The 281745-nt window shown below is 43.4% G+C and overlaps 114 non-coding genes across 114 annotated transcripts; all 114 read right to left on the bottom strand.

Moving 5' to 3' along the window:
* Window positions 1–79177: 79177 nt before the first annotated feature.
* Trnar-ucu (transfer RNA arginine (anticodon UCU)) lies at window positions 79178–79250 on the bottom strand. The gene has a single exon. It is a non-coding gene; the product is annotated as a tRNA-Arg (tRNA).
* Window positions 79251–80542: 1292 nt separating this feature from the next.
* Window positions 80543–80615, bottom strand: Trnar-ucu (transfer RNA arginine (anticodon UCU)). Its single transcript has one exon. It is a non-coding gene; the product is annotated as a tRNA-Arg (tRNA).
* Window positions 80616–81907: 1292 nt separating this feature from the next.
* Window positions 81908–81980, bottom strand: Trnar-ucu (transfer RNA arginine (anticodon UCU)). The gene has a single exon. It is a non-coding gene; the product is annotated as a tRNA-Arg (tRNA).
* Window positions 81981–83274: 1294 nt separating this feature from the next.
* On the bottom strand, window positions 83275–83347 carry Trnar-ucu (transfer RNA arginine (anticodon UCU)). The gene has a single exon. It is a non-coding gene; the product is annotated as a tRNA-Arg (tRNA).
* Window positions 83348–84639: 1292 nt separating this feature from the next.
* On the bottom strand, window positions 84640–84712 carry Trnar-ucu (transfer RNA arginine (anticodon UCU)). Its single transcript has one exon. It is a non-coding gene; the product is annotated as a tRNA-Arg (tRNA).
* Window positions 84713–86005: 1293 nt separating this feature from the next.
* Window positions 86006–86078, bottom strand: Trnar-ucu (transfer RNA arginine (anticodon UCU)). Its single transcript has one exon. It is a non-coding gene; the product is annotated as a tRNA-Arg (tRNA).
* Window positions 86079–87371: 1293 nt separating this feature from the next.
* Window positions 87372–87444, bottom strand: Trnar-ucu (transfer RNA arginine (anticodon UCU)). The gene has a single exon. It is a non-coding gene; the product is annotated as a tRNA-Arg (tRNA).
* Window positions 87445–88736: 1292 nt separating this feature from the next.
* Trnar-ucu (transfer RNA arginine (anticodon UCU)) lies at window positions 88737–88809 on the bottom strand. Its single transcript has one exon. It is a non-coding gene; the product is annotated as a tRNA-Arg (tRNA).
* A 2658-nt stretch (window positions 88810–91467) lies between these two features.
* Window positions 91468–91540, bottom strand: Trnar-ucu (transfer RNA arginine (anticodon UCU)). The gene has a single exon. It is a non-coding gene; the product is annotated as a tRNA-Arg (tRNA).
* Window positions 91541–92833: 1293 nt separating this feature from the next.
* On the bottom strand, window positions 92834–92906 carry Trnar-ucu (transfer RNA arginine (anticodon UCU)). Its single transcript has one exon. It is a non-coding gene; the product is annotated as a tRNA-Arg (tRNA).
* A 1292-nt stretch (window positions 92907–94198) lies between these two features.
* On the bottom strand, window positions 94199–94271 carry Trnar-ucu (transfer RNA arginine (anticodon UCU)). The gene has a single exon. It is a non-coding gene; the product is annotated as a tRNA-Arg (tRNA).
* A 1292-nt stretch (window positions 94272–95563) lies between these two features.
* On the bottom strand, window positions 95564–95636 carry Trnar-ucu (transfer RNA arginine (anticodon UCU)). The gene has a single exon. It is a non-coding gene; the product is annotated as a tRNA-Arg (tRNA).
* A 1292-nt stretch (window positions 95637–96928) lies between these two features.
* Trnar-ucu (transfer RNA arginine (anticodon UCU)) lies at window positions 96929–97001 on the bottom strand. Its single transcript has one exon. It is a non-coding gene; the product is annotated as a tRNA-Arg (tRNA).
* A 1292-nt stretch (window positions 97002–98293) lies between these two features.
* On the bottom strand, window positions 98294–98366 carry Trnar-ucu (transfer RNA arginine (anticodon UCU)). The gene has a single exon. It is a non-coding gene; the product is annotated as a tRNA-Arg (tRNA).
* Window positions 98367–99658: 1292 nt separating this feature from the next.
* On the bottom strand, window positions 99659–99731 carry Trnar-ucu (transfer RNA arginine (anticodon UCU)). Its single transcript has one exon. It is a non-coding gene; the product is annotated as a tRNA-Arg (tRNA).
* A 1292-nt stretch (window positions 99732–101023) lies between these two features.
* Trnar-ucu (transfer RNA arginine (anticodon UCU)) lies at window positions 101024–101096 on the bottom strand. Its single transcript has one exon. It is a non-coding gene; the product is annotated as a tRNA-Arg (tRNA).
* A 1292-nt stretch (window positions 101097–102388) lies between these two features.
* On the bottom strand, window positions 102389–102461 carry Trnar-ucu (transfer RNA arginine (anticodon UCU)). The gene has a single exon. It is a non-coding gene; the product is annotated as a tRNA-Arg (tRNA).
* A 1292-nt stretch (window positions 102462–103753) lies between these two features.
* Window positions 103754–103826, bottom strand: Trnar-ucu (transfer RNA arginine (anticodon UCU)). The gene has a single exon. It is a non-coding gene; the product is annotated as a tRNA-Arg (tRNA).
* Window positions 103827–105117: 1291 nt separating this feature from the next.
* On the bottom strand, window positions 105118–105190 carry Trnar-ucu (transfer RNA arginine (anticodon UCU)). Its single transcript has one exon. It is a non-coding gene; the product is annotated as a tRNA-Arg (tRNA).
* Window positions 105191–106481: 1291 nt separating this feature from the next.
* Trnak-uuu (transfer RNA lysine (anticodon UUU)) lies at window positions 106482–106554 on the bottom strand. Its single transcript has one exon. It is a non-coding gene; the product is annotated as a tRNA-Lys (tRNA).
* Window positions 106555–107846: 1292 nt separating this feature from the next.
* On the bottom strand, window positions 107847–107919 carry Trnar-ucu (transfer RNA arginine (anticodon UCU)). Its single transcript has one exon. It is a non-coding gene; the product is annotated as a tRNA-Arg (tRNA).
* Window positions 107920–109211: 1292 nt separating this feature from the next.
* Window positions 109212–109284, bottom strand: Trnak-uuu (transfer RNA lysine (anticodon UUU)). Its single transcript has one exon. It is a non-coding gene; the product is annotated as a tRNA-Lys (tRNA).
* Window positions 109285–110578: 1294 nt separating this feature from the next.
* Window positions 110579–110651, bottom strand: Trnar-ucu (transfer RNA arginine (anticodon UCU)). The gene has a single exon. It is a non-coding gene; the product is annotated as a tRNA-Arg (tRNA).
* Window positions 110652–111943: 1292 nt separating this feature from the next.
* Window positions 111944–112016, bottom strand: Trnar-ucu (transfer RNA arginine (anticodon UCU)). Its single transcript has one exon. It is a non-coding gene; the product is annotated as a tRNA-Arg (tRNA).
* Window positions 112017–113306: 1290 nt separating this feature from the next.
* Trnar-ucu (transfer RNA arginine (anticodon UCU)) lies at window positions 113307–113379 on the bottom strand. Its single transcript has one exon. It is a non-coding gene; the product is annotated as a tRNA-Arg (tRNA).
* Window positions 113380–114670: 1291 nt separating this feature from the next.
* On the bottom strand, window positions 114671–114743 carry Trnar-ucu (transfer RNA arginine (anticodon UCU)). Its single transcript has one exon. It is a non-coding gene; the product is annotated as a tRNA-Arg (tRNA).
* Window positions 114744–116035: 1292 nt separating this feature from the next.
* Trnar-ucu (transfer RNA arginine (anticodon UCU)) lies at window positions 116036–116108 on the bottom strand. Its single transcript has one exon. It is a non-coding gene; the product is annotated as a tRNA-Arg (tRNA).
* A 1292-nt stretch (window positions 116109–117400) lies between these two features.
* On the bottom strand, window positions 117401–117473 carry Trnar-ucu (transfer RNA arginine (anticodon UCU)). Its single transcript has one exon. It is a non-coding gene; the product is annotated as a tRNA-Arg (tRNA).
* Window positions 117474–118765: 1292 nt separating this feature from the next.
* Trnar-ucu (transfer RNA arginine (anticodon UCU)) lies at window positions 118766–118838 on the bottom strand. Its single transcript has one exon. It is a non-coding gene; the product is annotated as a tRNA-Arg (tRNA).
* Window positions 118839–120130: 1292 nt separating this feature from the next.
* On the bottom strand, window positions 120131–120203 carry Trnar-ucu (transfer RNA arginine (anticodon UCU)). The gene has a single exon. It is a non-coding gene; the product is annotated as a tRNA-Arg (tRNA).
* A 1292-nt stretch (window positions 120204–121495) lies between these two features.
* On the bottom strand, window positions 121496–121568 carry Trnar-ucu (transfer RNA arginine (anticodon UCU)). Its single transcript has one exon. It is a non-coding gene; the product is annotated as a tRNA-Arg (tRNA).
* Window positions 121569–122860: 1292 nt separating this feature from the next.
* Trnar-ucu (transfer RNA arginine (anticodon UCU)) lies at window positions 122861–122933 on the bottom strand. Its single transcript has one exon. It is a non-coding gene; the product is annotated as a tRNA-Arg (tRNA).
* A 1292-nt stretch (window positions 122934–124225) lies between these two features.
* Window positions 124226–124298, bottom strand: Trnar-ucu (transfer RNA arginine (anticodon UCU)). The gene has a single exon. It is a non-coding gene; the product is annotated as a tRNA-Arg (tRNA).
* Window positions 124299–125590: 1292 nt separating this feature from the next.
* Trnar-ucu (transfer RNA arginine (anticodon UCU)) lies at window positions 125591–125663 on the bottom strand. Its single transcript has one exon. It is a non-coding gene; the product is annotated as a tRNA-Arg (tRNA).
* A 1292-nt stretch (window positions 125664–126955) lies between these two features.
* On the bottom strand, window positions 126956–127028 carry Trnar-ucu (transfer RNA arginine (anticodon UCU)). Its single transcript has one exon. It is a non-coding gene; the product is annotated as a tRNA-Arg (tRNA).
* Window positions 127029–128320: 1292 nt separating this feature from the next.
* Window positions 128321–128393, bottom strand: Trnar-ucu (transfer RNA arginine (anticodon UCU)). The gene has a single exon. It is a non-coding gene; the product is annotated as a tRNA-Arg (tRNA).
* Window positions 128394–129685: 1292 nt separating this feature from the next.
* On the bottom strand, window positions 129686–129758 carry Trnar-ucu (transfer RNA arginine (anticodon UCU)). Its single transcript has one exon. It is a non-coding gene; the product is annotated as a tRNA-Arg (tRNA).
* A 1292-nt stretch (window positions 129759–131050) lies between these two features.
* On the bottom strand, window positions 131051–131123 carry Trnar-ucu (transfer RNA arginine (anticodon UCU)). The gene has a single exon. It is a non-coding gene; the product is annotated as a tRNA-Arg (tRNA).
* Window positions 131124–132415: 1292 nt separating this feature from the next.
* On the bottom strand, window positions 132416–132488 carry Trnar-ucu (transfer RNA arginine (anticodon UCU)). Its single transcript has one exon. It is a non-coding gene; the product is annotated as a tRNA-Arg (tRNA).
* Window positions 132489–133780: 1292 nt separating this feature from the next.
* Window positions 133781–133853, bottom strand: Trnar-ucu (transfer RNA arginine (anticodon UCU)). Its single transcript has one exon. It is a non-coding gene; the product is annotated as a tRNA-Arg (tRNA).
* An 8442-nt stretch (window positions 133854–142295) lies between these two features.
* On the bottom strand, window positions 142296–142368 carry Trnar-ucu (transfer RNA arginine (anticodon UCU)). Its single transcript has one exon. It is a non-coding gene; the product is annotated as a tRNA-Arg (tRNA).
* A 1292-nt stretch (window positions 142369–143660) lies between these two features.
* On the bottom strand, window positions 143661–143733 carry Trnar-ucu (transfer RNA arginine (anticodon UCU)). Its single transcript has one exon. It is a non-coding gene; the product is annotated as a tRNA-Arg (tRNA).
* Window positions 143734–145025: 1292 nt separating this feature from the next.
* On the bottom strand, window positions 145026–145098 carry Trnar-ucu (transfer RNA arginine (anticodon UCU)). The gene has a single exon. It is a non-coding gene; the product is annotated as a tRNA-Arg (tRNA).
* Window positions 145099–146390: 1292 nt separating this feature from the next.
* On the bottom strand, window positions 146391–146463 carry Trnar-ucu (transfer RNA arginine (anticodon UCU)). The gene has a single exon. It is a non-coding gene; the product is annotated as a tRNA-Arg (tRNA).
* A 1292-nt stretch (window positions 146464–147755) lies between these two features.
* Trnar-ucu (transfer RNA arginine (anticodon UCU)) lies at window positions 147756–147828 on the bottom strand. Its single transcript has one exon. It is a non-coding gene; the product is annotated as a tRNA-Arg (tRNA).
* A 1292-nt stretch (window positions 147829–149120) lies between these two features.
* On the bottom strand, window positions 149121–149193 carry Trnar-ucu (transfer RNA arginine (anticodon UCU)). Its single transcript has one exon. It is a non-coding gene; the product is annotated as a tRNA-Arg (tRNA).
* Window positions 149194–150485: 1292 nt separating this feature from the next.
* On the bottom strand, window positions 150486–150558 carry Trnar-ucu (transfer RNA arginine (anticodon UCU)). Its single transcript has one exon. It is a non-coding gene; the product is annotated as a tRNA-Arg (tRNA).
* Window positions 150559–151851: 1293 nt separating this feature from the next.
* Window positions 151852–151924, bottom strand: Trnar-ucu (transfer RNA arginine (anticodon UCU)). Its single transcript has one exon. It is a non-coding gene; the product is annotated as a tRNA-Arg (tRNA).
* A 1295-nt stretch (window positions 151925–153219) lies between these two features.
* On the bottom strand, window positions 153220–153292 carry Trnar-ucu (transfer RNA arginine (anticodon UCU)). Its single transcript has one exon. It is a non-coding gene; the product is annotated as a tRNA-Arg (tRNA).
* A 1292-nt stretch (window positions 153293–154584) lies between these two features.
* On the bottom strand, window positions 154585–154657 carry Trnar-ucu (transfer RNA arginine (anticodon UCU)). The gene has a single exon. It is a non-coding gene; the product is annotated as a tRNA-Arg (tRNA).
* Window positions 154658–155949: 1292 nt separating this feature from the next.
* Window positions 155950–156022, bottom strand: Trnar-ucu (transfer RNA arginine (anticodon UCU)). Its single transcript has one exon. It is a non-coding gene; the product is annotated as a tRNA-Arg (tRNA).
* Window positions 156023–157314: 1292 nt separating this feature from the next.
* Trnar-ucu (transfer RNA arginine (anticodon UCU)) lies at window positions 157315–157387 on the bottom strand. The gene has a single exon. It is a non-coding gene; the product is annotated as a tRNA-Arg (tRNA).
* Window positions 157388–158679: 1292 nt separating this feature from the next.
* On the bottom strand, window positions 158680–158752 carry Trnar-ucu (transfer RNA arginine (anticodon UCU)). Its single transcript has one exon. It is a non-coding gene; the product is annotated as a tRNA-Arg (tRNA).
* Window positions 158753–160044: 1292 nt separating this feature from the next.
* On the bottom strand, window positions 160045–160117 carry Trnar-ucu (transfer RNA arginine (anticodon UCU)). Its single transcript has one exon. It is a non-coding gene; the product is annotated as a tRNA-Arg (tRNA).
* A 1292-nt stretch (window positions 160118–161409) lies between these two features.
* On the bottom strand, window positions 161410–161482 carry Trnar-ucu (transfer RNA arginine (anticodon UCU)). Its single transcript has one exon. It is a non-coding gene; the product is annotated as a tRNA-Arg (tRNA).
* Window positions 161483–162773: 1291 nt separating this feature from the next.
* On the bottom strand, window positions 162774–162846 carry Trnar-ucu (transfer RNA arginine (anticodon UCU)). The gene has a single exon. It is a non-coding gene; the product is annotated as a tRNA-Arg (tRNA).
* Window positions 162847–164138: 1292 nt separating this feature from the next.
* Window positions 164139–164211, bottom strand: Trnar-ucu (transfer RNA arginine (anticodon UCU)). The gene has a single exon. It is a non-coding gene; the product is annotated as a tRNA-Arg (tRNA).
* Window positions 164212–165503: 1292 nt separating this feature from the next.
* On the bottom strand, window positions 165504–165576 carry Trnar-ucu (transfer RNA arginine (anticodon UCU)). The gene has a single exon. It is a non-coding gene; the product is annotated as a tRNA-Arg (tRNA).
* Window positions 165577–166868: 1292 nt separating this feature from the next.
* Window positions 166869–166941, bottom strand: Trnar-ucu (transfer RNA arginine (anticodon UCU)). The gene has a single exon. It is a non-coding gene; the product is annotated as a tRNA-Arg (tRNA).
* Window positions 166942–168233: 1292 nt separating this feature from the next.
* Trnar-ucu (transfer RNA arginine (anticodon UCU)) lies at window positions 168234–168306 on the bottom strand. The gene has a single exon. It is a non-coding gene; the product is annotated as a tRNA-Arg (tRNA).
* A 1292-nt stretch (window positions 168307–169598) lies between these two features.
* Window positions 169599–169671, bottom strand: Trnar-ucu (transfer RNA arginine (anticodon UCU)). The gene has a single exon. It is a non-coding gene; the product is annotated as a tRNA-Arg (tRNA).
* Window positions 169672–170963: 1292 nt separating this feature from the next.
* Trnar-ucu (transfer RNA arginine (anticodon UCU)) lies at window positions 170964–171036 on the bottom strand. Its single transcript has one exon. It is a non-coding gene; the product is annotated as a tRNA-Arg (tRNA).
* A 1281-nt stretch (window positions 171037–172317) lies between these two features.
* On the bottom strand, window positions 172318–172401 carry Trnar-ucu (transfer RNA arginine (anticodon UCU)). The gene has a single exon. It is a non-coding gene; the product is annotated as a tRNA-Arg (tRNA).
* Window positions 172402–179108: 6707 nt separating this feature from the next.
* Window positions 179109–179181, bottom strand: Trnar-ucu (transfer RNA arginine (anticodon UCU)). The gene has a single exon. It is a non-coding gene; the product is annotated as a tRNA-Arg (tRNA).
* A 1292-nt stretch (window positions 179182–180473) lies between these two features.
* On the bottom strand, window positions 180474–180546 carry Trnar-ucu (transfer RNA arginine (anticodon UCU)). The gene has a single exon. It is a non-coding gene; the product is annotated as a tRNA-Arg (tRNA).
* A 1292-nt stretch (window positions 180547–181838) lies between these two features.
* Trnar-ucu (transfer RNA arginine (anticodon UCU)) lies at window positions 181839–181911 on the bottom strand. Its single transcript has one exon. It is a non-coding gene; the product is annotated as a tRNA-Arg (tRNA).
* Window positions 181912–183203: 1292 nt separating this feature from the next.
* Trnar-ucu (transfer RNA arginine (anticodon UCU)) lies at window positions 183204–183276 on the bottom strand. The gene has a single exon. It is a non-coding gene; the product is annotated as a tRNA-Arg (tRNA).
* Window positions 183277–184568: 1292 nt separating this feature from the next.
* On the bottom strand, window positions 184569–184641 carry Trnar-ucu (transfer RNA arginine (anticodon UCU)). The gene has a single exon. It is a non-coding gene; the product is annotated as a tRNA-Arg (tRNA).
* Window positions 184642–185933: 1292 nt separating this feature from the next.
* Window positions 185934–186006, bottom strand: Trnar-ucu (transfer RNA arginine (anticodon UCU)). The gene has a single exon. It is a non-coding gene; the product is annotated as a tRNA-Arg (tRNA).
* A 1292-nt stretch (window positions 186007–187298) lies between these two features.
* On the bottom strand, window positions 187299–187371 carry Trnar-ucu (transfer RNA arginine (anticodon UCU)). The gene has a single exon. It is a non-coding gene; the product is annotated as a tRNA-Arg (tRNA).
* A 1292-nt stretch (window positions 187372–188663) lies between these two features.
* Trnar-ucu (transfer RNA arginine (anticodon UCU)) lies at window positions 188664–188736 on the bottom strand. Its single transcript has one exon. It is a non-coding gene; the product is annotated as a tRNA-Arg (tRNA).
* A 1671-nt stretch (window positions 188737–190407) lies between these two features.
* Trnar-ucu (transfer RNA arginine (anticodon UCU)) lies at window positions 190408–190480 on the bottom strand. Its single transcript has one exon. It is a non-coding gene; the product is annotated as a tRNA-Arg (tRNA).
* Window positions 190481–191772: 1292 nt separating this feature from the next.
* Window positions 191773–191845, bottom strand: Trnar-ucu (transfer RNA arginine (anticodon UCU)). Its single transcript has one exon. It is a non-coding gene; the product is annotated as a tRNA-Arg (tRNA).
* A 1293-nt stretch (window positions 191846–193138) lies between these two features.
* Window positions 193139–193211, bottom strand: Trnar-ucu (transfer RNA arginine (anticodon UCU)). Its single transcript has one exon. It is a non-coding gene; the product is annotated as a tRNA-Arg (tRNA).
* Window positions 193212–194503: 1292 nt separating this feature from the next.
* Trnar-ucu (transfer RNA arginine (anticodon UCU)) lies at window positions 194504–194576 on the bottom strand. The gene has a single exon. It is a non-coding gene; the product is annotated as a tRNA-Arg (tRNA).
* A 1291-nt stretch (window positions 194577–195867) lies between these two features.
* Trnar-ucu (transfer RNA arginine (anticodon UCU)) lies at window positions 195868–195940 on the bottom strand. The gene has a single exon. It is a non-coding gene; the product is annotated as a tRNA-Arg (tRNA).
* A 1292-nt stretch (window positions 195941–197232) lies between these two features.
* Trnar-ucu (transfer RNA arginine (anticodon UCU)) lies at window positions 197233–197305 on the bottom strand. The gene has a single exon. It is a non-coding gene; the product is annotated as a tRNA-Arg (tRNA).
* Window positions 197306–198597: 1292 nt separating this feature from the next.
* On the bottom strand, window positions 198598–198670 carry Trnar-ucu (transfer RNA arginine (anticodon UCU)). Its single transcript has one exon. It is a non-coding gene; the product is annotated as a tRNA-Arg (tRNA).
* A 1292-nt stretch (window positions 198671–199962) lies between these two features.
* On the bottom strand, window positions 199963–200035 carry Trnar-ucu (transfer RNA arginine (anticodon UCU)). The gene has a single exon. It is a non-coding gene; the product is annotated as a tRNA-Arg (tRNA).
* Window positions 200036–201327: 1292 nt separating this feature from the next.
* Window positions 201328–201400, bottom strand: Trnar-ucu (transfer RNA arginine (anticodon UCU)). Its single transcript has one exon. It is a non-coding gene; the product is annotated as a tRNA-Arg (tRNA).
* A 1292-nt stretch (window positions 201401–202692) lies between these two features.
* Trnar-ucu (transfer RNA arginine (anticodon UCU)) lies at window positions 202693–202765 on the bottom strand. Its single transcript has one exon. It is a non-coding gene; the product is annotated as a tRNA-Arg (tRNA).
* Window positions 202766–204057: 1292 nt separating this feature from the next.
* Window positions 204058–204130, bottom strand: Trnar-ucu (transfer RNA arginine (anticodon UCU)). Its single transcript has one exon. It is a non-coding gene; the product is annotated as a tRNA-Arg (tRNA).
* Window positions 204131–205422: 1292 nt separating this feature from the next.
* On the bottom strand, window positions 205423–205495 carry Trnar-ucu (transfer RNA arginine (anticodon UCU)). The gene has a single exon. It is a non-coding gene; the product is annotated as a tRNA-Arg (tRNA).
* A 1291-nt stretch (window positions 205496–206786) lies between these two features.
* On the bottom strand, window positions 206787–206859 carry Trnar-ucu (transfer RNA arginine (anticodon UCU)). The gene has a single exon. It is a non-coding gene; the product is annotated as a tRNA-Arg (tRNA).
* Window positions 206860–208150: 1291 nt separating this feature from the next.
* On the bottom strand, window positions 208151–208223 carry Trnar-ucu (transfer RNA arginine (anticodon UCU)). Its single transcript has one exon. It is a non-coding gene; the product is annotated as a tRNA-Arg (tRNA).
* Window positions 208224–209515: 1292 nt separating this feature from the next.
* On the bottom strand, window positions 209516–209588 carry Trnar-ucu (transfer RNA arginine (anticodon UCU)). The gene has a single exon. It is a non-coding gene; the product is annotated as a tRNA-Arg (tRNA).
* Window positions 209589–210881: 1293 nt separating this feature from the next.
* On the bottom strand, window positions 210882–210954 carry Trnar-ucu (transfer RNA arginine (anticodon UCU)). Its single transcript has one exon. It is a non-coding gene; the product is annotated as a tRNA-Arg (tRNA).
* Window positions 210955–212246: 1292 nt separating this feature from the next.
* On the bottom strand, window positions 212247–212319 carry Trnar-ucu (transfer RNA arginine (anticodon UCU)). Its single transcript has one exon. It is a non-coding gene; the product is annotated as a tRNA-Arg (tRNA).
* Window positions 212320–213611: 1292 nt separating this feature from the next.
* On the bottom strand, window positions 213612–213684 carry Trnar-ucu (transfer RNA arginine (anticodon UCU)). Its single transcript has one exon. It is a non-coding gene; the product is annotated as a tRNA-Arg (tRNA).
* A 1292-nt stretch (window positions 213685–214976) lies between these two features.
* Window positions 214977–215049, bottom strand: Trnar-ucu (transfer RNA arginine (anticodon UCU)). The gene has a single exon. It is a non-coding gene; the product is annotated as a tRNA-Arg (tRNA).
* Window positions 215050–216340: 1291 nt separating this feature from the next.
* Trnar-ucu (transfer RNA arginine (anticodon UCU)) lies at window positions 216341–216413 on the bottom strand. Its single transcript has one exon. It is a non-coding gene; the product is annotated as a tRNA-Arg (tRNA).
* Window positions 216414–217705: 1292 nt separating this feature from the next.
* Trnar-ucu (transfer RNA arginine (anticodon UCU)) lies at window positions 217706–217778 on the bottom strand. Its single transcript has one exon. It is a non-coding gene; the product is annotated as a tRNA-Arg (tRNA).
* A 1292-nt stretch (window positions 217779–219070) lies between these two features.
* Trnar-ucu (transfer RNA arginine (anticodon UCU)) lies at window positions 219071–219143 on the bottom strand. Its single transcript has one exon. It is a non-coding gene; the product is annotated as a tRNA-Arg (tRNA).
* A 1292-nt stretch (window positions 219144–220435) lies between these two features.
* Window positions 220436–220508, bottom strand: Trnar-ucu (transfer RNA arginine (anticodon UCU)). The gene has a single exon. It is a non-coding gene; the product is annotated as a tRNA-Arg (tRNA).
* Window positions 220509–221800: 1292 nt separating this feature from the next.
* Trnar-ucu (transfer RNA arginine (anticodon UCU)) lies at window positions 221801–221873 on the bottom strand. The gene has a single exon. It is a non-coding gene; the product is annotated as a tRNA-Arg (tRNA).
* A 1292-nt stretch (window positions 221874–223165) lies between these two features.
* Window positions 223166–223238, bottom strand: Trnar-ucu (transfer RNA arginine (anticodon UCU)). Its single transcript has one exon. It is a non-coding gene; the product is annotated as a tRNA-Arg (tRNA).
* Window positions 223239–224530: 1292 nt separating this feature from the next.
* Window positions 224531–224603, bottom strand: Trnar-ucu (transfer RNA arginine (anticodon UCU)). The gene has a single exon. It is a non-coding gene; the product is annotated as a tRNA-Arg (tRNA).
* A 1292-nt stretch (window positions 224604–225895) lies between these two features.
* Window positions 225896–225968, bottom strand: Trnar-ucu (transfer RNA arginine (anticodon UCU)). The gene has a single exon. It is a non-coding gene; the product is annotated as a tRNA-Arg (tRNA).
* Window positions 225969–227260: 1292 nt separating this feature from the next.
* Trnar-ucu (transfer RNA arginine (anticodon UCU)) lies at window positions 227261–227333 on the bottom strand. Its single transcript has one exon. It is a non-coding gene; the product is annotated as a tRNA-Arg (tRNA).
* A 1292-nt stretch (window positions 227334–228625) lies between these two features.
* On the bottom strand, window positions 228626–228698 carry Trnar-ucu (transfer RNA arginine (anticodon UCU)). Its single transcript has one exon. It is a non-coding gene; the product is annotated as a tRNA-Arg (tRNA).
* A 1292-nt stretch (window positions 228699–229990) lies between these two features.
* Trnar-ucu (transfer RNA arginine (anticodon UCU)) lies at window positions 229991–230063 on the bottom strand. The gene has a single exon. It is a non-coding gene; the product is annotated as a tRNA-Arg (tRNA).
* Window positions 230064–231355: 1292 nt separating this feature from the next.
* Window positions 231356–231428, bottom strand: Trnar-ucu (transfer RNA arginine (anticodon UCU)). The gene has a single exon. It is a non-coding gene; the product is annotated as a tRNA-Arg (tRNA).
* A 1291-nt stretch (window positions 231429–232719) lies between these two features.
* On the bottom strand, window positions 232720–232792 carry Trnar-ucu (transfer RNA arginine (anticodon UCU)). Its single transcript has one exon. It is a non-coding gene; the product is annotated as a tRNA-Arg (tRNA).
* A 1292-nt stretch (window positions 232793–234084) lies between these two features.
* Window positions 234085–234157, bottom strand: Trnar-ucu (transfer RNA arginine (anticodon UCU)). Its single transcript has one exon. It is a non-coding gene; the product is annotated as a tRNA-Arg (tRNA).
* Window positions 234158–235451: 1294 nt separating this feature from the next.
* Trnar-ucu (transfer RNA arginine (anticodon UCU)) lies at window positions 235452–235524 on the bottom strand. Its single transcript has one exon. It is a non-coding gene; the product is annotated as a tRNA-Arg (tRNA).
* A 1292-nt stretch (window positions 235525–236816) lies between these two features.
* Trnar-ucu (transfer RNA arginine (anticodon UCU)) lies at window positions 236817–236889 on the bottom strand. The gene has a single exon. It is a non-coding gene; the product is annotated as a tRNA-Arg (tRNA).
* A 1292-nt stretch (window positions 236890–238181) lies between these two features.
* Window positions 238182–238254, bottom strand: Trnar-ucu (transfer RNA arginine (anticodon UCU)). The gene has a single exon. It is a non-coding gene; the product is annotated as a tRNA-Arg (tRNA).
* A 1290-nt stretch (window positions 238255–239544) lies between these two features.
* On the bottom strand, window positions 239545–239617 carry Trnar-ucu (transfer RNA arginine (anticodon UCU)). Its single transcript has one exon. It is a non-coding gene; the product is annotated as a tRNA-Arg (tRNA).
* Window positions 239618–240909: 1292 nt separating this feature from the next.
* Window positions 240910–240982, bottom strand: Trnar-ucu (transfer RNA arginine (anticodon UCU)). The gene has a single exon. It is a non-coding gene; the product is annotated as a tRNA-Arg (tRNA).
* A 1292-nt stretch (window positions 240983–242274) lies between these two features.
* Window positions 242275–242347, bottom strand: Trnar-ucu (transfer RNA arginine (anticodon UCU)). The gene has a single exon. It is a non-coding gene; the product is annotated as a tRNA-Arg (tRNA).
* Window positions 242348–243639: 1292 nt separating this feature from the next.
* Trnar-ucu (transfer RNA arginine (anticodon UCU)) lies at window positions 243640–243712 on the bottom strand. The gene has a single exon. It is a non-coding gene; the product is annotated as a tRNA-Arg (tRNA).
* A 1293-nt stretch (window positions 243713–245005) lies between these two features.
* On the bottom strand, window positions 245006–245078 carry Trnar-ucu (transfer RNA arginine (anticodon UCU)). Its single transcript has one exon. It is a non-coding gene; the product is annotated as a tRNA-Arg (tRNA).
* A 1293-nt stretch (window positions 245079–246371) lies between these two features.
* Trnar-ucu (transfer RNA arginine (anticodon UCU)) lies at window positions 246372–246444 on the bottom strand. The gene has a single exon. It is a non-coding gene; the product is annotated as a tRNA-Arg (tRNA).
* A 1293-nt stretch (window positions 246445–247737) lies between these two features.
* Window positions 247738–247810, bottom strand: Trnar-ucu (transfer RNA arginine (anticodon UCU)). Its single transcript has one exon. It is a non-coding gene; the product is annotated as a tRNA-Arg (tRNA).
* Between the last annotated feature and the right edge of the window lie 33935 nt (window positions 247811–281745).

Raw genomic sequence — 281745 nt, 5'->3', positions numbered from 1 at the left:
CAATTGTTCACAATTCCGTTACTCATATTCTGGATGCAGCCTACAAACTGCAGAGCATGAGCAAACCAGTTGATGATGGACTAATTGACTTATTATGCTTAGAGGTTTACCGAACGAAAGTTTCACACCAGGAAACATCAAACCAAAATTGCGTCACAGATAATTGCAACTCCAGTCACTTGCATTCGCGTTGAAGATGTGTACGTGTAAGAAGTTAATTGACATCTGAGTTTTCCTGGAAAAAGAGAATAGATCGCTTTAATAGGAGCGACGCTACTAGCTACTGAAAAATATTTTTCCGCTGTCCTGCGTTATTCTGATCCTGTGTAAAATCGCTAGGCAGGTTTAAAGCTTTCGTCCAGTCGCTCGTTGATCAATCTGGGGTGGCAGTTGAAGGTAGAAAACCGAAAGCCGACGTCTTAAATTTCGCCTTTAAGAAATCGTTCAGGCAGGACACTCGTACAAATATATCTCGTTTGATCATCGAAGAGACTCCCGTGTGGACGATATAGTAACAACCATCCCAGGCGCAGAGAAACAACTGAAAGAGGATGAAATCCGAATTCGGTTCTATAAAGAATAATCTAGGGCATTGGCCCCTTACCTAACTTGCATTTATCACGATTTCTCGCCCATGGCAAAGCGACTGCAAAAACAAGTGCAGGTGAATCGCGTATATAAAAAGAGTAAAAGAAATGATCAGAAAAATTATAGACCAATATTCCCAACATCATTTTTCTGCAAAATACCTTGAACGTATTCTCTCTTCAAATACAACAAATTTTCTTGAGACCAAGAAGTTCACGTCCACGAAACAGTACGGTATTAGAAAGCATCGTTCGTGCTAAAAGCAGCTTGCCCTTTGTCACGCGTTATACGGCGACCTGTGGAAGAAGGGCAACAGGCAGATTTCCTATTTAGAGATATCCCGAAAGCCTTTGACACGGTACCACACTGCAGACTGAAGGTCCGAGGATGTGGAAAAGGTTTACAGATCTACATCTACATTTACATTTATACTCCGCAAGCCACCCAACGGTGTGTGGTGGAGGGCACTTTGCGTGCCACTGCCATTACCTCCCTTTCCTGTTCCAGTCGAGTATAGTTCGCATGAAAAACGACTGCCGGAAAGCCTCCGTGCGCGCTCGAATGTCTGTAATTTTACATTCGTGATCTCCTCGGGAGGTATAAGTAGGGGGAAGAAATATATTCGATACCTCATCCAGAAACGCACCCTCTCGAAACCTGGCGAGCAAGCTACACCGCGATGCAGAGCGCCTCTCCTGCAGAGTCTGCCACTTGAGTTTGCTAAACATCTCCGTAACGCTATCACGCTTACCAAATAACCCTGTGACGAAACGCGCCGCTCTTCTTTGGGTTTTCTCTATCTCCTCCGTCAACCTGACCTGGTACGGATCCCACACTGATGAGCAGTACTCAAGTATAGGTCGAACGAATATTTTGTAAGCCACCTCCTTTGTTGATGGACTACATTTTGTAAGGACTCTCCCAATGAATCTCAACCTGGCACGCGCCTTACCAACAATTAATTTTATATGATCATTTCAGTTCAAATCTTTCCGTACGCATACTCCCAGATACTTTACAGAAGTAACTGCTACCAGTGTTTGTTCCACTATCATATAATCATACAATAAAGGATCCTTCTTTCTATGTATTCGCAATACATTACATTTGTCTACGTTAAGGGTCAGTTGCCACTCCCTGCACCAAGTGCCTATCCGCTGCAGATCTTCCTGCATCTTCTGGGAGTGGCTCGGAGATTTCTTAAGTTATAGAACCCAATATGCTGTCCTCGGAGGGGAATGTTCATCAGAGAAGTGTGTCGTCAGGAGAGCCCCAGGGAATTGTGATAGGGACGCTGTTACTCTCTGTATACATGAATGATTTGGCGGACAAGGTAGGCAACAATCTGCCCGTTGTTTGCTGATGATGCTGTGGTGTACGGTAAGGTGTCGAAGTTGAGGGACCGTAGGAGGACGCAAAATGATTTAGACAGAATGTCTATTTGGTGTGATGAATACCAGATAGCTCTAAATGTAGAAAAATGAAAGTTAACGAGGATAAGTATGAAGAACAAACCCGTAATTATTCAGGTACAGCATTAATAGTGTCCTGCTAGACACAGTCACGTCGTTCAAATATTTGGCGGTAAAGTTAAAAAGCCATATGAAATGGAACGAGCATGTGAGGACGCCGGCCGCCTTGGCCGAGCGGTTCTAGGCGCTTCAGTCCGGAACTACGCTGCTGCTGCGGTCGCAGGTTCGAATCCTGCCTCGGGCATGGCTGTGTGTGATGTCCTTAGGTTAGTTAGGTTTAAGTAGTTCTAAGTCTAGGGGACTGATGGCCTCAGATGTTAAGTCCGGTAGTGCATAGAGCCATTTGAATCATTTTTTCATGAAACAGAGAAACATATTGTCCAACCGCACCAGAATCTTGCCAGTCGGATAGGCTAGGCCTTCAGCTTCAGCTTTCCATGTCTCTCCTAAGGACATAAAAGCAGTATTGATAGCTGGAACAAAGGAACAAAAATCTGACAGAAGAAGAGGAAATACAGCTGTTCTTACAAGTTCACCTTATAAGGAACAATTAAAGTCTACTATGAAAAAGGGGAAGACTCCCAAAAGGAAACTTCAAATGGGGCCACATTCTAACATTTCTAGGCCTACTGAAGTCAGAAATGTTGGACAGAAGAAAGCAAAGACAGTTGGAAAAGCACGGGGATATAGAACATCGTCGGAAGAGGAATATGATAATACAGCTTGCGTTTAACGAATTTTCCTCCAATTCTAAATCTGAGGAAGGCTGGGTGAAGTGTTATAAGTGTAGTGAATGGGTTCATCAACAGCGCACCCGCATTAATGATGATGATGATGATGAAGATGATGATGAACCATCTAAATGTGATTATTGTACATGCAATGATTGTCAGAGTTTTGTATCCAAGTAGTATGATAAAACGGAGTAGTAAAATTCTTTTCCGTAATGAGGCATTTTTTTAAAAATGGCTCTGAGCACTATGGGACTTGACTTCTGAGGTCATCAGTCCCCTAGAACTTAGAACTACTTAACCCTTACTAACCTAAGGACATCACACACATCCATGCCCGAGGCAGGAATCGAACCTGCCGTCATAGCGGTCGCGCGGCTCCAGACTATAGCGTCTAGAACCGCTCGGCCACCCCGGCCGGCGCATTTTATTTCAATGTGTGTTTTTCGTACCCAGTTGTAAGTAGACAGATTGGATAACTAAAAATGACTGACTGATGACCTCAGATGTTAAGTCCCATAGTGCTTAGGATCATTTCAACCATGTGAGGATTGTGGTGGGGAAGGCGAATGGTCGACTTCGATTTATTGCGAGAATTTTGCAAAAGTGTGGTTCACCGGTAAGAGAAGTCGCATACAGGACGCTAGAGCGACCTATTCTTAAGTGCTGATCGAGTGTTAAGGATCCATTACCAGGTAGGAGGATTAAAGGGAGACATTGAAGCAATTCTGACGCGGGCTGCTAGGTTTATTACCGGTAGATACGAACACCTGCAAGTATTACGAAGATGGCTTAGGGATCTCATATGGAAATCTCTGGAGGGGAGGCGACGTTCTTTTCGAAAAACACTATTGAGAAAATTTTGAGAACCAGCATTTGAAGCTGACTGGAGACGATTCTACCGCCGCCAAGATACGCTACTGGACATTAAAATTGCTACACCACGAAGATGACGTGCTTCAGACGCGAAATTTAACCGACAGGAATAACATGCTGTGATATGCAAATGGTTAGCTTTTCAGAGCATTCACACAAGGTTGGCGCCGGTGGCGACACCTACAACGTGCTGACACGAGGAAGGTTTCCAACCGATTTCTCATACACAAACAGCAGTTGACCGGCGTTGCCTTGTGAAACGTTGTTGTGGTGCCTCGTGTAAGGAGGAGAAATGCGTACCATCACGTTTCCGACTTTGATAAAGGTCGGATCGTATCCTATCGCGATTGCGGTTTATCGTATCACGACATTGCTGCTCGCGTTGGTCGAGATCCAATGACTGTTAGCAGAATATGGAATCGGTGGGTTCAGGAGGGTAATACGGAACGCCGTGCTGGATCCCAACGGCCTCGTATCACTAGCAGTCGACAGGCACCTTATCCGCATGGCTGTAACGGATCGTGCAGCCACGTCTCGATCCCTGAGTCAATAGATGGGGACGTTTGCGAGACAAACTGCACGAACAGTTCGACGACGTTTGCAGCAGCATGGACTATCAGCTCGGAGACCATGGCTGCGGTTACCGATGACGCTGCATCACAGACAGGAGCGCCTGCGACGGTGTACTCGACGACGAACCTGGATGCACGAATGACAAAACGTCATTTTTTGGGATGAATCGAGGTTCTGTTTACAGCATCATGATGGTCACATCCGTGTTTGGCGACATCGCGGTGAACACACATTGGAAGCGTGTATTCGTCATCGCCATACTGGCGTATCACCCGGCGTGATGGTATGGGGTGCCATTGGTTACACGTTTCGGTCACCTCTCGTTCGCATTGACGGCACTTTGAACAGTGGACGTTTCATTTCAGATGTGTCACGACCCGTGGCTCTAACCTTCATTCGATCCCTGCGAAACAGGGATAATGCATGACCGCATGTTGCAGGTCTGTATGGGCCTTTCTGGATACAGAAAATGTTCGACCGCTGCCCTGACCAGCACATTCTCCAGATCTCTCACCAACTGAAAACGTCTTGACAATGGTGGCCGAGCAACTGGCCAGCCACTACCCTTGATGAACTGTGGTATCGTGTTGAAGCTGCATGGACAGCTGTACCTGTACATGCCATCCAAGCTCTGTTTGACTCAATGCCCAGGCGTATCAAGGCCGTTATTACGGCCAGAGGTGGTTGTTCTGGGTACTGATTTCTCAGGATCTATTACCCAAATTGCGTGAAAATGTAATCACATGTCAGTTCTAGTATAGTATATCTGTCCAATGAATACCCGTTTATCATCCGCATTTCTTCTTGGTGTAGCATTGTAGTGTACATTGCGCGTAAGGACCACGGAGATAAGGTACGAGAAATTAGGGGTCATACGCAGGAATGTAGTGGAACAGGGAAGCAAATGACCACTAGTGGTACAGGGTACCCTCCGTCACCCACCGTACGGTGTCAAGATGTAGACGTAGGTTTGGGCTTTGCAAGTGGCGGCTACACCCTGTGAAGGCGTTCTCCGTGGCCCGGGTTGCCGCAGAGCGCCGGCAGCGATCCTGCCCGCTGCTGCTGGAAGCTTGCCAGTGGCGGGGGCGTGGGAAGGGGCGGCCCCCGGGACTGCCTCCGCTGCGCTGTGTCCGCACAGTCTCGAGTCTCGATTGTCCGTCTCGGCGCTAACGAATTGTCAGAGCGCCAGGGCTATCACAGCTATTTCGGAGAGGCCGCCCCCACCCCACCGGCAGCCACTGAGCGCACAACTGCGCCGTTGCAACCCAGGAATGTGGAGATCTGGCACGGCCACCGCGAAACACGCCCCGCTGTCCGACAAAAGACGCCGCGTTTTAAAGTAGCGCGGCACGCTCGCAGCCGTCGTCCTGTGCGGGTCGTAAACGAGGAAAATATTCTTCTTACTGCCTCATAATTTCCTCAACAATTCGAGAACAGTTGTTCTTCTTTTCACTTGGATATGCGGTCGAAAAAGTAAAGAAAAAATCTCTACAAGTGCGACTGGGACTCCCACACAGAGGGATCCGTACGAACTTAATTATGTACCGGGTGATCAAAAAGTCAGTATAAATTTGAAAACTGAATAAATCACGGAGTAGACAACATTCCATTAGAACTACTGACAGCCCTGGGAGAGCCAGTCCTGACAAAACTCTACCATCTGGTGAGCAAGATGTATGAGACAGACGAAGTACCCTCAGACTTCAAGAAGAATATAATAATTCCAATCCCAAAGAAAGCAGGTGTTGACAGATGTGAAAATTACCGAACTATCAGTTTAATAAGTCACAGCTTCAAAATACTAACACGAATTCTTTACAGACGAATGGAAAAACTGGTAGAAGCCGACCTCGGATAAGATCAGTTTGGATTCCGTAGAAATCTTGGAACACCTGAGACAATACTGACCTTACGACTCATCTTAGAAGAAAGATTAAGGAAAGGCAAACCTACGTTTCTAGCATTTGTAGACTTAGAGAAAGCTTTTGACAATGTTGACTGGAATACTCTCTTTCAAATTCTAAAGGTGGCAGGGGTAAAATACAGGGAGCGAAAGGCTATTTACAATTTGTACAGAAACCAGATGGCAGTTATAAGAGTCGAGGGACATGAAACGGAAGCAGTGGTTGGGAAGGGAGTGAGACAGCTCTGTAGCCTCTCCCCGATGCTATTGAATCTGTATATTGAGCAAGCAGTAAAGGAAAGAGAAGAAAAATTCGGAGTAGGTATTAAAATCCATGGAGAAGAAATAAAAACTTTGAGGTTCGCCGATGACAGTGTAATTCTGTCAGAGACAGCAAAGGACATGGAAGAGCAGTTGAACGGAATGGACAGTGTCTTGAAAGGACGGTATAAGACGAACATCAACAAAAGCAAAACAAGGATAATGGAATGCAGTCGAATTAAGTCGGGTGATGCTGAGGGAATTAGATTAGGAAATGAGACACTTAAAGTAGTAAAGGAGTTTTGCTATTTGGGAGCAAAATAACTGATGATGATCGAAGTAGAGAAGATATAAAATGTAGACTGGCAATGGCAAGGAAAGCGTTTCTGAAGAAGAGAAATTTGTTAACATCGAGTATAGATTTAAATGTCAGGAAGTCGTTTCTGAATGTGTTTGTATGGAGTGTAGCCATGTATGGAAGTGAAACATGGACGATAAATAGTTTAGACAAGAAGAGAATAGAGGCTTTCGAAATGTGGTGCTACAGAAGAATGCTGAAGATTAGACGGGTAGATCATGTAACTAATGAGGAGGTATTGAATAGAATTGGGAAGAAGAGGAGTTTGTGGCACAACTTGACCAGAAGAAGGGATCGGTTGGTAGGACATGTTCTGAGGCATCAAGGGATCACCAATTTAGTATTCGAGGGCAGCGTGGAGGGTAAAAATCGTAGAGGGAGACCAAGAGATGAATACCCTAGGCAGATTCAGAAGGATGTAGGCTGCTGTAGGTACTGGGAGATGAAGAAGCTTGCTGAGGATAGAGTAGCATGAAGAGCTGCATCAAACCAGTCTCAGGACTGAAGACCACAACCACAACAACAACTACAATGTAGATAGAGATGTACAAATTGACACACATGATTGGAATGACATGGGGTTTTACTAGAACCAAAGAAATACAAAAGTTCAAAAAATGTCCGACAGATGGCGCTTCATCTGATCAGTATAGCAACAATTAGCATAACAAAGTAAGACGAAGCAAAGATGATGTTCTTTACATGAAATGCTCAATATGTCCACCATCATTCCTCAACAATAGCTGTAGTTGAGGAATAATGTTGTGAACAGCACTGTAAAGCATGTCCGGAATTATGGTGAGGCAATGGCGTCGGATGTTGTCTTTCAGCATCCCTAGAGATGTCGGTCGATCACGATACGCTTGCGACTTTAGGTAAACCCAATGCCAATAATCGCAGGGACTGAGGTCTGCGGACCTGGGAGGCCAAGCATGACGAAAGTGGCGGCTGAGCACACGATCATCACCAAACGCCGCGCGTAAGAGATCTTTCACGCGTCTAGCAGTATGGGGTGGAGCGCCATCCTGCATAACATCGTACGTTCGAGCAGGTGTTTATCAGCCAGGGTGGGGATGAGGCGATTCTGTAACATATCGGCGTACCTCTCACCCGTCACGGTAGCAGTTACAAAACCAGAATCACACATTTCCTCGAAGAAAAAAGGCCCAATAACGGTAGATGTGGTAAATCCAGCCCATACCGTGACTTTCTCGTCGTGCAGTGGAGTTTCCACGACAGTTCCAGGACTTTCGGTAGCCCAAATTCTGCAGCTGTGGGCGTTGACAGACCCTCGGAGCGGAAAATGAGCTTCGTCGATCCACAGCACGTTACTCAACCAGTCGTCATCTTCCGCCATCTTTTGAAACGCCCACACCGCAAATGCCCTCCGCTTCACTAAATCGCCAGGTAACAGTTCATGATGCCGTTGGATTTTGTACGGATAGCATCGGAGGGTACGCCTCAGTGCCAGCCAAACAGTAGTGTATGGAATACCGGTGCGACGTGCGACTGCACAAGCGCTGACTTCCCCGTGCATAGACGAACCCGCTACAGTCTCCATTCCTTCCTGAACTGTCTCAGCAGCATTACGCCTTGTGCTTGGTCGGCCACTACGGGGTCTATCGTCTAAACAATCCGTGGCTTCGAACTTCGAAATCATTCTCGCTACAGCTGCATTTGCCAACGGACCTTTACCCGTTGGAAACCCCTTCCTATGGCGATAGGATCGCAACGCTGAACTAGCACATTCCCCATTCTGATAATACAGCTTCACTAAAAGCGCCTTTTTAGGTAACGTCAACATGCTGCGAATGCTGGCGCATCTGATTCTCTCTCTCATTACAGCTCTTTTACATCATTGTCATGTGCAGTCACTGACGTTTTGCTATCCAGCGCCATCTGTCAGACATTTTGTGAATTTTTTTTGTTCTAATAAAACCCCATGTCATTCCAAGCATGTGTGTCAATTTTTACCTCTCTATCTACATTATTCTGTGGTTTATAAAGTTTTCATATTGATACTGACTTTTTGATCACCCGGAATATCATGACAGTATTATGAAAAGGCCAGATTGCTACTTACCATACAGCGGAGATATTGAGTCGCAGACACAACAGAAACGCTACTAAACACGTAAGCTTTTACTTCTGATAAAATATATACACATACATTGACGCAAAAGCAGTTCACTCACACACACACATGACCACTGTCTCTGGCTACCCAGGTTGTCAGAGACAGTAGTGAAGTGTCTGGGTGTGAGCTGCCTGTGCATGAATGTGGGTGTGTATACTGTCTATTTCAGAAGAGAAAGTTTACGTGTTCAGTAGTCATTTTGTGGTGTCTGCGACTCAGCATCTCCGCTTTTGGTGAGTAGCAATATGATCTTTTAATAATATTGTAATTATGTGTATAGACAGTTCATCAATCCTGGGAAAAGCGAACTTCGACGAGTTTTGCCTGTTATCGATACCGATATAGGCAAAATAAGCGTCCACCGATTCCTGAGAAAAAGAGGTTTTAATAGAAGGATCTGATCAAAAATTAACAATTTCGGATTTTTTCCTTTAGTTTTACTGTGAAATCCTACCTCTTGTCAAATTTCATGGTTCTAGGTCAACGGGACGTACCTTACAGGTTTCAACGAGTGAGTTCGTGACTATTAAGATATGGAACAGAAATGGCCGTTTCTTTTCATTGCGTTGACTTAGGTTAATTTTTACACCGCCAAGGGACCGTTGACCTTAGTATGTTACATAAATTTGAAAGTGATATGTCAAACCATTCCTGAGAAAAAGGAGTCTTAAGAGAAAGATGGAGACAGAGAGACAGATAACTAACATTAAAAACTTTTTGTCTTGTGTTATAATTATTACAAATTAACAATTTTCGGATTTTTCCCTTCAGTTATACTGTGAAACCTTGCTTCTTGCCAAATTTCATGATTCTAGGTCAACGGGAAGTACCGTATAGATTTTGATAAGGGAGTTTGCGAGTATTAAAGAATATGACATAAACGGCCCTGTTTTCTGATGGTATTGAGTTAAAAGCTTACATTTATTACGCCACCAATGCACTATACACCGCAATACGCGACGTAAGTTTCAACTTCATACGTCTATCCGTTCCCGAGAAAAAGGGGTCTTAACAGATGGACAGACAGACAGACGGTAGGATAACAAATGACCAAAAATTTTTTTAGCGTGTTATAATAACAGTTTTCGGATTTTTGCTATAGTTGTAATGTGAAACTTTGCCCCTTGTCGAATTTCATGATTCTAGGTCAACGGGACATACTCTATAGCTTCTGATGAGAGACTCTCAAATTACGTGACATAAATGGACGTATCGTCTGATTGCATTCACTTACAACCTTATGTTTTTCACACACAAAGGCACTGTCGACCTTAACATGTGACATTTCACCTTGATATGTTTACTCGTTCCTGACAAAAAGGTTGTTAACAGTCGGACAGACAAGCAGATAGACAGACGACAAAGTTATACTATAAGCGTTCCGTTTTTATCGATTGAGATACAGAACCTTCAGACCATTTAGCGGTACACTGAACAACCTTGATAATTATGCACGTTTTACTTTCGCAGATGCTGTAGATGATACATCAGTGGCCTTGTGAAAGGTTTTCGATACTGTGATTTCACAATATAGGTAGGTCCAGCAGCAAAAATGTTCCTACGTGAGAGACAGCCACTCTGTGAGGTGTCACCAACGATAGTACACTCGAGTACCAGCTGTCTCTAAGCATCTGCCTAGGATGGCCTTCATATTACCACAAGAATCAGGACAGGTGATAACCTGGTGTAAGTCTATGTACACGGACGTAGGAATTTTGGGCCGGATATCTTCCGTCTGGGACGAAAGAACTTGACATCTTTTTATACCTGTCTTCCCCTTTTTTCCTTTATTGTATTTCAATGCCCCATTTGGGGAGGGCTGGCAGCAGCATATGCGCTGCTCTTCAGCCGAAAAACATTAATTATACAATAGAAGACATTTAAAACTGCAAAGGAGAAAATACGGCGTACATAAATATAGAAAGAGGGGAACGTAATGGATGAGACCAGACAAAAAGGGGGTGACTGTAAAATGGAGATACAAACCTTAAAGAAGTATTGCGCACAAAAAAACCTCACACAGGGACAATTAAAAGAACGCAAGGCGAAGTATGGCGCACGGCGTAGCACATAACGATCACTGACTGTAACGCTATGTACAAGTCCACAGCTCTGGACGCACAGGACAAAAGCACCAAACACAACACCGATGTAGTACACTGATGACGATGAGCAAACACAGGATTTGCCAGGGGAGTCTGCTCCTTGTGGGCCAGGTATTTTGTTTGTTTGGTTTTCCCTTTGTTGCCTTGAGTACTTCATATCACGGCCACGGTTTCTTACTCAGAACTCTTCATGGTATATTATACAGCGTGTTAAAAATAAGTGCCACAAATTGTGTTGTTCAAATCAAGAAAAAAAACCTAATGTTCAAATGTCCTATATTTGTAGGGGAGAGTATGATAAAAGAGGGTAGTCTGATGAAACAGGGTATCGTAATTCTCTCGTTTGACATGTGCTGCCATCTCCAGGTAAACATAGTAACCTCTTTACCACTCGATGACCTTCATTCTTAGAGCAGCTGCGGCCCGTTGAAAGCAACCGTGAGTTTTACAGTGTTGTGTTGTAATATTCGACGGTGAATTGTGCGTTTATATTTGCAAGACACTATTTTGAAGACTGTAAAGTAAGTATGATATAAGTTAAACGTTGTCTGCATTACAGATCGTTGAGTGTTTCAAAATGTTTGTCCCGCTCAAGGGCTGTTGAAATCAACTTGTTCTTAACATGGTGTTGTCGGATAAAACATGGTGCCACGAAGTTTTATAAAACAGGGTAGTACCCCATTTTATCGAACTGATTTAAAAATCGCCGTTTGCGATTTTAAAATTAATTATTTAGTTTGTTCAATCAGAAAATTTATTATTATTGTTATTATTATTACTATTCATAGGATCTAACTTAAATTACGTCATAAAAGGAAAACTGACAGACAGTCATGGAGTCAAAAGAGTATGAAAGAAGCTGTAGCGGTAGTTTTGGCCCAAACAATGGGCTATTTGAAACAATCAAAGTCCTCCGGGGTTCCTCCGAGTACTCCGGAAGCACGTGTAAGAAAGACCCAGAGTGGAATGTGTTTAGAGGATGATACAAAGAAAGGTAGGCCTATTTACTATTTTAGAAGAAATTAATTAAACTGTTGCAGTTATTATTATTATTGTTGTTATTGTTGTTTTCGGTCTACATCGAACCTGTATTTAATCAGGAGCAGGAAAATGAACTGGCTGAATATATCCTGTTAATGGAAAGCAGATTGTTTGGATTGCTCATCGATGAGGTGCAGAGTCTTGCTTTCGAACTGGAAGAAAAAATAACTTGCCGCATAATTTCAGCAAGACTAAGAAGGTAATAGGTAAATAGTGATTTTATTCGTTTTTGAAGAAGAATCTGAGAATAAGCCTACGTTCTGCCGAGTTAACATCTCTTGCCAGAGCAATGGGCTTTAATCGTGCTGTGGTGAAGCAGTTCTTTGGTTTGCTGTTAGAACTTTATAACAGGTAGAACTTCACAGCCGATAGAGTCTATAATCTGGATGAGACAGGAATAACAACAGTTCCTAATAAGCAATCAAAGGTGCTTGCTTTGAGGGGAAAACTTCAAGTTGGCGGTTTGGTTTCTGCGGAGAGAGGCATCTTAGTGACTGCTGTAGCCTGCATGAGCGCTTCTGGAATTTATATGCCCACAATGTTTGCGTTCCCTAGACAAAGAACCAAACCTGAGTTGTTGGATAATGCTCCGCCCGGATCTACTGCGGAGTATCACCCTATCGAATGGATGCAGAAAGAAATTTCTCTGAAGTTGTTTCAACGATTTCTTGAACTTTCTAAACCATCTGCAGAGAAACCCGTTCTTCTGCTCTTGGCTGGTCACTCAACACAGACAGAAAGTATTTAAAATATTGATATGGCTAGAGAAAACCATGTTACTCTCTTATGCTTCCCCCCACACTACACCCACCGAATGCAGCCCATGGATGTTGCAATCATGGCCCCACTGAGTAATTATCACTCTCAAGAGGTTCGAAAGTGGCTTCAGTGTCATCATGGACGAGTGATAACCACCAATCAAGTTGCAGGGCTGCATGGGACAGCATTCGTGAAAGCTGCTTCTGTTGAGACTGCTGTAAATGCAGTCTGTAAAACTGGCATTTTCACACTGGATGCAGATATTTTGCCTTATTGGATGTATCAGCCTGCTGAAACAACAGACATGGAGCCACCGTTGGAGAAAGGTGATGTTCCGCGTTCGGAACCTACTTCAGAATCATTAAACAGAGAAACATCTTTTCCAACCACACCATGGTCTTCCCTTTCGGATAGGCCTAAGCCTTCAGCTTCAGCTTTCCACGTCTCACCGAAAGAGATAAAAGTAGTGCTGACAGCTGAAAGAAAGGAACAAAAATCTGAAAGAAGAAGAGGAAAGACAGCTGTTCTTACAAGTTCACGTTATAAGGAAGAATTAAAGTCTTCTATGAAAAAGGGGAAGACTCCCAAAAGGAAACTTCAAATGGACCCACATTCTAACAGTTCTAGGCCTACTGAAGTCATAAATGTTGGATGGAAGAAAGTAAAGAAAGTTGGAAAAGCACGGGTGTGTAGCACATCGTCAGAAGAGGAAGGAGAAGATAATAATACAGCTTGTGTTTATTGTAATGAACTTTTCTCCAATTCTAAGTCTGAAGAAGGCTGGGTGAAGTGTTATAAGTCTAGTGAATGGATTCATGGACAGTTCAAATGTCTCTGAGCACTATGGGACTCAACATCTGAGGTCATCAGTCCCCTAGAACTTAGAACTACTTAAACCTAACTAACCTAAGGACATCACACACATCCATGCCCGAGGCAGGATTTGAACCTACGACCGTAGTGGTTGCGCGGTTCCAGACTGAAGCGCCTAGAAGAATGAAAGAAATAAGGAGTAACAAAAATATTGTTATACTAGCGTGGGTATCCACCATTGCCCAGGTGAGTATTTACTACATTATTTTGTTAGTCCATCTCCACCACACACTCTCTTTGTCCACCCCCACCACCCCCATTGTATGTTCATCTCCTCCTGCCCCTCTCTCTGTCCATCACCTTCTCTGCCTCTCTCTGTCAACCTGCTCCTCCCCTTCGGTGGATCTGCTCCTTTCCCGCTCTGTCCATCTCCTTCTACCCTTCTCTTATTCTGTCTCCTCCTCCTTGTCAATCTCCTCCTCCTCTCTTTGCCCATCTCCCCCTCCCTCCTTTCTCTATCCATCTCCTTCTCTTACTCTCCCTGTTCATCTCCCTCTTTCCGTTCTGTGTCCGCCTCCTCCTCTCCCGCCTCTCTCCCCATCTCCGATATTACTGTCCATTTCCTCTTCCCCCTGTCGTTTCATCTCCTCCTTCCCCATCTCTCTACCTCTCTCTTTCTCCCCCTATCTCTGTCTATACCCCCACCTCTATCTATCTCCATATTCTCCTCCTATCTGTGTCTATCATCTTTATTCTCCTCCTGCCTGTGCCTATCATCCTTTCCCCTCGCTGTTCCTCCATCTTCTCGTCCTCCCTTCTCTCTCCACTCTACGACAATCACCCAAGTAGGAGATGGGTATTTCTTATTCCTACAACATTTATTTCCAGATTGTAACTAATAAGTGTATCAAACCTGATAGAAATCGTTCTAGGGGTTTCTGATGAACTTTTTACCCCTGGATTAGCCCGCACAAGCACATGTCAAATATATTTCACGGGTATCTGTACACACATTTCATCTGTATGCTTTGCGAATTTCGTCGTGCAGTTTCATTTTCACGATCCTCAACGTTTATGACGTCGTACCTCCTGAACTATATGCTGTACAATGACACAATTTTGCAGGTGCATTCATTGGTATATGTATCTACTGTCTACGAACTGTGTTGTGAGTTGAGGCAATAGTACAGAATTAAAACATTAAAACATCGTACTTCATGTGGCAATTTTAGTGTATGAACAGCGTAAATGTGGTAAGTAATAAACTTCTTTTCCTTTCCTCATTTTGTGGTGGTCGTCAGCGAGAAAAAGTTTCGTAAATGTCTGAAATTATGTGTAAACCTCGTTGCAAGTCTCTAAGTGCTCTCATTATCAAATACTGCATGACTAAAGTATGGATGTTCTGGCGTTGTGCGCTACACTGCTTATTCACCCCCACCACAGTGATTCCCTCCAGACACTAAATGATATGTGTTGAAATTGGTCTAGTGGTTTAGGAGGAGGTGTGGAACGTACCTACATACATACATACATACATACGTATATCCATTTTTATAGAATGTATGGATTCTGAAATTAGAATTAAGGGAAACACAATATATAGCCAATGGCAGCTTTCACTGACATCACGCAGTAACGAACGACGCGGAGCACCTGTTCTGAAACCATACACAGAATTGCGATCGATGTGGAGAAACGTTACGGAGCCGTTAAGAGCAGATGAAAATGATAGAGGGAGCTATGTTCTGCTCAAGGTGATGAGCAGTAAACTGCTTCTGACGGTAAGGCGGTAAATGCCTGTAGCAAGACACGTCCATGACGGTGACGAAGCTACTGGTCCCTCTCGAAGCTTAGAGTGAATGGGCAGGATGTGGCGACAGCAAGACCTTTTATGGCTTAGCTGCCGCCGCACTCCTGTAAGCTGCCGACTTCAGAAAACAGTACTGTTGCCAACTACGTTGGAGGGTAAGAGGCTGTGGTTCCTTGCCCGCTGACACTCTGTATCCCTATGCCTCAATGGGTGAAGAGAACGACTGTTTAAAAATAGAGTAGCTTTTAGTGGTTGCCACAATTTTGAGTAAATTATTAGCCCTTCTCAGAACGACGACAGCCGAGATCTCCTTATGTTAGCAATCGTTATCATGAACGAAAGTTCATGGGTGTGTTTGCCGGTTCATATTGTGCAACGGACGCAATATTTCGGTGATCAGACGTGTCCACATCGTCAGGTGCGCTGACGAACAGTTCGTCAGCTCACCTGACGATGGTGAATATCTGATCGCCGAAATATTTCGCCCATTGGAGACTGTTAACCAGGAGTACACCCGTGAACTTTTCGGTCAACGAGAAGAATCTGAAGAGTCACGTTCTCGTGAATTTTCTTTTCTCTCAGGAATTTTGTTAATGTTTTAAAACGTGATTGAATTTTCGAGAAAAATAAAAAAAACATTGATAAGGAAATTATATACCCCCAGAAAAATGCAGCTCAATCAAGAACAAGGTCAGTTTATTGACAAGTGAGGTGACAGGTAGGTCCTCATTGTGGGAGGATATGATAACAATTCAGACCAAGTGAAACACACTTGTGTCATGATAACCGCCTGAATACGCAATGTACCTCCCTCGCCCCTCTGGCGGCGACACAGCCGTACATTCTCCTGTGCAAATGATCATTAAAGGTGCCGAATGGCATCCTACGATATAGAATATTCTAAGCATATTGTGTCTTTGTTGCAATTCAGCAAGGTTCTTGGAGGCACTGGGGAACTTATTGCCACTTCACGTTGTCCCATAAGGCTCCAGCTGATGAGAGATTTGGTGGTCTTACTGATCAGCGCATTTGTACACCACGAAGAGCGTGCTGTGTCACAGCTGCCAAATGCGGACGTGCAGTGTCCTGCTGGAAATGCATATCACCTTCCAGGCCTAGAAATGACAGTAGCACAAGGATAACAGCCTGTGCAATGTGATGACTATTGGTTACTTTACTCTGCAGAAACACCAAATGTGACCGCGAGTTCTCTGATGACTCCCCACACCATGAAGCCTGGGATAGGACCTGTGTCATAGCCACATGCAGTGTGGAACAAGCAGCTCATGTTGCGTGCCCATTTTTTCCAAAACTGTCCCGTAACCAATATAAAATCAGAATACGAAAACCCATTAGATTTCAATAATTAATCTATACCGAGAAATATAATTCATATTATCACTGGTGATTTTCGGTAGTCAATTATCTCAATTTACAACTTTAATCCGAATTGCATGATGCATGTTTAGTATGTAGCCATTTGTAAGCAGTGAGCTGCCACCAGGCAGACGAGCAGCAAGGCTGCGTAGCCGGATAGAGGGATTACCTCCAGGGGTAATTTGTACGTACTTTGGATGTCTCAAATGCTAAGCAACAATTTTGAATCGCTTGTTATTCGCTTGCAGTCTTTGGTCACAGTAACTCTGTTGCTCTGTGGCGCTCGCTGTTTTGCAGTAGTTCGAGTAACGAAGATTTTTGGTGAGGTAAGTGATTTGTGAAAGGTATAGGTTAATGTTAGTCAGGGCCATTCTTTTGTAGGGATTTTTGAAAGTCAGATTGCGTTGCGCTAAACCCTGTCGAACATGCCTGGGATAGATTGAAAAGGGCTGTTTATGGACGACGTGACTCACCAACCACTCTGAGGGATCCACGCCGAATCGCAGTTGAGGATGTATTGCTCACGCGCTGCCTGCGACAGAAAATATCTTTGCTGCAGTAGGGTCACAGGTCAGAGCAGTCTCGGCAGCGGTTGCAGTCACTCGCTGCTACAGCGCTGTTGTAGTCTGTCCCTGGTACAGCGCAGTTCATAGCCATGTATTGTAAGGTAAATTTGATTGTTTTTACTCGCATGCGCGTAGTTAAGTCACTTGTCTCAGATGTTAATATGACTTTGTTTCAATCTTCTTGTGATTCGTCAGCACCAGTTGACCCAGATTTTTAATATTCTAATTTTTGATATAATGGGCTGCAGATCTTCGTCAATAATGCAAAAGATTTTCAGAATATAATTTTTACCAGTCAACAAAAAAAAAAAAGGATGGAATAATTTTGCCTTAAGTCGTGGCTAGTCCCGATCCAGTCATTTATTTAAATTGAAATATTTCAGAAATTTTCTCAGAACATAGTCATGTTTTCTTTAGTAATCAGACGTCCAGCTGTGCCTTAAGTCTTTGCCAGCTGCACAGCAAGGTGGAGATTCGCTGCTGTTTTGGTGTGGCATTATGTGGGGCCGACGTATGCCGCCAGTGGTCATGGAAGGCGTCGTAACGGCTGTGCAATACGTGAATGCCACCCTCCGACCGATAGTGCAACCATATCGGCAGCATATTGGTGAGGCATTCGTTTTCATGGACGACAATTCGCACCCCCATCGTGCACATCTTGTGAATGACTTCCTTCAAAGTAACGCCATCGCTCGACTAGAGGGGCCCGCATGTTTTTCAGACATGAACCCTGTCGAACATGCCTGGGATAGATTGAAAAGGGCTGTTTATGGACGACGTGACTCACCAACCACTCTGAGGGATCCACGCCGAATCGCCGTTGAGGAGTGGAACGATCTGGACCAACAGTGCCTTGATGTACTCGTGGATAGTATGCGACGACTAATACAGGCATGCATCAGTGCAAGAGGACGTGCTACTGGGTATTAGAGGTCCCGGTGTGTACAGCAATCTGGACCACCACCTCTGAAGGTCTCGGAGTATGGTGGTACAACATGAAATGAGTGGTTTTCATGAGCAATAAAAAGGGCGGAAATGGTGTTTATGTCGATCTCTACACCAATTTCCTGTACAGGTTCCGGAACTCTCGAAACCGAGGTGAAGCAAAACTTTTTTTGACATTGTAAGTAGGCTGTTTATGTTTTCTTATTGGCAACGTTACGTAGCGCTCTGTATGAAAAACACTGGCTGTGGTGTGTGCAGTCTGTGGCTAGTTTGCATTGTTGTCTGCCATTGTAGTGTTGGGCAGCGGCAGCTACATGTGAACATCGTGTAGCGTTGCGCAGTGGGAGGTGAGCCGCCAGCAGTGGTGGATGTGGGGAGAGAGATGGCGGAGTTTGGAAATTTGTAAGACTGGATGTCATGATCTGTTATGTATATTATGATCTTTCAACACTATTAAGGTAAATACATTGTTTGTTCTCTACTAAAATCTTTCATTTCCTAACTATGCCTATCAGTAGTTAGTGCCTTCCGTAGTTTGATTCTTTTATTTAGCTGGCAGTAGTGGCGCTCGCTGTTTTGCAGTACTTCGAGTAACGAAGATTTTTGGTGAGGTAAGTGATTTGTGAAAGGTATAGGTTAATGTTAGTCAGGGCCATTCTTTTGTAGGGATTTTTGAAAGTCAGATTGCGTTGCGCTAAACATATTGTGTGTCAGTTTAGGCACAGTCTTATGTATAATTGTTCAAAGGGGACGTTTCAACATGTGTATTTCAAATTGAGTCGAATTTATCTGCAGCCATGGGTCGTTGGAACGCCACCAATGGCTGATTCTGTAACCGCTTCAGCCTCCAGCTACAAAATGATTATTTTTTTAGAATTTCAATAACTTCAGGCTTCAGCTTGAAGACTTTTCTTACATGTCATGGCTAAAGTTAAAGGCGAACGCACACGTTCCTGTAAGCTCGATAGGTGTGTATGAACAAGCATTTTGTACAAAGATGCACAAATCCCCTTCGCCTCCACACAATCCAAGTATCCTTGGTTGAGAATCAATCTGTGCTTCGAATATCTGGAGCTCAGACGTTGACGATTTACTCGTTTTTGTCGGCCTGGTCGTTGTGATACGAGAAAAGCGATAGATGAAACATGATACGCGGTGTAAGAACTGTTGAATAAAATGAGAAACTTATTGTTTCAAGGTTTAATTTATTCTGTGAGTTGAAGATATCTCTGGACGATTAGGCCAACTATTTCAGTATCAATGAAGAAACATATGCGAACCTCTTATAACTAGTAACGCCTTTGATTAACAAACTATGATGAGAGAAGACGAAATTCTGACATAAAATCTGAGGTTTTACGAGAGCTGAAGGGGCTATGAAGACTTCAGATAGGCAACAACAGACATCTTTAACACACTGATGTCGACCCATGTATAATTTATCACCTCCTGATCCCATATTAATAAATACGTGTACTTGCTTTTTTTCACTTCCTGTAGTTGGTTCCGAGAGAATTTTATCTTTTTAACAACACAATATTCGTCGTCTGTGACCAAGTCAGTTGCGAGAGTACACTCATATCAGGGCATTTAATAGGGCGATGTGCAGCATTCATGTTATTTTTAGCGATCGATGTGGCGCAGTGGTTAGTACTTTAACACACTGGACCCGCATCCGGCCATCCTGATTTAGGTTTTCCGTGATTTCCCTAAATCGCTTCAGGCAAATGCCGGGTTGGTTTCTTTGAAACGGCACGGCCGAATTCAAAAATGTTCAAATGTGTGTGAAATCTTATGGGACAACTGCTAAGGTTATCAGTCCCTAAGCTTACACACTACTTAACCTAAATTGTCCTAAGGACAAACACACACACCCATGCCAGAGGGACGACTCGAACCTCCGCCGGGACCAACCGCACAGTCCATGACTGCAGCGCCTGAGACTGCTCGGCTAATCCCGCGCGGCACGGCCGAATTCCTACCCCAACCTTCTCTAATCCGATGGGACCTATGACCTCCCTGTCTGGTCCCCTCCCCCAAACCAACCAACCAACCATGTTAGTTTCGCACTGAATAAGGAAATAGTTTTGCGACAGCAAACCAAATTGGCCTATGTCTACTAGTCTACATACATTAAAGGTTCTAGCTTTCTTCAAACTGGTACTGAGTTTATAGGTCCTTCTGTTTTGCAGTAGGGCAAGATGCGGGTTCAGTTCACAGATTACAGATTTTTACAATGGGAGCATGGCGGGGACGTAAATGCCTCTTGACCCCCTTTTAGGTTTGTCCATTATCAGCTGATTTGTATTTTGTTAAAAGTATAATGTATGCAGCATTCTCTTTCCCTTCCCATAGCTTGCTTCCGATTTAATGCTCCTGAAAAATGACTTGCTTTCATATACTCGAATAAACTGTCCCAGCAATTTTAGTTCGTATTGCTCGGCGCCACGGCGAGCTCTATGGGTGGGGGCAGCGGGAGGGGGCGGGGGGGGGGGGGGGGTGAACCGTGCCGCTCCTACGGCGGAAGGTTTATAATAACGGCAAAATCTTAAATTTTAATATTGTACTGAAAGGGAGAAGAAATAAAAACTTTGAGGTTCGCTGATGACATTGTAATTCTATCAGAGACAGCGAGGGACTTGGAAGAGCAGTTGAACGGAATGGACAATGTCTTGAAAGGAGGGTATAAGATGAACATCAACAAAAGCAAAACAAAGATAATGGAATGTAGTAGAATGAAGTCGGGTGATGCTGAGGGAATTAGATTAGGAAATGAGACACTTAAAGTAGTAAAGGCGTTTTGCTATTTGGGGAGCAAAATAACTAATGATGGTCGAAGTAGAGAGGATATAAAATGTAGACTGGCAGTGGCAAGGAAAGCGTTTCTGAAGAAGAAAAATTTGTTAATATCGAGTATAGATTTAAATGTCAGGAAGTCGTTTCTGAAAGTATTTGTATGGAGTGTAGCCATGTATGGAAGTGAAACGTGGACAATAAATAGTTTAGACAAGAAGAGAATAGAAGCTTTCGAAATGTGGTGCTACAGAAGAATGCTGAAGATTAGACGGGTAGATCACATAACTAATGAGGAGATATTGAATAGAATTGGGGAGAAGAGGAGCTTGTGGCACAACTTGACTAGAAGAAGGGATCGGTTGATAGGACATGTTCTGAGACATCGAGGGATCACCAATTTAGTATTGGAGGGCAGCGTGGAGGGTAAAAATCGTAGAGGGGGACCAAGAGATGAATACACTAAGCAGATTCAGAAGGATGTAGGTTCCAGTAGGTACTGGGAGATGAAGAAGCTTGCACAGGATAGAGTAGCACGGAGAGCTGCATCAAACCAGTCTCAGGACTGAAGACCACAACAACAACAACAACAACTGAAAGGGCGAAATAAATAAGACAATGAAAGTTTTCCATTAATTAAGATGTGTGAGAATAAGTTGGAAATGCACGTCATACATAACCTCTACTGTCTAACTACAAATTACCTACGTTATTCTGTGTCAGATGGTAAATGAAACACTGCAGTTGTGTGTGCGCCTTTCAAACTGGCAACGCTTGGTAGTCGCAGTGTTGCGAACCCAATTTCTACTATGCGCCTAAATAACACTTGAAATGTATCTACGCACCTTGAAAGCCCCTAAAGAAGTGAAAAACTTTATAAATCAGAAATGAAGATAAATGTCAGGTTGTGATGGGCTAACAGTTCCAATACAGCCGCCTTAAGCACCTATGGCAGTATTGCTGACAAAACCACACTGTAGTGAAGAACAAATAAAATATGCTCTGTCCGGTCACATGGCACAATCTTTTAAATCGAGACACTGAGATTAAGAGGCATTTGCAAGTATAAAGATGAATGTTAACCTTCCCCCAACACTCCGTCTCCTTTGTATCGTCCAGTCTTAGCGTTGCTGTTCCCACACTGCTCTAATTTTTTTCTGTTTTGTCTGTTTTCCTTCATTACCAATTCTTTCTCCGTACTGTAGTCATAATAAATAAATATTAACATTAAGATAATATGGTAGAATCCTATAAAACACTATTTTGGATCTGAAGCAACTAAACTGCACTGCACGAACAGTTTATCCAGTTTTGTCGTATTACACACTGTTTGAGTTCCAAAAACTTTATTTGGGATTTAATTGTTGATTTTCGCTACAATAAACGAAAGTGTTTTCAAAAGTGCTCGTAAATCATGGTCGTTACATTTTTAAAAGAATGCCTTCTCGATATCTGAAAATAGTTATTTTTTATTCACGTACTATGAACATATTAAATAGTCAAGTTTCAAACATTTTCTCACGGAGCGGTAAAATCGCTGCTCAGGTTAAAACCGTAAAGGTGACTGCGTCGTTAACTGAGGTTTGCTTGAAAAATCCTGCATATTATCGGTACACACGCTAAGGCAACCGCACTTTACTATGCTTGCGCAAGCTTGCATGACTGAAAACCGATCAAGTCCCAAGCGCCTTGCGCAATATTACCCTACAGACTGTAAAACATACTTGCACAAACTGCCTGATCAATCATGCTTATGAAACTTGCAGTTACGTGTGTGATTATCGTAAAGGAAGCGGCAACAATCCCTGTGGCTCTCCGGAGGCGTGACTGAACGTTGCCGGGTAACGTTCCGTCTTGTAGTCGCTGTCCTCTCGTGCGTGGTAAGCAGTGTGGGGAAAAGTCAGTAATTACTCCATTTTAAAGGAGTAGATCGACTCACCGCAAGCTGTCATTGCATTGATGACACTGTAACGTGTTTTTGGAGTACTACGATAAACAGCATTTTGTCGGTATTCGAATATTTCTGCTCTGTAAAAGTGCGCCGTACCCGGTCTCTCTTAACTACAAGAGTTGCGGTTGCAGTGGACTAAGTTCGGGAAGTCTTACAGTTTTGAGTGGATGCTGCGATTTCGAGATGAACAGACGTCGAAGTCCCAGCGCAGTGTCAGCGTGGACTTAGCACAGCGCGGAGAATCCGACGCTGGAACTCCAGGTTGGTTCACCTAAGTTTCGCTTTCACTCTGGAACATAGTGATTTATTTATAATTTCTTTTTACCCTGAAGAATAAAGCAGGCTGTTTCAGGACCGGCCTGTAGTAGAGTGCGGTCCTTTTCAACCAAATGTCTAACGAGAAGAAAGTGAAGCAGGGGATTTCTCAGTTGGGAATATTTGGGGAGAGGAACGACCAGTAGCGTCATTTACCTTTTCATGAAGGCCTAGTGCATGTGTATGCAGTTGTGAGTTTGTGTGCAACGGTATGAAGTCAGAGATTTCACATACATGTGTTGCAGAGTACCACTCGAACTTTAACACAGATGTGATCGATTAATTGATTCACAAACATATTAGTGGGGAAAACATCCTAACTATCATAGGGTCAAGGGCACGGTCCCTGTATGACGTCATTAGATTACTTTGCGAATGATGTAAGCGACCAGTTAGTAAATATTATCTATACTTATCTTACTGCAAGTGAAACTATTATTAATTATAAATACAATGTTTTTTGGGGGGCATTGGTATTTGCTCGTGTGTGTGTGTGTTTGTGTGTGTGTGTGTGTGTGTGTGTGTGTGTCTCTCTGTGTGTGTGTGTGTGTGTATTTTTCTGTGTGTATGTGTGTGTATCTGTATGTTTGCGTTTGTATGTATTTGGTGGCCAACCTACAGCAGATTAGATAGGAGTCGACCTTGCTTGGTAAGTACGTGTCTACGATATTTGTTGTTTAAGCTAAAACTGTGTTTTGTTTCCGTTGATGGTTTTCGATTTTTGTTTCGCCCTTTTCCATTGTAGGGCTATGTTTTTCGTATTGATGAATGCGTTCATACATCTAAAGAAGACTGCGATATTGCTTCGTACGGTTCGGTTTGTGGTTTTCGGTATCACTGTCTTCCTTTGAGCTATATACTATATAGGGAAAGGGAAAAATTCGCTTCCGATTGTGCGATTTTTGTTTCATTATGTTTGGTTCAGTCTAGACCAGGGCTTCCTAACCTTTTCAGCTGTGCGGACCCCTTCTTCAGTCGAAAATCCATGGCGGACCCCTAGTCAATCAAGAGCACAGTAGCTTTAAATTTCAGAGCGAAACCCATGGGAACTGAAAGCTTAATGGAAATGCCACGTTTCCAACGAGACCCCCCCCCCCCCCCCCAAAGTATCAATAGTCTTTGGTTTAGAGATGAATGAAAACAACTTGAAATTAACGACCCAATTTGAATTCCCACTGTATCCAGACACTTACTATTGGATTTACTCCCTTTGTTCAACACACTGTAGCCTGATTAAAATTACTTGGTAATTGACATTTCACACGTTGGAGCTGCGTTCCTCCAAGAGCAATAAACGTCTCGTCCAAACTGTTCGCTGTTGACAAGCTGCCGCTTGTGGTCTGTTCAATTCCACTGTTTGGCTACTGTTGTGTAAGGAGCATGCACATTTCGTAACAGTCGTGTGTGTGTGTGTGTGTGTGGTTTTCGTGAAATCCGAAGAAAAATGTTCAAATGTATATAAAGCCTATGGGACTTAACTGCTGAGGTCATCAGTCCCTAGTCTTACACGCTATTAACCTAAGTTTGACTTCCGCTACGGACAAAACACACACACACACACACACACACACACACACACACACACACACACACATGCCCGAGGGAGGACTCGGATTCTCCGTCGGGAGCGGCCGCGCAATCCACGACGACATGGCGCCCTAGATTGCACCGCCATTCCGCGCGCGCTACGGTCGCAGGTTCGAATCCTGCTTCGGGCATGGATGTGTGTGATGTTCTTAGGTTAGTTAGGTTTAAGTAGTTCTAAGTTCTAGGGGACTGATGACCTCAGAAGTTAAGTCCCATAGTGCTCAGAGCCATTTGCACCATTCCGCGCGGCTGTGGAGAAAAGAGGCAGACCCATGATTCGGGAAACAACCACATCACGAAATAAAAGAGGCCAAGGAATTGCCTTTAAAGGACTATTGTGACATCTGTGCAATGTGTGGGAATACATTCATCCAGTTTACATGCGTTTCCAAAACAGGATTTCGTAACCCTATGTCCCAGTTCCGCTTTTGGTTGGTCAGGTAAACATTTCAAAATCTATTCTGGAAATCTGCTTTTATAAAGCCGTTTTCCAGTTCCACAATCGATTTTCGTGTCCATGTAAACAGCTCGGAAAGTCTAGTTATTTTTACGTCTTTGCGTATCTACTGAACGGCAGCTGTCAGTCCATAGCCGACAGCTAGCAGGCGGCGTTGCATCAGTGTACTGTCAGTTGGTAGCTGGCAACTGACAGGCGGCGTGGGAACGGTTTAGCCAACTACTTCTTGGACACCATATCGTGGCAGTCAGCCTCGACTGTAAACAAATTAGGAAAATAAACAAACAGACGTTCTAATTTCTATATAAGAAGACAAAGCATTTCACAGAACGTAAGACTTTTTTTTTTCAAAGGAAACAATTCTGGCTGAGGAGGTTTACCTTTTACAAGGTGGCACGTGGAAAGTCCTCATTTGTTTACGCTCGCAGCCAGTTGCCACAATATAGTGTCAGAGTAATAGCAAGTAATTGTAATTGAAGTATAGTCAGGCCATATTTTTAACTGAGAGAACGGAATATATTGTAAAGAAAAGAAATTAGTTTTAGAGATCATTTTAATTTTCGTAACAAAAATATCAAAGCCAACAGAATTCAATTAATAATTATTTTGTAAATGACAGAAGACAGAAACAAAATTCCTACAGAGTTAGAGTTCAGGTACGTTCACTGAGCATCTACGAAGGAAAATGCTTTCTTCTTTACTATAGTTGAGTCTGTAGGAATAATAATGGAATCCTAATGTGATGGTTGAGGGTGCTTCTGCTGACACAATTTTGAAAAGTTGGGTTCAGTCCTTGACAACTGGAAACGGATGTCTGGTTCCGCATCTAGACAGCTTCGGTACTTAGTTTTGTGGGCAGCATAGATCGAGAATAAACATTCAGACATGTATGTTGCGGTAAACGGAAGAAGTACACGTTTTGCCTTTTCAACAAGGGGGATGGTATTTCTTGCTACCCAAACGGATCCAAAAGTGTGAGTAACCGTCAGTGTCAAAACTTGATTTCAAGGTAGGGTCTGTGGCAATTTCTATCAACAACTCATTCAATTGATGATATATTTGTTCGGCTGTTTGGATACAGTGAATGGATTGACCACCCATTCGTATTTCTGCAGCTTCTCATTTCCAGCTGTTGGGAAATAATGCTCCAACAATGACATCAAGGTTCGGAGATGTTCCAGGATTTGATGAAACAAATTCTTCCCAAGCGCCAATGTTTTGTTTTTCAAAAACTCATTGAGAAGAGGAAAACATTCGACCTCCCCCTCCTCGACACTCTCTGCCCAAAAATTGATTTTCCTCTTGAATGCTTGAACTTTGTCGATAGCAGTGACCTTTGTTTCATTTTGTCCTTGGAGAGAAATATTCGTTTCGTTCATTTTGGAGAAAATATCTGACAAATAGGCAAGTATGCACTGCCAATTTTCGTCATTAATAAGGTCTGCTAATTTGGTGTTATGCTCCAAAAGGAAAGCTAAGACTTCCTATCTTAATTCGTGCAACCGAGAGAGTGCATTCCCACGTGAGAGCCACCTCATTCTGTGTGGAGAAGCAGGGAAGATGAAGGCTTTCCATATCTTCACACAGTATTGTGAAAAGTCTTGACTTCAACGGCCTTAGTTTTATGTAGTTAATGATTTGAATGGAGTGATCTAAAACTTTCTTGAACGAAATAGGCATTTGTTTCGTAGCTAAAGCGTATCTGTGGAGAGCGCAATGACTACTGCTGCAATTCTTGGCGTTTTATTTTATTTTCGTTTTTGCTCCGACTGTAAGACCCGTCATAGCTTTTGCGCCTTCTGTCCACACATCTATGCAATTAGACCATGAAACTTCGTTAGTCCTTAAAAAATCATCCAATAGATGGAATATTTCAGCACCTGTTGTTTTGGCAGGTAGTGGTCTGCACAATAAGAGATCCCTCTCAAAACATCCAGAATATTCACAACGGACAAAAGCCAATAAAAACGCTAATCCTGCAACATCAGTGGATTCATCTATCAGCAGAGAAAATGAATTGTGTTGGATGCGAGAAACAAGAGTGTCTTTCACATCATTTGACATGTCAACAGAGCATCTCTTGACAGTATTGTTTGATAATGGCACCGAAGATACAAGCTTTACTGCCTTTTCGTCTAGCATGCAAGAAACAGTATCATTAACACACGGCTTTATATTTCCTGTGACGGTATGAGCTTTGCCGGTTTTAGGCACTCGATAACTAACCAAGAAAGAAGATTTTAATGAATTTTCATTAATTGTCTTTGCATGAGTTTTCATATAATGCTGAGAAGCAGCTACTTCAGTACTTTTCGTTTTGGAAAAATCGATGTCTTCAGCCTGGAAATCCGGGTGAGTACCTTCAAAATGACGGCGCAATTTAACTGGAATCATTGAACTGTTCGGAAGGACTCACGCACAAATTACACATTGAGCTTTACCCTCCTTTGTCTCCATAAAGCCCATTTCTAAATAGCTTTCGTTGTACTTAACGCTTCTTGGTTACTCCACTTCCACGCGATATTGCAAACAATGGAGTACTTGGAGCGTTTTCACATAATAAATCCGGCTGTGGAGCTTCTTGTGATTGTTCTTCCTTTGGTCGTCCTCCCTCCTCATTCATTTCGGCTGGAAACTTCCCTTGTTGTGAAAGCGATGGAGAAACTGCCCCCTTCTTCAATGATCCTGACTTCAGCCACCGATCCATGTTAGAAGTAACAAACTGGTCAAAAATCGACTTATGAAACAGGTAGTGCACAGACAAAGCAAGTTTAACATTTAATGGGGCCTGGGGCCGCATACGTGCCAGCGAGCGCTGTGATTGGTCCACAAAGCTCGCTCCGCGCATGCGTAAAAGGTTTCAGCGCATCTAGCGCCGTGAGCCGGCGCACAAACGACCCCCGTATTGTTGCGAAACAGTCGATCAGAGAACCCGCATTCTCCGGAACTAAACTGTGTATGCGTTCTCACTTAGGAACTGCAAAGGCTGCTTGGGAATACGACCTGAAGTAAAAGTACACATGTTTTTCACACGAAACAAAAATACTGATGAATTTGATTTTTACATTTTTTAATTTTACTCATTATTTTACACGATTTGGTGAAAGGTGGCCGCGGACCCCCTAGAAAGATCCGGCGGACCCCTGAGGGGCCCTGGTCTAGACGAATTCGTTATGTAACTTCTCGATTATCTTCTGTTTTTCGTGAGGGGAGTGTCTGGTATCGCTGTTTTCGTTTATGCCAAGCGAATTATTAGATTCAAGTTGTGTATTTTCGTTCCATTTATTCTAGATGAATTCGCATGTCGTATTTTTCCATTTTTTGGTTGCTGTGGAATGATCTTACCTATATTAAAGTTTTTTAAAAGTTTGTCTCCATCCAAAACCCCGCTAATTGCCGCGGTTGTCCCATTAATTTCATTTTACTTTCTGAGTCGAATACTTCGTGTGTGTTTTTACGAATGTTTTCGAGATTAATGGTATGTCTTGTTGTCACAATGCTGAAGAGTGTAATCGGCCTGTTACGAAATATTATGTATGACTGTTTCAGTAACTCAAGTAAACGATCATCTTTACTCGAAATCGACGACACTGATCAAAGCAGACATGTGGAATCGGACCTTACTCGATTCCCCTATCAAAATGCGTTGTATTAAATGTATATATCGTGACAAAGAGAAACTGTATGACGTGCGTAATAATTTCTTCGCCCTGGGCTCGCCAGCCTGCAAAAAATTGTTGAACGGCGTCATTTTTCCTTTATGGATCCTTGGTTATTAGGCAGAGCTCTATACGTCGCACACAAAAAGCTGAGCTTAATATCTATAGCTATTTTTGAATGATGAACTCGGAAAATTGCTCGTAGAGAACAAATTATAACTACATGTGTATCCAAAACCAGATCAAATGCCACCACGTATTACGAAAATAAGAAAGTGATTTCATAGCAAGGCGTGGAAGTGTGCCTACTACCCCCCCCCCCCCCCCGCCCCGCCCCCTTGAATTTAGAGTTTTTATTCATTATAGAAATATCATAAACTTCCGTAAATCGTCTATTAGGGAACTCTAGCTTTACATAGGCGGCCACAATGAGAAATAATGTGGGTTTATCAACTGTTGCATGGATTACGTTTTTTTTATTGCCGTACTGTTCATGCGAAATGATGACGTTTCCTTCGGCCCAACTGCATTTTTGCGCCGACCCGAACATAAGGCAGATGCAATTCTCTTTAGAACAGTGCTGAAACAGAGCCCCAGGCCTTTCGTCTGTCTATTCGTCCTGCCCGCTATTGTTGGCCGTAGACGCGGCGTCTGCTGACTACTCAGATTTGCCCGACAGATCCTCGAACGCGGTCTTGGTATACCGCAAACGTGTTTGTTTCTATTGCAGTGAAGGCTTCGCGCAAAAATATTAGTCATCTGAAAGGTAAGACATATTTCTTCAAACAGTAATTCACACACGTTTTTTACTGGCTCATAGCATGCGCGTCACTGTCGATTATGTGCGACAGCTTTCAGATGTTTGCAAGTTTCAGAAAAATTCGTAGCTTAAAACTTGCTGTTAATGAAAAATACTGGCAGATTAAAACTGTTCTCCACACCGGGACTCAAACCTGATATGGAGCGGGTCATGGGTCGTTCTTGGACAGCGAAGTCGGTATAACTCTTGCTCGCGACAAGAAAAGGTCCTGGGTTCGAGTACTGATCCGGCAGTTTTAATCTGTCAGGAAAATTCATAACATAGCAGACACTGCTACAGAGTGAAAATTCATTCTTGCTGTAAATGATCAGCATTTTCTATACGTTTTCGCTTTTTTGAAGAGTAAAATTATTTTATGTTTTTTGTAGTCATTTATTCATCTTGGTGAGAGCCAGGATTACTCCTGGTTTAGATCTCATCGTGCTCTCTGACTTGACTGCGGAAAGTACCCTAAAATCTCACCAATCCGGCCCTCAGTAGTCCTGCCTTTCAGTAATCCGACAATCCGACCCATGTCCGAAGTGCGCGCAACAATGAATTATCCTGCGCAACGACGTTGTTAGTGAATTACAATGTTAAACAATGCTACACGTACGAGATATGATCAAAAAGTAAAATGAATTTTTTTATTTCCTAGCCTTTATACATCTGATTTTCAAAATTTATTTTATCTTGTTGGTACACGTGTTCGCAATGTATATTTGCATTTTCAGCTGTACTGAATGTTTAGTTTATTATTGACAGTCGAAAAGGTGATAGGTGTTTTCGAGTGGTCGGCAAATTTTTACTTTCGAAAAAGATGGATCAAAGGACTTGCATTAATTTTTGCTTGAAAAAACGGAATAAAGTGCAACACTGCATTCGAAATGTTGCTGTGGCGTTTTGCGAATCTGCTGTCAGTAAGATAAGTTTGAGTGGTGTAAGCGTTTCAGAGAGAGTCGACAAGGTGTAAAGACGATGACCGGCCTGGACGATCAACCACATCAATTACTGACGACAAGGTGGAACAAGTAAACAAAACGGGTCTAGAAAAATCACCGAATCACCATCAAAGAGGTTGCTGATGATAGTGTATCAAGCCAAGCAGTTTTTTTCGGATGTTTTTAGTATGAAATGTGTAGCAGCAAAAGTTTGTTCCAAAATTTTTGAATCTAGACCAAAAACATCACCGCGTAGACGTCGCCCAGTAGTTTCTGAAGTCGACAATGATCCAGGACTTCCAAAGATGGTTATAACAGGTGACGAAACATGTGTATATGGCAATGACGTCGAAACCACAGCCCAGTCGTTGCAATGGAAACTGCCTGAAGAGCAAAGATCGAAAAAATATTCGACAGGTTCGATCTCATTAGAAGGCACTTCTCACTGTTTCCTTTGATTACAATGGGAGTTGCTTCGTTATGGTCGTACGGTCAATACGAAATACTGCCTGGAAGTTATACGCCGTCTGCAGGAAGCAGTCCTAAGAAATAGACCAGAATTGTGGTGAAACCACTCGTGAAAATTGCATTACAATAATGATCCCACTCACATCTCAATGCTTGTTCGTGATATTATGGCAAAGAAAAGATAAATAAATAAACAAATAAAAAGAAAAATAAACCGTTATGTTGCCTCAGCCAACGTATTCGTCGGACATGTCCCCCTGCGACTACTTTCCATTTCCGAGGCTACAGAGAACTGTGAAAGAATGTCGTTTTGCCACCATTCATGAGATACAAACATAATCTTCGAAGTAGCTGAACTTCATAATGAAAAGTGAGTTCCAAAAATGCTTCCAAGATTGGAAAAAGCGACGGAACAAGCGTATTAATCGGAGGGGACCTACTTTGAAAGGGACAAAGTTATGTTGACGAATAAATAAAGAAAAAAAATTCCCTTTACTTTTTGGTATTTTTGTATTTGAAATTAGGGCATTGTTTACGGTTCTGTATCGTTTCTTCTAAAAGGAAACACGTTACGCAAGACCTCAAGTAGAAACTCGAAATTTTAGGTAAATTGAACCGAGGTTCTTCGCAGAAAGCCAATATTGCTGAGTACAGTTTTGGACGAGCAACTATTTATGACATCAAAAAGAAAGATGATGATATTCAACAAGACGCAACCCAAATGGATAGTGAGTTGGGAAAACGGAAGGTTATACGAAAGACTGAGAATGAAGAACTGGACGTAGCTGTTTACAGATGGTTCGTGCAACAACGCAGTAAAGGAATTCCAGTCAGTGGCCCGATAATAATGGAAAAGCAGCTCCATTTAACAAACAACTTGGCGGCAGGCGAGGGTAGGCCACCAAATTGGATAAAAAGACATGGCGTTCGATAGCTGACAGCCACCGGGGAAAGGCACTTAGCTAGTGAAAAAGATGCAGACGATATAAGAACGTAGGCTTCCGCGGCCGGTGTCATAGTGATTAAAATTCTTCTGGGTATTATGCCGCGTCATTGCTAAAAACTAATAACAATAATAAACTAAAACCGACGTTTTGGCCGAACTGCAACGGCCTTCCTCAGGGCACGACTGGATTTGCATGGGGATGGGTGCTTCTATTTATTACAGACTATCGATGTCTGACATCACTGTTGTAAAACTTTTAATTGGCCCTCTAATATGATTGGCTATTCATGACGTAAGGGAAGATGGAAGGAAAGAGGCTATTCGTGGATGTCCATGTCGTCAACGATTGGTAGCTGTCCGCCAAGCAGCGTTCGGCTTCTGGTCGGCAAGTTTTTCTCCTGGTGGACTGACAGTTGCTCTACAGCTGTTTTTGTAGATACGTCCGTGTCCCGTGTAGCTTCTGCTCCGCGACCGCTCGCGGTCCGTTAGACTGGGATAGCCGGCAGCCAGGACGCCGGGAGTTTGTAGCCATCTTCTCTGTTGATGTTGTCAGGCTGCTAAATAATTTCGATCGCCTCCCGTATTCTGCGTTCTCGCATCCACGGTCCGGGCTTCCTGGAACCTGATAGGTTGTTCACAGTCACGGTGGTGTTCCGCTATCACCGATTTATTATGTTGTTGTAATCGTACATAGCGTTCGAGTTCTGCTACTGGTAAGCTGACAGGTATCCCTTTTTCCATGCGGCTTTTCGCGGATGATGCTGTAGTATTCAGAGAAGTTACAGCATTAGAAAATTGCAGCGAAATGCAGGAAGATCTGCAGCGGATAAGCACTTGGTGCAGGGAGTGGCAACTGACGCTTAACACAGGCAAATGTAATGTATTGCGAATACATAGAAAGAAGGATTCTTTATTGTATGATTATATGATAGCGGAACAAACACTGGTAGCAGTTATTTCTGTAAAACATCTGGGAGTATGCGTACGGAACGATTTCAAGTGGAATGATCATATAAAATTAATTGTTGGTAAGGCGGGTGCCAGGTTGAGATTCATTGGAAGAGTCCTTAGAAAATGTAGTCCATCAACAAAGTAGGTGGCTTACTCGTTCGGCCTATACTTGAGTATTTCTCATCAGTGTGGCATCCGTACCAGGTCGGGTTGACAGAGGAGATGGAGAAGATCCAAAGAAGAGCGGCGCGTTTCTTCACAGGGTTATTTGGTAAGCGTGATAGCGTTACGGAGATGTTTAGCAAACTCAAGTGGCAGACTCTGCAAGAGAGGCACTCTGCATCGCGGTGTAGCTTGCTGTCCAGGTTTCGACAGGGTGCGTTTCTGGATGAGGTATCGAATATATTGCTTCCCCCTACTTATACCTCCCGAGGAGATCACGAATGTAAAATTAGAGAGATTCGAGCGCGTACGGAGGCTTTCCGGCAGTCGTTCTTCCCGCGAACCATACGCGACTGGAACAGGGAAGGGAGGTAATGACAGTGGCACGTAAAGTGCCCTCCGCCACACGCCGTTGGGTGGCTTTCGGAATATAAATGTAGATGTAGATGTAGATGTTCTCCTATGTAGGCAGCTCCGCACCCTAACAACCCTACCACAACAAGGGTTAAAAATTAATTATGATTGTAGTGTTGTTCATTCTGCATTTTCGGGCAACAACAAAGTTATATTATGTGGCAGGAGTCATTAGAGCACAGTTAATAAAGTCATTTCATGAAACAATGGATAAACTAGGCACTCATCTTTTCGTGTTTCCCACGCTGGTCTCGCTGGTCTCGTTGTGAACTCATGGCTCAATCGTCGAAAATCTAGGTAGTGATGGTTCCAAGCTCGGATGCAAAGAGGCCTCGGTTTTATTCTGCGATATTCAAAAGTTTTTAGATGTGTTTCATAAACCATTCTTGAAGATTAACTTTTGCAAGTTAGCACAATGGTGATGTAAAAAAAGTAATCAGCAGTCCGAATTTAAGTTACACGTCCTTGAAAATATCTTCCTCTCTGTTAAAGTTCACATTTCATAAACTGACTACAATTTGCGTCTTTTCAACATGACGACCAAGACTTGACTCACTAATAACCGCTTACGTGTCCCAAAACTCAGAGTTACAAGTACGTCAAAGATCGTAGTGACAAAGGAAAGAATACACATAAGAATAATGTCATTGAAATATATACATATCGACGTATCGAAGTACCTCTACATTAATGAAATCAAATTTGAATGTTGTCACAGAAACATGTTAATTATTTTACAGTAACACATGTAACCTCCCCACAGTAAAATAATATAAATAATATTCTAATTTAGTGTAACCTCCCAATAAATAAACTGCGCAACCTATCAATAATAAAATGCGACTAATCTCTCAATAAAATTGCGACTCACTTATAACCTTTCAATAATTGACTGTGAATTTAAACTGGTAAATTTTGGACGTCAGCAGTGCTGCGTCATGGCCCTGAAAACTCATTCTGAATAAATTGAAAATCTTACCTTAATTAGGTCGCCGGATAACGCGTATATATCTGCTCCTATAAGAAATTTTTCTGGCGCAGCTAAGTGAAATGCTGGCCGATAGATTTGTCATGTATAAAAGGAAACAACAGATTTTTCTTTTCAATAATCGGGATGACCAAGGATTGGAGAAATTAGTAAATTCTTTAAATTGAAATGAATGAATGTCAAAAGTTACTTTTTATGAGAAAGATTATTATTAAGAGATTTTTTTTAAAAACACTTACATGGGACTTGATATTACAGTAGTACATGTGCGCGAGGCTGCTTTTACCTTATACTACAACGCTCAGGCACCGCCATCGCTCCCCACGACCGGCCCAGCCAACTCCACACCAACGACTGCTAGCTACTACTTACTGCTACTAACACACAGTTCCTTCTGCTGACTACACTGCTTTCTGGTCTGAGATTCTCTTGTACCTTACATATCGCAGGCAGCGCATGAGCAATCCATCGAAATTACATCTGCTCCAGTGCGCTAGCAATACATTCCTTAATCATGGAACTCTTACACACAGTGGAATATTGCTGGTATCGACAGGTTAAGGTGATGTGCCGTAATGGTTACGTAATTCAAGTACCATTACAGCACTCACACCGTAGTTCGTAAACACCTGCGGTGTTAAGATTGGCCGGCCGAAGTGGCCGTGCGGTTAAAGGCGCTGCAGCCTGGAACCGCAAGACCGCTACGGTCGCAGGTTCGAATCCTGCCTCGGGCATGGATGTTTGTGATGTCCTTAGGTTAGTTAGGTTTAACTAGTTCTAAGTTCTAGGGGACTAATGACCTCAGCAGTTGAGTCCCATAGTGCTCAGAGCCATTTTTTGTTAAGATTGCTGACGACATCCTTGGGGGAACCAATCATTTCGTGGATACTGTGACTGCTTCGAAATATCGGTTTGAAACCTCGTCGGCGGACGACGTTGCCTAGCCGTTCACTGACGCCTTTTACATATGGCAAGTGTACCAGTGGAAGCTTCTCTTCTTTGCCTTCTTCTCGTGTCTGCTCCCTTTGGTTTTAGCTACCCTTCTAATGATGTTGTCGTCATACCCGTTGGCACGAAACGTGTGTTGTAGCTCCTTTAATTCTTCTTTGATGTTATTTTCATCGCTTATCCGGTAGTCCCGGCAGTTAACGTATGCAGGACACAATACTTTTGAGCTGGGTGGTGGTGGCTTTCCGCGTGCTGGTACCGATTAGTGTGCGTTGGTTTCCGGTACACTTTGTGTCCCAGTTTACCTTTGGCAGCTCTGTATTACGGCCAGAGGTGGTTGTTCTGGGTACTGATTTCTCAGGATCTATGCACCCAAATTGCGTAAAATGTAATCACATGTCAGTTCTAGTATAATATATTTGTCCAATGATTACCCGTTTATCATCTGCATTTCTTCTTGGTGTAGCAATTTTAATGGCCAGTAGTGTAAATACTATCAACGCGGACCGTCGAGCAGAGGGCGGCATAAGTGTAGAACAGTTGCTCGCCGTGTAGCTTCTCCTACGCATCACGCAGATGGAAGCCGAGAATAAAGCGCCCAAGTTTCTCTCAAACGCTGGTGTGAGAAATTTGATCCGTGGCATTGATGGTACAATTATAATCTCCTCCGCGAAGAATATTGTCGCTGTGCAGGCCGATTAACTCAGATAAATACGTCACAAAAAAGTCAGTCAGTTCCTACTGATGTCCGCTACCAGAGGCCACATAAATACACTGTCGGAAAAATGCAGTACACCTGGAAAGACGACGTCGATATTGATTCGATGGCAGCATATGTCACCTGCGGGATAGCAGGTGAACTAGTAATGGTTTCAACGCCATCCGCCAACAGGTAACTTAGTGGCACAGCAACTAGAACGCCATCTGTCTCTACCCTTTAATAGGGAATGACCACAGACAGAAGCCTCAGTGTGGTGCAGACGTGCGAAGCAAGCATGCCAAGGAGACGTACTCGTGCTTCCTACAGCCAAAAGAGCAAGTCTGAAAGGGGTCAAATTCTAGTCTTCCGGATGGCGGGATGGAGAATTGCCACTCTACGTGCATCGATGCAGGTATCAGTGGTGAGGTTAACATTCTCGCACCTGTAGACGAGTTTCTGGACCCCAAACGCAGCACAGACGCCCGCCAGGATCGAGGTATTGTATGGGCAGCTGTGGCAGGTCGTACAGCTACCACAGCACAGATAAGAGGCCTTGTGAGACCAGCCGTGTCAACACGGACTGTTTTGAACCGGTTATTGGCAGTGGAACTGCGGGTACGCTCTCACCTCTAGTCTGTCTTCCAATCACGCCACAGCATCGACGTACACTGCTCGTGTGGCGCCGTCAGTGCATCAGTTGGAATACGGAATGGTGAACCATGGTGTTTAGCAATGAAAAGAGATTCCGCCTGGACGCAAATGATGGTCTTTTGCATGTACGACGCAGACCTGGACAACGCTGTCTCGTAGAGTGCATTGGTCCCACTCCAGGCCTTATCCAATAGGATAATGCTCGCTCACACACTGCCCCTGAAACTCAATGTGCTCCGCAAGACGTACCAGCAACTTCCCTGACCAGCAAAATGCCCAGATTTGTCTCCAATGAAGCACGTGTAGGATATGGCTCTGAGCACTATGCGACTCAACTTCTGAGGTCATCAGTCCCCTAGAACTTAGAACTACTTAAACTTAACTAACCTAAGGAAATCACACACATCCATGCCCGAGGCAAGATTCGAACCTGCGACCGTAGCGGTCTCGCGGCTCCAGACTGTAGCGCCTAGAACCGCACGGTCACTCCGGCCGGCGTGTAGGATATGATGGGACGAGAAGTGAGTCGTCCGACTCGTCAACCGACAGCCCTTACAGAACTACGTGAACAGATCCAGCAAACGTGGAACAACGTATCCCAGCACATTATTCGCCATCTGTACGATCCGCTGATTCCCTGCATTGCCGCCCGTGCCGGCTGCACGTTGCACAACTGTGGATGCTTCAGTATATGTCGATAACTGGTACAACCGCTTGTGCTATTGATGTAGAAATGTGATATTTCATGTATTCCGTATGCACTGTTGCAACAACAAACCTTGAATGAATTGTGATGTGTCGGCAGAAGTGACAACACCGTGTTGTTTGAGGAAGCCGAAATGCACGCTATAAGCTCACGCAGGATGGCGTGAGGTCTGAAACAGGGTACTTAATGAATGCTATAAAGAAAAGTACGTAGCTTCTGGAATACTTAACTTTAATCCACAATTGGTGAACATTGGTCTTGTTACTGTACATGCTTCATTAGATACATAGCAAAGGATAAATGGCGCCTTGCTAGGTCGTAGCAATTGACTTAGCTGAAGGCTATGCTAACTATCGTCTCGGCAAATGAGAGCGTAATTCTCAGTGAACCTTTCCTAGCAACGTCGGCTGTACAGCTGGGGCGAGTGCTAGTAAGTCTCTCTAGACCTGCCGTGTGGCGGCGCTCGGTCTGCAATTACTGACAGTGGCGACACGCGGGTCCGACGTATACTAATGGACCGCGGCCGATTTAAAAGCTACCACCTAGCAAGTGTGGTGTCTGGCGGTGACACCACAAATTGGAAACCTGTTCTAATTTTTTCCAGCAGTCTGTTAACAATTAATAATCCCTAGTCTGCAGGATATGCCCCTCCGCTGATTAGAAATTTTACGTCTGTGACATGAATACCTTCTCGGTGCATTTTGCGGTGCCACTTGCGTCCTCTGTACTTTTTGTATCCCGCCTGCATAGGCGGTGCGTGCGTCTGCTCCTGTGAACTGCTTTTGTAATATAGGCCGAGAGTGAACGTAGCGAGTAGGAGCAGGAGAGGTGAAGCACTTCGGTACTGCATTTAACTTTTAGTAGAGTCAGAAACACAAGTAAATATCAAATGAATACATAGCTTTGGTTAGGATGAGCACCTATGTGTGAAGCCGTAGTCCATGTCTAATCCTGTGAAATTAGGATGACTGTTCTGTATAATCTCAAAACTAACAAATACTCGTTGCTGTCCAAATCTTTAACTGAACTTAACTAATACAAAGTGTCATTAGCAAGCTAGCCCACGCGGTAATCGAAGCGATATTTCCAGGCCGTCTGTTCTTGATGAAAATGGGTAAAATCAAGACGGCACTCCCTGAGCTCCACAGCGTCGGCCAGAGGGCTCTGTGGTCGGCGTAGTTAATCTTCTATCGTGGTGCCAACTTACGAGAGCGTGCACCTGCGTTGTGGCATCGCAACTATCGACGCCACAGTACTGACTACAGCTTGGTCACAGTGACTCCGATCTCCTCCGTCAGTTTGCGGCAGGGTCAAGGAGGTTAGGTTAGGTTAGACTCTACTCCGTGTACGAGTAGGTTAGATTTTAACCTACAAGGGTGGGATGGATACCACGCCACCTGTATTCCTGGAGATGAGTGCCGCAGTGCGGTGTTTGCTGTTAAACAGACGTCGAATGCAAGTAAATGAGCTATTATTTGTCTCGAAAAGAACGTGGCAAATTGTCTACACTCTGTCGTGAGCTATTGGAATTACCAGACAAGTTAGGTGAATATATAAGATGAAGGGAAGAGAGCTATGCCACAAAACTTAGAAACGCTTTAATTTTGTGGCACCGCTTTCCTTCTCCCACAAACGATTAGCATCAGAAGGAGCCACTACCTTCGAATGTAACAAGCCGTTCTTGATGTTCTTCATATTTGCGCGTGATTATTATGAAAATACGTAGTTTCAGTGATACACCATACTAAGGATCTCTCTCAAACACGTTGTTCCGGGTACGATTTCTTAAGCTACATTGGTAGCATGTGAACTTCATTGGTTTGGCAAAGGGGTTATGAGCACATAATGGCTACGTTACATGGTACAGTAGATGCTGTGTCTATTATATGATGCACAGATAAGATTTGTCTGTTAGTAAGCAACAGTTAATTATTGAGAGAAAGATTTGTGGTTTCATAGCAGTTTCCTTCGTTATAAAAATGGTGAAAATTAATGCAACGTAATATTCAGATAATCAGACTAGTTGTTTGTTTCATTTTCTAGACATACAAGTTACTATTACATAAAGGAAACATTTATAGAACCGTAGCAAACTATCTTGTTGTGAAATTGTTACCTTTTCGCACTTTATGACAGAGGAAACTCATCTTGGGTCGAATGAATTACAGATAATGAATGAGATTGTATACATTGAGTCGTGAAGTAATAAAAAATTATTTCACTTTCCAGCGGACTTACCTCTGTATAGAATGTAGGTTATGTTATAATATCCCCGTCGGTAGGTAAAAACTGGTAATTGAAAGGAAGTTTACGTGAAGAGATGATACCATTTTTACAACATTTACATATAACGTCATCATGGACAAAAGGTTTTCGATAAATATAATTGTATATTTAAGCTAAACAAGCTTCAGCATAGAACTGAGGACACAAGAACTGTTACCTTTTGAAGACACTAGTGGTTACCTGTATTCGATTTTTAAAAACGGCCCGTCCCTTGTGAGGCTTGTTCCCAAGACCTTTGCATTAGTAGACCACTGCGCTATCCTGATGACCAAACGAATGCTGTGCAGATGTTCTGTTCAGATGTAAATGAATCTGTGAGACTAAAGAAGTGCCAAGGACGAGATGATTCTTGTGGGTGTGGAACAAGTCAGAAAATCCAAAATCATAAAAAAACGTAAAAAATCTGAATATAATACTCGCTACCCTGATCCTTTGTCAGGAGATTGACGAATGCGTGAATACATTACACTGAAGTGGAACTGCTAATATTTACAGAATTAATACCCTTGGAGCATAAAATACAGTTATGCACTTTTAATAACTTGATCATACACAAAATACCTAACCTTGACTGCTGTTACCAAATGCTGTCAAAACTGAAATCCAGAAGACATTATTATTTAAGCTGATCTAACAATCAAAAATGGTTCAAATGGCTCTGAGCACTATGGGACCTAACTGTTGAGGCCATCAATCCCCTAGAACTTAGAACTACTTAAACCTAACGAAGGACATCACACACATCCACGCCCGAGGCAGGATTCGAACCTGCGACCGTAGCGGCCGTGCGATTCCACACTGTAGCGCCTAGAACCGCTCGGCCACGCCGGTCGGCATCTAACAATCCCTGTTAAGATATTCATTTATAGACTAGAAGGAGCTGCCTATCAAAAAGTATTTCAGACTCTGTTTAAGTTGAGAATTATCTGAAACCAAGTTTTTAATACTTGCTGGCAGTTTATTGAAAATGCGTGTTCCTGAAAACTGGAGCCTTTTTTGGGCCAAGGTAAGTGATTTCACGTTTTTGTGAAGATCCTTCTTATTGATATTTCGTATCGAGCTATTGGCTGTAAACAGATGCAAATTACTTGCAACAAATTTGATTAAGGAATAAGTATGCTGAGAATCAGTGGTTAGAATGCAAAGTGGATTACACTTTTCTCTGCCGCAATGTAAGGAAAGTAGGCAGTTTCACACCAAGGTATTTTACTAAGGTTCCTTAACGATGTCCATTAGACAACGGTAATCTGTATCTCTAGAAACTGGGACAGTTTGCGTTTTAGCACATGAAGCTTGCCAGAGAAGTCTTTTACTGGAGGTTCTCAGGAGCAGAGTTGTTGGATACGTTGAATGAGAAAGTAAGAAAAAGATATGGCTAGAATGCTTTGCTCTCAAACTGACGCTTTGAGGATGGCATGAAATTGCTAGTGAGGTGATGCAGCTAACCTCCCTGGTAAATGTGCTAACAGGACACACACGTCCGTTGTTGGAGTGTATACATATGATGGGGACCGCCTGTGAATCAGGAGTCGACTAAAGTAAAAAACAATGTGACTTATCATACAGTGTTCAAATGGTTCAAATGGCTCTGAGCACTATGGGACTCAACTGCTGTGGTCATAAGTCCCCTAGAACTTAGAACTACTTAAACCTAACTAACCTAAGGACAGCACACAACACCCAGCCATCACGAGGCAGAACAGTGTTTCCAGTGCGTCGTTTACCACTTTGTGGGTGGATGATGTTCTAAAGAGTGCAGTTACCATTCATGTGTAAGCAGCGCAGCCGGCCGCGGTGGTCGTGCGGTTCTAGGCGCTTCAGTCTGGAACCCCGCGACTGCTACGGTCGCAGGTTCGAATCCTGCCTCGGGCATGGATGTGTGTGATGTCCTTAGGTTAGTTAGGTTTAAGTAGTTCTAAGTTCTAGGGGACTGATGACCTCAGATGTTAAGTCCCATAGTGCTCAGAGCCATTTGAACCATTTTTTTGTTGTTGTAAGCTGCGCACGTGAGCGAATCTATTAGCAGGACTGTGTTACTATGATTGTATAGAACATCTCTGTCAATACCCAGGTGTACAAATCAGTAGGGCTATGGGCTGTTCTAAGGAATGCAATTTTCGTTCACCTGAAAGCATCGCACCTGCTCGAATCTCACAGCGGGAGCATGTTAATATGATTGCATAGAATATCTCTGTCGATAGGCAGGTATAAGAATCATCTATGGTCAACACAACTATTTGGCGATGTATATTATCTGTTGCTTAATTAACCCTGTTGTTCTTTTCGGGTCTAAATAATCTGAAAGGGTTGTAAAATTGATTTATTTTTATTTAAATATCAAAATAACTTTATGAAATTTGAAATTTTGTGACTTTGCCTTAAAATGGAAGGGATGTATGTGTTCAAGGAAGTTTTAATATATTTTAAGTTATTTGGTTATAGAACGTAAGGGTTGCATACGTAATGTTCGGGTGAATGTCACCCGACATTAATATGATTACTCTAATGTCATATACTTCCTGGTTGTCTCGTATTGTATAGTAGTAACTATTTTCGTTATTCATATTTGCTCTCAACATTCGCAAGTCCCTATAGGCGCTGCGTTTACAGCTATGGCCTTGTCATTACGACTTTTCAGCTGTTCGAATTATCCATTGTTTCTGCTGAGTTTGCCTTCTCAATTGTTATGATCAGTCTGAATTGTGACATGATGGCGATTACATCATTGACTGACGCTGAGGTGGAATAATTGGTACATAGCTGAACAGACGAAGAACCATATGGGACCAAACTGCTGAGATCATCGGTTCCTAAGCTTCACACTATTTAATCTAACTTAAACTAACACGCTAGGGCAACACACACACGCATGCCCGAGGGAGGACTCGATCCTCCGAGGGGGGGAGCCGCGCGGACCCTTACAAGAGGCCCGCGACCGAGCGGCTACCCCACGCGTGAAGGACCACTTTCCGAATTCGATGATTATGCCAGTAAAACATCTGAAACCGATAGTTGTGACAACATTGACGACAGTCCACAGCCTGTTCAAAGTAGTGTAGACACCTCTATTTCTAAAAACGCGCGCCGGCCGCGGTGGTCTAGCGGTTCTAGGCGCTCAGTCCGGAGCCGCGCGACTGCTACGGTCGCAGGTTCGAATCCTGCCTCGGGCATGGATGTGTGTGATGTCCTTAGGTTAGTTAGGTTTAAGTGGTTCTAAGTTCTAGGGGACTGATGACCACAGATGTTAAGTCCCATAGTGCTCAGAGCCATTTTTTCTAAAAACGCGAACATAGAATGGCAGTTGCAAACATCAGCATAAAACGGCAGCGTACCTGCTTCGAACGTCATAATACAGATGTTAAATATTGACAGGCAACGAGTTTATGGAAAACATAGAGAAACATTGGGGATTCTCTTTTCCACGCATATTTGGGACTCCTATTCGTTGCAGGTGTACATCACTCTCATCGAGAATCTACAAAACGTTTGTGGGACAAGGATACTGGGCGCAACATATTTCGAGCAACCATGTCCCTAGAAACACTCTGTACACTATCACGCGTCTTGCGATTTGATAAGAATTCGCTGTGTCAGGGAGAAGTGGTTAGAATTCCTTACTAAACTGTATTATCCAGGGGAAAAAGTGATTGTCGACGAGCAGCTGGTAGCATTTGGAGGCCGCTGTCCATTCAAGCAGTACATCCCAAGCAAACTGGCAAAATATGGGATCAAGACGTGGACTCTGTGTGACAGAAAATCTTCATATGTACAGGAAGTCCAAATTTATACAGGAAATCGGAGTGGAGCGGCTCCAGAAAAAAATCAGGGAATGAGAGTAGTTGCTGATCTTACCTCTCGTTTGCGAGTTCAGAATGTAAAATGTGACAGTTTTCTTACGACTAACAATTTAGGACACCCGCTACTGAAAAGAAAACTGACAGTGCTAAGAACCGTACGTAAAAATAAGCCAGAGCTTCCACAACATAAGACCAACAAGGAGGTTCATAGCTTTTCATTTTACTTCACAAATTACACTACGGTGTACAAAGAGAAATAAGAATGTTGTACTAATGAACACTCCTCACCATGCTGGCGAAATAAGTTCAAAATGGTTCAAATGGCTCTGAGCACTATGGGACTTAACATGTTTGGTCATCAGTCCCCTAGAACTTAGAACTACTTAAACCTAACTAACCTAATGACATCACACAGCACCCAGTCAGCACGAGGCAGAGAAAATCCCTGACCCCGCCGGGAATCGAACCCGGGAACCCGGGCGCGGGAAGCGAGAACGCTACCGCATGACCACGAGCTGCGGACGCGAAATAAGTGACAGGGCTGATAAGAAGCCAAAAATGATTTCAGATTACAATTCAACGAAAGGGGCTGTAGACACTCTCGATCAGCTAACAGGTGCATATACTTGCGAAGGAAAAACCAATAGATGGCCCAAGAGAGTTTTCTACAATATTCTTGATGTTGCTGCATAGAATGCATATGTCTTGTGGACTTCATTGACCCTAACTGAAAGACAAGAAAATTGACTAGAAGGAGAAAATTTTTGGATGAACGTGGGAAGTCTCCGGTTGCAGAGCACGTTGCATCAAAGAAACATTTTCCAAGAACTGAAGATTCTTTGAGAACGGTCAGGAGCATCAAGGACCCCGAAGGAGTGGCAGGTGTGGCTAAATCAGTAACAACGAGAAACTCTACTAAACGTGCATGCTGCAAGTTCTGTCCTTCACGCAACTTCAATAAAACAAACGTTGTGTGGAAAGTGTAACAAACATTATGCAAAACACACGTTACCTTCTTGTGTCCAAACTGCAGTGAGTACGAAGGAATAAGGACAGATGGTTCTTGAGAAAGACTTCTTGGTGGAAATGTCTTTATTCTAATATACCTTGCATAAATATTAAAATAATAAAGTTTCTTGAGTGCAGTTCTGTGTATTACTATTATTATTATTTGTATTACTATCGCTATGATCATTAACAACATATTTAATATAACAACAATGTTGACGACTTACAACTCTCTGAAAAATACGTGTCAGTAGAAGTTTTCTTCAGTATTTTATTATGTCGAGTCATATTGACTTGAGCAGTACATTTGTATAGTAAAGCAAGGTTAATAATTATTTCATCTAATTGTTTCAGACATATATTAAAGTTAGCCTAACAAGAATAATGGATGCTGTTCTAAACCGCGGAATTCCCATTCATCTGTAAGCAGCGCAGGTGAGAGAATCTAACAGCAGGACTGTGTTACTATGATTGTATAGAATATCTCTGTCAATATGCAAGTGTACAAATCAGTAGGGCTATGTTAAACAGAGCGATTAGGGGCGACGTATCGTGTCTGTTGCATAAATAATGGGTCTTTGATCTAACTGCTACAGAGAAATATGAAACTTAGCCTAATAATTAGAATGCACATCGAAGTCTAATAAAACAGTGGGAATGACTACACCTGATCAAAAAAGAAATGCGAGACATGTATCATGTTTTGCAGATTCAGTTGCATCGGAGGAGAACATTTGCACAACGTCCCTTTCGTGCGGAGGATAGCGCGTTGAGCGTCTATTCCTAAGTTCCTGGGTTCGATCCCCACAAGGGACGGGCAATTATGCCAATGGCAACATGGGTATTGGAATATGGATAATCATTAGCGTCTTCCAAAGACGAAAATTGTTGTGACCTCAGTTCTATGCTGAAGCATTGACATGCAAGTAAATTTCTCGAAGAATGGCATTTATTTTTAGGAATTCCTCGTCCATTTTGGGGATAGAATCCACGAGCTTTGGATTAAAAATACAACGCGCTATCCTCTGCGCCAAAGGGACGCTGTGCAAACGTTCTGCTCAGATGTAAATGAATCTTCAAAACATAACGAGTGCTGCGTGTCTCGCATTACATTTTTGATCTGTTTTATAACACTTTGATGCGGATTGTACTTGTTAAGCTAACTTCCATACTTCTCTGGAGCAATTAGATAAAAGAATCATTACGTATTCAGCAGACAGGATACCTCGCCGAATCGCTCTGTTTACCACAGCTGATCTCTATACCTGCGAATCGACAGAGATGTTCTTTGCAAACATAGTAACACGATACTGCTATGAGATTCACTCACGTGCGCTGCTTACAGCGAATGGGAATTTCACTCTTTCGAACAGCCGCTGTGTCACAGCCGGTCCCCATAATATGTATACACTCCAACGGATGTGTGTGCCTTGTTAGCACATTTATCGGGGAGGTTAGCTGCATCACCTCCCTAGCAATTTCATGCAGTGCCTCGATGAGAAGTGGACAGATGATGCATCTCTCTCACTGTCAGTAACAGGCGGGTATAATACTGCACGTAGCGAGCGTCAGTGAGGGCTCGCTACATGGAATCAATTGAAGCGAGTGGCGACTTCAAGTTAGTCTTCTCGAAGAATTAGCGTCCATTGAGTCCACTGGCATGTCCGGATTGTCCTGTAAGTCGCTCTCCAGATTACGTTTACTATTTCAGCCTCTCGTAACTTGGAGCGCGCGCCTCGCCCAACGGTGCACACTTGTAGTTGTATCGTCGTTGCTCTAGATAATGACGAAGGTACTCTCCTGGTTTTCCTTTTTATAATTTTTGTACGAATGTAACTCAAACATAAATGGTGGTTTCTGGCATGCCTGTCGCCTAAGACCTAAATGTTCCTTTATATTTCTCCAAAACACAAAACGTTACTCTAAAAGCACCATCCGTGCGCCGTGCACTCATAAATAAACAGACAAACTTTCTGAAAATTGAAACAAAGACGTTATGTGAATATAAAGATCCTTGAAGATACACCTCTTCCATTTAGGATAAGAATGCTTGCGTTAAATCAAATTCCTTCTGTAGTGCGAGAAGGCAGTAAGACATGACTACATATGTAGACAGCGCTCTTTGCTTTGTCACACTGTGTTCAAAACTGCCGGCAAATAGCAACCCATTTGAGCCTTCCATTTTCTTTGCTGCGAAATTTTGGCGTACTATTGCATGAGGTCGTATTGAAATTCGATTAGAGATTTGCTCTTCCTTGAGAAGCAGAACCCTGCGAACTTACCCATGAGCCAATAGTTTGAAAGTCGTTTCTGGTTTGGATAAGGCCATCTTGTGGGAGTAAGCAGTTCTAGCAGTACTATATTGTCATTAGTCGTGCGGTTCATGATAGCCAGTTTATGGCGTGTCCATAGCCATACCCCGCTAGCGGCACCACAAGTAAAACGGTATTTGACAAGCCGATCTTAAGGAGACGCTCATTTGTGCTTATGGTGTTGTATAAAGCGCAATACCACGTTCAAATGGTTCTGAGCACTATAGGACTTAACAGCTATGGTCATCAGTCCCCTAGAACTTAGAACTACTTAAACCTAACTAACCTAAGGACATCACACAACACCCAGCCATCACGAGGCAGAGAAAATCCCTGACCCCGCCGGGAATCGAACCCGGGAACCCGGGCGTGGGAAGCGAGAACGCTACCGCACGACCACGAGATGCGGGCGCAATACCACGTAGCTCTTACATGTGACGGTAAGGCTATAACATGAATGTTTTGCCAAACTCGACTCCATATTCAAATGTGTGTGAAATCTTATGGGACTTAACTGCTAAGGTTATCAGTCCCTAAACCTACACACTACGTAACCTAAATTATCCTACGGACAAACACACACACCCATGCCCGAGGGAGGACTCGAACCTCCGCCGACTCCACGTGATTGTGGGGAATTTCTCCGCTAATTTGCTTATACACTTGTCTTCTATAACTACTTCATAAACTTCCTTGCTTATGTAGTTCCTTACCCTTTGTCAGATGTAGCTGTTCTCAAAAATATATGTTTTAATAAGCGACATCGTATAATTTATATGGCCGACCATAACTGGCACCCTGTGCTCTGGAGGAGACACTGTATTCACAACTTAAACTGTGAGATTTCCATCACCTGTTGCCCGGGCCTTTGCCGTTCGGGGTAACAACAAAGCTCTGCATTTGTCTCTAACGTTAGTGAGACCTAAACCACCTCTCTTTTCGGGTAGAGTCACGGTTTGATAATCTACCCTAAGGATTCGTCCTCTCCATATGAACCACGCTAGAGCAGATTCAATTCGTTTCCCTATTGTTGAAGGCAAAGGGAAAATACTTGCGAGGTAGCATACCTTAGGTAGTATAGCGAAATTTATCAGCGTGAAATTTTGTACCATATCTAGAGAACGGTTCGAATTCTCTCGTAATACCGCCCGGAGACTGTTGAGCTTCATTTTCCAATTCCACGTCGCTGTCTTGACAGGGTATTTGCTAAGTCGTATCTCTACATGCTAAACCGTATCCCCAGACGTATGATGGTATCCGCTTGTTCATTTGCCTAATTGTAAAATGCAAGGACTTTAATTTTAGGGCCGGCTGGTGTGGCCGTGCGGTTCTAGGCGCTTCAGTCTGGAACCATGTGACCGCTGCGGTCGCAGGTTCGAAACCTGCCTCGGGCATGGATGTGTGTGAGGTCCTTAGGTTAGTTAGGTTTAAGTAGTTCTGAGTTCTAGGGGACTAATGCCCACAGATGTTGAGTCCCATAGTGCTCAGAGACAGTTTTTAATTTTAGCTCCAGAACAAGAACTACACTACTGGCCATTAAAATTGCTACACCAACAAGAAATGCAGATGATAAACGGGTATTCATTGGACAAATATATTATACTAGAACTTACATGCGATTACATTTTCACGCAATTTGGGTGCATAGATCCTGAGAAATCAGTACCCAGAACAACCACCTCTGACCGTAATAACGGCCTTGATACGCCTTGGCATTGAGTCAAACAGAGCTTGGATGGCGTGTACAGGTACAGCTGCCCATGCAGCTTCAACACGATACCACAGTTCATCAAGGGTAGTGGCTGGCCAGTTGTTCGGCCACCATTGTCCAGACGTTTTCAATTGGTGAGAGATCTGGAGAATGTGCTGGCCAGTGCAGCAGTCGAACATTTTCTGTATCCAGAAAGGCCCAAACAGGACCTGCAACATGCGGTCGTGCATTATGCTGCTGAAATGTAGGTTTTCGTAGGGATCGAATTAAGGGTAGAGCCACGGGTCGTAACACATCTTAAATGTAACATCTACTGTTCAAAGTGCCGTCAATGCGAAGGGCACCCCAGACCATCACGCCGGGTGATACGCCAGTATGGCGATGACGAATATACGCTTCCAATGTGCGTTCACCGTGATGTCGCCAAACACGGATGCGACCATCATGATGCTGTAAACAGAACCTAGATTCATTCGAAAAAATTACTTTTTACCATTCGTGCACCCAGGTTCGTCGTTGAGTACACCATCCTCTCTGTGATGTAGCATCAAGGATAACTGCAGCCTTGGTCTCCGAGCTGATAGTCCATGCTGCTGCAAACGTCGTCGAACTGTTCGTGCAGATAGTAGTTGTCTTGCAAACGTCCCCATCTGTTGACTCAGGGATCGAGACGTTTGTGCACGATCCATAGAGCCATGCGGACAAGATGCCTGTCATCTCGACTGCTAGTGATACGAGGCCGTTGGGATCCAGCACGGCGTTCCGTATTATCCTCCTGAACCCACCGACTCCATATTCTGCTAACAGTCATTGGATCTCGACCAACGCGAGCAGAAATGTCGTGATACGATAAACCGCAATCGCGATAGGCTACAATCCGACCTTTATCAAAGTCGGAAACGTGATGGTACGCATTTCTCTTCCTTACACGAGGCATCACAACAACGTTTCACCAGGCAACACCGGTCAACTGCTGTTTGTGTATGAGAAATCGGTTGCAAACTTTCCTCATGTCAGCACGTTGTAGGTGTCGCCATCAGCGCCAACCTTGTGTGAATGCTCTGAAAAGCTAATCATTTGCATATCACAGAATATTTTTCCTGTCGGTTTAATTTCGCCTCTGTAGCACTTCATCTTCGTGGTGTAGCAATTTTAATGGTCAGTAGTGTATGGAAAAATTGATTGGAAGAATTGTTGAGAAAATTTTGAAGTAATTTATGAATCTGTGCACAATCTTGGGTGAACTTTAACTGATACCAATATCTAAATATCTTGTATATCATTACATTCAAGGTCAAACATAATTTGCAATACGTAGCGCGGCATCCAGTAGTGTGCGGTACCAAATAATCACCGCAATCCATTGAAATTGTCGATCTGTCTATAAGTTCTTAAACACGTGAAGCACAATATTATTAGACTAAGTAAACCAAGTTCAATAGGTGCCTACAAGTGTGAGTCTTTAGCTTCACATTAATTCCATTGTGTTTAGTTTTTAGTGTGTCAGTGTCGATGGGATCCAGCACGGCGTTCCGTATTACCCTCCTGAACCCAACGATTCCATATTCTGCCAACAGTTATTGGATCTCGACCAACGCCAGCAGCAATGTCGCGATACCTTAAACCGCAATCACGATAGGCTCGATTGATAACGAGAACAACAGTATCGAGAGGGGACAGCCTTGTCGTATCGACGCTAGGATGGGAATTCTCGCTGTGCATTGGCCACTGACAAGAATTCTTGAAGTTGCATGAATGTGTAAGTTGCATGAATGTGTAATCTCCTGATGATGTCGACGAAAGAAGGTTTGATTCCCATTTTCGATATGACACGTAGCAGGTAGTTGTGACGGACCCTGTCAAACGCTTTGTCCATATCTAACGACATGATGGCCACTCTGCAGTTGGACGCCGAGGCGACAGCAGTTACATCCCGGTATTCTTCCAGCTCTCGCTGTATTGTCCTTGGGACGGCACACGACTGCACTTGACCGATGAGGCGACCAGCAATGGTGTTCAATCGACGAAGCAGTACCCTAACAACTATTTTGTTGTCAGTATTTAGGAGAGGTATAGGACGCATGATTGTCAGATCATTAGTACATGCACTTTTAGGAACCAACACTCTAAGCCCTTCTAAAATCTCACAGGGAATAGTGGCAGGCGTACGTAGTTCGTCGAGCACTCCAGTCAGCGGAATACCGATTGAATTCCAGTACTTTGGGTAAAACTCTACGGGTAACCCATCAGATCCAGGGGACTTGTTCCTCACGCTTCATTTCAACGCTTCGTACAGTTATTATGCGGAGATAGGAGCGTCCAGTTCTCCGTTTTCCGCATCCGCCACCGTCTGGTAAACGCAGTTTGAAAAGGCCTCACAATTGTCATTGTCGCCAGTGTCCCCTTCAGCATACAGTCTCGTGAAATTGTCATGGGCAAGCTTTTTGATGTCCTGCTGGTGGATAAGTTGGATTCCATCATCATTTCGGATAGAAATTATATGCAGCCGGCGTCTTCTTTAAAATTCGGCCAGCCGGCCGCGGTAGCCGAGCGGTTCTAGGCGCTACAGTCTGGAACCATGAGACCGCTACGGTCGCAGGTTCGAATCCTGCCTCGGGCATGGATGTGTGTGATGTTCCTAGGTTAGTTACGTTTAAGTAGTTCTAAGGTCTAGGGGGACTGATGACCTTAAGTTAAGTCCCATAGTGCTCAGAGCCATTTGAACCATTTTTGAATTCGGACAGAAAGTGGAAAGGCGGAGTTTTTACATTCTCAATGCCGCTGTTGTCTTTCGATCTTATTTTAAATCCCTCTATTTGCTGGCGTTTCAGAGTGGTTATGTTGGCCTGGATCCGTTCTATTCTCGTGGTGTGACGTGATACGTTGCCGGTATCTGCGTATAGTTCCCTTAGGCACTGGAGGTAGAATTCCACTATGTGTCTTTCCCACTGTTGCCTTTCAAAAGCTTAGCGTTTTACTAAAGTTCGTATTTTAGGTTTTGCATGTGTTACCCACCATTCCATTTTTGTTCTGTAGCGCCGTATATTCCTTAAGCACATTTCCCAACCTCGCGTTGACTGTTGTCCAAGCCCAGTGTCCATCAGGTGTGAGATATTGAATTTGCAGACGCCCCTACCCCGAAATGTCCCTTGCCTGGGCATTTTAATCGTACCCACAGCTGCCATAGGGTCAGAAAAACACACTGGAGAAATTTCAGCGCTGTGAACACTATTTTTAAGGTGACGAGAGGCGTGGATGCGGTCTATCCTACTCACGGAATGGCTAGTAATATAAGTGAACCCTGGCTTTTCCAGGTATCGATGAGGTGCAGTCTGTTCACTAAGTCTCCCGGTTCCAGGCATATGGTAGGATTGGGCGTTTCGTCGGCGGCGGAAAGAACACAGTTGAAGTCACCAGCGAGGATGATGTTCTCGTTAGCGGGAGTGATTAACTCAACTCTACTTTCCTGAAAGAAGGTAGATCGATCCAGTCTGGCTTGCGAACCGGATGGAGCGTAAATATTGATAAGCTGAGTTGTGTCTGTTTCGACAGAAATTCCTCTTCCACTTGCTAACTTTTTAACACCTCTAGGTATAATCCCGTCCTTGAATAACGTGGCAGGTCCTCTATTGAGGATAGTATTGTATCCTGCGATATGTTCCACTCTATCCGTACACACTTCTTGCAACATGACTACGTCTATATAAAATCACGTAGGCATTCAGTTTTTGCCAAACTACTGATTCTGTTGATGTTAACTGTAGCTGTATTGTACGATGTAGACCAGCGCTGCTACACATTTCTGTCAGGCTTCGATTCTCAGTTGTGGGTAAGTAGAAGTTGTCTTCCACGTCTGCATCAGTTCTACCGAGCTTCAACGAATCGCGTTCGGTACCGTGTGTTGCCGGCGGATTACACTCCTCCGTATCCTCATGCCAAGGTGAGTAGTTCTGTGGTGTTGGAGACACGTCCATACAAAAAAATGGTTCAAATGGCTCTGAGCACTATGGGACTTAACATCTGAGTCCATCAGTCCACTAGAAATTAGAACTACTTAAACCTAAATAACGTAAGGACATCACACACATCCATTCCCGAGGCAGGTTTCGAACCTGCGACCGTAGCGGTCGCGCGGTTCCAGACTGTAGCGCCTAGAACCGCTTGGCCACCACGGCCGACACGCGTCCATACAGTTAAGATCGAGACTGTCTGTATAGCGATCACTGTGTTCTGTACCAAAAGTTGCTCATTCGCTGCTTTGCGATGTGTTACGAAACGTTTCTCCAGAGAAGGTAGATTCAGCGTCTGCTGCTTGCGATGGGGGGGTGGGGAGGGGGGGCTCTCGTGTTGGACGCTCCTCCTATTCTTCGTGCCTTGCCTTCAGGTGTTGATGCTATTGCTTGGTTTTGAATACCGACGTCCTTATCCTTCTCCCATGCCCCTAGATGATTGGCTCACCGTGGTTCTTTTTTCCCCTTCGGTGCGTCTGTAGGTCGGTTGTTCGTGTTTGCTGCGACTTTTTGAATTATTACGGTGTTAGTGGATTTCACTAATTTTCCTGTTCCTCGATCTGACAGTACTGCTCTACTTGATTTCTTCGACATTTGTTGATGTTCTTCCTGGCTGTTCCGATGGCATGTCACGTAATTTCTGCTGTAGCTCGTACGCCTTTTCTCTCAAGGTGGGCGCAATTGTTTCAGCTCCTCGATAGGCAGTCTTGCGCTTTTTCTTTTCATTTTCGTTGGTGGAACTTGCTGGTGTTTCGTCGTTTGTCAGCTGTGCTTCAGTTTCATGTGAAGACTGCTTCTCGGTGTTCGGAGCTACGGTCGTGCCAATGTCTGCCTCGCTGCCTCGTTCAGTGAACTGTATCTGTATCTTCTAGGGTTTCTTCCGCAGTGGTCATTCTCATTCGAGTGTCCTCTTCGACGTGGCCTATAGTGTTATCAACAACTGCCCCCGATGTCGTAGCTGGGGTTCGACGAGCTGCTGCGCCGTATGTTATCGGTAGTTGTGACACAGTGGGTGGAAGAGGCCCTCCCCCGTCGCTAGCCGTGTCACTCGGCGCTGCAGGCACAGAGCACGTACGTGTCCTGTGGAGCCACATCCAGCGCATGCTCTAGACTGCTCCTCGTAAATAACAATGTCCCTCTATCTACAGACCTTAACATAGGAGGGAATATGCTTTATCAAGTTAATTTTAACCTGCCGCGCACCATTTAAGACCAGGAATTTACAGGATGTTTCAAAAATGACCGGTATATTTGAAACGGCAATAAAAACTAAACGAGCAGCGATAGAAATACACCGTTTGTTGCAATATGCTTGGGACAACAGTACATTTTCAGGCAGACAAACTTTCGAAATTACAGTAGTTACAATTTTCAACAACAGATGGCGCTGCGGTCTGGGAAACTCTATAGTACGATATTTTCCACATATCCACCATGCGTAGCAATAATATGGCGTAGTCTCTGAATGAAATTACCCGAAACCTTTGACAACGTGTCCGGCGGAATGGCTTCACATGCAGATGAGATGTACTGCTTCAGCTGTTCAATTGTTTCTGGATTCTGGCGGTACACCTGGTCTTTCAAGTGTCCCTACAGAAAGAAGTCACAGGGGTTCATGTCTGGCGAATAGGGAGGCCAATCCACGCCGCCTCCTGTATGTTTCGGATAGCCCAAAGCAATCACACGATCATCGAATTATTCATTCAGGAAATTAAAGACGTCCGCCGTGCGATGTGGCCGGGCACCATCTTGCATAAACCACGAGGTGTTCGCAGTGTCGTCTAAGGCAGTTTGTACCGCCACAAATTCACGAAGAATGTCCAGATAGCGTGATGCAGTAATCGTTTCGGATCTGAAAAATGGGCCAATGATTCCTTTGGAAGACATGGCGGCCCAGACCAGTACTTTTTGAGGATGCAGGGACGATGGGACTGCAACATGGGGCTTTTCGGTTCCCCATATGCGCCAGTTCTGTTTCTTGACGAAGCCGTCCAGGTAAAAATACGCTTCGTCAGTAAACCAAATGCTGCCCACATGCATATCGCCGTCATCAATCCTGTGCACTATATCGTTAGCGAATGTCTCTCGTGCAGCAATGGTAGCGGCGCTGAGGGGTTGCCGCGTTTGAATTTTGTATGGATAGAGGTGTAAACTCTGGCGCATGAGACGATACGTGGACGTTGGCGTCATTTGGACCGCAGCTGCAACACGGCGAACGGAAACCCGAGGCCGCTGTTGGATCACCTGCTGCACTAGCTGCGCGTTGCCCTCTGTGGTTGCCTTACGCGGTCGCCCTACCTTTCCAGCACGTTCATCCGTCACGTTCCCAGTCCGTTGAAATTTTTCAAACAGATCCTTTATTGTATCGCTTTTCGGTCCTTTGGTTACATTAAACCTCCGTTGAAAACTTCGTCTTGTTGCAACAACACTGTGTTCTAGGCGGTGGAATTCCAACACCAGAAAAATCCTCTGTTCTAAGGAATAAACCATGTTGTCTACAGCACACTTGCACGTTGTGAACAGCACACGCTTACAGCAGAAAGACGACGTACAGAATGGCGCACCCACAGACTGCGTTGTCTTCTATATCTTTCACATCACTTGCAGCGCCATCTGTTGTTGAAAATTATAACTACTGTAATTTCGAAAGTTTTTCCGCCTGAAAATGTACTGTTGTCCCAAGCATATTGCAACAAACGGTGTATTTCTATCGCTGCTCGTTTAGTTTTTATTGCCGTTCCAAATATACCGGTGATTTTTGAAACACTCTGTATGTGCACCGGACCACTTCTCAGCAGTGTTAATTAGAATGGCGCCATAAGGCTTCAACACTGCATTAATCTGCTCTGAGGTTACTTCAAATGGTAGTTCGAAAACTCTAATACTTCTGATTCCAAGTCCAGCGTGAGTAGCGTTAACGTTATCGACATTGCCGTCACAAAGTTTGAACTTTAAGTTGTTCCCATATAATTCTACAATTTGGTCTTTTCGGGATACTTTAACTTAAGATAGACTTTACTACTAATGATAGACAGATGAATTCCAACTATATCCTCAGCTGTTAACTACTTCTTCCAGAAAGTCCACTACTTCAAACGATTTAGGTCGAGCATAATTATTGTCAAGCGTAAGTTTCAAAGTATCTTTCCTTACAGGTTCTGCCATTAGAAATCGATCTGCTCTGCACGAATAAGTTATGAACGCTATATGGCGTCAAACTCACCGAACACAACAGCGCACGACCGCTTACAGCGAAGACGTAAACACGACTCACTTCCGCACGCCCCGGCCGCCTGGGGCCGACTAGATTAGAAGTCCAGCGCGCTAGCCTCTGCGCCCAATGGACACCGTACAAATTCTGTGCTCGGGCATAACTGAATCTGCAAGGCACGACACGTGTTACATGTCTCACGTTATTTTTTCATTAGGTGTTGCCGTTCGCGATGTTTTATACGACTTTGATGTGCATTCTAATTGTTAGGCTAACTAATGAATGTGATTTGCATCGCCGCGCGGTGTGGCTGCACGGTTAGAGGCGTAATGTCACTGATTGCACGGCATCTCCCGCCGGAGGTTCGAGTCCACCCTCGGGCATGGGTGTGTGTGTTGTTCTTAGCGTAAGTTACTTTAAGCAGTGTGTAAGTCTAGGGACCGATGACCTCACCAGTTTGGTCCCTTAGTATTTCACACACATTTGAACATTTGCACATTTGGAATTGCACTTTTTAGAACAGGATCCACCCACAAAGTGGTAAACGACGCACTGGAAACATTGTACGATTAGTCACATTTTTTTACATCGGTCGACTGCTGTGTCACAGCCGGTCCCCATCATGTGCATACACTCCAAGAGACGTTTGTGCCGCGTTAGCACATTTACCAGGGAGGTTAGCTGCATCACCTCCCTAGTAGTTTCATGCAATCATAGAAGCGTCAGCCACAGCTTGCAGACAGTGTGCTTCGATGAGAAGTGGACAGATGATGCATCTCTCCCGCCGGGAGTTACAGTTGGGAATAACACCCAACGTAGTTTTCTGCAAGCGTCAGCCGAGCAAAGTCACGTCTCTTTCTTACTTTCTCCCTTAATGATTTCGGCAGTTCTCGTCCTGACAGTCTCCAGTAAAAGACCCCTTCGGCAAACCCCTTGTGCTGAAGCGAAAATTGTCGCCGTTTCTATAGATACAGAGTGCCACTGTTTAATGGAAACAGTTAAGGAACAGTAGAAAATATCTTGTTGTGAAACTGTCTAATTTTCTCACTTGTGGCCGAGAAAACTGTAACCGTCTCATCTTGCACTGAAAGAATTAAAGATAATGGTTGCGATTACATACATTGACTTGTGAAGTAATATAAAATTATTTCACTCTTCATTGCATTTGTTTCTGTACAAAATGTGGGTTCTATTGCTATATTTCTATCTGAAGATAAAATCTGGGTATTGAACGAAAATTTCCGTGAACAGGCAGTTGAATTGATGGTGCTGTTTTTACAACATTTACATATAACAGAATTTTGCTTGTATGTGTAAGGTTAACATACTTCAGCATAGAACTAAGGTCACAACAATTTTCGCCTTTAGAGGACGCTTGTGGTTACCCATATGCCGATACCTATCTTGTGATTGGCAGAAATTTTTAAAAATTGCCCGTCCCTTGTGGGGAACGAACCCATGAGCTTTGGATTATAGTCCGACGCGCTATCCTTTGCGCCAATTTTAAAATTTTTTTAAATTTGTATTTATTTTTTAATTAAGGTGTTCTTTATAACATGTTTTTTTTATGGCCACTTGTGTGCAAGAAATACGAATGTCCAATAAATGGAAATAAATTTAGACAAACGGATATACTGAGAGTTTATAGTTTTAGAAGTGGATCGAAACTGGCCTTGCTTATTTTTTGAAAAATGGCTCAAATGGCTGTGAGCACTATGGAATTTAACTTCTAAGGTCATCAGTCCCGTAGAACTTAGAACTACTTAAACCTAACTAACCTAAGGACATCACACACATCCATGCTCGAGGCAGGATTCGAACCTGCGACGGTAGCGGTCGCGCGGTTCCAGACTGTAGCGCCTAGAACCGCTCGGCCACCCCGGTCAGCTATTTTTTGAAGCCTTTAGTGACGCAGCCCAGCTCAGTTAGCTGTTACAGATATAGTTCATGGAAAAGAATGTCGTGAAATGTAGCTTTTGAGGTATGTGCCTACCGTTTGTAATGGATGAATGCGGACTTTGATAAGAGGGTGACACTTTCTACCAAATATCTGCGTGCATAATAGTTTGAACTAGGATGAAGTCGTAAGAATATGAGTAAATACGAAAAGTAAGATCAAGTCAGACTAAAAAGAGGTGGGTGTAGGTCTGGTCCCATCGGACAGGCTGCTACACAGCTCCCACTCTCTGACGCTATCCCTCTGCCAACAGCCACGGGGACTTTTGGCTGCTGAGTTTCCTGCCTGGCCCGGTGCACCCCTCCTTAGCTAACCTGGTCGCCCAAGACTCTCTTAAGCGACCGTATTGATGGCGATCTCAGTGCGGACGCCAGATCAACACAGGATGCTGGGAAACAGTACTCCCATCCTCAGACTATCCACCACACCCGGCCTCGTGACCGCTGGATTACAGGATTTTTATTTATTTATTTACCTACATATTAATTTTTTATTTACTTGCTGTGTGATGAAACTAAACTCACTCCTCAATATATGCAATGAAAGTGAAGTTTTCTCTACATGAGCGTGAAATCCACTGGAATACAGTTGCGGTTTGTGGTTAAACCACAGGAATTTGTAAAGTTGGTTTCTTTTTTCTTGTCTGTCCATACGACAAGACAGTAAAAGTTCTCGAGTATTAAATTCTTTACATGTAGAAATTCATATGTGTTGGTAGTACATATGCGATACGCATTTGGCGACGGTTTCTTTGGACTCATTACTGCCTTCCGAAGTGGCCGAGCGGTTCTAGGCGCTACAGTCTGGAACCGCGCGACCGCTACGGTCGCAGGTTCGAATCTTGCCTCGGGCATGGATGTGTGTGATGTCCTTAGGTTGGTTAGGTTTAAGTAGTACTAAGTCCTAGGGGACTGATGACCTCAGCAGTTAAATGCCATAGTGCTCAGAGCCATTTTTTGACTCGTAACTTTGGTTTGCGGTCAGTGCCCTTTGTTTCCTGGTTAATTTTAGGTAAGGTGGATAAATGGCAAAAACTTTTCTCTTGACCACGGACTGGTGAGAATCGCTTGTTTTTGACGAATGATGTATCGTTGAAAGTCACATATTAACTCTCGTCCCTCGTCAAAGACTTAGTAGAGGATAAAACATATAAATCACGCGAGTTTTCTTGTCTTACACACTGGAAAAGCTATAACGTCCATGTACAGTAATTTCTTGTAGTTGATTTCATTAGCATTCGTTGATAACAATCTCACCGATGTAAACTTTATCCGCTTCCATATACCTGCAATTTTGGTGCAGTCTCTAGTTCGGTGTATGGCAGCGTCAATCAGTCCACAGTGTGGGAAGCATGGGTGACTAGTCAGCTTTGTTTTGTGACGTCGTGCAGCTGTTTGGATTAAATCACGTATAAACATGCAAGCAGCGGAGCGCAACCGCGAACTCATGGATTTGTCTGCAAAATTTGACTAGACGGATTTCCAATTTAAGTCTTTATGTTTCCCCCGGTTGGCGGAGTGGGGATGGGGTGGTGGTGGTCGGGGGGGGGGGGGGGGGGGGGGGAGTGGAGTGGTGTTTCCTATGGTTTCTACTTTGTTCTTCGTGTTATAGGCTCAAATGGCTCTGAGCACTATGGGACTCAACTGCTGAGGTCATTAGTCCCCTAGAACTTAGAACTAGTTAAACCTAACTAACCTAAGGACATCACACACATCCATGCCCGAGGCAGGATTCGAACCTGCGACCGTAGCGGTCTCGCGGTTCCAGACTGCAGCGCCAGAACCGCGCGGCCACTTCGGCCGGCTCTTCGTGTTATAGATCCGTATATTGGGAGTCTGCTCTAAAACAAATGTAACAGTTTGCAAAGCGCGAATTACACTTGCTGGCATCCTTCTGTCACCTCTATTTCCCGCAATACTCCATCCAACTTTCAGTAAGTCCAACAGATTGGCTGGCACGTTCAGAGTATTCAACAGATTTTTCACTTAAAGAGCTGAACATTTTGGCTCACAATCTTTTAAGGCTGGACCGCTCTCGGTAAGTGATTTCGTCAGTTGATCCCTGGCTACCCGAAACAAATGACCTTTCCAAATGAACCAGCCTATGTCCTTTTTGACCTGGGCGATTATATTTGCGATCGAGTGGTATGATTTGAGCAACATACCACATTTTCGATAAGGCTAGGATGTTGAGGCATTCGATCCTTTGAATGATGTATAATTGTCACGTTCTAGTCGCTAGAAGAGCCTCTCAAGTTGTCGACAGTTCCTTCAGAATTGACGGCAATTACAACGTCGATGTCCGCACCCGGTGGCTGAGTGATCGTGTCGCCTTGCGCGTCGAGCGAGCACGTTGTCATTAACTTCCGCCTGTGCCGCAGTGCCGCTTGTGTCCAAGCTACTCAGTCTCGTTGGTGTATCGGCCGGAGTCACATCGTAGTTGCGTAGCGGAGTTTATTGTCGTTTTTCTCCTGGCGGCGGTGTTTTGCGCCCGCGCCATGGTGTCTGTCGAGTCTCCTAAATCTGTTCCTCGTCGAGCTACTGTTCGTTTCAGTTTTGACAAGAGTACGCGTCGTGTTCAACCTGGCTCCCTAGAAATTAACGATTGATTGGCTAATGTTATCCGTGTTACACCTGATCAGGTAGATATTGCTTACTTTGATTCTGATCTGTATGCATTCTTTGTGAAATTTTATGATCCCGTTCAAGTAGAAATACTTCTCTCCCTGGTTGGTTCTAAAGTGTTGTTTACACATCGCGATGGTTCGGTCAGTCAAGTCCTCCTTGAAAATGCGGCACTCCAGTGTACTCCGGTTAGAATTTATAACCTTCCTCCTGAAGTGGACGATTCATTTCTTAAAACAGCGTTGCTTCCGTTTGGAGTGATACGGCATATCCGATGGGAACGCTGGTCAGCACAGCATCGCTTTCAGTGTTATAATGGTATCCGGACTGTGGACATGTGCGTTAAAAAGAATATTCCTTTCCACTTAACTGTTGTGGTTGCCGAATCCATGTTACGTATTCAGGGCAAGAAGGAACTTGTTTTCTCTGTAACGAAAACGGTCATCTCAGATCGGATTGCCCGCGCCGTACTACTGTTCTGACGTCGTCTTATCAAAAACGTCTTCCTTTAACGTTAGCAGACATAGTAACTTCGCAGTCAGCTGTCAGTCACTCTCCAGCTTTAAGCGATGTAGGGGCAGCATTACCCCCTACTCCTCGCGAATTTCCACCGTTACCGACGCGTACCAGTGCGGCCTCTGTCCACGAGGGGACGACGGCTCCTGCAGCGCACGTCAAACGCCAGCGGACTGAGGACGGTACAGATTTCGAGGACGCCCCACTCCAGCCTCGTTCTTCTGACACGACATTGACAGAGGGTGCACCTTCTGGCGGTACTGCGTTGTCTACTGATGTTAATTGTGATTCCAGTATTACCAGAGAGGATGTAACTGCTTCTGTTGATGTTCAAGTGTGCGTTCAATCTGCGTCCCCCGCTTCACCCGTCGACGTGACGGTTCCCGTGGGTTCCGTTGTTCCCGCAGAGACGTCGCCTGCTGGCCAGCCTTCACAGTGTTCTAGTGCAGTACCACCCCTCCTCCACGCTGAGACGGTCGAGCAACAGGATTCTACGGGTTCTCTTCCTGATGTTCAGGAGATGCTACCCGACACCGGCACTGCATTACCTGTCTCTTCTGTACCTGATGTTGCTGTTGGTCGTTCTGAGTTGTGTTCCCCGATTTCCGATAAGTGCGGCGACGATGGCTCCTCTGTCAAATCGGAGCTTGACGTGCCCCCAACCCCTCCACATCAACAGTGGATGTTTTCACGGAGTGGTGTGAAACAGCGTTTTCAACCTGCCCGTGCCGCGGCGCGTCGTAAAGGGAAAAGCGAGGATTCCTCGGCGTCAGGTGGGGAGGACTAGCATTGTACCTTCTTTTCCCCGCCTCCGGACGTTGGGGAGAGATGGACGTGATAGTGCTTTTTCCTTAATGTTGTTTTATTGACCTTACGTGTTAACGGATGCAGGCGTATACATTCATAATCCTCAATGTTAATAGGATACGTTCCCAATTACGGCTTGCTGCGTTACGCCAGTTTGTTTACGATTCCCAAGCTGATATCGTGTGTTTACAAGAGGTATTATTTGATGTGTTTTGTCTTCCTGGATATTCTATGTTTTTCAATGTCGCGCCTGAAATTTCTACCGGTATGGCTTTGCTTTATCGAGATGGAATCCCGCTGACGGACTTCGAAACGCTAGATGATGGTCGCGGTGTAGGCTGTAGTTTTTATGACCTCACCTTAAATCTTCTTTACGCTCCGTCTGGATCCGGCCGATCATCCGACCGATCGCGGTTTTGTAAGGAAGAAGTTGTTTATTTACTTCGACGGAACCAGCGCAAGGTTTTGTTAGGGGGCGATTTTAACTGCTTCTTACGCCGTGTTGATCAGACCACCAATTATACATTTTGTCGTGAACTTAATGATATGGTGACGTCCTTGCATTTCCAGGATGCTTGTGTTTCCACATATCCTACATTGGTGCGGTTTACGTTTTTTACAGCTACTTCAAGTAGCCGACTGGACCGCTTTTATTTATCTCCCCCCATATGTAGTCAGCTTCTATCGATTGGTGTAATTCCTGCCAGTTTCACTGATCACTGTGCTGTTTCAATGACTTTTAACCACGTCCCGCAGCGGGTCCATCTTTCGCGCCCTTTATGGAAGCTAAACACTATATCTCACGGACCCCTCTCTGGAGGACATCATCGCAGACGTATGGCGGTGGACAACCCAGTCGCAGACGCGTTATTCCTCACTTCTCGAATGGTGGGTTACCTTTGCTAAACCCCGGATTCGAAATACACTCAAGCATTTTAGCGCTGAAAAAGCGGCTGAAATAAGACGCACTAGGGAATTTTATTATGCAGTCCTTCTCGATCTTTACGATAATGCTCGTGATGCCCCCTTGAGGGTCGTCGATGTCCACCGTGTGAAGGCATAACTTCTCCAACTCAAACGTAGGCAAATGGATGGGGTCCGACTGCGTTCCCAGCCTCGTTCAATCGTACAGGATGAATTGAGCTCTCTCTCGATCATCTTTTCCGGCTTCACAAGTGATCTCAAAGGACGTGTCTTTCTACCATTCGTTCTCTAGATGGGCGTGAGTGGTCCTCCCAATCTGATATCATGCGTGAACTTTACCTGTACTATTCCGAGCTTTATGCTGAAGTGGATTCAGACGGTCCACCGTCTGTTGATTTCACCTCCCTCCTTGATCGTGTTGTTACACCAGCTCTCCAGGAATAGTTATTCTTGTGGTGTCACCGCCAGACACCACACTTGCTAGGTGGTAGCTTAAATCGGCCGCGGTCCATTAGTACATGTCGGACCCGCGTGTCGCCACTGTCAGGATCGCAGATCGAGCGCCACCACACGGCAGGTCTCGAGAGACGTACTAGCACTCGCCCCAGTTGTACGACGACGTTGCTAGCGACTACACTGACGAAACCTTTCTCTCAATTGCCGAGAGACAGTTAGAATAGCCTTCAGCTAAGTTAATGGCTACGACCTAGCAAGGCGCCATTTGTACCATTGCATGTATCTCAAGATAGTCTCACTTGTATCATCAAGAATGGTGTATACCAAAGGACGATATAAAAGTTAAGTGTTCTAGTAGCTACGTTCTTTTCTTTATCACATTCATTACGAATCCTGTTCCAGACTTCGCGCCAGTCGACGTGTGTGTACGTGTGCCCTTTCGGCTACCCGTCTCTGTGGACTGGCTGCCTTGTCAGTCCACTACAATTCTCTGTATTCCATCGCGATGATATACTTGATATTGTGGCTCGTTCTTCCTCCCATAAATCACCTGGCCCCGATGGCCTTCCCAAAGAATTTTATATTCGGTTTTGGCCCCTAATAGGAGATACGATAACTTCCATGGTGAATGAAGTGTTCCACGGAGGCCTTCTCCCGCCCAGCTTTAAGGTTGCTAAAATAGTCCTGACTCCCAAAAAGCCGGGACGTTTGCGTGTGGATCAGTTCCGCCCGATAACCCTCTTCAACTATGATTATGAAATAGTGGCGCGAGCGGTCAATAGCCGACTATCGGTATTGTTCACTATCATCATCACGAACCATCAAAGTTGTCTTCCGGGTCGTACTCTCCTGACTCCCGTTGCTGAATTTCGAGATTTAATTTCGATTCCTTCCACCATTCCCGTGCGACGCGCTTTGCTTTTCATTGATTTTCACCAAGCGTTCGGCCGCGTCAATCATGGATTCCTTAAGCGAGTATTGACGACTGTTGGTTTTAGAAATGGCCGTCTTACTTCCCCCATCGCGGTGTGTCGGGGCGTTCTTCAAGGGAGTCCATTATCAATGTCGCTCTACGTGCTGTTTCTGGAACCATTATTGCGAACTATAGCTGCTCGTTTGAGTGGCTGGTCGCTGCTGGGAGAAAGGTTTACCGTTCGTGCATATGCTGATGACGTTATGGTTCTTCTCCGTACCCATGATGGTATACCACTGCTGAAAGAAGTTTTGGATGTCTTCTGTCATCTTACGGGAGCGCGGGTTAATGACCAGAAATGTCGTTTACTCAATTTGCGAGGATTTGACGCTGTTGAAATTCCATGGGCTTCGAAGGTCACCCGATATCGATCGTTGGGTATTATAATTGACAGCTATCCGCTAAAGATGGCTACGATAAACTGGAAGTCTGTCACGGATAAGATTCAGGGTGCAATCATTGAACACGAGCGTCGCTCCCTCTCACTTTTTCATAAGGTTCGGGCCATGGAAACGTATGTGTTAAGTAAGGCTTATTTTATTGCACAAATCTTTCCACTTCCTGCGATGATGTCCCGCAAGTTGCACAGTTTAACTGGCAGGTTTATCTGGAACCACTCTGTATCTCGCGTGCGTTATGGGGTCATGGCGCTGCCCCGTTGCAGGGAGGTTTGGGCCTCCCTGACATTCGGGTTAAGGCTTTTGCCTTATTCATCCGTCGCACCGTGTTAACGTGTCAACGCGCCCCCCCCCCCCCCCCTCCCCAGTCACTTACAGCACGCCTCTATGACTGTATCCGAACGGCGAGTTTAACACCTCCAGTAGATATTGGTAGGATTAGTTATAATTTACGGCACGTCAAGGAATTTTTTCTTGAAGTCAGTTATTTTGGAGTAAATATCCTTTCCCAAGCGAATCTCTCGTTAAAAATGCTGTTAAGCCGCTGGCCAGTTCCTTATAGTCTTCCCCTGTCGAAGCTCTGTCGCCAGAAACGAAGTGGAAGATTCTTTGGTCTAACATCAGCCTCCCGATTTTCCCGATGGAAGTGGCGTCCTCGTGGTACCAAGTTGTTCATGATATTGTACCTACCAACGTGCGACTTTTTCGTATTGGCCTCAGTGTAACGAATCGCTGCCATGAAACTTATATATTATCCCATCGGTTGATTTCCGGCGGTCATGACCATTGGAGATGGCTTCGCCGACAACTGGCTTTTCTCCTCAGGAATTCGGAGGCGGCTATCTCGCGGGAGATAGAAGAGAAGGAAGAAAGAATGTGTGGGCACGTTAAACTTGACGCCCCATTCCTTCCTATACGTTTCTGATTCCACCCCTTTGTTTTTGTCGAAGTGATTTTTGGGTTTTATTTTAATTGATTGCCTTCAATAAGTACTTTGGAAAAAAGAGAGTGAATACTTTAGTTTTTTTCAAGGAATACACTGCCATTTGAGTGTATAATTTCGGTGTGTTTCCTGTGTCGGGGAGAAAAAAGAAAAAACAAAAAAAGTGGTTAGCGTTCAAGCCCCGTTTTCGCTGGGTCGCTGGATCGAGTCCCGCTCGTCAGTTTTTTTTTATTTCTAAAAAGAAAGTGATCAGTGCGACAGAATGTCAGTCCTAAGGGCCCGAGTTCGATTCCCGGCTGGGTCGGAGATTTTCCCGCTCAGGGACTGGGTGTTGTATTTTCCTAATCATCGTCATTTCATCCCCATCGACGCACAAGTCGCCGAAGTGGCGTCAGATCGAATGATTTGCACCCGGCGAACGGTGTACCCGATGGGAGGCCCTAGTCACACGACATTTACATTTAACGCGTTGATGTTTTTCCGGAATTCCACTCCTAGCACTTGCACTTGCATTTTCATTTTATCACATTCGGTGTAGGGATGTACCATGAATGAGCACCTTTCTTCGTGATAATCGTCCATTAGTGCAGATATTCCTGCGATGTCTTCGGTTCGATAATTATTAGGCTAACATCATCAGCGTACGCGTTCACGGTGAATCGCTGCGTGCCCACTTGTAATCCTGGGAGTGCGGCGCTGATGGTACAAGTAAAGCTTCTAAGGAGACGACGAACAGAAACGCCGATAAGGGCCACCCCTGGGGGACAGATCGTTGGATCTGAAATTCGTCCGTGAAATGACCGTTGATTTTCACCTTGGAAACCAGGTGGTATTGATTCGGTAGCAACAAATCTATTGTTTCTTGTGGGTACCTGAAATGCTGCAGCACAGGTCTGAGATACTGATGACTAACGTTATCGAAAGCTTTTTCTAAATCTATGTTCAAAAGCCCTTGTGGTTGTGCAGGATGCTGCCGTGAGTAGAAAGATGTATCCCTTATGGAGCAAATGTCATTGATAATACTTTTGTTAGGCACGCTACACGTCTGTTCTGGTCCGAGGATGTCTGGAAGGGTGTGATTTAGCTGTGCTGCTAGGACACGAGAAAGTATTTTCGAGTCAGCACATAATAATGTAATCGACATTAAATCCGTTATCCGCCGTGGAATCGGTTTCTTGTGAACGAGCACAATAATTTCTGGTTCCTTTTCGGAGTAGAGGCGTCCGAATCGCTGTTTCTCCCTCATGACTTCCATGAACTCTTTCTTAATAACTGACCAGAAGGATTTGTAAAATTCATTGGGGATACCATCTGCTTCTGGACTTATGCACTTTGGTAAACCTTTGAGAATATCTTCAATTTATTTCTCCGATATTGGTGCGGGAAACATGGTTATAAGAATCGAGGGGCATGAAAGGGAAGCAGCGGTTGTGAAGGGAGTGAGACAGGGTTGTAGCTTCTCCCCGATGTTATTCAATCTGTATATTGAGCAAGCAGTAAAGGAAACAAAAGAAAAATTTGGAGTAGGTATTAAAACCCATGGAGAAGAAATAAAAACTTTGAGGTTCGCCGATGACATTGTAATTCTGTCAGAGACAGCAAAGGACTTCGAAGAGCAGTTGAACGGAATGGACAGTGTCTTGAAAGGAGGATATAAGATGAACATCAACAAAAGCAAAACGAGGATAATGGAATGTTGTCAAATTAAGTCGGGTGATGCTGAGGGAATGAGATCAGGTAATGAGACGCTTAAAGTAGTAATAGAGTTTTGCTATTTGGGGAGCAAAATAACTGATGATGGTCGAAGTAGAGAGGATATAAAATGTAGACTAGCAATGGAAAGGAAAGCGTTTCTGAAGAAGAGAAATTTGTTAACATCGAGTATAGATTTAAGCGTCAGGAAGTCGTTTCTGAAAGTATTTGTATGGAGTGTAGCCATGTATGGAAGTGAAACATGGACGATAAATAGTTTGGACAAGAAGAGAATAGAAGCTTTCGAAATGTGGTGCTACAGAAGAATGCTGAAGATTATATGGGTAGATCACATAACTAATGAGGAGGTATTGAATAGAATAGGGGAGAAGAGGAGTTTGTGGCACAACTTGACAAGAAGAAGGGATCGGTTGGTAGATCATGTTCTGAGGCATCAAGGGATCACAAATTTAGCATTGGAGGGCAGCGTGGAGGGTAAAAATCGTAGAGGGAGACCAAGAGATGAATACACTAAGCAGATTCAGAAGGATGTAGGTTGCAGTAATTACTGGAAGATGAAGAAGCTTGCACAGGATAGAGTAGCATGGAGAGCTGCATCAAACGAGTCTGAGGACTGAAGACCACAACAACAATGATAAGATAGTAGTACTCGATGTTATTTCTCCTGATTTGATTAATCCTATAGGCGACACTGATAAATAGTTTTCGGATACCAGGGCGGCCGGAGTGGCCGAGCGGTTCTACAGTCTGGAACCGCACGACCGCTACGGTCGCAGGTTCGAATCCTGCCTCTGGCATGGATGTGTGGTATGTCCTTAGGTTGGTTGGGTTTAAGTAGTTCTAAGTTTTAGGGGACTGATGACCTCAGCAGTTAAGTCCTATAGTGCTCAGAGCCATTTTGCCGGATACCAGGATGTTACAAGGGTCATCCACCACTCAGTAGCGTTACGAAAGAAACGTTTCCGACTAATCCACGAACTGTAACGGGCACTAAACTCCGTTTTGACCCATGGTATGTGGAGCAGTTTTCCAGTAACCTCTACCAAGTATTTTGGGACGAGGGACACCTTGTACTCTAGCTAGTACAGCGTGACTGTCGGAAAAGCTGACAGGAATTATGTCATAATCTTGCATGGTTATGTCCGTCGTGATATAGATTCGGTCAAGCCTGGAGGCCGCCGCTGCCGATACATATGTATAGTGAGTACGTGTGATGCCAAGGCGCTCAACTAGATCTTTCATGTTCAGGCCTGTGATCATGTTTTACAGGGAGCCACAGAAGGGTGTTGCGCCTTTCGAATCTATAGTCCTGAGGACGGAATTAAAGTCTCCTGCGATGATGATCTCGCCTTTCACCTGACTCAGATAATGTGGGACATCTTCAGTAAAAAACTTTGCCCTTGCAGCTGTGTAATTTGAGCCGGAGGAGAGCGTAGAGATTTAAAAGGGTTATCCCATGCAGAACGTCTTTGACGATGAGTCCTCCCGGCTCTTTTTCTACGTCCCGTAACTCTAATCCAGCCATGGTTAAGATACAGCATCCCCTGCCGCCGATACCAACGTTGTTACACAAGTGACGGAAGGGAACCTATCTCTTCGCAAACGACTTCTTGCAAAAAGGCAACATCGATTATCATTAGTTCTGAGAAACTTCCCCAAGATACTGATCTTTTTTTCAGTCCATATTTCACAAATATTTAACGTCAAAAACGTGATCACTCTTCTCTTTTCTATTTAACTAATTACACGTTTTTAATGTTTCGATCCATGGTCATGTGCTGTTTGAGCTACTGGCGTATCTATCTTTCCTTTGTATTTTCGGTATTCTTTCACTTCTTCGATCTTGGTTTTGTTACGTGCAATGTTTAAGTTTGGTTTGGGCTTCACCCGTGACGATTTTGCCGTACTTTGGGTTTGAACGACGTCTGACTGCTGCCGGCTTGTCCGAAGTCTTGAGCAGTGTCCTCAGCTGAGGGAAAGTTGTTTTGGAGACGTGTCCAGCTTTGCTTCCTTGTTTGCTATAAACCTTGTCAGCTGTTGAGGCTTCTCTCAGCCGTTGTTGCGTTTTAGCCTGTTGTGTTCCTCCGTTCAAAAATCAAATGGCTCTGAGCACTATGGGACTTAACATCTATGGTCATAAGTCCCCTAGAACTTATAACTACTTAAACCTAACTAACCTAAGGACATCACACAACACCCAGTCATCACGAGGCAGAGAAAATCCCTGACCCCGCTGGAAATCGAACTCGGGAACCCGGGCGCAGGAAGCGAGAACGCTACCGCACGACCACGAGCTGCGGTCGTTCCTCCGTCCGTCGGTTGTTATTTACTGTCCAGTTCCTGAGTAGTATGGCTGCGGGAATCTGTGACGTCTGGTTTAGGTGACTGATGTGGTATAGGTACTTCTACAGATATTGTCACAGGTGTATCCGTCTCAATTCCAAAGGGTAAGGGCACCACTTTATCAGATTTCTGCTTCCTCGGTGTTTGGGAAGAATTGTCACCATCGTCTTCTGCTTCGGAGTACGGGTGTTCCTTTTCCAAAGGCCGTTTTTTGCTCTTCTGAGGTTCAGTGCCAATGAGATGGCCATCTGCTGTCATTTCGGAGTCTCATTCTTGTGGAGAAATTACCGGGTCACCTACTTCCACACCGGTTCCGTGGGCAGGAATTACGGGTTGGACTTCTGTACTGCTTCAACTTCCCTCGCCATCCGTCTGTACATTCGACGACGCTTTTCTCGTTTCTTTCATCAAAGGAGGGTAGTCATCAAAGGTGATTAGGGGTGGCTCCGTATCCGTCATTTGGGGAACTTCACTAGTATCTCGCACGGTACAGGTGGGTATCGTGTCCTGTAATTGCAATCGGGTACGTTTTTGTAGATTGTTTCTCAAAACGAACACCCGCTGCGGACAGTTTTTGCGAAGGTGTCCTAGTTCATTACAAACATGATACGTAGATTTCTGTCCGGGGCAGATAACATGTGCCTTGCAGCCAGATACAGTAATGTGGATGGAATGTCAAGTTTAACAAACATCTGCACTGACTTGATGCCCTTATAACACTGGAGTTTGTACCTGCTGGACAACTTCTCAAATTCACTGTGTATAACCTGGCCATATTTAGAAAGAACCTGTAATAAATCATGATTTCCCAAGGCATGAGGAAGATTCAAAATTCTAACAGTCTCAGGTCACTGTTACTATTACAAATTTCAACCTCGCTCATACAATCATCTCGGTGACGAAACTGAAACTGTCCCCCAGTTCTGATTAAAAACTTGTCCAACAAAACAGAATTATACAACCTGACAAACACGCAATACTTTTCACTATCAATCTGGGTGAATTCAGCATTATCTCCTGAAATACCAAAGTTATCATGTAACCAATCACGGACCTCCACAGCAGTGGGCTGAACATGACGAGTACTCTTGTCGAACTAAAATCTTAACGTCTTTCTCCTGAGAGCATCCGACATGATGAACAAGGGGGCAAGGAAAAAATCCGATAATTCACCAAGCAAATCCGGGGCTTATTCGGTAAGGTTCAGTACTTAGAAGCCCAGAAGATAAACAGCTATACCACCAAAAACTCTTCATAACAATTCTCCTTGGCGTCAGACAACGCTGCAGCACTAAGCTGCGTCCAAACTCTACGAGGAACCATCCGCGACTGCCGGAGGGACGCTGTGCAAACGCTGTGCTCAGATGTAAGTGATTCTGCAAGACATGACTCGTGCCACATGTCTAGCGCTACGTTTCTGATTTGCTGTTGTCATTGGATCTGTATTCAAGACTTTGATGTCCATTCTAAAAGTTAGGCTAACTTTCATATTTCTCTGAAGCAATTAGATCGAATATTCATTATTTATGCAACAGGCACGATAGATCGCACCGAATCGCTCTGTTTACCATAGCCTCACTGATTGATAAATCTGCGTATTGACAGAGTTTCTCTATACAATCGTAGTAACACAGTCCTTCTATTAGATTCCCTCACGTGCTGCTTACAGATAAATGGGAATTGCACTCTTTAGAACAGCATCCACTCACAAAGCAGTAAACGACGCACTGGAATCACTGTATGATTAGTCACATTTTTTTTGACTTTGATCGACATGCTGTGTCACAGCCAGTCCCCATCATATGTATACACTCCAAAGGACGTGCCTGCCCTGTTAACACATTTACCAGGGAGGTTAGCCGCATCACCTCCTTAGCAATGACATGCCGTCCTCGAAGCGTCAGCCATTGCTTGCTGACAGTGTGCTTCGATGAGAAGTGGCCAGATGATGCATCTCTCTCGCCGTCAGTTATAGGCGGGAATCATACTTAATGTAGTTTTCTGCAAGCGTCAGTCGACATCAGACATCTCTGTCTGACCTTTGCCCTTAATGTATCCAGCAAGCTGCCTCCTGACCGTCTCCAGTAAAAGTCCCCTTCGGCAAGCCCCTTGTGCTGAAGGGAAAATTGCCGCCGTTTCTATAGATACAGAGTGTCATTGTTTAATGGGTACAGTTAAGGAACCATAGTAAAATGTCTTGTTGTGAAACTGTCTACTTTTCTCACTTGTGGCCGAGAAAACTGTAACCCTCTCATCTTGGGCTGAAAGAATTATAGATTATGATTGGGCTTACATACATTGACTCGTGAAGTAATACAAAATTATTTCAGTCTTCATTGTATTTGTTTCTGTACAAAATGTGCGTTCTATTGCTATCTGTAGGTAAAAACTGGGTATTGAAAGATAATTTCCGTGAACAGGCACGTGAATATATGGTTCCGTTTCTACAGCATTTACATATAACAGCGTCATGGATAACAGATCATGGAGAATTTTGCTTGTATGTGTAAGGTTAACACACTTCACAATAGAACTGAGGTCACAACAATTTTCACGTTTTGAAGACGCTTGTTGTTACCCATATGTCAATACCCATCTTGTGATTGGCAGACATTTTTAAAAATAGCCCGTCCCTTGTGGGGATCGAACCCACGACCTTTGGATTAGAAGTCCAACGCGCTATCTTTTTTTTTTTTATTTTGCACCCAAAGCAGGAATCATACCCCTTTTTTTTCCAGGTATCCTAGGAACTTTTTTTTTTCTTAACCACTTTTTTTTTTCTTCATTTGATACCATTATAATGACCCAGGGCAGCTCGGTGGAGGCGCGTTGGGCAGGGGTCGAAACCCGAGGCCTGGCCATGACGTCTCCTCCTCCCTGCACTGAAGCACAGTGGCACCAAGACTTAGTAATTGTCCTTGGTTCGGAGTCTGATGATACTTATATGTGGACACAGGGCTTATGATGCGTTGTCTATCCAAACAGGTAAAAGCTTGGCAGGAAGGCAAAATAACTAAGAGCTAGCGAGAATGTCTTCCCTATCATGAAGTGAGATCAGTATGCCCCTATACCGGTGCCATTAATGCATCTGGCGCAGGAGTGATCAATAGAAGTGGAAACTTAACGAATCCCCTGCTTTTCGAAAACAATACTAAGCATATTCGCAAAGTCCCTCTTAAGATGTGGGAAAGATTTTTGCGTCCAGTACTCATGAAGCATGTAACCAATAAACGAAATAAAATCGGAAATACCATCACCATCAACCACTGCAAAAATGTAACGGCCAAGAAGCCACATAATGGTGTTGTTCTTTGTCCGGGGATAAAAAACCGTGTCCGGCCAGCAGAGGATATCAGTTGTAAATGCCGATTCCGAGCTCCTGGTGAGTAACGCCAATTGTCGGCGCAGCCAGTACCACATGGGAAGACGGTCAGCGCAGGTAAATCGGTGTGGGAGTGTATCAACACAACCACACGTATGACAAAGCGGAGAGACACATAAACCTATACGATGAAGTCGTTCGTTCGTAGGAATCAGTTGATTAACCACCTTATACCATAGGGAGGCAACAGTTGCTGAATGAACGGGTAAGCTAATATTCGTCCATATGTTACGCCAATTATAACGGGGATACTGCAAAACAATCGGGTTGGAAGAAAAAGACCTGTGCCATTTGGCAAGTAGTGTTCGCGTAGTAAAAACAGGACGACGTTGTAAGTGGAGATCCAGGTAACTAATCTCAATGTAGAAGTCCCGAACATGTCGTAGCTTCGCATTTAGAGACCCTACGTTAATAGGCGGTGACAAGCACACAGGACGAACGACATGGAGTAATCGCGAAGTAACAGTCGGGGACTCAGAAAATAAAAGATGGAGGGTTCGCTTAACATAAAGGGCAGCAGCCTTGACACGGACATCGGTGAACGACAAGCCGCCCTCAAGACGCGGCTTCGTAAGAACATCACAACGTAATTTAAAAATGTGCCCCCGCCAAATATATCTGTTAATAAGCTGGACCATTTTTGCACCCTGCATTCGGGGAAGCGGAAACAACTGAGCAACGTAATATACTTTACATAAAACATAAGTGTCTAATACACGCTTTTTTTGTAGTAGCGGTATCGAACGCCATGAGTGTTCTAATAAAACACCCTGAAGCTTGGAAATGGCCACGTGCCAATTTTTTGCAGCCATACGAAGAGGACACCGTTCAAGATAGATACCTAAATGTGTATGGTGTTCAACAGCCGTAACCCACGGAACAACCACACGTTCAAAGCCCCGCAAAGTCAGGAGTTTGCTTTTACGGGGGTTAATACGAGATCCTGAGGCCGCAGAAAATTTATCTAGTTCCATTTTCAACTGCGGCACTTCTGCGGCGGAACGAAGCAAAACAACCAAATCATCAGCATAAGCTGTAGCTGTCTGGGTAACCCCAGAGATCGTAAGACCACGAAGTGTCGAGTTGAGACGTGTGAGGAGTGGTTGAAGGGAGAGAGCATAAAGGGTCATGGATAAAGGGCTACCTTGCGGGACGCCACGTTTAATATCAATGACCTTCGTCAGCTGGCCATTAATGTCAATCTTAGCAGAAATGCCAGTCGTCATATTCTTAAGTACCAGCAGCGCCTTTTCATTAAAACCGAGTCGGCGCAGCAGAAGCTCTAAAAACGAATGGGACACACGATCAAAAGCTTTACTAAAATCAACAAATAAAAGCGCACAGGAAATATTGGTGACAGCGACAATCGACACAATATCACGATACCCCGCCAGAGGCGTCAAGATGGAGCGCCCCGGAAAGCAGCTTTGACAAGGAGTTATCACAGGTGTAAGCAAGAGGGATAGACGTGCATTAACAGCCCTAGCAGCCGTCTTATAATCAAAATTTAAAAGGGTTAAAGGACGAAAGTCACTAGCTGTCTTCAAACCAGCAGCTTTCGGTATCAGGACAACCGTACCTCTCTTGAAATCGGCTGGAATGGAGCCACCATTCAAAATTTCATTTACTATATCCGTAAAAACAGGCCCTATAATAGTCCAAAAGCGAACAAAAAACTCCTTAGGAAGGCCATCCGGACCAGGAGATTTGTGAGATGGTGAACAAGCAATAAAAGCTGAAATTTCGTCTGCAGTAAAGGGAGCTAAAAATTCCGTATTATGGTCCTCTGTTAAAACTGATGGGATAGCAGTTAAAATCTCGTCATTATCAACCGGATCAGAATCAGCCACAGCATATAAGGTCTCATAGTAGCAGGTAAGTTCATGGGTTATTTGATTCTGTAAGGTAAGCCGGCGACCATCAGCTGCCATAAGACCGTCAATCAAAACACGTCGACGGTTCTTTTGGTGACGAAACAGATGGTACATAGAAGTCATTTCATGTGCTAAGATGGACGGTGGTTTAGATTTAAGCTTCAATCCTTCCATCTGCAGTCGTTTAAGACTAAGGAGCTTGGCTTTAATTTTCCGAATCTCAGAAAGGTGGGCACATGTCATTCTAGAAGTATCATAAAGTTCGCGAAGCACCGAATAATAATACTCAAAAGTCAGTTTCAGATCTCGCGCTCTTTGATAACTGTAGGACATTAAAGTGCGACGTAGTTGTGGCTTCGCACAGTGGATCCACCAGTGAAGCTTTGACGGATAGTATCGCAGAGAACGTAAACACATGTCCCAAGCCGTCTGCATTAGAGGTTCGATGTCAGGGTCATCGAGCAAGGAGACATTTAATTTCCACAGCGGCCGATAAAGTTTAAGAGGCTGACGCTCCAAATTAATTATAACCGCAAGGGCACAATGATCCGTAAAACTGGCTGGAATAACATCTACATTTAAAACAGAAGCACTAAGGGGATCAGAAATATACAATCGGTCAAGGCGACTACCAGAGGTGGCAGTAAAAAATGTAAATTTAACTAAAGTGGGGTGTTTAACCTCCCACGCATCGCGTAGTCGTAGTTGACGTACAAGAGAATGTAGCTCGAAACAATAATTAAAATGAGGGGATTGGTCCTTAGCTTGTAATACACAATTAAAATCACCCCCCAATATCAAAGTCGCAGGATTTTTGCGTAAAAGATAAATCAAATCCTCTTTATAAAAACGAGACCTTTCCTGCCGTTTGCTGGAACCAGAGGGGGCGTAAATATTAACCAAGGTTGTGTCAAATAACCGACAACCAATACCCCTTCCCGAGTCTAAGAGCTCAATTTCGGTAACGGGGATACCGTCACGAATTAGTAAGGCAGTACCTGTGGAAAACTCAGGCGCAAAATTTATAATAGTGCGAAAGCCAGGAACAAACAGGTGTGCAACGGAGACTTCCTGCAGGAAAACAACATCAGCTGCAGAGTCATAAATAAACTGCAGCAGAGACGCTAACTTCAGAGCAGATTGAATGCTATTTATATTTAAGGTAATAAACGTGTACGCCTGCAACATCAACCAAAAAAGAGAAAATGAACCCTAATCACACCACATTAGAAGCAACTACATCCATATCATCAACATCAGACATGGCAGAGGGTGATTGCCCGGAATCAACGGAATCAGAGTCATCCTTTGCATGCTTGTGTTTTTTTCGCACCGCGTGAAGATTGGGGGGCACTTTCACCCGACGGCGTATCTGATGCACACCAGTTTCAAGAGCAGGTGGAGTGGGGGGTTCGAGATCAGGCACGTCAACCAAGGCATCCGAAGGATTAGCAGGGCAAGCGGAATCAGAAGAAGGAGCCAGCAAGGGGAAAACTGCATCAGGAACATCGGCACCGGCATCAGAAGGTGTAGGGATTGGAAGTGTAGGAGGGGGAGAGATAGGTTTGGAATCCGCTGAAGCGGAGCGCGCAGTACTAGGAGCGATTTCCCGACAAACAGCTGGCTGCACCGAAGTGTCGTCAACATGTTGTGATGCCTGTGTCGGGGGGGATGTCAACACCACCTCGACCGAATGTTGTGGCTCGTGCGCCGACGGTGGGGCAGCAAGTTTGACGTCATCAGGCAAAGCAGGAGACACAGCGGGAACAGAATCCGAAACAGGCATGGGAGATTCCGGAATTCTCTCGTCAGATTCGCAAACCGGCTGCGAAACAGCAGCTTCATCATCAGTGCTACCGGTATCACTAGCACGACGGCGTTTGTTATTGGAAACAGACGGGATCGGTGTAGGAGCAGCCGATACATCTGGGCGAGTGGGTAACGGGGGAAAACCTGCATCAGAGGAGGGTGTCACCCGTTGTGAAGAATCTACTGCAGGAGGCTGACAAGAAACAGTGGAGGAAGCTGCTGGCACAAGATCGGCAACCGTTAATTTGCGGCGTTGTGCTAGCCCATTTTGAAGCACAAACACCCGCTTAGGGCAATTAGCACGAACATGACCATTCTCATTACATAGAAAACACGTACCAACTTGCCCCTCATAAGTAAGATGAACACGATAACCACATACAACGAGATGGGACGGTATATTCGACTTAATATGCATTTCAACCGATCTGACACCATTATAACATTGCAGCTTATGTTGTGCAGACCAACGTTCATTTCGAATTGACCGAACAGTACCATAACCAAGCAAAGCGTCCTTGAGATAACTGTTTTCAACTTCCGGGGGTAAATTATAAACCCGAACTGTGGTATACGTAATTTCAGCATTTGAAACAGTAACACTGCTAACAGAACCATCTCTATGACGGAACGACACTTGCTCACCATGTTTAAGTAAAATCCTATCTAGCAAAACCGGGTTCAACAATTTCACAAAAAAACAGTAAAGTTCTGTATCAAAATACGCCGTATGTACCTGGTCCGATGTAATGCCAATCGTATCCACAATCCATTCGTGAATTTCCAACGAAGTTGGTTGCACATTCCTGGTGGCCTTGTTAAACTGAAAACTGAGAGTACACTTCCGCGGAAACAACCGGGAAGCCATAACACTTAATTAATGCGGCAAAAGCCGCTATACAACACAAGACACAAAACAAACGTTAAGGCGAAGAAACAACGAAGAAAAGAAGACAAAGAAACGTCACACACAGAAAGTAAATAGTCACAACCCGAGGGAAACGGCGGATCGAATACACAGCACGTCCGATCGCTGTCGCGTCTCAAGCGGAACTGACTATCCGCTGCGCCAAAGGGACGCTGTGCAAGTTCTTTGCTCAGATGTAAGTGATTGTGCAAGACATGACCCCCCCGTGATACATGTCTCGCGTCACTTTTCTGATTTGGTGTTGTCATTGGATCTGTTTTTCAAGGCTTTGATGTCCATTCTAATTGTTAGGCTAACTTTCATAGTTGTCTGAAGCAATTAGATCAAAGACACATTATTTATGCAACAGACACGATACGTCGCTCCGAATCGCTCTGTTTACCATAGCCCTACTGATTTATACACCTGCGTATTGACAGAGTTTCTCTATACAGTCATAGTAACACAGTCCTGCTATTAGATCCGCTCACGTGCACTGCTTAAAGGTAAATGGGAATTGCATTCTTTAGAACAGCATCCGCTCACAAAGTGGTAAACGACGCACTGGAAACACTGTACAATTAGTAACATTTTTTGACTATGGTCGACTGCTGTGTCACAGCCGGTCCCCATCATATGTATACACTCCAACAACGGACGTGTGTGTCCTGTTAGCACATTTACCAGGGAGGTTAGCTGCATCACCTCCCTAGCAATTTCATGCCGTCCTCGAAGCGTCAGCCATTGCTTGCTGACAGTGTGCTTCGATGAGAAGTGGCCAGATGATGCATCTCTCTCGCCGTCAGTTATAGGCGGGAATCATACTTAATGTAGTTTTCTGCAAGCGTCAGTCGACATCAGACATCTCTGTCTGACCTTTGCCCTTAATGTATCCAGCAAGCTGCCTCCTGACCGTCTCCAGTAAAAGTCCCCTTCGGCAAGCCCCTTGTGCTGAAGGGAAAATTGCCGCCGTTTCTATAGATACAGAGTGTCATTGTTTAATGGGTACAGTTAAGGAACCATAGTAAAATGTCTTGTTGTGAAACTGTCTACTTTTCTCACTTGTGGCCGAGAAAACTGTAACCCTCTCATCTTGGGCTGAAAGAATTATAGATTATGATTGGGCTTACATACATTGACTCGTGAAGTAATACAAAATTATTTCAGTCTTCATTGTATTTGTTTCTGTACAAAATGTGCGTTCTATTGCTATCTGTAGGTAAAAACTGGGTATTGAAAGATAATTTTCGTGAACAGGCACGTGAATATATAGTTCCGTTTCTACAGCATTTACATATAACAGCGTCATGGATAACAGATCATGGAGAATTTTGCTTGTATGTGTAAGGTTAACACACTTCACAATAGAACTGAGGTCACAACAATTTTCACGTTTTGAAGACGCTTGTTGTTACCCATATGTCAATACCCATCTTGTGATTGGCAGACATTTTTAAAAATTGCCCGTCCCTTGTGGGGATCGAACCCACGACCTTTGGATTAGAAGTCCAACGCGCTATCCTCTGCGCCAAAGGGACGCTGTGCAAGTTCTTTGCTCAGATGTAAGTGATTGTGCAAGACATGACCCCCCGTGCTACATGTCTCGCGTCACTTTTCTGATTTTGTGTTGTCATTGGATCTGTTTTTCAAGGCTTTGATGTCCATTCTAATTGTTAGGCTAACTTTCATAGTTGTCTGAAGCAATTAGATCAAAGACTCATTATTTATGCAACAGACACGATACGTCGCTCCGAATCGCTCTGTTTACCATAGCCCTACTGATTTATACACCTGCGTATTGACAGAGTTTCTCTATACAGTCATAGTAACACAGTCCTGCTATTAGATCCGCTCACGTGCACTGCTTAAAGGTAAATGGGAATTGCATTCTTTAGAACAGCATCCGCTCACAAAGTGGTAAACGACGCACTGGAAACACTGTACAATTAGTAATATTTTTTGACTATGGTCGACTGCTGTGTCACAGCTGGTCCCCATCATATGTATACACTCCAACAACGGACGTGTGTGTCCTGTTAGCACATTTACCAGGGAGGTTAGCTGCATCACCTCCCTAGCAATTTCATGCCGTCCTCGAAGCGTCAGCCATTGCTTGCTGACAGTGTGCTTCGATGAGAAGTGGCCAGATGATGCATCTCTCTCGCCGTCAGTTATAGGCGGGAATCATACTTAATGTAGTTTTCTGCAAGCGTCAGTCGACATCAGACATCTCTGTCTGACCTTTGCCCTTAATGTATCCAGCAAGCTGCCTCCTGACCGTCTCCAGTAAAAGTCCCCTTCGGCAAGCCCCTTGTGCTGAAGGGAAAATTGCCGCCGTTTCTATAGATACAGAGTGTCATTGTTTAATGGGTACAGTTAAGGAACGATATTAAAATGTCTTGTTGTGAAACTGTCTACTTTTCTCACTTGTGGCCGAGAAAACTGTAACACTCTCATCTTGGGCTGAAAGAATTATAGATTATGATTGGGCTTACATACATTGACTCGTGAAGTAATACAAAATTATTTCAGTCTTCATTGTATTTGTTTCTGTACAAAATGTGCGTTCTATTGCTATCTGTAGGTAAAAACTGGGTATTGAAAGATAATTTCCGTGAACAGGCACGTGAATATATGGTTCCGTTTCTACAGCATTTACATATAACAGCGTCATGGATAACAGATCATGGAGAATTTTGCTTGTATGTGTAAGGTTAACACACTTCACAATAGAACTGAGGTCACAACAATTTTCACGTTTTGAAGATGCTTGTTATTACCCATATGTCAATACCCATCTTGTGATTGGCAGACATTTTTAAAAATTGCCCGTCCCTTGTGGGGATCGAACCCACGACCTTTGGATTAGAAGTCCAACGCGCTATCCACTGCGCCAAAGGGACGCTGTGCAAGTTCTTTGCTCAGATGTAAGTGATTGTGCAAGACATGACCCCCCGTGCTACATGTCTCGCGTCACTTTTCTGATTTGGTGTTGTCATTGTATCTGTTTTTCAAGGCTTTGATGTCCATTCTAATTGTTAGGCTAACTTTCATAGTTGTCTGAAGCAATTAGATCAAAGACTCATTATTTATGCAACAGACACGATACGTCGCTCCGAATCGCTCTGTTTACCATAGCCCTACTGATTTATACACCTGCGTATTGACAGAGTTTCTCTATACAGTCATAGTAACACAGTCCTGCTATTAGATCCGCTCACGTGCACTGCTTAAAGGTAAATGGGAATTGCATTCTTTAGAACAGCATCCGCTCACAAAGTGGTAAACGACGCACTGGAAACACTGTACAATTAGTAACATTTTTTGACTTTGGTCGACTGCTGTGTCACAGCCGGTCCCCATCATATGTATACACTCCAACAACGGACGTGTGTGTCCTGTTAGCACATTTACCAGGGAGGTTAGCTGCATCACCTCCCTAGCAATTTCATGCCGTCCTCGAAGCGTCAGCCATTGCTTGCTGACAGTGTGCTTCGATGAGAAGTGGCCAGATGATGCATCTCTCTCGCCGTCAGTTATAGGCGGGAATCATACTTAATGTAGTTTTCTGCAAGCGTCAGTCGATATCAGACATCTCTGTCTGACCTTTGCCCTTAATGTATCCAGCAAGCTGCCTCCTGACCGTCTCCAGTAAAAGTCCCCTTCGGCAAGCCCCTTGTGCTGAAGGGAAAATTGCCGCCGTTTCTATAGATACAGAGTGTCATTGTTTAATGGGTACAGTTAAGGAACCATAGTAAAATGTCTTGTTGTGAAACTGTCTACTTTTCTCACTTGTGGCCGAGAAAACTGTAACCCTCTCATCTTGGGCTGAAAGAATTATAGATTATGATTGGGCTTACATACATTGACTCGTGAAGTAATACAAAATTATTTCAGTCTTCATTGTATTTGTTTCTGTACAAAATGTGCGTTCTATTGCTATCTGTAGGTAAAAACTGGGTATTGAAAGATAATTTCCGTGAACAGGCACGTGAATATATGGTTCCGTTTCTACAGCATTTACATATAACAGCGTCATGGATAACAGATCATGGAGAATTTTGCTTGTATGTGTAAGGTTAACACACTTCACAATAGAACTGAGGTCACAACAATTTTCACGTTTTGAAGACGCTTGTTGTTACCCATATGTCAATACCCATCTTGTGATTGGCAGACATTTTTAAAAATTCCCCATCCCGTGTGGGGATCGAACCCACGACCTTTGGATTAGAAGTCCAACGCGCTATCTTCTGCGCCAAAGGGACACTGTTCAAATTCTTTGCTCAGATGTAAGTGATTGTGCAAGACATGACCCCCCCCGTGCTACATGTCTCGCGTCACTTTTCTGATTTGGTGTTGTCATTGGATCTGTTTTTCAAGGCTTTGATGTCCATTCTAATTGTTAGGCTAACTTTCATAGTTGTCTGAAGCAATTAGATCAAAGACTCATTATTTATGCAACAGACACGATACGTCGCTCCGAATCGCTCTGTTTACCATAGCCCTACTGATTTATACACCTGCGTATTGACAGAGTTTCTCTATACAGTCATAGTAACACAGTCCTGCTATTAGATCCGCTCACGTGCACTGCTTAAAGGTAAATGGGAATTGCATTCTTTAGAACAGCATCCGCTCACAAAGTGGTAAACGACGCACTGGAAACACTGTACAATTAGTAACATTTTTTGACTTTGGTCGACTGCTGTGTCACAGCCGGTCCCCATCATATGTATACACTCCAACAACGGACGTGTGTGTCCTGTTAGCACATTTACCAGGGAGGTTAGCTGCATCACCTCCCTAGCAATTTCATGCCGTCCTCGAAGCGTCAGCCATTGCTTGCTGACAGTGTGCTTCGATGAGAAGTGGCCAGATGATGCATCTCTCTCGCCGTCAGTTATAGGCGGGAATCATACTTAATGTAGTTTTCTGCAAGCGTCAGTCGACATCAGACAGCTCTGTCTGACCTTTGCCCTTAATGTATCCAGCAAGCTGCCTCCTGACCGTCTCCAGTAAAAGTCCCCTTCGGCAAGCCCCTTGTGCTGAAGGGAAAATTGCCGCCGTTTCTATAGATACAGAGTGTCATTGTTTAATGGGTACAGTTAAGGAACCATAGTAAAATGTCTTGTTGTGAAACTGTCTATTTTTCTCACTTGTGGCCGAGAAAACTGTAACCCTCTCATCTTGGGCTGAAAGAATTATAGATTATGATTGGGCTTACATACATTGACTCGTGAAGTAATACAAAATTATTTCAGTCTTCATTGTATTTGTTTCTGTACAAAATGTGCGTTCTATTGCTATCTGTAGGTAAAAACTGGGTATTGAAAGATAATTTCCGTGAACAGGCACGTGAATATATGGTTCCGTTTCTACAGCATTTACATATAACAGCGTCATGGATAACAGATCATGGAGAATTTTGCTTGTATGTGTAAGGTTAACACACTTCACAATAGAACTGAGGTCACAACAATTTTCACGTTTTGAAGACGCTTGTTGTTACCCATATGTCAATACCCATCTTGTGATTGGCAGACATTTTTAAAAATTGCCCGTCCGTTGTGGGGATCGAACCCACGACCTTTGGATTAGAAGTCCAACGCGCTATCCTCTGCGCCAAAGAGACGCTGTGCAAGTTCTTTGCTCAGATGTAAGTGATTGTGCAAGACATGACCCCCCGTGCTGCATGTCTCGCGTCACTTTTCTGATTTGGTGTTGTCATTGGATCTGTTTTTCAAGGCTTTGATGTCCATTCTAATTGTTAGGCTAACTTTCATAGTTGTCTGAAGCAATTAGATCAAAGACTCATTATTTATGCAACAGACACGATACGTCGCTCCGAATCGCTCTGTTTACCATAGCCCTACTGATTTATACACCTGCGTATTGACAGAGTTTCTCTATACAGTCATAGTAACACAGTCCTGCTATTAGATCCGCTCACGTGCACTGCTTAAAGGTAAATGGGAATTGCATTCTTTAGAACAGCATCCGCTCACAAAGTGGTAAACGACGCACTGGAAACACTGTACAATTAGTAACATTTTTTGACTTTGGTCGACTGCTGTGTCACAGCCGGTCCCCATCATATGTATACACTCCAACAACGGACGTGTGTGTCCTGTTAGCACATTAACCAGGGAGGTTAGCTGCATCACCTCCATAGCAATTTCATGCCGTCCTCGAAGCGTCAGCCATTGCTTGCTGACAGTGTGCTTCGATGAGAAGTGGCCAGATGATGCATCTCTCTCGCCGTCAGTTATAGGCGGGAATCATACTTAATGTAGTTTTCTGCAAGCGTCAGTCGACATCAGACATCTCTGTCTGACCTTTGCCCTTAATGTATCCAGCAAGCTGCCTCCTGACCGTCTCCAGTAAAAGTCCCCTTCGGCAAGCCCCTTGTGCTGAAGGGAAAATTGCCGCCGTTTCTATAGATACAGAGTGTCATTGTTTAATGGGTACAGTTAAGGAACCATAGTAAAATGTCTTGTTGTGAAACTGTCTACTTTTCTCACTTGTGGCCGAGAAAACTGTAACCCTCTCATCTTGGGCTGAAAGAATTATAGATTATGATTGGGCTTACATACATTGACTCGTGAAGTAATACAAAATTATTTCAGTCTTCATTGTATTTGTTTCTGTACAAAATGTGCGTTCTATTGCTATCTGTAGGTAAAAACTGGGTATTGAAAGATAATTTCCGTGAACAGGCACGTGAATATATGGTTCCGTTTCTACAGCATTTACATATAACAGCGTCATGGATAACAGATCATGGAGAATTTTGCTTGTATGTGTAAGGTTAACACACTTCACAATAGAACTGAGGTCACAACAATTTTCACGTTTTGAAGACGCTTGTTGTTACCCATATGTCAATACCCATCTTGTGATTGGCAGACATTTTTAAAAATTGTCCGTCCCTTGTGGGGATTGAACCCACGACCTTTGGATTAGAAGTCCAACGCGCTATCCTCTGCGCCAAAGAGACGCTGTGCAAGTTCTTTGCTCAGATGTAAGTGATTGTGCAAGACATGACCCCCCCGTGCTACATGTCTCGCGTCACTTTTCTGATTTGGTGTTGTCATTGGATCTGTTTTTCAAGGCTTTGATGTCCATTCTAATTGTTAGGCTAACTTTCATAGTTGCCTGAAGCAATTAGATCAAAGACTCATTATTTATGCAACAGACACGATACGTCGCTCCGAATCGCTCTGTTTACCATAGCCCTACTGATTTATACACCTGCGTATTGACAGAGTTTCTCTATACAGTCATAGTAACACAGTCCTGCTATTAGATCCGCTCACGTGCACTGCTTAAAGGTAAATGAGAATTGCATTCTTTAGAACAGCATCCGCTCACAAAGTGGTAAACGACGCACTGGAAACACTGTACAATTAGTAACATTTTTTGACTTTGGTCGACTGCTGTGTCACAGCCGGTCCCCATCATATGTATACACTCCAACAACGGACGTGTGTGTCCTGTTAGCACATGTACCAGGGAGGTTAGCTGCATCACCTCCCTAGCAATTTCATGCCATCCTCGAAGCGTCAGCCATTGCTTGCTGACAGTGTGCTTCGATGAGAAGTGGCCAGATGATGCATCTCTCTCGCCGTCAGTTATAGGCGGGAATCATACTTAATGTAGTTTTCTGCAAGCGTCAGTCGACATCAGACATCTCTGTCTGACCTTTGCCCTTAATGTATCCAGCAAGCTGCCTCCTGACCGTCTCCAGTAAAAGTCCCCTTCGGCAAGCCCCTTGTGCTGAAGGGAAAATTGCCGCCGTTTCTATAGATACAGAGTGTCATTGTTTAATGGGTACAGTTAAGGAACCATAGTAAAATGTCTTGTTGTGAAACTGTCTACTTTTCTCACTTGTGGCCGAGAAAACTGTAACCCTCTCATCTTGGGCAGAAAGTATTATAGATTATGATTGGGCTTACATACATTGACTCGTGAAGTAATACAAAATTATTTCAGTCTTCATTGTATTTGTTTCTGTACAAAATGTGCGTTCTATTGCTATCTGTAGGTAAAAACTGGGTATTGAAAGATAATTTCCGTGAACAGGCACGTGAATATATGGTTCCGTTTCTACAGCATTTACATATAACAGCGTCATGGATAACAGATCATGGAGAATTTTGCTTGTATGTGTAAGGTTAACACACTTCACAATAGAACTGAGGTCACAACAATTTTCACGTTTTGAAGACGCTTGTTGTTACCCATATGTCAATACCCATCTTGTGATTGGCAGACATTTTTAAAAATTGCCCGTCCCTTGTGGGGATCGAACCCACGACCTTTGGATTAGAAGTCCAACGCGCTATCCTCTGCGCCAAAGGGACGCTGTGCAAGTTCTTTGCTCAGATGTAAGTGATTGTGCAAGACATGACCCCCCCGTGCTACATGTCTCGCGTCACTTTTCTGATTTGGTGTTGTCATTGGATCTGTTTTTCAAGGCTTTGATGTCCATTCTAATTGTTAGGCTAACTTTCATAGTTGTCTGAAGCAATTAGATCAAAGACTCATTATTTATGCAACAGACACGATACGTCGCTCCGAATCGCTCTGTTTACCATAGCCCTACTGATTTATACACCTGCGTATTGACAGAGTTTCTCTATACAGTCATAGTAACACAGTCCTGCTATTAGATCCGCTCACGTGCACTGCTTAAAGGTAAATGGGAATTGCATTCTTTAGAACAGCATCCGCTCACAAAGTGGTAAACGACGCACTGGAAACACTGTACAATTAGTAACATTTTTTGACTTTGGTCGACTGCTGTGTCACAGCCGGTCCCCATCATATGTATACACTCCAACAACGGACGTGTGTGTCCTGTTAGCACATTTACCAGGGAGGTTAGCTGCATCACCTCCCTAGCAATTTCATGCCGTCCTCGAAGCGTCAGCCATTGCTTGCTGACAGTGTGCTTCGATGAGAAGTGGCCAGATGATGCATCTCTCTCGCCGTCAGTTATAGGCGGGAATCATACTTAATGTAGTTTTCTGCAAGCGTCAGTCGACATCAGACATCTCTGTCTGACCTTTGCCCTTAATGTATCCAGCAAGCTGCCTCCTGACCGTCTCCAGTAAAAGTCCCCTTCGGCAAGCCCCTTGTGCTGAAGGGAAAATTGCCGCCGTTTCTATAGATACAGAGTGTCATTGTTTAATGGGTACAGTTAAGGAACCATAGTAAAATGTCTTGTTGTGAAACTGTCTACTTTTCTCACTTGTGGCCGAGAAAACTGTAACCCTCTCATCTTGGGCTGAAAGAATTATAGATTATGATTGGGCTTACATACATTGACTCGTGAAGTAATACAAAATTATTTCAGTCTTCATTGTATTTGTATCTGTACAAAATGTGCGTGCTATTGCTATCTGTAGGTAAAAACTGGGTATTGAAAGATAATTTCCGTGAACAGGCACGTGAATATATGGTTCCGTTTCTACAGCATTTACATATAACAGCGTCATGGATAACAGATCATGGAGAATTTTGCTTGTATGTGTAAGGTTAACACACTTCACAATAGAACTGAGGTCACAACAATTTTCACGTTTTGAAGACGCTTGTTGTTACCCATATGTCAATACCCATCTTGTGATTGGCAGACATTTTTAAAAATTGCCCGTCCCTTGTGGGGATCGAACCCACGACCTTTGGATTAGAAGTCCAACGCGCTATCCTCTGCGCCAAAGGGACGCTGTGCAAGTTCTTTGCTCAGATGTAAGTGATTGTGCAAGACATGACCCCCCGTGCTACATGTCTCGCGTCACTTTTCTGATTTGGTGTTGTCATTGGATCTGTTTTTCAAGGCTTTGATGTCCATTCTAATTGTTAGGCTAACTTTCATAGTTGTCTGACGCAATTAGATCAAAGACTCATTATTTATGCAACAGACACGATACGTCGCTCCGAATCGCTCTGTTTACCATAGCCCTACTGATTTATACACCTGCGTATTGACAGAGTTTCTCTATACAGTCATAGTAACACAGTCCTGCTATTAGATCCGCTCACGTGCACTGCTTAAAGGTAAATGAGAATTGCATTCTTTAGAACAGCATCCGCTCACAAAGTGGTAAACGACGCACTGGAAACACTGTACAATTAGTAACATTTTTTGACTTTGGTCGACTGCTGTGTCACAGCCGGTCCCCATCATATGTATACACTCCAACAACGGACGTGTGTGTCCTGTTAGCACATGTACCAGGGAGGTTAGCTGCATCACCTCCCTAGCAATTTCATGCCATCCTCGAAGCGTCAGCCATTGCTTGCTGACAGTGTGCTTCGATGAGAAGTGGCCAGATGATGCATCTCTCTCGCCGTCAGTTATAGGCGGGAATCATACTTAATGTAGTTTTCTGCAAGCGTCAGTCGACATCAGACATCTCTGTCTGACCTTTGCCCTTAATGTATCCAGCAAGCTGCCTCCTGACCGTCTCCAGTAAAAGTCCCCTTCGGCAAGCCCCTTGTGCTGAAGGGAAAATTGCCGCCGTTTCTATAGATACAGAGTGTCATTGTTTAATGGGTACAGTTAAGGAACCATAGTAAAATGTCTTGTTGTGAAACTGTCTACTTTTCTCACTTGTGGCCGAGAAAACTGTAACCCTCTCATCTTGGGCAGAAAGAATTATAGATTATGATTGGGCTTACATACATTGACTCGTGAAGTAATACAAAATTATTTCAGTCTTCATTGTATTTGTTTCTGTACAAAATGTGCGTTCTATTGCTATCTGTAGGTAAAAACTGGGTATTGAAAGATAATTTCCGTGAACAGGCACGTGAATATATGGTTCCGTTTCTACAGCATTTACATATAACAGCGTCATGGATAACAGATCATGGAGAATTTTGCTTGTATGTGTAAGGTTAACACACTTCACAATAGAACTGAGGTCACAACAATTTTCACGTTTTGAAGACGCTTGTTGTTACCCATATGTCAATACCCATCTTGTGATTTGCAGACATTTTTAAAAATTGCCCGTCCCTTGTGGTGATCGAACCCACAACCTTTGCATTAGAAGTCCAACGCGCTATCCTCTGCGCCAAAGGGACGCTGTGCAAGTTCTTTGCTCAGATGTAAGTGATTGTGCAAGACATGACCCCCCGTGCTACATGTCTCGCGTCACTTTTCTGATTTGGTGTTGTCATTGGATCTGTTTTTCAAGGCTTTGATGTCCATTCTAATTGTTAGGCTAACTTTCATAGTTGTCTGAAGCAATTAGATCAAAGACTCATTATTTATGCAACAGACACGATACGTCGCTCCGAATCGCTCTGTTTACCATAGCCCTACTGATTTATACACCTGCGTATTGACAGAGTTTCTCTATACAGTCATAGTAACACAGTCCTGCTATTAGATCCGCTCACGTGCACTGCTTAAAGGTAAATGGGAATTGCATTCTTTAGAACAGCATCCGCTCACAAAGTGGTAAACGACGCACTGGAAACACTGTACAATTAGTAACATTTTTTGACTTTGGTCGACTGCTGTGTCACAGCCGGTCCCCATCATATGTATACACTCCAACAACGGACGTGTGTGTCCTGTTAGCACATTAACCAGGGAGGTTAGCTGCATCACCTCCATAGCAATTTCATGCCGTCCTCGAAGCGTCAGCCATTGCTTGCTGACAGTGTGCTTCGATGAGAAGTGGCCAGATGATGCATCTCTCTCGCCGTCAGTTATAGGCGGGAATCATACTTAATGTAGTTTTCTGCAAGCGTCAGTCGACATCAGACATCTCTGTCTGACCTTTGCCCTTAATGTATCCAGCAAGCTGCCTCCTGACCGTCTCCAGTAAAAGTCCCCTTCGGCAAGCCCCTTGTGCTGAAGGGAAAATTGCCGCCGTTTCTATAGATACAGAGTGTCATTGTTTAATGGGTACAGTTAAGGAACCATAGTAAAATGTCTTGTTGTGAAACTGTCTACTTTTCTCACTTGTGGCCGAGAAAACTGTAACCCTCTCATCTTGGGCTGAAAGAATTATAGATTATGATTGGGCTTACATACATTGACTCGTGAAGTAATACAAAATTATTTCAGTCTTCATTGTATTTGTTTCTGTACAAAATGTGCGTTCTATTGCTATCTGTAGGTAAAAACTGGGTATTGAAAGATAATTTCCGTGAACAGGCACGTGAATATATGGTTCCGTTTCTACAGCATTTACATATAACAGCGTCATGGATAACAGATCATGGAGAATTTTGCTTGTATGTGTAAGGTTAACACACTTCACAATAGAACTGAGGTCACAACAATTTTCACGTTTTGAAGACGCTTGTTGTTACCCATATGTCAATACCCATCTTGTGATTGGCAGACATTTTTAAAAATTGTCCGTCCCTTGTGGGGATGGAACCCACGACCTTTGGATTTGAAGTCCAACGCGCTATCCTCTGCGCCAAAGAGACGCTGTGAAAGTTCTTTGCTCAGATGTAAGTGATTGTGCAAGACATGACCCCCCCGTGCTACATGTCTCGCGTCACTTTTCTGATTTGGTGTTGTCATTGGATCTGTTTTTCAAGGCTTTGATGTCCATTCTAATTGTTAGGCTAACTTTCATAGTTGCCTGAAGCAATTAGATCAAAGACTCATTATTTATGCAACAGACACGATACGTCGCTCCGAATCGCTCTGTTTACCATAGCCCTACTGATTTATACACCTGCGTATTGACAGAGTTTCTCTATACAGTCATAGTAACACAGTCCTGCTATTAGATCCGCTCACGTGCACTGCTTAAAGGTAAATGAGAATTGCATTCTTTAGAACAGCATCCGCTCACAAAGTGGTAAACGACGCACTGGAAACACTGTACAATTAGTAACATTTTTTGACTTTGGTCGACTGCTGTGTCACAGCCGGTCCCCATCATATGTATACACTCCAACAACGGACGTGTGTGTCCTGTTAGCACATGTACCAGGGAGGTTAGCTGCATCACCTCCCTAGCAATTTCATGCCATCCTCGAAGCGTCAGCCATTGCTTGCTGACAGTGTGCTTCGATGAGAAGTGGCCAGATGATGCATCTCTCTCGCCGTCAGTTATAGGCGGGAATCATACTTAATGTAGTTTTCTGCAAGCGTCAGTCGACATCAGACATCTCTGTCTGACCTTTGCCCTTAATGTATCCAGCAAGCTGCCTCCTGACCGTCTCCAGTAAAAGTCCCCTTCGGCAAGCCCCTTGTGCTGAAGGGAAAATTGCCGCCGTTTCTATAGATACAGAGTGTCATTGTTTAATGGGTACAGTTAAGGAACCATAGTAAAATGTCTTGTTGTGAAACTGTCTACTTTTCTCACTTGTGGCCGAGAAAACTGTAACCCTCTCATCTTGGGCAGAAAGTATTATAGATTATGATTGGGCTTACATACATTGACTCGTGAAGTAATACAAAATTATTTCAGTCTTCATTGTATTTGTTTCTGTACAAAATGTGCGTTCTATTGCTATCTGTAGGTAAAAACTGGGTATTGAAAGATAATTTCCGTGAACAGGCACGTGAATATATGGTTCCGTTTCTACAGCATTTACATATAACAGCGTCATGGATAACAGATCATGGAGAATTTTGCTTGTATGTGTAAGGTTAACACACTTCACAATAGAACTGAGGTCACAACAATTTTCACGTTTTGAAGACGCTTGTTGTTACCCATATGTCAATACCCATCTTGTGATTGGCAGACATTTTTAAAAATTGCCCGTCCCTTGTGGGGATCGAACCCACGACCTTTGGATTAGAAGTCCAACGCGCTATCCTCTGCGCCAAAGGGACGCTGTGCAAGTTCTTTGCTCAGATGTAAGTGATTGTGCAAGACATGACCCCCCCGTGCTACATGTCTCGCGTCACTTTTCTGATTTGGTGTTGTCATTGGATCTGTTTTTCAAGGCTTTGATGTCCATTCTAATTGTTAGGCTAACTTTCATAGTTGTCTGAAGCAATTAGATCAAAGACTCATTATTTATGCAACAGACACGATACGTCGCTCCGAATCGCTCTGTTTACCATAGCCCTACTGATTTATACACCTGCGTATTGACAGAGTTTCTCTATACAGTCATAGTAACACAGTCCTGCTATTAGATCCGCTCACGTGCACTGCTTAAAGGTAAATGGGAATTGCATTCTTTAGAACAGCATCCGCTCACAAAGTGGTAAACGACGCACTGGAAACACTGTACAATTAGTAACATTTTTTGACTTTGGTCGACTGCTGTGTCACAGCCGGTCCCCATCATATGTATACACTCCAACAACGGACGTGTGTGTCCTGTTAGCACATTTACCAGGGAGGTTAGCTGCATCACCTCCCTAGCAATTTCATGCCGTCCTCGAAGCGTCAGCCATTGCTTGCTGACAGTGTGCTTCGATGAGAAGTGGCCAGATGATGCATCTCTCTCGCCGTCAGTTATAGGCGGGAATCATACTTAATGTAGTTTTCTGCAAGCGTCAGTCGACATCAGACATCTCTGTCTGACCTTTGCCCTTAATGTATCCAGCAAGCTGCCTCCTGACCGTCTCCAGTAAAAGTCCCCTTCGGCAAGCCCCTTGTGCTGAAGGGAAAATTGCCGCCGTTTCTATAGATACAGAGTGTCATTGTTTAATGGGTACAGTTAAGGAACCATAGTAAAATGTCTTGTTGTGAAACTGTCTACTTTTCTCACTTGTGGCCGAGAAAACTGTAACCCTCTCATCTTGGGCTGAAAGAATTATAGATTATGATTGGGCTTACATACATTGACTCGTGAAGTAATACAAAATTATTTCAGTCTTCATTGTATTTGTATCTGTACAAAATGTGCGTGCTATTGCTATCTGTAGGTAAAAACTGGGTATTGAAAGATAATTTCCGTGAACAGGCACGTGAATATATGGTTCCGTTTCTACAGCATTTACATATAACAGCGTCATGGATAACAGATCATGGAGAATTTTGCTTGTATGTGTAAGGTTAACACACTTCACAATAGAACTGAGGTCACAACAATTTTCACGTTTTGAAGACGCTTGTTGTTACCCATATGTCAATACCCATCTTGTGATTGGCAGACATTTTTAAAAATTGCCCGTCCCTTGTGGGGATCGAACCCACGACCTTTGGATTAGAAGTCCAACGCGCTATCCTCTGCGCCAAAGGGACGCTGTGCAAGTTCTTTGCTCAGATGTAAGTGATTGTGCAAGACATGACCCCCCGTGCTACATGTCTCGCGTCACTTTTCTGATTTGGTGTTGTCATTGGATCTGTTTTTCAAGGCTTTGATGTCCATTCTAATTGTTAGGCTAACTTTCATAGTTGTCTGACGCAATTAGATCAAAGACTCATTATTTATGCAACAGACACGATACGTCGCTCCGAATCGCTCTGTTTACCATAGCCCTACTGATTTATACACCTGCGTATTGACAGAGTTTCTCTATACAGTCATAGTAACACAGTCCTGCTATTAGATCCGCTCACGTGCACTGCTTAAAGGTAAATGAGAATTGCATTCTTTAGAACAGCATCCGCTCACAAAGTGGTAAACGACGCACTGGAAACACTGTACAATTAGTAACATTTTTTGACTTTGGTCGACTGCTGTGTCACAGCCGGTCCCCATCATATGTATACACTCCAACAACGGACGTGTGTGTCCTGTTAGCACATGTACCAGGGAGGTTAGCTGCATCACCTCCCTAGCAATTTCATGCCATCCTCGAAGCGTCAGCCATTGCTTGCTGACAGTGTGCTTCGATGAGAAGTGGCCAGATGATGCATCTCTCTCGCCGTCAGTTATAGGCGGGAATCATACTTAATGTAGTTTTCTGCAAGCGTCAGTCGACATCAGACATCTCTGTCTGACCTTTGCCCTTAATGTATCCAGCAAGCTGCCTCCTGACCGTCTCCAGTAAAAGTCCCCTTCGGCAAGCCCCTTGTGCTGAAGGGAAAATTGCCGCCGTTTCTATAGATACAGAGTGTCATTGTTTAATGGGTACAGTTAAGGAACCATAGTAAAATGTCTTGTTGTGAAACTGTCTACTTTTCTCACTTGTGGCCGAGAAAACTGTAACCCTCTCATCTTGGGCAGAAAGAATTATAGATTATGATTGGGCTTACATACATTGACTCGTGAAGTAATACAAAATTATTTCAGTCTTCATTGTATTTGTTTCTGTACAAAATGTGCGTTCTATTGCTATCTGTAGGTAAAAACTGGGTATTGAAAGATAATTTCCGTGAACAGGCACGTGAATATATGGTTCCGTTTCTACAGCATTTACATATAACAGCGTCATGGATAACAGATCATGGAGAATTTTGCTTGTATGTGTAAGGTTAACACACTTCACAATAGAACTGAGGTCACAACAATTTTCACGTTTTGAAGACGCTTGTTGTTACCCATATGTCAATACCCATCTTGTGATTGGCAGACATTTTTAAAAATTGCCCGTCCCTTGTGGTGATCGAACCCACAACCTTTGCATTAGAAGTCCAACGCGCTATCCTCTGCGCCAAAGGGACGCTGTGCAAGTTCTTTGCTCAGATGTAAGTGATTGTGCAAGACATGACCCCCCGTGCTACATGTCTCGCGTCACTTTTCTGATTTGGTGTTGTCATTGGATCTGTTTTTCAAGGCTTTGATGTCCATTCTAATTGTTAGGCTAACTTTCATAGTTGTCTGAAGCAATTAGATCAAAGACTCATTATTTATGCAACAGACACGATACGTCGCTCCGAATCGCTCTGTTTACCATAGCCCTACTGATTTATACACCTGCGTATTGACAGAGTTTCTCTATACAGTCATAGTAACACAGTCCTGCTATTAGATCCGCTCACGTGCACTGCTTAAAGGTAAATGGGAATTGCATTCTTTAGAACAGCATCCGCTCACAAAGTGGTAAACGACGCACTGGAAACACTGTACAATTAGTAACATTTTTTGACTTTGGTCGACTGCTGTGTCACAGCCGGTACCCATCATATGTATACACTCCAACAATGGACGTGTGTATCCTGTTAGCACATTTACCAGGGAGGTTAGCTGCATCACCTCCCTAGCAATTTCATGCCGTCCTCGAAGCGTCAGCCATTGCTTGCTGACAGTGTGCTTCGATGAGAAGTGGCCAGATGATGCATCTCTCTCGCCGTCAGTTATAGGCGGGAATCATACTTAATGTAGTTTTCTGCAAGCGTCAGTCGACATCAGACATCTCTGTCTGACCTTTGCCCTTAATGTATCCAGCAAGCTGCCTCCTGACCGTCTCCAGTAAAAGTCCCCTTCGGCAAGCCCCTTGTGCTGAAGGGAAAATTGCCGCCGTTTCTATAGATACAGAGTGTCATTGTTTAATGGGTACAGTTAAGGAACCATAGTAAAATGTCTTGTTGTGAAACTGTCTACTTTTCTCACTTGTGGCCGAGAAAACTGTAACTCTCTCATCTTGGGCTGAAAGAATTATAGATTATGATTGGGCTTACATACATTGACTCGTGAAGTAATACAAAATTATTTCAGTCTTCATTGTATTTGTTTCTGTACAAAATGTGCGTTCTATTGCTATCTGTAGGTGAAAACTGGGTATTGAAAGATAATTTCCGTGAACAGGCACGTGAATATATGGTTCCGTTTCTACAGCATTTACATATAACAGCGTCATGGATAACAGATCATGGAGAATTTTGCTTGTATGTGTAAGGTTAACACACTTCACAATAGAACTGAGGTCACAACAATTTTCACGTTTTGAAGACGCTTGTTGTTACCCATATGTCAATACCCATCTTGTGATTGGCAGACATTTTTAAAAATTGCCCGTCCCTTGTGGGGATCGAACCCACGACCTTTGGATTAGAAGTCCAACGCGCTATCCTCTGCGCCAAAGGGACGCTGTGCAAGTTCTTTGCTCAGATGTAAGTGATTGTGCAAGACATGACCCCCCGTGCTACATGTCTCGCGTCACTTTTCTGATTTGGTGTTGTCATTGGATCTGTTTTTCAAGGCTTTGATGTCCATTCTAATTGTTAGGCTAACTTTCATAGTTGTCTGAAGCAATTAGATCAAAGACTCATTATTTATGCAACAGACACGATACGTCGCTCCGAATCGCTCTGTTTACTATAGCCCTACTGATTTATACACCTGCGTATTGACAGAGTTTCTCTATACAGTCATAGTAACACAGTCCTGCTATTAGATCCGCTCACGTGCACTGCTTAAAGGTAAATGGGAATTGCATTCTTTAGAACAGCATCCGCTCACAAAGTGGTAAACGACGCACTGGAAACACTGTACAATTAGTAACATTTTTTGACTTTGGTCGACTGCTGTGTCACAGCCGGTCCCCATCATATGTATACACTCCAACAACGGACGTGTGTGTCCTGTTAGCACATTTACCAGGGAGGTTAGCTGCATCACCTCCCTAGCAATTTCATGCCGTCCTCGAAGCGTCAGCCATTGCTTGCTGACAGTGTGCTTCGATGAGAAGTGGCCAGATGATGCATCTCTCTCGCCGTCAGTTATAGGCGGGAATCATACTTAATGTAGTTTTCTGCAAGCGTCAGTCGACATCAGACATCTCTGTCTGACCTTTGCCCTTAATGTATCCAGCAAGCTGCCTCCTGACCGTCTCCAGTAAAAGTCCCCTTCGGCAAGCCCCTTGTGCTGAAGGGAAAATTGCCGCCGTTTCTATAGATACAGAGTGTCATTGTTTAATGGGTACAGTTAAGGAACCATAGTAAAATGTCTTGTTGTGAAACTGTCTACTTTTCTCACTTGTGGCCGAGGAAACTGTAACCCTCTCATCTTGGGCTGAAAGAATTATAGATTATGATTGGGCTTACATACATTGACTCGTGAAGTAATACAAAATTATTTCAGTCTTCATTGTATTTGTTTCTGTACAAAATGTGCGTTCTATTGCTATCTGTAGGTAAAAACTGGGTATTGAAAGATAATTTCCGTGAACAGGCACGTGAATATATGGTTCCGTTTCTACAGCATTTACATATAACAGCGTCATGGATAACAGATCATGGAGAATTTTGCTTGTATGTGTAAGGTTAACACACTTCACAATAGAACTGAGGTCACAACAATTTTCACGTTTTGAAGACGCTTGTTGTTACCCATATGTCAATACCCATCTTGTGATTGGCAGACATTTTTAAAAATTGCCCGTCCCTTGTGGTGATCGAACCCACAACCTTTGCATTAGAAGTCCAACGCGCTATCCTCTGCGCCAAAGGGACGCTGTGCAAGTTCTTTGCTCAGATGTAAGTGATTGTGCAAGACATGACCCCCCGTGCTACATGTCTCGCGTCACTTTTCTGATTTGGTGTTGTCATTGGATCTGTTTTTCAAGGCTTTGATGTCCATTCTAATTGTTAGGCTAACTTTCATAGTTGTCTGAAGCAATTAGATCAAAGACTCATTATTTATGCAACAGACACGATACGTCGCTCCGAATCGCTCTGTTTACCATAGCCCTACTGATTTATACACCTGCGTATTGACAGAGTTTCTCTATACAGTCATAGTAACACAGTCCTGCTATTAGATCCGCTCACGTGCACTGCTTAAAGGTAAATGGGAATTGCATTCTTTAGAACAGCATCCGCTCACAAAGTGGTAAACGACGCACTGGAAACACTGTACAATTAGTAACATTTTTTGACTTTGGTCGACTGCTGTGTCACAGCCGGTACCCATCATATGTATACACTCCAACAATGGACGTGTGTATCCTGTTAGCACATTTACCAGGGAGGTTAGCTGCATCACCTCCCTAGCAATTTCATGCCGTCCTCGAAGCGTCAGCCATTGCTTGCTGACAGTGTGCTTCGATGAGAAGTGGCCAGATGATGCATCTCTCTCGCCGTCAGTTATAGGCGGGAATCATACTTAATGTAGTTTTCTGCAAGCGTCAGTCGACATCAGACATCTCTGTCTGACCTTTGCCCTTAATGTATCCAGCAAGCTGCCTCCTGACCGTCTCCAGTAAAAGTCCCCTTCGGCAAGCCCCTTGTGCTGAAGGGAAAATTGCCGCCGTTTCTATAGATACAGAGTGTCATTGTTTAATGGGTACAGTTAAGGAACCATAGTAAAATGTCTTGTTGTGAAACTGTCTACTTTTCTCACTTGTGGCCGAGAAAACTGTAACCCTCTCATCTTGGGCTGAAAGAATTATAGATTATGATTGGGCTTACATACATTGACTCGTGAAGTAATACAAAATTATTTCAGTCTTCATTGTATTTGTTTCTGTACAAAATGTGCGTTCTATTGCTATCTGTAGGTAAAAACTGGGTATTGAAAGATAATTTCCGTGAACAGGCACGTGAATATATGGTTCCGTTTCTACAGCATTTACATATAACAGCGTCATGGATAACAGATCATGGAGAATTTTGCTTGTATGTGTAAGGTTAACACACTTCACAATAGAACTGAGGTCACAACAATTTTCACGTTTTGAAGACGCTTGTTGTTACCCATATGTCAATACCCATCTTGTGATTGGCAGACATTTTTAAAAATTGCCCGTCCCTTGTGGGGATCGAACCCACGATCTTTGGATTAGAAGTCCAACGCGCTATCCTCTGCGCCAAAGGGACGCTGTGCAAGTTCTTTGCTCAGATGTAAGTGATTGTGCAAGACATGACCCCCCGTGCTACATGTCTCGCGTCACTTTTCTGATTTGGTGTTGTCATTGGATCTGTTTTTCAAGGCTTTGATGTCCATTCTAATTGTTAGGCTAACTTTCATAGTTGTCTGAAGCAATTAGATCAAAGACTCATTATTTATGCAACAGACACGATACGTCGCTCCGAATCGCTCTGTTTACCATAGCCCTACTGATTTATACACCTGCGTATTGACAGAGTTTCTCTATACAGTCATAGTAACACAGTCCTGCTATTAGATCCGCTCACGTGCACTGCTTAAAGGTAAATGAGAATTGCATTCTTTAGAACAGCATCCGCTCACAAAGTGGTAAACGACGCACTGGAAACACTGTACAATTAGTAACATTTTTTGACTTTGGTCGACTGCTGTGTCACAGCCGGTCCCCATCATATGTATACACTCCAACAACGGACGTGTGTGTCCTGTTAGCACATGTACCAGGGAGGTTAGCTGCATCACCTCCCTAGCAATTTCATGCCATCCTCGAAGCGTCAGCCATTGCTTGCTGACAGTGTGCTTCGATGAGAAGTGGCCAGATGATGCATCTCTCTCGCCGTCAGTTATAGGCGGGAATCATACTTAATGTAGTTTTCTGCAAGCGTCAGTCGACATCAGACATCTCTGTCTGACCTTTGCCCTTAATGTATCCAGCAAGCTGCCTCCTGACCGTCTCCAGTAAAAGTCCCCTTCGGCAAGCCCCTTGTGCTGAAGGGAAAATTGCCGCCGTTTCTATAGATACAGAGTGTCATTGTTTCATGGGTACAGTTAAGGAACCATAGTAAAATGTCTTGTTGTGAAACTGTCTACTTTTCTCACTTGTGGCCGAGAAAACTGTAACCCTCTCATCTTGGGCAGAAAGAATTATAGATTATGATTGGGCTTACATACATTGACTCGTGAAGTAATACAAAATTATTTCAGTCTTCATTGTATTTGTTTCTGTACAAAATGTGCGTTCTATTGCTATCTGTAGGTAAAAACTGGGTATTGAAAGATAATTTCCGTGAACAGGCACGTGAATATATGGTTCCGTTTCTACAGCATTTACATATAACAGCGTCATGGATAACAGATCATGGAGAATTTTGCTTGTATGTGTAAGGTTAACACACTTCACAATAGAACTGAGGTCACAACAATTTTCACGTTTTGAAGACGCTTGTTGTTACCCATATGTCAATACCCATCTTGTGATTGGCAGACATTTTTAAAAATTGCCCGTCCCTTGTGGTGATCGAACCCACAACCTTTGCATTAGAAGTCCAACGCGCTATCCTCTGCGCCAAAGGGACGCTGTGCAAGTTCTTTGCTCAGATGTAAGTGATTGTGCAAGACATGACCCCCCGTGCTACATGTCTCGCGTCACTTTTCTGATTTGGTGTTGTCATTGGATCTGTTTTTCAAGGCTTTGATGTCCATTCTAATTGTTAGGCTAACTTTCATAGTTGTCTGAAGCAATTAGATCAAAGACTCATTATTTATGCAACAGACACGATACGTCGCTCCGAATCGCTCTGTTTACCATAGCCCTACTGATTTATACACCTGCGTATTGACAGAGTTTCTCTATACAGTCATAGTAACACAGTCCTGCTATTAGATCCGCTCACGTGCACTGCTTAAAGGTAAATGGGAATTGCATTCTTTAGAACAGCATCCGCTCACAAAGTGGTAAACGACGCACTGGAAACACTGTACAATTAGTAACATTTTTTGACTTTGGTCGACTGCTGTGTCACAGCCGGTACCCATCATATGTATACACTCCAACAATGGACGTGTGTATCCTGTTAGCACATTTACCAGGGAGGTTAGCTGCATCACCTCCCTAGCAATTTCATGCCGTCCTCGAAGCGTCAGCCATTGCTTGCTGACAGTGTGCTTCGATGAGAAGTGGCCAGATGATGCATCTCTCTCGCCGTCAGTTATAGGCGGGAATCATACTTAATGTAGTTTTCTGCAAGCGTCAGTCGACATCAGACATCTCTGTCTGACCTTTGCCCTTAATGTATCCAGCAAGCTGCCTCCTGACCGTCTCCAGTAAAAGTCCCCTTCGGCAAGCCCCTTGTGCTGAAGGGAAAATTGCCGCCGTTTCTATAGATACAGAGTGTCATTGTTTAATGGGTACAGTTAAGGAACCATAGTAAAATGTCTTGTTGTGAAACTGTCTACTTTTCTCACTTGTGGCCGAGAAAACTGTAACCCTCTCATCTTGGGCTGAAAGAATTATAGATTATGATTGGGCTTACATACATTGACTCGTGAAGTAATACAAAATTATTTCAGTCTTCATTGTATTTGTTTCTGTACAAAATGTGCGTTCTATTGCTATCTGTAGGTGAAAACTGGGTATTGAAAGATAATTTCCGTGAACAGGCACGTGAATATATGGTTCCGTTTCTACAGCATTTACATATAACAGCGTCATGGATAACAGATCATGGAGAATTTTGCTTGTATGTGTAAGGTTAACACACTTCACAATAGAACTGAGGTCACAACAATTTTCACGTTTTGAAGACGCTTGTTGTTACCCATATGTCAATACCCATCTTGTGATTGGCAGACATTTTTAAAAATTGCCCGTCCCTTGTGGGGATCGAACCCACGACCTTTGGATTAGAAGTCCAACGCGCTATCCTCTGCGCCAAAGGGACGCTGTGCAAGTTCTTTGCTCAGATGTAAGTGATTGTGCAAGACATGACCCCCCGTGCTACATGTCTCGCGTCACTTTTCTGATTTGGTGTTGTCATTGGATCTGTTTTTCAAGGCTTTGATGTCCATTCTAATTGTTAGGCTAACTTTCATAGTTGTCTGAAGCAATTAGATCAAAGACTCATTATTTATGCAACAGACACGATACGTCGCTCCGAATCGCTCTGTTTACTATAGCCCTACTGATTTATACACCTGCGTATTGACAGAGTTTCTCTATACAGTCATAGTAACACAGTCCTGCTATTAGATCCGCTCACGTGCACTGCTTAAAGGTAAATGGGAATTGCATTCTTTAGAACAGCATCCGCTCACAAAGTGGTAAACGACGCACTGGAAACACTGTACAATTAGTAACATTTTTTGACTTTGGTCGACTGCTGTGTCACAGCCGGTCCCCATCATATGTATACACTCCAACAACGGACGTGTGTGTCCTGTTAGCACATTTACCAGGGAGGTTAGCTGCATCACCTCCCTAGCAATTTCATGCCGTCCTCGAAGCGTCAGCCATTGCTTGCTGACAGTGTGCTTCGATGAGAAGTGGCCAGATGATGCATCTCTCTCGCCGTCAGTTATAGGCGGGAATCATACTTAATGTAGTTTTCTGCAAGCGTCAGTCGACATCAGACATCTCTGTCTGACCTTTGCCCTTAATGTATCCAGCAAGCTGCCTCCTGACCGTCTCCAGTAAAAGTCCCCTTCGGCAAGCCCCTTGTGCTGAAGGGAAAATTGCCGCCGTTTCTATAGATACAGAGTGTCATTGTTTAATGGGTACAGTTAAGGAACCATAGTAAAATGTCTTGTTGTGAAACTGTCTACTTTTCTCACTTGTGGCCGAGGAAACTGTAACCCTCTCATCTTGGGCTGAAAGAATTATAGATTATGATTGGGCTTACATACATTGACTCGTGAAGTAATACAAAATTATTTCAGTCTTCATTGTATTTGTTTCTGTACAAAATGTGCGTTCTATTGCTATCTGTAGGTAAAAACTGGGTATTGAAAGATAATTTCCGTGAACAGGCACGTGAATATATGGTTCCGTTTCTACAGCATTTACATATAACAGCGTCATGGATAACAGATCATGGAGAATTTTGCTTGTATGTGTAAGGTTAACACACTTCACAATAGAACTGAGGTCACAACAATTTTCACGTTTTGAAGACGCTTGTTGTTACCCATATGTCAATACCCATCTTGTGATTGGCAGACATTTTTAAAAATTGCCCGTCCCTTGTGGGGATCGAACCCACGACCTTTGGATTAGAAGTCCAACGCGCTATCCTCTGCGCCAAAGGGACGCTGTGCAAGTTCTTTGCTCAGATGTAAGTGATTGTGCAAGACATGACCCCCCGTGCTACATGTCTCGCGTCACTTTTCTGATTTGGTGTTGTCATTGGATCTGTTTTTCAAGGCTTTGATGTCCATTCTAATTGTTAGGCTAACTTTCATAGTTGTCTGAAGCAATTAGATCAAAGACTCATTATTTATGCAACAGACACGATACGTCGCTCCGAATCGCTCTGTTTACCATAGCCCTACTGATTTATACACCTGCGTATTGACAGAGTTTCTCTATACAGTCATAGTAACACAGTCCTGCTATTAGATCCGCTCACGTGCACTGCTTAAAGGTAAATGGGAATTGCATTCTTTAGAACAGCATCCGCTCACAAAGTGGTAAACGACGCACTGGAAACACTGTACAATTAGTAACATTTTTTGACTTTGGTCGACTGCTGTGTCACAGCCGGTCCCCATCATATGTATACACTCCAACAACGGACGTGTGTGTCCTGTTAGCACATTTACCAGGGAGGTTAGCTGCATCACCTCCCTAGCAATTTCATGCCGTCCTCGAAGCGTCAGCCATTGCTTGCTGACAGTGTGCTTCGATGAGAAGTGGCCAGATGATGCATCTCTCTCACCGTCAGTTATAGGCGGGAATCATACTTAATGTAGTTTTCTGCAAGCGTCAGTCGACATCAGACATCTCTGTCTGACCTTTGCCCTTAATGTATCCAGCAAGCTGCCTCCTGACCGTCTCCAGTAAAAGTCCCCTTCGGCAAGCCCCTTGTGCTGAAGGGAAAATTGCCGCCGTTTCTATAGATACAGAGTGTCATTGTTTAATGGGTACAGTTAAGGAACCATAGTAAAATGTCTTGTTGTGAAACTGTCTACTTTTCTCACTTGTGGCCGAGGAAACTGTAACCCTCTCATCTTGGGCTGAAAGAATTATAGATTATGATTGGGCTTACATACATTGACTCGTGAAGTAATACAAAATTATTTCAGTCTTCATTGTATTTGTTTCTGTACAAAATGTGCGTTCTATTGCTATCTGTAGGTAAAAACTGGGTATTGAAAGATAATTTCCGTGAACAGGCACGTGAATATATGGTTCCGTTTCTACAGCATTTACATATAACAGCGTCATGGATAACAGATCATGGAGAATTTTGCTTGTATGTGTAAGGTTAACACACTTCACAATAGAACTGAGGTCACAACAATTTTCACGTTTTGAAGACGCTTGTTGTTACCCATATGTCAATACCCATCTTGTGATTGGCAGACATTTTTAAAAATTGCCCGTCCCTTGTGGGGATCGAACCCACGACCTTTGGATTAGAAGTCCAACGCGTTATCCTCTGCGCCAAAGGGACGCTGTGCAAGTTCTTTGCTCAGATGTAAGTGATTGTGCAAGACATGACCCCCGTGCTACATGTCTCGCGTCACATTTCTGATTTGGTGTTGTCATTGGATCTGTTTTTCAAGGCTTTGATGTCCATTCTAATTGTTAGGCTAACTTTCATAGTTGTCTGAAGCAATTAGATCAAAGACTCATTATTTATGCAACAGACACGATACGTCGCTCCGAATCGCTCTGTTTACCATAGCCCTACTGATTTATACACCTGCGTATTGACAGAGTTTCTCTATACAGTCATAGTAACACAGTCCTGCTATTAGATCCGCTCACGTGCACTGCTTAAAGGTAAATGGGAATTGCATTCTTTAGAACAGCATCCGCTCACAAAGTGGTAAACGACGCACTGGAAACACTGTACAATTAGTAACATTTTTTGACTTTGGTCGACTGCTGTGTCACAGCCGGTCCCCATCATATGTATACACTCCAACAACGGACGTGTGTGTCCTGTTAGCACATTTACCAGGGAGGTTAGCTGCATCACCTCCCTAGCAATTTCATGCCGTCCTCGAAGCGTCAGCCATTGCTTGCTGACAGTGTGCTTCGATGAGAAGTGGCCAGATGATGCATCTCTCTCGCCGTCAGTTATAGGCGGGAATCATACTTAATGTAGTTTTCTGCAAGCGTCAGTCGACATCAGACATCTCTGTCTGACCTTTGCCCTTAATGTATCCAGCAAGCTGCCTCCTGACCGTCTCCAGTAAAAGTCCCCTTCGGCAAGCCCCTTGTGCTGAAGGGAAAATTGCCGCCGTTTCTATAGATACAGAGTGTCATTGTTTAATGGGTACAGTTAAGGAACCATAGTAAAATGTCTTGTTGTGAAACTGTCTACTTTTCTCACTTGTGGCCGAGAAAACTGTAACCCTCTCATCTTGGGCTGAAAGAATTATAGATTATGATTGGGCTTACATACATTGACTCGTGAAGTAATACAAAATTATTTCAGTCTTCATTGTATTTGTTTCTGTACAAAATGTGCGTTCTATTGCTATCTGTAGGTAAAAACTGGGTATTGAAAGATAATTTCCGTGAACAGGCACGTGAATATATGGTTCCGTTTCTACAGCATTTACATATAACAGCGTCATGGATAACAGATCATGGAGAATTTTGCTTGTATGTGTAAGGTTAACACACTTCACAATAGAACTGAGGTCACAACAATTTTCACGTTTTGAAGACGCTTGTTGTTACCCATATGTCAATACCCATCTTGTGATTGGCAGACATTTTTAAAAATTGCCCGTCCCTTGTGGGGATCGAACCCACGACCTTTGGATTAGAAGTCCAACGCGTTATCCTCTGCGCCAAAGGGACGCTGTGCAAGTTCTTTGCTCAGATGTAAGTGATTGTGCAAGACATGACCCCCGTGCTACATGTCTCGCGTCACATTTCTGATTTGGTGTTGTCATTGGATCTGTTTTTCAAGGCTTTGATGTCCATTCTAATTGTTAGGCTAACTTTCATAGTTGTCTGAAGCAATTAGATCAAAGACTCATTATTTATGCAACAGACACGATACGTCGCTCCGAATCGCTCTGTTTACCATAGCCCTACTGATTTATACACCTGCGTATTGACAGAGTTTCTCTATACAGTCATAGTAACACAGTCCTGCTATTAGATCCGCTCACGTGCACTGCTTAAAGGTAAATGGGAATTGCATTCTTTAGAACAGCATCCGCTCACAAAGTGGTAAACGACGCACTGGAAACACTGTACAATTAGTAACATTTTTTGACTTTGGTCGACTGCTGTGTCACAGCCGGTCCCCATCATATGTATACACTCCAACAACGGACGTGTGTGTCCTGTTAGCACATTTACCAGGGAGGTTAGCTGCATCACCTCCCTAGCAATTTCATGCCGTCCTCGAAGCGTCAGCCATTGCTTGCTGACAGTGTGCTTCGATGAGAAGTGGCCAGATGATGCATCTCTCTCGCCGTCAGTTATAGGCGGGAATCATACTTAATGTAGTTTTCTGCAAGCGTCAGTCGACATCAGACATCTCTGTCTGACCTTTGCCCTTAATGTATCCAGCAAGCTGCCTCCTGACCGTCTCCAGTAAAAGTCCCCTTCGGCAAGCCCCTTGTGCTGAAGGGAAAATTGCCGCCGTTTCTATAGATACAGAGTGTCATTGTTTAATGGGTACAGTTAAGGAACCATAGTAAAATGTCTTGTTGTGAAACTGTCTACTTTTCTCACTTGTGGCCGAGAAAACTGTAACCCTCTCATCTTGGGCTGAAAGAATTATAGATTATGATTGGGCTTACATACATTGACTCGTGAAGTAATACAAAATTATTTCAGTCTTCATTGTATTTGTTTCTGTACAAAATGTGCGTTCTATTGCTATCTGTAGGTAAAAACTGGGTATTGAAAGATAATTTCCGTGAACAGGCACGTGAATATATGGTTCCGTTTCTACAGCATTTACATATAACAGCGTCATGGATAACGGATCATGGAGAATTTTGCTTGTATGTGTAAGGTTAACACATTTCACAATAGAACTAAGGTCACAACAATTTTCACGTTTTGAAGACGCTTGTTGTTACCCATATGTCAATACCCATCGTGTGATTGGCAGACATTTTTAAAAATTGCCCGTCCCTTGTGGGGATCGAACCCACGACCTTTGGATTAAAAGTCCAACGCGCTATCCTCTGCGCCAAAGGGACGCTGTGCAAGTTCTTTGCTCAGATGTAAGTGATTGTGCCAGACATGACCCCCCGTGCTACATGTCTCGCGTCACTTTTCTGATTTGGTGTTGTCATTGGATCTGTTTTTCAAGGCTTTGATGTCCATTCTAATTGTTAGGCTAACTTTCATAGTTGTCTGAAGCAATTAGATCAAAGACTCATTATTTATGCAACAGACACGATACGTCGCTCCGAATCGCTCTGTTTACCATAGCCCTACTGATTTATACACCTGCGTATTGACAGAGTTTCTCTATACAGTCATAGTAACACAGTCCTGCTATTAGATCCGCTCACGTGCACTGCTTAAAGGTAAATGGGAATTGCATTCTTTAGAACAGCATCCGCTCACAAAGTGGTAAACGACGCACTGGAAACACTGTACAATTAGTAACATTTTTTGACTTTGGTCGACTGCTGTGTCACAGCCGGTCCCCATCATATGTATACACTCCAACAACGGACGTGTGTGTCCTGTTAGCACATTTACCAGGGAGGTTAGCTGCATCACCTCCCTAGCAATTTCATGCCGTCCTCGAAGCGTCAGCCATTGCTTGCTGACAGTGTGCTTCGATGAGAAGTGGCCAGATGATGCATCTCTCTCACCGTCAGTTATAGGCGGGAATCATACTTAATGTAGTTTTCTGCAAGCGTCAGTCGACATCAGACATCTCTGTCTGACCTTTGCCCTTAATGTATCCAGCAAGCTGCCTCTTGACCGTCTCCAGTAAAAGTCCCCTTCGGCAAGCCCCTTGTGCTGAAGGGAAAATTGCCGCCGTTTCTATAGATACAGAGTGTCATTGTTTAATGGGTACAGTTAAGGAACCATAGTAAAATGTCTTGTTGTGAAACTGTCTACTTTTCTCACTTGTGGCCGAGGAAACTGTAACCCTCTCATCTTGGGCTGAAAGAATTATAGATTATGATTGGGCTTACATACATTGACTCGTGAAGTAATACAAAATTATTTCAGTCTTCATTGTATTTGTTTCTGTACAAAATGTGCGTTCTATTGCTATCTGTAGGTAAAAACTGGGTATTGAAAGATAATTTCCGTGAACAGGCACGTGAATATATGGTTCCGTTTCTACAGCATTTACATATAACAGCGTCATGGATAACAGATCATGGAGAATTTTGCTTGTATGTGTAAGGTTAACACACTTCACAATAGAACTGAGGTCACAACAATTTTCACGTTTTGAAGACGCTTGTTGTTACCCATATGTCAATACCCATCGTGTGATTGGCAGACATTTTTAAAAATTGCCCGTCCCTTGTGGGGATCGAACCCACGACCTTTGGATTAGAAGTCCAACGCGCTATCCTCTGCGCCAAAGGGACGCTGTGCAAGTTCTTTGCTCAGATGTAAGTGATTGTGCAAGACATGACCCCCCGTGCTACATGTCTCGCGTCACTTTTCTGATTTGGTGTTGTCATTGGATCTGTTTTTCAAGGCTTTGATGTCCATTCTAATTGTTAGGCTAACTTTCATAGTTGTCTGAAGCAATTAGATCAAAGACTCATTATTTATGCAACAGACACGATACGTCGCTCCGAATCGCTCTGTTTACCATAGCCCTACTGATTTATACACCTGCGTATTGACAGAGTTTCTCTATACAGTCATAGTAACACAGTCCTGCTATTAGATCCGCTCACGTGCACTGCTTAAAGGTAAATGGGAATTGCATTCTTTAGAACAGCATCCGCTCACAAAGTGGTAAACGACGCACTGGAAACACTGTACAATTAGTAACATTTTTTGACTTTGGTCGACTGCTGTGTCACAGCCGGTCCCCATCATATGTATACACTCCAACAACGGACGTGTGTGTCCTGTTAGCACATTTACCAGGGAGGTTAGCTGCATCACCTCCCTAGCAATTTCATGCCGTCCTCGAAGCGTCAGCCATTGCTTGCTGACAGTGTGCTTCGATGAGAAGTGGCCAGATGATGCATCTCTCTCGCCGTCAGTTATAGGCGGGAATCATACTTAATGTAGTTTTCTGCAAGCGTCAGTCGACATCAGACATCTCTGTCTGACCTTTGCCCTTAATGTATCCAGCAAGCTGCCTCCTGACCGTCTCCAGTAAAAGTCCCCTTCGGCAAGTCCCTTGTGCTGAAGGGAAAATTGCCGCCGTTTCTATAGATACAGAGTGTCATTGTTTAATGGGTACAGTTAAGGAACCATAGTAAAATGTCTTGTTGTGAAACTGTCTACTTTTCTCACTTGTGGCCGAGAAAACTGTAACCCTCTCATCTTGGGCTGAAAGAATTATAGATTATGATTGGGCTTACATACATTGACTCGTGAAGTAATACAAAATTATTTCAGTCTTCATTGTATTTGTTTCTGTACAAAATGTGCGTTCTATTGCTATCTGTAGGTAAAAACTGGGTATTGAAAGATAATTTCCGTGAACAGGCACGTGAATATATGGTTCCGTTTCTACAGCATTTACATATAACAGCGTCATGGATAACGGATCATGGAGAATTTTGCTTGTATGTGTAAGGTTAACACATTTCACAATAGAACTAAGGTCACAACAATTTTCACGTTTTGAAGACGCTTGTTGTTACCCATATGTCAATACCCATCTTGTGATTGGCAGACATTTTTAAAAATTGCCCGTCCCTTGTGGGGATCGAACCCACGACCTTTGGATTAAAAGTCCAACGCGCTATCCTCTGCGCCAAAGGGACGCTGTGCAAGTTCTTTGCTCAGATGTAAGTGATTGTGCCAGACATGACCCCCCCCGTGCTACATGTCTCGCGTCACTTTTCTGATTTGGTGTTGTCATTGGATCTGTTTTTCAAGGCTTTGATGTCCATTCTAATTGTTAGGCTAACTTTCATAGTTGTCTGAAGCAATTAGATCAAAGACTCATTATTTATGCAACAGACACGATACGTCGCTCCGAATCGCTCTGTTTACCATAGCCCTACTGATTTATACACCTGCGTATTGACAGAGTTTCTCTATACAGTCATAGTAACACAGTCCTGCTATTAGATCCGCTCACGTGCACTGCTTAAAGGTAAATGGGAATTGCATTCTTTAGAACAGCATCCGCTCACAAAGTGGTAAACGACGCACTGGAAACACTGTACAATTAGTAACATTTTTTGACTTTGGTCGACTGCTGTGTCACAGCCGGTCCCCATCATATGTATACACTCCAACAACGGACGTGTGTGTCCTGTTAGCACATTTACCAGGGAGGTTAGCTGCATCACCTCCCTAGCAATTTCATGCCGTCCTCGAAGCGTCAGCCATTGCTTGCTGACAGTGTGCTTCGATGAGAAGTGGCCAGATGATGCATCTCTCTCACCGTCAGTTATAGGCGGGAATCATACTTAATGTAGTTTTCTGCAAGCGTCAGTCGACATCAGACATCTCTGTCTGACCTTTGCCCTTAATGTATCCAGCAAGCTGCCTCTTGACCGTCTCCAGTAAAAGTCCCCTTCGGCAAGCCCCTTGTGCTGAAGGGAAAATTGCCGCCGTTTCTATAGATACAGAGTGTCATTGTTTAATGGGTACAGTTAAGGAACCATAGTAAAATGTCTTGTTGTGAAACTGTCTACTTTTCTCACTTGTGGCCGAGGAAACTGTAACCCTCTCATCTTGGGCTGAAAGAATTATAGATTATGATTGGGCTTACATACATTGACTCGTGAAGTAATACAAAATTATTTCAGTCTTCATTGTATTTGTTTCTGTACAAAATGTGCGTTCTATTGCTATCTGTAGGTAAAAACTGGGTATTGAAAGATAATTTCCGTGAACAGGCACGTGAATATATGGTTCCGTTTCTACAGCATTTACATATAACAGCGTCATGGATAACAGATCATGGAGAATTTTGCTTGTATGTGTAAGGTTAACACACTTCACAATAGAACTGAGGTCACAACAATTTTCACGTTTTGAAGACGCTTGTTGTTACCCATATGTCAATACCCATCTTGTGATTGGCAGACATTTTTAAAAATTGCCCGTCCCTTGTGGGGATCGAACCCACGACCTTTGGATTAGAAGTCCAACGCGCTATCCTCTGCGCCAAAGGGACGCTGTGCAAGTTCTTTGCTCAGATGGAAGTGATTGTGCAAGACATGACCCCCCGTGCTACATGTCTCGCGTCACTTTTCTGATTTGGTGTTGTCATTGGATCTGTTTTTCAAGGCTTTGATGTCCATTCTAATTGTTAGGCTAACTTTCATAGTTGTCTGAAGCAATTAGATCAAAGACTCATTATTTATGCAACAGACACGATACGTCGCTCCGAATCGCTCTGTTTACCATAGCCCTACTGATTTATACACCTGCGTATTGACAGAGTTTCTCTATACAGTCATAGTAACACAGTCCTGCTATTAGATCCGCTCACGTGCACTGCTTAAAGGTAAATGGGAATTGCATTCTTTAGAACAGCATCCGCTCACAAAGTGGTAAACGACGCACTGGAAACACTGTACAATTAGTAACATTTTTTGACTTTGGTCGACTGCTGTGTCACAGCCGGTCCCCATCATATGTATACACTCCAACAACGGACGTTAGTGTCCTGTTAGCACATTTACCAGGGAGGTTAGCTGCATCACATCCCTAGCAATTTCATGCCGTCCTCGAAGCGTCAGCCATTGCTTGCTGACAGTGTGCTTCGATGAGAAGTGGCCAGATGATGCATCTCTCTCGCCGTCAGTTATAGGCGGGAATCATACTTAATGTAGTTTTCTGCAAGCGTCAGTCGACATCAGACATCTCTGTCTGACCTTTGCCCTTAATGTATCCAGCAAGCTGCCTCCTGACCGTCTCCAGTAAAAGTCCCCTTCGGCAAGCCCCTTGTGCTGAAGGGAAAATTGCCGCCGTTTCAATAGATACAGAGTGTCATTGTTTAATGGGTACAGTTAAGGAACCATAGTAAAATGTCTTGTTGTGAAACTGTCTACTTTTCTCACTTGTGGCCGAGAAAACTGTAACCCTCTCATCTCGGGCTGAAAGAATTATAGATTATGATTGGGCTTACATACATTGACTCGTGAAGTAATACAAAATTATTTCAGTCTTCATTGTATTTGTTTCTGTACAAAATGTGCGTTCTATTGCTATCTGTAGGTAAAAACTGGGTATTGAAAGATAATTTCCGTGAACAGGCACGTGAATATATGGTTCCGTTTCTACAGCATTTACATATAACAGCGTCATGGATAACAGATCATGGAGAATTTTGCTTGTATGTGTAAGGTTAACACACTTCACAATAGAACTGAGGTCACAACAATTTTCACGTTTTGAAGACGCTTGTTGTTACCCATATGTCAATACCCATCTTGTGATTGGCAGACATTTTTAAAAATTGCCCGTCCCTTGTGGGGATCAAACCTACGACCTTTGGATTAGAAGTCCAACGCGCTATCCTCTGCGCCAAAGGGACGCTGTGCAAGTTCTTTGCTCAGATGTAAGTGATTGTGCAAGACATGACCCCCCGTGCTACATGTCTCGCGTCACTTTTCTGATTTGGTGTTGTCATTGGATCTGTTTTTCAAGGCTTTGATGTCCATTCTAATTGTTAGGCTAACTTTCATAGTTGTCTGAAGCAATTAGATCAAAGACTCATTATTTATGCAACAGACACGATACGTCGCTCCGAATCGCTCTGTTTACCATAGCCCTACTGATTTATACACCTGCGTATTGACCGAGTTTCTCTATACAGTCATAGTAACACAGTCCTGCTATTAGATCCGCTCACGTGCACTGCTTAAAGGTAAATGGGAATTGCATTCTTTAGAACAGCATCCGCTCACAAAGTGGTAAACGACGCACTGGAAACACTGTACAATTAGTAACATTTTTTGACTTTGGTCGACTGCTGTGTCACAGCCGGTCCCCATCATATGTATACACTCCAACAACGGACGTGTGTGTCCTGTTAGCACATTTACCAGGGAGGTTAGCTGCATCACCTCCCTAGCAATTTCATGCCGTCCTCGAAGCGTCAGCCATTGCTTGCTGACAGTGTACTTCGATGAGAAGTGGCCAGATGATGCATCTCTCTCGCCGTCAGTTATAGGCGGGAATCATACTTAATGTAGTTTTCTGCAAGCGTCAGTCGACATCAGACATCTCTGTCTGACCTTTGCCCTTAATGTATCCAGCAAGCTGCCTCCTGACCGTCTCCAGTAAAAGTCCCCTTCGGCAAGCCCCTTGTGCTGAAGGGAAAATTGCCGCCGTTTCTATAGATACAGAGTGACATTGTTTAATGGGTACAGTTAAGGAACCATAGTAAAATGTTTTGTTGTGAAACTGTCTACTTTTCTCACTTGTGGCCGAGAAAACTGTAACCCTCTCATCTTGGGCTGAAAGAATTATAGATTATGATTGGGCTTACATACATTGACTCGTGAAGTAATACAAAATTATTTCAGTCTTCATTGTATTTGTTTCTGTACAAAATGTGCGTTCTATTGCTATCTGTAGGTAAAAACTGGGTATTGAAAGATAATCCGTGAACAGGCACGTGAATATATGGTTCCGTTTCTACAGCATTTACATATAACAGCGTCATGGATAACAGATCATGGAGAATTTTGCTTGTATGTGTAAGGTTAACACACTTCACAATAGAACTGAGGTCACAACAATTTTCACGTTTTGAAGACGCTTGTTGTTACCCATATGTCAATACCCATCTTGTGATTGGCAGACATTTTTAAAAATTGCCCGTACCTTGTGGGGATCGAACCCACGACCTTTGGATTAGAAGTCCAACGCGCTATCCTCTGCGCCAAAGGGACGCTGTGCAAGTTCTTTGCTCAGATGTAAGTGATTGTCAAGACATGACCCCCCGTGCTACATGTCTCGCGTCACTTTTCTGATTTGGTGTTGTCATTGGATCTGTTTTTCAAGGCTTTGATGTCCATTCTAATTGTTAGGCTAACTTTCATAGTTGTCTGAAGCAATTAGATCAAAGACTCATTATTTATGCAACAGACACGATACGTCGCTCCGAATCGCTCTGTTTACCATAGCCCTACTGATTTATACACCTGCGTATTGACAGAGTTTCTCTATACAGTCATAGTAACACAGTCCTGCTATTAGATCCGCTCACGTGCACTGCTTAAAGGTAAATGGGAATTGCATTCTTTAGAACAGCATCCGCTCACAAAGTGGTAAACGACGCACTGGAAACACTGTACAATTAGTAACATTTTTTGACTTTGGTCGACTGCTGTGTCACAGCCGGTCCCCATCATATGTATACACTCCAACAACGGACGTGTGTGTCCTGTTAGCACATTTACCAGGGAGGTTAGCTGCATCACCTCCCTAGCAATTTCATGCCGTCCTCGAAGCGTCAGCCATTGCTTGCTGACAGTGTACTTCGATGAGAAGTGGCCAGATGATGCATCTCTCTCGCCGTCAGTTATAGGCGGGAATCATACTTAATGTAGTTTTCTGCAAGCGTCAGTCGACATCAGACATCTCTGTCTGACCTTTGCCCTTAATGTATCCAGCAAGCTGCCTCCTGACCGTCTCCAGTAAAAGTCCCCTTCGGCAAGCCCCTTGTGCTGAAGGGAAAATTGCCGCCGTTTCTATAGATACAGAGTGTCATTGTTTAATGGGTACAGTTAAGGAACCATAGTAAAATGTTTTGTTGTGAAACTGTCTACTTTTCTCACTTGTGGCCGAGAAAACTGTAACCCTCTCATCTTGGGCTGAAAGAATTATACATTATGATTGGGCTTACATACATTGACTCGTGAAGTAATACAAAATTATTTCAGTCTTCATTGTATTTGTTTCTGTACAAAATGTGCGTTCTATTGCTATCTGTAGGTAAAAACTGGGTATTGAAAGATAATTTCCGTGAACAGGCACGTGAATATATGGTTCCGTTTCTACAGCATTTACATATAACAGCGTCATGGATAACAGATCATGGAGAATTTTGCTTGTATGTGTAAGGTTAACACACTTCACAATAGAACTGAGGTCACAACAATTTTCACGTTTTGAAGACGCTTGTTGTTACCCATATGTCAATACCCATCTTGTGATTGGCAGACATTTTTAAAAATTGCCCGTCCCTTGTGGGGATCGAACCCACGACCTTTGGATTAGAAGTCCAACGCGCTATCCTCTGCGCCAAAGGGACGCTGTGCAAGTTCTTTGCTCAGATGTAAGTGATTGTGCAAGACATGACCCCCCGTGCTACATGTCTCGCGTCACTTTTCTGATTTGGTGTTGTCATTGGATCTGTTTTTCAAGGCTTTGATGTCCATTCTAATTGTTAGGCTAACTTTCATAGTTGTCTGAAGCAATTAGATCAAAGACTCATTATTTATGCAACAGACACGATACGTCGCTCCGAATCGCTCTGTTTACCATAGCCCTACTGATTTATACACCTGCGTATTGACAGAGTTTCTCTATACAGTCATAGTAACACAGTCCTGCTATTAGATCCGCTCACGTGCACTGCTTAAAGGTAAATGGGAATTGCATTCTTTAGAACAGCATCCGCTCACAAAGTGGTAAACGACGCACTGGAAACACTGTACAATTAGTAACATTTTTTGACTTTGGTCGACTGCTGTGTCACAGCCGGTCCCCATCATATGTATACACTCCAACAACGGACGTGTGTGTCCTGTTAGCACATTTACCAGGGAGGTTAGCTGCATCACCTCCCTAGCAATTTCATGCCGTCCTCGAAGCGTCAGCCATTGCTTGCTGACAGTGTACTTCGATGAGAAGTGGCCAGATGATGCATCTCTCTCGCCGTCAGTTATAGGCGGGAATCATACTTAATGTAGTTTTCTGCAAGCGTCAGTCGACATCAGACATCTCTGTCTGACCTTTGCCCTTAATGTATCCAGCAAGCTGCCTCCTGACCGTCTCCAGTAAAAGTCCCCTTCGGCAAGCCCCTTGTGCTGAAGGGAAAATTGCCGCCGTTTCTATAGATACAGAGTGTCATTGTTTAATGGGTACAGTTAAGGAACCATAGTAAAATGTTTTGTTGTGAAACTGTCTACTTTTCTCACTTGTGGCCGAGAAAACTGTAACCCTCTCATCTTGGGCTGAAAGAATTATACATTATGATTGGGCTTACATACATTGACTGGTGAAGTAATACAAAATTATTTCAGTCTTCATTGTATTTGTTTCTGTACAAAATGTGCGTTCTATTGCTATCTGTAGGTAAAAACTGGGTATTGAAAGATAATTTCCGTGAACAGGCACGTGAATATATGGTTCCGTTTCTACAGCATTTACATATAACAGCGTCATGGATAACAGATCATGGAGAATTTTGCTTGTATGTGTAAGGTTAACACACTTCACAATAGAACTGAGGTCACAACAATTTTCACGTTTTGAAGACGCTTGTTGTTACCCATATGTCAATACCCATCTTGTGATTGGCAGACATTTTTAAAAATTGCCCGTCCCTTGTGGGGATCGAACCCACGACCTTTGGATTAGAAGTCCAACGCGCTATCCTCTGCGCCAAAGGGACGCTGTGCAAGTTCTTTGCTCAGATGTAAGTGATTGTGCAAGACATGACCCCCCGTGCTACATGTCTCGCGTCACTTTTCTGATTTGGTGTTGTCATTGGATCTGTTTTTCAAGGCTTTGATGTCCATTCTAATTGTTAGGCTAACTTTCATAGTTGTCTGAAGCAATTAGATCAAAGACTCATTATTTATGCAACAGACACGATACGTCGCTCCGAATCGCTCTGTTTACCATAGCCCTACTGATTTATACACCTGCGTATTGACAGAGTTTCTCTATACAGTCATAGTAACACAGTCCTGCTATTAGATCCGCTCACGTGCACTGCTTAAAGGTAAATGGGAATTGCATTCTTTAGAACAGCATCCGCTCACAAAGTGGTAAACGACGCACTGGAAACACTGTACAATTAGTAACATTTTTTGACTTTGGTCGACTGCTGTGTCACAGCCGGTCCCCATCATATGTATACACTCCAACAACGGACGTGTGTGTCCTGTTAGCACATTTACCAGGGAGGTTAGCTGCATCACCTCCCTAGCAATTTCATGCCGTCCTCGAAGCGTCAGCCATTGCTTGCTGACAGTGTACTTCGATGAGAAGTGGCCAGATGATGCATCTCTCTCGCCGTCAGTTATAGGCGGGAATCATACTTAATGTAGTTTTCTGCAAGCGTCAGTCGATATCAGACATCTCTGTCTGACCTTTGCCCCTAATGTATCCAGCAAGCTGCCTCCTGACCGTCTCCAGTAAAAGTCCCCTTCGGCAAGCCCCTTGTGCTGAAGGGAAAATTGCCGCCGTTTCTATAGATACAGAGTGTCATTGTTTAATGGGTACAGTTAAGGAACCATAGTAAAATGTCTTGTTGTGAAACTGTCTACTTTTCTCACTTGTGGCCGAGAAAACTGTAACCCTCTCATCTTGGGCTGAAAGAATTATAGATTATGATTGGGCTTACATACATTGACTCGTGAAGTAATACAAAATTATTTCAGTCTTCATTGTATTTGTTTCTGTACAAAATGTGCGTTCTATTGCTATCTGTAGGTAAAAACTGGGTATTGAAAGATAATTTCCGTGAACAGGCACGTGAATATATGGTTCCGTTTCTACAGCATTTACATATAACAGCGTCATGGATAACAGATCATGGAGAATTTTGCTTGTATGTGTAAGGTTAACACACTTCACAATAGAACTGAGGTCACAACAATTTTCACGTTTTGAAGACGCTTGTTGTTACCCATATGTCAATACCCATCTTGTGATTGGCAGACATTTTTAAAAATTGTCTGTCCCTTGTGGGGATCGAACCCACGACCTTTGGATTAGAAGTCCAACGCGCTATCCTCTGCGTCAAAGGGACGCTGTGCAAGTTCTTTGCTCAGATGTAAGTGATTGTGCAAGACATGACCCCCCGTGCTACATGTCTCGCGTCACTTTTCTGATTTGGTGTTGTCATTGGATCTGTTTTTCAAGGCTTTGATGTCCATTCTAATTGTTAGGCTAACTTTCATAGTTGTCTGAAGCAATTAGATCAAAGACTCATTATTTATGCAACAGACACGATACGTCGCTCCGAATCGCTCTGTTTACCATAGCCCTACTGATTTATACACCTGCGTATTGACAGAGTTTCTCTATACAGTCATAGTAACACAGTCCTGCTATTAGATCCGCTCACGTGCACTGCTTAAAGGTAAATGGGAATTGCATTCTTTAGAACAGCATCCGCTCACAAAGTGGTAAACGACGCACTGGAAACACTGTACAATTAGTAACATTTTTTGACTTTGGTCGACTGCTGTGTCACAGCCGGTCCCCATCATATGTATACACTCCAACAACGGACGTTAGTGTCCTGTTAGCACATTTACCAGGGAGGTTAGCTGCATCACATCCCTAGCAATTTCATGCCGTCCTCGAAGCGTCAGCCATTGCTTGCTGACAGTGTGCTTCGATGAGAAGTGGCCAGATGATGCATCTCTCTCGCCGTCAGTTATAGGCGGGAATCATACTTAATGTAGTTTTCTGCAAGCGTCAGTCGACATCAGACATCTCTGTCTGACCTTTGCCCTTAATGTATCCAGCAAGCTGCCTCCTGACCGTCTCCAGTAAAAGTCCCCTTCGGCAAGCCCCTTGTGCTGAAGGGAAAATTGACGCCGTTTCAATAGATACAGAGTGTCATTGTTTAATGGGTACAGTTAAGGAACCATAGTAAAATGTCTTGTTGTGAAACTGTCTACTTTTCTCACTTGTGGCCGAGAAAACTGTAACCCTCTCATCTTGGGCTGAAAGAATTATAGATTATGATTGGGCTTACATACATTGACTCGTGAAGTAATACAAAATTATTTCAGTCTTCATTGTATTTGTTTCTGTACAAAATGTGCGTTCTATTGCTATCTGTAGGTAAAAACTGGGTATTGAAAGATAATTTCCGTGAACAGGCACGTGAATATATGGTTCCGTTTCTACAGCATTTACATATAACAGCGTCATGGATAACAGATCATGGAGAATTTTGCTTGTATGTGTAAGGTTAACACACTTCACAATAGAACTGAGGTCACAACAATTTTCACGTTTTGAAGACGCTTGTTGTTACCCATATGTCAATACCCATCTTGTGATTGGCAGACATTTTTAAAAATTGCCCGTCCCTTGTGGGGATCGAACCCACGACCTTTGGATTAGAAGTCCAACGCGCTATCCTCTGCGCCAAAGGGACGCTGTGCAAGTTCTTTGCTCAGATGTAAGTGATTGTGCAAGACATGACCCCCCGTGCTACATGTCTCGCGTCACTTTTCTGATTTGGTGTTGTCATTGGATCTGTTTTTCAAGGCTTTGATGTCCATTCTAATTGTTAGGCTAACTTTCATAGTTGTCTGAAGCAATTAGATCAAAGACTCATTATTTATGCAACAGACACGATACGTCGCTCCGAATCGCTCTGTTTACCATAGCCCTACTGATTTATACACCTGCGTATTGACAGAGTTTCTCTATACAGTCATAGTAACACAGTCCTGCTATTAGATCCGCTCACGTGCACTGCTTAAAGGTAAATGGGAATTGCATTCTTTAGAACAGCATCCGCTCACAAAGTGGTAAACGACGCACTGGAAACACTGTACAATTAGTAACATTTTTTGACTTTGGTCGACTGCTGTGTCACAGCCGGTCCCCATCATATGTATACACTCCAACAACGGACGTGTGTGTCCTGTTAGCACATTTACCAGGGAGGTTAGCTGCATCACCTCCCTAGCAATTTCATGCCGTCCTCGAAGCGTCAGCCATTGCTTGCTGACAGTGTACTTCGATGAGAAGTGGCCAGATGATGCATCTCTCTCGCCGTCAGTTATAGGCGGGAATCATACTTAATGTAGTTTTCTGCAAGCGTCAGTCGATATCAGACATCTCTGTCTGACCTTTGCCCTTAATGTATCCAGCAAGCTGCCTCCTGACCGTCTCCAGTAAAAGTCCCCTTCGGCAAGCCCCTTGTGCTGAAGGGAAAATTGCCGCCGTTTCTATAGATACAGAGTGTCATTGTTTAATGGGTACAGTTAAGGAACCATAGTAAAATGTCTTGTTGTGAAACTGTCTACTTTTCTCACTTGTGGCCGAGAAAACTGTAACCCTCTCATCTTGGGCTGAAAGAATTATACATTATGATTGGGCTTACATACATTGACTCGTGAAGTAATACAAAATTATTTCAGTCTTCATTGTATTTGTTTCTGTACAAAATGTGCGTTCTATTGCTATCTGTAGGTAAAAACTGGGTATTGAAAGATAATTTCCGTGAACAGGCACGTGAATATATGGTTCCGTTTCTACAGCATTTACATATAACAGCGTCATGGATAACAGATCATGGAGAATTTTGCTTGTATGTGTAAGGTTAACACACTTCACAATAGAACTGAGGTCACAACAATTTTCACGTTTTGAAGACGCTTGTTGTTACCCATATGTCAATACCCATCTTGTGATTGGCAGACATTTTTAAAAATTGCCCGTCCCTTGTGGGGATCGAACCCACGACCTTTGGATTAGAAGTCCAAAGCGCTATCCTCTGCGCCAAAGGGACGCTGTCCAAGTTCTTTGCTCAGATGTAAGTGATTGTGCAAGACATGACCCCCCGTGCTACATGTCTCGCGTCACTTTTCTGATTTGGTGTTGTCATTGGATCTGTTTTTCAAGGCTTTGATGTCCATTCTAATTGTTAGGCTAACTTTCATAGTTGTCTGAAGCAATTAGATCAAAGACTCATTATTTATGCAACAGACACGATACGTCGCTCCGAATCGCTCTGTTTACCATAGCCCTACTGATTTATACACCTGCGTATTGACAGAGTTTCTCTATACAGTCATAGTAACACAGTCCTGCTATTAGATCCGCTCACGTGCACTGCTTAAAGGTAAATGGGAATTGCATTCTTTAGAACAGCATCCGCTCACAAAGTGGTAAACGACGCACTGGAAACACTGTACAATTAGTAACATTTTTTGACTTTGGTCGACTGCTGTGTCACAGCCGGTCCCCATCATATGTATACACTCCAACAACGGACGTGTGTGTCCTGTTAGCACATTTACCAGGGAGGTTAGCTGCATCACATCCCTAGCAATTTCATGCCGTCCTCGAAGCGTCAGCCATTGCTTGCTGACAGTGTGCTTCGATGAGAAGTGGCCAGATGATGCATCTCTCTCGCCGTCAGTTATAGGCGGGAATCATACTTAATGTAGTTTTCTGCAAGCGTCAGTCGACATCAGACATCTCTGTCTGACCTTTGCCCTTAATGTATCCAGCAAGCTGCCTCCTGACCGTCTCCAGTAAAAGTCCCCTTCGGCAAGCCCCTTGTGCTGAAGGGAAAATTGCCGCCGTTTCTATAGATACAGAGTGTCATTGTTTAATGGGTACAGTTAAGGAACCATAGTAAAATGTCTTGTTGTGAAACTGTCTACTTTTCTCACTTGTGGCCGAGAAAACTGTAACCCTCTCATCTTGGGCTGAAAGAATTATAGATTATGATTGGGCTTACATACATTGACTCGTGAAGTAATACAAAATTATTTCAGTCTTCATTGTATTTGTTTCTGTACAAAATGTGCGTTCTATTGCTATCTGTAGGTAAAAACTGGGTATTGAAAGATAATTTCCGTGAACAGGCACGTGAATATATGGTTCCGTTTCTACAGCATTTACATATAACAGCGTCATGGATAACAGATCATGGAGAATTTTGCTTGTATGTGTAAGGTTAACACACTTCACAATAGAACTGAGGTCACAACAATTTTCACGTTTTGAAGACGCTTGTTGTTACCCATATGTCAATACCCATCTTGTGATTGGCAGACATTTTTAAAAATTGCCCGTCCCTTGTGGGGATCAAACCTACGACCTTTGGATTAGAAGTCCAACGCGCTATCCTCTGCGCCAAAGGGACGATGTGCAAGTTCTTTCCTCAGATGTAAGTGATTGTGCAAGACATGACCCCCCGTGCTACATGTCTCGCGTCACTTTTCTGATTTGGTGTTGTCATTGGATCTGTTTTTCAAGGCTTTGATGTCCATTCTAATTGTTAGGCTAACTTTCATAGTTGTCTGAAGCAATTAGATCAAAGACTCATTATTTATGCAACAGACACGATACGTCGCTCCGAATCGCTCTGTTTACCATAGCCCTACTGATTTATACACCTGCGTATTGACCGAGTTTCTCTATACAGTCATAGTAACACAGTCCTGCTATTAGATCCGCTCACGTGCACTGCTTAAAGGTAAATGGGAATTGCATTCTTTAGAACAGCATCCGCTCACAAAGTGGTAAACGACGCACTGGAAACACTGTACAATTAGTAACATTTTTTGACTTTGGTCGACTGCTGTGTCACAGCCGGTCCCCATCATATGTATACACTCCAACAACGGACGTGTGTGTCCTGTTAGCACATTTACCAGGGAGGTTAGCTGCATCACCTCCCTAGCAATTTCATGCCGTCCTCGAAGCGTCAGCCATTGCTTGCTGACAGTGTACTTCGATGAGAAGTGGCCAGATGATGCATCTCTCTCGCCGTCAGTTATAGGCGGGAATCATACTTAATGTAGTTTTCTGCAAGCGTCAGTCGACATCAGACATCTCTGTCTGACCTTTGCCCTTAATGTATCCAGCAAGCTGCCTCCTGACCGTCTCCAGTAAAAGTCCCCTTCGGCAAGCCCCTTGTGCTGAAGGGAAAATTGCCGCCGTTTCTATAGATACAGAGTGACATTGTTTAATGGGTACAGTTAAGGAACCATAGTAAAATGTTTTGTTGTGAAACTGTCTACTTTTCTCACTTGTGGCCGAGAAAACTGTAACCCTCTCATCTTGGGCTGAAAGAATTATAGATTATGATTGGGCTTACATACATTGACTCGTGAAGTAATACAAAATTATTTCAGTCTTCATTGTATTTGTTTCTGTACAAAATGTGCGTTCTATTGCTATCTGTAGGTAAAAACTGGGTATTGAAAGATAATTTCCGTGAACAGGCACGTGAATATATGGTTCCGTTTCTACAGCATTTACATATAACAGCGTCATGGATAACAGATCATGGAGAATTTTGCTTGTATGTGTAAGGTTAACACACTTCACAATAGAACTGAGGTCACAACAATTTTCACGTTTTGAAGACGCTTGTTGTTACCCATATGTCAATACCCATCTTGTGATTGGCAGACATTTTTAAAAATTGCCCGTCCCTTGTGGGGATCGAACCCACGACCTTTGGATTAGAAGTCCAACGCGCTATCCTCTGCGCCAAAGGGACGCTGTGCAAGTTCTTTGCTCAGATGTAAGTGATTGTGCAAGACATGACCCCCCGTGCTACATGTCTCGCGTCACTTTTCTGATTTGGTGTTGTCATTGGATCTGTTTTTCAAGGCTTTGATGTCCATTCTAATTGTTAGGCTAACTTTCATAGTTGTCTGAAGCAATTAGATCAAAGACTCATTATTTATGCAACAGACACGATACGTCGCTCCGAATCGCTCTGTTTACCATAGCCCTACTGATTTATACACCTGCGTATTGACAGAGTTTCTCTATACAGTCATAGTAACACAGTCCTGCTATTAGATCCGCTCACGTGCACTGCTTAAAGGTAAATGGGAATTGCATTCTTTAGAACAGCATCCGCTCACAAAGTGGTAAACGACGCACTGGAAACACTGTACAATTAGTAACATTTTTTGACTTTGGTCGACTGCTGTGTCACAGCCGGTCCCCATCATATGTATACACTCCAACAACGGACGTGTGTGTCCTGTTAGCACATTTACCAGGGAGGTTAGCTGCATCACCTCCCTAGCAATTTCATGCCGTCCTCGAAGCGTCAGCCATTGCTTGCTGACAGTGTACTTCGATGAGAAGTGGCCAGATGATGCATCTCTCTCGCCGTCAGTTATAGGCGGGAATCATACTTAATGTAGTTTTCTGCAAGCGTCAGTCGACATCAGACATCTCTGTCTGACCTTTGCCCTTAATGTATCCAGCAAGCTGCCTCCTGACCGTCTCCAGTAAAAGTCCCCTTCGGCAAGCCCCTTGTGCTGAAGGGAAAATTGCCGCCGTTTCTATAGATACAGAGTGTCATTGTTTAATGGGTACAGTTAAGGAACCATAGTAAAATGTTTTGTTGTGAAACTGTCTACTTTTCTCACTTGTGGCCGAGAAAACTGTAACCCTCTCATCTTGGGCTGAAAGAATTATAGATTATGATTGGGCTTACATACATTGACTCGTGAAGTAATACAAAATTATTTCAGTCTTCATTGTATTTGTTTCTGTACAAAATGTGCGTTCTATTGCTATCTGTAGGTAAAAACTGGGTATTGAAAGATAATTTCCGTGAACAGGCACGTGAATATATGGTTCCGTTTCTACAGCATTTACATATAACAGCGTCATGGATAACAGATCATGGAGAATTTTGCTTGTATGTGTAAGGTTAACACACTTCACAATAGAACTGAGGTCACAACAATTTTCACGTTTTGAAGACGCTTGTTGTTACCCATATGTCAATACCCATCTTGTGATTGGCAGACATTTTTAAAAATTGCCCGTCCCTTGTGGGGATCGAACCCACGACCTTTGGATTAGAAGTCCAACGCGCTATCCTCTGCGCCAAAGGGACGCTGTGCAAGTTCTTTGCTCAGATGTAAGTGATTGTGCAAGACATGACCCCCCGTGCTACATGTCTCGCGTCACTTTTCTGATTTGGTGTTGTCATTGGATCTGTTTTTCAAGGCTTTGATGTCCATTCTAATTGTTAGGCTAACTTTCATAGTTGTCTGAAGCAATTAGATCAAAGACTCATTATTTATGCAACAGACACGATACGTCGCTCCGAATCGCTCTGTTTACCATAGCCCTACTGATTTATACACCTGCGTAATGACAGAGTTTCTCTATACAGTCATAGTAACACAGTCCTGCTATTAGATCCGCTCACGTGCACTGCTTAAAGGTAAATGGGAATTGCATTCTTTAGAACAGCATCCGCTCACAAAGTGGTAAACGACGCACTGGAAACACTGTACAATTAGTAACATTTTTTGACTTTGGTCGACTGCTGTGTCACAGCCGGTCCCCATCATATGTATACACTCCAACAACGGACGTGTGTGTCCTGTTAGCACATTTACCAGGGAGGTTAGCTGCATCACCTCCCTAGCAATTTCATGCCGTCCTCGAAGCGTCAGCCATTGCTTGCTGACAGTGTACTTCGATGAGAAGTGGCCAGATGATGCATCTCTCTCGCCGTCAGTTATAGGCGGGAATCATACTTAATGTAGTTTTCTGCAAGCGTCAGTCGACATCAGACATCTCTGTCTGACCTTTGCCCTTAATGTATCCAGCAAGCTGCCTCCTGACCGTCTCCAGTAAAAGTCCCCTTCGGCAAGCCCCTTGTGCTGAAGGGAAAATTGCCGCCGTTTCTATAGATACAGAGTGTCATTGTTTAATGGGTACAGTTAAGGAACCATAGTAAAATGTTTTGTTGTGAAACTGTCTACTTTTCTCACTTGTGGCCGAGAAAACTGTAACCCTCTCATCTTGGGCTGAAAGAATTATACATTATGATTGGGCTTACATACATTGACTCGTGAAGTAATACAAAATTATTTCAGTCTTCATTGTATTTGTTTCTGTACAAAATGTGCGTTCTATTGCTATCTGTAGGTAAAAACTGGGTATTGAAAGATAATTTCCGTGAACAGGCACGTGAATATATGGTTCCGTTTCTACAGCATTTACATATAACAGCGTCATGGATAACAGATCATGGAGAATTTTGCTTGTATGTGTAAGGTTAACACACTTCACAATAGAACTGAGGTCACAACAATTTTCACGTTTTGAAGACGCTTGTTGTTACCCATATGTCAATACCCATCTTGTGATTGGCAGACATTTTTAAAAATTGCCCGTCCCTTGTGGGGATCGAACCCACGACCTTTGGATTAGAAGTCCAACGCGCTATCCTCTGCGCCAAAGGGACGCTGTGCAAGTTCTTTGCTCAGATGTAAGTGATTGTGCAAGACATGACCCCCCGTGCTACATGTCTCGCGTCACTTTTCAGATTTGGTGTTGTCATTGGATCTGTTTTTCAAGGCTTTGATGTCCATTCTAATTGTTAGGCTAACTTTCATAGTTGTCTGAAGCAATTAGATCAAAGACTCATTATTTATGCAACAGACACGATACGTCGCTCCGAATCGCTCTGTTTACCATAGCCCTACTGATTTATACACCTGCGTATTGACAGAGTTTCTCTATACAGTCATAGTAACACAGTCCTGCTATTAGATCCGCTCACGTGCACTGCTTAAAGGTAAATGGGAATTGCATTCTTTAGAACAGCATCCGCTCACAAAGTGGTAAACGACGCACTGGAAACACTGTACAATTAGTAACATTTTTTGACTTTGGTCGACTGCTGTGTCACAGCCGGTCCCCATCATATGTATACACTCCAACAACGGACGTGTGTGTCCTGTTAGCACATTTACCAGGGAGGTTAGCTGCATCACCTCCCTAGCAATTTCATGCCGTCCTCGAAGCGTCAGCCATTGCTTGCTGACAGTGTACTTCGATGAGAAGTGGCCAGATGATGCATCTCTCTCGCCGTCAGTTATAGGCGGGAATCATACTTAATGTAGTTTTCTGCAAGCGTCAGTCGACATCAGACATCTCTGTCTGACCTTTGCCCTTAATGTATCCAGCAAGCTGCCTCCTGACCGTCTCCAGTAAAAGTCCCCTTCGGCAAGCCCCTTGTGCTGAAGGGAAAATTGCCGCCGTTTCTATAGATACAGAGTGTCATTGTTTAATGGGTACAGTTAAGGAACCATAGTAAAATGTTTTGTTGTGAAACTGTCTACTTTTCTCACTTGTGGCCGAGAAAACTGTAACCCTCTCATCTTGGGCTGAAAGAATTATAGATTATGATTGGGCTTACATACATTGACTCGTGAAGTAATACAAAATTATTTCAGTCTTCATTGTATTTGTTTCTGTACAAAATGTGCGTTCTATTGCTATCTGTAGGTAAAAACTGGGTATTGAAAGATAATTTCCGTGAACAGGCACGTGAATATATGGTTCCGTTTCTACAGCATATACATATAACAGCGTCATGGATAACAGATCATGGAGAATTTTGCTTGTATGTGTAAGGTTAACACACTTCACAATAGAACTGAGGTCACAACAATTTTCACGTTTTGAAGACGCTTGTTGTTACCCATATGTCAATACCGATCTTGTGATTGGCAGACATTTTTAAAAATTGCCCGTCCCTTGTGGGGATCGAACCCACGACCTTTGGATTAGAAGTCCAACGCGCTATCCTCTGCGCCAAAGGGACGCTGTGCAAGTTCTTTGCTCAGATGTAAGTGATTGTGCAAGACATGACCCCCCGTGCTACATGTCTCGCGTCACTTTTCTGATTTGGTGTTGTCATTGGATCTGTTTTTCAAGGCTTTGATGTCCATTCTAATTGTTAGGCTAACTTTCATAGTTGTCTGAAGCAATTAGATCAAAGACTCATTATTTATGCAACAGACACGATACGTCGCTCCGAATCGCTCTGTTTACCATAGCCCTACTGATTTATACACCTGCGTATTGACAGAGTTTCTCTATACAGTCATAGTAACACAGTCCTGCTATTAGATCCGCTCACGTGCACTGCTTAAAGGTAAATGGGAATTGCATTCTTTAGAACAGCATCCGCTCACAAAGTGGTAAACGACGCACTGGAAACACTGTACAATTAGTAACATTTTTTGACTTTGGTCGACTGCTGTGTCACAGCCGGTCCCCATCATATGTATACACTCCAACAACGGACGTGTGTGTCCTGTTAGCACATTTACCAGGGAGGTTAGCTGCATCACCTCCCTAGCAATTTCATGCCGTCCTCGAAGCGTCAGCCATTGCTTGCTGACAGTGTACTTCGATGAGAAGTGGCCAGATGATGCATCTCTCTCGCCGTCAGTTATAGGCGGGAATCATACTTAATGTAGTTTTCTGCAAGCGTCAGTCGACATCAGACATCTCTGTCTGACCTTTGCCCTTAATGTATCCAGCAAGCTGCCTCCTGACCGTCTCCAGTAAAAGTCCCCTTCGGCAAGCCCCTTGTGCTGAAGGGAAAATTGCCGCCGTTTCTATAGATACAGAGTGTCATTGTTTAATGGGTACAGTTAAGGAACCATAGTAAAATGTTTTGTTGTGAAACTGTCTACTTTTCTCACTTGTGGCCGAGAAAACTGTAACCCTCTCATCTTGGGCTGAAAGAATTATAGATTATGATTGGGCTTACATACATTGACTCGTGAAGTAATACAAAATTATTTCAGTCTTCATTGTATTTGTTTCTGTACAAAATGTGCGTTCTATTGCTATCTGTAGGTAAAAACTGGGTATTGAAAGATAATTTCCGTGAACAGGCACGTGAATATATGGTTCCGTTTCTACAGCATTTACATATAACAGCGTCATGGATAACAGATCATGGAGAATTTTGCTTGTATGTGTAAGGTTAACACACTTCACAATAGAACTGAGGTCACAACAATTTTCACGTTTTGAAGACGCTTGTTGTTACCCATATGTCAATACCCATCTTGTGATTGGCAGACATTTTTAAAAATTGCCCGTCCCTTGTGGGGATCGAACCCACGACCTTTGGATTAGAAGTCCAACGCGCTATCCTCTGCGCCAAAGGGACGCTGTGCAAGTTCTTTGCTCAGATGTAAGTGATTGTGCAAGACATGACCCCCCGTGCTACATGTCTCGCGTCACTTTTCTGATTTGGTGTTGTCATTGGATCTGTTTTTCAAGGCTTTGATGTCCATTCTAATTGTTAGGCTAACTTTCATAGTTGTCTGAAGCAATTAGATCAAAGACTCATTATTTATGCAACAGACACGATACGTCGCTCCGAATCGCTCTGTTTACCATAGCCCTACTGATTTATACACCTGCGTATTGACAGAGTTTCTCTATACAGTCATAGTAACACAGTCCTGCTATTAGATCCGCTCACGTGCACTGCTTAAAGGTAAATGGGAATTGCATTCTTTAGAACAGCATCCGCTCACAAAGTGGTAAACGACGCACTGGAAACACTGTACAATTAGTAACATTTTTTGACTTTGGTCGACTGCTGTGTCACAGCCGGTCCCCATCATATGTATACACTCCAACAACGGACGTGTGTGTCCTGTTAGCACATTTACCAGGGAGGTTAGCTGCATCACCTCCCTAGCAATTTCATGCCGTCCTCGAAGCGTCAGCCATTGCTTGCTGACAGTGTACTTCGATGAGAAGTGGCCACATGATGCATCTCTCTCGCCGTCAGTTATAGGCGGGAATCATACTTAATGTAGTTTTCTGCAAGCGTCAGTCGACATCAGACATCTCTGTCTGACCTTTGCCCTTAATGTATCCAGCAAGCTGCCTCCTGACCGTCTCCAGTAAAAGTCCCCTTCGGCAAGCCCCTTGTGCTGAAGGGAAAATTGCCGCCGTTTCTATAGATACAGAGTGTCATTGTTTAATGGGTACAGTTAAGGAACCATAGTAAAATGTCTTGTTGTGAAACTGTCTACTTTTCTCACTTGTGGCCGAGAAAACTGTAACCCTCTCATCTTGGGCTGAAAGAATTATACATTATGATTGGGCTTACATACATTGACTCGTGAAGTAATACAAAGTTATTTCAGTCTTCATTGTATTTGTTTCTGTACAAAATGTGCGTTCTATTGCTATCTGTAGGTAAAAACTGGGTATTGAAAGATAATTTCCGTGAACAGGCACGTGAATATATGGTTCCGTTTCTACAGCATTTACATATAACAGCGTCATGGATAACAGATCATGGAGAATTTTGCTTGTATGTGTAAGGTTAACACACTTCACAATAGAACTGAGGTCACAACAATTTTCACGTTTTGAAGACGCTTGTTGTTACCCATATGTCAATACCCATCTTGTGATTGGCAGACATTTTTAAAAATTGCCCGTCCCTTGTGGGGATCGAACCCACGTCCTTTGGATTAGAAGTCCAACGCGCTATCCTCTGCGCCAAAGGGACGCTGTGCAAGTTCTTTGCTCAGATGTAAGTGATTGTGCAAGACATGACCCCCCGTGCTACATGTCTCGCGTCACTTTTCTGATTTGGTGTTGTCATTGGATCTGTTTTTCAAGGCTTTGATGTCCATTCTAATTGTTAGGCTAACTTTCATAGTTGTCTGAAGCAATTAGATCAAAGACTCATTATTTATGCAACAGACACGATACGTCGCTCCGAATCGCTCTGTTTACCATAGCCCTACTGATTTATACACCTGCGTATTGACAGAGTTTCTCTATACAGTCATAGTAACACAGTCCTGCTATTAGATCCGCTCACGTGCACTGCTTAAAGGTAAATGGGAATTGCATTCTTTAGAACAGCATCCGCTCACAAAGTGGTAAACGACGCACTGGAAACACTGTACAATTAGTAACATTTTTTGACTTTGGTCGACTGCTGTGTCACAGCCGGTCCCCATCATATGTATACACTCCAACAACGGACGTGTGTGTCCTGTTAGCACATTTACCAGGGAGGTTAGCTGCATCACCTCCCTAGCAATTTCATGCCGTCCTCGAAGCGTCAGCCATTGCTTGCTGACAGTGTACTTCGATGAGAAGTGGCCAGATGATGCATCTCTCTCGCCGTCAGTTATAGGCGGGAATCATACTTAATGTAGTTTTCTGCAAGCGTCAGTCGACATCAGACATCTCTGTCTGACCTTTGCCCTTAATGTATCCAGCAAGCTGCCTCCTGACCGTCTCCAGTAAAAGTCCCCTTCGGCAAGCCCCTTGTGCTGAAGGGAAAATTGCCGCCGTTTCTATAGATACAGAGTGTCATTGTTTAATGGGTACAGTTAAGGAACCATAGTAAAATGTTTTGTTGTGAAACTGTCTACTTTTCTCACTTGTGGCCGAGAAAACTGTAACCCTCTCATCTTGGGCTGAAAGAATTATAGATTATGATTGGGCTTACATATATTGACTCGTGAAGTAATACAAAATTATTTCAGTCTTCATTGTATTTGTTTCTGTACAAAATGTGCGTTCTATTGCTATCTGTAGGTAAAAACTGGGTATTGAAAGATAATTTCCGTGAACAGGCACGTGAATATATGGTTCCGTTTCTACAGCATTTACATATAACAGCGTCATGGATAACAGATCATGGAGAATTTTGCTTGTATGTGTAAGGTTAACACACTTCACAATAGAACTGAGGTCACAACAATTTTCACGTTTTGAAGACGCTTGTTGTTACCCATATGTCAATACCGATCTTGTGATTGGCAGACATTTTTAAAAATTGCCCATCCCTTGTGGGGATCGAACCCACGACATTTGGATTAGAAGTCCAACGCGCTATCCTCTGCGCCAAAGGGACGCTGTGCAAGTTCTTTGCTCAGATGTAAGTGATTGTGCAAGACATGACCCCCCGTGCTACATGTCTCGCGTCACTTTTCTGATTTGGTGTTGTCATTGGATCTGTTTTTCAAGGCTTTGATGTCCATTCTAATTGTTAGGCTAACTTTCATAGTTGTCTGAAGCAATTAGATCAAAGACTCATTATTTATGCAACAGACACGATACGTCGCTCCGAATCGCTCTGTTTACCATAGCCCTACTGATTTATACACCTGCGTATTGACAGAGTTTCTCTATACAGTCATAGTAACACAGTCCTGCTATTAGATCCGCTCACGTGCACTGCTTAAAGGTAAATGGGAATTGCATTCTTTAGAACAGCATCCGCTCACAAAGTGGTAAACGACGCACTGGAAACACTGTACAATTAGTAACATTTTTTGACTTTGGTCGACTGCTGTGTCACAGCCGGTCCCCATCATATGTATACACTCCAACAACGGACGTGTGTGTCCTGTTAGCACATTTACCAGGGAGGTTAGCTGCATCACCTCCCTAGCAATTTCATGCCGTCCTCGAAGCGTCAGCCATTGCTTGCTGACAGTGTACTTCGATGAGAAGTGGCCAGATGATGCATCTCTCTCGCCGTCAGTTATAGGCGGGAATCATACTTAATGTAGTTTTCTGCAAGCGTCAGTCGACATCAGACATCTCTGTCTGACCTTTGCCCTTAATGTATCCAGCAAGCTGCCTCCTGACCGTCTCCAGTAAAAGTCCCCTTCGGCAAGCCCCTTGTGCTGAAGGGAAAATTGCCGCCGTTTCTATAGATACAGAGTGTCATTGTTTAATGGGTACAGTTAAGGAACCATAGTAAAATGTCTTGTTGTGAAACTGTCTACTTTTCTCACTTGTGGCCGAGAAAACTGTAACCCTCTCATCTTGGGCTGAAAGAATTATAGATTATGATTGGGCTTACATACATTGACTCGTGAAGTAATACAAAATTATTTCAGTCTTCATTGTATTTGTTTCTGTACAAAATGTGCGTTCTATTGCTATCTGTAGGTAAAAACTGGGTATTGAAAGATAATTTCCGTGAACAGGCACGTGAATATATGGTTCCGTTTCTACAGCATTTACATATAACAGCGTCATGGATAACAGATCATGGAGAATTTTGCTTGTATGTGTAAGGTTAACACACTTCACAATAGAACTGAGGTCACAACAATTTTCACGTTTTGAAGACGCTTGTTGTTACCCATATGTCAATACCCATCTTGTGATTGGCAGACATTTTTAAAAATTGCCCGTCCCTTGTGGGGATCGAACCCACGACCTTTGGATTAGAAGTCCAACGCGCTATCCTCTGCGCCAAAGGGACGCTGTGCAAGTTCTTTGCTCAGATGTAAGTGATTGTGCAAGACATGACCCCCCGTGCTACATGTCTTGCGTCACTTTTCTGATTTGGTGTTGTCATTGGATCTGTTTTTCAAGGCTTTGATGTCCATTCTAATTGTTAGGCTAACTTTCATAGTTGTCTGAAGCAATTAGATCAAAGACTCATTATTTATGCAACAGACACGATACGTCGCTCCGAATCGCTCTGTTTACCATAGCCCTACTGATTTATACACCTGCGTATTGACAGAGTTTCTCTATACAGTCATAGTAACACAGTCCTGCTATTAGATCCGCTCACGTGCACTGCTTAAAGGTAAATGGGAATTGCATTCTTTAGAACAGCATCCGCTCACAAAGTGGTAAACGACGCACTGGAAACACTGTACAATTAGTAACATTTTTTGACTTTGGTCGACTGCTGTGTCACAGCCGGTCCCCATCATATGTATACACTCCAACAACGGACGTGTGTGTCCTGTTAGCACATTTACCAGGGAGGTTAGCTGCATCACCTCCCTAGCAATTTCATGCCGTCCTCGAAGCGTCAGCCATTGCTTGCTGACAGTGTACTTCGATGAGAAGTGGCCAGATGATGCATCTCTCTCGCCGTCAGTTATAGGCGGGAATCATACTTAATGTAGTTTTCTGCAAGCGTCAGTCGACATCAGACATCTCTGTCTGACCTTTGCCCTTAATGTATCCAGCAAGCTGCCTCCTGACCGTCTCCAGTAAAAGTCCCCTTCGGCAAGCCCCTTGTGCTGAAGGGAAAATTGCCGCCGTTTCTATAGATACAGAGTGTCATTGTTTAATGGGTACAGTTAAGGAACCATAGTAAAATGTTTTGTTGTGAAACTGTCTACTTTTCTCGCTTGTGGCCGAGAAAACTGTAACCCTCTCATCTTGGGCTGAAAGAATTATAGATTATGATTGGGCTTACATACATTGACTCGTGAAGTAATACAAAATTATTTCAGTCTTCATTGTATTTGTTTCTGTACAAAATGTGCGTTCTATTGCTATCTGTAGGTAAAAACTGGGTATTGAAAGATAATTTCCGTGAACAGGCACGTGAATATATGGTTCCGTTTCTACAGCATTTACATATAACAGCGTCATGGATAACAGATCATGGAGAATTTTGCTTGTATGTGTAAGGTTAACACACTTCACAATAGAACTGAGGTCACAACAATTTTCACGTTTTGAAGACGCTTGTTGTTACCCATATGTCAATACCGATCTTGTGATTGGCAGACATTTTTAAAAATTGCCCATCCCTTTTGGGGATCGAACCCACGACATTTGGATTAGAAGTCCAACGCGCTATCCTCTGCGCCAAAGGGACGCTGTGCAAGTTCTTTGCTCAGATGTAAGTGATTGTGCAAGACATGACCCCCCGTGCTACATGTCTCGCGTCACTTTTCTGATTTGGTGTTGTCATTGGATCTGTTTTTCAAGGCTTTGATGTCCATTCTAATTGTTAGGCTAACTTTCATAGTTGTCTGAAGCAATTAGATCAAAGACTCATTATTTATGCAACAGACACGATACGTCGCTCCGAATCGCTCTGTTTACCATAGCCCTACTGATTTATACACCTGCGTATTGACAGAGTTTCTCTATACAGTCATAGTAACACAGTCCTGCTATTAGATCCGCTCACGTGCACTGCTTAAAGGTAAATGGGAATTGCATTCTTTAGAACAGCATCCGCTCACAAAGTGGTAAACGACGCACTGGAAACACTGTACAATTAGTAACATTTTTTGACTTTGGTCGACTGCTGTGTCACAGCCGGTCCCCATCATATGTATACACTCCAACAACGGACGTGTGTGTCCTGTTAGCACATTTACCAGGGAGGTTAGCTGCATCACCTCCCTAGCAATTTCATGCCGTCCTCGAAGCGTCAGCCATTGCTTGCTGACAGTGTACTTCGATGAGAAGTGGCCAGATGATGCATCTCTCTCGCCGTCAGTTATAGGCGGGAATCATACTTAATGTAGTTTTCTGCAAGCGTCAGTCGACATCAGACATCTCTGTCTGACCTTTGCCCTTAATGTATCCAGCAAGCTGCCTCCTGACCGTCTCCAGTAAAAGTCCCCTTCGGCAAGCCCCTTGTGCTGAAGGGAAAATTGCCGCCGTTTCTATAGATACAGAGTGTCATTGTTTAATGGGTACAGTTAAGGAACCATAGTAAAATGTCTTGTTGTGAAACTGTCTACTTTTCTCACTTGTGGCCGAGAAAACTGTAACCCTCTCATCTTGGGCTGAAAGAATTATAGATTATGATTGGGCTTACATACATTGACTCGTGAAGTAATACAAAATTATTTCAGTCTTCATTGTATTTGTTTCTGTACAAAATGTGCGTTCTATTGCTATCTGTAGGTAAAAACTGGGTATTGAAAGATAATTTCCGTGAACAGGCACGTGAATATATGGTTCCGTTTCTACAGCATTTACATATAACAGCGTCATGGATAACAGATCATGGAGAATTTTGCTTGTATGTGTAAGGTTAACACACTTCACAATAGAACTGAGGTCTCAACAATTTTCACGTTTTGAAGACGCTTGTTGTTACCCATATGTCAATACCCATCTTGTGATTGGCAGACATTTTTAAAAATTGCCCGTCCCTTGTGGGGATCGAACCCACGACCTTTGGATTAGAAGTCCAACGCGCTATCCTTTTTTTTTTTTTTTTTTATTTTTCTTCGACGAGGATGGGATTCGAACCCACGCGTGCAGAGCACATTTGATTAGCAGTCCAACGCCTTTTTTTTTTTTTTTTTTTTTTTTTTCGGGTTCGGATCCTCTGTCAACTTCCACGCAGGGTGATGATCTTTTGGTCAACACACTCGCCTGCTGAAATCGGCGCTTCCTTTTCGTAGTGGTAAAACAGCAGTGGCCCGTGGGGGGATCGAACCCACGACCTTCGCGTTATTAGCACGACGCTCTAACCAACTTTTTTTTTTGCCTTATCCATTTTTTTTTTACGCCTTAACCACTTTTTTTTTATTTTTTTTGCCTTAACCACTTTTTTTTTTCTTTTTCTTTTTTTTTCTTTTATCTTTTCTTTTTTTTCCTTGTTGTGCGTGAAAGCCAGGGATCCTAACCACTTTTTTGTTGTTTTTTGTCCATACCATAGTAATGACCCAGGGCAGCTCGGTGGAGGCGTGTTGGGCAGGGGTCGAATCCCGAGGCCTGGCCATGACGTCTCCTCCTCCCTGCACTGAAGCACAGTCGCACCAAGACGTAGTAATTGTCCTTGGTTCAGAGTCTTATGATACCTATAGGTGGACACGGGGGCTATGATGCGTCGTCTATCCAAACAGGTAAAAGCTTGGCAGGAAGGCAAAAGAACTAAGAACTAGCGAGAATGTCTTCCGTATCATGAAGTGAGATCAGTATGCCCCTATACCGGTGCCATTAATGCATCTGGCGCAGGAATGATCAATAGAAGTGGAAACTTAACCAATCCCCTGCTTTTCGAAAACAATACTAAGCATATTCGCAAAGTCCCTTTTAAGATGTGGGAAAGATTTTTGCGTCCAGTACTCATGAAGCATGTAACCAATAAACGAAATAAAATCGGAAATACCATCACCATCAACCACTGCAAAAATGTAACGGCCAAGAAGCCACATAATGGTGTTGTTCTTTGTCCGGGGATAAAAAACCGTGTCCGGCCAGCAGAGGATATCAGTTGTAAATGCCGATTCCGAACTCCTGGTGAGTAACGCCAATTGTCGGCGCAGCCAGTACCACATGCGAAGACGGTCAGCGCAGGTAAATCGGTGTGGGAGCGTATCAACACAACCACACGTTTGACAAAGCGGAGAGACACATAAACCTATACGATGAAGGCGTTCGTTCGTAGGAATCAGCTGATTAACCACCTTATACCAGAGGGAGGCAACAGTTGCTGAATGAACGGGTAAGCTAATATTCGTCCATATGTTACGCCAATTAAAACGGGGATACTGCAAAACAATCGGGTTGGAAGAAAAAGACCTGTGCCATTTGGCAAGCAGTGTTCGCGTAGTAAAAACAGGACGACGTTGTAAGTGGAGATCCAGGTAACTAATCTCAATGTAGAAGTCCCGAACATGTCGTAGCTTCGCATTTAGAGACCCTACGTTAATAGGCGGTGACAAGCTCGCAGGACGAACGACATGGAGTAATCGCGAAGTAACAGTCGGGGACTCAGAAAATAAAAGATGGAGGGTTCGCTTAACATAAAGGGCAGCAGCCTTGACACGGACATCGGTGAACGACAAGCCGCCCTCAAGACGCGGCTTCGTAAAAACATCACAACGTAATTTAAAAATGTGCCCCCGCCAAATATATCTGTTAATAAGCTGGACCATTTTTGCACCCTGCATTCGGGGAAGCGGAAACAACTGAGCAACGTAATATACTGTACATAAAACATAAGTGTCTAATACACGCTTTTTTTGCAGTAGCGGTATCGAACGCCATGAGTGTTCGAATAAAACACCTTGAAGCTTGGAAATGGCCACTTGCCAATTTTTTGCAGCCATACGAAGAGGACACCGTTCAAGATAGATACCTAAATGTGTATGGTGTTCAACAGCCATAACCCACGGAATAACCACACGTTCAAAGCCCCGCAAATTCAGGAGTTTGCTTTTACGGGGGTTAATACGAGAACCTGAGGCTGCAGAAAATTTATCTAGTTCCATTTTCAACAGCGGCACTTCTGCGGCGGAACGAAGCAAAACAACCAAATCATCAGCATAAGCTGTTGCTGTCTGGGTAACCCCAGAGATCGTAAGACCACGAAGTGTCGAGTTGAGACGTGTGAGGAGTGGTTGAAGGGAGAGAGCATAAAGGGTCATGGATAAAGGGCTACCTTGCGGGACGCCACGTTTAATATCAATGACCTTCGTCAGCTGGCCATTAATGTCAATCTTAGCAGAAATGCCAGTCGTCATATTCTTAAGTACCAGCAGCGCCTTTTCATTAAAACCGAGTCGGCGCAGCAGAAGCTCTAAAAACGAATGGGACACACGATCAAAAGCCTTACTAAAATCAACAAATAAAAGCGCACAGGAAATATTGGTGACAGCGACAATCGACACAATATCACGATACCCCGCCAGAGGCGTCAAGATGGAGCGCCCCGGAAAGCAGCTTTGACAAGGAGTTATCACAGGTGTAAGCAAGAGGGATAGACGTGCATTAACAGCCCTAGCAGCCGTCTTATAATCAAAATTTAAAAGGGTTAAAGGACGAAAGTCACTAGCTGTCTTCAAACCAGCAGCTTTCGGTATCAGGACCACCGTACCTCTCTTGAAATCGGCTGGAATTGAGCCACCATTCAAAATTTCATTTACTATATCCGTAAAAACAGGCCCTATAATAGTCCAAAAGCGAACAAAAAACTCCTTAGGAAGGCCATCCGGACCAGGAGATTTGTGAGATGGGGAACAAGCAATAAAAGCTGAAATTTCGTCTGCAGTAAACGGAGCTAAAAATTCCGTATTGTGGTCCTCTGTTAAAACTGATGGGATAGCAGTTAAAATCTCGTCTTTATCAACCGCATCAGAATCAGCCACAGCATATAAGGTCTCATAGTAGCAGGTAAGTTCATGGGTTATTTGATTCTGTAAGGTAAGCCGGCGACCATCAGCTGCCATAAGACCGTCAATCAATACACGTCGACGGTTCTTTTGGTGACGAAACAGATGGTACATAGAAGTCATTTCATGTGCTAAGATGGACGGTGGTTTAGATTTAAGCTTCAATCCTTCCATCTGCAGTCGTTTAAGACTAAGAAGCTTGGCTTTAATTTTCCGAATCTCAGAAAGGTGGGCACATGTCATTTTAGAAGTATCATAAAGTTCGCGAAGCACCGAATAATAATACTCAAAAGTCAGTTTCAGATCTCGCGCTCTTTGATAACTGTAGGACATTAAAGTGCGACGTAGTTGTGGCTTCGCACAGTGGATCCACCAGTGAAGCTTTGACGGATAGTATCGCAGAGAACGTAAACACATGTCCCACGCCGTCTGTATTAGAGGTTCGATGTCAGGGTCATCGAGCAAGGAGACATTTAATTTCCACAGCGGCCGATAAAGTTTAAGAGGCTGACGCTCCAAATTAATTATAACCGCAAGGGCACAATGATCCGTAAAACTGGCTGGAATAACATCTACATTTAAAACAGAAGCACTAAGGGGATCAGAAATATACAATCGGTCAAGGCGACTACCAGAGGTGGCAGTAAAAAATGTAAATTTAACTAAAGTGGGGTGTTTAACCTCCCACGCATCGCGTAGTCGTAGTTGACGTACAAGAGAATGTAGCTCGAAACAATAATTAAAATGAGGGGATTGGTCCTTAGCTTGTAATACACAATTAAAATCACCCCCCAATATCAAAGTCGCAGGATTTTTGCGTAAAAGATAAATCAGATCCTCTTTATAAAAACGAGACCTTTCCTGCCGTTTGCTGGAACCAGAGGGGGCGTAAATATTAACCAAGGTTGTGTCAAATAACCGACAACCAATACCCCTTCCCGAGTCTAAGAGCTCAATTTCGGTAACGGGGATACCGTCACGAATTAGTAAGGCAGTACCTGTGGAAAACTCAGGCGCAAAATTGATAATAGTGCGAAAGCCAGGAACAAACAGGTGTGCAACGGAGACTTCCTGCAGGAAAACAACATCAGCTGCAGAGTCATAAATAAACTGCTGCAGAGACGCTAACTTCAGAGCAGATTGAATGCTATTGATATTTAAGGTAATAAACGTGTACGCCTGCAACATCAACCAAAAAAGAGAAAACGAACCCTAATTACACCACATTAGAAGCAACTACATCCACATCATCAACATCAGACATGGCAGAGGGTGAGTGCCCGGAATCAACGGAATCAGAGTCATCCTTTGCATGCTTGTGTTTTTTCCGCACCGCGTGAAGATTGGGGGGCACTTTCACCCGACGGCGTATCTGATGCACACCAGTTTCAAGAGCAGGTGGAGTGGGGGGTTCGAGATCAGGCACATCAACCAAGGCATCCGAAGGAGTAGCAGGGCAAGAGGAATCAGAAGAAGGAGCCAACAAGGGGAAAACTGCATCAGGAACATCGGCACCGGCATCAGAAGGTGTAGGGATTGGATGTGTAGGAGGTGGAGAGATAGGTTTGGAATCCGCTGAAGCGGAGCGCGCAGTACTAGGAGCGATTTTCCGACAAACAGCTGGCTGCACCGAAGTGTCGTCAACATGTTGTGATGCCTGTGTCGGGGGGGATGTCAACACCACCTCGACCGAATGTTGTGGCTCGTGCGCCGACGGTGGGGCAGCAAGTTTGACGTCATCAGGCAAAGCAGGAGACACAGCGGGAACAGAATCCGAAACAGGCATGGGAGATTCCGGAATTCTCTCGTCAGATTCGCAAACCGGCTGCGAAACAGCAGCTTCATCATCAGTGCTACCGGTATTACTAGCACGACGGCGTTTGTTATTGGAAACAGACGGGATCGGTGTAGGAGCAGCCGATACATCTGGGCGAGTGGGTAACGGGGGAAAACCTGCATCAGAGGAGGGTGTCACCCGTTGTGAAGAATCTACTGCAGGAGGCTGACAAGAAACAGTGGAGGAAGCTGCTGGCACAAGATCGGCAACCGTTAATTTGCGGCGTTGTGCTAGCCCATTTTGAAGCACAAACACCCGCTTAGGGCAATTAGCACGAACATGACCATTCTCATTACATAGAAAACATGTACCAACTTGCCCCTCATAAGTAAGATGAACACGATAACCACATACAACCAGATGGGACGGTATATTCGACTTAATATGCATTTCAACCGATCTGACACCATTATAACATTGCAGCTTATGTTGTGCAGACCAACGTTCATTTCGAATTGACCGAACAGTACCATAACCAAGCAAAGCGTCCTTGAGATAACTGTTTTCAACTTCAGGGGGTAAATTATAAACCCGAACTGTGGTATACGTAATTTCAGCATTTGAAACAGTAACACTGCTAACAGAACCATCTCTATGACGGAACGACACTTGCTCACCATGTTTAAGTAAAATCCTATCTAGCAAAACCGGGTTCAACAATTTCACAAAAAAGCAGTACAGTTCTGTATCAAAATACGCCGTATGTACCTGGTCCGATGTAATGCCAATCGTATCCACAATCCATTCGTGAATTTCCAACGAAGTTGGTTGCACATTCCTGGTGGCCTTGTTAAACTGAAAACTGAGAGTACACTTCCGCGGAAACAACCGGGAAGCCATAACACTTAACTAATGCGGCAAAAGCCGCTATACAACACAAGACACAAAACAAACGTTAAGGCGACGAAACAACGAAGAAAAGAAGACAAAGAAACGTCACACACAGAAAGTAAATAGTCACAACCCAAGATAACGGCGGATCGAATACACAGCACGTCCGATCGCTGTCGCGTCTCAAGCGGAACTGACCTCTGCGCCAAAGGGACGCTGTGCAAGTTCTTTGCTCAGATGTAAGTGATTGTGCAAGACATGACCCCCCGTGCTACATGTCTCGCGTCACTTTTCTGATTTGGTGTTGTCATTGGATCTGTTTTTCAAGGCTTTGATGTCCATTCTAATTGTTAGGCTAACTTTCATAGTTGTCTGAAGCAATTAGATCAAAGACTCATTATTTATGCAACAGACACGATACGTCGCTCCGAATCGCTCTGTTTACCATAGCCCTACTGATTTATACACCTGCGTATTGACAGAGTTTCTCTATACAGTCATAGTAACACAGTCCTGCTATTAGATCCGCTCACGTGCACTGCTTAAAGGTAAATGGGAATTGCATTCTTTAGAACAGCATCCGCTCACAAAGTGGTAAACGACGCACTGGAAACACTGTACAATTAGTAACATTTTTTGACTTTGGTCGACTGCTGTGTCACAGCCGGTCCCCATCATATGTATACACTCCAACAACGGACGTGTGTGTCCTGTTAGCACATTTACCAGGGAGGTTAGCTGCATCACCTCCCTAGCAATTTCATGCCGTCCTCGAAGCGTCAGCCATTGCTTGCTGACAGTGTACTTCGATGAGAAGTGGCCAGATGATGCATCTCTCTCGCCGTCAGTTATAGGCGGGAATCATACTTAATGTAGTTTTCTGCAAGCGTCAGTCGACATCAGACACCTCTGTCTGACCTTTGCCCTTAATGTATCCAGCAAGCTGCCTCCTGACCGTCTCCAGTAAAAGTCCCCTTCGGCAAGCCCCTTGTGCTGAAGGGAAAATTGCCGCCGTTTCTATAGATACAGAGTGTCATTGTTTAATGGGTACAGTTAAGGAACCATAGTAAAATGTTTTGTTGTGAAACTGTCTACTTTTCTCACTTGTGGCCGAGAAAACTGTAACCCTCTCATCTTGGGCTGAAAGAATTATAGATTATGATTGGGCTTACATACATTGACTCGTGAAGTAATACAAAATTATTTCAGTCTTCATTGTATTTGTTTCTGTACAAAATGTGCGTTCTATTGCTATCTGTAGGTAAAAACTGGGTATTGAAAGATAATTTCCGTGAACAGGCACGTGAATATATGGTTCCGTTTCTACAGCATTTACATATAACAGCGTCATGGATAACAGATCATGGAGAATTTTGCTTGTATGTGTAAGGTTAACACACTTCACAATAGAACTGAGGTCACAACAATTTTCACGTTTTGAAGACGCTTGTTGTTACCCATATGTCAATACCCATCTTGTGATTGGCAGACATTTTTAAAAATTGCCCGTCCCTTGTGGGGATCGAACCCACGACCTTTGGATTAGAAGTCCAACGCGCTATCCTCTGCGCCAAAGGGACGCTGTGCAAGTTCTTTGCTCAGATGTAAGTGATTGTGCAAGACATGACCCCCCGTGCTACGTGTCTCGCGTCATTTTTCTGATTTGGTGTTGTCATTGGATCTGTTTTTCAAGGCTTTGATGTCCATTCTAATTGTTAGGCTAACTTTCATAGTTGTCTGAAGCAATTAGATCAAAGACTCATTATTTATGCAACAGACACGATACGTCGCTCCGAATCGCTCTGTTTACCATAGCCCTACTGATTTATACACCTGCGTATTGACAGAGTTTCTCTATACAGTCATAGTAACACAGTCCTGCTATTAGATCCGCTCACGTGCACTGCTTAAAGGTAAATGGGAATTGCATTCTTTAGAACAGCATCCGCTCACAAAGTGGTAAACGACGCACTGGAAACACTGTACAATTAGTAACATTTTTTGACTTTGGTCGACTGCTGTGTCACAGCCGGTCCCCATCATATGTATACACTCCAACAACGGACGTGTGTGTCCTGTTAGCACATTTACCAGGGAGGTTAGCTGCATCACCTCCCTAGCAATTTCATGCCGTCCTCGAAGCGTCAGCCATTGCTTGCTGACAGTGTACTTCGATGAGAAGTGGCCAGATGATGCATCTCTCTCGCCGTCAGTTATAGGCGGGAATCATACTTAATGTAGTTTTCTGCAAGCGTCAGTCGACATCAGACATCTCTGTCTGACCTTTGCCCTTAATGTATCCAGCAAGCTGCCTCCTGACCGTCTCCAGTAAAAGTCCCCTTCGGCAAGCCCCTTGTGCTGAAGGGAAAATTGCCGCCGTTTCTATAGATACAGAGTGTCATTGTTTAATGGGTACAGTTAAGGAACCATAGTAAAATGTTTTGTTGTGAAACTGTCTACTTTTCTCACTTGTGGCCGAGAAAACTGTAACCCTCTCATCTTGGGCTGAAAGAATTATAGATTATGATTGGGCTTACATACATTGACTCGTGAAGTAATACAAAATTATTTCAGTCTTCATTGTATTTGTTTCTGTACAAAATGTGCGTTCTATTGCTATCTGTAGGTAAAAACTGGGTATTGAAAGATAATTTCCGTGAACAGGCACGTGAATATATGGTTCCGTTTCTACAGCATTTACATATAACAGCGTCATGGATAACAGATCATGGAGAATTTTGCTTGTATGTGTAAGGTTAACACACTTCACAATAGAACTGAGGTCACAACAATTTTCACGTTTTGAAGACGCTTGTTGTTACCCATATGTCAATACCCATCTTGTGATTGGCAGACATTTTTAAAAATTGCCCGTCCCTTGTGGGGATCGAAACCACGACCTTTGGATTAGAAGTCCAACGCGCTATCCTCTGCGCCAAAGGGACGCTGTGCAAGTTCCTTGCTCAGATGTAAGTGATTGTGCAAGACATGACCCCCCGTGCTACATGTCTCGCGTCACTTTTCTGATTTGGTGTTGTCATTGGATCTGTTTTTCAAGGCTTTGATGTCCATTCTAATTGTTAGGCTAACTTTCATAGTTGTCTGAAGCAATTAGATCAAAGACTCATTATTTATGCAACAGACACGATACGTCGCTCCGAATCGCTCTGTTTACCATAGCCCTACTGATTTATACACCTGCGTATTGACAGAGTTTCTCTATACAGTCATAGTAACACAGTCCTGCTATTAGATCCGCTCACGTGCACTGCTTAAAGGTAAATGGGAATTGCATTCTTTAGAACAGCATCCGCTCACAAAGTGGTAAACGACGCACTGGAAACACTGTACAATTAGTAACATTTTTTGACTTTGGTCGACTGCTGTGTCACAGCCGGTCCCCATCATATGTATACACTCCAACAACGGACGTGTGTGTCCTGTTAGCACATTTACCAGGGAGGTTAGCTGCATCACCTCCCTAGCAATTTCATGCCGTCCTCGAAGCGTCAGCCATTGCTTGCTGACAGTGTACTTCGATGAGAAGTGGCCAGATGATGCATCTCTCTCGCCGTCAGTTATAGGCGGGAATCATACTTAATGTAGTTTTCTGCAAGCGTCAGTCGACATCAGACATCTCTGTCTGACCTTTGCCCTTAATGTATCCAGCAAGCTGCCTCCTGACCGTCTCCAGTAAAAGTCCCCTTCGGCAAGCCCCTTGTGCTGAAGGGAAAATTGCCGCCGTTTCTATAGATACAGAGTGTCATTGTTTAATGGGTACAGTTAAGGAACCATAGTAAAATGTTTTGTTGTGAAACTGTCTACTTTTCTCACTTGTGGCCGAGAAAACTGTAACCCTCTCATCTTGGGCTGAAAGAATTATAGATTATGATTGGGCTTACATACATTGACTCGTGAAGTAATACAAAATTATTTCAGTCTTCATTGTATTTGTTTCTGTACAAAATGTGCGTTCTATTGCTATCTGTAGGTAAAAACTGGGTATTGAAAGATAATTTCCGTGAACAGGCACGTGAATATATGGTTCCGTTTCTACAGCATTTACATATAACAGCGTCATGGATAACAGATCATGGAGAATTTTGCTTGTATGTGTAAGGTTAACACACTTCACAATAGAACTGAGGTCACAACAATTTTCACGTTTTGAAGACGCTTGTTGTTACCCATATGTCAATACCCATCTTGTGATTGGCAGACATTTTTAAAAATTGCCCGTCCCTTGTGGGGATCGAACCCACGACCTTTGGATTAGAAGTCCAACGCGCTATCCTCTGCGCCAAAGGGACGCTGTGCAAGTTCTTTGCTCAGATGTAAGTGATTGTGCAAGACATGACCCCCCGTGCTACGTGTCTCGCGTCATTTTTCTGATTTGGTGTTGTCATTGGATCTGTTTTTCAAGGCTTTGATGTCCATTCTAATTGTTAGGCTAACTTTCATAGTTGTCTGAAGCAATTAGATCAAAGACTCATTATTTATGCAACAGACACGATACGTCGCTCCGAATCGCTCTGTTTACCATAGCCCTACTGATTTATACACCTGCGTATTGACAGAGTTTCTCTATACAGTCATAGTAACACAGTCCTGCTATTAGATCCGCTCACGTGCACTGCTTAAAGGTAAATGGGAATTGCATTCTTTAGAACAGCATCCGCTCACAAAGTGGTAAACGACGCACTGGAAACACTGTACAATTAGTAACATTTTTTGACTTTGGTCGACTGCTGTGTCACAGCCGGTCCCCATCATATGTATACACTCCAACAACGGACGTGTGTGTCCTGTTAGCACATTTACCAGGGAGGTTAGCTGCATCACCTCCCTAGCAATTTCATGCCGTCCTCGAAGCGTCAGCCATTGCTTGCTGACAGTGTACTTCGATGAGAAGTGGCCAGATGATGCATCTCTCTCGCCGTCAGTTATAGGCGGGAATCATACTTAATGTAGTTTTCTGCAAGCGTCAGTCGACATCAGACATCTCTGTCTGACCTTTGCCCTTAATGTATCCAGCAAGCTGCCTCCTGACCGTCTCCAGTAAAAGTCCCCTTCGGCAAGCCCCTTGTGCTGAAGGGAAAATTGCCGCCGTTTCTATAGATACAGAGTGTCATTGTTTAATGGGTACAGTTAAGGAACCATAGTAAAATGTTTTGTTGTGAAACTGTCTACTTTTCTCACTTGTGGCCGAGAAAACTGTAACCCTCTCATCTTGGGCTGAAAGAATTATAGATTATGATTGGGCTTACATACATTGACTCGTGAAGTAATACAAAATTATTTCAGTCTTCATTGTATTTGTTTCTGTACAAAATGTGCGTTCTATTGCTATCTGTAGGTAAAAACTGGGTATTGAAAGATAATTTCCGTGAACAGGCACGTGAATATATGGTTCCGTTTCTACAGCATTTACATATAACAGCGTCATGGATAACAGATCATGGAGAATTTTGCTTGTATGTGTAAGGTTAACACACTTCACAATAGAACTGAGGTCACAACAATTTTCACGTTTTGAAGACGCTTGTTGTTACCCATATGTCAATACCCATCTTGTGATTGGCAGACATTTTTAAAAATTGCCCGTCCCTTGTGGGGATCGAAACCACGACCTTTGGATTAGAAGTCCAACGCGCTATCCTCTGCGCCAAAGGGACGCTGTGCAAGTTCCTTGCTCAGATGTAAGTGATTGTGCAAGACATGACCCCCCGTGCTACATGTCTCGCGTCACTTTTCTGATTTGGTGTTGTCATTGGATCTGTTTTTCAAGGCTTTGATGTCCATTCTAATTGTTAGGCTAACTTTCATAGTTGTCTGAAGCAATTAGATCAAAGACTCATTATTTATGCAACAGACACGATACGTCGCTCCGAATCGCTCTGTTTACCATAGCCCTACTGATTTATACACCTGCGTATTGACAGAGTTTCTCTATACAGTCATAGTAACACAGTCCTGCTATTAGATCCGCTCACGTGCACTGCTTAAAGGTAAATGGGAATTGCATTCTTTAGAACAGCATCCGCTCACAAAGTGGTAAACGACGCACTGGAAACACTGTACAATTAGTAACATTTTTTGACTTTGGTCGACTGCTGTGTCACAGCCGGTCCCCATCATATGTATACACTCCAACAACGGACGTGTGTGTCCTGTTAGCACATTTACCAGGGAGGTTAGCTGCATCACCTCCCTAGCAATTTCATGCCGTCCTCGAAGCGTCAGCCATTGCTTGCTGACAGTGTACTTCGATGAGAAGTGGCCAGATGATGCATCTCTCTCGCCGTCAGTTATAGGCGGGAATCATACTTAATGTAGTTTTCTGCAAGCGTCAGTCGACATCAGACATCTCTGTCTGACCTTTGCCCTTAATGTATCCAGCAAGCTGCCTCCTGACCGTCTCCAGTAAAAGTCCCCTTCGGCAAGCCCCTTGTGCTGAAGGGAAAATTGCCGCCGTTTCTATAGATACAGAGTGTCATTGTTTAATGGGTACAGTTAAGGAACCATAGTAAAATGTTTTGTTGTGAAACTGTCTACTTTTCTCACTTGTGGCCGAGAAAACTGTAACCCTCTCATCTTGGGCTGAAAGAATTATAGATTATGATTGGGCTTACATACATTGACTCGTGAAGTAATACAAAATTATTTCAGTCTTCATTGTATTTGTTTCTGTACAAAATGTGCGTTCTATTGCTATCTGTAGGTAAAAACTGGGTATTGAAAGATAATTTCCGTGAACAGGCACGTGAATATATGGTTCCGTTTCTACAGCATTTACATGTAACAGCGTCATGGATAACAGATCATGGAGAATTTTGCTTGTATGTGTAAGGTTAACACACTTCACAATAGAACTGAGGTCACAACAATTTTCACGTTTTGAAGACGCTTGTTGTTACCCATATGTCAATACCCATCTTGTGATTGGCAGACATTTTTAAAAATTGCCCGTCCCTTGTGGGGATCGAACCCACGACCTTTGGATTAGAAGTCCAACGCGCTATCCTCTGCGCCAAAGGGACGCTGTGCAAGTTCTTTGCTCAGATGTAAGTGATTGTGCAAGACATGACCCCCCGTGCTACATGTCTCGCGTCACTTTTCTGATTTGGTGTTGTCATTGGATCTGTTTTTCAAGGCTTTGATGTCCATTCTAATTGTTAGGCTAACTTTCATAGTTGTCTGAAGCAATTAGATCAAAGACTCATTATTTATGCAACAGACACGATACGTCGCTCCGAATCGCTCTGTTTACCATAGCCCTACTGATTTATACACCTGCGTATTGACAGAGTTTCTCTATACAGTCATAGTAACACAGTCCTGCTATTAGATCCGCTCACGTGCACTGCTTAAAGGTAAATGGGAATTGCATTCTTTAGAACAGCATCCGCTCACAAAGTGGTAAACGACGCACTGGAAACACTGTACAATTAGTAACATTTTTTGACTTTGGTCGACTGCTGTGTCACAGCCGGTCCCCATCATATGTATACACTCCAACAACGGACGTGTGTGTCCTGTTAGCACATTTACCAGGGAGGTTAGCTGCATCACCTCCCTAGCAATTTCATGCCGTCCTCGAAGCGTCAGCCATTGCTTGCTGACAGTGTACTTCGATGAGAAGTGGCCAGATGATGCATCTCTCTCGCCGTCAGTTATAGGCGGGAATCATACTTAATGTAGTTTTCTGCAAGCGTCAGTCGACATCAGACATCTCTGTCTGACCTTTGCCCTTAATGTATCCAGCAAGCTGCCTCCTGACCGTCTCCAGTAAAAGTCCCCTTCGGCAAGCCCCTTGTGCTGAAGGGAAAATTGCCGCCGTTTCTATAGATACAGAGTGTCATTGTTTAATGGGTACAGTTAAGGAACCATAGTAAAATGTTTTGTTGTGAAACTGTCTACTTTTCTCACTTGTGGCCGAGAAAACTGTAACCCTCTCATCTTGGGCTGAAAGAATTATACATTATGATTGGGCTTACATACATTGACTCGTGAAGTAATACAAAATTATTTCAGTCTTCATTGTATTTGTTTCTGTACAAAATGTGCGTTCTATTGCTATCTGTAGGTAAAAACTGGGTATTGAAAGATAATTTCCGTAAACAGGCACGTGAATATATGGTTCCGTTTCTACAGCATTTACATATAACAGCGTCATGGATAACAGATCATGGAGAATTTTGCTTGTATGTGTAAGGTTAACACACTTCACAATAGAACTGAGGTCACAACAATTTTCACGTTTTGAAGACGCTTGTTGTTACCCATATGTCAATACCCATCTTGTGATTGGCAGACATTTTTAAAAATTGCCCGTCCCTTGTGGGGATCGAACCCACGACCTTTGGATTAGAAGTCCAACGCGCTATCCTCTGCGCCAAAGGGACGCTGTGCAAGTTCTTTGCTCAGATGTAAGTGATTGTGCAAGACATGACCCCCCGTGCTACATGTCTCGCGTCACTTTTCTGATTTGGTGTTGTCATTGGATCTGTTTTTCAAGGCTTTGATGTCCATTCTAATTGTTAGGCTAACTTACATAGTTGTCTGAAGCAATTAGATCAAAGACTCATTATTTATGCAACAGACACGATACGTCGCTCCGAATCGCTCTGTTTACCATAGCCCTACTGATTTATACACCTGCGTATTGACAGAGTTTCTCTATACAGTCATAGTAACACAGTCCTGCTATTAGATCCGCTCACGTGCACTGCTTAAAGGTAAATGGGAATTGCATTCTTTAGAACAGCATCCGCTCACAAAGTGGTAAACGACGCACTGGAAACACTGTACAATTAGTAACATTTTTTGACTTTGGTCGACTGCTGTGTCACAGCCGGTCCCCATCATATGTATACACTCCAACAACGGACGTGTGTGTCCTGTTAGCACATTTACCAGGGAGGTTAGCTGCATCACCTCCCTAGCAATTTCATGCCGTCCTCGAAGCGTCAGCCATTGCTTGCTGACAGTGTACTTCGATGAGAAGTGGCCAGATGATGCATCTCTCTCGCCGTCAGTTATAGGCGGGAATCATACTTAATGTAGTTTTCTGCAAGCGTCAGTCGACATCAGACATCTCTGTCTGACCTTTGCCCTTAATGTATCCAGCAAGCTGCCTCCTGACCGTCTCCAGTAAAAGTCCCCTTCGGCAAGCCCCTTGTGCTGAAGGGAAAATTGCCGCCGTTTCTATAGATACAGAGTGTCATTGTTTAATGGGTACAGTTAAGGAACCATAGTAAAATGTTTTGTTGTGAAACTGTCTACTTTTCTCACTTGTGGCCGAGAAAACTGTAACCCTCTCATCTTGGGCTGAAAGAATTATAGATTATGATTGGGCTTACATACGTTGACTCGTGAAGTAATACAAAATTATTTCAGTCTTCATTGTATTTGTTTCTGTACAAAATGTGCGTTCTATTGCTATCTGTAGGTAAAAACTGGGTATTGAAAGATAATTTCCGTGAACAGGCACGTGAATATATGGTTCCGTTTCTACAGCATTTACATATAACAGCGTCATGGATAACAGATCATGGAGAATTTTGCTTGTATGTGTAAGGTTAACACACTTCACAATAGAACTGAGGTCACAACAATTTTCACGTTTTGAAGACGCTTGTTGTTACCCATATGTCAATACCCATCTTGTGATTGGCAGACATTTTTAAAAATTGCCCGTCCCTTGTGGGGATCGAACCCACGACCTTTGGATTAGAAGTCCAACGCGCTATCCTCTGCGCCAAAGGGACGCTGTGCAAGTTCTTTGCTCAGATGTAAGTGATTGTGCAAGACATGACCCCCCGTGCTACATGTCTCGCGTCACTTTTCTGATTTGGTGTTGTCATTGGATCTGTTTTTCAAGGCTTTGATGTCCATTCTAATTGTTAGGCTAACTTTCATAGTTGTCTGAAGCAATTAGATCAAAGACTCATTATTTATGCAACAGACACGATACGTCGCTCCGAATCGCTCTGTTTACCATAGCCCTACTGATTTATACACCTGCGTATTGACAGAGTTTCTCTATACAGTCATAGTAACACAGTCCTGCTATTAGATCCGCTCACGTGCACTGCTTAAAGGTAAATGGGAATTGCATTCTTTAGAACAGCATCCGCTCACAAAGTGGTAAACGACGCACTGGAAACACTGTACAATTAGTAACATTTTTTGACTTTGGTCGACTGCTGTGTCACAGCCGGTCCCCATCATATGTATACACTCCAACAACGGACGTGTGTGTCCTGTTAGCACATTTACCAGGGAGGTTAGCTGCATCACCTCCCTAGCAATTTCATGCCGTCCTCGAAGCGTCAGCCATTGCTTGCTGACAGTGTACTTCGATGAGAAGTGGCCAGATGATGCATCTCTCTCGCCGTCAGTTATAGGCGGGAATCATACTTAATGTAGTTTTCTGCAAGCGTCAGTCGACATCAGACATCTCTGTCTGACCTTTGCCCTTAATGTATCCAGCAAGCTGCCTCCTGACCGTCTCCAGTAAAAGTCCCCTTCGGCAAGCCCCTTGTGCTGAAGGGAAAATTGCCGCCGTTTCTATAGATACAGAGTGTCATTGTTTAATGGGTACAGTTAAAGGAACCATAGTAAAATGTTTTGTTGTGAATCTGTCTACTTTTCTCACTTGTGGCCGAGAAAACTGTAACCCTCTCATCTTGGGCTGAAAGAATTATAGATTATGATTGGGCTTACATACATTGACTCGTGAAGTAATACAAAATTATTTCAGTCTTCATTGTATTTGTTTCTGTACAAAATGTGCGTTCTATTGCTATCTGTAGGTAAAAACTGGGTATTGAAAGATAATTTCCGTGAACAGGCACGTGAATATATGGTTCCGTTTCTACAGCATTTACATATAACAGCGTCATGGATAACAGATCATGGAGAATTTTGCTTGTATGTGTAAGGTTAACACACTTCACAATAGAACTGAGGTCACAACAATTTTCACGTTTTGAAGACGCTTGTTGTTACCCATATGTCAATACCCATCTTGTGATTGGCAGACATTTTTAAAAATTGCCCGTCCCTTGTGGGGATCGAACCCACGACCTTTGGATTAGAAGTCCAACGCGCTATCCTCTGCGCCAAAGGGACGCTGTGCAAGTTCTTTGCTCAGATGTAAGTGATTGTGCAAGACATGACCCCCCCCCGTGCTACATGTCTCGCGTCACTTTTCTGATTTGGTGTTGTCATTGGATCTGTTTTTCAAGGCTTTGATGTCCATTCTAATTGTTAGGCTAACTTTCATAGTTGTCTGAAGCAATTAGATCAAAGACTCATTATTTATGCAACAGACACGATACGTCGCTCCGAATCGCTCTGTTTACCATAGCCCTACTGATTTATACACCTGCGTATTGACAGAGTTTCTCTATACAGTCATAGTAACACAGTCCTGCTATTAGATCCGCTCACGTGCACTGCTTAAAGGTAAATGGGAATTGCATTCTTTAGAACAGCATCCGCTCACAAAGTGGTAAACGACGCACTGGAAACACTGTACAATTAGTAACATTTTTTGACTTTGGTCGACTGCTGTGTCACAGCCGGTCCCCATCATATGTATACACTCCAACAACGGACGTGTGTGTCCTGTTAGCACATTTACCAGGGAGGTTAGCTGCATCACCTCCCTAGCAATTTCATGCCGTCCTCGAAGCGTCAGCCATTGCTTGCTGACAGTGTACTTCGATGAGAAGTGGCCAGATGATGCATCTCTCTCGCCGTCAGTTATAGGCGGGAATCATACTTAATGTAGTTTTCTGCAAGCGTCAGTCGACATCAGACATCTCTGTCTGACCTTTGCCCTTAATGTATCCAGCAAGCTGCCTCCTGACCGTCTCCAGTAAAAGTCCCCTTCGGCAAGCCCCTTGTGCTGAAGGGAAAATTGCCGCCGTTTCTATAGATACAGAGTGTCATTGTTTAATGGGTACAGTTAAGGAACCATAGTAAAATGTTTTGTTGTGAAACTGTCTACTTTTCTCACTTGTGGCCGAGAAAACTGTAACCCTCTCATCTTGGGCTGAAAGAATTATACATTATGATTGGGCTTACATACATTGACTCGTGAAGTAATACAAAATTATTTCAGTCTTCATTGTATTTGTTTCTGTACAAAATGTGCGTTCTATTGCTATCTGTAGGTAAAAACTGGGTATTGAAAGATAATTTCCGTGAACAGGCACGTGAATATATGGTTCCGTTTCTACAGCATTTACATATAACAGCGTCATGGATAACAGATCATGGAGAATTTTGCTTGTATGTGTAAGGTTAACACACTTCACAATAGAACTGAGGTCACAACAATTTTCACGTTTTGAAGACGCTTGTTGTTACCCATATGTCAATACCCATCTTGTGATTGGCAGACATTTTTAAAAATTGCCCGTCCCTTGTGGGGATCGAACCCACGACCTTTGGATTAGAAGTCCAACGCGCTATCCTCTGCGCCAAAGGGACGCTGTGCAAGTTCTTTGCTCAGATGTAAGTGATTGTGCAAGACATGACCCCCCGTGCTACATGTCTCGCGTCACTTTTCTGATTTGGTGTTGTCATTGGATCTGTTTTTCAAGGCTTTGATGTCCATTCTAATTGTTAGGCTAACTTTCATAGTTGTCTGAAGCAATTAGATCAAAGACTCATTATTTATGCAACAGACATGATACGTCGCTCCGAATCGCTCTGTTTACCATAGCCCTACTGATTTATACACCTGCGTATTGACAGAGTTTCTCTATACAGTCATAGTAACACAGTCCTGCTATTAGATCCGCTCACGTGCACTGCTTAAAGGTAAATGGGAATTGCATTCTTTAGAACAGCATCCGCTCACAAAGTGGTAAACGACGCACTGGAAACACTGTACAATTAGTAACATTTTTTGACTTTGGTCGACTGCTGTGTCACAGCCGGTCCCCATCATATGTATACACTCCAACAACGGACGTGTGTGTCCTGTTAGCACATTTACCAGGGAGGTTAGCTGCATCACCTCCCTAGCAATTTCATGCCGTCCTCGAAGCGTCAGCCATTGCTTGCTGACAGTGTACTTCGATGAGAAGTGGCCAGATGATGCATCTCTCTCGCCGTCAGTTATAGGCGGGAATCATACTTAATGTAATTTTCTGCAAGCGTCAGTCGACATCAGACATCTCTGTCTGACCTTTGCCCTTAATGTATCCAGCAAGCTGCCTCCTGACCGTCTCCAGTAAAAGTCCCCTTCGGCAAGCCCCTTGTGCTGAAGGGAAAATTGCCGCCGTTTCTATAGATACAGAGTGTCATTGTTTAATGGGTACAGTTAAGGAACCATAGTAAAATGTTTTGTTGTGAAACTGTCTACTTTTCTCACTTGTGGCCGAGAAAACTGTAACCCTCTCATCTTGGGCTGAAAGAATTATAGATTATGATTGGGCTTACATACATTGACTCGTGAAGTAATACAAAATTATTTCAGTCTTCATTGTATTTGTTTCTGTACAAAATGTGCGTTCTATTGCTATCTGTAGGTAAAAACTGGGTATTGAAAGATAATTTCCGTGAACAGGCACGTGAATATATGGTTCCGTTTCTACAGCATTTACATATAACAGCGTCATGGATAACAGATCATGGAGAATTTTGCTTGTATGTGTAAGGTTAACACACTTCACAATAGAACTGAGGTCACAACAATTTTCACGTTTTGAAGACGCTTGTTGTTACCCATATGTCAATACCCATCTTGTGATTGGCAGACATTTTTAAAAATTGCCCGTCCCTTGTGGGGATCGAACCCACGACCTTTGGATTAGAAGTCCAACGCGCTATCCTCTGCGCCAAAGGGACGCTGTGCAAGTTCTTTGCTCAGATGTAAGTGATTGTGCAAGACATGACCCCCCGTGCTACATGTCTCGCGTCACTTTTCTGATTTGGTGTTGTCATTGGATCTGTTTTTCAAGGCTTTGATGTCCATTCTAATTGTTAGGCTAACTTTCATAGTTGTCTGAAGCAATTAGATCAAAGACTCATTATTTATGCAACAGACACGATACGTCGCTCCGAATCGCTCTGTTTACCATAGCCCTACTGATTTATACACCTGCGTATTGACAGAGTTTCTCTATACAGTCATAGTAACACAGTCCTGCTATTAGATCCGCTCACGTGCACTGCTTAAAGGTAAATGGGAATTGCATTCTTTAGAACAGCATCCGCTCACAAAGTGGTAAACGACGCACTGGAAACACTGTACAATTAGTAACATTTTTTGACTTTGGTCGACTGCTGTGTCACAGCCGGTCCCCATCATATGTATACACTCCAACAACGGACGTGTGTGTCCTGTTAGCACATTTACCAGGGAGGTTAGCTGCATCACCTCCCTAGCAATTTCATGCCGTCCTCGAAGCGTCAGCCATTGCTTGCTGACAGTGTACTTCGATGAGAAGTGGCCAGATGATGCATCTCTCTCGCCGTCAGTTATAGGCGGGAATCATACTTAATGTAGTTTTCTGCAAGCGTCAGTCGACATCAGACATCTCTGTCTGACCTTTGCCCTTAATGTATCCAGCAAGCTGCCTCCTGACCGTCTCCAGTAAAAGTCCCCTTCGGCAAGCCCCTTGTGCTGAAGGGAAAATTGCCGCCGTTTCTATAGATACAGAGTGTCATTGTTTAATGGGTACAGTTAAGGAACCATAGTAAAATGTTTTGTTGTGAAACTGTCTACTTTTCTCACTTGTGGCCGAGAAAACTGTAACCCTCTCATCTTGGGCTGAAAGAATTATACATTATGATTGGGCTTACATACATTGACTCGTGAAGTAATACAAAATTATTTCAGTCTTCATTGTATTTGTTTCTGTACAAAATGTGCGTTCTATTGCTATCTGTAGGTAAAAACTGGGTATTGAAAGATAATTTCCGTGAACAGGCACGTGAATATATGGTTCCGTTTCTACAGCATTTACATATAACAGCGTCATGGATAACAGATCATGGAGAATTTTGCTTGTATGTGTAAGGTTAACACACTTCACAATAGAACTGAGGTCACAACAATTTTCACGTTTTGAAGACGCTTGTTGTTACCCATATGTCAATACCCATCTTGTGATTGGCAGACATTTTTAAAAATTGCCCGTCCCTTGTGGGGATCGAACCCACGACCTTTGGATTAGAAGTCCAACGCGCTATCCTCTGCGCCAAAGGGACGCTGTGCAAGTTCTTTGCTCAGATGTAAGTGATTGTGCAAGACATGACCCCCCGTGCTACATGTCTCGCGTCACTTTTCTGATTTGGTGTTGTCATTGGATCTGTTTTTCAAGGCTTTGATGTCCATTCTAATTGTTAGGCTAACTTTCATAGTTGTCTGAAGCAATTAGATCAAAGACTCATTATTTATGCAACAGACACGATACGTCGCTCCGAATCGCTCTGTTTACCATAGCCCTACTGATTTATACACCTGCGTATTGACAGAGTTTCTCTATACAGTCATAGTAACACAGTCCTGCTATTAGATCCGCTCACGTGCACTGCTTAAAGGTAAATGGGAATTGCATTCTTTAGAACAGCATCCACTCACAAAGTGGTAAACGACGCACTGGAAACACTGTACAATTAGTAACATTTTTTGACTTTGGTCGACTGCTGTGTCACAGCCGGTCCCCATCATATGTATACACTCCAACAACGGACGTGTGTGTCCTGTTAGCACATTTACCAGGGAGGTTAGCTGCATCACCTCCCTAGCAATTTCATGCCGTCCTCGAAGCGTCAGCCATTGCTTGCTGACAGTGTACTTCGATGAGAAGTGGCCAGATGATGCATCTCTCTCGCCGTCAGTTATAGGCGGGAATCATACTTAATGTAGTTTTCTGCAAGCGTCAGTCGACATCAGACATCTCTGTCTGACCTTTGCCCTTAATGTATCCAGCAAGCTGCCTCCTGACCGTCTCCAGTAAAAGTCCCCTTCGGCAAGCCCCTTGTGCTGAAGGGAAAATTGCCGCCGTTTCTATAGATACAGAGTGTCATTGTTTACTGGGTACAGTTAAGGAACCATAGTAAAATGTTTTGTTGTGAAACTGTCTACTTTTCTCACTTGTGGCCGAGAAAACTGTAACCCTCTCATCTTGGGCTGAAAGAATTATAGATTATGATTGGGCTTACATACATTGACTCGTGAAGTAATACAAAATTATTTCAGTCTTCATTGTATTTGTTTCTGTACAAAATGTGCGTTCTATTGCTATCTGTAGGTAAAAACTGGGTATTGAAAGATAATTTCCGTGAACAGGCACGTGAATATATGGTTCCGTTTCTACAGCATTTACATATAACAGCGTCATGGATAACAGATCATGGAGAATTTTGCTTGTATGTGTAAGGTTAACACACTTCACAATAGAACTGAGGTGACAACAATTTTCACGTTTTGAAGACGCTTGTTGTTACCCATATGTCAATACCCATCTTGTGATTGGCAGACATTTTTAAAAATTGCCCGTCCCTTGTGGGGATCGAACCCACGACTTTTGGATTAGAAGTCCAACGCGCTATCCTCTGCGGCAAAGGGACGCTGTGCAAGTTCTTTGCTCAGATGTAAGTGATTGTGCAAGACATGACCCCCCGTGCTACATGTCTCGCGTCACTTTTCTGATTTGGTGTTGTCATTGGATCTGTTTTTCAAGGCTTTGATGTCCATTCTAATTGTTAGGCTAACTTTCATAGTTGTCTGAAGCAATTAGATCAAAGACTCATTATTTATGCAACAGACACGATACATCGCTCCGAATCGCTCTGTTTACCATAGCCCTACTGATTTATACACCTGCGTATTGACAGAGTTTCTCTATACAGTCATAGTAACACAGTCCTGCTATTAGATCCGCTCACGTGCACTGCTTAAAGGTAAATGGGAATTGCATTCTTTAGAACAGCATCCGCTCACAAAGTGGTAAACGACGCACTGGAAACACTGTACAATTAGTAACATTTTTTGACTTTGGTCGACTGCTGTGTCACAGCCGGTCCCCATCATATGTATACACTCCAACAACGGACGTGTGTGTCCTGTTAGCACATTTACCAGGGAGGTTAGCTGCATCACCTCCCTAGCAATTTCATGCCGTCCTCGAAGCGTCAGCCATTGCTTGCTGACAGTGTACTTCGATGAGAAGTGGCCAGATGATGCATCTCTCTCGCCGTCAGTTATAGGCGGGAATCATACTTAATGTAGTTTTCTGCAAGCGTCAGTCGACATCAGACATCTCTGTCTGACCTTTGCCCTTAATGTATCCAGCAAGCTGCCTCCTGACCGTCTCCAGTAAAAGTCCCCTTCGGCAAGCCCCTTGTGCTGAAGGGAAAATTGCCGCCGTTTCTATAGATACAGAGTGTCATTGTTTAATGGGTACAGTTAAGGAACCATAGTAAAATGTTTTGTTGTGAAACTGTCTACTTTTCTCACTTGTGGCCGAGAAAACTGTAACCCTCTCATCTTGGGCTGAAAGAATTATAGATTATGATTGGGCTTACATACATTGACTCGTGAAGTAATACAAAATTATTTCAGTCTTCATTGTATTTGTTTCTGTACAAAATGTGCGTTCTATTGCTATCTGTAGGTAAAAACTGGGTATTGAAAGATAATTTCCGTGAACAGGCACGTGAATATATGGTTCCGTTTCTACAGCATTTACATATAACAGCGTCATGGATAACAGATCATGGAGAATTTTGCTTGTATGTGTAAGGTTAACACACTTCACAATAGAACTGAGGTCACAACAATTTTCACGTTTTGAAGACGCTTGTTGTTACCCATATGTCAATACCCATCTTGTGATTGGCAGACATTTTTAAAAATTGCCCGTCCCTTGTGGGGATCGAACCCACGACCTTTGGATTAGAAGTCCAACGCGCTATCCTCTGCGCCAAAGGGACGCTGTGCAAGTTCTTTGCTCAGATGTAAGTGATTGTGCAAGACATGACCCCCCGTGCTACATGTCTCGCGTCACTTTTCTGATTTGGTGTTGTCATTGGATCTGTTTTTCAAGGCTTTGATGTCCATTCTAATTGTTAGGCTAACTTTCATAGTTGTCTGAAGCAATTAGATCAAAGACTCATTATTTATGCAACAGACACGATACGTCGCTCCGAATCGCTCTGTTTACCATAGCCCTACTGATTTATACACCTGCGTATTGACAGAGTTTCTCTATACAGTCATAGTAACACAGTCCTGCTATTAGATCCGCTCACGTGCACTGCTTAAAGGTAAATGGGAATTGCATTCTTTAGAACAGCATCCGCTCACAAAGTGGTAAACGACGCACTGGAAACACTGTACAATTAGTAACATTTTTTGACTTTGGTCGACTGCTGTGTCACAGCCGGTCCCCATCATATGTATACACTCCAACAACGGACGTGTGTGTCCTGTTAGCACATTTACCAGGGAGGTTAGCTGCATCACCTCCCTAGCAATTTCATGCCGTCCTCGAAGCGTCAGCCATTGCTTGCTGACAGTGTACTTCGATGAGAAGTGGCCAGATGATGCATCTCTCTCGCCGTCAGTTATAGGCGGGAATCATACTTAATGTAGTTTTCTGCAAGCGTCAGTCGACATCAGACATCTCTGTCTGACCTTTGCCCTTAATGTATCCAGCAAGCTGCCTCCTGACCGTCTCCAGTAAAAGTCCCCTTCGGCAAGCCCCTTGTGCTGAAGGGAAAATTGCCGCCGTTTCTATAGATACAGAGTGTCATTGTTTAATGGGTACAGTTAAGGAACCATAGTAAAATGTTTTGTTGTGAAACTGTCTACTTTTCTCACTTGTGGCCGAGAAAACTGTAACCCTCTCATCTTGGGCTGAAAGAATTATAGATTATGATTGGGCTTACATACATTGACTCGTGAAGTAATACAAAATTATTTCAGTCTTCATTGTATTTGTTTCTGTACAAAATGTGCGTTCTATTGCTATCTGTAGGTAAAAACTGGGTATTGAAAGATAATTTCCGTGAACAGGCACGTGAATATATGGTTCCGTTTCTACAGCATTTACATATAACAGCGTCATGGATAACAGATCACGGAGAATTTTGCTTGTATGTGTAAGGTTAACACACTTCACAATAGAACTGAGGTCACAACAATTTTCACGTTTTGAAGACGCTTGTTGTTACCCATATGTCAATACCCATCTTGTGATTGGCAGACATTTTTAAAAATTGCCCGTCCCTTGTGGGGATCGAACCCACGACCTTTGGATTAGAAGTCCAACGCGCTATCCTCTGCGCCAAAGGGACGCTGTGCAAGTTCTTTGCTCAGATGTAAGTGATTGTGCAAGACATGACCCCCCGTGCTACATGTCTCGCGTCACTTTTCTGATTTGGTGTTGTCATTGGATCTGTTTTTCAAGGCTTTGATGTCCATTCTAATTGTTAGGCTAACTTTCATAGTTGTCTGAAGCAATTAGATCAAAGACTCATTATTTATGCAACAGACACGATACGTCGCTCCGAATCGCTCTGTTTACCATAGCCCTACTGATTTATACACCTGCGTATTGACAGAGTTTCTCTATACAGTCATAGTAACACAGTCCTGCTATTAGATCCGCTCACGTGCACTGCTTAAAGGTAAATGGGAATTGCATTCTTTAGAACAGCATCCACTCACAAAGTGGTAATCGACGCACTGGAAACACTGTACAATTAGTAACATTTTTTGACTTTGGTCGACTGCTGTGTCACAGCCGGTCCCCATCATATGTATACACTCCAACAACGGACGTGTGTGTCCTGTTAGCACATTTACCAGGGAGGTTAGCTGCATCACCTCCCTAGCAATTTCATGCCGTCCTCGAAGCGTCAGCCATTGCTTGCTGACAGTGTACTTCGATGAGAAGTGGCCAGATGATGCATCTCTCTCGCCGTCAGTTATAGGCGGGAATCATACTTAATGTAGTTTTCTGCAAGCGTCAGTCGACATCAGACATCTCTGTCTGACCTTTGCCCTTAATGTATCCAGCAAGCTGCCTCCTGACCGTCTCCAGTAAAAGTCCCCTTCGGCAAGCCCCTTGTGCCGAAGGGAAAATTGCCGCCGTTTCTATAGATACAGAGTGTCATTGTTTAATGGGTACAGTTAAGGAACCATAGTAAAATGTTTTGTTGTGAAACTGTCTACTTTTCTCACTTGTGGCCGAGAAAACTGTAACCCTCTCATCTTGGGCTGAAAGAATTATAGATTATGATTGGGCTTACATACATTGACTCGTGAAGTAATACAAAATTATTTCAGTCTTCATTGTATTTGTTTCTGTACAAAATGTGCGTTCTATTGCTATCTGTAGGTAAAAACTGGGTATTGAAAGATAATTTCCGTGAACAGGCACGTGAATATATGGTTCCGTTTCTACAGCATTTACATATAACAGCGTCATGGATAACAGATCATGGAGAATTTTGCTTGTATGTGTAAGGTTAACACACTTCACAATAGAACTGAGGTGACAACAATTTTCACGTTTTGAAGACGCTTGTTGTTACCCATATGTCAATACCCATCTTGTGATTGGCAGACATTTTTAAAAATTGCCCGTCCCTTGTGGGGATCGAACCCACGACTTTTGGTTCAGAAGTCCAACGCGCTATCCTCTGCGGCAAAGGGACGCTGTGCAAGTTCTTTGCTCAGATGTAAGTGATTGTGCAAGACATGACCCCCCGTGCTACATGTCTCGCGTCACTTTTCTGATTTGGTGTTGTCATTGGATCTGTTTTTCAAGGCTTTGATGTCCATTCTAATTGTCAGGCTAACTTTCATAGTTGTCTGAAGCAATTAGATCAAAGACTCATTATTTATGCAACAGACACGATACGTCGCTCCGAATCGCTCTGTTTACCATAGCCCTACTGATTTATACACCTGCGTATTGACAGAGTTTCTCTATACAGTCATAGTAACACAGTCCTGCTATTAGATCCGCTCACGTGCACTGCTTAAAGGTAAATGGGAATTGCATTCTTTAGAACAGCATCCGCTCACAAAGTGGTAAACGACGCACTGGAAACACTGTACAATTAGTAACATTTTTTGACTTTGGTCGACTGCTGTGTCACAGCCGGTCCCCATCATATGTATACACTCCAACAACGGACGTGTGTGTCCTGTTAGCACATTTACCAGGGAGGTTAGCTGCATCACCTCCCTAGCAATTTCATGCCGTCCTCGAAGCGTCAGCCATTGCTTGCTGACAGTGTACTTCGATGAGAAGTGGCCAGATGATGCATCTCTCTCGCCGTCAGTTATAGGCGGGAATCATACTTAATGTAGTTTTCTGCAAGCGTCAGTCGACATCAGACATCTCTGTCTGACCTTTGCCCTTAATGTATCCAGCAAGCTGCCTCCTGACCGTCTCCAGTAAAAGTCCCCTTCGGCAAGCCCCTTGTGCTGAAGGGAAAATTGCCGCCGTTTCTATAGATACAGAGTGTCATTGTTTAATGGGTACAGTTAAGGAACCATAGTAAAATGTTTTGTTGTGAAACTGTCTACTTTTCTCACTTGTGGCCGAGAAAACTGTAACCCTCTCATCTTGGGCTGAAAGAATTATACATTATGATTGGGCTTACATACATTGACTCGTGAAGTAATACAAAATTATTTCAGTCTTCATTGTATTTGTTTCTGTACAAAATGTGCGTTCTATTGCTATCTGTAGGTAAAACTGGGTATTGAAAGATAATTTCCGTGAACAGGCACGTGAATATATGGTTCCGTTTCTACAGCATTTACATATAACAGCGTCATGGATAACAGATCATGGAGAATTTTGCTTGTATGTGTAAGGTTAACACACTTCACAATAGAACTGAGGTCACAACAATTTTCACGTTTTGAAGACACTTGTTGTTACCCATATGTCAATACCCATCTTGTGATTGGCAGACATTTTTAAAAATTGCCCGTCCCTTGTGGGGATCGAACCCACGACCTTTGGATTAGAAGTCCAACGCGCTATCCTCTGCGCCAAAGGGACGCTGTGCAAGTTCTTTGCTCAGATGTAAGTGATTGTGCAAGACATGACCCCCCGTGCTACATGTCTCGCGTCACTTTTCTGATTTGGTGTTGTCATTGGATCTGTTTTTCAAGGCTTTGATGTCCATTCTAATTGTCAGGCTAACTTTCATAGTTGTCTGAAGCAATTAGATCAAAGACTCATTATTTATGCAACAGACACGATACGTCGCTCCGAATCGCTCTGTTTACCATAGCCCTACTGATTTATACACCTGCGTATTGACAGAGTTTCTCTATACAGTCATAGTAACACAGTCCTGCTATTAGATCCGCTCACGTGCACTGCTTAAAGGTAAATGGGAATTGCATTCTTTAGAACAGCATCCGCTCACAAAGTGGTAAACGACGCACTGGAAACACTGTACAATTAGTAACATTTTTTGACTTTGGTCGACTGCTGTGTCACAGCCGGTCCCCATCATATGTATACACTCCAACAACGGACGTGTGTGTCCTGTTAGCACATTTACCAGGGAGGTTAGCTGCATCACCTCCCTAGCAATTTCATGCCGTCCTCGAAGCGTCAGCCATTGCTTGCTGACAGTGTACTTCGATGAGAAGTGGCCAGATGATGCATCTCTCTCGCCGTCAGTTATAGGCGGGAATCATACTTAATGTAGTTTTCTGCAAGCGTCAGTCGACATCAGACATCTCTGTCTGACCTTTGCCCTTAATGTATCCAGCAAGCTGCCTCCTGACCGTCTCCAGTAAAAGTCCCCTTCGGCAAGCCCCTTGTGCTGAAGGGAAAATTGCCGCCGTTTCTATAGATACAGAGTGTCATTGTTTAATGGGTACAGTTAAGGAACCATAGTAAAATGTTTTGTTGTGAAACTGTCTACTTTTCTCACTTGTGGCCGAGAAAACTGTAACCCTCTCATCTTGGGCTGAAAGAATTATAGATTATGATTGGGCTTACATACATTGACTCGTGAAGTAATACAAAATTATTTCAGTCTTCATTGTATTTGTTTCTGTACAAAATGTGCGTTCTATTGCTATCTGTAGGTAAAAACTGGGTATTGAAAGATAATTTCCGTGAACAGGCACGTGAATATATGGTTCCGTTTCTACAGCATTTACATATAACAGCGTCATGGATAACAGATCATGGAGAATTTTGCTTGTATGTGTAAGGTTAACACACTTCACAATAGAACTGAGGTCACAACAATTTTCACGTTTTGAAGACGCTTGTTGTTACCCATATGTCAATACCCATCTTGTGATTGGCAGACATTTTTAAAAATTGCCCGTCCCTTGTGGGGATCGAACCCACGACCTTTGGATTAGAAGTCCAACGCGCTATCCTCTGCGCCAAAGGGACGCTGTGCAAGTTCTTTGCTCAGATGTAAGTGATTGTGCAAGACATGACCCCCCGTGCTACATGTCTCGCGTCACTTTTCTGATTTGGTGTTGTCATTGGATCTGTTTTTCAAGGCTTTGATGTCCATTCTAATTGTTAGGCTAACTTTCATAGTTGTCTGAAGCAATTAGATCAAAGACTCATTATTTATGCAACAGACACGATACGTCGCTCCGAATCGCTCTGTTTACCATAGCCCTACTGATTTATACACCTGCGTATTGACAGAGTTTCTCTATACAGTCATAGTAACACAGTCCTGCTATTAGATCCGCTCACGTGCACTGCTTAAAGGTAAATGGGAATTGCATTCTTTAGAACAGCATCCGCTCACAAAGTGGTAAACGACGCACTGGAAACACTGTACAATTAGTAACATTTTTTGACTTTGGTCGACTGCTGTGTCACAGCCGGTCCCCATCATATGTATACACTCCAACAACGGACGTGTGTGTCCTGTTAGCACATTTACCAGGGAGGTTAGCTGCATCACCTCCCTAGCAATTTCATGCCGTCCTCGAAGCGTCAGCCATTGCTTGCTGACAGTGTACTTCGATGAGAAGTGGCCAGATGATGCATCTCTCTCGCCGTCAGTTATAGGCGGGAATCATACTTAATGTAGTTTTCTGCAAGCGTCAGTCGACATCAGACATCTCTGTCTGACCTTTGCCCTTAATGTATCCAGCAAGCTGCCTCCTGACCGTCTCCAGTAAAAGTCCCCTTCGGCAAGCCCCTTGTGCTGAAGGGAAAATTGCCGCCGTTTCTATAGATACAGAGTGTCATTGTTTAATGGGTACAGTTAAGGAACCATAGTAAAATGTTTTGTTGTGAAACTGTCTACTTTTCTCACTTGTGGCCGAGAAAACTGTAACCCTCTCATCTTGGGCTGAAAGAATTATAGATTATGATTGGGCTTACATACATTGACTCGTGAAGTAATACAAAATTATTTCAGTCTTCATTGTATTTGTTTCTGTACAAAATGTGCGTTCTATTGCTATCTGTAGGTAAAAACTGGGTATTGAAAGATAATTTCCGTGAACAGGCACGTGAATATATGGTTCCGTTTCTACAGCATTTACATATAACAGCGTCATGGATAACAGATCATGGAGAATTTTGCTTGTATGTGTAAGGTTAACACACTTCACAATAGAACTGAGGTCACAACAATTTTCACGTTTTGAAGACGCTTGTTGTTACCCATATGTCAATACCCATCTTGTGATTGGCAGACATTTTTAAAAATTGCCCGTCCCTTGTGGGGATCGAACCCACGACCTTTGGATTAGAAGTCCCACGCGCTATCCTCTGCGCCAAAGGGACGCTGTGCAAGTTCTTTGCTCAGATGTAAGTGATTGTGCAAGACATGACCCCCCGTGCTACATGTCTCGCGTCACTTTTCTGATTTGGTGTTGTCATTGGATCTGTTTTTCAAGGCTTTGATGTCCATTCTAATTGTTAGGCTAACTTTCATAGTTGTCTGAAGCAATTAGATCAAAGACTCATTATTTATGCAACAGACACGATACGTCGCTCCGAATCGCTCTGTTTACCATAGCCCTACTGATTTATACACCTGCGTATTGACAGAGTTTCTCTATACAGTCATAGTAACACAGTCCTGCTATTAGATCCGCTCACGTGCACTGCTTAAAGGTAAATGGGAATTGCATTCTTTAGAACAGCATCCGCTCACAAAGTGGTAAACGACGCACTGGAAACACTGTACAATTAGTAACATTTTTTGACTTTGGTCGACTGCTGTGTCACAGCCGGTCCCCATCATATGTATACACTCCAACAACGGACGTGTGTGTCCTGTTAGCACATTTACCAGGGAGGTTAGCTGCATCACCTCCCTAGCAATTTCATGCCGTCCTCGAAGCGTCAGCCATTGCTTGCTGACAGTGTACTTCGATGAGAAGTGGCCAGATGATGCATCTCTCTCGCCGTCAGTTATAGGCGGGAATCATACTTAATGTAGTTTTCTGCAAGCGTCAGTCGACATCAGACATCTCTGTCTGACCTTTGCCCTTAATGTATCCAGCAAGCTGCCTCCTGACCGTCTCCAGTAAAAGTCCCCTTCGGCAAGCCCCTTGTGCTGAAGGGAAAATTGCCGCCGTTTCTATAGATACAGAGTGTCATTGTTTACTGGGTACAGTTAAGGAACCATAGTAAAATGTTTTGTTGTGAAACTGTCTACTTTTCTCACTTGTGGCCGAGAAAACTGTAACCCTCTCATCTTGGGCTGAAAGAATTATAGATTATGATTGGGCTTACATACATTGACTCGTGAAGTAATACAAAATTATTTCAGTCTTCATTGTATTTGTTTCTGTACAAAATGTGCGTTCTATTGCTATCTGTAGGTAAAAACTGGGTATTGAAAGATAATTTCCGTGAACAGGCACGTGAATATATGGTTCCGTTTCTACAGCATTTACATATAACAGCGTCATGGATAACAGATCATGGAGAATTTTGCTTGTATGTGTAAGGTTAACACACTTCACAATAGAACTGAGGTCACAACAATTTTCACGTTTTGAAGACGCTTGTTGTTACCCATATGTCAATACCCATCTTGTGATTGGCAGACATTTTTAAAAATTGCCCGTCCCTTGTGGGGATCGAACCCACGACCTTTGGATTAGAAGTCCAACGCGCTATCCTCTGCGCCAAAGGGACGCTGTGCAAGTTCTTTGCTCAGATGTAAGTGATTGTGCAAGACATGACCCCCCGTGCTACATGTCTCGCGTCACTTTTCTGATTTGGTGTTGTCATTGGATCTGTTTTTCAAGGCTTTGATGTCCATTCTAATTGTTAGGCTAACTTTCATAGTTGTCTGAAGCAATTAGATCAAAGACTCATTATTTATGCAACAGACACGATACGTCGCTCCGAATCGCTCTGTTTACCATAGCCCTACTGATTTATACACCTGCGTATTGACAGAGTTTCTCTATACAGTCATAGTAACACAGTCCTGCTATTAGATCCGCTCACGTGCACTGCTTAAAGGTAAATGGGAATTGCATTCTTTAGAACAGCATCCGCTCACAAAGTGGTAAACGACGCACTGGAAACACTGTACAATTAGTAACATTTTTTGACTTTGGTCGACTGCTGTGTCACAGCCGGTCCCCATCATATGTATACACTCCAACAACGGACGTGTGTGTCCTGTTAGCACATTTACCAGGGAGGTTAGCTGCATCACCTCCCTAGCAATTTCATGCCGTCCTCGAAGCGTCAGCCATTGCTTGCTGACAGTGTACTTCGATGAGAAGTGGCCAGATGATGCATCTCTCTCGCCGTCAGTTATAGGCGGGAATCATACTTAATGTAGTTTTCTGCAAGCGTCAGTCGACATCAGACATCTCTGTCTGACCTTTGCCCTTAATGTATCCAGCAAGCTGCCTCCTGACCGTCTCCAGTAAAAGTCCCCTTCGGCAAGCCCCTTGTGCTGAAGGGAAAATTGCCGCCGTTTCTATAGATACAGAGTGTCATTGTTTACTGGGTACAGTTAAGGAACCATAGTAAAATGTTTTGTTGTGAAACTGTCTACTTTTCTCACTTGTGGCCGAGAAAACTGTAACCCTCTCATCTTGGGCTGAAAGAATTATAGATTATGATTGGGCTTACATACATTGACTCGTGAAGTAATACAAAATTATTTCAGTCTTCATTGTATTTGTTTCTGTACAAAATGTGCGTTCTATTGCTATCTGTAGGTAAAAACTGGGTATTGAAAGATAATTTCCGTGAACAGGCACGTGAATATATGGTTCCGTTTCTACAGCATTTACATATAACAGCGTCATGGATAACAGATCATGGAGAATTTTGCTTGTATGTGTAAGGTTAACACACTTCACAATAGAACTGAGGTCACAACAATTTTCACGTTTTGAAGACGCTTGTTGTTACCCATATGTCAATACCCATCTTGTGATTGGCAGACATTTTTAAAAATTGCCCGTCCCTTGTGGGGATCGAACCCACGACCTTTGGATTAGAAGTCCAACGCGCTATCCTCTGCGCCAAAGGGACGCTGTGCAAGTTCTTTGCTCAGATGTAAGTGATTGTGCAAGACATGACCCCCCGTGCTACATGTCTCGCGTCACTTTTCTGATTTGGTGTTGTCATTGGATCTGTTTTTCAAGGCTTTGATGTCCATTCTAATTGTTAGGCTAACTTTCATAGTTGTCTGAAGCAATTAGATCAAAGACTCATTATTTATGCAACAGACACGATACGTCGCTCCGAATCGCTCTGTTTACCATAGCCCTACTGATTTATACACCTGCGTATTGACAGAGTTTCTCTATACAGTCATAGTAACACAGTCCTGCTATTAGATCCGCTCACGTGCACTGCTTAAAAGTAAATGGGAATTGTATTCTTTAGAACAGCATCCGCTCACAAAGTGGTAAACGACGCACTGGAAACACTGTACAATTAGTAACATTTTTTGACTTTGGTCGACTGCTGTGTCACAGCCGGTCCCCATCATATGTATACACTCCAACAACGGACGTGTGTGTCCTGTTAGCACATTTACCAGGGAGGTTAGCTGCATCACCTCCCTAGCAATTTCATGCCGTCCTCGAAGCGTCAGCCATTGCTTGCTGACAGTGTACTTCGATGAGAAGTGGCCAGATGATGCATCTCTCTCGCCGTCAGTTATAGGCGGGAATCATACTTAATGTAGTTTTCTGCAAGCGTCAGTCGACATCAGACATCTCTGTCTGACCTTTGCCCTTAATGTATCCAGCAAGCTGCCTCCTGACCGTCTCCAGTAAAAGTCCCCTTCGGCAAGCCCCTTGTGCTGAAGGGAAAATTGCCGCCGTTTCTATAGATACAGAGTGTCATTGTTTAATGGGTACAGTTAAGGAACCATAGTAAAATGTTTTGTTGTGAAACTGTCTACTTTTCTCACTTGTGGCCTAGAAAACTGTAACCCTCTCATCTTGGGCTGAAAGAATTATACATTATGATTGGGCTTACATACATTGACTCGTGAAGTAATACAAAATTATTTCAGTCTTCATTGTATTTGTTTCTGTACAAAATGTGCGTTCTATTGCTATCTGTAGGTAAAAACTGGGTATTGAAAGATAATTTCCGTGAACAGGCACGTGAATATATGGTTCCGTTTCTACAGCATTTACATATAACAGCGTCATGGATAACAGATCATGGAGAATTTTGCTTGTATGTGTAAGGTTAACACACTTCACAATAGAACTGAGGTCACAACAATTTTCACGTTTTGAAGACGCTTGTTGTTACCCATATGTCAATACCCATCTTGTGATTGGCAGACATTTTTAAAAATTGCCCGTCCCTTGTGGGGATCGAACCCACGACCTTTGGATTAGAAGTCCAACGCGCTATCCTCTGCGCCAAAGGGACGCTGTGCAAGTTCTTTGCTCAGATGTAAGTGATGGTGCAAGACATGACCCCCCGTGCTACATGTCTCGCGTCACTTTTCTGATTTGGTGTTGTCATTGGATCTGTTTTTCAAGGCTTTGATGTCCATTCTAATTGTTAGGCTAACTTTCATAGTTGTCTGAAGCAATTAGATCAAAGACTCATTATTTATGCAACAGACACGATACGTCGCTCCGAATCGCTCTGTTTACCATAGCCCTACTGATTTATACACCTGCGTATTGACAGAGTTTCTCTATATAGTCATAGTAACACAGTCCTGCTATTAGATCCGCTCACGTGCACTGCTTAAAGGTAAATGGGAATTGCATTCTTTAGAACAGCATCCGCTCACAAAGTGGTAAACGACGCACTGGAAACACTGTACAATTAGTAACATTTTTTGACTTTGGTCGACTGCTGTGTCACAGCCGGTCCCCATCATATGTATACACTCCAACAACGGACGTGTGTGTCCTGTTAGCACATTTACCAGGGAGGTTAGCTGCATCACCTCCCTAGCAATTTCATGCCGTCCTCGAAGCGTCAGCCATTGCTTGCTGACAGTGTACTTCGATGAGAAGTGGCCAGATGATGCATCTCTCTCGCCGTCAGTTATAGGCGGGAATCATACTTAATGTAGCTTTCTGCAAGCGTCAGTCGACATCAGACATCTCTGTCTGACCTTTGCCCTTAATGTATCCAGCAAGCTGCCTCCTGACCGTCTCCAGTAAAAGTCCCCTTCGGCAAGCCCCTTGTGCTGAAGGGAAAATTGCCGCCGTTTCTATAGATACAGAGTGTCATTGTTTAATGGGTACAGTTAAGGAACCATAGTAAAATGTCTTGTTGTGAAACTGTCTACTTTTCTCACTTGTGGCCGAGAAAACTGTAACCCTCTCATCTTGGGCTGAAAGAATTATACATTATGATTGGGCTTACATACATTGACTCGTGAAGTAATACAAAATTATTTCAGTCTTCATTGTATTTGTTTCTGTACAAAATGTGCGTTCTATTGCTATCTGTAGGTAAAAACTGGGTATTGAAAGATAATTTCCGTGAACAGGCACGTGAATATATGGTTCCGTTTCTACAGCATTTACATATAACAGCGTCATGGATAACAGATCATGGAGAATTTTGCTTGTATGTGTAAGGTTAACACACTTCACAATAGAACTGAGGTCACAACAATTTTCACGTTTTGAAGACGCTTGTTGTTACCCATATGTCAATACCCATCTTGTGATTGGCAGACATTTTTAAAAATTGCCCGTCCCTTGTGGGGATCGAACCCACGACCTTTGGATTAGAAGTCCAACGCGCTATCCTCTGCGCCAAAGGGACGCTGTGCAAGTTCTTTGCTCAGATGTAAGTGATTGTGCAAGACATGACCCCCCGTGCTACATGTCTCGCGTCACTTTTCTGATTTGGTGTTGTCATTGGATCTGTTTTTCAAGGCTTTGATGTCCATTCTAATTGTTAGGCTAACTTTCATAGTTGTCTGAAGCAATTAGATCAAAGACTCATTATTTATGCAACAGACACGATACGTCGCTCCGAATCGCTCTGTTTACCATAGCCCTACTGATTTATACACCTGCGTATTGACAGAGTTTCTCTATATAGTCATAGTAACACAGTCCTGCTATTAGATCCGCTCACGTGCACTGCTTAAAGGTAAATGGGAATTGCATTCTTTAGAACAGCATCCGCTCACAAAGTGGTAAACGACGCACTGGAAACACTGTACAATTAGTAACATTTTTTGACTTTGGTCGACTGCTGTGTCACAGCCGGTCCCCATCATATGTATACACTCCAACAACGGACGTGTGTGTCCTGTTAGCACATTTACCAGGGAGGTTAGCTGCATCACCTCCCTAGCAATTTCATGCCGTCCTCGAAGCGTCAGCCATTGCTTGCTGACAGTGTACTTCGATGAGAAGTGGCCAGATGATGCATCTCTCTCGCCGTCAGTTATAGGCGGGAATCATACTTAATGTAGTTTTCTGCAAGCGTCAGTCGACATCAGACATCTCTGTCTGACCTTTGCCCTTAATGTATCCAGCAAGCTGCCTCCTGACCGTCTCCAGTAAAAGTCCCCTTCGGCAAGCCCCTTGTGCTGAAGGGAAAATTGCCGCCGTTTCTATAGATACAGAGTGTCATTGTTTAATGGGTACAGTTAAGGAACCATAGTAAAATGTCTTGTTGTGAAACTGTCTACTTTTCTCACTTGTGGCCGAGAAAACTGTAACCCTCTCATCTTGGGCTGAAAGAATTATACATTATGATTGGGCTTACATACATTGACTCGTGAAGTAATACAAAATTATTTCAGTCTTCATTGTATTTGTTTCTGTACAAAATGTGCGTTCTATTGCTATCTGTAGGTAAAAACTGGGTATTGAAAGATAATTTCCGTGAACAGGCACGTGAATATATGGTTCCGTTTCTACAGCATTTACATATAACAGCGTCATGGATAACAGATCATGGAGAATTTTGCTTGTATGTGTAAGGTTAACACACTTCACAATAGAACTGAGGTCACAACAATTTTCACGTTTTGAAGACGCTTGTTGTTACCCATATGTCAATACCCATCTTGTGATTGGCAGACATTTTTAAAAATTGCCCGTCCCTTGTGGGGATCGAACCCACGACCTTTGGATTAGAAGTCCAACGCGCTATCCTCTGCGCCAAATTTTTTTTTTTTTTTTTTTTTTTTTTTTGTTAAAGTGTTTTTTTTAGGGCCTCCCTTCTCCCCTTACAGCCCTCCTTGCGCTCTCCATGAATGCCTTCCTTGGCGAGCTTCTTCAGCTATAGCAAAAGAAATCAAAGTCTCCAGATTCACTGGCGTCGTACAACAATACACGAAAGGTATTCTATTTCTTCCGGATTACAAGGAATTCATTGCTTCGTCTTCTTTTTAGTAGAAGTGTAACGAAAAATAGAAATCGTTCTCAAAACCAAGAAAAAAAAATGTCTCCCCTCAAAAACAAAAAATGAGGAATAAGAAAGAAAAGAAAACCGCAGGTTCTTCAAGCGCCTTAGGCGAAATGATAACGAAAAGAGTCTGCAGTGTTTACTTGTACTTGAGAACTTCACCGTGGAAATGTTGACAGGAATCACCCAATTCCCTGTTTCTCAAACAGTATGGTTAACATATTCCCAAAATCCCTCTTAATGTTCGGGAACTGGTTTCTTCGCCAATATGCCGTTTCCATATAAGCAGTAAAGGCATGAATATCGTCGTCTCCGTGTTTAGTTATGACGTAATTGACAAAATGTCCCAGCATCCACATAACAGTATTGTTTTTCGTTTTGGGGTAATACCGTGTATCAGGCCACAGGAGGATATCAGTTGTATAAAGACTTTCAGTGCTACGTGTGAGCAGCGCCAATCGTTTCCGCACCCAATGCCAGTTGAACTGATGCCCGCAGCAAGTAAACCTGTGCCTCAGAGTGTCTACTAATCCACATTTGAGGCAGTTGGCAGTAGCACTTAAGCCAATGCGGTGGAGTTTTTCGTTGGTTGGAATAAGATTGTGGACTACTGTATACCAGGCGGAAAGCACATCGGAGGAATGAATTTTGAGAGTAATATTGGTCCACACTGCCGTCCAGACGATTCTTGGGTAGTGCATTTCAATTGTATTTGGAGCTTCGTACTTCTGCCACTGAGCAATGATGAACACTGTCGTGAGACAAGGACTTGTGAAAACTATGTCACCTAAGTAACTCATTTCGAGGTAATAAACACCGACATGTTGCAATTGAAAGTTGAGTTTCCCGATGTCAATTGGCGGTGTCATACATTGAGGGCGAACAATGCGAAACAGCTTCGATGTGATAGTATGGGGCATCGTGATAATTAACACAGTTGTTCGTTTTATATAGAGTGCTGTCGCCTTTCGACGGATATCAGCGAGTTGCAGGCCCCCAGCTTGCACTGACTTAGACAGTGTGGTATAGGTTAACTTAAAAATATGACCGAGCCACACAAACCTGCTGGACAAACGCATGATCTTATGGGCTTGCATTTTGGGAAGGGGGAACACCTGAGCGACATAATAAGCTTTACAGAGTATGTATGTATTCAAAATCCTGATCTTCTGGAGGATATTTGTCGATCGCCAGGTGTTTTCCACTATAGCTCCCTGTATTCGATTGGCAGTAAGTTTCCAGTTTTTAGCTGCCATACGTAAGGGACACCTATCGATGATGATTCCCAGAGCAACATGTTGTTCGACGATCTGTGCCCATGGTATAGCAAGAGAGTCGAAGCCCCGTAAGCGGAGAACCTTACATTTACCCTCACTGAGTTTCGCTCCAGAAGCAGTGCTGTAAGTATCAATCTCAGCCCGCAATTGGGCCACTTCAGACTCATGACGTAGGATAACAGCAACATCATCGGCGTAAGCCCTCACAGTAAGATTGCTCCCTAAGACAGAAAGGCCAGTTAAGGTGATACACAATCTCTTCAGAAATGGCTCGAGCGACAAAACAAAGAGCGACATCGACAACGGACTGCCTTGCGGGACACCTCGTCGTATACTAACAGCTTGTGTCAGCTGACCGTTAACGGTGATCCTAGCAGTAATGCCTGTTATCATATTCCGAATGACTGCCACAGCTCGTTCTTCGAGTCCAATTCGTTGCAGGATGCGTTCTAAATAGTGATGACTAACGCGGTCGAAAGCTTTGCAAAAGTCAAGAAAAAGGAAAGCACATTTGATGTTGGTGACGGCCGCTACTGAAATAACGTCTCTGTACTCCGCAACCGGAGTCATAATGGATCTCCCTGGAAGGCAAGACTGATGGGAGTGAATAACTTTCCCAAGGATGGGGGTCATTCTGCTATTAATCGCTCGGGCAATCGTTTTATAATCAAAGTTCAATAATGTGATTGGACGGAGATTATCAACTCGCTTGTGACCAGTTCTCTTCGGGACTAAAACAATTCTACCCACTTTGAACTCGGCAGGAAGAGGACCACCACGCATGACTTCGTTAACAATTTCAGTAAAAGTACCACCAAGGACATTCCAGAATTTAATATAAAATTCCTTGGGCAAACCATCAGGACCAGGCGATTTAAAGGAAGGCGACTTGGAGATCAAGGCTAAAACTTCCTCGGGAGTGAAATCCGATAAAAAGTCGACATTTTCAGCAGGAGTAATCGCCCTATCAAAAACATTGACCACGGCACTGACTGCAGGGTCGTTGACAATCCCACTGGAATACAGTCGTTGGAAATGTTGGTGAATTTCACTAACAATGGCCGCTTGAGTAGAGAGTAATTCCCCATTATCTCTTTCCAAAACATCAATGAAAGCTCGGCGGCGGCGTGATAAATGCTTGAATAAATGGTACATAGATGTCATTTCGTCCGCTAAAACAGATTTAGGTTTGGATTTAACCTTCAGACCTTCCAACTGTTGACGCTTCAAGCTGACAAGTTTAGCCTTGACACGTTGAATTGATGGAAAGTTAGTGGTGGTCGCAGTGGATGAATCATACAGTTGTCGCAGCACAGTGTAGTAAAACTCAAAGGTTTGCTTGCAGGCGCGTGCTTTCTGAGCACTGTAATAAATGAGACTCTTTCGAAGCTTTGGTTTCGCAACAGTGGTCCACCATATCGCCTTAGTCGGATAAAAAGTGATGGAACGCAAACAAGTTACCCACACATGCCTGATAACATCAAATATTTCAGCGTCCGCCAGATGCGATACGTTTAACATCCACGGGGAACGAAATAATTTGGTAGGCTGTCGATTTAAGCGAACTGTTGCCGCAACAGCGCAATGGTCGCTAAAACTAGCCGGGATTACGTCAACCGCTAGGAGTCTGTCACTGATACAGTCCGATAGATAAATTCTATCCAGACGGCTGCATGAAGTACCGGTGAAAAAAGTAAATTTAACTAAAGTAGGATACTTCAGTTCCCAAGCATCTTTCAGCTTAATATTCTTAACGAGCTCGTGCAGTTCTTTACAGTAGTTAAAATTAGGAGACTGATCGTTTTTACGTAGAACACAGTTGAAGTCACCTCCTATGATCAGGTTTGGAGGACTTCTCCGCAACAGATACGTAACCTCCTCCTTATAAAAACGTGACCGTTCGAATTTGTTGCTGGTGCCTGACGGGGCATATAAGTTAACAAGGGTTACATCAAATATTTTACAGCTCACTCCTCGACCGGAATCTAAAAACTCGATCTCCTCAACTGGAATACCTTCCCGTAATAAAAGTGCGGTACCTGTACTTTCCTCAGGAGCAACGTTTGATATGGTTTTAAAACCAGAGATGAAGAGATTCAAAACAGTAACTTCCTGCAACAACACAATATCTGCGTCAGATTCGTAGAGAAACTGCTGTAGTGCCGCAATTTTGAGATCAGATCGAATCTTATTTATGTTCAGGGAGACGAATTTGTACGCTTGCGCCATTATGACAGTGAGGGACGTAAAGGGTCACTAAACAATACTGGTTGCATTACAATGTCAGAGAAACGTCGGAATGGATTGCATTGTCGGGAGAATCACGAACGGTCACTTGGGTGTCGTTGGGTTTGTTTTTCTTCCGTACTGCGTTGACGTTTGGTTGAACTTTGGTCCTACTACGTGCTCTGCTAGGGAACACATCGGCAGACGGAGGTGTGGGAGGGTCCTGAGTTACTTCGCAATCCATAACGTGATGGGACGCCTCAGCCATCGGATCTACAGAAAGAACTGGCTCAGAAGGTGGCCGGCACTCAATTTCCACCTTAGGACAAGTTTGTTTGTTGTCACTAGCACGAACTTCGTGTTTGTTTGGAGACGGACGTTGACTTCCTTCCGTTGGTACACAAGTACTGCCTTCCTCGTTATGCATTTCGGAAACACTCGCTTGTTGTGATTCGGCCTGTGGTGACGTCGCGAATTCAGGCGGCGTGCTCGGCTGTTGTGGTGCCAAAGCTGCCTGTACGTCACTCGGAATGACGTCAATAGCCGCAGCGTCGACAGCTGCGTGTGACGGTTCAGAAAAACTTGAGTCATTTACCGTAACCGGCATCTCTTTTGGGACGCCGTGTTCTAATTCCTGGAGATCCTCGTCCGGACTATCATCATCACACGTTCGACGCCGTTTGTGGCTCAGCTGCTGCACGTCAGATTTGGAATCAGGCGTATCTGTAACCGGTTGTGAAGGAAAGGGTGGAAATTCGGCAACAGGCAAACCAGGCCCCGGGGGCAATATTTCACTATCACTAGGGCGTTCGATATCCGTGATGGGTGCCTCCCTAACAAGATCGGCCAATGTCAATTTTTTACGCTGTTCCAAAGAACTTTTGAGAACAAAGACACGTTTAGGGCAGTTCGTACGCAAGTGGCCAGTTTCATTACAAATAAAGCATGTGCCTGGTTGCCCACTGTACGTGACATGCACTTTATACCCACAAACAAGAAGATGGGAGGGGATATCTTGCTTGACGTGCATTTCGACTGACCGGACTCCACTAAAACACTGTAACCGATGTTGATTAGACCAACGTTCGTTACGGATTTGCTTGACCTCCCCATACTTCGTCAAAATCTCACGTAAGTAACAGTTTTCAACTTCCGGCGGCAGGTTGTACACACGGACATTTTTGTATTCTACATCAGCACTGGATATGAGAACAGTACTCACCGAGGCGTCACGATGACGGAACTCAGCTCTTCCACCATGTTTTAACAGAATCCTCTCCAGTAACACAGGGTTTAACAACTTGACGAAGAAACAGTAGAGATCGGTGTCGTAATACGCAGTATGAACCTGGTCAGACGTAATACCAATGACATCCACTATGAAATCGTGAACTTCCATGGAACTCGGTTGAACATGACGCGTAGACTTGTCAAATTCGAAACACAGAGTACATTTCCTTGGGAACAACCTGGAAGACATATCCACGTATTAAGCGGTCGAGACCGCTAACACAAAACGAAACAAAACACTAAAAGCTAAGTGAATTGATGGAAGCACAAGACAGCAAATCTAGCAAACAACGAAAGTATTCACGGCTTGCACACGCTATGGCGGAGCGAAGGCACAACACGTGCGACCTGCACGGCGTCGCAAGCGGAACTGTGCCAAAGGGACGCTGTGCAAGTTCTTTGCTCAGATGTAAGTGATTGTGCAAGACATGACCCCCCGTGCTACATGTCTCGCGTCACTTTTCTGATTTGGTGTTGTCATTGGATCTGTTTTTCAAGGCTTTGATGTCCATTCTAATTGTTAGGCTAACTTTCATAGTTGTCTGAAGCAATTAGATCAAAGACTCATTATTTATGCAACAGACACGATACGTCGCTCCGAATCGCTCTGTTTACCATAGCCCTACTGATTTATACACCTGCGTATTGACAGAGTTTCTCTATATAGTCATAGTAACACAGTCCTGCTATTAGATCCGCTCACGTGCACTGCTTAAAGGTAAATGGGAATTGCATTCTTTAGAACAGCATCCGCTCACAAAGTGGTAAACGACGCACTGGAAACACTGTACAATTAGTAACATTTTTTGACTTTGGTCGACTGCTGTGTCACAGCCGGTCCCCATCATATGTATACACTCCAACAACGGACGTGTGTGTCCTGTTAGCACATTTACCAGGGAGGTTAGCTGCATCACCTCCCTAGCAATTTCATGCCGTCCTCGAAGCGTCAGCCATTGCTTGCTGACAGTGTACTTCGATGAGAAGTGGCCAGATGATGCATCTCTCTCGCCGTCAGTTATAGGCGGGAATCATACTTAATGTAGTTTTCTGCAAGCGTCAGTCGACATCAGACATCTCTGTCTGACCTTTGCCCTTAATGTATCCAGCAAGCTGCCTCCTGACCGTCTCCAGTAAAAGTCCCCTTCGGCAAGCCCCTTGTGCTGAAGGGAAAATTGCCGCCGTTTCTATAGATACAGAGTGTCATTGTTTAATGGGTACAGTTAAGGAACCATAGTAAAATGTCTTGTTGTGAAACTGTCTACTTTTCTCACTTGTGGCCGAGAAAACTGTAACCCTCTCATCTTGGGCTGAAAGAATTATACATTATGATTGGGCTTACATACATTGACTCGTGAAGTAATACAAAATTATTTCAGTCTTCATTGTATTTGTTTCTGTACAAAATGTGCGTTCTATTGCTATCTGTAGGTAAAAACTGGGTATTGAAAGATAATTTCCGTGAACAGGCACGTGAATATATGGTTCCGTTTCTACAGCATTTACATATAACAGCGTCATGGATAACAGATCATGGAGAATTTTGCTTGTATGTGTAAGGTTAACACACTTCACAATAGAACTGAGGTCACAACAATTTTCACGTTTTGAAGACGCTTGTTGTTACCCATATGTCAATACCCATCTTGTGATTGGCAGACATTTTTAAAAATTGCCCATCCCTTGTGGGGATCGAACCCACGACCTTTGGATTAGAAGTCCAACGCGCTATCCTCTGCGCCAAAGGTACGCTGTGCAAGTTCTTTGCTGAGATGTAAGTGATTGTGCAAGACATGACCCCCCGTGCTACATGTCTCGCGTCACTTTTCTGATTTGGTGTTGTCATTGGATCTGTTTTTCAAGGCTTTGATGTCCATTCTAATTGTTAGGCTAACTTTCATAGTTGTCTGAAGCAATTAGATCAAAGACTCATTATTTATGCAACAGACACGATACGTCGCTCCGAATCGCTCTGTTTACCATAGCCCTACTGATTTATACACCTGCGTATTGACAGAGTTTCTCTATATAGTCATAGTAACACAGTCCTGCTATTAGATCCGCTCACGTGCACTGCTTAAAGGTAAATGGGAATTGCATTCTTTAGAACAGCATCCGCTCACAAAGTGGTAAACGACGCACTGGAAACACTGTACAATTAGTAACATTTTTTGACTTTGGTCGACTGCTGTGTCACAGCCGGTCCCCATCATATGTATACACTCCAACAACGGACGTGTGTGTCCTGTTAGCACATTTACCAGGGAGGTTAGCTGCATCACCTCCCTAGCAATTTCATGCCGTCCTCGAAGCGTCAGCCATTGCTTGCTGACAGTGTACTTCGATGAGAAGTGGCCAGATGATGCATCTCTCTCGCCGTCAGTTATAGGCGGGAATCATACTTAATGTAGTTTTCTGCAAGCGTCAGTCGACATCAGACATCTCTGTCTGACCTTTGCCCTTAATGTATCCAGCAAGCTGCCTCCTGACCGTCTCCAGTAAAAGTCCCCTTCGGCAAGCCCCTTGTGCTGAAGGGAAAATTGCCGCCGTTTCTATAGATACAGAGTGTCATTGTTTAATGGGTACAGTTAAGGAACCATAGTAAAATGTCTTGTTGTGAAACTGTCTACTTTTCTCACTTGTGGCCGAGAAAACTGTAACCCTCTCATCTTGGGCTGAAAGAATTATACATTATGATTGGGCTTACATACATTGACTCGTGAAGTAATACAAAATTATTTCAGTCTTCATTGTATTTGTTTCTGTACAAAATGTGCGTTCTATTGCTATCTGTAGGTAAAAACTGGGTATTGAAAGATAATTTCCGTGAACAGGCACGTGAATATATGGTTCCGTTTCTACAGCATTTACATATAACAGCGTCATGGATAACAGATCATGGAGAATTTTGCTTGTATGTGTAAGGTTAACACACTTCACAATAGAACTGAGGTCACAACAATTTTCACGTTTTGAAGACGCTTGTTGTTACCCATATGTCAATACCCATCTTGTGATTGGCAGACATTTTGAAAAATTGCCCGTCCCTTGTGGGGATCGAACCCACGACATTTGGATTAGAAGTCCAACGCGCTATCCTCTGCGCCAAAGGGACGCTGTGCAAGTTCTTTGCTCAGATGTAAGTGATTGTGCAAGACATGACCCCCCGTGCTACATGTCTCGCGTCACTTTTCTGATTTGGTGTTGTCATTGGATCTGTTTTTCAAGGCTTTGATGTCCATTCTAATTGTTAGGCTAACTTTCATAGTTGTCTGAAGCAATTAGATCAAAGACTCATTATTTATGCAACAGACACGATACGTCGCTCCGAATCGCTCTGTTTACCATAGCCCTACTGATTTATACACCTGCGTATTGACAGAGTTTCTCTATATAGTCATAGTAACACAGTCCTGCTATTAGATCCGCTCACGTGCACTGCTTAAAGGTAAATGGGAATTGCATTCTTTAGAACAGCATCCGCTCACAAAGTGGTAAACGACGCACTGGAAACACTGTACAATTAGTAACATTTTTTGACTTTGGTCGACTGCTGTGTCACAGCCGGTCCCCATCATATGTATACACTCCAACAACGGACGTGTGTGTCCTGTTAGCACATTTACCAGGGAGGTTAGCTGCATCACCTCCCTAGCAATTTCATGCCGTCCTCGAAGCGTCAGCCATTGCTTGCTGACAGTGTACTTCGATGAGAAGTGGCCAGATGATGCATCTCTCTCGCCGTCAGTTATAGGCGGGAATCATACTTAATGTAGTTTTCTGCAAGCGTCAGTCGACATCAGACATCTCTGTCTGACCTTTGCCCTTAATGTATCCAGCAAGCTGCCTCCTGACCGTCTCCAGTAAAAGTCCCCTTCGGCAAGCCCCTTGTGCTGAAGGGAAAATTGCCGCCGTTTCTATAGATACAGAGTGTCATTGTTTAATGGGAACAGTTAAGGAACCATAGTAAAATGTCTTGTTGTGAAACTGTCTACTTTTCTCACTTGTGGCCGAGAAAACTGTAACCCTCTCATCTTGGGCTGAAAGAATTATACATTATGATTGGGCTTACATACATTGACTCGTGAAGTAATACAAAATTATTTCAGTCTTCATTGTATTTGTTTCTGTACAAAATGTGCGTTCTATTGCTATCTGTAGGTAAAAACTGGGTATTGAAAGATAATTTCCGTGAACAGGCACGTGAATATATGGTTCCGTTTCTACAGCATTTACATATAACAGCGTCATGGGTAACAGATCATGGAGAATTTTGCTTGTATGTGTAAGGTTAACACACTTCACAATAGAACTGAGGTCACAACAATTTTCACGTTTTGAAGACGCTTGTTGTTACCCATATGTCAATACCCATCTTGTGATTGGCAGACATTTTGAAAAATTGCCCGTCCCTTGTGGGGATCGAACCCACGACATTTGGATTAGAAGTCCAACGCGCTATCCTCTGCGCCAAAGGGACGCTGTGCAAGTTCTTTGCTCAGATGTAAGTGATGGTGCAAGACATGACCCCCCGTGCTACATGTCTCGCGTCACTTTTCTGATTTGGTGTTGTCATTGGATCTGTTTTTCAAGGCTTTGATGTCCATTCTAATTGTTAGGCTAACTTTCATAGTTGTCTGAAGCAATTAGATCAAAGACTCATTATTTATGCAACAGACACGATACGTCGCTCCGAATCGCTCTGTTTACCATAGCCCTACTGATTTATACACCTGCGTATTGACAGAGTTTCTCTATATAGTCATAGTAACACAGTCCTGCTATTAGATCCGCTCACGTGCACTGCTTAAAGGTAAATGGGAATTGCATTCTTTAGAACAGCATCCGCTCACAAAGTGGTAAACGACGCACTGGAAACACTGTACAATTAGTAACATTTTTTGACTTTGGTCGACTGCTGTGTCACAGCCGGTCCCCATCATATGTATACACTCCAACAACGGACGTGTGTGTCCTGTTAGCACATTTACCAGGGAGGTTAGCTGCATCACCTCCCTAGCAATTTCATGCCGTCCTCGAAGCGTCAGCCATTGCTTGCTGACAGTGTACTTCGATGAGAAGTGGCCAGATGATGCATCTCTCTCGCCGTCAGTTATAGGCGGGAATCATACTTAATGTAGTTTTCTGCAAGCGTCAGTCGACATCAGACATCTCTGTCTGACCTTTGCCCTTAATGTATCCAGCAAGCTGCCTCCTGACCGTCTCCAGTAAAAGTCCCCTTCGGCAAGCCCCTTGTGCTGAAGGGAAAATTGCCGCCGTTTCTATAGATACAGAGTGACATTGTTTAATGGGTACAGTTAAGGAACCATAGTAAAATGTCTTGTTGTGAAACTGTCTACTTTTCTCACTTGTGGCCGAGAAAACTGTAACCCTCTCATCTTGGGCTGAAAGAATTATACATTATGATTGGGCTTACATACATTGACTCGTGAAGTAATACAAAATTATTTCAGTCTTCATTGTATTTGTTTCTGTACAAAATGTGCGTTCTATTGCTATCTGTAGGTAAAAACTGGGTATTGAAAGATAATTTCCGTGAACAGGCACGTGAATATATGGTTCCGTTTCTACAGCATTTACATATAACAGCGTCATGGATAACAGATCATGGAGAATTTTGCTTGTATGTGTAAGGTTAACACACTTCACAATAGAACTGAGGTCACAACAATTTTCACGTTTTGAAGACGCTTGTTGTTACCCATATGTCAATACCCATCTTGTGATTGGCAGACATTTTTAAAAATTGCCCGTCCCTTGTGGGGATCGAACCCACGACCTTTGGATTAGAAGTCCAACGCGCTATCCTCTGCGCCAAAGGGACGCTGTGCAAGTTCTTTGCTCAGATGTAAGTGATTGTGCAAGACATGACCCCCCGTGCTACATGTCTCGCGTCACTTTTCTGATTTGGTGTTGTCATTGGATCTGTTTTTCAAGGCTTTGATGTCCATTCTAATTGTTAGGCTAACTTTCATAGTTGTCTGAAGCAATTAGATCAAAGACTCATTATTTATGCAACAGACACGATACGTCGCTCCGAATCGCTCTGTTTACCATAGCCCTACTGATTTATACACCTGCGTATTGACAGAGTTTCTCTATATAGTCATAGTAACACAGTCCTGCTATTAGATCCGCTCACGTGCACTGCTTAAAGGTAAATGGGAATTGCATTCTTTAGAACAGCATCCGCTCACAAAGTGGTAAACGACGCACTGGAAACACTGTACAATTAGTAACATTTTTTGACTTTGGTCGACTGCTGTGTCACAGCCGGTCCCCATCATATGTATACACTCCAACAACGGACGTGTGTGTCCTGTTAGCACATTTACCAGGGAGGTTAGCTGCATCACCTCCCTAGCAATTTCATGCCGTCCTCGAAGCGTCAGCCATTGCTTGCTGACAGTGTACTTCGATGAGAAGTGGCCAGATGATGCATCTCTCTCGCCGTCAGTTATAGGCGGGAATCATACTTAATGTAGTTTTCTGCAAGCGTCAGTCGACATCAGACATCTCTGTCTGACCTTTGCCCTTAATGTATCCAGCAAGCTGCCTCCTGACCGTCTCCAGTAAAAGTCCCCTTCGGCAAGCCCCTTGTGCTGAAGGGAAAATTGCCGCCGTTTCTATAGATACAGAGTGTCATTGTTTAATGGGTACAGTTAAGGAACCATAGTAAAATGTCTTGTTGTGAAACTGTCTACTTTTCTCACTTGTGGCCGAGAAAACTGTAACCCTCTCATCTTGGGCTGAAAGAATTATACATTATGATTGGGCTTACATACATTGACTCGTGAAGTAATACAAAATTATTTCAGTCTTCATTGTATTTGTTTCTGTACAAAATGTGCGTTCTATTGCTATCTGTAGGTAAAAACTGGGTATTGAAAGATAATTTCCGTGAACAGGCACGTGAATATATGGTTCCGTTTCTACAGCATTTACATATAACAGCGTCATGGATAACAGATCATGGAGAATTTTGCTTGTATGTGTAAGGTTAACACACTTCACAATAGAACTGAGGTCACAACAATTTTCACGTTTTGAAGACGCTTGTTGTTACCCATATGTCAATACCCATCTTGTGATTGGCAGACATTTTTAAAAATTGCCCGTCCCTTGTGGGGATCGAACCCACGACCTTTGGATTAGAAGTCCAACGCGCTATCCTCTGCGCCAAAAGGACGCTGTGCAAGTTCTTTGCTCAGATGTAAGTGATTGTGCAAGACATGACCCCCCGTGCTACATGTCTCGCGTCACTTTTCTGATTTGGTGTTGTCATTGGATCTGTTTTTCAAGGCTTTGATGTCCATTCTAATTGTTAGGCTAACTTTCATAGTTGTCTGAAGCAATTAGATCAAAGACTCATTATTTATGCAACAGACACGATACGTCGCTCCGAATCGCTCTGTTTACCATAGCCCTACTGATTTATACACCTGCGTATTGACAGAGTTTCTCTATATAGTCATAGTAACACAGTCCTGCTATTAGATCCGCTCACGTGCACTGCTTAAAGGTAAATGGGAATTGCATTCTTTAGAACAGCATCCGCTCACAAAGTGGTAAACGACGCACTGGAAACACTGTACAATTAGTAACATTTTTTGACTTTGGTCGACTGCTGTGTCACAGCCGGTCCCCATCATATGTATACACTCCAACAACGGACGTGTGTGTCCTGTTAGCACATTTACCAGGGAGGTTAGCTGCATCACCTCCCTAGCAATTTCATGCCGTCCTCGAAGCGTCAGCCATTGCTTGCTGACAGTGTACTTCGATGAGAAGTGGCCAGATGATGCATCTCTCTCGCCGTCAGTTATAGGCGGGAATCATACTTAATGTAGTTTTCTGCAAGCGTCAGTCGACATCAGACATCTCTGTCTGACCTTCGCCCTTAATGTATCCAGCAAGCTGCCTCCTGACCGTCTCCAGTAAAAGTCCCCTTCGGCAAGCCCCTTGTGCTGAAGGGAAAATTGCCGCCGTTTCTATAGATACAGATTGTCATTGTTTAATGGGTACAGTTAAGGAACCATAGTAAAATGTCTTGTTGTGAAACTGTCTACTTTTCTCACTTGTGGCCGAGAAAACTGTAACCCTCTCATCTTGGGCTGAAAGAATTATACATTATGATTGGGCTTACATACATTGACTCGTGAAGTAATACAAAATTATTTCAGTCTTCATTGTATTTGTTTCTGTACAAAATGTGCGTTCTATTGCTATCTGTAGGTAAAAACTGGGTATTGAAAGATAATTTCCGTGAACAGGCACGTGAATATATGGTTCCGTTTCTACAGCATTTACATATAACAGCGTCATGGATAACAGATCATGGAGAATTTTGCTTGTATGTGTAAGGTTAACACACTTCACAATAGAACTGAGGTCACAACAATTTTCACGTTTTGAAGACGCTTGTTGTTACCCATATGTCAATACCCATCTTGTGATTGGCAGACATTTTTAAAAATTGCCCGTCCCTTGTGGGGATCGAACCCACGACCTTTGGATTAGAAGTCCAACGCGCTATCCTCTGCGCCAAAGGGACGCTGTGCAAGTTCTTTGCTCAGATGTAAGTGATTGTGCAAGACATGACCCCCCGTGCTACATGTCTCGCGTCACTTTTCTGATTTGGTGTTGTCATTGGATCTGTTTTTCAAGGCTTTGATGTCCATTCTAATTGTTAGGCTAACTTTCATAGTTGTCTGAAGCAATTAGATCAAAGACTCATTATTTATGCAACAGACACGATACGTCGCTCCGAATCGCTCTGTTTACCATAGCCCTACTGATTTATACACCTGCGTATTGACAGAGTTTCTCTATATAGTCATAGTAACACAGTCCTGCTATTAGATCCGCTCACGTGCACTGCTTAAAGGTAAATGGGAATTGCATTCTTTAGAACAGCATCCGCTCACAAAGTGGTAAACGACGCACTGGAAACACTGTACAATTAGTAACATTTTTTGCATTTGGTCGACTGCTGTGTCACAGCCGGTCCCCATCATATGTATACACTCCAACAACGGACGTGTGTGTCCTGTTAGCACATTTACCAGGGAGGTTAGCTGCATCACCTCCCTAGCAATTTCATGCCGTCCTCGAAGCGTCAGCCATTGCTTGCTGACAGTGTACTTCGATGAGAAGTGGCCAGATGATGCATCTCTCTCGCCGTCAGTTATAGGCGGGAATCATACTTAATGTAGTTTTCTGCAAGCGTCAGTCGACATCAGACATCTCTGTCTGACCTTTGCCCTTAATGTATCCAGCAAGCTGCCTCCTGACCGTCTCCAGTAAAAGTCCCCTTCGGCAAGCCCCTTGTGCTGAAGGGAAAATTGCCGCCGTTTCTATAGATACAGAGTGTCATTGTTTAATGGGTACAGTTAAGGAACCATAGTAAAATGTCTTGTTGTGAAACTGTCTACTTTTCTCACTTGTGGCCGAGAAGACTGTAACCCTCTCATCTTGGGCTGAAAGAATTATACATTATGATTGGGCTTACATACATTGACTCGTGAAGTAATACAAAATTATTTCAGTCTTCATTGTATTTGTTTCTGTACAAAATGTGCGTTCTATTGCTATCTGTAGGTAAAAACTGGGTATTGAAAGATAATTTCCGTGAACAGGCACGTGAATATATGGTTCCGTTTCTACAGCATTTACATATAACAGCGTCATGGATAACAGATCATGGAGAATTTTGCTTGTATGTGTAAGGTTAACACACTTCACAATAGAACTGAGGTCACAACAATTTTCACGTTTTGAAGACGCTTGTTGTTACCCATATGTCAATACCCATCTTGTGATTGGCAGACATTTTTAAAAATTGCCCGTTCCTTGTGGGGATCGAACCCACGACATTTGGATTAGAAGTCCAACGCGCTATCCTCTGCGCCAAAGGGACGCTGTGCAAGTTCTTTGCTCAGATGTAAGTGATTGTGCAAGACATGACCCCCCGTGCTACATGTCTCGCGTCACTTTTCTGATTTGGTGTTGTCATTGGATCTGTTTTTCAAGGCTTTGATGTCCATTCTAATTGTTAGGCTAACTTTCATAGTTGTCTGAAGCAATTAGATCAAAGACTCATTATTTATGCAACAGACACGATACGTCGCTCCGAATCGCTCTGTTTACCATAGCCCTACTGATTTATACACCTGCGTATTGACAGAGTTTCTCTATATAGTCATAGTAACACAGTCCTGCTATTAGATTCGCTGACGTGCACTGCTTAAAGGTAAATGGGAATTGCATTCTTTAGAACAGCATCCGCTCACAAAGTGGTAAACTACGCACTGGAAACACTGTACAATTAGTAACATTTTTTGACTTTGGTCGACTGCTGTGTCACAGCCGGTCCCCATCATATGTATACACTCCAACAACGGACGTGTGTGTCCTGTTAGCACATTTACCAGGGAGGTTAGCTGCATCACCTCCCTAGCAATTTCATGCCGTCCTCGAAGCGTCAGCCATTGCTTGCTGACAGTGTACTTCGATGAGAAGTGGCCAGATGATGCATCTCTCTCGCCGTCAGTTATAGGCGGGAATCATACTTAATGTAGTTTTCTGCAAGCGTCAGTCGACATCAGACATCTCTGTCTGACCTTTGCCCTTAATGTATCCAGCAAGCTGCCTCCTGACCGTCTCCAGTAAAAGTCCCCTTCGGCAAGCCCCTTGTGCTGAAGGGAAAATTGCCGCCGTTTCTATAGATACAGAGTGTCATTGTTTAATGGGTACAGTTAAGGAACCATAGTAAAATGTCTTGTTGTGAAACTGTCAACTTTTCTCACTTGTGGCCGAGAAAACTGTAACCCTCTCATCTTGGGCTGAAAGAATTATACATTATGATTGGGCTTACATACATTGACTCGTGAAGTAATACAAAATTATTTCAGTCTTCATTGTATTTGTTTCTGTACAAAATGTGCGTTCTATTGCTATCTGTAGGTAAAAACTGGGTATTGAAAGATAATTTCCGTGAACAGGCACGTGAATATATGGTTCCGTTTCTACAGCATTTACATATAACAGCGTCATGGATAACAGATCATGGAGAATTTTGCTTGTATGTGTAAGGTTAACACACTTCACAATAGAACTGAGGTCACAACAATTTTCACGTTTTGAAGACGCTTGTTGTTACCCATATGTCAATACCCATCTTGTGATTGGCAGACATTTTTAAAAATTGCCCGTCCCTTGTGGGGATCGAACCCACGACCTTTGGATTAGAAGTCCAACGCGCTATCCTCTGCGCCAAAGGGACGCTGTGCAAGTTCTTTGCTCAGATGTAAGTGATTGTGCAAGACATGACCCCCCGTGCTACATGTCTCGCGTCACTTTTCTGATTTGGTGTTGTCATTGGATCTGTTTTTCAAGGCTTTGATGTCCATTCTAATTGTTAGGCTAACTTTCATAGTTGTCTGAAGCAATTAGATCAAAGACTCATTATTTATGCAACAGACACGATACGTCGCTCCGAATCGCTCTGTTTACCATAGCCCTACTGATTTATACACCTGCGTATTGACAGAGTTTCTCTATACAGTCATAGTAACACAGTCCTGCTATTAGATCCGCTCACGTGCACTGCTTAAAGGTAAATGGGAATTGCATTCTTTAGAACAGCATCCGCTCACAAAGTGGTAAACGACGCACTGGAAACACTGTACAATTAGTAACATTTTTTGACTTTGGTCGACTGCTGTGTCACAGCCGGTCCCCATCATATGTATACACTCCAACAACGGACGTGTGTGTCCTGTTAGCACATTTACCAGGGAGGTTAGCTGCATCACCTCCCTAGCAATTTCATGCCGTCCTCGAAGCGTCAGCCATTGCTTGCTGACAGTGTGCTTCGATGAGAAGTGGCCAGATGATGCATCTCTCTCGCCGTCAGTTATAGGCGGGAATCATACTTAATGTAGTTTTCTGCAAGCGTCAGTCGACATCAGACATCTCTGTCTGACCTTTGCCCTTAATGTATCCAGCAAGCTGCCTCCTGACCGTCTCCAGTAAAAGTCCCCTTCGGCAAGCCCCTTGTGCTGAAGGGAAAATTGCCGCCGTTTCTATAGATACAGAGTGTCATTGTTTAATGGGTACAGTTAAGGAACCATAGTAAAATGTCTTGTTGTGAAACTGTCTACTTTTCTCACTTGTGGCCGAGAAAACTGTAACCCTCTCATCTTGGGCTGAAAGAATTATACATTATGATTGGGCTTACATACATTGACTCGTGAAGTAATACAAAATTATTTCAGTCTTCATTGTATTTGTTTCTGTACAAAATGTGCGTTCTATTGCTATCTGTAGGTAAAAACTGGGTGAAACTTCCTGGCAGATTAAAACTGTGTGCCCGACCGAGACTCGAACTCGGGACCTTTGCCTTTCGCGGGCAAGTGCTCTACCAACTGAGCTACCGAAGCACGACTCACGCCCGGTACTCACAGCTTTACTTCTGCCAGTACCTCGTCTCCTACCTTCTGTAAAGTTTTGAAGGTAGGAGACGAGGTACTGGCAGAAGTAAAGCTGTGAGTACCGGGCGTGAGTCGTGCTTCGGTAGCTCAGTTGGTAGAGCACTTGCCCGCGAAAGGCAAAGGTCCCGAGTTCGAGTCTCGGTCGGGCACACAGTTTTAATCTGCCAGGAAGTTTCATATCAGCGCACACTCCGCTGCAGAGTGAAAATCTCATTCTAAAAACTGGGTATTGAAAGATAATTTCCGTGAACAGGCACGTGAATATATGGTTCCGTTTCTACAGCATTTACATATAACAGCGTCATGGATAACAGATCATGGAGAATTTTGCTTGTATGTGTAAGGTTAACACACTTCACAATAGAACTGAGGTCACAACAATTTTCACGTTTTGAAGACGCTTGTTGTTACCCATATGTCAATACCCATCTTGTGATTGGCAGACATTTTTAAAAATTGCCCGTCCCTTGTGGGGATCGAACCCACGACCTTTGGATTAGAAGTCCAACGCGCTATCCTCTGCGCCAAAGGGACGCTGTGCAAGTTCTTTGCTCAGATGTAAGTGATTGTGCAAGACATGACCCCCCGTGCTACATGTCTCGCGTCACTTTTCTGATTTGGTGTTGTCATTGGATCTGTTTTTCAAGGCTTTGATGTCCATTCTAATTGTTAGGCTAACTTTCATAGTTGTCTGAAGCAATTAGATCAAAGACTCATTATTTATGCAACAGACACGATACGTCGCTCCGAATCGCTCTGTTTACCATAGCCCTACTGATTTATACACCTGCGTATTGACAGAGTTTCTCTATATAGTCATAGTAACACAGTCCTGCTATTAGATCCGCTCACGTGCACTGCTTAAAGGTAAATGGGAATTGCATTCTTTAGAACAGCATCCGCTCACAAAGTGGTAAACGACGCACTGGAAACACTGTACAATTAGTAACATTTTTTGACTTTGGTCGACTGCTGTGTCACAGCCGGTCCCCATCATATGTATACACTCCAACAACGGACGTGTGTGTCCTGTTAGCACATTTACCAGGGAGGTTAGCTGCATCACCTCCTTAGCAATTTCATGCCGTCCTCGAAGCGTCAGCCATTGCTTGCTGACAGTGTACTTCGATGAGAAGTGGCCAGATGATGCATCTCTCTCGCCGTCAGTTATAGGCGGGAATCATACTTAATGTAGTTTTCTGCAAGCGTCAGTCGACATCAGACATCTCTGTCTGACCTTTGCCCTTAATGTATCCAGCAAGCTGCCTCCTGACCGTCTCCAGTAAAAGTCCCCTTCGGCAAGCCCCTTGTGCTGAAGGGAAAATTGCCGCCGTTTCTATAGATACAGAGTGTCATTGTTTAATGGGTACAGTTAAGGAACCATAGTAAAATGTCTTGTTGTGAAACTGTCTACTTTTCTCACTTGTGGCCGAGAAAACTGTAACCCTCTCATATTGGGCTGAAAGAATTATGGATTATGATTGGGCTTACATACATTGACTCGTGAAGTAATACAAAATTATTTCAGTCTTCATTGTATTTGTTTCTGTACAAAATGTGCGTTCTATTGCTATCTGTAGGTAAAAACTGGGTATTGAAAGATAATTTCCGTGAACAGGCACGTGAATATATGGTTCCGTTTCTACAGCATTTACATATAACAGCGTCATGGATAACAGATCATGGAGAATTTTGCTTGTATGTGTAAGGTTAACACACTTCACAATAGAACTGAGGTCACAACAATTTTCACGTTTTGAAGACGCTTGTTGTTACCCATATGTCAATACCCATCTTGTGATTGGCAGACATTTTTAAAAATTGCCCGTCCCTTGTGGGGATCGAACCCACGACCTTTGGATTAGAAGTCCAACGCGCTATCCTCTGCGCCAAAGGGACGCTGTGCAAGTACTTTGCTCAGATGTAAGTGATTGTGCAAGACATGACCCCCCCGTGCTACATGTCTCGCGTCACTTTTCTGATTTGGTGTTGTCATTGGATCTGTTTTTCAAGGCTTTGATGTCCATTCTAATTGTTAGGCTAACTTTCATAGTTGTCTGAAGCAATTAGATCAAAGACTCATTATTTATGCAACAGACACGATACGTCGCTCCGAATCGCTCTGTTTACCATAGCCCTACTGATTTATACACCTGCGTATTGACAGAGTTTCTCTATATAGTCATAGTAACACAGTCCTGCTATTAGATCCGCTCACGTGCACTGCTTAAAGGTAAATGGGAATTGCATTCTTTAGAACAGCATCCGCTCACAAAGTGGTAAACGACGCACTGGAAACACTGTACAATTAGTAACATTTTTTGACTTTGGTCGACTGCTGTGTCACAGCCGGTCCCCATCATATGTATACACTCCAACAACGGACGTGTGTGTCCTGTTAGCACATTTACCAGGGAGGTTAGCTGCATCACCTCCCTAGCAATTTCATGCCGTCCTCGAAGCGTCAGCCATTGCTTGCTGACAGTGTACTTCGATGAGAAGTGGCCAGATGATGCATCTCTCTCGCCGTCAGTTATAGGCGGGAATCATACTTAATGTAGTTTTCTGCAAGCGTCAGTCGACATCAGACATCTCTGTCTGACCTTTGCCCTTAATGTATCCAGCAAGCTGCCTCCTGACCGTCTCCAGTAAAAGTCCCCTTCGGCAAGCCCCTTGTGCTGAAGGGAAAATTGCCGCCGTTTCTATAGATACAGAGTGTCATTGTTTAATGGGTACAGTTAAGGAACCATAGTAAAATGTCTTGTTGTGAAACTGTCTACTTTTCTCACTTGTGGCCGAGAAAACTGTAACCCTCTCATCTTGGGCTGAAAGAATTATACATTATGATTGGGCTTACATACATTGACTCGTGAAGTAATACAAAATTATTTCAGTCTTCATTGTATTTGTTTCTGTACAAAATGTGCGTTCTATTGCTATCTGTAGGTAAAAACTGGGTATCGAAAGATAATTTCCGTGAACAGGCACGTGAATATATGGTTCCGTTTCTACAGCATTTACATATAACAGCGTCATGGATAACAGATCATGGAGAATTTTGCTTGTATGTGTAAGGTTAACACACTTCACAATAGAACTGAGGTCACAACAATTTTCACGTTTTGAAGACGCTTGTTGTTACCCATATGTCAATACCCATCTTGTGATTGGCAGACATTTTTAAAAATTGCCCGTCCCTTGTGGGGATCGAACCCACGACCTTTGGATTAGAAGTCCAACGCGCTATCCTCTGCGCCAAAGGGACGCTGTGCAAGTTCTTTGCTCAGATGTAAGTGATTGTGCAAGACATGACCCCCCGTGCTACATGTCTCGCGTCACTTTTCTGATTTGGTGTTGTCATTGGATCTGTTTTTCAAGGCTTTGATGTCCATTCTAATTGTTAGGCTAACTTTCATAGTTGTCTGAAGCAATTAGATCAAAGACTCATTATTTATGCAACAGACACGATACGTCGCTCCGAATCGCTCTGTTTACCATAGCCCTACTGATTTATACACCTGCGTATTGACAGAGTTTCTCTATATAGTCATAGTAACACAGTCCTGCTATTAGATCCGCTCACGTGCACTGCTTAAAGGTAAATGGGAATTGCATTCTTTAGAACAGCATCCGCTCACAAAGTGGTAAACGACGCACTGGAAACACTGTACAATTAGTAACATTTTTTGACTTTGGTCGACTGCTGTGTCACAGCCGGTCCCCATCATATGTATACACTCCAACAACGGACGTGTGTGTCCTGTTAGCACATTTACCAGGGAGGTTAGCTGCATCACCTCCCTAGCAATTTCATGCCGTCCTCGAAGCGTCAGCCATTGCTTGCTGACAGTGTACTTCGATGAGAAGTGGCCAGATGATGCATCTCTCTCGCCGTCAGTTATAGGCGGGAATCATACTTAATGTAGTTTTCTGCAAGCGTCAGTCGACATCAGACATCTCTGTCTGACCTTTGCCCTTAATGTATCCAGCAAGCTGCCTCCTGACCGTCTCCAGTAAAAGTCCCCTTCGGCAAGCCCCTTGTGCTGAAGGGAAAATTGCCGCCGTTTCTATAGATACAGAGTGTCATTGTTTAATGGGTACAGTTAAGGAACCATAGTAAAATGTCTTGTTGTGAAACTGTCTACTTTTCTCACTTGTGGCCGAGAAAACTGTAACCCTCTCATCTTGGGCTGAAAGAATTATACATTATGATTGGGCTTACATACATTGACTCGTGAAGTAATACAAAATTATTTCAGTCTTCATTGTATTTGTTTCTGTACAAAATGTGCGTTCTATTGCTATCTGTAGGTAAAAACTGGGTATTGAAAGATAATTTCCGTGAACAGGCACGTGAATATATGGTTCCGTTTCTACAGCATTTACATATAACAGCGTCATGGATAACAGATCATGGAGAATTTTGCTTGTATGTGTAAGGTTAACACACTTCACAATAGAACTGAGGTCACAACAATTTTCACGTTTTGAAGACGCTTGTTGTTACCCATATGTCAATACCCATCTTGTGATTGGCAGACATTTTTAAAAATTGCCCGTCCCTTGTGGGGATCGAACCCACGACCTTTGGATTAGAAGTCCAACGCGCTATCCTCTGCGCCAAAGGGACGCTGTGCAAGTTCTTTGGTCAGATGTAAGTGACTGTGCAAGACATGACCCCCGTGCTACATGTCTCGCGTCACTTTTCTGATTTGGTGTTGTCATTGGATCTGTTTTTCAAGGCTTTGATGTCCATTCTAATTGTTAGGCTAACTTTCATAGTTGTCTGAAGCAATTAGATCAAAGACTCATTATTTATGCAACAGACACGATACGTCGCTCCGAATCGCTCTGTTTACCATAGCCCTACTGATTTATACACCTGCGTATTGACAGAGTTTCTCTATATAGTCATAGTAACACAGTCCTGCTATTAGATCCGCTCACGTGCACTGCTTAAAGGTAAATGGGAATTGCATTCTTTAGAACAGCATCCGCTCACAAAGTGGTAAACGACGCACTGGAAACACTGTACAATTAGTAACATTTTTTGACTTTGGTCGACTGCTGTGTCACAGCCGGTCCCCATCATATGTATACACTCCAACAACGGACGTGTGTGTCCTGTTAGCACATTTACCAGGGAGGTTAGCTGCATCACCTCCCTAGCAATTTCATGCCGTCCTCGAAGCGTCAGCCATTGCTTGCTGACAGTGTGCTTCGATGAGAAGTGGCCAGATGATGCATCTCTCTCGCCGTCAGTTATAGGCGGGAATCATACTTAATGTAGTTTTCTGCAAGCGTCAGTCGACATCAGACATCTCTGTCTGACCTTTGCCCTTAATGTATCCAGCAAGCTGCCTCCTGACCGTCTCCAGTAAAAGTCCCCTTCGGCAAGCCCCTTGTGCTGAAGGGAAAATTGCCGCCGTTTCTATAGATACAGAGTGTCATTGTTTAATGGGTACAGTTAAGGAACCATAGTAAAATGTCTTGTTGTGAAACTGTCTACTTTTCTCACTTGTGGCCGAGAAAACTGTAACCCTCTCATCTTGGGCTGAAAGAATTATACATTATGATTGGGCTTACATACATTGACTCGTGAAGTAATACAAAATTATTTCAGTCTTCATTGTATTTGTTTCTGTACAAAATGTGCGTTCTATTGCTATCTGTAGGTAAAAACTGGGTATCGAAAGATAATTTCCGTGAACAGGCACGTGAATATATGGTTCCGTTTCTACAGCATTTACATATAACAGCGTCATGGATAACAGATCATGGAGAATTTTGCTTGTATGTGTAAGGTTAACACACTTCACAATAGAACTGAGGTCACAACAATTTTCACGTTTTGAAGACGCTTGTTGTTACCCATATGTCAATACCCATCTTGTGATTGGCAGACATTTTTAAAAATTGCCCGTCCCTTGTGGGGATCGAACCCACGACCTTTGGATTAGAAGTCCAACGCGCTATCCTCTGCGCCAAAGGGACGCTGTGCAAGTTCTTTGCTCAGATGTAAGTGATTGTGCAAGACATGACCCCCCGTGCTACATGTCTCGCGTCACTTTTCTGATTTGGTGTTGTCATTGGATCTGTTTTTCAAGGCTTTGATGTCCATTCTAATTGTTAGGCTAACTTTCATAGTTGTCTGAAGCAATTAGATCAAAGACTCATTATTTATGCAACAGACACGATACGTCGCTCCGAATCGCTCTGTTTACCATAGCCCTACTGATTTATACACCTGCGTATTGACAGAGTTTCTCTATATAGTCATAGTAACACAGTCCTGCTATTAGATCCGCTCACGTGCACTGCTTAAAGGTAAATGGGAATTGCATTCTTTAGAACAGCATCCGCTCACAAAGTGGTAAACGACGCACTGGAAACACTGTACAATTAGTAACATTTTTTGACTTTGGTCGACTGCTGTGTCACAGCCGGTCCCCATCATATGTATACACTCCAACAACGGACGTGTGTGTCCTGTTAGCACATTTACCAGGGAGGTTAGCTGCATCACCTCCCTAGCAATTTCATGCCGTCCTCGAAGCGTCAGCCATTGCTTGCTGACAGTGTACTTCGATGAGAAGTGGCCAGATGATGCATCTCTCTCGCCGTCAATTATAGGCGGGAATCATACTTAATGTAGTTTTCTGCAAGCGTCAGTCGACATCAGACATCTCTGTCTGACCTTTGCCCTTAATGTATCCAGCAAGCTGCCTCCTGACCGTCTCCAGTAAAAGTCCCCTTCGGCAAGCCCCTTGTGCTGAAGGGAAAATTGCCGCCGTTTCTATAGATACAGAGTGTCATTGTTTAATGGGTACAGTTAAGGAACCATAGTAAAATGTCTTGTTGTGAAACTGTCTACTTTTCTCACTTGTGGCCGAGAAAACTGTAACCCTCTCATCTTGGGCTGAAAGAATTATAAATTATGATTGGGCTTACATACATTGACTCGTGAAGTAATACAAAATTATTTCAGTCTTCATTGTATTTGTTTCTGTACAAAATGTGCGTTCTATTGCTATCTGTAGGTAAAAACTGGGTATTGAAAGATAATTTCCGTGAACAGGCACGTGAATATATGGTTCCGTTTCTACAGCATTTACATATAACAGCGTCATGGATAACAGATCATGGAGAATTTTGCTTGTATGTGTAAGGTTAACACACTTCACAATAGAACTGAGGTCACAACAATTTTCACGTTTTGAAGACGCTTGTTGTTACCCATATGTCAATACCCATCTTGTGATTGGCAGACATTTTTAAAAATTGCCCGTCCCTTGTGGGGATCGAACCCACGACCTTTGGATTAGAAGTCCAACGCGCTATCCTCTGCGCCAAAGGGACGCTGTGCAAGTTCTTTGCTCAGATGTAAGTGATTGTGCAAGACATGACCCCCCGTGCTACATGTCTCGCGTCACTTTTCTGATTTGGTGTTGTCATTGGATCTGTTTTTCAAGGCTTTGATGTCCATTCTAATTGTTAGGCTAACTTTCATAGTTGTCTGAAGCAATTAGATCAAAGACTCATTATTTATGCAACAGACACGATACGTCGCTCCGAATCGCTCTGTTTACCATAGCCCTACTGATTTATACACCTGCGTATTGACAGAGTTTCTCTATACAGTCATAGTAACACAGTCCTGCTATTAGATCCGCTCACGTGCACTGCTTAAAGGTAAATGGGAATTGCATTCTTTAGAACAGCATCCGCTCACAAAGTGGTAAACGACGCACTGGAAACACTGTACAATTAGTAACATTTTTTGACTTTGGTCGACTGCTGTGTCACAGCCGGTCCCCATCATATGTATACACTCCAACAACGGACGTGTGTGTCCTGTTAGCACATTTACCAGGGAGGTTAGCTGCATCACCTCCCTAGCAATTTCATGCCGTCCTCGAAGCGTCAGCCATTGCTTGCTGACAGTGTACTTCGATGAGAAGTGGCCAGATGATGCATCTCTCTCGCCGTCAGTTATAGGCGGGAATCATACTTAATGTAGTTTTCTGCAAGCGTCAGTCGACATCAGACATCTCTGTCTGACCTTTGCCCTTAATGTATCCAGCAAGCTGCCTCCTGACCGTCTCCAGTAAAAGTCCCCTTCGGCAAGCCCCTTGTGCTGAAGGGAAAATTGCCGCCGTTTCTATAGATACAGAGTGTCATTGTTTAATGGGTACAGTTAAGGAACCATAGTAAAATGTCTTGTTGTGAAACTGTCTACTTTTCTCACTTGTGGCCGAGAAAACTGTAACCCTCTCATCTTGGGCTGAAAGAATTATACATTATGATTGGGCTTACATACATTGACTCGTGAAGTAATACAAAATTATTTCAGTCTTCATTGTATTTGTTTCTGTACAAAATGTGCGTTCTATTGCTATCTGTAGGTAAAAACTGGGTATTGAAAGATAATTTCCGTGAACAGGCACGTGAATATATGGTTCCGTTTCTACAGCATTTACATATAACAGCGTCATGGATAACAGATCATGGAGAATTTTGCTTGTATGTGTAAGGTTAACACACTTCACAATAGAACTGAGGTCACAACAATTTTCACGTTTTGAAGACGCTTGTTGTTACCCATATGTCAATACCCATCTTGTGATTGGCAGACATTTTTAAAAATTGCCCGTCCCTTGTGGGGATCGAACCCACGACCTTTGGATTAGAAGTCCAACGCGCTATCCTCTGCGCCAAAGGGACGCTGTGCAAGTTCTTTGCTCAGATGTAAGTGATTGTGCAAGACATGACCCCCCGTGCTACATGTCTCGCGTCACTTTTCTGATTTGGTGTTGTCATTGGATCTGTTTTTCAAGGCTTTGATGTCCATTCTAATTGTTAGGCTAACTTTCATAGTTGTCTGAAGCAATTAGATCAAAGACTCATTATTTATGCAACAGACACGATACGTCGCTCCGAATCGCTCTGTTTACCATAGCCCTACTGATTTATACACCTGCGTATTGACAGAGTTTCTCTATATAGTCATAGTAACACAGTCCTGCTATTAGATCCGCTCACGTGCACTGCTTAAAGGTAAATGGGAATTGCATTCTTTAGAACAGCATCCGCTCACAAAGTGGTAAACGACGCACTGGAAACACTGTACAATTAGTAACATTTTTTGACTTTGGTCGACTGCTGTGTCACAGCCGGTCCCCATCATATGTATACACTCCAACAACGGACGTGTGTGTCCTGTTAGCACATTTACCAGGGAGGTTAGCTGCATCACCTCCCTAGCAATTTCATGCCGTCCTCGAAGCGTCAGCCATTGCTTGCTGACAGTGTGCTTCGATGAGAAGTGGCCAGATGATGCATCTCTCTCGCCGTCAGTTATAGGCGGGAATCATACTTAATGTAGTTTTCTGCAAGCGTCAGTCGACATCAGACATTTCTGTCTGACCTTTGCCCTTAATGTATCCAGCAAGCTGCCTCCTGACCGTCTCCAGTAAAAGTCCCCTTCGGCAAGCCCCTTGTGCTGAAGGGAAAATTGCCGCCGTTTCTATAGATACAGAGTGTCATTGTTTAATGGGTACAGTTAAGGAACCATAGTAAAATGTCTTGTTGTGAAACTGTCTACTTTTCTCACTTGTGGCCGAGAAAACTGTAACCCTCTCATCTTGGGCTGAAAGAATTATACATTATGATTGGGCTTACATACATTGACTCGTGAAGTAATACAAAATTATTTCAGTCTTCATTGTATTTGTTTCTGTACAAAATGTGCGTTCTATTGCTATCTGTAGGTAAAAACTGGGTATTGAAAGATAATTTCCGTGAACAGGCACGTGAATATATGGTTCCGTTTCTACAGCATTTACATATAACAGCGTCATGGATAACAGATCATGGAGAATTTTGCTTGTATGTGTAAGGTTAACACACTTCACAATAGAACTGAGGTCACAACAATTTTCACGTTTTGAAGACGCTTGTTGTTACCCATATGTCAATACCCATCTTGTGATTGGCAGACATTTTTAAAAATTGCCCGTCCCTTGTGGGGATCGAACCCACGACCTTTGGATTAGAAGTCCAACGCGCTATCCTCTGCGCCAAAGAGACGCTGTGCAAGTTCTTTGCTCAGATGTAAGTGATTGTGCAAGACATGACCCCCCGTGCTACATGTCTCGCGTCACTTTTCTGATTTGGTGTTGTCATTGGATCTGTTTTTCAAGGCTTTGATGTCCATTCTAATTGTTAGGCTAACTTTCATAGTTGTCTGAAGCAATTAGATCAAAGACTCATTATTTATGCAACAGACACGATACGTCGCTCCGAATCGCTCTGTTTACCATAGCCCTACTGATTTATACACCTGCGTATTGACAGAGTTTCTCTATATAGTCATAGTAACACAGTCCTGCTATTAGATCCGCTCACGTGCACTGCTTAAAGGTAAATGGGAATTGCATTCTTTAGAACAGCATCCGCTCACAAAGTGGTAAACGACGCACTGGAAACACTGTACAATTAGTAACATTTTTTGACTTTGGTCGACTGCTGTGTCACAGCCGGTCCCCATCATATGTATACACTCCAACAACGGACGTGTGTGTCCTGTTAGCACATTTACCAGGGAGGTTAGCTGCATCACCTCCCTAGCAATTTCATGCCGTCCTCGAAGCGTCAGCCATTGCTTGCTGACAGTGTACTTCGATGAGAAGTGGCCAGATGATGCATCTCTCTCGCCGTCAGTTATAGGCGGGAATCATACTTAATGTAGTTTTCTGCAAGCGTCAGTCGACATCAGACATCTCTGTCTGACCTTTGCCCTTAATGTATCCAGCAAGCTGCCTCCTGACCGTCTCCAGTAAAAGTCCCCTTCGGCAAGCCCCTTGTGCTGAAGGGAAAATTGCCGCCGTTTCTATAGATACAGAGTGTCATTGTTTAATGGGTACAGTTAAGGAACCATAGTAAAATGTCTTGTTGTGAAACTGTCTACTTTTCTCACTTGTGGCCGAGAAAACTGTAACCCTCTCATCTTGGGCTGAAAGAATTATACATTATGATTGGGCTTACATACATTGACTCGTGAAGTAATACAAAATTATTTCAGTCTTCATTGTATTTGTTTCTGTACAAAATGTGCGTTCTATTGCTATCTGTAGGTAAAAACTGGGTATTGAAAGATAATTTCCGTGAACAGGCACGTGAATATATGGTTCCGTTTCTACAGCATTTACATATAACAGCGTCATGGATAACAGATCATGGAGAATTTTGCTTGTATGTGTAAGGTTAACACACTTCACAATAGAACTGAGGTCACAACAATTTTCACGTTTTGAAGACGCTTGTTGTTACCCATATGTCAATACCCATCTTGTGATTGGCAGACATTTTTAAAAATTGCCCGTCCCTTGTGGGGATCGAACCCACGACCTTTGGATTAGAAGTCCAACGCGCTATCCTCTGCGCCAAAGGGACGCTGTGCAAGTTCTTTGCTCAGATGTAAGTGATTGTGCAAGACATGACCCCCCGTGCTACATGTCTCGCGTCACTTTTCTGATTTGGTGTTGTCATTGGATCTGTTTTTCAAGGCTTTGATGTCCATTCTAATTGTTAGGCTAACTTTCATAGTTGTCTGAAGCAATTAGATCAAAGACTCATTATTTATGCAACAGACACGATACGTCGCTCCGAATCGCTCTGTTTACCATAGCCCTACTGATTTATACACCTGCGTATTGACAGAGTTTCTCTATATAGTCATAGTAACACAGTCCTGCTATTAGATCCGCTCACGTGCACTGCTTAAAGGTAAATGGGAATTGTATTCTTTAGAACAGCATCCGCTCACAAAGTGGTAAACGACGCACTGGAAACACTGTACAATTAGTAACATTTTTTGACTTTGGTCGACTGCTGTGTCACAGCCGGTCCCCATCATATGTATACACTCCAACAACGGACGTGTGTGTCCTGTTAGCACATTTACCAGGGAGGTTAGCTGCATCACCTCCCTAGCAATTTCATGCCGTCCTCGAAGCGTCAGCCATTGCTTGCTGACAGTGTGCTTCGATGAGAAGTGGCCAGATGATGCATCTCTCTCGCCGTCAGTTATAGGCGGGAATCATACTTAATGTAGTTTTCTGCAAGCGTCAGTCGACATCAGACATCTCTGTCTGACCTTTGCCCTTAATGTATCCAGCAAGCTGCCTCCTGACCGTCTCCAGTAAAAGTCCCCTTCGGCAAGCCCCTTGTGCTGAAGGGAAAATTGCCGCCGTTTCTATAGATACAGAGTGTCATTGTTTAATGGGTACAGTTAAGGAACCATAGTAAAATGTCTTGTTGTGAAACTGTCTACTTTTCTCACTTGTGGCCGAGAAAACTGTAACCCTCTCATCTTGGGCTGAAAGAATTATACATTATGATTGGGCTTACATACATTGACTCGTGAAGTAATACAAAATTATTTCAGTCTTCATTGTATTTGTTTCTGTATAAAATGTGCGTTCTATTGCTATCTGTAGGTAAAAACTGGGTATTGAAAGATAATTTCCGTGAACAGGCACGTGAATATATGGTTCCGTTTCTACAGCATTTACATATAACAGCGTCATGGATAACAGATCATGGAGAATTTTGCTTGTATGTGTAAGGTTAACACACTTCACAATAGAACTGAGGTCACAACAATTTTCACGTTTTGAAGACGCTTGTTGTTACCCATATGTCAATACCCATCTTGTGATTGGCAGACATTTTTAAAAATTGCCCGTCCCTTGTGGGGATCGAACCCACGACCTTTGGATTAGAAGTCCAACGCGCTATCCTCTGCGCCAAAGGGACGCTGTGCAAGTTCTTTGCTCAGATGTAAGTGATTGTGCAAGACATGACCCCCCGTGCTACATGTCTCGCGTCACTTTTCTGATTTGGTGTTGTCATTGGATCTGTTTTTCAAGGCTTTGATGTCCATTCTAATTGTTAGGCTAACTTTCATAGTTGTCTGAAGCAATTAGATCAAAGACTCATTATTTATGCAACAGACACGATACGTCGCTCCGAATCGCTCTGTTTACCATAGCCCTACTGATTTATACACCTGCGTATTGACAGAGTTTCTCTATATAGTCATAGTAACACAGTCCTGCTATTAGATCCGCTCACGTGCACTGCTTAAAGGTAAATGGGAATTGCATTCTTTAGAACAGCATCCGCTCACAAAGTGGTAAACGACGCACTGGAAACACTGTACAATTAGTAACATTTTTTGACTTTGGTCGACTGCTGTGTCACAGCCGGTCCCCATCATATGTATACACTCCAACAACGGACGTGTGTGTCCTGTTAGCACATTTACCAGGGAGGTTAGCTGCATCACCTCCCTAGCAATTTCATGCCGTCCTCGAAGCGTCAGCCATTGCTTGCTGACAGTGTACTTCGATGAGAAGTGGCCAGATGATGCATCTCTCTCGCCGTCAGTTATAGGCGGGAATCATACTTAATGTAGTTTTCTGCAAGCGTCAGTCGACATCAGACATCTCTGTCTGACCTTTGCCCTTAATGTATCCAGCAAGCTGCCTCCTGACCGTCTCCAGTAAAAGTCCCCTTCGGCAAGCCCCTTGTGCTGAAGGGAAAATTGCCGCCGTTTCTATAGATACAGAGTGTCATTGTTTAATGGGTACAGTTAAGGAACCATAGTAAAATGTCTTGTTGTGAAACTGTCTACTTTTCTCACTTGTGGCCGAGAAAACTGTAACCCTCTCATCTTGGGCTGAAAGAATTATACATTATGATTGGGCTTACATACATTGACTCGTGAAGTAATACAAAATTATTTCAGTCTTCATTGTATTTGTTTCTGTACAAAATGTGCGTTCTATTGCTATCTGTAGGTAAAAACTGGGTATTGAAAGATAATTTCCGTGAACAGGCACGTGAATATATGGTTCCGTTTCTACAGCATTTACATATAACAGCGTCATGGATAACAGATCATGGAGAATTTTGCTTGTATGTGTAAGGTTAACACACTTCACAATAGAACTGAGGTCACAACAATTTTCACGTTTTGAAGACGCTTGTTGTTACCCATATGTCAATACCCATCTTGTGATTGGCAGACATTTTTAAAAATTGCCCGTCCCTTGTGGGGATCGAACCCACGACCTTTGGATTAGAAGTCCAACGCGCTATCCTCTGCGCCAAAGGGACGCTGTGCAAGTTCTTTGCTCAGATGTAAGTGATTGTGCAAGACATGACCCCCCGTGCTACATGTCTCGCGTCACTTTTCTGATTTGGTGTTGTCATTGGATCTGTTTTTCAAGGCTTTGATGTCCATTCTAATTGTTAGGCTAACTTTCATAGTTGTCTGAAGCAATTAGATCAAAGACTCATTATTTATGCAACAGACACGATACGTCGCTCCGAATCGCTCTGTTTACCATAGCCCTACTGATTTATACACCTGCGTATTGACAGAGTTTCTCTATATAGTCATAGTAACACAGTCCTGCTATTAGATCCGCTCACGTGCACTGCTTAAAGGTAAATGGGAATTGCATTCTTTAGAACAGCATCCGCTCACAAAGTGGTAAACGACGCACTGGAAACACTGTACAATTAGTAACATTTTTTGACTTTGGTCGACTGCTGTGTCACAGCCGGTCCCCATCATATGTATACACTCCAACAACGGACGTGTGTGTCCTGTTAGCACATTTACCAGGGAGGTTAGCTGCATCACCTCCCTAGCAATTTCATGCCGTCCTCGAAGCGTCAGCCATTGCTTGCTGACAGTGTGCTTCGATGAGAAGTGGCCAGATGATGCATCTCTCTCGCCGTCAGTTATAGGCGGGAATCATACTTAATGTAGTTTTCTGCAAGCGTCAGTCGACATCAGACATCTCTGTCTGACCTTTGCCCTTAATGTATCCAGCAAGCTGCCTCCTGACCGTCTCCAGTAAAAGTCCCCTTCGGCAAGCCCCTTGTGCTGAAGGGAAAATTGCCGCCGTTTCTATAGATACAGAGTGTCATTGTTTAATGGGTACAGTTAAGGAACCATAGTAAAATGTCTTGTTGTGAAACTGTCTACTTTTCTCACTTGTGGCCGAGAAAACTGTAACCCTCTCATCTTGGGCTGAAAGAATTATACATTATGATTGGGCTTACATACATTGACTCGTGAAGTAATACAAAATTATTTCAGTCTTCATTGTATTTGTTTCTGTACAAAATGTGCGTTCTATTGCTATCTGTAGGTAAAAACTGGGTATTGAAAGATAATTTCCGTGAACAGGCACGTGAATATATGGTTCCGTTTCTACAGCATTTACATATAACAGCGTCATGGATAACAGATCATGGAGAATTTTGCTTGTATGTGTAAGGTTAACACACTTCACAATAGAACTGAGGTCACAACAATTTTCACGTTTTGAAGACGCTTGTTGTTACCCATATGTCAATACCCATCTTGTGATTGGCAGACATTTTTAAAAATTGCCCGTCCCTTGTGGGGATCGAACCCACGACCTTTGGATTAGAAGTCCAACGCGCTATCCTCTGCGCCAAAGGGACGCTGTGCAAGTTCTTTGCTCAGATGTAAGTGATTGTGCAAGACATGACCCCCGTGCTACATGTCTCGCGTCACTTTTCTGATTTGGTGTTGTCATTGGATCTGTTTTTCAAGGCTTTGATGTCCATTCTAATTGTTAGGCTAACTTTCATAGTTGTCTGAAGCAATTAGATCAAAGACTCATTATTTATGCAACAGACACGATACGTCGCTCCGAATCGCTCTGTTTACCATAGCCCTACTGATTTATACACCTGCGTATTGACAGAGTTTCTCTATATAGTCATAGTAACACAGTCCTGCTATTAGATCCGCTCACGTGCACTGCTTAAAGGTAAATGGGAATTGCATTCTTTAGAACAGCATCCGCTCACAAAGTGGTAAACGACGCACTGGAAACACTGTACAATTAGTAACATTTTTTGACTTTGGTCGACTGCTGTGTCACAGCCGGTCCCCATCATATGTATACACTCCAACAACGGACGTGTGTGTCCTGTTAGCACATTTACCAGGGAGGTTAGCTGCATCACCTCCCTAGCAATTTCATGCCGTCCTCGAAGCGTCAGCCATTGCTTGCTGACAGTGTGCTTCGATGAGAAGTGGCCAGATGATGCATCTCTCTCGCCGTCAGTTATAGGCGGGAATCATACTTAATGTAGTTTTCTGCAAGCGTCAGTCGACATCAGACATCTCTGTCTGACCTTTGCCCTTAATGTATCCAGCAAGCTGCCTCCTGACCGTCTCCAGTAAAAGTCCCCTTCGGCAAGCCCCTTGTGCTGAAGGGAAAATTGCCGCCGTTTCTATAGATACAGAGTGTCATTGTTTAATGGGTACAGTTAAGGAACCATAGTAAAATGTCTTGTTGTGAAACTGTCTACTTTTCTCACTTGTGGCCGAGAAAACTGTAACCCTCTCATCTTGGGCTGAAAGAATTATACATTATGATTGGGCTTACATACATTGACTCGTGAAGTAATACAAAATTATTTCAGTCTTCATTGTATTTGTTTCTGTACAAAATGTGCGTTCTATTGCTATCTGTAGGTAAAAACTGGGTATTGAAAGATAATTTCCGTGAACAGGCACGTGAATATATGGTTCCGTTTCTACAGCATTTACATATAACAGCGTCATGGATAACAGATCATGGAGAATTTTGCTTGTATGTGTAAGGTTAACACACTTCACAATAGAACTGAGGTCACAACAATTTTCACGTTTTGAAGACGCTTGTTGTTACCCATATGTCAATACCCATCTTGTGATTGGCAGACATTTTTAAAAATTGCCCGTCCCTTGTGGGGATCGAACCCACGACCTTTGGATTAGAAGTCCAACGCGCTATCCTCTGCGCCAAAGGGACGCTGTGCAAGTTCTTTGCTCAGATGTAAGTGATTGTGCAAGACATGACCCCTGTGCTACATGTCTCGCGTCACTTTTCTGATTTGGTGTTGTCATTGGATCTGTTTTTCAAGGCTTTGATGTCCATTCTAATTGTTAGGCTAACTTTCATAGTTGTCTGAAGCAATTAGATCAAAGACTCATTATTTATGCAACAGACACGATACGTCGCTCCGAATCGCTCTGTTTACCATAGCCCTACTGATTTATACACCTGCGTATTGACAGAGTTTCTCTATATAGTCATAGTAACACAGTCCTGCTATTAGATCCGCTCACGTGCACTGCTTAAAGGTAAATGGGAATTGCATTCTTTAGAACAGCATCCGCTCACAAAGTGGTAAACGACGCACTGGAAACACTGTACAATTAGTAACATTTTTTGACTTTGGTCGACTGCTGTGTCACAGCCGGTCCCCATCATATGTATACACTCCAACAACGGACGTGTGTGTCCTGTTAGCACATTTACCAGGGAGGTTAGCTGCATCACCTCCCTAGCAATTTCATGCCGTCCTCGAAGCGTCAGCCATTGCTTGCTGACAGTGTGCTTCGATGAGAAGTGGCCAGATGATGCATCTCTCTCGCCGTCAGTTATAGGCGGGAATCATACTTAATGTAGTTTTCTGCAAGCGTCAGTCGACATCAGACATCTCTGTCTGACCTTTGCCCTTAATGTATCCAGCAAGCTGCCTCCTGACCGTCTCCAGTAAAAGTCCCCTTCGGCAAGCCCCTTGTGCTGAAGGGAAAATTGCCGCCGTTTCTATAGATACAGAGTGTCATTGTTTAATGGGTACAGTTAAGGAACCATAGTAAAATGTCTTGTTGTGAAACTGTCTACTTTTCTCACTTGTGGCCGAGAAAACTGTAACCCTCTCATCTTGGGCTGAAAGAATTATACATTATGATTGGGCTTACATACATTGACTCGTGAAGTAATACAAAATTATTTCAGTCTTCATTGTATTTGTTTCTGTACAAAATGTGCGTTCTATTGCTATCTGTAGGTAAAAACTGGGTATTGAAAGATAATTTCCGTGAACAGGCACGTGAATATATGGTTCCGTTTCTACAGCATTTACATATAACAGCGTCATGGATAACAGATCATGGAGAATTTTGCTTGTATGTGTAAGGTTAACACACTTCACAATAGAACTGAGGTCACAACAATTTTCACGTTTTGAAGACGCTTGTTGTTACCCATATGTCAATACCCATCTTGTGATTGGCAGACATTTTTAAAAATTGCCCGTCCCTTGTGGGGATCGAACCCACGACCTTTGGATTAGAAGTCCAACGCGCTATCCTCTGCGCCAAAGGGACGCTGTGCAAGTTCTTTGCTCAGATGTAAGTGATTGTGCAAGACATGACCCCCCGTGCTACACGTCTCGCGTCACTTTTCTGATTTGGTGTTGTCATTGGATCTGTTTTTCAAGGCTTTGATGTCCATTCTAATTGTTGGGCTAACTTTCATAGTTGTCTGAAGCAATTAGATCAAAGACTCATTATTTATGCAACAGACACGATACGTCGCTCCGAATCGCTCTGTTTACCATAGCCCTACTGATTTATACACCTGCGTATTGACAGAGTTTCTCTATATAGTCATAGTAACACAGTCCTGCTATTAGATCCGCTCACGTGCACTGCTTAAAGGTAAATGGGAATTGCATTCTTTAGAACAGCATCCGCTCACAAAGTGGTAAACGACGCACTGGAAACACTGTACAATTAGTAACATTTTTTGACTTTGGTCGACTGCTGTGTCACAGCCGGTCCCCATCATATGTATACACTCCAACAACGGACGTGTGTGTCCTGTTAGCACATTTACCAGGGAGGTTAGCTGCATCACCTCCCTAGCAATTTCATGCCGTCCTCGAAGCGTCAGCCATTGCTTGCTGACAGTGTGCTTCGATGAGAAGTGGCCAGATGATGCATCTCTCTCGCCGTCAGTTATAGGCGGGAATCATACTTAATGTAGTTTTCTGCAAGCGTCAGTCGACATCAGACATCTCTGTCTGACCTTTGCCCTTAATGTATCCAGCAAGCTGCCTCCTGACCGTCTCCAGTAAAAGTCCCCTTCGGCAAGCCCCTTGTGCTGAAGGGAAAATTGCCGCCGTTTCTATAGATACAGAGTGTCATTGTTTAATGGGTACAGTTAAGGAACCATAGTAAAATGTCTTGTTGTGAAACTGTCTACTTTTCTCACTTGTGGCCGAGAAAACTGTAACCCTCTCATCTTGGGCTGAAAGAATTATACATTATGATTGGGCTTACATACATTGACTCGTGAAGTAATACAAAATTATTTCAGTCTTCATTGTATTTGTTTCTGTACAAAATGTGCGTTCTATTGCTATCTGTAGGTAAAAACTGGGTATTGAAAGATAATTTCCGTGAACAGGCACGTGAATATATGGTTCCGTTTCTACAGCATTTACATATAACAGCGTCATGGATAACAGATCATGGAGAATTTTGCTTGTATGTGTAAGGTTAACACACTTCACAATAGAACTGAGGTCACAACAATTTTCACGTTTTGAAGACGCTTGTTGTTACCCATATGTCAATACCCATCTTGTGATTGGCAGACATTTTTAAAAATTGCCCGTCCCTTGTGGGGATCGAACCCACGACCTTTGGATTAGAAGTCCAACGCGCTATCCTCTGCGCCAAAGGGACGCTGTGCAAGTTCTTTGCTCAGATGTAAGTGATTGTGCAAGACATGACCCCCCCGTGCTACATGTCTCGCGTCACTTTTCTGATTTGGTGTTGTCATTGGATCTGTTTTTCAAGGCTTTGATGTCCATTCTAATTGTTAGGCTAACTTTCATAGTTGTCTGAAGCAATTAGATCAAAGACTCATTATTTATGCAACAGACACGATACGTCGCTCCGAATCGCTCTGTTTACCATAGCCCTACTGATTTATACACCTGCGTATTGACAGAGTTTCTCTATATAGTCATAGTAACACAGTCCTGCTATTAGATCCGCTCACGTGCACTGCTTAAAGGTAAATGGGAATTGCATTCTTTAGAACAGCATCCGCTCACAAAGTGGTAAACGACGCACTGGAAACACTGTACAATTAGTAACATTTTTTGACTTTGGTCGACTGCTGTGTCACAGCCGGTCCCCATCATATGTATACACTCCAACAACGGACGTGTGTGTCCTGTTAGCACATTTACCAGGGAGGTTAGCTGCATCACCTCCCTAGCAATTTCATGCCGTCCTCGAAGCGTCAGCCATTGCTTGCTGACAGTGTGCTTCGATGAGAAGTGGCCAGATGATGCATCTCTCTCGCCGTCAGTTATAGGCGGGAATCATACTTAATGTAGTTTTCTGCAAGCGTCAGTCGACATCAGACATCTCTGTCTGACCTTTGCCCTTAATGTATCCAGCAAGCTGCCTCCTGACCGTCTCCAGTAAAAGTCCCCTTCGGCAAGCCCCTTGTGCTGAAGGGAAAATTGCCGCCGTTTCTATAGATACAGAGTGTCATTGTTTAATGGGTACAGTTAAGGAACCATAGTAAAATGTCTTGTTGTGAAACTGTCTACTTTTCTCACTTGTGGCCGAGAAAACTGTAACCCTCTCATCTTGGGCTGAAAGAATTATACATTATGATTGGGCTTACATACATTGACTCGTGAAGTAATACAAAATTATTTCAGTCTTCATTGTATTTGTTTCTGTACAAAATGTGCGTTCTATTGCTATCTGTAGGTAAAAACTGGGTATTGAAAGATAATTTCCGTGAACAGGCACGTGAATATATGGTTCCGTTTCTACAGCATTTACATATAACAGCGTCATGGATAACAGATCATGGAGAATTTTGCTTGTATGTGTAAGGTTAACACACTTCACAATAGAACTGAGGTCACAACAATTTTCACGTTTTGAAGACGCTTGTTGTTACCCATATGTCAATACCCATCTTGTGATTGGCAGACATTTTTAAAAATTGCCCGTCCCTTGTGGGGATCGAACCCACGACCTTTGGATTAGAAGTCCAACGCGCTATCCTCTGCGCCAAAGGGACGCTGTGCAAGTTCTTTGCTCAGATGTAAGTGATTGTGCAAGACATGACCCCCCGTGCTACACGTCTCGCGTCACTTTTCTGATTTGGTGTTGTCATTGGATCTGTTTTTCAAGGCTTTGATGTCCATTCTAATTGTTAGGCTAACTTTCATAGTTGTCTGAAGCAATTAGATCAAAGACTCATTATTTATGCAACAGACACGATACGTCGCTCCGAATCGCTCTGTTTACCATAGCCCTACTGATTTATACACCTGCGTATTGACAGAGTTTCTCTATATAGTCATAGTAACACAGTCCTGCTATTAGATCCGCTCACGTGCACTGCTTAAAGGTAAATGGGAATTGCATTCTTTAGAACAGCATCCGCTCACAAAGTGGTAAACGACGCACTGGAAACACTGTACAATTAGTAACATTTTTTGACTTTGGTCGACTGCTGTGTCACAGCCGGTCCCCATCATATGTATACACTCCAACAACGGACGTGTGTGTCCTGTTAGCACATTTACCAGGGAGGTTAGCTGCATCACCTCCCTAGCAATTTCATGCCGTCCTCGAAGCGTCAGCCATTGCTTGCTGACAGTGTGCTTCGATGAGAAGTGGCCAGATGATGCATCTCTCTCGCCGTCAGTTATAGGCGGGAATCATACTTAATGTAGTTTTCTGCAAGCGTCAGTCGACATCAGACATCTCTGTCTGACCTTTGCCCTTAATGTATCCAGCAAGCTGCCTCCTGACCGTCTCCAGTAAAAGTCCCCTTCGGCAAGCCCCTTGTGCTGAAGGGAAAATTGCCGCCGTTTCTATAGATACAGAGTGTCATTGTTTAATGGGTACAGTTAAGGAACCATAGTAAAATGTCTTGTTGTGAAACTGTCTACTTTTCTCACTTGTGGCCGAGAAAACTGTAACCCTCTCATCTTGGGCTGAAAGAATTATACATTATGATTGGGCTTACATACATTGACTCGTGAAGTAATACAAAATTATTTCAGTCTTCATTGTATTTGTTTCTGTACAAAATGTGCGTTCTATTGCTATCTGTAGGTAAAAACTGGGTATTGAAAGATAATTTCCGTGAACAGGCACGTGAATATATGGTTCCGTTTCTACAGCATTTACATATAACAGCGTCATGGATAACAGATCATGGAGAATTTTGCTTGTATGTGTAAGGTTAACACACTTCACAATAGAACTGAGGTCACAACAATTTTCACGTTTTGAAGACGCTTGTTGTTACCCATATGTCAATACCCATCTTGTGATTGGCAGACATTTTTAAAAATTGCCCGTCCCTTGTGGGGATCGAACCCACGACCTTTGGATTAGAAGTCCAACGCGCTATCCTCTGCGCCAAAGGGACGCTGTGCAAGTTCTTTGCTCAGATGTAAGTGATTGTGCAAGACATGACCCCCCGTGCTACATGTCTCGCGTCACTTTTCTGATTTGGTGTTGTCATTGGATCTGTTTTTCAAGGCTTTGATGTCCATTCTAATTGTTAGGCTAACTTTCATAGTTGTCTGAAGCAATTAGATCAAAGACTCATTATTTATGCAACAGACACGATACGTCGCTCCGAATCGCTCTGTTTACCATAGCCCTACTGATTTATACACCTGCGTATTGACAGAGTTTCTCTATATAGTCATAGTAACACAGTCCTGCTATTAGATCCGCTCACGTGCACTGCTTAAAGGTAAATGGGAATTGCATTCTTTAGAACAGCATCCGCTCACAAAGTGGTAAACGACGCACTGGAAACACTGTACAATTAGTAACATTTTTTGACTTTGGTCGACTGCTGTGTCACAGCCGGTCCCCATCATATGTATACACTCCAACAACGGACGTGTGTGTCCTGTTAGCACATTTACCAGGGAGGTTAGCTGCATCACCTCCCTAGCAATTTCATGCCGTCCTCGAAGCGTCAGCCATTGCTTGCTGACAGTGTACTTCGATGAGAAGTGGCCAGATGATGCATCTCTCTCGCCGTCAGTTATAGGCGGGAATCATACTTAATGTAGTTTTCTGCAAGCGTCAGTCGACATCAGACATCTCTGTCTGACCTTTGCCCTTAATGTATCCAGCAAGCTGCCTCCTGACCGTCTCCAGTAAAAGTCCCCTTCGGCAAGCCCCTTGTGCTGAAGGGAAAATTGCCGCCGTTTCTATAGATACAGAGTGTCATTGTTTAATGGGTACAGTTAAGGAACCATAGTAAAATGTCTTGTTGTGAAACTGTCTACTTTTCTCACTTGTGGCCGAGAAAACTGTAACCCTCTCATCTTGGGCTGAAAGAATTATACATTATGATTGGGCTTACATACATTGACTCGTGAAGTAATACAAAATTATTTCAGTCTTCATTGTATTTGTTTCTGTACAAAATGTGCGTTCTATTGCTATCTGTAGGTAAAAACTGGGTATTGAAAGATAATTTCCGTGAACAGGCACGTGAATATATGGTTCCGTTTCTACAGCATTTACATATAACAGCGTCATGGATAACAGATCATGGAGAATTTTGCTTGTATGTGTAAGGTTAACACACTTCACAATAGAACTGAGGTCACAACAATTTTCACGTTTTGAAGACGCTTGTTGTTACCCATATGTCAATACCCATCTTGTGATTGGCAGACATTTTTAAAAATTGCCCGTCCCTTGTGGGGATCGAACCCACGACCTTTGGATTAGAAGTCCAACGCGCTATCCTCTGCGCCAAAGAGACGCTGTGCAAGTTCTTTGCTCAGATGTAAGTGACTGTGCAAGACATGACCCCCCGTGCTACATGTCTCGCGTCACTTTTCTGATTTGGTGTTGTCATTGGATCTGTTTTTCAAGGCTTTGATGTCCATTCTAATTGTTAGGCTAACTTTCATAGTTGTCTGAAGCAATTAGATCAAAGACTCATTATTTATGCAACAGACACGATACGTCGCTCCGAATCGCTCTGTTTACCATAGCCCTACTGATTTATACACCTGCGTATTGACAGAGTTTCTCTATATAGTCATAGTAACACAGTCCTGCTATTAGATCCGCTCACGTGCACTGCTTAAAGGTAAATGGGAATTGCATTCTTTAGAACACCATACGCTCACAAAGTGGTAAACGACGCACTGGAAACACTGTACAATTAGTAACATTTTTTGACTTTGGTCGACTGCTGTGTCACAGCCGGTCCCCATCATATGTATACACTCCAACAACGGACGTGTGTGTCCTGTTAGCACATTTACCAGGGAGGTTAGCTGCATCACCTCCCTAGCAATTTCATGCCGTCCTCGAAGCGTCAGCCATTGCTTGCTGACAGTGTACTTCGATGAGAAGTGGCCAGATGATGCATCTCTCTCGCCGTCAGTTATAGGCGGGAATCATACTTAATGTAGTTTTCTGCAAGCGTCAGTCGACATCAGACATCTCTGTCTGACCTTTGCCCTTAATGTATCCAGCAAGCTGCCTCCTGACCGTCTCCAGTAAAAGTCCCCTTCGGCAAGCCCCTTGTGCTGAAGGGAAAATTGCCGCCGTTTCTATAGATACAGAGTGTCATTGTTTAATGGGTACAGTTAAGGAACCATAGTAAAATGTCTTGTTGTGAAACTGTCTACTTTTCTCACTTGTGGCCGAGAAAACTGTAACCCTCTCATCTTGGGCTGAAAGAATTATACATTATGATTGGGCTTACATACATTGACTCGTGAAGTAATACAAAATTATTTCAGTCTTCATTGTATTTGTTTCTGTACAAAATGTGCGTTCTATTGCTATCTGTAGGTAAAAACTGGGTATTGAAAGATAATTTCCGTGAACAGGCACGTGAATATATGGTTCCGTTTCTACAGCATTTACATATAACAGCGTCATGGATAACAGATCATGGAGAATTTTGCTTGTATGTGTAAGGTTAACACACTTCACAATAGAACTGAGGTCACAACAATTTTCACGTTTTGAAGACGCTTGTTGTTACCCATATGTCAATACCCATCTTGTGATTGGCAGACATTTTTAAAAATTGCCCGTCCCTTGTGGGGATCGAACCCACGACCTTTGGATTAGAAGTCCAACGCGCTATCCTCTGCGCCAAAGGGACGCTGTGCAAGTTCTTTGCTCAGATGTAAGTGATTGTGCAAGACATGACCCCCCGTGCTACATGTCTCGCGTCACTTTTCTGATTTGGTGTTGTCATTGGATCTGTTTTTCAAGGCTTTGATGTCCATTCTAATTGTTAGGCTAACTTTCATAGTTGTCTGAAGCAATTAGATCAAAGACTCATTATTTATGCAACAGACACGATACGTCGCTCCGAATCGCTCTGTTTACCATAGCCCTACTGATTTATACACCTGCGTATTGACAGAGTTTCTCTATATAGTCATAGTAACACAGTCCTGCTATTAGATCCGCTCACGTGCACTGCTTAAAGGTAAATGGGAATTGCATTCTTTAGAACAGCATCCGCTCACAAAGTGGTAAACGACGCACTGGAAACACTGTACAATTAGTAACATTTTTTGACTTTGGTCGACTGCTGTGTCACAGCCGGTCCCCATCATATGTATACACTCCAACAACGGACGTGTGTGTCCTGTTAGCACATTTACCAGGGAGGTTAGCTGCATCACCTCCCTAGCAATTTCATGCCGTCCTCGAAGCGTCAGCCATTGCTTGCTGACAGTGTGCTTCGATGAGAAGTGGCCAGTGATGCATCTCTCTCGCCGTCAGTTATAGGCGGGAATCATACTTAATGTAGTTTTCTGCAAGCGTCAGTCGACATCAGACATCTCTGTCTGACCTTTGCCCTTAATGTATCCAGCAAGCTGCCTCCTGACCGTCTCCAGTAAAAGTCCCCTTCGGCAAGCCCCTTGTGCTGAAGGGAAAATTGCCGCCGTTTCTATAGATACAGAGTGTCATTGTTTAATGGGTACAGTTAAGGAACCATAGTAAAATGTCTTGTTGTGAAACTGTCTACTTTTCTCACTTGTGGCCGAGAAAACTGTAACCCTCTCATCTTGGGCTGAAAGAATTATACATTATGATTGGGCTTACATACATTGACTCGTGAAGTAATACAAAATTATTTCAGTCTTCATTGTATTTGTTTCTGTACAAAATGTGCGTTCTATTGCTATCTGTAGGTAAAAACTGGGTATTGAAAGATAATTTCCGTGAACAGGCACGTGAATATATGGTTCCGTTTCTACAGCATTTACATATAACAGCGTCATGGATAACAGATCATGGAGAATTTTGCTTGTATGTGTAAGGTTAACACACTTCACAATAGAACTGAGGTCACAACAATTTTCACGTTTTGAAGACGCTTGTTGTTACCCATATGTCAATACCCATCTTGTGATTGGCAGACATTTTTAAAAATTGCCCGTCCCTTGTGGGGATCGAACCCACGACCTTTGGATTAGAAGTCCAACGCGCTATCCTCTGCGCCAAAGGGACGCTGTGCAAGTTCTTTGCTCAGATGTAAGTGATTGTGCAAGACATGACCCCCCGTGCTACACGTCTCGCGTCACTTTTCTGATTTGGTGTTGTCATTGGATCTGTTTTTCAAGGCTTTGATGTCCATTCTAATTGTTAGGCTAACTTTCATAGTTGTCTGAAGCAATTAGATCAAAGACTCATTATTTATGCAACAGACACGATACGTCGCTCCGAATCGCTCTGTTTACCATAGCCCTACTGATTTATACACCTGCGTATTGACAGAGTTTCTCTATATAGTCATAGTAACACAGTCCTGCTATTAGATCCGCTCACGTGCACTGCTTAAAGGTAAATGGGAATTGCATTCTTTAGAACAGCATACGCTCACAAAGTGGTAAACGACGCACTGGAAACACTGTACAATTAGTAACATTTTTTGACTTTGGTCGACTACTGTGTCACAGCCGGTCCCCATCATATGTATACACTCCAACAACGGACGTGTGTGTCCTGTTAGCACATTTACCAGGGAGGTTAGCTGCATCACCTCCCTAGCAATTTCATGCCGTCCTCGAAGCGTCAGCCATTGCTTGCTGACAGTGTGCTTCGATGAGAAGTGGCCAGATGATGCATCTCTCTCGCCGTCAGTTATAGGCGGGAATCATACTTAATGTAGTTTTCTGCAAGCGTCAGTCGACATCAGACATCTCTGTCTGACCTTTGCCCTTAATGTATCCAGCAAGCTGCCTCCTGACCGTCTCCAGTAAAAGTCCCCTTCGGCAAGCCCCTTGTGCTGAAGGGAAAATTGCCGCCGTTTCTATAGATACAGAGTGTCATTGTTTAATGGGTACAGTTAAGGAACCATAGTAAAATGTCTTGTTGTGAAACTGTCTACTTTTCTCACTTGTGGCCGAGAAAACTGTAACCCTCTCATCTTGGGCTGAAAGAATTATACATTATGATTGGGCTTACATACATTGACTCGTGAAGTAATACAAAATTTTTTCAGTCTTCATTGTATTTGTTTCTGTACAAAATGTGCGTTCTATTGCTATCTGTAGGTAAAAACTGGGTATTGAAAGATAATTTCCGTGAACAGGCACGTGAATATATGGTTCCGTTTCTACAGCATTTACATATAACAGCGTCATGGATAACAGATCATGGAGAATTTTGCTTGTATGTGTAAGGTTAACACACTTCACAATAGAACTGAGGTCACAACAATTTTCACGTTTTGAAGACACTTGTTGTTACCCATATGTCAATACCCATCTTGTGATTGGCAGACATTTTTAAAAATTGCCCGTCCCTTGTGGGGATCGAACCCACGAGCTTTGGATTAGAAGTCCAACGCGCTATCCTCTGCGCCAAAGAGACGCTGTGCAAGTTCTTTGCTCAGATGTAAGTGATTGTGCAAGACATGACCCCCCGTGCTACATGTCTCGCGTCACTTTTCTGATTTGGTGTTGTCATTGGATCTGTTTTTCAAGGCTTTGATGTCCATTCTAATTGTTAGGCTAACTTTCATAGTTGTCTGAAGCAATTAGATCAAAGACTCATTATTTATGCAACAGACACGATACGTCGCTCCGAATCGCTCTGTTTACCATAGCCCTACTGATTTATACACCTGCGTATTGACAGAGTTTCTCTATATAGTCATAGTAACACAGTCCTGCTATTAGATCCGCTCACGTGCACTGCTTAAAGGTAAATGGGAATTGCATTCTTTAGAACAGCATCCGCTCACAAAGTGGTAAACGACGCACTGGAAACACTGTACAATTAGTAACATTTTTTGACTTTGGTCGACTGCTGTGTCACAGCCGGTCCCCATCATATGTATACACTCCAACAACGGACGTGTGTGTCCTGTTAGCACATTTACCAGGGAGGTTAGCTGCATCACCTCCCTAGCAATTTCATGCCGTCCTCGAAGCGTCAGCCATTGCTTGCTGACAGTGTGCTTCGATGAGAAGTGGCCAGATGATGCATCTCTCTCGCCGTCAGTTATAGGCGGGAATCATACTTAATGTAGTTTTCTGCAAGCGTCAGTCGACATCAGACATCTCTGTCTGACCTTTGCCCTTAATGTATCCAGCAAGCTGCCTCCTGACCGTCTCCAGTAAAAGTCCCCTTCGGCAAGCCCCTTGTGCTGAAGGGAAAATTGCCGCCGTTTCTATAGATACAGAGTGTCATTGTTTAATGGGTACAGTTAAGGAACCATAGTAAAATGTCTTGTTGTGAAACTGTCTACTTTTCTCACTTGTGGCCGAGAAAACTGTAACCCTCTCATCTTGGGCTGAAAGAATTATACATTATGATTGGGCTTACATACATTGACTCGTGAAGTAATACAAAATTATTTCAGTCTTCATTGTATTTGTTTCTGTACAAAATGTGCGTTCTATTGCTATCTGTAGGTAAAAACTGGGTATTGAAAGATAATTTCCGTGAACAGGCACGTGAATATATGGTTCCGTTTCTACAGCATTTACATATAACAGCGTCATGGATAACAGATCATGGAGAATTTTGCTTGTATGTGTAAGGTTAACACACTTCACAATAGAACTGAGGTCACAACAATTTTCACGTTTTGAAGACGCTTGTTGTTACCCATATGTCAATACCCATCTTGTGATTGGCAGACATTTTTAAAAATTGCCCGTCCCTTGTGGGGATCGAACCCACGACCTTTGGATTAGAAGCCCAACGCGCTATCCTCTGCGCCAAAGGGACGCTGTGCAAGTTCTTTGCTCAGATGTAAGTGATTGTGCAAGACATGACCCCCCGTGCTACATGTCTCGCGTCACTTTTCTGATTTGGTGTTGTCATTGGATCTGTTTTTCAAGGCTTTGATGTCCATTCTAATTGTTAGGCTAACTTTCATAGTTGTCTGAAGCAATTAGATCAAAGACTCATTATTTATGCAACAGACACGATACGTCGCTCCGAATCGCTCTGTTTACCATAGCCCTACTGATTTATACACCTGCGTATTGACAGAGTTTCTCTATATAGTCATAGTAACACAGTCCTGCTATTAGATCCGCTCACGTGCACTGCTTAAAGGTAAATGGGAATTGCATTCTTTAGAACAGCATCCGCTCACAAAGTGGTAAACGACGCACTGGAAACACTGTACAATTAGTAACATTTTTTGACTTTGGTCGACTGCTGTGTCACAGCCGGTCCCCATCATATGTATACACTCCAACAACGGACGTGTGTGTCCTGTTAGCACATTTACCAGGGAGGTTAGCTGCATCACCTCCCTAGCAATTTCATGCCGTCCTCGAAGCGTCAGCCATTGCTTGCTGACAGTGTGCTTCGATGAGAAGTGGCCAGATGATGCATCTCTCTCGCCGTCAGTTATAGGCGGGAATCATACTTAATGTAGTTTTCTGCAAGCGTCAGTCGACATCAGACATCTCTGTCTGACCTTTGCCCTTAATGTATCCAGCAAGCTGCCTCCTGACCGTCTCCAGTAAAAGTCCCCTTCGGCAAGCCCCTTGTGCTGAAGGGAAAATTGCCGCCGTTTCTATAGATACAGAGTGTCATTGTTTAATGGGTACAGTTAAGGAACCATAGTAAAATGTCTTGTTGTGAAACTGTCTACTTTTCTCACTTGTGGCCGAGAAAACTGTAACCCTCTCATCTTGGGCTGAAAGAATTATACATTATGATTGGGCTTACATACATTGACTCGTGAAGTAATACAAAATTATTTCAGTCTTCATTGTATTTGTTTCTGTACAAAATGTGCGTTCTATTGCTATCTGTAGGTAAAAACTGGGTATTGAAAGATAATTTCCGTGAACAGGCACGTGAATATATGGTTCCGTTTCTACAGCATTTACATATAACAGCGTCATGGATAACAGATCATGGAGAATTTTGCTTGTATGTGTAAGGTTAACACACTTCACAATAGAACTGAGGTCACAACAATTTTCACGTTTTGAAGACGCTTGTTGTTACCCATATGTCAATACCCATCTTGTGATTGGCAGACATTTTTAAAAATTGCCCGTCCCTTGTGGGGATCGAACCCAGGACCTTTGGATTAGAAGTCCAACGCGCTATCCTCTGCGCCAAAGGGACGCTGTGCAAGTTCTTTGCTCAGATGTAAGTGATTGTGCAAGACATGACCCCCCGTGCTACATGTCTCGCGTCACTTTTCTGATTTGGTGTTGTCATTGGATCTGTTTTTCAAGGCTTTGATGTCCATTCTAATTGTTAGGCTAACTTTCATAGTTGTCTGAAGCAATTAGATCAAAGACTCATTATTTATGCAACAGACACGATACGTCGCTCCGAATCGCTCTGTTTACCATAGCCCTACTGATTTATACACCTGCGTATTGACAGAGTTTCTCTATATAGTCATAGTAACACAGTCCTGCTATTAGATCCGCTCACGTGCACTGCTTAAAGGTAAATGGGAATTGCATTCTTTAGAACAGCATCCGCTCACAAAGTGGTAAACGACGCACTGGAAACACTGTACAATTAGTAACATTTTTTGACTTTGGTCGACTGCTGTGTCACAGCCGGTCCCCATCATATGTATACACTCCAACAACGGACGTGTGTGTCCTGTTAGCACATTTACCAGGGAGGTTAGCTGCATCACCTCCCTAGCAATTTCATGCCGTCCTCGAAGCGTCAGCCATTGCTTGCTGACAGTGTGCTTCGATGAGAAGTGGCCAGATGATGCATCTCTCTCGCCGTCAGTTATAGGCGGGAATCATACTCAATGTAGTTTTCTGCAAGCGTCAGTCGACATCAGACATCTCTGTCTGACCTTTGCCCTTAATGTATCCAGCAAGCTGCCTCCTGACCGTCTCCAGTAAAAGTCCCCTTCGGCAAGCCCCTTGTGCTGAAGGGAAAATTGCCGCCGTTTCTATAGATACAGAGTGTCATTGTTTAATGGGTACAGTTAAGGAACCATAGTAAAATGTCTTGTTGTGAAACTGTCTACTTTTCTCACTTGTGGCCGAGAAAACTGTAACCCTCTCATCTTGGGCTGAAAGAATTATACATTATGATTGGGCTTACATACATTGACTCGTGAAGTAATACAAAATTATTTCAGTCTTCATTGTATTTGTTTCTGTACAAAATGTGCGTTCTATTGCTATCTGTAGGTAAAAACTGGGTATTGAAAGATAATTTCCGTGAACAGGCACGTGAATATATGGTTCCGTTTCTACAGCATTTACATATAACAGCGTCATGGATAACAGATCATGGAGAATTTTGCTTGTATGTGTAAGGTTAACACACTTCACAATAGAACTGAGGTCACAACAATTTTCACGTTTTGAAGACGCTTGTTGTTACCCATATGTCAATACCCATCTTGTGATTGGCAGACATTTTTAAAAATTGCCCGTCCCTTGTGGGGATCGAACCCACGACCTTTGGATTAGAAGTCCAACGCGCTATCCTCTGCGCCAAAGGGACGCTGTGCAAGTTCTTTGCTCAGATGTAAGTGATTGTGCAAGACATGACCCCCCGTGCTACATGTCTCGCGTCACTTTTCTGATTTGGTGTTGTCATTGGATCTGTTTTTCAAGGCTTTGATGTCCATTCTAATTGTTAGGCTAACTTTCATAGTTGTCTGAAGCAATTAGATCAAAGACTCATTATTTATGCAACAGACACGATACGTCGCTCCGAATCGCTCTGTTTACCATAGCCCTACTGATTTATACACCTGCGTATTGACAGAGTTTCTCTATATAGTCATAGTAACACAGTCCTGCTATTAGATCCGCTCACGTGCACTGCTTAAAGGTAAATGGGAATTGCATTCTTTAGAACAGCATCCGCTCACAAAGTGGTAAACGACGCACTGGAAACACTGTACAATTAGTAACATTTTTTGACTTTGGTCGACTGCTGTGTCACAGCCGGTCCCCATCATATGTATACACTCCAACAACGGACGTGTGTGTCCTGTTAGCACATTTACCAGGGAGGTTAGCTGCATCACCTCCCTAGCAATTTCATGCCGTCCTCGAAGCGTCAGCCATTGCTTGCTGACAGTGTGCTTCGATGAGAAGTGGCCAGATGATGCATCTCTCTCGCCGTCAGTTATAGGCGGGAATCATACTTAATGTAGTTTTCTGCAAGCGTCAGTCGACATCAGACATCTCTGTCTGACCTTTGCCCTTAATGTATCCAGCAAGCTGCCTCCTGACCGTCTCCAGTAAAAGTCCCCTTCGGCAAGCCCCTTGTGCTGAAGGGAAAATTGCCGCCGTTTCTATAGATACAGAGTGTCATTGTTTAATGGGTACAGTTAAGGAACCATAGTAAAATGTCTTGTTGTGAAACTGTCTACTTTTCTCACTTGTGGCCGAGAAAACTGTAACCCTCTCATCTTGGGCTGAAAGAATTATACATTATGATTGGGCTTACATACATTGACTCGTGAAGTAATACAAAATTATTTCAGTCTTCATTGTATTTGTTTCTGTACAAAATGTGCGTTCTATTGCTATCTGTAGGTAAAAACTGGGTATTGAAAGATAATTTCCGTGAACAGGCACGTGAATATATGGTTCCGTTTCTACAGCATTTACATATAACAGCGTCATGGATAACAGATCATGGAGAATTTTGCTTGTATGTGTAAGGTTAACACACTTCACAATAGAACTGAGGTCACAACAATTTTCACGTTTTGAAGACGCTTGTTGTCACCCATATGTCAATACCCATCTTGTGATTGGCAGACATTTTTAAAAATTGCCCGTCCCTTGTGGGGATCGAACCCACGACCTTTGGATTAGAAGTCCAACGCGCTATCCTCTGCGCCAAAGGGACGCTGTGCAAGTTCTTTGCTCAGATGTAAGTGATTGTGCAAGACATGACCCCCCGTGCTACATGTCTCGCGTCACTTTTCTGATTTGGTGTTGTCATTGGATCTGTTTTTCAAGGCTTTGATGTCCATTCTAATTGTTAGGCTAACTTTCATAGTTGTCTGAAGCAATTAGATCAAAGACTCATTATTTATGCAACAGACACGATACGTCGCTCCGAATCGCTCTGTTTACCATAGCCCTACTGATTTATACACCTGCGTATTGACAGAGTTTCTCTATATAGTCATAGTAACACAGTCCTGCTATTAGATCCGCTCACGTGCGCTGCTTAAAGGTAAATGGGAATTGCATTCTTTAGAACAGCATCCGCTCACAAAGTGGTAAACGACGCACTGGAAACACTGTACAATTAGTAACATTTTTTGACTTTGGTCGACTGCTGTGTCACAGCCGGTCCCCATCATATGTATACACTCCAACAACGGACGTGTGTGTCCTGTTAGCACATTTACCAGGGAGGTTAGCTGCATCACCTCCCTAGCAATTTCATGCCGTCCTCGAAGCGTCAGCCATTGCTTGCTGACAGTGTGCTTCGATGAGAAGTGGCCAGATGATGCATCTCTCTCGCCGTCAGTTATAGGCGGGAATCATACTTAATGTAGTTTTCTGCAAGCGTCAGTCGACATCAGACATCTCTGTCTGACCTTTGCCCTTAATGTATCCAGCAAGCTGCCTCCTGACCGTCTCCAGTAAAAGTCCCCTTCGGCAAGCCCCTTGTGCTGAAGGGAAAATTGCCGCCGTTTCTATAGATACAGAGTGTCATTGTTTAATGGGTACAGTTAAGGAACCATAGTAAAATGTCTTGTTGTGAAACTGTCTACTTTTCTCACTTGTGGCCGAGAAAACTGTAACCCTCTCATCTTGGGCTGAAAGAATTATACATTATGATTGGGCTTACATACATTGACTCGTGAAGTAATACAAAATTATTTCAGTCTTCATTGTATTTGTTTCTGTACAAAATGTGCGTTCTATTGCTATCTGTAGGTAAAAACTGGGTATTGAAAGATAATTTCCGTGAACAGGCACGTGAATATATGGTTCCGTTTCTACAGCATTTACATATAACAGCGTCATGGATAACAGATCATGGAGAATTTTGCTTGTATGTGTAAGGTTAACACACTTCACAATAGAACTGAGGTCACAACAATTTTCACGTTTTGAAGACGCTTGTTGTTACCCATATGTCAATACCCATCTTGTGATTGGCAGACATTTTTAAAAATTGCCCGTCCCTTGTGGGGATCGAACCCACGACCTTTGGATTAGAAGTCCAACGCGCTATCTTCTGCGCCAAAGGGACGCTGTGCAAGTTCTTTGCTCAGATGTAAGTGATTGTGCAAGACATGACCCCCCGTGCTACATGTCTCGCGTCACTTTTCTGATTTGGTGTTGTCATTGGATCTGTTTTTCAAGGCTTTGATGTCCATTCTAATTGTTAGGCTAACTTTCATAGTTGTCTGAAGCAATTAGATCAAAGACTCATTATTTATGCAACAGACACGATACGTCGCTCCGAATCGCTCTGTTTACCATAGCCCTACTGATTTATACACCTGCGTATTGACAGAGTTTCTCTATATAGTCATAGTAACACAGTCCTGCTATTAGATCCGCTCACGTGCACTGCTTAAAGGTAAATGGGAATTGCATTCTTTAGAACAGCATCCGCTCACAAAGTGGTAAACGACGCACTGGAAACACTGTACAATTAGTAACATTTTTTGACTTTGGTCGACTGCTGTGTCACAGCCGGTCCCCATCATATGTATACACTCCAACAACGGACGTGTGTGTCCTGTTAGCACATTTACCAGGGAGGTTAGCTGCATCACCTCCCTAGCAATTTCATGCCGTCCTCGAAGCGTCAGCCATTGCTTGCTGACAGTGTGCTTCGATGAGAAGTGGCCAGATGATGCATCTCTCTCGCCGTCAGTTATAGGCGGGAATCATACTTAATGTAGTTTTCTGCAAGCGTCAGTCGACATCAGACATCTCTGTCTGACCTTTGCCCTTAATGTATCCAGCAAGCTGCCTCCTGACCGTCTCCAGTAAAAGTCCCCTTCGGCAAGCCCCTTGTGCTGAAGGGAAAATTGCCGCCGTTTCTATAGATACAGAGTGTCATTGTTTAATGGGTACAGTTAAGGAACCATAGTAAAATGTCTTGTTGTGAAACTGTCTACTTTTCTCACTTGTGGCCGAGAAAACTGTAACCCTCTCATCTTGGGCTGAAAGAATTATACATTATGATTGGGCTTACATACATTGACTCGTGAAGTAATACAAAATTTTTTCAGTCTTCATTGTATTTGTTTCTGTACAAAATGTGCGTTCTATTGCTATCTGTAGGTAAAAACTGGGTATTGAAAGATAATTTCCGTGAACAGGCACGTGAATATATGGTTCCGTTTCTACAGCATTTACATATAACAGCGTCATGGATAACAGATCATGGAGAATTTTGCTTGTATGTGTAAGGTTAACACACTTCACAATAGAACTGAGGTCACAACAATTTTCACGTTTTGAAGACGCTTGTTGTTACCCATATGTCAATACCCATCTTGTGATTGGCAGACATTTTTAAAAATTGCCCGTCCCTTGTGGGGATCGAACCCACGACCTTTGGATTAGAAGTCCAACGCGCTATCCTCTGCGCCAAAGGGACGCTGTGCAAGTTCTTTGCTCAGATGTAAGTGATTGTGCAAGACATGACCCCCCGTGCTACATGTCTCGCGTCACTTTTCTGATTTGGTGTTGTCATTGGATCTGTTTTTCAAGGCTTTGATGTCCATTCTAATTGTTAGGCTAACTTTCATAGTTGTCTGAAGCAATTAGATCAAAGACTCATTATTTATGCAACAGACACGATACGTCGCTCCGAATCGCTCTGTTTACCATAGCCCTACTGATTTATACACCTGCGTATTGACAGAGTTTCTCTATATAGTCATAGTAACACAGTCCTGCTATTAGATCCGCTCACGTGCACTGCTTAAAGGTAAATGGGAATTGCATTCTTTAGAACAGCATCCGCTCACAAAGTGGTAAACGACGCACTGGAAACACTGTACAATTAGTAACATTTTTTGACTTTGGTCGACTGCTGTGTCACAGCCGGTCCCCATCATATGTATACACTCCAACAACGGACGTGTGTGTCCTGTTAGCACATTTACCAGGGAGGTTAGCTACATCACCTCCCTAGCAATTTCATGCCGTCCTCGAAGCGTCAGCCATTGCTTGCTGACAGTGTGCTTCGATGAGAAGTGGCCAGATGATGCATCTCTCTCGCCGTCAGTTATAGGCGGGAATCATACTTAATGTAGTTTTCTGCAAGCGTCAGTCGACATCAGACATCTCTGTCTGACCTTTGCCCTTAATGTATCCAGCAAGCTGCCTCCTGACCGTCTCCAGTAAAAGTCCCCTTCGGCAAGCCCCTTGTGCTGAAGGGAAAATTGCCGCCGTTTCTATAGATACAGAGTGTCATTGTTTAATGGGTACAGTTAAGGAACCATAGTAAAATGTCTTGTTGTGAAACTGTCTACTTTTCTCACTTGTGGCCGAGAAAACTGTAACCCTCTCATCTTGGGCTGAAAGAATTATACATTATGATTGGGCTTACATACATTGACTCGTGAAGTAATACAAAATTATTTCAGTCTTCATTGTATTTGTTTCTGTACAAAATGTGCGTTCTATTGCTATCTGTAGGTAAAAACTGGGTATTGAAAGATAATTTCCGTGAACTGGCACGTGAATATATGGTTCCGTTTCTACAGCATTTACATATAACAGCGTCATGGATAACAGATCATGGAGAATTTTGCTTGTATGTGTAAGGTTAACACACTTCACAATAGAACTGAGGTCACAACAATTTTCACGTTTTGAAGACGCTTGTTGTTACCCATATGTCAATACCCATCTTGTGATTGGCAGACATTTTTAAAAATTGCCCGTCCCTTGTGGGGATCGAACCCACGACCTTTGGATTAGAAGTCCAACGCGCTATCCTCTGCGCCAAAGGGACGCTGTGCAAGTTCTTTGCTCAGATGTAAGTGATTGTGCAAGACATGACCCCCCGTGCTACATGTCTCGCGTCACTTTTCTGATTTGGTGTTGTCATTGGATCTGTTTTTCAAGGCTTTGATGTCCATTCTAATTGTTAGGCTAACTTTCATAGTTGTCTGAAGCAATTAGATCAAAGACTCATTATTTATGCAACAGACACGATACGTCGCTCCGAATCGCTCTGTTCACCATAGCCCTACTGATTTATACACCTGCGTATTGACAGAGTTTCTCTATATAGTCATAGTAACACAGTCCTGCTATTAGATCCGCTCACGTGCACTGCTTAAAGGTAAATGGGAATTGCATTCTTTAGAACAGCATCCGCTCACAAAGTGGTAAACGACGCACTGGAAACACTGTACAATTAGTAACATTTTTTGACTTTGGTCGACTGCTGTGTCACAGCCGGTCCCCATCATATGTATACACTCCAACAACGGACGTGTGTGTCCTGTTAGCACATTTACCAGGGAGGTTAGCTGCATCACCTCCCTAGCAATTTCATGCCGTCCTCGAAGCGTCAGCCATTGCTTGCTGACAGTGTGCTTCGATGAGAAGTGGCCAGATGATGCATCTCTCTCGCCGTCAGTTATAGGCGGGAATCATACTTAATGTAGTTTTCTGCAAGCGTCAGTCGACATCAGACATCTCTGTCTGACCTTTGCCCTTAATGTATCCAGCAAGCTGCCTCCTGACCGTCTCCAGTAAAAGTCCCCTTCGGCAAGCCCCTTGTGCTGAAGGGAAAATTGCCGCCGTTTCTATAGATACAGAGTGTCATTGTTTAATGGGTACAGTTAAGGAACCATAGTAAAATGTCTTGTTGTGAAACTGTCTACTTTTCTCACTTGTGGCCGAGAAAACTGTAACCCTCTCATCTTGGGCTGAAAGAATTATACATTATGATTGGGCTTACATACATTGACTCGTGAAGTAATACAAAATTATTTCAGTCTTCATTGTATTTGTTTCTGTACAAAATGTGCGTTCTATTGCTATCTGTAGGTAAAAACTGGGTATTGAAAGATAATTTCCGTGAACAGGCACGTGAATATATGGTTCCGTTTCTACAGCATTTACATATAACAGCGTCATGGATAACAGATCATGGAGAATTTTGCTTGTATGTGTAAGGTTAACACACTTCACAATAGAACTGAGGTCACAACAATTTTCACGTTTTGAAGACGCTTGTTGTTACCCATATGTCAATACCCATCTTGTGATTGGCAGACATTTTTAAAAATTGCCCGTCCCTTGTGGGGATCGAACCCACGACCTTTGGATTAGAAGTCCAACGCGCTATCCTCTGCGCCAAAGGGACGCTGTGCAAGTTCTTTGCTCAGATGTAAGTGATTGTGCAAGACATGACCCCCCGTGCTGCATGTCTCGCGTCACTTTTCTGATTTGGTGTTGTCATTGGATCTGTTTTTCAAGGCTTTGATGTCCATTCTAATTGTTAGGCTAACTTTCATAGTTGTCTGAAGCAATTAGATCAAAGACTCATTATTTATGCAACAGACACGATACGTCGCTCCGAATCGCTCTGTTTACCATAGCCCTACTGATTTATACACCTGCGTATTGACAGAGTTTCTCTATATAGTCATAGTAACACAGTCCTGCTATTAGATCCGCTCACGTGCACTGCTTAAAGGTAAATGGGAATTGCATTCTTTAGAACAGCATCCGCTCACAAAGTGGTAAACGACGCACTGGAAACACTGTACAATTAGTAACATTTTTTGACTTTGGTCGACTGCTGTGTCACAGCCGGTCCCCATCATATGTATACACTCCAACAACGGACGTGTGTGTCCTGTTAGCACATTTACCAGGGAGGTTAGCTGCATCACCTCCCTAGCAATTTCATGCCGTCCTCGAAGCGTCAGCCATTGCTTGCTGACAGTGTACTTCGATGAGAAGTGGCCAGATGATGCATCTCTCTCGCCGTCAGTTATAGGCGGGAATCATACTTAATGTAGTTTTCTGCAAGCGTCAGTCGACATCAGACATCTCTGTCTGACGTTTGCCCTTAATGTATCCAGCAAGCTGCCTCCTGACCGTCTCCAGTAAAAGTCCCCTTCGGCAAGCCCCTTGTGCTGAAGGGAAAATTGCCGCCGTTTCTATAGATACAGAGTGTCATTGTTTAATGGGTACAGTTAAGGAACCATAGTAAAATGTCTTGTTGTGAAACTGTCTACTTTTCTCACTTGTGGCCGAGAAAACTGTAACCCTCTCATCTTGGGCTGAAAGAATTATACATTATGATTGGGCTTACATACATTGACTCGTGAAGTAATACAAAATTATTTCAGTCTTCATTGTATTTGTTTCTGTACAAAATGTGCGTTCTATTGCTATCTGTAGGTAAAAACTGGGTATTGAAAGATAATTTCCGTGAACAGGCACGTGAATATATGGTTCCGTTTCTACAGCATTTACATATAACAGCGTCATGGATAACAGATCATGGAGAATTTTGCTTGTATGTGTAAGGTTAACACACTTCACAATAGAACTGAGGTCACAACAATTTTCACGTTTTGAAGACGCTTGTTGTTACCCATATGTCAATACCCATCTTGTGATTGGCAGACATTTTTAAAAATTGCCCGTCCCTTGTGGGGATCGAACCCACGACCTTTGGATTAGAAGTCCAACGCGCTATCCTCTGCGCCAAAGGGACGCTGTGCAAGTTCTTTGCTCAGATGTAAGTGATTGTGCAAGACATGACCCCCCGTGCTACATGTCTCGCGACACTTTTCTGATTTGGTGTTGTCATTGGATCTGTTTTTCAAGGCTTTGATGTCCATTCTAATTGTTAGGCTAACTTTCATAGTTGTCTGAAGCAATTAGATCAAAGACTCATTATTTATGCAACAGACACGATACGTCGCTCCGAATCGCTCTGTTTACCATAGCCCTACTGATTTATACACCTGCGTATTGACAGAGTTTCTCTATATAGTCATAGTAACACAGTCCTGCTATTAGATCCGCTCACGTGCACTGCTTAAAGGTAAATGGGAATTGCATTCTTTAGAACAGCATCCGCTCACAAAGTGGTAAACGACGCACTGGAAACACTGTACAATTAGTAACATTTTTTGACTTTGGTCGACTACTGTGTCACAGCCGGTCCCCATCATATGTATACACTCCAACAACGGACGTGTGTGTCCTGTTAGCACATTTACCAGGGAGGTTAGCTGCATCACCTCCCTAGCAATTTCATGCCGTCCTCGAAGCGTCAGCCATTGCTTGCTGACAGTGTGCTTCGATGAGAAGTGGCCAGATGATGCATCTCTCTCGCCGTCAGTTATAGGCGGGAATCATACTTAATGTAGTTTTCTGCAAGCGTCAGTCGACATCAGACATCTCTGTCTGACCTTTGCCCTTAATGTATCCAGCAAGCTGCCTCCTGACCGTCTCCAGTAAAAGTCCCCTTCGGCAAGCCCCTTGTGCTGAAGGGAAAATTGCCGCCGTTTCTATAGATACAGAGTGTCATTGTTTAATGGGTACAGTTAAGGAACCATAGTAAAATGTCTTGTTGTGAAACTGTCTACTTTTCTCACTTGTGGCCGAGAAAACTGTAACCCTCTCATCTTGGGCTGAAAGAATTATACATTATGATTGGGCTTACATACATTGACTCGTGAAGTAATACAAAATTATTTCAGTCTTCATTGTATTTGTTTCTGTACAAAATGTGCGTTCTATTGCTATCTGTAGGTAAAAACTGAGTATTGAAAGATAATTTCCGTGAACAGGCACGTGAATATATGGTTCCGTTTCTACAGCATTTACATATAACAGCGTCATGGATAACAGATCATGGAGAATTTTGCTTGTATGTGTAAGGTTAACACACTTCACAATAGAACTGAGGTCACAACAATTTTCACGTTTTGAAGACGCTTGTTGTTACCCATATGTCAATACCCATCTTGTGATTGGCAGACATTTTTAAAAATTGCCCGTCCCTTGTGGGGATCGAACCCACGACCTTTGGATTAGAAGTCCAACGCGCTATCCTCTGCGCCAAAGGGACGCTGTGCAAGTTCTTTGCTCAGATGTAAGTGATTGTGCAAGACATGACCCCCGTGCTACATGTCTCGCGTCACTTTTCTGATTTGGTGTTGTCATTGGATCTGTTTTTCAAGGCTTTGATGTCCATTCTAATTGTTAGGCTAACTTTCATAGTTGTCTGAAGCAATTAGATCAAAGACTCATTATTTATGCAACAGACACGATACGTCGCTCCGAATCGCTCTGTTTACCATAGCCCTACTGATTTATACACCTGCGTATTGACAGAGTTTCTCTATATAGTCATAGTAACACAGTCCTGCTATTAGATCCGCTCACGTGCACTGCTTAAAGGTAAATGGGAATTGCATTCTTTAGAACAGCATCCGCTCACAAAGTGGTAAACGACGCACTGGAAACACTGTACAATTAGTAACATTTTTTGACTTTGGTCGACTGCTGTGTCACAGCCGGTCCCCATCATATGTATACACTCCAACAACGGACGTGTGTGTCCTGTTAGCACATTTACCAGGGAGGTTAGCTGCATCACCTCCCTAGCAATTTCATGCCGTCCTCGAAGCGTCAGCCATTGCTTGCTGACAGTGTGCTTCGATGAGAAGTGGCCAGATGATGCATCTCTCTCGCCGTCAGTTATAGGCGGGAATCATACTTAATGTAGTTTTCTGCAAGCGTCAGTCGACATCAGACATCTCTGTCTGACCTTTGCCCTTAATGTATCCAGCAAGCTGCCTCCTGACCGTCTCCAGTAAAAGTCCCCTTCGGCAAGCCCCTTGTGCTGAAGGGAAAATTGCCGCCGTTTCTATAGATACAGAGTGTCATTGTTTAATGGGTACAGTTAAGGAACCATAGTAAAATGTCTTGTTGTGAAACTGTCTACTTTTCTCACTTGTGGCCGAGAAAACTGTAACCCTCTCATCTTGGGCTGAAAGAATTATACATTATGATTGGGCTTACATACATTGACTCGTGAAGTAATACAAAATTATTTCAGTCTTCATTGTATTTGTTTCTGTACAAAATGTGCGTTCTATTGCTATCTGTAGGTAAAAACTGGGTATTGAAAGATAATTTCCGTGAACAGGCACGTGAATATATGGTTCCGTTTCTACAGCATTTACATATAACAGCGTCATGGATAACAGATCATGGAGAATTTTGCTTGTATGTGTAAGGTTAACACACTTCACAATAGAACTGAGGTCACAACAATTTTCACGTTTTGAAGACGCTTGTTGTTACCCATATGTCAATACCCATCTTGTGATTGGCAGACATTTTTAAAAATTGCCCGTCCCTTGTGGGGATCGAACCCACGACCTTTGGATTAGAAGTCCAACGCGCTATCCTCTGCGCCAAAGGGACGCTGTGCAAGTTCTTTGCTCAGATGTAAGTGATTGTGCAAGACATGACCCCCCGTGCTACATGTCTCGCGTCACTTTTCTGATTTGGTGTTGTCATTGGATCTGTTTTTCAAGGCTTTGATGTCCATTCTAATTGTTAGGCTAACTTTCATAGTTGTCTGAAGCAATTAGATCAAAGACTCATTATTTATGCAACAGACACGATACGTCGCTCCGAATCGCTCTGTTTACCATAGCCCTACTGATTTATACACCTGCGTATTGACAGAGTTTCTCTATATAGTCATAGTAACACAGTCCTGCTATTAGATCCGCTCACGTGCACTGCTTAAAGGTAAATGGGAATTGCATTCTTTAGAACAGCATCCGCTCACAAAGTGGTAAACGACGCACTGGAAACACTGTACAATTAGTAACATTTTTTGACTTTGGTCGACTGCTGTGTCACAGCCGGTCCCCATCATATGTATACACTCCAACAACGGACGTGTGTGTCCTGTTAGCACATTTACCAGGGAGGTTAGCTGCATCACCTCCCTAGCAATTTCATGCCGTCCTCGAAGCGTCAGCCATTGCTTGCTGACAGTGTGCTTCGATGAGAAGTGGCCAGATGATGCATCTCTCTCGCCGTCAGTTATAGGCGGGAATCATACTTAATGTAGTTTTCTGCAAGCGTCAGTCGACATCAGACATCTCTGTCTGACCTTTGCCCTTAATGTATCCAGCAAGCTGCCTCCTGACCGTCTCCAGTAAAAGTCCCCTTCGGCAAGCCCCTTGTGCTGAAGGGAAAATTGCCGCCGTTTCTATAGATACAGAGTGTCATTGTTTAATGGGTACAGTTAAGGAACCATAGTAAAATGTCTTGTTGTGAAACTGTCTACTTTTCTCACTTGTGGCCGAGAAAACTGTAACCCTCTCATCTTGGGCTGAAAGAATTATACATTATGATTGGGCTTACATACATTGACTCGTGAAGTAATACAAAATTATTTCAGTCTTCATTGTATTTGTTTCTGTACAAAATGTGCGTTCTATTGCTATCTGTAGGTAAAAACTGGGTATTGAAAGATAATTTCCGTGAACAGGCACGTGAATATATGGTTCCGTTTCTACAGCATTTACATATAACAGCGTCATGGATAACAGATCATGGAGAATTTTGCTTGTATGTGTAAGGTTAACACACTTCACAATAGAACTGAGGTCACAACAATTTTCACGTTTTGAAGACGCTTGTTGTTACCCATATGTCAATACCCATCTTGTGATTGGCAGACATTTTTAAAAATTGCCCGTCCCTTGTGGGGATCGAACCCACGACCTTTGGATTAGAAGTCCAACGCGCTATCCTCTGCGCCAAAGGGACGCTGTGCAAGTTCTTTGCTCAGATGTAAGTGATTGTGCAAGACATGACCCCCCCGTGCTACATGTCTCGCGTCACTTTTCTGATTTGGTGTTGTCATTGGATCTGTTTTTCAAGGCTTTGATGTCCATTCTAATTGTTAGGCTAACTTTCATAGTTGTCTGAAGCAATTAGATCAAAGACTCATTATTTATGCAACAGACACGATACGTCGCTCCGAATCGCTCTGTTTACCATAGCCCTACTGATTTATACACCTGCGTATTGACAGAGTTTCTCTATATAGTCATAGTAACACAGTCCTGCTATTAGATCCGCTCACGTGCACTGCTTAAAGGTAAATGGGAATTGCATTCTTTAGAACAGCATCCGCTCACAAAGTGGTAAACGACGCACTGGAAACACTGTACAATTAGTAACATTTTTTGACTTTGGTCGACTGCTGTGTCACAGCCGGTCCCCATCATATGTATACACTCCAACAACGGACGTGTGTGTCCTGTTAGCACATTTACCAGGGAGGTTAGCTGCATCACCTCCCTAGCAATTTCATGCCGTCCTCGAAGCGTCAGCCATTGCTTGCTGACAGTGTGCTTCGATGAGAAGTGGCCAGATGATGCATCTCTCTCGCCGTCAGTTATAGGCGGGAATCATACTTAATGTAGTTTTCTGCAAGCGTCAGTCGACATCAGACATCTCTGTCTGACCTTTGCCCTTAATGTATCCAGCAAGCTGCCTCCTGACCGTCTCCAGTAAAAGTCCCCTTCGGCAAGCCCCTTGTGCTGAAGGGAAAATTGCCGCTGTTTCTATAGATACAGAGTGTCATTGTTTAATGGGTACAGTTAAGGAACCATAGTAAAATGTCTTGTTGTGAAACTGTCTACTTTTCTCACTTGTGGCCGAGAAAACTGTAACCCTCTCATCTTGGGCTGAAAGAATTATACATTATGATTGGGCTTACATACATTGACTCGTGAAGTAATACAAAATTATTTCAGTCTTCATTGTATTTGTTTCTGTACAAAATGTGCGTTCTATTGCTATCTGTAGGTAAAAAACTGGGTATTGAAAGATAATTTCCGTGAACAGGCACGTGAATATATGGTTCCGTTTCTACAGCATTTACATATAACAGCGTCATGGATAACAGATCATGGAGAATTTTGCTTGTATGTGTAAGGTTAACACACTTCACAATAGAACTGAGGTCACAACAATTTTCACGTTTTGAAGACGCTTGTTGTTACCCATATGTCAATACCCATCTTGTGATTGGCAGACATTTTTAAAAATTGCCCGTCCCTTGTGGGGATCGAACCCACGACCTTTGGATTAGAAGTCCAACGCGCTATCCTCTGCGCCAAAGGGACGCTGTGCAAGTTCTTTGCTCAGATGTAAGTGATTGTGCAAGACATGACCCCCCGTGCTACATGTCTCGCGTCACTTTTCTGATTTGGTGTTGTCATTGGATCTGTTTTTCAAGGCTTTGATGTCCATTCTAATTGTTAGGCTAACTTTCATAGTTGTCTGAAGCAATTAGATCAAAGACTCATTATTTATGCAACAGACACGATACGTCGCTCCGAATCGCACTGTTTACCATAGCCCTACTGATTTATACACCTGCGTATTGACAGAGTTTCTCTATATAGTCATAGTAACACAGTCCTGCTATTAGATCCGCTCACGTGCACTGCTTAAAGGTAAATGGGAATTGCATTCTTTAGAACAGCATCCGCTCACAAAGTGGTAAACGACGCACTGGAAACACTGTACAATTAGTAACATTTTTTGACTTTGGTCGACTGCTGTGTCACAGCCGGTCCCCATCATATGTATACACTCCAACAACGGACGTGTGTGTCCTGTTAGCACATTTACCAGGGAGGTTAGCTGCATCACCTCCCTAGCAATTTCATGCCGTCCTCGAAGCGTCAGCCATTGCTTGCTGACAGTGTGCTTCGATGAGAAGTGGCCAGATGATGCATCTCTCTCGCCGTCAGTTATAGGCGGGAATCATACTTAACGTAGTTTTCTGCAAGCGTCAGTCGACATCAGACATCTCTGTCTGACCTTTGCCCTTAATGTATCCAGCAAGCTGCCTCCTGACCGTCTCCAGTAAAAGTCCCCTTCGGCAAGCCCCTTGTGCTGAAGGGAAAATTGCCGCCGTTTCTATAGATACAGAGTGTCATTGTTTAATGGGTACAGTTAAGGAACCATAGTAAAATGTCTTGTTGTGAAACTGTCTACTTTTCTCACTTGTGGCCGAGAAAACTGTAACCCTCTCATCTTGGGCTGAAAGAATTATACATTATGATTGGGCTTACATACATTGACTCGTGAAGTAATACAAAATTATTTCAGTCTTCATTGTATTTGTTTCTGTACAAAATGTGCGTTCTATTGCTATCTGTAGGTAAAAACTGGGTATTGAAAGATAATTTCCGTGAACAGGCACGTGAATATATGGTTCCGTTTCTACAGCATTTACAGATAACAGCGTCATGGATAACAGATCATGGAGAATTTTGCTTGTATGTGTAAGGTTAACACACTTCACAATAGAACTGAGGTCACAACAATTTTCACGTTTTGAAGACGCTTGTTGTTACCCATATGTCAATACCCATCTTGTGATTGGCAGACATTTTTAAAAATTGCCCGTCCCTTGTGGGGATCGAACCCACGACCTTTGGATTAGAAGTCCAACGCGCTATCCTCTGCGCCAAAGGGACGCTGTGCAAGTTCTTTGCTCAGATGTAAGTGATTGTGCAAGACATGACCCCCCGTGCTACATGTCTCGCGTCACTTTTCTGATTTGGTGTTGTCATTGGATCTGTTTTTCAAGGCTTTGATGTCCATTCTAATTGTTAGGCTAACTTTCATAGTTGTCTGAAGCAATTAGATCAAAGACTCATTATTTATGCAACAGACACGATACGTCGCTCCGAATCGCTCTGTTTACCATAGCCCTACTGATTTATACACCTGCGTATTGACAGAGTTTCTCTATATAGTCATAGTAACACAGTCCTGCTATTAGATCCGCTCACGTGCACTGCTTAAAGGTAAATGGGAATTGCATTCTTTAGAACAGCATCCGCTCACAAAGTGGTAAACGACGCACTGGAAACACTGTACAATTAGTAACATTTTTTGACTTTGGTCGACTGCTGTGTCACAGCCGGTCCCCATCATATGTATACACTCCAACAACGGACGTGTGTGTCCTGTTAGCACATTTACCAGGGAGGTTAGCTGCATCACCTCCCTAGCAATTTCATGCCGTCCTCGAAGCGTCAGCCATTGCTTGCTGACAGTGTGCTTCGATGAGAAGTGGCCAGATGATGCATCTCTCTCGCCGTCAGTTATAGGCGGGAATCATACTTAATGTAGTTTTCTGCAAGCGTCAGTCGACATCAGACATCTCTGTCTGACCTTTGCCCTTAATGTATCCAGCAAGCTGCCTCCTGACCGTCTCCAGTAAAAGTCCCCTTCGGCAAGCCCCTTGTGCTGAAGGGAAAATTGCCGCCGTTTCTATAGATACAGAGTGTCATTGTTTAATGGGTACAGTTAAGGAACCATAGTAAAATGTCTTGTTGTGAAACTGTCTACTTTTCTCACTTGTGGCCGAGAAAACTGTAACCCTCTCATCTTGGGCTGAAAGAATTATACATTATGATTGGGCTTACATACATTGACTCGTGAAGTAATACAAAATTATTTCAGTCTTCATTGTATTTGTTTCTGTACAAAATGTGCGTTCTATTGCTATCTGTAGGTAAAAACTGGGTATTGAAAGATAATTTCCGTGAACAGGCACGTGAATATATGGTTCCGTTTCTACAGCATTTACATATAACAGCGTCATGGATAACAGATCATGGAGAATTTTGCTTGTATGTGTAAGGTTAACACACTTCACAATAGAACTGAGGTCACAACAATTTTCACGTTTTGAAGACGCTTGTTGTTACCCATATGTCAATACCCATCTTGTGATTGGCAGACATTTTTAAAAATTGCCCGTCCCTTGTGGGGATCGAACCCACGACCTTTGGATTAGAAGTCCAACGCGCTATCCTCTGCGCCAAAGGGACGCTGTGCAAGTTCTTTGCTCAGATGTAAGTGATTGTGCAAGACATGACCCCCGTGCTACATGTCTCGCGTCACTTTTCTGATTTGGTGTTGTCATTGGATCTGTTTTTCAAGGCTTTGATGTCCATTCTAATTGTTAGGCTAACTTTCATAGTTGTCTGAAGCAATTAGATCAAAGACTCATTATTTATGCAACAGACACGATACGTCGCTCCGAATCGCTCTGTTTACCATAGCCCTACTGATTTATACACCTGCGTATTGACAGAGTTTCTCTATATAGTCATAGTAACACAGTCCTGCTATTAGATCCGCTCACGTGCACTGCTTAAAGGTAAATGGGAATTGCATTCTTTAGAACAGCATCCGCTCACAAAGTGGTAAACGACGCACTGGAAACACTGTACAATTAGTAACATTTTTTGACTTTGGTCGACTGCTGTGTCACAGCCGGTCCCCATCATATGTATACACTCCAACAACGGACGTGTGTGTCCTGTTAGCACATTTACCAGGGAGGTTAGCTGCATCACCTCCCTAGCAATTTCATGCCGTCCTCGAAGCGTCAGCCATTGCTTGCTGACAGTGTGCTTCGATGAGAAGTGGCCAGTGATGCATCTCTCTCGCCGTCAGTTATAGGCGGGAATCATACTTAATGTAGTTTTCTGCAAGCGTCAGTCGACATCAGACATCTCTGTCTGACCTTTGCCCTTAATGTATCCAGCAAGCTGCCTCCTGACCGTCTCCAGTAAAAGTCCCCTTCGGCAAGCCCCTTGTGCTGAAGGGAAAATTGCCGCCGTTTCTATAGATACAGAGTGTCATTGTTTAATGGGTACAGTTAAGGAACCATAGTAAAATGTCTTGTTGTGAAACTGTCTACTTTTCTCACTTGTGGCCGAGAAAACTGTAACCCTCTCATCTTGGGCTGAAAGAATTATACATTATGATTGGGCTTACATACATTGACTCGTGAAGTAATACAAAATTTTTTCAGTCTTCATTGTATTTGTTTCTGTACAAAATGTGCGTTCTATTGCTATCTGTAGGTAAAAACTGGGTATTGAAAGATAATTTCCGTGAACAGGCACGTGAATATATGGTTCCGTTTCTACAGCATTTACATATAACAGCGTCATGGATAACAGATCATGGAGAATTTTGCTTGTATGTGTAAGGTTAACACACTTCACAATAGAACTGAGGTCACAACAATTTTCACGTTTTGAAGACGCTTGTTGTTACCCATATGTCAATACCCATCTTGTGATTGGCAGACATTTTTAAAAATTGCCCGTCCCTTGTGGGGATCGAACCCACGACCTTTGGATTAGAAGTCCAACGCGCTATCCTCTGCGCCAAAGGGACGCTGTGCAAGTTCTTTGCTCAGATGTAAGTGATTGTGCAAGACATGACCCCCCGTGCTACATGTCTCGCGTCACTTTTCTGATTTGGTGTTGTCATTGGATCTGTTTTTCAAGGCTTTGATGTCCATTCTAATTGTTAGGCTAACTTTCATAGTTGTCTGAAGCAATTAGATCAAAGACTCATTATTTATGCAACAGACACGATACGTCGCTCCGAATCGCTCTGTTTACCATAGCCCTACTGATTTATACACCTGCGTATTGACAGAGTTTCTCTATATAGTCATAGTAACACAGTCCTGCTATTAGATCCGCTCACGTGCACTGCTTAAAGGTAAATGGGAATTGCATTCTTTAGAACAGCATCCGCTCACAAAGTGGTAAACGACGCACTGGAAACACTGTACAATTAGTAACATTTTTTGACTTTGGTCGACTGCTGTGTCACAGCCGGTCCCCATCATATGTATACACTCCAACAACGGACGTGTGTGTCCTGTTAGCACATTTACCAGGGAGGTTAGCTGCATCACCTCCCTAGCAATTTCATGCCGTCCTCGAAGCGTCAGCCATTGCTTGCTGACAGTGTGCTTCGATGAGAAGTGGCCAGATGATGCATCTCTCTCGCCGTCAGTTATAGGCGGGAATCATACTTAATGTAGTTTTATGCAAGCGTCAGTCGACATCAGACATCTCTGTCTGACCTTTGCCCTTAATGTATCCAGCAAGCTGCCTCCTGACCGTCTCCAGTAAAAGTCCCCTTCGGCAAGCCCCTTGTGCTGAAGGGAAAATTGCCGCCGTTTCTATAGATACAGAGTGTCATTGTTTAATGGGTACAGTTAAGGAACCATAGTAAAATGTCTTGTTGTGAAACTGTCTACTTTTCTCACTTGTGGCCGAGAAAACTGTAACCCTCTCATCTTGGGCTGAAAGAATTATACATTATGATTGGGCTTACATACATTGACTCGTGAAGTAATACAAAATTATTTCAGTCTTCATTGTATTTGTTTCTGTACAAAATGTGCGTTCTATTGCTATCTGTAGGTAAAAACTGGGTATTGAAAGATAATTTCCGTGAACAGGCACGTGAATATATGGTTCCGTTTCTACAGCATTTACATATAACAGCGTCATGGATAACAGATCATGGAGAATTTTGCTTGTATGTGTAAGGTTAACACACTTCACAATAGAACTGAGGTCACAACAATTTTCACGTTTTGAAGACGCTTGTTGTTGCCCATATGTCAATACCCATCTTGTGATTGGCAGACATTTTTAAAAATTGCCCGTCCCTTGTGGGGATCGAACCCACGACCTTTGGATTAGAAGTCCAACGCGCTATCCTCTGCGCCAAAGGGACGCTGTGCAAGTTCTTTGCTCAGATGTAAGTGATTGTGCAAGACATGACCCCCCGTGCTACATGTCTCGCGTCACTTTTCTGATTTGGTGTTGTCATTGGATCTGTTTTTCAAGGCTTTGATGTCCATTCTAATTGTTAGGCTAACTTTCATAGTTGTCTGAAGCAATTAGATCAAAGACTCATTATTTATGCAACAGACACGATACGTCGCTCCGAATCGCTCTGTTTACCATAGCCCTACTGATTTATACACCTGCGTATTGACAGAGTTTCTCTATATAGTCATAGTAACACAGTCCTGCTATTAGATCCGCTCACGTGCACTGCTTAAAGGTAAATGGGAATTGCATTCTTTAGAACAGCATCCGCTCACAAAGTGGTAAACGACGCACTGGAAACACTGTACAATTAGTAACATTTTTTGACTTTGGTCGACTGCTGTGTCACAGCCGGTCCCCATCATATGTATACACTCCAACAACGGACGTGTGTGTCCTGTTAGCACATTTACCAGGGAGGTTAGCTGCATCACCTCCCTAGCAATTTCATGCCGTCCTCGAAGCGTCAGCCATTGCTTGCTGACAGTGTGCTTCGATGAGAAGTGGCCAGATGATGCATCTCTCTCGCCGTCAGTTATAGGCGGGAATCATACTTAATGTAGTTTTCTGCAAGCGTCAGTCGACATCAGACATCTCTGTCTGACCTTTGCCCTTAATGTATCCAGCAAGCTGCCTCCTGACCGTCTCCAGTAAAAGTCCCCTTCGGCAAGCCCCTTGTGCTGAAGGGAAAATTGCCGCCGTTTCTATAGATACAGAGTGTCATTGTTTAATGGGTACAGTTAAGGAACCATAGTAAAATGTCTTGTTGTGAAACTGTCTACTTTTCTCACTTGTGGCCGAGAAAACTGTAACCCTCTCATCTTGGGCTGAAAGAATTATACATTATGATTGGGCTTACATACATTGACTCGTGAAGTAATACAAAATTATTTCAGTCTTCATTGTATTTGTTTCTGTACAAAATGTGCGTTCTATTGCTATCTGTAGGTAAAAACTGGGTATTGAAAGATAATTTCCGTGAACAGGCACGTGAATATATGGTTCCGTTTCTACAGCATTTACATATAACAGCGTCATGGATAACAGATCATGGAGAATTTTGCTTGTATGTGTAAGGTTAACACACTTCACAATAGAACTGAGGTCACAACAATTTTCACGTTTTGAAGACGCTTGTTGTTACCCATATGTCAATACCCATCTTGTGATTGGCAGACATTTTTAAAAATTGCCCGTCCCTTGTGGGGATCGAACCCACGACCTTTGGATTAGAAGTCCAACGCGCTATCCTCTGCGCCAAAGGGACGCTGTGCAAGTTCTTTGCTCAGATGTAAGTGATTGTGCAAGACATGACCCCCCGTGCTACATGTCTCGCGTCACTTTTCTGATTTGGTGTTGTCATTGGATCTGTTTTTCAAGGCTTTGATGTCCATTCTAATTGTTAGGCTAACTTTCATAGTTGTCTGAAGCAATTAGATCAAAGACTCATTATTTATGCAACAGACACGATACGTCGCTCCGAATCGCTCTGTTTACCATAGCCCTACTGATTTATACACCTGCGTATTGACAGAGTTTCTCTATATAGTCATAGTAACACAGTCCTGCTATTAGATCCGCTCACGTGCACTGCTTAAAGGTAAATGGGAATTGCATTCTTTAGAACAGCATCCGCTCACAAAGTGGTAAACGACGCACTGGAAACACTGTACAATTAGTAACATTTTTTGACTTTGGTCGACTGCTGTGTCACAGCCGGTCCCCATCATATGTATACACTCCAACAACGGACGTGTGTGTCCTGTTAGCACATTTACCAGGGAGGTTAGCTGCATCACCTCCCTAGCAATTTCATGCCGTCCTCGAAGCGTCAGCCATTGCTTGCTGACAGTGTGCTTCGATGAGAAGTGGCCAGATGATGCATCTCTCTCGCCGTCAGTTATAGGCGGGAATCATACTTAATGTAGTTTTCTGCAAGCGTCAGTCGACATCAGACATCTCTGTCTGACCTTTGCCCTTAATGTATCCAGCAAGCTGCCTCCTGACCGTCTCCAGTAAAAGTCCCCTTCGGCAAGCCCCTTGTGCTGAAGGGAAAATTGCCGCCGTTTCTATAGATACAGAGTGTCATTGTTTAATGGGTACAGTTAAGGAACCATAGTAAAATGTCTTGTTGTGAAACTGTCTACTTTTCTCACTTGTGGCCGAGAAAACTGTAACCCTCTCATCTTGGGCTGAAAGAATTATACATTATGATTGGGCTTACATACATTGACTCGTGAAGTAATACAAAATTATTTCAGTCTTCATTGTATTTGTTTCTGTACAAAATGTGCGTTCTATTGCTATCTGTAGGTAAAAACTGGGTATTGAAAGATAATTTCCGTGAACAGGCACGTGAATATATGGTTCCGTTTCTACAGCATTTACATATAACAGCGTCATGGATAACAGATCATGGAGAATTTTGCTTGTATGTGTAAGGTTAACACACTTCACAATAGAACTGAGGTCACAACAATTTTCACGTTTTGAAGACGCTTGTTGTTACCCATATGTCAATACCCATCTTGTGATTGGCAGACATTTTTAAAAATTGCCCGTCCCTTGTGGGGATCGAACCCACGACCTTTGGATTAGAAGTCCAACGCGCTATCCTCTGCGCCAAAGGGACGCTGTGCAAGTTCTTTGCTCAGATGTAAGTGATTGTGCAAGACATGACCCCCCCGTGCTACATGTCTCGCGTCACTTTTCTGATTTGGTGTTGTCATTGGATCTGTTTTTCAAGGCTTTGATGTCCATTCTAATTGTTAGGCTAACTTTCATAGTTGTCTGAAGCAATTAGATCAAAGACTCATTATTTATGCAACAGACACGATACGTCGCTGCGAATCGCTCTGTTTACCATAGCCCTACTGATTTATACACCTGCGTATTGACAGAGTTTCTCTATATAGTCATAGTAACACAGTCCTGCTATTAGATCCGCTCACGTGCACTGCTTAAAGGTAAATGGGAATTGCATTCTTTAGAACAGCATCCGCTCACAAAGTGGTAAACGACGCACTGGAAACACTGTACAATTAGTAACATTTTTTGACTTTGGTCGACTGCTGTGTCACAGCCGGTCCCCATCATATGTATACACTCCAACAACGGACGTGTGTGTCCTGTTAGCACATTTACCAGGGAGGTTAGCTGCATCACCTCCCTAGCAATTTCATGCCGTCCTCGAAGCGTCAGCCATTGCTTGCTGACAGTGTACTTCGATGAGAAGTGGCCAGATGATGCATCTCTCTCGCCGTCAGTTATAGGCGGGAATCATACTTAATGTAGTTTTATGCAAGCGTCAGTCGACATCAGACATCTCTGTCTGACCTTTGCCCTTAATGTATCCAGCAAGCTGCCTCCTGACCGTCTCCAGTAAAAGTCCCCTTCGGCAAGCCCCTTGTGCTGAAGGGAAAATTGCCGCCGTTTCTATAGATACAGAGTGTCATTGTTTAATGGGTACAGTTAAGGAACCATAGTAAAATGTCTTGTTGTGAAACTGTCTACTTTTCGCACTTGTGGCCGAGAAAACTGTAACCCTCTCATCTTGGGCTGAAAGAATTATACATTATGATTGGGCTTACATACATTGACTCGTGAAGTAATACAAAATTATTTCAGTCTTCATTGTATTTGTTTCTGTACAAAATGTGCGTTCTATTGCTATCTGTAGGTAAAAACTGGGTATTGAAAGATAATTTCCGTGAACAGGCACGTGAATATATGGTTCCGTTTCTACAGCATTTACATATAACAGCGTCATGGATAACAGATCATGGAGAATTTTGCTTGTATGTGTAAGGTTAACACACTTCACAATAGAACTGAGGTCACAACAATTTTCACGTTTTGAAGACGCTTGTTGTTACCCATATGTCAATACCCATCTTGTGATTGGCAGACATTTTTAAAAATTGCCCGTCCCTTGTGGGGATCGAACCCACGACCTTTGGATTAGAAGTCCAACGCGCTATCCTCTGCGCCAAAGGGACGCTGTGCAAGTTCTTTGCTCAGATGTAAGTGATTGTGCAAGACATGACCCCCCCGTGCTACATGTCTCGCGTCACTTTTCTGATTTGGTGTTGTCATTGGATCTGTTTTTCAAGGCTTTGATGTCCATTCTAATTGTTAGGCTAACTTTCATAGTTGTCTGAAGCAATTAGATCAAAGACTCATTATTTATGCAACAGACACGATACGTCGCTGCGAATCGCTCTGTTTACCATAGCCCTACTGATTTATACACCTGCGTATTGACAGAGTTTCTCTATATAGTCATAGTAACACAGTCCTGCTATTAGATCCGCTCACGTGCACTGCTTAAAGGTAAATGGGAATTGCATTCTTTAGAACAGCATCCGCTCACAAAGTGGTAAACGACGCACTGGAAACACTGTACAATTAGTAACATTTTTTGACTTTGGTCGACTGCTGTGTCACAGCCGGTCCCCATCATATGTATACACTCCAACAACGGACGTGTGTGTCCTGTTAGCACATTTACCAGGGAGGTTAGCTGCATCACCTCCCTAGCAATTTCATGCCGTCCTCGAAGCGTCAGCCATTGCTTGCTGACAGTGTGCTTCGATGAGAAGTGGCCAGATGATGCATCTCTCTCGCCGTCAGTTATAGGCGGGAATCATACTTAATGTAGTTTTCTGCAAGCGTCAGTCGACATCAGACATCTCTGTCTGACCTTTGCCCTTAATGTATCCAGCAAGCTGCCTCCTGACCGTCTCCAGTAAAAGTCCCCTTCGGCAAGCCCCTTGTGCTGAAGGGAAAATTGCCGCCGTTTCTATAGATACAGAGTGTCATTGTTTAATGGGTACAGTTAAGGAACCATAGTAAAATGTCTTGTTGTGAAACTGTCTACTTTTCGCACTTGTGGCCGAGAAAACTGTAACCCTCTCATCTTGGGCTGAAAGAATTATACATTATGATTGGGCTTACATACATTGACTCGTGAAGTAATACAAAATTATTTCAGTCTTCATTGTATTTGTTTCTGTACAAAATGTGCGTTCTATTGCTATCTGTAGGTAAAAACTGGGTATTGAAAGATAATTTCCGTGAACAGGCACGTGAATATATGGTTCCGTTTCTACAGCATTTACATATAACAGCGTCATGGATAACAGATCATGGAGAATTTTGCTTGTATGTGTAAGGTTAACACACTTCACAATAGAACTGAGGTCACAACAATTTTCACGTTTTGAAGACGCTTGTTGTTACCCATATGTCAATACCCATCTTGTGATTGGCAGACATTTTTAAAAATTGCCCGTCCCTTGTGGGGATCGAACCCACGACCTTTGGATTAGAAGTCCAACGCGCTATCCTCTGCGCCAAAGGGACGCTGTGCAAGTTCTTTGCTCAGATGTAAGTGATTGTGCAAGACATGACCCCCCCGTGCTACATGTCTCGCGTCACTTTTCTGATTTGGTGTTGTCATTGGATCTGTTTTTCAAGGCTTTGATGTCCATTCTAATTGTTAGGCTAACTTTCATAGTTGTCTGAAGCAATTAGATCAAAGACTCATTATTTATGCAACAGACACGATACGTCGCTGCGAATCGCTCTGTTTACCATAGCCCTACTGATTTATACACCTGCGTATTGACAGAGTTTCTCTATATAGTCATAGTAACACAGTCCTGCTATTAGATCCGCTCACGTGCACTGCTTAAAGGTAAATGGGAATTGCATTCTTTAGAACAGCATCCGCTCACAAAGTGGTAAACGACGCACTGGAAACACTGTACAATTAGTAACATTTTTTGACTTTGGTCGACTGCTGTGTCACAGCCGGTCCCCATCATATGTATACACTCCAACAACGGACGTGTGTGTCCTGTTAGCACATTTACCAGGGAGGTTAGCTGCATCACCTCCCTAGCAATTTCATGCCGTCCTCGAAGCGTCAGCCATTGCTTGCTGACAGTGTACTTCGATGAGAAGTGGCCAGATGATGCATCTCTCTCGCCGTCAGTTATAGGCGGGAATCATACTTAATGTAGTTTTATGCAAGCGTCAGTCGACATCAGACATCTCTGTCTGACCTTTGCCCTTAATGTATCCAGCAAGCTGCCTCCTGACCGTCTCCAGTAAAAGTCCCCTTCGGCAAGCCCCTTGTGCTGAAGGGAAAATTGCCGCCGTTTCTATAGATACAGAGTGTCATTGTTTAATGGGTACAGTTAAGGAACCATAGTAAAATGTCTTGTTGTGAAACTGTCTACTTTTCGCACTTGTGGCCGAGAAAACTGTAACCCTCTCATCTTGGGCTGAAAGAATTATACATTATGATTGGGCTTACATACATTGACTCGTGAAGTAATACAAAATTATTTCAGTCTTCATTGTATTTGTTTCTGTACAAAATGTGCGTTCTATTGCTATCTGTAGGTAAAAACTGGGTATTGAAAGATAATTTCCGTGAACAGGCACGTGAATATATGGTTCCGTTTCTACAGCATTTACATATAACAGCGTCATGGATAACAGATCATGGAGAATTTTGCTTGTATGTGTAAGGTTAACACACTTCACAATAGAACTGAGGTCACAACAATTTTCACGTTTTGAAGACGCTTGTTGTTACCCATATGTCAATACCCATCTTGTGATTGGCAGACATTTTTAAAAATTGCCCGTCCCTTGTGGGGATCGAACCCACGACCTTTGGATTAGAAGTCCAACGCGCTATCCTCTGCGCCAAAGGGACGCTGTGCAAGTTCTTTGCTCAGATGTAAGTGATTGTGCAAGACATGACCCCCCCGTGCTACATGTCTCGCGTCACTTTTCTGATTTGGTGTTGTCATTGGATCTGTTTTTCAAGGCTTTGATGTCCATTCTAATTGTTAGGCTAACTTTCATAGTTGTCTGAAGCAATTAGATCAAAGACTCATTATTTATGCAACAGACACGATACGTCGCTGCGAATCGCTCTGTTTACCATAGCCCTACTGATTTATACACCTGCGTATTGACAGAGTTTCTCTATATAGTCATAGTAACACAGTCCTGCTATTAGATCCGCTCACGTGCACTGCTTAAAGGTAAATGGGAATTGCATTCTTTAGAACAGCATCCGCTCACAAAGTGGTAAACGACGCACTGGAAACACTGTACAATTAGTAACATTTTTTGACTTTGGTCGACTGCTGTGTCACAGCCGGTCCCCATCATATGTATACACTCCAACAACGGACGTGTGTGTCCTGTTAGCACATTTACCAGGGAGGTTAGCTGCATCACCTCCCTAGCAATTTCATGCCGTCCTCGAAGCGTCAGCCATTGCTTGCTGACAGTGTGCTTCGATGAGAAGTGGCCAGATGATGCATCTCTCTCGCCGTCAGTTATAGGCGGGAATCATACTTAATGTAGTTTTCTGCAAGCGTCAGCGGAGCGTCAGTCGAGCTAAGTCGCATATGTGGAGCACCGAGAATACCAACTCCGTTGGCGCAACTCGAAACTCGGGGTCTCGCTTGTGAGGAGCTCCTATCAGCTAGCTTGGGTTTAGAAAATCTCATTGAAAGTTTTATGTTGCAGGAGCTGAAACGAAAATTGTTGCCGTTTCTAGAGAAACAGGTTGCCGTTGCTTAACGGAAACTGATAGAGAACCATAGCAAAATATGTGGTTGTGTAAATGTCTGCTTTTCTCACATTGGTCCTGAGGAAAGATTAGCCCTCTGTTCATGGACTGATAGAATTTAAAGCTTATGATTGGGGTTGCATACATTGATTCGTGATGTAATTTAAAATTATTTCACTATTCATCGGAATGATTTCTTTCCAGAATGTGTGTTCTATTGCTTTATTTCCTGCTATAGGTAAATACTGGATACTGAAAGGTAGTTTCCGTGAACAGGTACGTGAAAAGATGGTACAGTTTTTACATCATGTACATATAACAGCGTCATTGATAACTGGGTCGCGAGAAATTTACTTACATGTGTTAGGTAAACATCGTTCAGTAGGTAACTGATGTCACAATAACTTTAGCGTTTTGGTAACGCTAGTTTATCTCTTCTATTTCTTTTGTAATTGAGTAGTTGTGATTTGTTTGCAGTTGTCCTCACAAACAACGCAGCCTTAGTATTCGCTGATGCCTCAAGGTGTTCAAGGCTTTGCATACGCGTTCATCTGAAGATGAGAACATTTATATTGAAGCTAGGGCAAATGGGAACTTACTTCCGTTTCCAGGAACAGTTTTAAAAGGTGTTTCCTGGTCTATTTCCATATTTTTAAAATTATTTTAAGGGCTTTGCTTAACTGTTTTGTATGGTGTGCGTAATGGTACTTTTTACACATTCCATTTCTATGTAGACCTTATATAAATCTGTAAGACCGTCTCCACCGAGGTTAAGGGAAAAGTAACCAGTATAGTGCCCTGTTAACCACATAACAGCATTATTTTTCGATTTTGCGTAGTACGTTTCATCTGATTGTATATTTTTTTGTGTCGACATAATCTGCAGAGGTGCTAGATGGGGACGCTATCTTTTGTGCAATACAAATCCAAGGGTGGACACGATCTCCCCACGTAAACCAGTGCGGAAAAGTGTGGACGAGGTGATAACGAAGGCAGTTGTCTGTCCGGTTGAATGAAGTCTTTCATTAGTGCTGACAATGGTTTTAACCGCTTTGTACAGTGCTGATGTAGTCTTGGATGAATGGCACTGCAGTTAATATTATTCCAGAGTGCACACCAATTGACGCCAGTGTATTTTAATTCAATTTTGTTCCGTCCTTCATGTTTTTTGATATATGATAAAATATCCTTTGTATTAAATTCCTGTGTCGGTTTAGTTTATTTCTCAGATACCTTCTTTCAGTGTAATACACCCGGGTATGTTTTAATTGAAAGCTTATATTTTGCACATTTATTAGTGAATCTGTACTTCCTGGCTTAACTGCGTTGAATAATTTCGCTCTAAAACTCTTAGGGTGACTGTGTATAAAAGTGGACATAGCTTTCACATACAGCAAAGTCGCCTTACTTTTGATGTCAATGAGCGGTAGTCCCTGTGAGTGGGGCCTAAATGTTAATGCCGTGCTCCCTGAATGTTGTGTGTTAACTTCCGCAAATTTTTGGCTGTCATCTGTAAAGGGAGGGCAGTCAGCACCATTCCAAGAGCCTTGTGTTCCGTAACATTTTGAGTCCATTGGAGTATAATGTATAGTTTCATTGATCCTTGCACCTGATGCTGAAAGTATTTATTTTGTTCTGCCTCTGGACTCCACGTTTCGGACTATTATCCATACGTCATTCGTGTAGGCGCCAACCACAGAGTTCGTCCCCGATACTGCAATGCCTGTCAGTTTGTGTTGCAGTTGTCTTAAAAAGTCTCCACAGAGATGACAAAAAGTAACGTCGACTAGGGACTGTCTTGAGACACCCCTCTTTCAATTTCTATCTGTGTTTTTAGTTGGCCGTTGACAGAAACTTTAGCAGACATTTTTGTGGCAACGTTTCTGATGATATCTGTATTTCCTGACAAGAATCCCATTCTTCTCATTGTTTCGAGGAGGTACTTTTGGTCGACCTGATATATAAAAATCGACAAAAACGAGACCTGAGTTAATATTGCTGCAACGTTGAGGGAATAATGTCCCTTTACTGGGCTGCGGTTTGGAGTATTGTCCTTCCAAAGGCCTATGTTTTATGGTGACAGATTATTTTTTCTGTGAGTTTTATGATACTGCTATTTATTATTCGTGCAATAATTTTGTAGTCGGAGTTCAGTAGAGAAATTGGCCGAAGGTTGTTATTTTCTTACATCTTCTGTTTTCTGTGATCAGTACAATTTTACATTCATTGAATTCTGTGGGTATACACTGTCGCTGCAACACTTCGTTGTCAATTTGAGTAATCTTGTCTTCTATCAAACCCTAGTATCGTTTGTAAAACTCGATAGGAAGACCGTCGGGAGCAGGTGATGTTTTTTTCTGTGAGAGAATCGCGGATGTTGTCTAATACTTCTTTGTAAGAAAAAATGGAATAGAGTTGTTCATTATCTTCTCTATTTATTTTAGAGGCCATCGTGCCAAGCAATTCATCATAATGTTCTTCGTGCGTTTTACCTAATTCATGCATGTCGTTATAATCCCTGAATATTTCTCGAATTGTATCGTAATGTGTGGTGAGGGTGGTACCGTCTACCAGTTTAAGTTCCTCCATGAAAGTCCTTCTTCGGTGTCTGCTGTGTTTAATTATTTTGTGTAAAGACGCTGATTCGTCCTCACTGACCGAGTTTGCTTTTTATTTTATTTTGAGTCCTTCCAGTTCTGGTTCCTTCATTTTTATTGGCTTGGCCTTGATCTTTTTAATCTCCTGTATAATTCCATCTACCTGATCAAATAACGCTCTTCAAACACTGCAGTAAAATTCCGTTGACCTTCTGACTTCCTCATTTTGCTCTATACTAAAATATTTCATTATTTTGCGTAATTTCAGCATCACCCTGGGAGTCCACCATTCTAAAACACTGTGATAGTTCGTAAGAGAGCGCAGACACAGTTCCCACGCGCGAGTGAGTGCATCTTATAATTCTTTCTCCGCTAAGACAGCAAATTTCATACAACACTGCCTCCAAAACCAACGAGTTGTCTGTCGGTCTAAATTGTTACAAGCAGTGATGCGGCTGTGATCGGAAAAGCTTGCTGGAATGATGTCTGCCTTTAAGAGTTGTGTCTCTAGGTTCTCTAACACACAGATTCTATCGATTATACTGAAGGAATTGATGCATTCGTAGGTGTATCTGTCGAGTGTCGGTCACTTCACTTTCGTAGCATATGTGAGCGTCAGTGCTTTAACAAGACGACTCAGTTCATGTGAGGAATTAAAGTTGGGGGTCTGATGTTTGGGACTCCACAAACAATTTAAACCGTCTGCTATTAGCAGTTCTTAGCGTCTTTCCTAACAAGGGAACCTCCCCATCGCACCCCCCTCAGATTTAGCTATAAGTTGGAACAGTGGATAGGCCTTGAAAAACTTAACACAGATCAATCGAGAAAACAGGAAGAAGTTGTGTAGAACTATGAAAAAAATTAGCAAAATATACGAACTGAGTAGTCCACGTGCAACATATGCAACTTCGAGGGTGATGTGCAGTCAGGAGCGCCGTGGTCCTGTGGTTAGCGTGAGCAGCTGCCGAATGAAAGGTGCATGATTCAAGTCCTCCCCCGAGTAAAAAATTTACTTTCTTTATTTTCGCAAAGTTATTTTCTGTCCGTTCTTTCATTGACGTCTCTGTTCACTGTAATAAGTTTAGTGTCCGTGTTTTGCGACCGCACCGCAAAACCGTGCGATTAGTAGACGAAAGGACGTGCCTCTCCAATGGGAACTGAAAACATTTCATCGCAAGGTCATAGGTCAACCGATTCCTCCACAGGAAAACACGTCTGATATATTCTATACGATACTGTTGACGGCATGTGCGTCACATGACAGTAATATGTTGTCGACCCACCTAACTTGTACACTTGGCGAATGGATAAAAAGATTCTTCTACCTTGCCCGATTTAGGTTTTCTTGTGGATGTGATTATCACTCCCAAAAAAGTGATCGCATCGGACGGACAGACGAACTGATAATAATTGTCTGAAAACAAAAAATTAAAATTTTTAATCGAGGGAAGACTTGAACCAAGGACCTCTCACTCCAGAGCTGCTCACGCTAACCACAGGACCACGGCGCTCCTGGCTGCACATTGCCCTTGAGGTAGTATATATTGTACGTGGACTACTCAGTTCGTATATTTTGCTAATTTTTTTCATAGTTCCACATAACTTCTTCCTGTTTTCTCGACTGATCTGTGATAAGTTTTTCAAGGCCTATCCACTCTGCCAACTTATAACTAAATCTGAGGGGGGTGCGGTGGGGAGGTTCCCTTGTAAGTAAATAAATAATGTCTTTCTTAAAGAAATCTGGATCTGTTAGAATTATGTGAATTTCGATCGGGTACATACAGGTTAATGATAGTGTCAGCCACAAGGGTTACTTCTATGCCGCGTCCAGATTCCAAAATTTCTACAACACTAACGGGGATACCTGCCCGTACTAAAAGTGTCGTGTTTGCTCAAATTTCAGCTGCAAAATCAATTATTGTGACGTAACCATGTACGGCGAAGTTCGACATTGTCACTTCTTGTAAGAGGTGCAGAACTGTTTTAGAGCTCCGGTTTTCACGCCAGAACGAATCTTATTTATGTATAATGAAGTTATCGTATAAGCATGTAAAATGGCTTGAGATAACATATGGACATAATATGATAACACAGGGAATTAGTTTTAGACATTGCGGGCTTCAGGCAGAAAAACCCAACTAAACAGCGCTGTAAGTTAATGTCAACATCAGTTTCGTACAACCTGTCTGTTGTTAGTGAGCAACCCAGAGGTTTATCGGATTCGTCTGTCTGACTCATGGGTTCGACAACATGTTTTGCATAGTTGCCATCGGTATTGTGAACAGAGTTGGTTCTTTCCATAGTTTTCTGTAAAGTAATCTCTTGTTTGGAAGTCTTCGTTTACGCTTGACTTCTCGGGTGGGGGAGGGAGGGGGGTTAAGGTTCGGTTAATGTTCAATTCGGCAGAGCTAAGACTCACTTTGCGTTACTTGAGCTTTCAAATCTGCATTCTGTTGCAATGAAATCGATTCGCCAGAAGTGGTGTCTGACGATTCTTCGCGATTTCCAGCTGCCTCCTGTTGTTTAGGAGGTGCCGCTGCACCTTCACCATTTGGGTGATGTTTGATAATGGTTCCCTCAGTCCCGTTGTTATCGAACTCTGTTTCTCCTATCGCAGTAATGGATTCAACGGTCGATATTTCAGGACCGAAGTTGTCACCAGATTGTGGAACTGAGACAGCAACACTTGCTATCAGTCGATTGCGCTCATCCTGAGGCTATGGTTGTTTCCATTTCCTCTAGTTGCCGAGGAGCTTCATGGGCTAGACTTTCTAAGCAGACAATGGGTGCTACAAAGTTTCCGATTCGTTTTCTTTTTTTAGGTGCACGGTCTCGGTTAGGGCTTCACCGGTAACTGCCGGGCTAGCACCGGAAACAATGTGATAGATCTGTTCCGTCATTACAACATCACGTAACGTGAGCTTGCGACTTTGCTGCAAATTGTTTTTCAAAACAAACAGGCGACGTGGACAACCCTGCCTGAAATGACCACTTTAGTTACAGACGTGGCATGTTAAAACCTGACCAGAATAAGGTATCTTAGCTGTATAACCACATACCATTAGATGAGACGGAACGTTCATCTTAACCTGCATCTCAACAGCTCTAACTCTGCTATAACACTGCAGCCTGCGCTGACTGGACCACACTTCATTTCAGATACTTCTGACGTCACGATATTTCGACAAGACATCCTTGAGGAACCAGTTTTCAACACACGGAAACTGTTATATTCAACGCCAGCATTAGACATTGTAACTATACTTACAGCCCCGTCGCGGTGAAGGAACTCGATTCGTCCTCCAAACTTCATCAGGAGACGCTACATCACAACAAGATTCAGAAGCTTTGCATAGAGCAGTACTGTTTCAAGTCGTAATAAGCTGTATGGTCAGCCGTTATACCAACAACATACATAATCCAGTTATGAACCTCGAGGGAATTCGATTGTACAGACCTAGTCGACATGTCGAATTCCAGTTTCAGTGCAATTTTCTTGGCAACATGCGAGACGTTTCGGAATTTACCTATCGGTGTACATCGCCTACGAAGACAAAAGCACTCATCCACTAGCAATCGACACTTGCACCAAGACGTGAACACACGGCAAACACAAACAAGTAAACACCACTAGCAGAGCGAAGCAGTAAAGAGGTCTTCACTGCCCCGCGTCTCAAGCGGAAATGCTCCAAAGGGACGCTGTGCCGATGTTCTGCGGCAATGTAAATAAATCCGTAACACATATCAATTGACAACTGTCTTTCAGGTTCCTTTTTAATTCAGTCATAGTCATTCGCACCCTTTCACAACACTTCTATATGCGTTCTACTTGTTAGGCCAACTTTCTTATTTTCTGAAGCAAATGGGCGGAAAAAAATCATTATTTATGCAATAGACAGGATACAGAGCTGAATCGCTCTATTTGCCATATACCTACTTATTCTTACGAATATGTATCGATAAAAATATTCCATGCAATCATAGCAACACGTCGCTACTATGAGATTCATTCAAGTGCCTTGCTGTAAGATGAAAGCGAATTGCTCTCTACAGAACGGCATCGACCACAGAGTGTGAGATGCTGCACTTGAAATACTGTGCGATCAATCACTTACGTTAGCACTGAAAGTAGCTCCCATTGTTAATCTCCAGCGGTACGTCGTGGCACAGATATTGTGTTACCTGTACGGAGAATTGAGGGCAGCGTGCACGTTCCGCCATTGCAGTACCGAGCGGTGACATTCTGATTGCCACGTATAGCCCCTCGAAGGAGAGACAATTTGTCTCATAAGGAAAAAGCTACATGTAGTAATAAACACAAAAGTGATCCAGAAAGTTCATGCACGCCAATTGTAAAGGTATATACAAAAAGAAATGATCTGTTGTTTGAAGTAAAAACGCACATAATGTTCACATTGCAGAATAAATAAAAGAAAAAACGAAAACCCACTGATGATGGCACAGTGGTGCCGAAACATGTTCGGGTACTGAGAAAAACGGTGTTTTGCATAACTGGCGGCCTCAAATCCAAAATTTTTTAACTTAAAACACGGCCAATACAAGGAGCTGCATATCAAAAGATGGATACTAACAAGCACCTCTCAAAAGGTTGGTGAACGTATGATATCATTTCTACCATTCTGACATACAATAGCGTGCAGCATAACTAGTTATCGAGAAATTTACTAGCATGTGTAATGTAAACAAACTCTTCCATAGAAGTGAGCCCACAACTACTGCTACCTTTTGAGCACGCTGGTGGTTACCCATGTTCCAACACCAATGTTGTGTTTAGTACCCACTTTTAAAAGTTGCCCATCCCTTGTGGGGATCGAAACCACGACCTTTGGATTAGACGTCCAACGCGCTATCCTGTTTTTATTCTTATTTTCTTACCTTTTGTTTAAATCTCGAAATTCGCTGCTAAAAATGCGACACTACTTCTTGCTGTGTCGCGTCTATACGTTGCATTGTCACTTGAGTCACTAAGTTTGCAAATCAGCACCAAATAATTAGTGCCTTCGTAATCTGCTGCAGATGTACCTCACCGCATGTGATAGAATGGCGGGTTGACGCTAATGCCGAAGCGTTGGCGGCGCCACCTCCGCCGACATTCACGACACTCGCTATTAAATGAAGAAAATGTTTAACAAGAACTAAGTATTAGATATGGGCATTCTCTGAAGATCAACAAAATCAGCGCGCCTTGGGCCCTACTTTAATATCACCAATCGCAGTATTCACATGTGAGAGTATTTTTGAATACCAAGCGTATTGCTAATTTTTCTTAGCCTTAGCCGTTATTTTCGAAAGGGCCACGGCGAAAACTCCTGATTCAAAATACATTTTCCTCCTCTGAGGATCGAACGCACAACTTCTGGTTTAGTAGTACAGCGGTCTGCCACTTCATTTTTTGTTTCTTGTTATCAAAATTTTCTTCTCGAATAGAGACCTAATATCAGCCTCCTTCATAAACAAACTATTAAGAAATTAAATTCAGAAGTTATTAGGAAATCTAAAATCCTCTTCTTTGGGTAACGCTGATAACTTCGTTGTAAATAATATTGAAAAATGAATTATGCTTCCCTTCTTGAAAACCAAAATTTCCAGATGATCAACTTGCAGTGACTTAGGCGAAGTACCTGGATGCTATGGGAGGAGTCGCGACGCGACGCAGAAGCGGAGGGGCTTCTTCGCGGCACTCGACCCGAAGCTACCCCCGTACACCAGAGCACCCTACCTTATCCTCATTACGTTAAATACGGTTTTTAGCATATTTCCGAACATCTTTCCATGATTCTTATTGTTGTATCCACGGACCCAAGCAACTCGCGCACGCGCGCCCTGACCGTGACGTCGCTGGCCACAGTTCCTGTCGCGGCCGTCGGCGTCTCAGGGCGTTACCGCCGACGGAAGAGGTCGCGCCATGGCAGAGCTCGGCTCCGCAGCGCCCTCTGCCTTTTGCATATAAGGAGGAGCGCTGGCCCCGAGCCGGACAGTCTATTGTCGAGTGTCTATTGCTAGCCTTTCGTGGAGTTTATAGCGGAGCTATTGTAGTGTGATATTTGCTATTGTATTCGACTAGGCTCAGTGCACGGGTTACTCTTGGATATTACTTGGACTTGTATTGCTGGTGCACGTTTCGTCAGAAAGTTATCTCTTCATTCTAGCTGGCGCAATTCTTGTCATTAATTATTTTTCGGCCAACAGACATAGCTACATCCTGTTCACTACCCACGCTTTATACAATTTGTGGTGGCTGCTCCAAAAGTACCACCGAGGACCTCGGGTTAGGGAGCCGTCACAAAACTTATATTTACTAATTTTCGAAAATTCTATGTCCATATGCACTCTGAATTCGACATGGTTGTCGTCGCCGAGTTTGTTAAAGACATAACTTGAATAGTGGCCCAGTAACCAAATGACAGCGTTATTTTTCATCTTTGGATAAAACTGAGTATCACGTCGATAGAGTATCGTCACCGGTATATTGTCTGGAACGTTCTTAGTGATAAGTGCTACTTTTTCTTGGATCCAGCTCCAGTTGTGGATACATTCTCAGCCGGTGTATCTGTGCGGAAGAGTATTGACGAGGTTGCAGTGAGTATAGAGATCGGTATCACTCAGTCCTATCTTTTTGAGTCTCTGGTTAGTACTAATTATATCATTGATAGCTTTGCATCACCGGTACGAACATCGCAGCCGAATACACTGCAACCAACATTTTGCCATGCTGTATCCCATTTTACTCCACTGTATTGTGTAACTATTGGGTACTAGCCGTCGAGTTCCCTCCTTTCTTCTAAAATGGCTTTTGCAGTTAATTATTGAGATTGCTTTAACTTTTGACTAAGGTAGCTATGTTCAACATAATACTCCCTGATATGTTTAAGCTGGTAACAAGTTGTTTGAACATTGAGCGGCGGACCAAAACTTCGTGACCAAGACAACATGAAATAAGTGTTCTCCTTATGTCCACCAACCCCATCCCTCCATTTTGTAGGATGAAGCGCTGCCGTACTTGCAAATACAGGAAAGATCTCGCCTTTCCATATAAAATTCGTAGGCTTAGACATTGTATTTTTAACCATTTCCGCAGGAATGGGAAGAACCTGTGCCGTGTAGTATGCTTTAGATAAAACACACGTATTAATCAAATTAATTCTGTCAAATTGGTTCAGACTTCTGTGATAGTTGTCAATTAACGCACCGTTGATTTTTGTGGGCCACATCCCAGCTATTCGCTGCCGTCATGTTTAACGTGGACGCCTCCAACACTATTCCTAGCACTTTATGTTCTCCTACGTGTGTGGCACATGAAACTGCAGGATGATCAAGCCCTCACAGATTTAAAAATATGCTTTTCCTTACATCTGTTTTAGGCTCTAGATGCCTGTCAGTAGTACTGGGGTACAATCTCTAACGCAGTGACGCCATACTCATCTGTGGTTGGATCTGAGCACTATGGGACTTAACATCTGAGGTCATCAGTCCCCTAGAACTTAGAACTACTTAAACCTAACTAACCTAAGGACATCACACACACCCATGCCCGAGGCAGGATTCGAACCTGCGACCGTAGCGGTCGCGCGGTCCAGACTGTAGCGCCTAGAACCGCTCGGCCACCCCGGCCGGCCATACTCAACTCTGACAACTACTTCGACATCATCCGCATAGGCTCCTGCGACTGACTTCTCTCGTGAAATCGTTATTCCTCTCAGCTTCTTCTGTAATGGTTTTAACAGAGGTTCTAGCGAACATGGGCAAGTGGCTGCCCTGAGGAATACCTCTGTCTATTTCGAGCTGTTGCTTTACTTGCGAATTGGCTGAAATTTTAGCACTGATTCCCGTGGTCATATATTTTGTTGTTGCGATTGTGGTCTGTAGGAATCCCATGCGCTTCATTGTCTCTAGGACATACGTCTGACTGGCAAGATCAAATGCCTTAAAAAATCGAGAAAGATCAGACTACATTTTACGTTGCTGGCACTGGCTAGCACTATAATATCGCGATAAAAGGCTACCGTTTGCAGTATGATTAGCTGAAAAGGACATGTCTTCTGTTTGCAAATTATTTCGGAAGTGAGTGGCAGAAGTCTCAACTACACGAGCCACAATCTTGTAATCCGAGTACAGTAGTGATATCGGTCGAAGATTGGTTAGGTTTTTGCTACCTCTGTTCTTGAGGACGAGAACAATTTTATATTCCTTAAAATCTACTGGAACAGCTTCTCCTGCAGGACCACATTCACCATGTATGTGATCCTCTCCCCAGTTATGTGCCAGTATCTTTCATAAAATTCAATGGGAAGACCGCCATTTCCGCAGACCTTTTAGGGGGGGAGGGGGGGGGGGGGGAACTGAATATTATTTCGAAAACACTTTCTTTACTGAAGTCCGAAGAAATACTGTCATTTTCTTCTTCCTTTATACTCGAGGTAACAACATAAAAGAATTGGTCAGCACTTTCTGCGTGGGGAACACTTGATGTATACGTCCTTACGTAGTAGTTATAAGTTCGCTGACAATATCCTTTTGATTGTTGATCGTCGTGCCATCGTAGAGTTTTATTTCGTCAATGAAAGCCCTCCTTCTATTCTTCGCGTGTCTTACAAGGTGACACAATGCCGCCGTTTGGTCGTCGCCTACTGATTTAACTTTGGATTTTATATTAAGACCCTCTAACTTTTTCCATTTAAGACTGATTACTTTTGCTCTAGTCTTCCTAATGCTCTGCATTCTAGTAGCTGTGTCATCCGCTCGGTCTTACAGATGTCGGAATACTGAATAACAACATTCCATTGTCCTTTTAGTTTCAGTATCTCGTTCAGTAGCAGAGGATGTAAGAACTTTGCGCAGTTTTGGTTTCGCTTTACCACTGTAGGGAAGTCATTAGTGGTGCGTAGGCACTGGTCCCAAGCACGCCTCACTGCCTCCTCCAGATCTGATTTTGCTGGTAATGAAATGTTAAAATTCCACTGATTTTTAAACCAGCGCGTGGGCTGTGGTTTCAAATTTATACACGCGACGACGCCATTGTGGCCAAAGAAGCTGGTAGGGATCGTTTCGACATTTAAGAAGTTGTTTTCTATATTTTCAGTCTAGTCTGCTACAGGAATTCCCAACGACGTGTGTGAACCTCACTAATGTTTGGTACCGAGCTTCCCAAGCGTCTTTGAGTTTAAGATCACAAACAAGACGGTTTCACTCAGTTGAATAAGTAAAATTTGGGGTCTGATCTTTCCGGGACACTGCGCAATTGAAATCACCTCCAATGGCAAGCTGCTTAGAACTTTTCCTCAGTAAATAAATTATATATTCCTTATAAAACCGTGCTCTGTCAGCTCGACGAGTACTTACGGAAGGCCAAAAATATTGACGCTCAATCCTCTATCCGATTCTAATCTTTCGTTTAGGGTGACTGGGATGCCTTCCCTAAGTAAGACGGCAGTCCCCACGTTCATTTCTGGGGAAGAATTTATTATTGCTATAAAACTGGGAATTTTTATGTGCTGCAACGCCACCTCTTGCAAAAGGGCTGTGTCTGTTCCCAACTCCGGCCGGAGTGGCCGAGCGGTTCTAAGCGCTACAGTCTGGAACCGCGCGACCGCTACGGTCGCAGGTTCGAATCCTGCGTCGGGCATGGATGTGTGTGATGTCCTTAGGTTAGTTAGGTTTAAGTACTTCTAAGCTCTAGGGGACTGATGACCTCAGACGTTAAGTCCCATAGTGCTCAGAGCCATTAGAACCATTTTTGTTCCCAACTCGTAAATATATTGTTGTGGAGCACTCACCTTGACTTCAGATCTGATTTTGTTAATATTTAACGTCGTTATTTTATAGGTATGTGACATACTGATACCTATGAAGGAAGGCGGAGGAAATAATCATCGTAACGGTCGGATCTTCATGCCATTCCATTTTTGTTTCCGTTTGGAAATCCATGTCTTGCTCGTGGTTTCCCCGCGGCATCTTTATTCTTATTTTTCTTGCGTACCGCATTTACATATAGTTGGATTCTGTTCCTGCGGCGCCCACTATAGGCCATCTCTGCAGACGGCGCCGTGGGTAGGTCTTAGAGGAACGTCAACGGCTAACGGTCGTCCAGACACTTCGGCCGGAATCGCTCTCGACTTGTCCTCCAGCTGCAGCCCAGATGGGGAAGCACTTCCGCTAACAACTTGTTTGTCATCAACCTCTGCCTGAAGTTGTTTGTTGATACCTTCAGTTTCCGACTGCTGTGTATGTTCGTGTTTCTTGTTGTGATAACATTCGTGTTTCCGCTACGCGAGCTTTTGCTATTTGCTGTTTATCATCCTCACCTAGAGGCATGGTTTGTTTACTATCACAGCTGTCCACCCTGTGTTGACTCGCTGCGGCCACCTGCGGTTCACATGTTGGTTGTTCCACCGGAACTTGTTGCTGTGGATGGGTGAATAGCCGACCATCCGCTCTCCGACAGCAGCTGCAGTGTCGCTGTTTGGCATTCCTGAGGAAAAATAGTCCACTGGACCGGATTCTAAAAATAACCCCAAAAAATTTTGGTCGTACGTGGAATCTATAACGCTAAAAATAATTCAATACCTTCTCTTGCTGACAGTACGGGTAATGTGACGGATGATGATGAACAGAAGGCCGAAATTCTAAACTTAGCTTTCAAAAACTCGTTAACGGTAGAGGACTGCAGCACCATTCCCCCTTTCAATTATCGAACAAACACAAGGATGGCTGGCATAGCGTTTAGTGTATCTGGGATTGTAAAAGAGTTAAGATCCTTACACGCCAGGAAGGGATTTGGCCCAGACGGTATCCTCGTAAGTTTATATGTTGACTGTGCTACAAATATAGGACCATTCTTATCCATCATCTATCAAAGATCATTGGAACAGCGGAAAGTTTCACGGGACTGGAACTAGGCCCAGGTCATGGCAAACTATAAAAAGGGTAGAAAATCGGATGCACATAATTACCGGCCAATTTCAGTGACATCGATTTGTTTTAGAATCATGGAACATATTTTCTGTTCAAACATAACGAGCTTTCTAGACTCTGAGAAGCTCATCTGCAGAAACCAGCACGGTTTTAGGAAACAGCGGTCGTGCGAGACACAGCTGGCCCTCTTTGTGCATGATGTACAAAGCCTCTGGATAACGGCTCCCAGATTGATGCCGTATTTCTCGACTTTCGAAAGGCGTTCGACTCAGTTCCGCACTGTCGCTTGCTCCAAAAACTGCGCGCTTGCGGTCTATCCGATGACGTATGCGGTTGGATAGAAAGTTTTCTAACAGCAGAGAGCAGTATGTCGTCCTGAACAGGCTGACCAACAGAAACAAGCGTAACCTAAGGTGTGTCCCAGGGCAGTGTAATAGGTCCGCTGCTTTTTACGATTTACATAAACGATCTGGTTGATGGTATTGACAGTGGCATTAGACTGTTTGCCGGTAGTCTATAGGAAAGTAGTATCACACGAGAGTTGTGAAGAAGTCAATGAGGATTTGCAGAAAATAAATGCGTGGTGTAATGACTCGCAGTTATCTCTCAATATTAGTAAGTCTAACCTACTGCGTATAACAAGGCGAAAATCCCCATTAATGTGAGAGTACAGAATAAATGCCCAGTCTTTGGAAGCGGTAACATCTGCCAAGTGTTCGGGTGTGGCTATTCGACATTATCTCAAATGGAATGATCAGATTACACAAGTAACGGGCAAGGTGAACTCTAGATTGCGGTTTATCGGTAGAATCCTGAAGCGATGCAGTCCTTCAACAAAGGAAATTGCTTAGAATACGTAACCTCGTCCAGTCTTAGAGTAATGTTCGTCTGTTCAAAAAATGTTCAAATGTGTGTGAAATCTTATGGGACTTAACTGCTAAGGTCGTCAGTCCCTAAGCTTACACATTACTTAACCTAAATTATCCTAAGGACAAACACACACACCCATGCCCTAGGGAGGACTCGAACCTCCGCCGGGACCAGCCATGTTGGTCTGTATGGGACCCTTACCAGTTGGATTTCATTCAAGAGATTGAGAAGGTCCAAAGCAGAGCAGCAAGATTCGTGACTGGTACATTTAGGTAAAGCGAGAGCGTTACAAATCTGATAGAAAGCCTGAAGTGGGATACACTTGTAGATAGACGACGCGCTAAACGGAAGGGGGCTGCTCACTAAATTCCGAAATCCGATCTTCGCCGAGGATGTAGAGCATATATTGTTACCACCAACTTTCAAATCGCGCAATGATCACCACTCAAAGATAAGGGAAATTAGAGCTCGTACTGAGGCGTTCAGACAGTCGTTTTTCCCTAGTGCGATCCGCGAGTAGAACAGAGGGGGGAAAAATGACTTTGGCGCGAATTGTGCTCTCCGCCACACACCGCTTGGTGGCTAGCGGAGTATATATGTAGATGTAGAACGTTTTAGGAACGTAGCATCAGATCCACGTTCCTGCCATTTATTTGTCGTTGATGCTGGTGTGCTGTGTACATCTCCCTCAGAGCTACTACCGTCAAAAGTTTTGCGTCTCTTTTTGGTGGCAGTGTCGCTTGTCGCAGGTGTCGTTTCGTCCGTACTTTCCCAAGCCAGGGTGGGAAATTCCTCTATGCGTACTACTTGCCGTTCGTGCAACTCAGGTGCACTATCGGCCGTAGCAATTTCTACCGCCTGATTATCAGTAATGATCTCCGCTAGCGTTAGCCGTTTCCGTTGCTGTAACGAATTTTTTAAGACAATCATGGCGCGTGTAGCCACTCTCATTGCAGATATGACACGTCAACGTTTGACCACTCTACATAACTTGAACCCTGTAATGGCAGACCATGATATGGGAAGGAATATTGACTTTAATATGTATTTCCACGGCTCTAACACAACTGTGGCACTGCAACCTACTGTATGTTGGCTAGACCAGCGTACATTACGAATCATTTTTACATCCCCATACGTGAATATAACATCTTTCAAATAGCAATTTTCAACTTCTGGGCCGGCCGCGGTGGTCTAGCGGTTCAGGCGTTCAGTCCGGAACCGCGCGACTACTACGGTCGCAGGTTCGAATCCTGCCTCGGGCATGGATGTGTGTGATGTCCTTAGGTTAGTTAGGTTTAAGTAGTTCTAAGTTCTAGGGGACTGATGACCACAGATGTTAAATCCCATAGTGCTCAGAGCAATTTGAACCAACTTCTGGGGGCAGATTTAAAATACGCACGTGTTTATACTCTACGTAGGCATTAGTAATGGTGACAGTACTTACAGAGTTATCCCGGTAGCTCTCCCGCCGTGCTTCACTAGTATCTTATCCAGCAACACAGGGTTCAATAATTTGAAGAAAAAAATCCTGCTCCATATCGTAATATGCAGTGTGCGCCTGATCAGAACTGATACAAATAGTGTCCAATCATGAATTTCCAGACACGTCGCTTGCAGGTGATGGGTAGACGTTTCAAATTCAAATCGGAGGGTACACTTCCTTGGAAATAACCTGGCCATATCAGCAGCTAACCAGCGATCGAGAAAGCGAGATAATAAGAACTAAACACAGTTATAAACAGTACCACAATTAATTTAAATAATCACTGAACTTACGAAAGGAAGTAGAGTAATCACAACTAAAACCACTCTTAAACACGCGGCTTAACGGCGCTCTCAGCACGTCCTAACAGCTCGGTGTCTCAAACGCAATTGCCAAAGGGACGCTGTGCCAATGTTCTACAGCAATGTAAATATAGTCGTAAAACATATCAAATGATACCTGCCTTTCAAGTTTCTTTTTAGTTCAGACATAGTCATTCGGACTCTTTTACAACACTTTTATGTGCATTCTACTTGTTAGGTCAACTTTCTTATTTTCTGAAGCAACTGGGCAGAAAAGAAGTCATTATTTATGCAAACGATGGGATACAGCGTTGAATCGTTCTATTTACCATATACCTACTTATTCTTACACTTGTGTATCGACAGAGATATAGCATGCAATCATAGCAACACGTCGCTGCTCTGAGATTGTTCACGTGCGTTGCTTTCAGATGAAAGTGAATTTCAGTCTTCAGAGCAGCATCGAGCCACCAAGTGGAATACGCCACACTGGAAATACTGCGCGATCAGTCACATACGTTGGCTCTGAGAGTAGCTCCACTTGTTAATCTCTCATGAACCGTCCTCAGTAGCGTCGTTGCACAGATGTAGCGTTACCTGTACGGGGAACGCCGGGCACCGTGCATCTGCTGCCATTGCAGTACCGAGCGATGACTGATTGCCATGCATATCCCTTTGAAGGTGAGACAATTTGTCTCACAAGGGAAAAGCTTGCCTAACAGGCACCTTTCGAAAGGTGTGGCCGAGCGGTTCGAGGCGCTTCAGTCTGGAACCGCGCTGCTGCTACGGTCGAAGGTTCGAATCCTTCCTCGGGCATGGATGTGTGTGATGTCCTTAGGTTAGTTAGGTTTATGTAGTTCGTAGTCTAGGGGACTGATGATCTCAGATGTGAAGTTCCATACTGCTTAGAGCCATTGTTTTTGAAAGGTAGGTGGATGTATGACGTCGTTTCTACCACTTTCTCTTATAATAGCAAGCAGGATAACTGTATTTCGAGAAATTTACTAGCATGTGTAATTTAAACAAACTGAAGCATAGAACTGAATTGGCAACTATTGGTGCCTTTCGAACACGCTAGTGGTCACCCGTGTTCCAATACGAATACCGTGTTTAGTTCTTTTTTAGAAATTGCCCATCCCTTTTTTTTGCCTTATCCTTTTTTTTTCTCATGCGTGTGAGTGCGAGGCTGTCGCCTGCAATGTAGGTAGGGTTCACGAATCCTGGAGGCCTGGCCACGATGCCGCTACCATACCCGTCACCTATTCACATGGTTTCTGGGCTACATTTTTGTTACTTTTTAATTTTAATTTTTTATTGTTTTATTTTTTTAAATTTTTGTTAGTGCAAAGGAAGTCCATGCCTGTTCATAGCATCACGCAGCACAGAGCTAGTCCCAGCTCAGCAACTACTCAAAGTTGCTCTTCGTGAATGAATGATGTCCCTAGTTTCCGTTATCTTGCATTCGCTTTCCCGATGGTTGCTTGCTGATGGCTGATTCTCGAAACTCTTGAGTACGCATGCGATGGAAGATGCGCATTGCTAACGTGGTGACACAATAGTACAACGATATGTCAAAAAACGATTTCCCGTGTGGTAAGCCCCGTGAATTTCGGTAACAGAGGCGTTGGGAACCCTGCGTTTCTTCTTAAATCTTCTTGCAGCTTCAAATAAAAGTATCTCTAAAAGAAAGAAAAGGAAATAAGGGAGCTGGGAAAAACAATCTTCCGTTGAGCGTCATATTTTCGGAATCAAGTGTAAAATGCCTTGTTTGCAAAACTAAAAGGAGCCCAAAAATGCAATTAAATTGTCGAGGACACCGTACATTGCAACTCTGTACTGCCGTTTAGCCCATGATGCAGATCACCCACATACTATGGTGCGGAGCAGACCAAGGCTAAGTAGACAGTAACAATAATAAGAAAATATTGAAAAAAAGACTTCTTCCAAGTAATCTATAAACTTAAATTCTTCCATCACTTAAAGCCATAGTGAGAAAAGTTTGAAACTGTTCCTCATACTTTCGCAATTTCCTAATCGCATGGTACTCTTCGAGGAGGTACATCTGATAATCGTGGAGTGTTTGCGTTGTATGGGCGAGCATGTAATATACGAACTGGCCCATTAGCCACATATAGCTGTTATTCTTAGTTTGCGGATAGAGCTGCCACTCTGGTTGGAGCGCGTCTTGAATTTGGATAGAAGTTCCCGAAGTTCTGTTAATGACAGCTTGTTTCTCTCTTGTCCACTGCCATGTTTGCGTTTGATCCCTGCAGAGGAATATATGATGTAACGTTTGCACTAGGCTATACTTCTCACAAAACAGAGTTGGCAGCAGCTTCATTTTGTGTTGTTGCTCTCCAGTGGGAATCACCTCATCGACAGCGTCATACCAGACAGGCAGAACTCCGAAACTAAGGAGAGGATAGTTAATGTTATTCCATATATTTCTCCAGTTTTTGCCTAAGTATTTCTTCTCAATGGAGTTATCCAGCTGCATTTAGTAAGGGCAAGATAAATTTCCGCGGTGTTGAGCGGATGCGGGTGTTCCTGAAAGTACCTGAGCTCCACATAATATCGACGGACTTATCCAAGCTCAGGATGAATGTGTCCCAGATACGTTGGTGCTGACAGATCCTTTGGACGTAAGGTCTTGAAAAGCTTTTCAGTGAGACTGTTTTGGTTACTTTGTAGTATTCTAGAAGTACGAGTTAAAAAGGTCGCCATACATTGGAATTCAACATCTTTGACGCCTAAGTCTCATCGCGAGCGGAGTAACGAGGCAGCTGTGAAAGAAACTTTAAAGATGTCCCTTCTCCTAACATACGAGCAAGCCAGTGGCAAATTTCTTTGCGCAATGGCGGTCGGGATTGGTAAAACAGTGACAGTATGATAGAGCTTACTGAAAACGTAGCTATTTATAAACTGTGCCCTCTGCATCCGGCCTAAAGACCTCATGTTATGTTCTTTGATCACCGCACGTAAGATGGTAAGCTTGCGTTCCCAATTCACCTTGAGCATTTCTTGTGGATTCGGTGCTATAACCAAGCAAAGATGCCAGAGGTCTTCGGTCTTCTCCAACCAAGAAGTGTCTGTGGAGTTTGGATTACGACCTAACAGCATGATTTTGGACTTAAGCTCAGTAAGTTTGGCGCCACAAGTGACAGCGTACTGGTGGACAATCTGACGTACTGACTCATGTTCTTCGTCGGTATTAATAATCACACTGATATCGTCAGCATAGGCGTGGCAGACCGATTTGGTGTTTAACGTTTGCAACCCTTTTAAGGTGACGTAAAACTTTTTAAGAAGTGGCTCTATGGCTATCGAGAATAACGTCATTGAAAGGGGGCACCCTTGTCACGGTGCTTGTCGTATGGGCTCCGGGGCGGTTCATTGGCCGTTAATCTTCACGTGTGAAGGCGTGCCGCAAATACATTTGTTTATAAACTGTCGAAAATGCTGGTTGAATCCCATTTTTGTCGTTGTTCGCAATGAAAAGTCGTGATTAATTCTGTCAAAGGCCTTATCAAAGTCGAGAAACAGTAGCGCCACATCGGTTTTGGTAATCCAAGTTAAATAAGTTAAGTCAAGATATTCACACAGAGCATTTAACATCGATCGACCACTGGATGCACTCGCTTGATAAGGTCCAAGTATTTTGCTAAGAAGTATTTTATGCCTGGTGTTTATAACTCTGGTCATGTTCTTGAAGTCCGAGTTAAGCAGCGTAATTGGCAGAAAATCATTTAATACACTCGGTTTTGACGTTTTAGGGACCAGGACTACCATCCCTTCCGTGAAATGCGGGAGAGGGGGGGGGGGGGGAAGGAATCATTCTATAACATTTCGTTGTACAGTCGTGGACAAAACGAGTGAGACCCCTCGCCTTTTCGTTATGCTGATCCTCACAGCTTGAAAGTCTGCTAGACAGCATAACACGCAAGGCGACGAAGTGCTACCAACATACTATGCACAGGCGTGAAATTGACAAACTATGCGAACTTTGTCAGACTGTTTTCCATCATGTGTAAGACTATATTAACGCTGAATAGTGTGTTAAACGCAACACGTAAATATAAAATGTAAATGAAAGAAGAACTGTACTAATAAAACTGAATTCCAACTTATCGAGATAACATAACTGTTTTAGTAAGACAAAGTACCCGACATCGTTACGAATTAGCAAAATGTGATGCGCATTCGCGCCGCGAAACGGTCTGTGTCAACGTTCAGACCAGTCATACTGGATTACCGTTGCTGACCTATCATGAAAGTCTGCAAATTTAGCAATGCGTGAAGATTCATAAATAAATTCTGTTAAAAATCATTCGGTGCCACATTTAAGTCAATTCGTTTATTGACAGAAGCGGAAAAAGTAGGCAGTAACTAGTATGAAATTCTACAAGAGTTTCATATTGACATCCACAGGGCGCTGGTACAGAATAAAGGTAGCAATAACACGTATTGGGGGCACGAGAATTTCTTAAAATTGCTTTAATGATAGTCTATCTGCCTCCATCGAGATTAGAACCGAAAACAAACCAGACCTCCCTTGCAGTAGCAAACATCTTTCACTACACTAGCAGGCAACCCAGGCAAAAAGCCCTCTATTATTACCCCAGGCATAAATAAGCCAGCAATTTCGCAATGAAAATGTGAAAATGATCTGCAGTTTCTGTTACATAGAGCTTTCTGGTCTCAAAAATATGAATTTTCTACATTTATGTCACCGTTTATGTGATAATCATTCGGGATGTTTATCGAAATAACAAAATACTGTTATTAGCGAATAAATTTAGTAGGATGATTCTGCACCACCCCAGGAAATAAACGGCTACATAGCTGCCAAACGTATTCTACACTGTTTCGAATTCTCCACTAGACTCACCACAGCCATAAAACGTTCATTAACCGAAGTGTTTCTTAAGCTAGCTAGCAATGCGAATGCTCGCACTTATTAAAACGTGGTGCCATTAACACTGGAATCTGAATTACCATGTGTATAGGCAAATGGATTTTATTTGCACTCCTGTAAACGTGATTTGGATCGAAAGCGTAGCTACGATTAATATGCTTATGTATCGACTGCAACTACAACATTTCGAGTAAAGGGTAGGGTGAATTATTTATGCGGCCTTCTATCTTCAGTGACAGTCGTAGCTATTTTCGTTGTTAGGATTTCGTCACCTAAATCGGTAAAAATGGAACCCTACTAGTCTCACTTTCTTGACCGTCTGTCTGTCTAGCCAACCCTTGAAACCCGTTTACCTCGAGTACGGGTACACATGTGTCGCACTTCCTGCGGTATACGGTCCCTTCGTGGTGTAAAAAAGTGAGCTTCTGTGTTAACGCAATCTAAACATACGGGCGTTTATGTAAAGAAAATTTACGCGAGAGGTCAAAAAATGGCTCTACAAGCTATGCGACCAAACTGCTTAGGTCATCAGTCCCCTAGACCTAGAACTACTTAAACTTACGTAAGCAAAGGGCCTCACACACATCCTGCCTACTTTTTCCGCTTCTGTCAATAACTGAATTGACTTAAGTGTGGCACCGAATGATCTTTAACAGAATTTTGTTATGAATCTTCACGCATTGCTAAATTCGCACACTTTCATGATAGGTCAGCAACGGTAAACCAGTGTGACTAGTCTGAACGATGACAGACCGTTTCGTGGCCGAATGCGCGTAATATTTTGCTAATTCGTAACGATGTGGGGTACTTTGTCTCACTAAAAGAGTTATGTTATCTCGATAAGCTGGAATTCATTTTTATTAGTACAGTTCATACTAATTAGAGTTTCTTCTTTCATTTATATCTTATATTTAGGTGTTGTGTTTAACACACTAATCAGCGTTAATATAGTCTTACACATGATGGAAAACAGTCTGACAAAGTCCAGATAGTTCTCAATTTCACGCCTGTGCATAGTATGTTGGTAGTACTTCGTCGCCTTGCGTGTTATGCTGTGTAGCCGACTTCAAAGGTGAGCGGATCCCATAACGAAAAGGGGAGGGGTCTCGCTCGTTTTGTCCACGACTGTCCATTGCGGTCAGTTCGTCTCCGATCACATCCCAGTACCGTGTATGAAATTCGACCGGTAAGCTGCCTAAAGGCGCAGCTTTGTCCTTGGCAGCACATGATGTTGGGCTTGAATTCAGACTTTACCGAGAGATCAGCGTTATCATCACGATCCACCGTTGCGGAGATGTCGCGTAAGAAATCATTCCCCGCAGGTACATCTGTATCTGGCTTTGAGTAATGTTGCAGAAAATGATTGAAGACAAAAGTCTTGATTCCACCCTGCTCACTAAGTATATTCCCACCATCATCTTTAAGACGATCAATAATTTTTGTTTGCCACGTTTGTTTACCCTGATGACGTGGAACAACACGTGGACTCGTGAGGGACGTCTTCAGAAGTGCGCGATCGTACTCGTCTGCCAACAAGTGTTTCATGGACTAAAGCTGTATTTTTTGCTTCGATGCGCTCGATGCGGATCAGGTGTCGGTCTATGCAGAGGGAGTGGTGTGCAACGTGCGTAGACCGATGAAATAAAGTTTTAATATCCGTTTCTTCCAATAAGCGCTGGCTGTGCCAAATTGACAAATACATTGCTTAATTCGGGACTTAACGAGATCCGTCCATCAAAGAACGCGCTCCCTGTATCTTGCTTGCCTCTGGAGGCACTGCTGCCGCGAAACAACGAGGCAACGCCTTAAGTCCGCGTCGTCCAGCGGCGATACATTCAGCTGCCACGTGCCGCGTCCCAAGTAAGTTTTCTGTCGCACATGCCGGATCGTGATGTGTTATTCAGAGTGGTCACTAAAACTGAGCGGCCATATTTCACAATCACGAGCTGTACTTAAAATGTCTTGAGGTATACGTATAAACCCTACCCCACGGCTAGAGGTAGTAGTTCCGCACACTCGCCTGATAAACAAAGTACGAGCCTACGGAATATCAGACCAGCTGTGTGGCTGGATTGAAGAGTTTTTAGCAAACAGAACACAGCATGTTGTTCTCAATGGAGAGACGTCTACAGACTTTAAAGTAACCTCCGGCGTGTCACAGGGGAGTGTTGTGGGACCATTGATTTTCACAATATATATAAATGACCTAGTAGATAGTGTCGGAAGTTCCATGCGGCTTTTCGCGGATGATGCTGTAGTATACAGAAAAGTTGCAGCATTAGAAAATTGCAGCGAAATGCAGGAAGATCTGCAGCGGATAGGCACTTGGTGCAGGGAGTGGCAACTGACCCTTAACATAGACAAATATAATGTATTGCGAATACATAGAAAGAAGCAACCTTTATTGTATGATTATATGATAGCGGAACAAATACTGGTAGCACTTACTTCTGTAAAATATCTGGGAGTATGCGTGCGGAACGATTTGAAGTGGAATGATCATATAAAATTGTTGATCAGGCGGGTGCCAGGTTGAGATTCATTGTGAGAGTTCTTAGAAAATGTTGTCCATCAACAAAGGAGGTGGCTTACAAAACACTCGTTCGACCTATACTTGAGTATTGCTCATCAGTGTGGGATCCGTACCAGGTCGTGTTGACAGAGGAGATAGAGAAGATCCAAAGAAGAGCGGCGCGTTTCGTCACAGGGTTATTTGGTAAGCGTGATAGCGTTACGGAGATGTTTAGCAAACTCAAGCGGCAGACTCTGCAAGAGAGACGCTCTGCATCGCGGCTAGCTTGCTGTCCAGGTTTCGAGAGGGTGCGTTTCTGGATGAGGTATCGAATATATTGCTTCCCCCTACTTATACCTCCAGAGGAGATCACGAATGTAAAATTAGAGAGATTCGAGCGCGCACGGAGGCTTTCCGACAGTCGTTCTTCCCGCGAACGATACGCGACTGGAACAGGAAATGGAGGTAATGACGGTGGCACGTAAAGTGCCCTCCGCCACACACCGTTGGCTGGTTTGCGGAGTATAAATATAGATGTTGCTGTAGAGCTCACAAACGTATATCCAACCGTGTGTGGTCGAAGGTGGCACCAACTATCTGTTCAATTCAGACCGTAAGTTAAAAGGAGCAACTCAGGACAAAAATTAAACTTTGGACTTTGGTTCGAAAAATGGCTCTGAGCACTATGGGACTTAACATCTCAGGTCATCAGTCCCCTAGAACTTAGAACTACTTAAACCTAACTAACCGAAGGACATCGCACACATCCATGCCCGAGGCAGGATTCGAACCTGCGGGCGTAGCAGTCCCGCGGTTCCGGACTGAAGCGCTTAGAACCGCACGGCCACCGCGTCCGGCTCGGACTTTGGTCTTCTTTGGGTAAAACACACTTGAAATTCCCACCAAGGATAAAATTGAAACCAACGTTTGTTAATAAGGTCACAGTTTCAGCCCTGGAAAAGTCACTTCTGTCCTTTCTGCCAGTGGACCCTCCCGGGGCGTAAACATTCAGTAAAAGCAAGTCCTGTAATAGCGCGGCAATGCCGCGTCCCGTTTCTAGAATCACTTTAGGTTGGTAATCGATGCCCCCTTTAAATAAAATTGCAGTGCCCGCCTCTGTGCCAATATTTACTATGGCATCATACCCAGGTATTTTTCCTCCCTTTGGTGACACAACTTCTTGGGTTGGGTTGTTTTAAGGGAAGAGACCAAACTACGAGGTCATCGGTCTCATCGGATTAGGGAAGGAAGTCGGCCGGGCCCTTTCAAAGGAACCATCCCGGATTTTGCCTGGAGAGGTTTAGGGAAATCACGGAAGACCTAAATCAGGATGGCCAGACGCGGGATTGAACCGTCGTCCTCCCGAATGCGAGTCCAGTGCGCTAACCACTGCGCTACCTCGATCGTTACAACTTCTTGAAAGAATACTATATCTAAGTCGGCGGCATATAGGTAGTCGCTCAAACATTTAAGTTTGGTATCGGATGTGATTCTATTTAAATTAACAGTCGCAATTTTAAAATATCGCATGTGGGGATATGAACGGTTCGTTTTATTCAGTATCCTCTGCCCAAGACTTCTCGGCTGGCGTATGCTGGTGGTCGACATCCATCAGTTCAGGACACGGACGGTCGACGTGCATTTCCATATCGGCATCACCCGAATGGCGCGCGACGGAACCCGTTTCATCCGTGTCCATTCGGATCTGCTTTATAGTTCTCTGTAGCATGTTTTCCAGAGGGCGGATCTCCTCCTCGCTCTGCTCCCATGTCGCCCGTTTTGGTTTCCCTGTTTTTTGGGGAGGTGCGTCGGCGTCAGAGCCGGTTCTGTTGTCAGTCACAAGGCCGTGTGTAGATCCAGTTTGAGATTGGTCGCCGCCGCAAGGGAAGGGTGTGTGAGGTGCAACTTCCAGGGGGCAGGAAACCTGCGACTTGTCGCCACCGTCCGGCAACTGTTGCAGCTCTACGGACGTTGTCTGATTAGTGACGGTAGTCTGTTCCGCATACTCGTGACGATGGCCGACAGCCGTGGAAACCTGCATGTTTGCAGCCTGGCTGTCAGTATCGCTCACATCGCTACGAACGGGACATGCACGAGTTGCCGCGGCGTTGTTGACATTAACCTCGCCGACGTCTGGGGCCGCCGCAGCCGGTTGCTGCAGTGTCGGGCTTGTCGCAGGCGAGTCGATAAGTATCTGTGTGTAAGTCAACCGACTTTCATAGTGTCCATTTACAGGTGTAAGACGACGTTGCATTTCTGTACGCACCACCCTGACACGGGGACAACCAGATATTAAATGTTCGGTGGAGCTAAAGATTACGCAAGTTCTCCGTTGCCCTTCGTACATCACCAGCGCCCTAAATCCCTCCTCCAAAATGTTGGACGGGATGGGCTTTGCTGAATCAATTTTCGCATTACTAACGCCGTTATCGACTATGAAATGCTTGTTACTCCTGCACTGCTTAACATGATTCTCGAGACATTACCGTAAGGCGACAAAACTTGTCGAATTCTGTCGAAGCTAACTTCGAAAGGCAAATTAGGGGGGTAGGACGTCAAACGGGCCAACTTGGAGCAGGAGAGGCACCACAGGACATATTAATTTCCACTCTCTATACTTTTACAAATAAATTCATAAAACTTTGTCAGCATACCCAGGAAGGATTCAGAATTCACACTCTTAGCAGTGGAACTTCGAAAATAATAGCGAAATAATTTTTTTTACATGTGAAATTTCATCATTTTTTTTTCAAAAATGGTTCAAATGGCTCTGAGCACTATGGGACTTTATATCTATGCTCATCAGTCCCCTAGAACTTTGAACTACTTAAACCTAACTAACCTAAGGACATCACACAACACCCAGTCATCACGAGGCAGAGAAAATCCCTGATCCCGTCGGGAATCGAACCCGGGAACCCGAGCGCGGGAAGCGAGAACGCTACCGCACGACCACGAACTGCGGACTATTTTTTTCACTTTTTAATGGCAGCATTTGTTGGTATAGGTACACTTTTCTTCATAAGTAAGAGAGATCCTTCGATGAATTTTGCACAGCATACAAACCATACTTAAAGGTATTTGAAACTCTAGAATTTTCCAAATCTATTAAAAACTGTGGTAGAAATTGAGGTAAATGTCTATAAAATTTGTGTTTTTTTTCTAATCATGAAGTTTAAAATATAACAGCTCATTCGTTTTTTCATAAATTAAATAAATTCTAGAGTTTCATACACCTGTAAGTATGGTATGTATGCTGTGCAAAATCCATCGAAGTATCTCTCTAACTTATGAAGATAAGTGTACCTACAACAAAAAATGCTGCCATTAATAAAGGGAAAAAATGATGAATGTTCACACGCAAAAAAAATTTATTTTGTTATGTTTTCGAACTTCCACTGCAATGAGTGTGAATCCTGAATCCTTGCTGGTGATGCTGACAAAGTTTTATGAATTTATTTGTAAAAGTATCGACACTGGAAATTAAAATGTCCTGTGATGCCTTTCCTGCTCCAAGTCGGCCCGTTTGACGTCTTACCCCCTCCCCCCTTAAATATTCGGACGATTCGAAGCCCTAGTCCAGCATGACTAACGAAAACTTTACACATTTCGCCTTTCGAATTGACAAAATTCGCTGTGTCTTCTATGAGTGTAGAATACGAATGCAAGGGTCGTCACTGATTAATTTCACATAAACTGCATTTGCAAGAAAGTCATACGAAAAGCCAAGAACTTCTTCGTCTCGCAGTCCTAACCGATCATAAAACCAGTCAACGAGTTCGTGAACCTGAGGTCGAGCATAACCATACGGAAATCCAAATCGTAACGGGTAACGTTTCAACTCATCTTCCATGACGTTCCTCAAGTTGTACTTACAGTAGCAGACAGCTGCGGGCGTCGCCAAACGCGGCCAAAGCGAGAACTTCGAAAAGTCTGCACACGGTCGCGGCCGCGGCGAAACTGAGATCCCTTGTTGGGTCAGAACCACCACCTTTAGATTAGAAGTCCAACGCGCTATCGTGTGCGCCGAAGGGACGCTGTTCCGATGTTTTGTAGCTATGTAAATAAGTCCGTAAGACAAATCAAATGATACCTGTTATTCAAGTTTCTTTTTAGTTCAGACATAGTCATTCGCACTCTGTAACGACACTTCTATGTGCATTCTACTTGTCAGGCTAGCTTTCTTATTTTCTGAAGCAACTGGGCGGAAAGAAGTCATTATTTATGCAACAAACGGGATACAGCGCTAAATCGTTCTATTTACCATATATCTACATTTTCTTACACTTTTTCTAACGACAGAGATATTCCACGCAATCATAGCACCACGTCGCTGCTATGAGATTCGTTCACATGCGTTGCTTTCAGATGAAAGTGAATTGCACTCTTCAGAGCAGCATAGACCCACCAAGTGTAATACGGCGCACTGGAAATACTGTGGGATCAGTCACATATGTTGACGCTAGGGACGCTAGGCAAATGTATTGCACCAGTGTAATAAAATCGCTAGGAAATAACAGTTGATACCTGTCTCTCAAGTCTTTGTTCAGTTCACTCGTACTCATTAGTACTCTTCTACAAAACTTCTATATGCATTCTACTTGTTACGCCAACTTTCTCATTTTCAGAAGCAATTGGACTTAATAAATCATTACTTATTAACATTAAAAAAAAAAGAAAAAAAAGAACAAGAAAAAGAATCTGTCTTGTTTCGGCCGGGGATCAGCTTCCAGCCCGATTACGCACAACCACGAGCCTTTGAAGTCGAACGATTGATCCGTGACGAAGTTGAAATACCAACACAGCACATCATCGGTATTCACCTATCCATCACAAGTTGCGTCGTTTACGTCGAGATGGTCGACGACGAGTTATGTCACGCAGTTGTGAACAGATGCGCGAACAGTCTCAAGTTCAAACACTCCGATGGTCACATCGGAGAGGTTACTGTTGACCATGCTGGACTAGGATTACGCACACTAACAAGGGGAAGGCCTCAGACACGGCCAACCGATTCGGCTCAAATTTGGCAGGTCGCTTGTGTACAACCTAAAACGAAGGAATCTAAGATATTTTGGGTCAAGACCCCCGCAATTCTGAGAAAATCACCCCTAAAGGTTATAATGAGCAATCGACTCAAAATTGGCGGGATCGATAGATAATGGTAAACAGAGCATTTTTCATCGTCAAGTATGGGGTCCGAAAACGCACACTTTTCCAGAAATAGAGGTAAGAAACTTTTACAAGTGTCGTTTCTGTACCCACATGGTAAACGCTTTTCGCCGACAGCACCGATAGCGCAACGGCAAGGTAACTGGCTGGGAATCAATCTCGAAGAAACCTAACGGATATTCTTCTTTTCGTTTGTATTTTTCCATACCTCAGTTGATAGGGATAGGAGGGTTAATAAGATAAGTAAATCAATAAGGAACGATAATAATAAGGTAGGCAATCTAATTTCCCAAACGCCGTGAGTTAGTAAAGTATTAAACTTTTAATCCTTGTTACATAAAAACAACTCCGAGTAAGATTGCTGCGAATTCCTCACGAGAGATGATAGATAGCCAACCTCGCAACGCTTGTTTACAGCGAGGCACGGGATAGAATGCACGCGGGGAGAGTTATGTTGTCCCAGTTGCCACTTCGTCATATCATAGTTGTGGACCTGGAAGAGTGAAAGTGACCAGCACGAGCCTTATAGAAGTCAATCGGAAAGAGTTTTTTTTTCCGTCATTAAGCTGCCACGAACCTCGCGGATACATATAGTGATTTTTTCATCGTTAATGCGCCGAAGTAACATATGACGAGTACTGAATGTAGTTTGTAGTAATTAGGTCGTCTGTTTATGACGTAGTAACTAGTTGTTTGTTGTGTCATATCTTTCAGATGCATAATCTGAATATTGAAGGACGTACACCCTTCGACTAGCGCTGTAATATATATTTGGGAGCCTGTCACAGTATTACCGACGCTGTGTTTTGGTTTGTAAAAGTGTTACAAGACAGATGCATTATCAATGCACTACTGGAAGCAAGCAGTTCTGTTTCTCGGCCTTCCAGATTGATATGAGCGGCTATTGTCGAGCGATTTTTGGAGCTGACGAACGAAATGACTTTTTGTTGATACTGAAGTACTATACCATGAAGGTTTCCAGGAAATTCGAGCCCGAGTTTACCGATTCCCAGCGAGTTACCTTATCCGTTGCGCTATCCGCGCTGTCGCCAAAAAGCGTTTACCATGTAGGTACAGAAGCGGCAGTTGTAAAAGTTTCTTTCCTCGATTTCTGGAAATGTTTGCATTTGCGGACCCCATACCTGATGATGAAAAATTTATTTACAATTATCTATCGATCCCTCCAATTTTGAGTCGATTGCTCGTCGTAACTTTTAGGGGTGATTTTCTCAAAATTGCGGGGGTTTTGACCCAAAATATCTTGGAGTCCTACGTTTTAGGTTGTACTCAAGCGACCTGCCAAATTTGAGCCGAATCGGTTGGCCGTGTCTGAGGCCTTCCCCTTGTAAGAGTCTTCGAACTCCCTTTCGAAGTGCCACCGGACGTCGTTACCTCGGCTTTCCGCCCTTATGGGACGGTAATTAGCCACGTGGCCGAAAAATGGAACACCTTCGAGACGTACCAGGTCCTCAACGGCGTCCGACAAGAGAAAATTGAATTAAAGTAACATGTGCCATCCTACTTAGTCATAGGTGGCTGTCCAGCAATAGTAATGTACGACGGACAACCTCGTACTTGCTCTGGTTGCGGCCAGGAGGGTCATGTGCGCTCGGCGTGTATTCAGCGTCGAGTTACGCAACTTCCATTACATGACACGACACCACCTCCTACGCTCACGACCCTCCCTCTCAATTACGCAGAGGTGACACGATCGACCGTCATGACAGACGACAGCGTTAGAATGCACACCTGTCGCCAGTCCTGGATTGACCAACACCATTACGGTGTCCGCAGAGATTGAAGAACGCCGCCCATCGACTCCACATGAAGTTTCGGACGAGAGAATGGAACTCGACGCTAGGGTTGTACCGACCTCTGCCTTTCTACTTGAGGGGGATGCGATACGGGAACCACAAACTCTTTCGGACACAGAAACGCACGTCCGCAAACAAAGGTCACCGAGAAAACATAAAAAGCGACGTCGCACACCCTCAGACTATTGCCTCCAGCGAACGTCTTCTCCAGTTGACGACCGGACGGCCGACGAAACGACGAGGAAAATGGATGACACGAGATCGCCCTCACCTGTCACTTTGTCTGATTTTGACAAACCCGATTTCGCTCTCTCGAGCAAACGGATGGCCAGCACAGCGCCCGCCGTTGGTACACAACCGTAAACAACTGCGGATTCACTCTTAGTCACTCAGCCCACAAGTGTTCCACCGTTAACTTACGGACCTTGGGCGGATGACACTGAAGACGATTCTACGCCCACTGTGGTGGATGAGGAGGGGGATCTCTCCTCCCACACCTCGGCCCCTCCCGAGTAGCAACAGATGACGGCGCGGACGCGGCCAGCAGATCACAGGCCCCACCTTTTACGGCGACACTGACGGCGGCCGCCACCGCAGGAGACGATATGCAGACCTATCGCTTAACGACCATCAACATTAACACCATTCGGACACGTACGAAGTTGTCGCTGCTCCAAGACATGCTCAATGCAGCAGACGTTGACATTCTTTCTCCAAGAAGTCTTCGTCGCCTATTTCCCGGGTACGTATGGTTATACGGCTCATGTGTCCCACGCCTCGCCAAGACAAGGAGTCGCAGTTCACCTCAGAGCCTCGAGGCGGATGAAGTCTGATATCTCCCCGACGCTAGAGGAATGGCCGTAACGGTGCAAGGCGTCCGGATTATCAATGTGTACGCCCCTTCCGGAACAAATCGCCGTCGTGACCGATCGCTCTTCTTCGCAGAAGGAATAGCACCGCTTTTTCAGGGCAGGTCCGATGACTTGATATTAGGTGGCGAATTCAATTGCACCCAAGCACCTAAAGATCAGCTGCCACGCCATTCACCGTGCCCCGAACTTGGGACACTCATCGGCGATCTCCAGCTGCTAGATACATGGGAACATGTCAGAGGAAATAGACCGGGATACCCCCATTTCACGAGTCACTCGTCTAGTCGCATCGATAGGATTAACATCTCCCATTCTCTCGCAGCAACCGTGAGTGACGCGGAGGTGTGGCCACTAGCCTTTTCTGATCACGAGGCCTATATACGTGCCGTCACCCTTCGTCGCCAACGGGTGTGGCGCAGCCGACATCCCTGGAAATTAAACCTTGCTCATCTTGCTTCTCCGGATTGTCGACGCGCCATCGAAGACACGTGGAGTTTGTGCGTCCGCCGCCTCCCAACGTATCCTACGTCGATTAGTTGGTGGTTAACCTGTGCCAATCCGGCCCTACGGAGAACCTTTATTACGTATGGTCGTGAGACTGCTGCTTGGAGGCGGCAGACCCTCGATTTTTATTTCACCGTCCTTCGCGAATGCGCCTCCTTGCCACCCACACCGGAACGACAGTTGACAGTTCAGCGTGCGAAAGCACAGATCGTAGCCCATATGCGCCGACACCTCGAAAGGACGATCGTCCGAGCGCGAACACAAGACAGACTCGCAACGGAACGACCCACCATGTACCACGTCATCCGAGAACGTACACTGAAAAGACGGGCGCTGATACATGCCATCACCGCTGAGGACGGCCGTCATCACACCACACAACGCGATATTGCTGCAGCCTTCTTCGACCATTACGCACGACTTTATTCTGCTCAATGTTCCGACCCGACGACGGTGACAGCAGTCTCACAACTGGTTTACGGCATTGTCCCACAGGATTTACAAATTGAACTACTGAACGACATTACGGAAGACGAAGTTATCGACGCCATCGGTAAAGGACCGGCGATTAAGTCTCCTGGCCCCGACGGGCTCCCTGTGGAGTTTTATAGAACTTTCCAGTATTTACTGGCTCACAAGTTAACAGACATCTGTCGGGAGCATATATCCCCCGCGGTGCCGCTCCCTGCGACCTTCGTAGAAGGAATAATTATACCGGTTCACAAACCTAAAGGCGAGGCTCGAATTCAAGATTACCGCCCGCTAACACTCGTCAACTGCGACATGAAGATATTCACCAGACTATTAACAAACCGTCTACGACCGACCCTGCCTTACGTCATCTCACCAGATCACACTTCCCTAGGGGGTATCAACAACATCCACACAGCACTGTGTCGATACCGTGACTTAATTGCCCTAGGCAGGGCACGCCGCATCCCGGGAGCGCTGCCATCACTAGATTTTAGCCAAGCTTTTGATCGAGTGGATCACGCGTACCTAACGTCCGTTCTCCAGCACATGCAGTACCCACAGCAATTCACAGACGTCGTGATGCGCCTCCTCCGAGGGGCGACTTCCAAAGTGCTC

The sequence above is a fragment of the Schistocerca nitens genome, chromosome 1 (assembly GCF_023898315.1).
Source record: "Schistocerca nitens isolate TAMUIC-IGC-003100 chromosome 1, iqSchNite1.1, whole genome shotgun sequence".
NCBI lineage: Eukaryota > Metazoa > Arthropoda > Insecta > Orthoptera > Acrididae > Schistocerca > Schistocerca nitens.
This window is presented reverse-complemented; position numbering and strand designations above follow the sequence as displayed.